The 269,027-nt window shown below is 38.2% G+C and overlaps 2 protein-coding genes across 5 annotated transcripts; one reads left to right on the top strand and one right to left on the bottom strand.

Annotated features, from left to right (window-relative positions):
* The first annotated feature begins 65,727 nt into the window (after positions 1-65,727).
* Positions 65,728-131,236, top strand: PLBD1 (phospholipase B domain containing 1). The gene is made up of 11 exons (XM_054444578.2): positions 65,728-66,553; positions 81,120-81,339; positions 92,370-92,453; positions 93,740-93,878; positions 97,915-98,055; positions 98,829-98,973; positions 123,189-123,389; positions 123,500-123,640; positions 127,803-127,988; positions 128,653-128,759; positions 130,951-131,236. Exons 1-11 carry the CDS (start codon positions 66,439-66,441, stop codon positions 131,131-131,133), a joined length of 1,662 nt encoding a protein of 553 aa, XP_054300553.1. The 5' UTR covers positions 65,728-66,438; the 3' UTR covers positions 131,134-131,236.
* Positions 131,237-131,973: 737 nt separating this feature from the next.
* ATF7IP (activating transcription factor 7 interacting protein) lies at positions 131,974-250,955 on the bottom strand. Of its 4 annotated transcripts, none has more exons than XM_054444565.2 (15): positions 249,215-250,955; positions 209,284-210,848; positions 200,393-200,479; positions 198,556-198,701; positions 196,839-196,976; positions 188,033-188,098; positions 178,435-178,508; positions 177,776-177,864; positions 173,936-174,574; positions 168,480-168,544; positions 159,063-159,141; positions 156,595-156,750; positions 153,887-154,069; positions 138,616-138,728; positions 131,974-137,275 (listed from the first exon to the last, which is right to left on the bottom strand). In XM_054444565.2, exons 1-15 carry the CDS (start codon positions 249,229-249,231, stop codon positions 136,856-136,858), a joined length of 3,837 nt encoding a protein of 1,278 aa, XP_054300540.1. In that variant the 5' UTR covers positions 249,232-250,955; the 3' UTR covers positions 131,974-136,855. The 4 variants fall into 4 exon arrangements, with proteins under 4 accessions (XP_054300540.1, XP_054300542.1, XP_063528523.1 ...); XM_054444567.2 differs by having other exon boundaries at positions 200,393-200,476; XM_063672453.1 differs by having other exon boundaries at positions 209,335-210,848.
* Positions 250,956-269,027: the final 18,072 nt, after the last annotated feature.

Raw genomic sequence — 269,027 nt, 5'->3', positions numbered from 1 at the left:
TTTCCCACAAAGCCCAGGTGCTAATGTGGAACCTTCCTCTCACTTGGAAACAACTAAAAGGTTTTTTCCTTTTAAACAACCTTTAAATTCTAGCGCTCTCTTAAGCCTTCCCCAGACCAGAAAGCAATAGCAGACCAGTGACTAAGCTACAACATTAAGCACTAAAGGTCTAACACCACCAAATAATACCTGTAAAAGCTGAAAGAGGTGACCATCTCCTCAAATGTGCAGGCATCAGTGTAAAGACACAAGGATTGTGAAAACTCAGGGAAATATGATACCATCAAAAGAAACCAACAAAGCTCCAGTAATAGACCCAAAATAATTGAAGGCCTGTAACATGTCTGACAGAATTCAGAAAAATCTTCTTAAAGAGTTCAGGGAAGCACAAGAGAGTATAGATTAAAAAATTAAATGAAATTTGAAAAACAATCCAGGAACAAAATGAGAAAATTGACAAAGAAAAAAATGTAAAGACACACATAAAAGTAGAAATCTTAGACATAAAGGATACAACAGCTAAACTGGAAAAGCTCATTATAAAGCTTCAACAGCATATTTAAACAGAGGAAAGAATCAATGGGCTTGAAGACAGGACATATGAAATTACCCATCAGAAAAGAAAAAAAGAATTAAAAAGAATTATAGGATACCATCAAGCAAACTAACCTTCCTATAATAAGAATTCCTAAAGAAGATGAGAGAGAAAAGGGCCATATTTAAAAAATTATAGCTGAAAGATTTTCAAATCTGAAGAAAGATGATAGCACTCAGGTACAGGAAGCTCAGAGGTCACCCATCAAATCCAAAGAGGAATTCTCCAAATCATATCACAATCAAATTATCAAAAATCAAAGATAAGGAATATTCAAACCATGAAGAGAAAAAAAAAGCACATTCTGTAGAGCCCCGATATAGCTTGCAGTAAATCTCTTAGCAGAAACTTTGCAGACTAGGAGACAGTGAGATATATATCCAAAGTATTGAGAAAAAGAAACTGTCAGCTAAGAATACTGTACCCAACAAAGCTATCTTTAATACCTGAAGGACAGATAAAGACTTTCCTAGGCCAAAAAAACAAAAAACAAAAAAAAACCCTGAGGGAATTAATCAACATCAGGCTTGTCATACAAGAAATCCTAAAGGGAGTCCAGCAGTCTAAAAGAGAAGGATGTTAACATGTAACAAGAAAACATCTGAAGGTATAAAACTCACTGGTAAAAGTAAGAATAGAAATTCAGAATATTCTAATAGTGTAATTATGATATATAAACCAATTATATCTTAATTATGGAGACTAAAACTTATTAAAGATGATAATAACTGCAACAATTGGTTGAGAGGCAATATAAAGAGATGTAAACTAAAACATCAAAAAGTCAAAACGTGGAGGGGGAATGATGTTAAAGTATAGTATGTTTTGTTGCTTCGCTTTTCTTTGCAATCAAAGCTAAGTTCTTTTCAGTTTAAAATAACCTATTATAACTATAAAATGTTTTATGTAAGCCTCATAGTAACCACAAAGAAAGAAATCTATAACAGAGACACTGACAATAAATAGCACAGAATTAAAACATACTACTAGAGAAAATTACTTAACCACAGAGGAAGACAGTATGAGAGGAACAAAATTAAAAATTTACCAGAAAAATGCAAAAAATACTTAAAAGAATGGCAACAGAAAACATGTTCCTATCAATAATAATCTTTAATGTAAATGGATTATATTCTCCAATTAAAAGACATAGAGTAGGGCAGGTAATGTGGCTCATGCCTGTAATCCCAGTACTTTGGGAGGCTGAGGTGGTTGGATCACTTGAGGCCAGGAGTTCGAGACCAGCCCGACCAACATGGTGAAACTCCATCCCTACTAAAAATACAAAAATTAGCCAGCATGGTGGCACACACCTGTAATCCCAGCTATTCAGGTGGCTGAGGCACAAGAATCACTTAAACCCAGGAGGTGGAGTTTGCAGTGAGCCGAGATCGTACCACTGCACTCCAGCCTGGGCAACAGAGTGAGACTCTGTCTCAAAAAAAAAAAAAAAAAAAAAAAGATATAGAGTAGCTGAATGAATTTTTGTTTAAAGAAAAACAGGACCTAACTACATGCTATCTATAAGAAACTGCACCTCTGAAGATACGTGCAGACTGAAATCAAAGGAATGGGAAAAGATATTCCATGCAAATGGAAACCAAAAAGATCAGGAGTAGCTGTACTTATATCATATAAAATAGACTCAGGTCAAGAATAGTATACAAACAATAAATAAAGCTATTATATAAATATAAAGGAGTCAATGCAACAGGGAATATAGTAATTGTAATACATATGAACCCAATAATAAGGTAAAATGTAAAGCAAATATTAATAGACCTGAAGGGAGAGATTGTCTATAATATAAAAGTAGTAGGGGACTTTAGCGCCCCACTTTTAGCAATAGACATATCATCCAGACAGAAAATTAATAAACATGGAAGTTAAACTGTACTCTAGACTGAATGAACGTAACAGACTTTTACAGAACATTCCACCTAACAACTACAAAATACACATTTTTCTCAACAATGCATGGAGCATTCATCAGGACAGATAATATATGCGGGCACAAAACAAGTCTTAATAAATTTAAAGTCAAAATTATATGAAGTATGTTTTCTGACCACAATGGAATAAAACTAGAAATCAGTAACAGGAGAATTTGACACAGCAGGCATGGATATACGAAAAAAAAAGAAGAAAGAAAAAAAAAACAGGAGAAACGTTGGAAACGCTACAAATACACAGAAATTAAACAACATGCTCCTGAATTACTATTAGGTCGAGGAAGAAATTAAGAGAGAAATTAACATTTTTAAGACAAGTGAAAATGGAAATACACCATACACAAATCTATGGAACACAGCAAAAGCAGTTCTAAGAGGGAAGTTTATAGCAATAAATGCCCACATTGAAAAAGTAGAAAGATCTCAAGCAAGATGACTTTCACCTCAAGAACTAGAAAAACAAGAACAAACTTAACCCAAAATTAGTAGAAAAAAGAAATAATAGAATGGAATTAAATGAAATAGAGATTTTTAAAACAATACAAAAGATCAACAAAGCAAAAAAAATTTTTTAAATATAAACAAAACAACATGCCTTTAGCTAGACTTACTAAGAAAAAGAGAAGACTCAAATAAATAAATTCAAAGCTGATAAAGGAAACATGACAACTGATACCACAGAAATACAAAGAATCATAAGAGACTAGGAACAACTAAATAACAATAGATTAGAAGATCTAGAAGAAATGTATAAATTTCTGAACACATACAACCTATCAAAATTGAATCATAAAGAAATAGAAAACCCAAACAGAACAATAACAAGTAACAAGATTGATGTAGTAATAAAAACTCTCCCATCAAAGAAAAGTCCAGGACCCAATGGCTTTACTGCTAAATTCTACCAACATTTGAAGAAAAACTAATACCAATTCTACTCAAACTATTTCAAAAAGTTAAGGAGAAGGGAATACTTCCAAACTCATTGTCCAAGGCCAATATTATTCTGATTCCAAAACCAGACAAGGACTTCAAACCAATACCACTGATGAACATACATGCAAAAACCCTCAACAAAATACTGGCAAATAAAATTCAACAGTATATTGAAAAGATCATTCACCATGATCAAGTGGAATTCATCTCAGGGAATGCAAGAATGGTTCAACATACACAAATTAATAAAGATGATAAACCATAGTAACAAAATCAAGGATAAATACCATAAAATCATTTTCATTGATGCTAAAAAAAGCTTTTAATAAAATTCAGCTTGCCTTCAAGATAAAAATTCTCAACAAATTGGACACAGAAGAAACATACTTCAACACAATAAAGGCCACAATGATAAAAACCCACAGTCAACATCATACTGAACAAAGAAAAGTTAAAAACTTTTTCTCTAAGATTTGAAGCAAGATAAGGATATCCACATTTACCTCATAATTTCAACATAGTATTGAAAGTTCTAGCCACAGCAGTTATGCAAGAGAAAGAAATAAATGGCATCCAAACTGGAAAGAAGGAAGTCAAATTGTCCCTGTTGGTAGACAACATAAACATATCTATAGAAAAACCTAAAAGACTCCACCAAAAACTGTTAGAACTAATAAATAAATTTAGAAAAGTTGCAGGATACAAAAGCAACATAGAAAAATCAGTAACATATCTGTATTTCAATAGCAAACTAACTGGAAAAAAAATCAAGAGAGCAATTCTGCTTACAATAGCTTCAAGAAAAAAAATACCTAGGAATAAACTTAATAAAGGAGTTAAATGATCTCTACAATAAAACCTATAAAGCATTGATTAAAGAAATTGAAGAGGACACAAATAAATGGAAAATATTCCATATTCATGGATTCAAATAATTAATATTATGAAAATGTTTATATTACCCAAAACGATGTACAGATTTAATGCAATTCCCATCAAAATACTAATGGCATTCTTCACAGAAATAGAAAAAAAATTAAATTCATATGGAAATCCAAAAGACCCCAGAAAGCCAAAGCAATTTTGAACAGAAAGAACAAAGCTGGGGGCATTTCACTACCTGATTTCAAAATGTACTATAAAGTTGCAGTAACCAAAACCACAGGGTACTGGTATAAAAACAGACACATGGACAAATAGAATAGAATGGAGAACACAGAAATAAATTTATGTCTTTACATTCAACTCATTTTCAACAAAAACATCATGAACATGCACTGGAGAAAAGACATTCTCTTTAATAAGTGAGGGTAGGAAAACTATATATCCACATGCCAAAGAATGAAACTAGACCCCATGTCTCACCATAAACAAAAATCAACTCTAAGTTGGTTAAAGACTTAAACATAAAACCCAAAACTATGAAAGTACTAGAAGAAAACATGGGGAAAACACTTCAAGACATTGGCTTAGGCAAAAGTTTTATGGCTAAGACCTCAAAAGCATAGTCAAAAAAAACAAAATAGACAAATGGAACTATATTTAACTAAAAACTTCTGCAAAGTAAAGGAAACAATCAACAGAGTGAAGAGACAACCTGTTGAGTGCAATAAAATATTTTCAAACTATTCATCCAAGAAATGACTAATATCCAGAATATATAAGTAACCCAAACAACTCAATAGCCAACACACACACACACACACACAATCCAAATTAAAATTTCAAAATTAAGCAAAATACCTGAATAGATACTTCTCAAAATAAGACATACAAAACGCCAAGAGATATATGAAAAAATAAATGTTCAACAGGGAAATGCAAATCAAAACCATGGTAAGATATCACTTCACTCCCACTTATACCCGTAAAGCTATTTAAATTTTTAAAAATTAAAATTTAAAAAAAAATCACCTCGCCACAGTTAGAATGGCTATTATCAAAAAGACAAAAAATAACAAATGCTGGCAAGGATGTGAAGAATGAAATGTTTGTGCACTGTTGGCGGGAATGAAAATTAATACATCCATTATGAAAAACAGTATGAAGTTTTCTCAAAAAATTAAAAATAGATAATAAAAATTACACACAACTAATTTAAAAAATCAATGTACTTTAACATAGGAGTAAAAAATTATGCAAACTAATCAAGGGGAAAAAGAAGTGAATGAAACAAAACAGAGCTACTAAGAGCTGTGGGAGAATATCAAAAGGTCTCACATGTATGTGATTGGAATCCTAGCAGACAAAATAATTCAGAAGAAATATTTGAAAAAATAATGGCTAAATAAAGTTACAGTAACCAAAACCACATTATACTGGCATAAAAACAGATATATAGACCAATAGAATAGAATAGAGAACACAGAAATAAATTCATGCCTTTACATCCAACTGATTTTCAACAAAAGCACCACAAACATACATTGGAGAAGAGAGTCTCTTCAATATATAAGGGTAGGAAAACTATAGATCCACATGCTGAAGAATGAGTTTACCAAATGTAATGACAACCACCAAATCACAAGTTTAAGAATCTCAGAGAAATCCATTTAGGATAAATTCCCAAACCCACATCTGGGCATATTATATTTAAACTGCTGAAAACCAAAAATAAAGAAAAAATTGTGAAGATAGCCAAAGGGGGAAAAAAGACATTGCACAACAGAAGGACGAATATTAAGAATTTACTGCAGACTCATATTCTGAAACTATGCAAGCTAAAAGACAATGGAATGACATCTTTGAAATGCTGAGAGGAAAAAAAAAGAATTTTATACCCAGCAAAAAAAAAACAACACATATTTCAAAATAAAAAATAAAGATGTTCATGCCCCTAAAATGAATCTGAGGGTTTATTGTCAGCAGACAAATTCTATAGTAAATTTTAAATAAGGTTCTTCAGGCAGAAGACATTCAATACCAGATACAGACTAGGATCCATACAAAGAAATGAATGGTACTGGAGATAGAATATATACAGGTAAAATTTTTTTATTTTTAAATGTTCTAAAGCTAGTCATGTGTTTGCCTTCTTGTTTTTGATTTCCTATTGAATTGCACAGATTTAGAAAATTGTAGCTTTATTTTAGTTTCCTTTATGACACTTCACCAAAGGAGACATATAAATGCAAACATATATCTACATATATAAATGTTCAACATCATTAGTCATTAGTAAAGTGTAATTAACACAACAAAAAGATAATACCACATACTTATTAAAATGGCTACAACCAGAAGTCTGACAATATGAAGTACTTATGGGGATGCAGAACAAATGGAACTCTCATACATTGTTAACAGGTATTTAAAACAGTAAAGAACCTTTGGAAAATACTTTAGCCCTTTAAAATATGAATTAAATAGACACTTACAATAGGATCTAACAACACCATTCCAACATAATTATGCAAATAAAATGAAAACTATGTTCATATGAATATGTTTCTGAATGTTTATATTAGTATTATTGATAAATTTTAAAAAACATATTTTTCAACAAGTATATGAATAAAGTAACTATGGAGTACCCATACAATCATATGCCACTCAGCAATAAAAAATAAACTATTGTTCATAAAATATGAGTGCAATGGATCAATAAAAAAGTTACAAAAAAAATTTTTTTTTAATTTTGAAACAAATAGAAATGGATATTCAACATACCAAAATCAATGGGATACAGCAAAACCAGTTCTCAGAGGACATTTTATAGCAATAAACACCTACATCAAAAAATAGCAAAAGATTGCCAGTAAACAACCTAATGATGCACCTTAAAGAATTATAAAATCAATAACAAACTAAGCCCAAAACTAGTAGAAGGAAAAAAATAAAGATTAGAGAAGAAATAAATGAAATTAAGACTAAAAACACAATATCAATGAAATGAAAAGTTGGTTTTTTGAAAACATAAACAAAATTGTCAAATGCTTAGCTAAACTAATAAGGAAAAAAGATTCAAATAACAAAATTCAAAGATGAAAAAGGAGACATTACAACTGATACCACCAAAAATTCAAAGGACATTAGATACTATTACCAGCAACTAGATGCCAATCAGTTGGAAAATCTAGAAGAAATGGAAAATTCCTAGACTGATACAACCAACCAAGATGGAATCATGAAGAAACAGAAAACCTGAACAGACTAATAATGAGAATGAGATAGAAATAATAAAAGGTTTCCCATTAAAGAAAAGCCCAAGACCTGATGGCTTTACTGCTAAATTAAACCAAAAATTTAAAGAAAAATTAATATCAATTCTGCTCAAACTTTTGAAAATAAGTGATGAGAAGGAATTCTCCCTAACTCATTCTGTGAGGCCAGCATTACCTTGATTCTGAAACAAAGACATCAGCACCACCACCACCACCACAACAACAAAAACCTGTAGGCCAATATCACTAATAAATATAAATGCAATAAACCTCAACAAAATACTGGCAAAATAGTGGATTCAACAACACATTAAAAAGATGATTTGACCAAGTGGCAATCATCCCAAGGATGCAAGGATGGTTCAGTATATGCATATTAATAAATGTAATACACCACATTAACAGAATCAAAGACAAAAACCATAAGATTATTTCAACAGATCCAGAAAAAGCATTTGATAAAATTCACCACACTTTCATGATAAAAACTCTCAACAAATTAGACATGGAAGGAGCATACCTCAACACAATAAAGGCCATATATTACAGATTCACAGCTAGCATCATACTCAATGGAGGAAACTGGAAAGCTTTTCCTCTAAGATCTAGAACAAGACATGGATGCTTACTTTTATGTAATATTGGAAGCCCTAGCCAAGCAAATAGGCAAGAGAAAGAAAAGAAAGCATCCAAATTGAAAATAAGGAAATCAAATTGTCCCTGCTTCCAAGTGACATAATCTTATATATACAAAACCCTACAGACACCACCAAAATACTGTTAGAACTAATAAACAAATTTAGTATAGTTGCAGAATACAAAATAAACATAACAAAATCTGTAGTGTTTCTATATGCCAATAGTAAACAACCTAAAAAAAATCAAGGAAGCAATCTACAGATTTTGTGCAATCCCTATCAAAATACCAATGATATTCCTCATAGAAATAGAAAAAACAATCTTGAAATTTGTACAGAACCACAGAAGACCCCAAATAGACAAAGCAATCTTCAACAGAAAGAACAAAGCCAGAGGCATCACACTACCTGACTTCAAAATATGCTGCAAAGCTGTAATAATCAAAACAGTATGGTATTAACATAAAAACAGACACATAGACCAATGGAACAGAAAAAAGAATACAGAAAGAAATTCATGCACTTAAATCTCACTAATTTTTGGCAAAGACACCAAGAACACACATCGGGGAAAAAATATATTTTCAGTAAATGGTGCTAAGACTGAATCTCTATCTCTTAATATATACAAAAATCAACTCAAAATGAATTAATTTAAATGTAAAAACAGAAACCAAAAAACGTCTAGAAGAAAACATAGGAAAAATGACTCAGGACATTGGTCTGGACAAGGATTTTTTGGGAAAGGTCTCAAAAGCACAAACAAACAAAAACAAAGATGGACAAATGAAAGTACATCAAACTAAAAACCTTCTGCATAACAAAGGAAACTAATCAACGAAGTGAAGTGATAACCCAGAGAAAGGAGAAAATATTTGCAAATTACCAATCCAACATGGGATTAAGAACCAGAATATATAAGAAATTCAAACAATTTAATAACAAAAAATTAATAATCTAATTTAAAAATAGGCAAAAAGACCTCAGTAAACATTTCTTGAAAAACATAAAACATAGAAATGGCCCATGGGTATATAAAAAAGTTCAATATCATTAATCATCAGATAAATGCAAAACAAAACTACAATGAGATATCATCTCACCCCAGTTGAAATGGTTTTTATTCAAAAGACAGGCAATAACAAATGTTAATGAGGATGCAGAGAAAGAGGAACACTTGTACACTACTGGTGGGAATGCAAATTAGTACAGACGCTATAAAGAACATTATGATGGTTTCTCTAAAAACTAAAAATAGGACTACCATATGACTCAGCAATCCCACTGCTGGGTATATAACCAAGAGAAAGAAAATCAGGATATTGAAGAGATATCTGCATTCCTATGTTTATTGCAGCACTCTTCACAATAACCAAAATACGGAATTAACTTAAGTGATTACCAGTGGATGACTAGCTAAAGAAAACGTGGTGTATATATATAATGAAATCTCATTCAACCATAAAAAAGATGAAATATTGTCATTTGCTGTAAGATGAATGGAACTGGAGGACATTATGGGTAAGTGAAATAAGCCAGGTGCAGAAAGACAAATACTGTGTGTTCTTACTCATGTGTGGGAGTTAAAATAAAAATTGATTTCATGGAGGTAGTAAATATAACGGTGTTTATCAAAGGCTGGAAAGGGTAGTGGAAAAGGGGGGGTGAAGAGGGATTGGTTAATGGATAAAAATATAGTTAGATAGAAGGAATACGATTTAGTGTTTGGCAGCACAATAGAGTGCATATGGCTAACAATAGTTTATTGTATATTTCAGAGCTAGAAGAGAAGATTTGGGATGTTCCCAACACAAAGAAATGATAAATGTTTGAGGTGATGGGTATCCCAATTACCCACATGTGATTATTACACATTGTGTGCATATATGTAAATGTCATATGTAATACATAAACATGTACAACTATTATGTATCCATAGAAAATAATAAATAACAAAATTAAATGTTAAAAAGCCAATATAGATGATTCCTTAAACATAATTCCCTAAGAGAAACCAGACCCCAAAGACTATATATTGCATGATTTCATTTAAATGACTTTTTGGCAAAGGAAAAATTCTAGAAATGGAAACTAGGTCAGTGATTTCTAGGAATTGTCAGCTGGAAGAATTTGATTACAAACTCTAGGAATTGTGAGCTGGAAGAAGTCCAGGTTCCGTGGTTCATGCCTGCAATCCCAGCACTTTGGGAGGCTGAGGCAGGCAGATTGCTTTGGAGTTCAAGACCAGCCTGGGCAACATGGTGAGACCCCATCTCTACCAAAAATACAGAAAGAAATAGCCAAGTGTGGTGGTGTGTGCCCACGTTCCCAGCTACTTGGGAGGCTGAGGTGGGAGGATCATTTGAGCCTGGAGAGCAGAGATTGCAGTGAGCCAAGATTGTGCCACTGCACCCTAGTCTGGGTGACAGAGAGAGAACTTGTCTCAAAAAAAAAAAAAAAAAAGAGAAGAAGAAGAAAAAAATGATACAACAAATGAATTTTGGAGGTAATGTAATTGTCTTGTATGGTACTGTGATGGTAAACACATGACCATGCATCTCTCAAAATGTCAGAACTGTATACCACAAAGGAAGACTTTCACTGTAAGCAATTCTTTATAAAGCAATCAGATGTGGATGGAACCCAATATGGAATGCAGACTGTGAAAAATAAATCTAACTTTATTATACGAAAATGGCATACCCTCATTGAAGAGGGTGGTAAAGAAAGGAGCTGACATAAGATACTTTGGAAAACAGCATTTTTAGTGGATATTGTAAGGCTAAAAAGTACTTTACAAAACATTGTAGTCTAATTGATAAATTTGTTTTTCAGAAGAGAGTAAGTTAGAATTGAAACTACTTTAAATGTAGACTAGGTTAATTAGATAAATATATTTTAGATATGAGCAGCAGGTTTCTCATTGTCAGAGAAAAAAGTTATAAATAAACAAAAAAGGAATGCCAGAATTAACTTTGAAGAGCTGGATTGGATCAGTAGTAACACTATGAATCTTGTTGATTTTTAATAGCTAGCCAGAGAAATAAATATATATGTGTGTATATACTAACTCACTGAGAAGACCTAGAATTAGTGATACCCCCAATAGCAATGAACACAACTAGTGTCCAGATTGTGGTTTCTAAATATCTTTTTTTTTTTTTTTTTTTTTGATATAGGGTCTTGCTCTGTCATCCAGGCTGTGGAGTGCAGTATTGCAATCATGGCTCACTGCAGCCACAACTTCCCAGGCTCAGGCAATCCTCCTACCTCAGCCTCCCGAGTAGCTGGCATGTGGACCATGCCCACTTTTGTTGGTGTTGTTATTTACTTTTTGTAGAGATGGGGGCCTCACTATTTTGCCCAGGCTGGTCTCAAATTCCTGGCCTCAAGCAATCCTCCTGCCTCAGCCTTCCAAAGTGCTGGGATTACAGGCATGAGCCACAGCACCCAGCCCCTAGATATCATTCTTAAAAAGAACCAGGACTCCTTAGGGAAGTGATTGATTTCAGGGCTGTGACAGGAAAAATACAAAATAAGACTGGATCATCTCACATTGCCAGAAAGTAATGAGGTGCAAAAAAAACACCAAAAAACAAAAAACGGAGGCTTGTCAAAATGTCATGGAGGTTAATTTTAAAAAGCTCCCAATGACCAAAGCTGAAAAAAAGATAATAAAGTATTGAATTATAACCTAAAGAATAAAGTAAATAGCCATGACTCCATACAGATATAAATAAATGATTAACCATAAATAACTGATAGAGAAGAGACAACTCCACCTTACAGAAAAATCGTATTAATAAGTAGAAAAATGAAGAAAATTTAAAGATAAATATTAGAACACTACTGTAATCATTGCTACTGGCAAGGTCCACCAATTAATGCTAATATTTGTGAGTAAAAGTTGAAGAAGAAAGAGGATATTTGCATAGTTTCAAAGTACCTTCCTTCAAATATTTATTGTTACATAGAAAACATAGTAATTTAAAGTGGAGAAGGCTTCAGATACCACAATAACCAGATAATTAAGGTTAATTTCACAAGTAATGACATATTAACATCATGTTATGCACTAGGAGGGTTCTAATACCTCTGTAATATTCTTCCTTAAAATGAATAACCTCAGGAGAAAGATGGCTGACTAGACATAGCCAGGGGGAACAGCTGCTACTGAGAGACCAAGACAACTGGTACACTCCTAACAGATCTTCAGTGGGAAAGCACTGAGAGTGGATGGAGGCAAGGCACAGAAGCTGGACTGAAGCAGGAAGAACCTGGGAATCCTGCATGGGGCTACCATGCACTGGGATTTGTTTCTGGCCCCCAGTGACTCCAGGGGAATGGGTGAGTTGAACTGGCAAGGAGCAAGGGTTCTGAACCAGGCTGAGATGGCTGAAATGACAGAAACAGAATTCAGAATATGGGACAGGTGTAGTGGCTCCTGCCTGTAATCCCAGCACTATGGGAGTCTGAGGTGGGTGGATCACCTGAGGCCAGGAGTTTGAGACCAGCCTGGCCAACATGGTGAAACCCCATCTCTACTAAAAATATGAAAATTAGCTGGGCATGATGGTACACACCTGTAATCCCAGCTGCTCGAGAGGCTGAGGTGGGAGGATCACTTGAACCTGGGAGGCAGAGGTTGCAGTAAGCCAAGATCATGCCACTGCATTCCAGCCTGGGCAACAGAGTGCGACTCTACCTCGAAAAAAAAAAAAAGAAAAGAAAAGAAAGAAAAAAATCAGAAAATGGAGAGGAATGAAGATCATTGAGATGCAGGAGTACATTGAAACCCAATCCAAGGAAGCTAAGAATCGCAATAAAATGATGCAGGAACTGACAGATAAAATAGCCAGTATAGCAAAGACCATAACTGACCTCATAGAGCTGAAAAACACACTACAAGAATTTAATAATGTAATCACAAGTATTAATAGCAGAATAGACCAAGCAGAGGAAAGAATCTCAGAGCTTGAAGACTGGCTTTCTGATATAAGACAGTAACACAAGAATAGAGAAAAAAGAATGAAAAGGAATGAACCAAACCTCTGCGAAATACGGGATAATGTAAAGAGACCAAATCTATGATTCACTGATGCCCCTGAAAGAGATTAGGAGAGTGTAAGCAATTTGGAAAACATATTTCAGGATATCATCCATGAGAATTTCCCCAACCTAGCTAGAGAGGCCAACATTCAAATTCAGTAAATGCAGAGAACCCCAATAAGATACTTTACAAGAAGATCATCCCCAAGAAACATAATCATCAGATTCTCCAAGGTTAAAATAAAAGACAAAATGTTAAAGGCAGCTAGAAATATCATTTCATCTACAAAGGGAAGCCCATCAGACAAATAACGGACCTCTCAGAAGAAACTCTATAAGCAATAAGAGTTTGGGGGCCAATATTCAACACTCTTAAAGAAAAAAAATCCAACCCAGGATTTCATATCTGGCCAAACTAAGCTTCAAAAGCAAAGGAGAAATAAGATCCTTTTTAGACAAGCAAATGCTGAGGGAATTCATTATTACTAGACCTGCCTTACAAGAGCTTCTGAAGGAAGCACTAAATACGAAAAGATTATTACCAGCCGCTACAAAAACACAATGAAGTACACAGACCAGTGACACTATAAAGCAATCACATACACAAGTCTGCATAATAACTGGCTAACATCATGATGACAGGATCAAATCCACACATATCAATACTAACTTTGAATGTAAATGGACTAAATGCTCCCAGTCGAAAGGCACAGAGTGGCAATCTGGATAAAGAACCAAGACCCATTGGTATGAGGCTTTCAAGAGACCCATTTCACATGCAATGACACCCACAGGCTCAAAATGAAGGAATATAGAAATATCTACCAAGCAAATGGAAAACAGAAAAAAGCAGAGGTTACAATCCTAATTTCAGACAAAACAGACTTTAAATCAATAAAGATCAAAAAAGACAATGGACAGACATTAAATAATGGGAAAGGGTTCAGTTCAACAAGAAGACCTACTTATCCTAAATATATATGCACTCAACACAGGAGCACCCAGATTCATAAAGCAAGTTCTTAGAGATCTTCAAAGAGACATGGACTCCCACACAATAATATTGGGAGACTTCAACACCCACTGACAGTATTAGACAGATCACCTAGGCAGAAAATTAACAAAGACATCTAGGACCTGAACTCAGCACTGGACCTGAGAGACATCTACAGAACTCTCCACCCAAAAGCAACAGAATATGCATTCTTCACATTGCCACATGACACTTACTCTAAAATTGATCACATTATTGAACATAAAATACTATTCTGCAAATGTAAAAGAACTGAAATCATAACAACCACTCTTTGAGACCACAGCAAAATCATATTAGAAATCGAGGATAAGAAATCTGCTCAAAACCATACAATTACCTGGAAATTGAACAACCTGCTCCTGAATGACTTTTGGGTAAATAATGAAACTGAGGCAGAAATTAAGAAGTTCTTTGAAACTAATGAGAACAAAGATACAACATACCAGAATCTCTGGAACACAGCTAAGGGAGTGTTAAGAGAGAAATCCCCAACACTAAATGCCCCCATCAAAAAGTTAGAAAGATCTTAACTTAACAATCTAGCATCATAACTAAAAGAACTAAAGAACCAAGAGAAAACCAACCCCAAAGCTAGCAGAAGACAAGAAATAACTAAACTCAGAGCTGAACTGAAGGAGACTGAGACATGAAAAAACACTCAAAAGATCAGCAAATCCAAGAAGTGGTTTTCTGGAAAAATTAATGAACTAGATAGACCACTAGCTAGAGTAATAAAGAATAAAAGAGAGAAGATCCAAATAAACACAATTAGAAATGACAAAGGGGATATTGCCACTGACTCTACAGAAATACAAATAACTATCAAATAACATTATAAACACTTCTATGCACATAAACAAGAAAATATAAAAGAAATGAACAAATTCCTGGACATATACACCCTCCCAAGACTGAGCCAGAAGAAATTGAATCCCTGAACAGGCCAATAATATGCTCCAATATTGAATCAGTAATAAATAGCTTACCATTAAAAAATTAAAAAAAAAAAAAAGCCCAGGACCAGACAGATTCAAGCCAAATTCTACCAAATGTACAAAGGAGAGTTGGTACTATTTCTACTGAAACTATTCCAAAAAAACTGAGGAGAAGGGACTCCTCCCTAACTCATTCTATGAGGCCAGCCTCATCCTGATGCCAAAACCTGGCAAAGACATAACAAAAAAAAAAGGAAACTTCAGGCCAATTCCTTGATGAACATTGATGCAAAAATCCTCTAACAAAATACTGGCAAACCAAATTCAGCAGCACATCAAAAAGCTCATCAACCATAATCAAGTAGGCTTCATCCCTGGGATGCAAGTTTGGATCAACATACACAAATCAATAAATGTGATTCATCACATGACTAGAACTAAAGATTGATTATCTCAATAGATGCAAAAAAGGCTTTCAATAAAATCAAACATCACTTCATGTTAAAAACTCTCAATAAACTATGTATTGAAGGAACATGCCTCAAAATAAAAGAGCCATCTATGACAAAACCACAGCCAACATCATACTGAATAGACAAAAGCTAGAAGCATTCCTTTTGAAAACTGGCACAAGAAAAGGATGCCCTCTCTCATCACTCCTATTTAACATCATATTGGAAGTCCTGGCCAGAGCAATCAGGCAAGAGAAAGAAATAAATAAAGCACATCCAAATAGGACAAAAGGAAGTCAAACTATCACTGTTTGTAGACAATATGATCCTATATCTTAAGAAACCCCATAATCTCAGCTTAAAAGCTCCTTAAACTTATAAAAAAACTTCAGCAAATTCTCAGGATACAAAACAAATGTACAAAATCACTAGCATTCCTATACACCAAAAACAGTCAAGCTGACAGCCAAATCAGAAATGCAATCCTATTCACAATTGCCACAAAAAGAATACTATACCTAGGAATACAGCTAACCAGGGAGGGGAAAGAGCTCTGCAAGGAGTACTATAAAACACCACTCAAAGTAACCAGAGACGGCCGGGCATGGTGACTCATGCCTGTAATCCCAGCACTTTAGGAGACCAAGGCAGTTGAATTACCTGAGGTCAGGAGTTTGAGACCAAACTGGTCAACATGGCAAAACCCCATCTCTACTAAAAATACAAAAATTAGCCGGGCATGGTGGCACATGCCTGTAATCCCAGCTACTTGGGAGGCTGAGGCACGAAAATTGCTTGAACATGGGAGGCGGAGGTTGCAGTGAGCCAAGATCTCATGACTGCACTCTAGCCTGGGTGACAGAGTGAAACTGTGAAAAAAAAAAAAAAAAAAGAAAGAAGGACGGAAGGAAGAGAAAAAAGAAACCAGAGATGACACAAACAAATGGGAAAACATTTCATGCTCATGGACAGGAGGAATCAATATTGTTAAAGTAGTCATACTGCTCAAAGCAATGTGTAGATTCAGTGCTATTCCTATTAAATTACCAACGACATTCTTCACAGAACTAGAAAAAACTATTTTAAAAATCGTATGGAACCAAAAAGGAGCCCAAATAGCCAAGGCAATCCTAAGCATAAAGAAAAAAGCTGGAAGCATCATACTACTTAACTTCAAATTATACTATAGGGCTACAGTAACCAAAACGGCATGGTACTGGTACAGAAACAATCACCTGGACCAATGGAACAGAATAGAGAGCCCAGAAATAATGCCACATACCTACATACATGTCTGTAGGTGATGTCACATCTGATCTTTGACAAAGCTAACAAAGACAAGCAATGGGAAAGGACTGTCTATTCAATAAATGGTGCTGGGAAAACTGGCTAGTCATATGCAGAAGATTGAAATTGAACTCCTTCCTTACACCATATACAAAAATTAACTCAAGATGGGTTAAAGACTTAATTAATTAATTACTTTATTATTTATTTATTTATTTTGAGATGGAGTCTCCCTCTGTCACCCACGCTGGAGTGCAGTGGCATGATCTCAGCTCACTGCAACCTCTGCATCCTCGGTTCAAACGATTCTCCTGCTTCAGCCTCCCGAGTAGCTGGGATTACAGGCATACACCACCATGCCCAGCTAATTCGTCTATTTTTTTTAGTAGAGACAGGATTTCTCCCTGTTGGCCAGGCTGGTCTCCAACTCCTGGCCTCAGATGATTGGCCCACCTCAGCTTCCCAAAGTGCTAGAATTACAGGCGTGATCCACCGCGCCCAGCCTTAAAGACTTAATTTAAATGTACAACCCAAAACTATAAAAACCCTGGAAGACAACCTAGGCAATACCATTCTGGACATAGGAACAGGCATAGACTTCATGATGAAGACGTCAAAAGCAATTGCAACAAAAGCAAAAATTGACAAATGAGATCTAATTAAAGGCTTCTGCACAGCAAAAGAAACTATCAACAGAGTAAGCAGACAGCCTACAGAATGGGAGAAAATATTTGTAAACTATGCATCTGACAAAGATCTAATATCCAGCACCTATAAGGAACTAAAACAAATGTATAGGAAAAAAACAAAAAGTAGTCAAAGAGCAAGAACAGACAATTTTCCAAAGAAGACATATATGCAGCCAACAAGCATATGAAGAAAAGCTTAATATCACCGATCATTAGAGAAGTGCAAATCAAAACCACAGTGAGATACCATCTCATTCAAGTCAGAATGGCTATTAAAAAGTCAAAATAGGTCCAGCATGGTGGCTCATGCCTGTAATCCCAACACTTTGGGAAGCTAAGGTGAGCAGATCACCTGAGGTCAGGAGTTTGAGACCAGCCTGGCCAACATGGCAAAATCCCATCTCTACTAAATACACAAATTAGCCAGGCGTAGTGGCAAGTACCTGTAATCCCGGCTACTTGGGAGACTGAGGCAGGAGAATCGCTTGAGCCCGAGAGGCGGAGGTTGCAGTGAGCTGAGATCGTGTTGCTGCACTTCAGCCTGGGCAAGAGAGCAAGACTCCATCTAACTAAACAAAAAAAAGCAGATGCTGGCAAGGTTGTAGAGAAAAGGGAATGTTTATATACTGTTGGTGGGAGTGTAAATTAGCTCGACATTGTGGAAAACAATGTGGTAATTCCTCAAAGGGCTAAAAACAGATCTATCATTCAGCTCAGCAATCCCATCACCGGGTATATACCCAAAGGAATATAAATCATTCTAACCATAAAGACACACACATGTGTACATTCATTTACACAGGAACAGAAAGCCAAATATCACATATTCTCACTTACAAGTGTGAGAGCTAAATAATGAGAACTAAATAATGGACACATAGAGGAGAACAACACACACTGGGGCCTATCAGAATGTGGAGGCTGGGAGGAGGGTCAGGAACAATAACTCTTGGGTAGTAGGCTTAATACCTGGGTGACAAAATAATCTGTATGACAAACTCCTATGACACACGTTAGCCTGTATAACAAACCTGCACATGTACTCCTGAACTTAAAAGTTAAACAAAATGAATAACCTTAATGTAATTGTGAGAAAACATCAGGCAAACTCAAATTGAAGAACATTCTATTAAATACTTAGCCAGTTCTAAAACAATAGAGGAAATAGTGGGACCCTAAGAGGAATTGCTTTTATAAGGTTCTTAGGTCAAAGGACTAAGAAATGAAATAAATTTGAAGTTACAGAGACAACCAGTGGAGGAACTGATAACATTGATAATGGAAGAGGCTAGAGAATAAGACTGAGAGCATTGCAAGTGAGCTGACTCTTCATCTATCATAGTAGGAAATCAGTCATATAATGTCTCAGTTAGTGAAACAATAAACAACTGTAAAGGCATATTGTTGCAATTTATGGTAACAATCTTCAGAAGTCGCAAAGGCAGGAAAAGTAAAAAGGGTCAACTCCAGAGACATGGGACTAGTGGAAGAGGAATGTCAGCTAGGTGACTTGCTTTTTATTATAATATTAATGATATTTTTATTTTTTAGCCATCTGCATTTATTACTTAGATTATTTGTAAGAAACAAATATTTTGTCATAAAAATTGAGGATGATTATATTTTTTAAAGATTCAGAATTGTCTTTAAAATGTATTGTTTCTCATGGGTACAAAATGGCGCTCAATTATAGAAGGAAAAATTAACCCATACAATTTTTCTTCAGGAACCTAACTATTTGCACAAAATGAAGTATTCCTGTCTTTCTGAGAGTATATTTTGAATGATCATCTAGTCTGTTTTTATGATTAAAAAAGAGCAACAACAAAAATGATGCGGGAAATTGCTCCTTTTATGCCTGAGTCCCATGATTTTATTCAGGCAGCACATGGCAGGCCAGCTGTTGAATGATATATTCCAAAACGGTCTTGTTCTAATGGTGATGATAAGCATTATAAAAATACAATAATATCCATTTTAGAATTCTTCTGGAGAAAGGCTTTGTATTTGCAGCAACAGCACATTGTTTCATGTTTGCTAAAAATGCCATCATCAATTTTCCATGCTTTTATGGAACATAAAACTTTATGTATGTGTATACACATACAAAGACACCATACAGTGCAATCCCAGTTAAAATACATCGTATCTTGCACCTTTAAATAACTGCAATTTGGCATTGTGTAGATTACTCCGAGGTCAAATCATTTTATGTATTAACCCAACCCCAGGGTAGATAGAGTACATGGCAAAGAAAGCAGTGACATTGTCCTGGCTCAAATGTGTCCTAATATTTGGACAGATTTATGATTTACTACTCATGTTTGTTGCAAAAAAAAAATGAGATATCACTTTCAGTTCTATATTTCTTTGGAAATAAGACCTGCCTTGTCGTTTATACAAGTATACAGGTGTTTTGTAAGAGTGTAAATTGCACAGGAGCCTTCTGCAGCTTCTACAGAGATTGTATCTTGCCCAGTCACTCACTCAGCTCAAGAACAAAAGCAGTGGCCAGGTGCAGTGGCTCATGCCTGTAATCCAGCACTTTGAGAGGCTGAGGCAGGAGGATCACGTGGTCAGGAGATCGAGACCATCCTCGCTAACAGAGTGAAACCCCATCTCTACTAAAAATACAAAAAATTACCAGGTGTGGTGGCACACGCCTGCAGCCCCAGCTACTCGGGAGGCTGAGGCAGGAGAATCACTTGAACCCAGGAGGCAGAGGTTGCAGTGAGCCGAGATCACGCCACTGCACTCCAGCCTGGGCTACAGAGCCAGAGTCTGTCTCAAAAAAAAAAAGCAGTAGAGAGCCAGTGCTTCTCAGTCTGTGATGAAGGATGAAGGGGTCCTTTGCTTTTTTCCATTTCAAATCTGTCTCAGAATAATACTCTTAAAACCACAAAAATTACATGCTTGCATGTTGTGACAATATCCAACTGCCATAAAAGTTTCCAGACGCTTACCCTCGCAAAGCCAGGAGAATCCAGAAACAATAACTAGTCACGACAGAGAACTATTTCAGAAAAACACCACAGCAGCCACTGCTTGGCACCTATACCATGAGAGACTATGCTGGAAACTGCACCACAGCTGCCCCGGAAAAACTAGTCGCCTCTGCCACCTGCCTGCCAAAAATACCATCTCCCCAAACGTGGTGGCCTCTTCACATTACTCCAAGGTTTCCAATTCTTTGCAGCTAGGACCCTGTACATGATCTAGCTTCTGCTTGGCAGAGTCCTAGCTGCAAAGAAGTCTGAGAAATGGTATTAAACTTTCAAGGAGCCAAACTAGAAAGTGATTAAAAAGGAACCAATTTGCAGTATCTGCTTCAAGTTATCTTGCATTAATAGAAATCTTTAGGTGCTCAGATCCTCTGTGTAAACTACCCCTCACCTAACACCTGCCAAAAGGGTGAAAAAGCCCTATGCATAGCTGTAAGTATGCTCCCCTGGTCACAGCTGATTGGAATAGGTAAACCACTAACCCCTGCAGGGCCAATTCCATTTCCTAGGAAATGCTGCACGAAGTCACAAGTCAATCAGAGTTGAGTGATGAAGATGGCAGGTCATGTAGAGAGAGCTATGGCTGGAACTAAAATATTTCTTTCTCTTTTTCTTTCTTTTTTTTTGAGATAGAGTCTCGCTCTGTCACCCAGGCTGGAGTGCAGTGGTGCAATCTTGGCTCACTGCAACCTCTACCTCCAGGGTTCAAGCAATCCTGCTGCCTCAGCCTCCCAAGTAGATGGGATTACAGGTGCCCACCACCAGGCCTGGCAAATTTTTGCATTTTTCGTAGAGACGGGGTTTCACCATATTGGTCAGGCTGGTCTCGAGCTCCTGACCTCAGGTGATCCACCTGCCTCGGCCTCCCAAAGTGGAATTGGAATATTTCTACCAAGTGCAGATGGAAGAGGAAGAAACCAATCAGTGAGTAGGCCAAGAAGCATAAAGCAAATACCCTAAGAGAGTCAGAGTTTATCCTCACTTCCTAAGTGCCAAAGAGTTGGCCTGGGCTTCCCGCTCTTGGGATTCAAGGGCAACCCTGGTATTTTCCTTTAGCAGAATTTCTCCAACCAGAAATTAACTGGTTTTGATGGCAGTGGCTGCTGCCATCACACTGGCTGCGGCAAGGAGGCACGGGGCTGGGGCTGCACACTGCATGGAGCCAGGGGGAGCCCCGCCCCTTCTGAGTTAAGTTGGGAGCTCCCCGAGTGCCCAAATGTAGCTGCAGACCCAGGCCTCCCGCTCCAGAAGCCCTGCTCTCCTGGGCGGAGCTGCAACCGCTCAAACTGCTGCTGTGGATCTGAGCCTCCCTGGGTTCTTGGGGGGCCCAGGAGCAGGCAGAATCTCTGCCATAGACCCACGGCTGCAGACCTGGGCCTACCAGGCTCCACAGAACAGGCAGGCAGGAGACTGAGACAAGCAGAAGCCCCACGCCTTCCGAGTTGCACCCTTCAAAGTCAGCGCAGGACCCAAGAGTCTTTGCAGCCTGCACCCTTGGGACCCCGGGAAGGGCCCCCCCACCCTGTCCCTGCAGGCTTGGGGGTGTCTGCTCTCCCTGCCTGGCCTCTCTCCGCTCCCTGTGCCCACTCTGATCTGGGAGCAGGGTTGAGGCCGAGCCCTGGGGCCAAGAATGGCAGCAGGAGGCAGATAGATTCCTGGGTGGAAGGGGACAGATCCTCAATGAGGCTCCACCTTCAGGCCAGGGAGGAAGACACGTAGTCCTAACAAAAGGACTTGAAGGCCTGTGGGCTGCCAGTCTTGCTGACGGGAGTGGGGACTCATAATGCTTCTTCTGGCTGCCCATGGCTGCCCATGGACCAATCAGCCTGCACTTCGTCCCCTCTGAAGTCTATAAAAGCCCTGGGCTCAGTCAGAACAGGGCAGAGGATGGAGAGGACTCAGAGAGGGAGAAACAATGGGGTGGGACGACCCTCTGTAGACGGGAGCAACCCTCTTCAGGACCTCCTTTCTGCTGAGAGCAGCAGACACTGGGAAGACCAGTAGCAGAAAGGAGCAGCCCTCTCCAGGGCCTGTGTTCTGCTGAGAGCTGAACACTCCACAGACAACCTACCTACGGAGAGGAGCTACCCACTGCGGCTCTCCTCTGAGCTGTTCTAACACTTAATAAAGATCATCTTTGTCTTATTCACCCTTCACTTGTCTGTTACCTCATTCTTATTGGATGCAGGACAAGAACTCGGGCAAAGGCACCACCCGCCACAGAGGTTTCCAGCCAGAAAATTGACACCCCAGAGATCCTGTAATAGTTGCTGTGTTTGAAGTGTTCACTATTGTTGCTGCTTTTTTTTTTCTACTTTAGCAAAGACGTGTTAGAATTATGATCATGGTCGGAAAGATAGCATCACTAACATACAAAAGTATGTGCTTAAGGAGGGTTGAATATAGTGGCTCACACCTTAAATCCCAACACTTTGGGAGGCCGAGGTAGAAGGATCCCTTGAGGCCAGGAGTTTGAGACCAGTCTTGGCAACATAGCCAGACCTAACTTCTAGTACAAATTTTAAAACAAATTTTTTTTTTTTTAAGTAAGCAGGGCAAGGTAGCTCATGCCTGTAATCCCAACACTTTGGGAGGCGGAGGCAGGCGAATCACTTGAGCTCAGGAACTGGAGACCAGCCTGGGCAACTTGTTGAAACCCTGCCTCTACAAAAGGTACAAAAATTAACCAGACATGGTGGCATGCTTGTGGTCCCAGCTACTCTGGAGGCTGAGGTGGGAAAATCGCTGGAGCCTGGGAGGTTGAGGGTGCAGTGAGCTATGATCACACCACTGCACTCCAACCTGGGTGACAGAGTGAAACCTTGTCTAAAAAAATAATTTGGTAAAAAGGAATTTGAGAAAAATAAGAAGAAGAAGGGACAGGTGAGAGGTATGGAGAGGAATCAAGGATGGAAAATTATCCTGTGTCTAGGTTAATAACTGGTGAAAGAACCCTATCCTAATAGCTTGTTAACTGATGGGATGTAGTCTGCAGGTGGCCAGGGCCTGTGGAAAAAGTGGAGGACTTCTGCGACAGGGTATAATGCCAGTGCCCAGGGCAGTGCCTGGACTGCTCACACCAAGAGGTTCCCTCTGGAGGTTCCACTCCGTTGTTGGCTACTTGCCTGATTCTATGCCTAAAGAGTACAGAGAGGATTGTTGGGAACCCGCTGCTATCATAAAGCAATTGGAGGGCCTGGTGACACATGCTGGTAGTCCCAGCTACTTAGGAAGCTGAGACATGAGAATTGGTTGAACCAGGGAGGTGGAGGTTGCAGTGAGCCAAGATCATGCCCCTGTACTCCAGCCTGGGTGACAGAGAGATACTCTGTCTTAAAAAGATAAAAATAAAAATAAAGCACTTGGAGAACTAGAGTACCCATACTCTGGGAATGGAGCTGGGCATACTGGAACAGGCCAAGCTAGGGAGGAAGGAGGGGCACACCCCTCTTACACCTCAGTGCCTTCTCCTTTTGGCTTGAGCTTGTTCATATCTGTCCCTATGCCTTCCTTCCTCCTAACTAAATATAATCTGTCTTTTGGACTCAGCTTGAATTCCACCTCCTCTAAGAGCCCCTTCAGACTAGAACAGATGTCTTCTTCCCCTAACTTCCTGGGGCATTTATTGGTATTAACTATCACTGGGCACTTATCTGTGGAAGCTCTGTTTTGTTTTTGTTTTGTTTTGTTTTTTTGAGACGGAGTCTCACTCTGTCACCCAGGCTGGAGTGCAGTGGTGCAATCTTGGCTCACTGCAACCTCTGCCTCCCAGGTTCAAGCAGTTCTTATGTCTCAGTCTCTGAGTAGCTGGGATTACAGGCACACACACACCACCATGCCCAGCTAATTTTTGTATACTTTGTAGAGATGGGGTTTCATCATGTTGCCCAGGCTGGTCTTGAATTCCTGAGCTCAAGTGATCCACCTGCCTCGGCCTCCCAAAGTGCTGGGATTACAGGTGTGAGCCACCATACCCGGCCAGTGGAAGCTTTGTTTTCATGTGCGCATGACATATGCCACCAACTACTCTGTGAGTGCCCATTTAAGAAGGAAGCGATGTAGTCCTAAACAAAAATACAAAAGTAAACCTAAACAGAAAGTCCATCTCATAGCATTTTATATACATTATGCATATATAAAATTATACGTATGTATATATAAAATGTATGTGTGTATATATGAATATATAATGAATATATATGAACATATATATGAATATATATGAAGATTCATATATATATATATTCATGAAGGATTGGTTCCAGAACCCCTCATAAACCAAAATTCATAAATTTTCAAGTCCCTTATATAAAATGGGGTAGTATTTGCATATAGCCTATACACATACTACACATACTCACAAATACTTTAAATCATCTCTACATTATTTGCAACACATAATGCAATGTAAATGCTATGTAAATAATTGTTATAATGTATTGCTTATTTTTTATTGTTCTGTTTGTTAATATTTTCATTTGTCAATTGATTAAATCTGAGGATGCAAAACCTGCAGATATGGAGGGCCAATTATATAAACAGTCATGCACATAACATTTTGGTCAATGATGAACCACATATGTGATTATTAGATTATAATGGAGCTGAAAAATTCCTGTTGCTCAATGACTTTGCAGCCATCATAAGGTAACGTGCAATGCATTACTCATGTGTTTGTGGTGATGCTAGTGTAAAGAAACATACTGCACTGCCAGTTATGTGAAAGTATAAGCACATACAATTAATGTACAGTTATGTATTAATAACTTGATAATAATAATGTGACTTTGTGACTGGTTTATGTATTTACTATAGTTTTGTTGCTCTTTTAGAGTTTACTCCTACTTATAAAAGAAAGTACTACAAAACAGCATGCTGGCGGGGCACGGTGGCTCACGCCTGTAATCCCAGCACTTTGGGAGGCGGAGGTGGGTGGATCACCTGAGGTCAGGAATTCAAGACCAGCCTGACCAACATGGTGAAACTCTGTCTCTACTAAAAATACAAAAATTAGTTGGGCATGTTGGTGGATGCCTGTAATCCCAGCTATTTGGTAGGCTGAGGCAGGAGAATCACTGGAACCCGGGAGGCAGAGGTTACAGTGAGCTGAGATCGCGCCATTGCACTCCAGCCTAGGCAACAGAGCAAGACTCCATCTCAAATAAATAAATTAATAAATAAATAATTAATTAATAAAATAGATAAAACAGCATGCCGTGTTATGTAGGCAGCAGCCTCATAGGTCTCACGTTTACTACATCTCTTGATTGCATTATTTTCTCTTGCGCTTGATGTAACATGTAGTGTTCATCATGGCTCATAATCACTAAAAATTCAGTGCTAATGCTGCCAGTAAGAGGCCACATTAAGTGATTGACCAATTAAAGGTAACTGGGGATTACCAAAGTGGAAAATCAGTGATTGGTAGTGTTTGCCAGTCAGGCATGTCCCATTTCACTATAGCTACAGTCTTGATGAACAAGAACAAAGTCACAGAAACTGTTGAAGGATCTGCTTTATTGAAAGCAATGAGACTAACAAAAATTCTAGGAGGGCCTATATCAGATATGGAGAAATTTCTAATGACCTGGATTGAAGACCAGACACAGAAGTATAGCCGTCTCAGCAATTATAGTCAAAGCAAATCCCTTCAGGACAATCATAGTCAACGCAAAAGGTTTGCAATGTTGAAAGAAAATATTAGACAGTTAGGACGTTGAGTCTACTGCTAGCTCTGGGTGGTTTAAACAATTCAGCCGGGCGCAGTGCCTCACGGCTGTAATCCCAGCACTTTAGGAGGCCGAGGCAGGCAGATCACCTGAGGTCAGGAGTTCGAGACCAGCCTGGCCAACATGGAGAAACCCCGTCTCTACTAAAAATACAAAATTAGCCAGGCCTGGTGGCACATGCCTGTAATCCCAGCTACTCAGGAGGCTGAGGCAGGAGAATTACTTGAACCTGGGAGGCAGGGGTTGTGGCGAGCCAAGATTGCACCATTGCCCTCCAGCCTGGGCGACAAGAGCGAAACTCCATCTCAAAAAAATAATAATAATAAATTCAACAAGTATTACTCATTACATCGTGGTGAAAGTGAGTGGTGAGCCTGTGACTGCTGATGTGAAGGCAGCTGAAGAATTTTTGAAAACTCTAGATAAGCTGATTATGAAGTAAGATTACTTGCCCAAGCAAACCTTCAATATGGATGACACCTCCCTATTCTGGAAATGGATGCCTGAGAGGACTTTTCTCTATGTGGAGGTCAAGTCAATGGTATTTCAGGGCTTTTGAGGACAGGATAACTGTCTTGCTTGGGGGCAGTGTTTCAGGGTACAATAGAAGCTCTTTGTGATCTGGCACAGTGAGAACTCTGGGGTTTTCAAGCATATCAATAAGCACACCCTGGCAGCGTACTGCAGGACTAACAAGAAATTACGGGCCGGGTGTGGCGGCTCACGCCTGTAATCCCAGCACTTTGGGCCGTTGAGGCAGGTGGATCACCCGAGGTCAGGAGTTCGAGACCGGCCTGGCCAACATGGTGAAACCCTGTCTCTACTAAAAATACAAAAATTAGCTGGGTGTGGTGGCATGCGCCTATTATCCCAGCTACTTGTGGAGACTGAGGCAGGAGAATCGCTTGAACCTGGGGGGCAGAGGTTGTAGTGAGCCAAGATCATGTCACTTTACTCCAGCCTGGGCAAAAGAACGAAACTCCATCTCAAACAAAAAGGAATTATGGATGATATGGATGACCCAGCTCCTCTTCTAAGATGCCCTCCTGAATCCCTATATAAGTGAAATGGAGTACTGTTTAGAGAATAACATACCTCTCAAATTTTTACCTATTGTTGTTAACACTCCCACACATCCTCCTTTTATTGGTGATACTTATCACAATATCAAAGTGGTGTTTCTTTCTCCAAACACCACTTATGTGATCCAACCAATGGATCAGAGTTATAGCAGCTCTTCAGGCCTACTGCCTGAGAAGGACCTTTGCCCAGGCTATTGCTGCAAAGGAGGAAGACTTGGAAAAGACATTGATACAATTCTGGAAACAGTACAGTATCTGCGACTGCATCAAGAACCCTCCTTGAGCTTTGGGCGATGTCACCAAATGTTGTGTGAATGGCATCTGGAAGAAGAAACTCAAGATCTTTGTCCATGACTTCAAAGGATTTGCCAAGGATGAGAACACTGAAACATTAAGACTATGGTTGAGATGGCAAACAACTCTTTAATATGGGTGTGGATGAGGATGACATTGAGAAGTTCCTAAAGGTGGTTCCCCAGGAATTGACTAATGAGGAGTTGTTGAAACTAGAACAGGAATGCATAGCTAAAGAAGAGCCAAGAGAAAAAGAAACTGCAGGAAAAGAAAAAGAAAAACCTCTCCCCGAGAAAATTCACAATGAAAGCTTTAGAGGAAGCTTTTGCAGACCTCATCAAACTCCTTAAAAAGTTTGAAAACAGACCCGGCCGGGCACGGTGGCTCACGCCTGTAGTCCCAGCACTTTGGGAGGCCGAGGCAGGGGGATCACCTGAGGTCAGGAGTTCGAGACCAGCCTGGCCAACATGGTGAAACCCCGTCTCTACTAAAAATACAAAAATTAGCCAGGCATGGTGTCAGGCACCTGTAATCCCAGGTACTCGGGGTGGCCGAAGCAGGAGAATCGCTTGAACCCGGAAGGCAGAGGTTGCAATGAGCTGAGATTGCGCCATCGTACTCCAGCTTAGGGGACAAGAGTGAGTCTTTGTCTCAGAAGAAAAACAAAAAAAAAGTTTGAAAACAGACCCAAACACCAAAAGGTTTTCATGACCAGGGAAAAAGGTTCATGATGTATTATCTTTTTACACGCAAATCTATGATGATGGAAAAAACAAACAAATGAAAAGCAAACCATCTTGGTCATGTTTCTGAAGAGTGGCATCATGGAGGAAGACCTCAGGCAGGTGCTTCAGTAGGCATTCCCAAAGAAGGCATTGTTATCACAGGAGATGACAGCTCCATGCCTGTTATTGCCCCTAAATACCTTACAGTAGGACAACATATGGAGGTGGAAGACAGTGACACAGATAATCCTGACACTGTGTAGGCCTCAAATTTTAAAAATAGGAAAAAGCTTATAGAATAAGGATATAAAAAAGAAAATATTTTTGTATGGCTGTACAATGTATTTGTGTTTTAAGCTAAGTGTTATTACAAAAGAGTAAAAAGTAAAAAAAAAAAAGTTTACAAAAGGAAAAAAGTTATAGTAAGCTAAGGTTAATGTATTCTTGAAGAAGGAAAGTTTTTATTTATTTATTTATTTTTTTTTATTTTTATTTTTGAGACGGAGTCTTGCTCTTTTGCCCAGGCTGAAGTGCAGTGGCATGATCGCAGCTCACTGCAACCTCCACCTCCTGGGTTCAAGCGATTCTCCTGCCTCAACCTCCCTAGTTGCAGGGATTACAGGCACCCGCCACGGTGCCCAACTAACGTTTTGTATTTTTAGTAGAGACGGAGTTTCACTATGTTGGCCAGGCTGGTCTTGAATTCCTGGCCTCAAGTGATCCACCTGCCTGGGCCTCCCAAAGTGCTAGGATTACAGGAGTGAGCCACCGCACCTAGCCAAAGAAGAAAAGTTTTTAAAAATGTTTAGTGTAGCCTACGTGTACAGTCTTTACAAACTCCACAGTAGCATATCGTAATGTCGTAGGCATTTACTCGCCACTTACTCACTGACTCATCCAGAGCAACTTCCAGTCCTGCTTCCTCCACTCATGGAAAGTGCCCTATACAGGTGTAACATTTTTTATCTTTTATACCATGTTTTTACTGTACCTTTTCTATGTTTAAATATGGTTAGATACACAAATTTTTACCATTGTGTTACAATTACCTATGGAATTTAGTACAGTGACACGCTGCATAGGATTGTAGCCTAAGAGTGACAGGCTATATACCATGCAGCCTAGGTGCATAGTAGGCTACACCATTCAGCTTTGTGTAAATCGTCTCTATGATGTTCACACAATGGTGAAATCACCTAAGGACACATTTCTTGGAACATATCTTCATTGTTAAGCCATCCATCACTGTATGTAGGAGGTAATCAATAATTCAGGCTAATGATTTTGTTGCTGGTGCCGACAATGACTTTGCTTATGCGCAGAATCTCTTCCACATTCTTCTCTTATGATTCATCTCAACCATCACCTCCTCTTGCAGGACTTCTATGGCCTCTCACTTCCCATCTGTGCTGAGTGCTCATTCTCTGTGCCCCTCAAAGCACCCAGCTACTACCACACTGTGTTGAAATGAGCTACTTTCCTTCTAGGCCTCTTCAAACCTGACTCTCTTAAAGGCAGAAGCTATAATTTATTTATCTCCATATCCACAAAGCTTAGCATACTGCCTGGAATATAGTATCCCAATATCCTTATTGGAATAAAACTATGATTAAATTAATTTAATTTTTAACTATCTTTTGGCTTAAGGTAAATTAGACCTCAGATTTGTCAGGAGCTCAGCTGAGCTGAAAGAGAGCTGAACTGCCAGATATCAGCATAGCAGATTAAAACAACAAGCCAAAAATGAAAGAAGAAAGCCTCTAGTTACTTACTATGATGGTATAAGCAGACTTTAAAGCCAGGGAAAATGCCAACTCCCCTGGAAAGTTTTAGAGTGAAATAATTCAATGTTTTTCTTTACTTAAGGATCCCGGCTGGGCATGGTGGCTCACGTCTGTAATCCCAGCACTATGGGAGCCTGAGGCAGGTGGATCACTTGAGATCAGGAGTTTGAGACCAGCCTGGCCAACATGGTGAAACACGTCTCTACTAAAAATACAAAAATTAGGCCAGGCACTGTGGCTCATGCCTGTAATCCCAGCACTTTGAGAGGCCGAGGCGGGTGGATCACTTGAGGTGAGGCGTTCAAGACCAGCCTGGACAACAAGGTGAAACCCCATTTCTACTAAAAATACAAAATTAGCCAGGTGTGGTGGTGCCCACCTATAATCCCAGCTACTCAGGAGGCTGAGGCAGGAGAATTGCTTCAACCTGGAAGGAGGATGTTGCAGCAAGCCAAGATCACTCCACTGTGCTCCAGCCTGGGCGACAGACAGAGGGAAACTGTCTCAAAAAAAAAAAAAAAAATTGCTAGGCGTGGTGGTGTTTGCCTGTAATCCCAGCTATTCGGAGGCTGCGGCACAAGAATCTCTTGAACCCGGGAGGCGGAGGTTGTAGTGAGCCCAGATCATGCCACTGCACTCCAGCCTGGGTGACAGAGCAAGACTGTCCTAAAAAAAAAAAAAAAAAAAAAAAAAAGGCTGGCCAATGTGGCTCACGCCTATAATCCCAGCACTTTGGAAGGCCGAGGTGGGTGAATCACTTGAGGTCAGGAGTTTGAGACCAGCCTGGCCAACATGGTGAGCCCCTGTCTCTACTAAAAATACAAAAATTAGCTGGGAGTGGTGGTAGCACGTGCCTGTAATCCCAGCTACTTAGCAGGCTGAGGCAAGAGAATCACTTGAATCCGGGAGGCAGAAGTTGCAGTGAGCTGAGGTCACGCCACTGCTCTCCAGCCTGGGTGACAGAGCAAGATCCTGTCTCAAAAAAAAAAAAAAAAAAAAAAAAAAAAAAAAAGTTGTGGGGGATCCCTCTGACTTGTGTATATTGTGTGGATTGTAAATTGGGAAGGCAGGGTCTCACTCTGTTGCCCAGACTGGAGTAGAGTAACAGCTCACTGTAGCCTTGAACTCCTGGGCTCAAGCGATCCTCCAGCCTCATCCTCCCAAGTAGCTGGGACTGCAGGCACACACTGACATGCCCAACCTAGGATACTCTAATGATAGTCCAGATGAGAGCAGTTGTGGCTTAGCCTCATATGGTAGCAGTGGTGAGTGAGAAGTGATCAGACCAGGCATGTTTTGAAGGCAATCCAACAGAACTGACTGACAGTTTAGACATGGAAATGCAAGATGTCAAGGCCAGCTCTAAAGTGTTCAGCTTGAGCAACTGGATGAAAGGAGCTACCATTTACAAACATGAGGAAGTCTGAGGGAGAAGCATTTTGAAGCTGGGAAGGAATCAAAAGAGGTGAATAGTAGTACTTGACAGTGAAAAGGGAGAATGAATGGGTCAACTCACGAAAGGGATTGAGTTCCAGATTCATGGGTTTGACGTATTTCTTTTAAAGTTGTGAAAGGTCATAGGGAAGGAGAATTACACATTGAAGCCTGTGATTCAGGAAGATGTATCTAACTAATGGAGGATGAAATAAAATGGCCATGGAATAAAGGCTTTTTCTCATTTTAGGCATCTAGGTGACTTGTGGGAGTCTAGGCATGAGATGATATGTACCTTATACGGTAGCAATGAGTATTTGAGAATCCAAATAGAGAATTGGCAGAATTTTATGACTGATTAGAACTGGGGTAGAAGGAAATGGGAAAAGTCAAATAAAACTCTAAGATTTTGCAGCATATAAGTGAAAGAATGTGAGACTTTTGATGGAATAGAAAAGTTATGAGGTGGAACTACCTCAGGAAAGACGATGTTAAATATGACTGTGAGCTGGTGGGTGCCATGTTCTATTCACCTAGGTACCCTGGTCACATGGTAGGAAGCCAATGTGTTTCTTAAATATTTTTAAATGAATAAATGAATTAGGTATTGATGAAACATATGCATGGAAGTGTTTCACAGATAGAAACTAATGCTAGAGTGGGAATGATATCAAGCCTCTTAATACAGATTTAGAAATAATATATACAAAGGGAATAGTTGTGGTCATTAAAATAAATGAAATCTCTGAGGAAAATGGAGGACAGAATGATGAGGGTGGAAATGAGGTCTCCCATTTGCAGAAGGCAGAAAGCAATAAAAGATCAATGGAAATATGTGAAAGAAAACAAGAGTTGGCATCATAAAGGTTAAGAAAAGAGGATATTTGAAAATAGGGACTGTCACCTGAGCCAAGCGCTGTAGAGGCAAAAGATAATCCAGATTTAATTTTTTTAGACTATCAATGGTATGACAATTAGGAGTAGAAGTGTGAATTTTAAGAAACTTCTGGAGAATTGCAGCTGGGCATGGTGGCGCACGCCTGTAATCCCAGCACCTTGAGAGGCTGAGGCCGGCAGATTACTTGAGGTCAGGAGTTCAAGACCAGCCTGGTTAACATGGTAAAATCCTGTCTCTACTAAAAATACAAAAATTAGCCAAGTGTGGTGGTGCATGCCTGTAATCCCAGCTACTGAGGAGACTGAGGTAGGAGAATCATTTGAACCCGGGAGGTGGAGGCTGCAGTGAGCCAAGATCATGCCACTGCACTCCAGCCTGGGCGACAGAGTGAGACTCTGTTTGAAAGAAAGAAAGAAAGAAAGAAAGAGAAGGAAGGAAGGAAAGAGAGAAAGAAAGAATTAATTTCTGGAGAATTGAAGGGAAGATGAAAGAAAGAAAGAGAGAGAGGGAGGGAGAGAGGAAGAGAAAGAAGGAAAGAAAGAAAGAAAAGAAAGGAAAGAAGAAAGAAAGAGAGACAGAAAGAAAGAAATTCTGGAGAATTGAAGGGAAGAAAGAAAAAGAAAGAAAGGAGGAAAGGAAAGAAGGAAGGAAGGGGAGAAAAGAAAGAAAGAAGAAATTTCTGGACAATTGAAGGGAAGACTTCATATCACACCTGAGGAGATACCTGCCTGTCCTGAGACCTTTGCGAATCCTTAAAATCATAAATTCAGTATTAGTAAATAATTCCTCTTGTAAAATAAACGCCCACAGAGAATTACAAAGTCATGTTGTGAGGCTAGGACTGTTGGGCACCGGCAGACCCCATCCTGCTTGATCTGTACTTTGTGCCCGAGGGAAACTCCTAATGGCTACATGTCATGGATACTTGTGTTTTCTCTTTGATAATTTAAACTATGATTTTTGAATCCACAAATGGCAGAGGTCTTCTGTATATCAAGGGAAATCACTCTGGATTCTTATAATTAAGATGTAGCATAGATCGGATAAGGGCTTTGGCCACAAGCCCAACAAATCTAATTAAATTAATAATTCCTTAATTTTAATTAGATTTCCAAGCCCAGCTATAGAGATTCTGATGCAGTAGAAGCCAGGTGTCTGCATATTCAATAAGACTGTCAGGTGATTCTGATGCTAGTGTTTGTTAGAAAGAACCGTTATATGTGAAACAATTAGCACTCATTGCTGGTGTCTACTATTTAAATAAAAACAATTTGTTGAGAGGATAGTGTCTAAATCTTTGTGTTCTTGCTCTAATTTGGACATTATTCCAACGACCATTTTTTACTGTGTCCTACAGTGTCCTCTTTTACACAAGAGAACTGAATTGTCTTCACTTAGCTCCAAATCAGAGTGAGGATTTTCAGTGAGGGACACAGGGTGGCCCAGGCCAAGGAGAAATGCCCAGGCATGAGCTCAAGGATGCGGCTCTCAAGCACACACCACGTGAGCCCAGGGTCTGGGTCTCTCACACGTGGTCACATGGCCACCTACTTCTTCACAGACATGAAGATGCCCTCAGGCTGAACCCAGGTATGGAGGCCCAGAAGGACCACTGCAGGATCTCTTTCACTGTCAGGACGGTGTCTCACAGACCTTTTTTAACTTAGGTTTCTCATCTAAACCACAGAATGCCAAAAATTATTCGAGTGACTATTTTCTTAATTTCTCTGTTAGTTATATACTAATATAACTGGTTTTATATGTTAGTTATATTATGTAGTACATAACCAGTTACACTTGTATATAACTAACTCCCTTCTAGATACATAAGAGAGAAGTTAACTCATTACATGTAAAGGGTACCTTGGGGCCCGGCTCACGCCTCTAATCCCAGCACTTTGGGAAGCCAAGGTGGGCGGATCACCTGAGGTCAGGAATTCGAGACCAGCCTGGTTAACATGGCAAAACCCTATCTCTACTAAAAATACAAAAATTAGCCAGGCATGATGGTGCATGCTTGTAGTCCCAGCTACTCAGGAGGCTGAGATGGGAGAATCACCTGAACCTGGGAGGCAGAGGTTGCAATGAGCAGAGATAGTACTGCTGCACTCCAGCCTCGGTGACAGAGTGAGACTCCATCTCAGAAAAAAAAAAAAAAATTATAAATTAAATTTAAAAATAAAGGATACTTTTGGGCTTTGGAACTCAATTTTCTCAATAATTCCTGTTAAGAAAGTCTAGAAGGTGTCCAAGATACAACCCCTACTCACTCCCCTTGAACAGATTTCTGGCTTAGTCCATTTTGTGCTGCTGTAACAGAATACCTGAGACTGGGTAGTTTATAAAGAAAAAATATACATTTCTCATAGTTCTGAAGCCCTCATGACCTAAACACCTTCCGTTAGGCCTTACCTCCCCACACTGTTACTTTAGGGATTATGATTCAACATGAATTTGAGAAGGAAGAAAAACATCTAAACCATAGTGTTATGGTTTTAATGTGTCCTCTAAAGTTTATGTGTTGAAAACTTAATCCTCAGTGTGACAATGCTGAGAGGTGAGACCTTTAACAAGTGATTAGATCATAGGGGCTCTGCCTTCATGAATGAACTAATGTCCTTATCATGGGAGTGGGATAGTGATTGAGGGAGTGGCTTCTTTATAAAAGGATGAATTTGGCCTCCTTCTGTTTCTCTCTCTCTCTCTTCCTTTCTGCCATGAAAAGACTCAACAAGAAGGCCCTTGCCAGTTACCAGCTTTTTGATCTTGGACTTCCCAGCCTCGAGTACTGTGTGAAATACATTTGTTTATTATGAATTACCTTGTCAGTGGTATTCTGTTATAGCAGCATAAAACAAACTAAGACAAAAAATTGGAGCCAAGAAGTGGGGCTGTTGCTATTACAAATACCTGAAAATGTGGAAGTGGCTTTGGAACTGGGTAATGGGTAGAGGTTGGAAGAATTTGAAGGAGTAAGCTAGTAAAAGCCTAGGTTGCCATGAATGGAGCATAAAGGGTGATTTTGGTGAGGGCTCAGAAAAAGAGGAACTGTAGGGAGACTCTGGAACTTCTTAGAGATTACTTAAGTGGTCATGGTCAAAATGTTGGTACAAATATGGATAGTAAACGCTATTCTGATGAGTGAGTCTCAGAACTGAGGAACAAGATATTGGAAACTGTAGTAAAAACCATCTTTACTATGCAGTCGTAAATAATTGGCAAAATTGTATCCACGTGCTAGGAGTTTGTGGAAGGCAGAATTTAAAAACAATGGAATAGGATATCTAGAAAAAGAAATATCTAAGCAGCAAAGCATTCAGAGTGCTGCATGGCTTCTTTTGGCCACTTACAGTAACATGAGACAAGAAACAAATGATTTAAAGAAAAAATTTATAATTAAAATGGGAGCAGAGCTGATAAATTTGGGAAACCCACAGCCTGGCCATGCAAAATACGAAAAGGCATCTTTTAGGAGAGCAAACCAAGCATGTGGCCAAGTGACTATTAGCTAGAGAGCCTAGTACAAAAAGAAGGGGCCAGGTACAATTCATTGAGACAGTGTGAGAATTACTTTAAATTCATTTCAGATACCTTCAGGGCTACTCCTTCCCATCATAGACCCAGAGCTCTCAGAAGACAGAATGGTTTTAGAGGACAGGCCCATGGTTCCCTCCATGGGCTCACTGACCAGGGAAGCCTTAGGGCTCTATTCTATGCATTCCAGAACAGCGTTCCTTGGCCACTGCAGCCATAGTTCAAGCTGACCCAGGTGCATCTTGGGCCACCACTCTAGAAGGTAAAAGTAGTGAACCTTGACATCATCCATGTGGTGCTAATTCTGCAGGCAAGCAGAATGCAAGAGCTGTGGAGGCATGGCAGTCTCCACCTAGATTTTAAAGACTGTATTGGACAGCCTGGGGGTTCAAGTAGAAACCTGCCACAGTGATGGAGCTGGTACAGAGTTCTTACTAGGGAAATGCCTAGTGGAGCCATGGGAGAGGGCCACCTCCAAGACCTTAGAACAGCAGACCTACCAGCATGGAACATCGGCTTAGGAGAGCCGCTGGGTAGACTGAGCCCAGAAAAACCATTCTGGAAGGGCTGCCTGGGGCACTGGATGCTCAACCCCCACCCCAGTGTGTCCAGAAGTTGGCACATGGAATAAAAGATTATTCCGGAGCCTTTAGATTTTAATGTCTTCCCTGTCGGCTTTTGGACTTATTTGGAGTCTGTTACTCCTTTCTTCTTGTCTATTTCTCTCTTTTGCAACAAGAATGTCTATCCTATGCCCATCTCATCATTGTATTTTGGAGGCAAGTAACTTGTTTGATTTTATAGGCTCACAGCTGGAGGAATATTTGCCTCAGGATGCAACGTCTTGAGTCTTACCCACATCTGATTTAGATGAGACTTTGGACTTTTGAGTTGATAATGGAACGAGTTAAGTATTTTGGGGCTGTTGGAATGGAGTGAATATATTTTGCATGTGAGAAGGACATGAATTTGGGGGACCAGGGGAAGAACACTAAAGTTTAAATGTGTCCCCCAAAGTTCATGTATTGGAAACTTAATCCCCATTGCAACAGTGTGGAGAGGTGAGACCTTTAAGAGGTGATTAAGTCATGAGAGCAGAGGTCTCATGAATAGATTAATGCCATTATTGCAGGAGTGGGTTCTTTATAAGAGAATGGGTTTGCCCCCCTCCCCCCTTCCTCTTGCCCTCTCTTTGCCCTTTCACATGGGATGACAGAACAAAAAGTCCCTCGCAAGATGCTGGCCCTTCGATCTTAGACTTTCCAGCCTCCAGAACGGTGAGAAATAAATTTCTGTTTGTTATACATTGTCCAGTTGGTGGTATTCTGTTGTAGCACAAAACAAAGATACATGGCAACTTCTTTATTATTATTATTAATATTTCAATAGTTTTGGGGGGAACAGGTGGTGTTTGGTTACATGGATAAGTTCTTTAGTGGCGATTTCTGAGATTGTGGTGCATCTGTCACCCAAGCAGTGTACACTGTACCCAAATTTCTGAGATTTTGATGCGCCTGTCACCTAAGCAGTACTGTACACTGCAGTCTTTTATCCCTCACTCCTCTTCCACCCTTCCCCCCAAGTCCCCAGAATTCACTATATCATTCTTACGTGTTTGCATCCTTATAGCTTAGCCCCCACATAGCAATTTCTAAACTCCTTAGAAGTGAGGCCTAAAAGAAGATTCATTTACCCCACCCTGACCCCAAATAAAAAACTACAACAGTCACGTAAGTCATACAACTTTTAACTGAAATCAGAATCTAACATCAATAACTGGCCCTTACAAATTTATTTTTAATTTGAGAAAGTAATATATATTGGCTCCACTTTGTATATAAATATAAATTATATAAAAAATAAAATGGGCCTGGCATGGTGGCTCACACCTGTAATCTCAGCACTTTGGGAGGCTGAGGCAGGTGGATTCCTGAGGTCAGAATTTCAAGACCAGCCTGGCCAACATGGTGAAACCCCGTCTCTACTAAAAATACAAAAAAAAAATTAGCTAGGCATGGTGGCAGATGCCTGTAATCCCCGTTACTCAGGAGGCTGAGGCAGAATTGCTTCAATCCAGGAGGCAGAGTTTGCAGTGACCGAAGATCATGCCATTGCACTCCAGCCTGGGCGACAAGAGCAAAACTCCATCTCAAAAATAAATAAATAAATGAAACAAAATAAAAATAAAAATGATATGGCCTAAGTTAAATGCCTGATACACTTTGGAAGTCCCTCCCCACAACTTTCCTGAGGGAAACAAGTGCATAGATAATGAATGGCTACATCTCACAAGTTGTGAGTAGTATTTTTAGTATCACGGAGTTCTGAGTATTTTTTTTAATTTGCTTTTGATTTGTTGTATCATCTATAAATTATTTAAATGTATGGGTTTATTATTTTCAAATGTCTGGGGGAGAATTAGTTACTGTTTTGTTACTGATTCCAATTTAATTGCATTATGACATACATGCTGTTGATTCTCTGTAAGTTGTGGATGCTTGCTTTATAGCTTAGAGTATGCTCAGTTTTTGTAAACTATTTTTACAAATTAGCTGAACGGTGGTGGCGTGGGCCTGTAATCCCAGCTACTCAGGAGGCTGAGGCAGGAGAATCGCTTGAGTCCGAGAGGCAGAGGTTGCAGTGAGCCATGATCGCGCCACTGCACTCCAGCCTGAGGAACAGAGTGACACTCCATCTCAAAACAAAACAAAACAAAAACAATTCCTTTACTAAAAATAGTCCTTCCTGCTTTTAGTTCAAACTGAAAAGAAATTCCTTTTTCGCAGCACCATCACCTTTCCAATACTTCTTTTTTTTTTCTTTTTTTTTTTTTTGAGACGGAGTCTCGCTCTGTCGCCCAGATCTCGGCTCACTGAAAGCTCCGCCTCCCGGGTTCACGCCATTCTCCTGCCTCAGCTTCCCAAGTAGCTGGGACTACAGGCGCCTGCCACCACGCCTGGCTAATTTTTTCCATTTTTAGTACAGACGGGGTTTCACCGTGTTAGAAAGGATGGTCTTGATCTCCTGACCTCGTGATCCACCCGCCTCGGCCTCCCAAAGTGCTGGGATTACAGGCTTGAGCCACCGTGCCCAGCCTCCAATACTTCTTTAACTACTCCTGCCTGCTATTCCCCACAGTATTTGCCATATTAATATTTCTTTATTGCATAAGTAGCACATCTTCATTATAGACAATTTTGAAATCACAGATGAAGCAAAATTAAGGAATGTTTATGTTTTCATTATATAAAGAAAACTACTCTTGATATATAAGCTTCCATGCCTTTTCTTATGTATATACATGTAATTATTTTCCATAAAATAATAATATGCATAATACTCTGAATTTACTAGGTAGGTTACTATGACCTACCTAGCTCTCAAAGGTTCAGACTTATCCCATCTTCACAGCTTGTACTGCACTAATTATTTGGCAGGTATATATTCTCATGTTAATTTATTCCCCCAGATGTCTTAACATGACCTGGGCTCAAAATGTTGCCTCAGCACATACTATTTGTGTCTATTCCAAAATGCATTATTATTAGTTGCTTATTAGCCTAAGACCTGCCCTTCCTTCCAAATCTCATATTTCAAATAACCACAACAATGAAATCTATGAAATCACATGAATTGAGATTTTGAAGAATCAGAAGAAGAAATTGAGCCCCTGTTGCCCAGACGCTTGTCTGAACCAGAGAGCTGCTCACTCCAGCTAACTCCTTTTGTTCTGATTTCAGGATCTCAAGGCACTATTTAGCATTCTTGTATGTACCAAATATACCAATCATGACAACATGAGTATTTAAGTTTACCCAAATTATATATATAAGGGAATGCACTACATTCAGGAGATAAACATATGCATCTGTTTTTAAATTGAACTAGTCTCCCAAAAGGTTCGCCATCTTTTTTTAGCTGACGATCTACTTCCTGCACCATCAAAGCTGAGGACCAAAATTCTGAGACATGATGACATCATCTAAGTGATTTAATTTTTGGTAGTACTCTTACCTAGACTCCCAGCCACCAGGTTCCTTAAAATATATTGTGTCACTCTGCCTACAGCAACTCCTGCCGTGCTCCACTCCCAATGAAGAAAGCTTTGCCCTGTCCTTGTATTATATCATATAATGTTGAGAGGTGACAGCGTGCTGGCAGTCCTCACAGCCCTCGCTCACTCTCCGCGCCTCCTCTGCCTGGGCTCCCACTTTGGCGGCACTTGAGGAGCCCTTCAGCCCACCGCTGCACTGTGGGAGCCCCTTTCCGGGCTGGCCATGGCCGGAGCCGGCTCCCTCAGCTTGCACGGAGGTGTGGAGGGAGAGGCTGGAGCGGGAACAGGGGCTGCGCGCGGCGCTTGCGGGCCAGCTGGAGTTCCGGGTGGGCGTGGGCTTGGCGGGCCCCGCACTGGGAGCAGCCGGCAGGCCCTGCCGGCCCGGGAAGTGAGGGGCTTAGCACCCGGGCCAGCGGCTGCGGAGGGTGTACTGGGTCCCCCAGCAGTGCCAGCCCACCGGCGCTGTGCTCAATTTCTCACTGGGCCTTAGCTGCCTTCCCGCGGGGCAGGGCTCGGGACCTGCAGCCCGCCATGCCTGAGCCTCCCACCCCCTCCGTGGGCTCCTGTGCGGCCAGAGCCTCCCCGATGAGCGCCGCCCCCTGCTCCACGGCGCCCAGTCCCATAGATCACCCAAGGGCTGAGGAGTGCGGGCGCACGGCGCGGGACTGGCAGGCAGCTCCACCTGCAGCCCCGGTAAGGGATCCACTGGGTGAAGCCAGCTGGACTCCTGAGTCTGGTGGGGACGTGGAGAACCTTTATGTCTAGCTCAGGGATTGTAAACACACCAATCAGCACCCTCTGTCTAGCTCAGGGTTTGTGAATGCACCAATCCACACTCTGTATCTAGCTACTCTGGTGGGGCCTTGGAGAACCTTTATGTCTAGCTCAGGGATTGTAAATACACCAATCGGCACTCTGTATCTAGCTCAAGGTTTGTAAACACACCAATCAGCACCCTGTGTCTAGCTCAGGGTTTGTGAATGCACCAATGGACACTCTGTATCTAGCTACTCTGGTGGGGCCTTGGAGAACCTTTGTGTGGACACTCTGTATCTAGCTAAGCTGGTGGGGAGGTGGAGAACCTTTGTGTCTAGCTCAGGGATTGTAAACGCACCAATCAGCACCCTGTCAAAACAGACCACTGGTTTGTACCAATCAGCAGGATGTGGGTGGGGCCAAATAAGAAAATAAAAGCAGGCTGCCCGAGCCAGCAGTAGCAACCTGCTTGGGTCCACAGTGTAGGAGATTTGTTCTTTTATTCTTTGCAATAAATCTTTGTGTCCATACTGTTTTTATGAGCTGTAACACTCACGGCGAAAGTCTGCAACTTCACTCCTGAAACCAGCGAGAGCACAAGCCCACCGGGAGGAAGGAACAACTCCCGACCCGCCAACTTAAGAGCTGTAATACTCACGGCAAAGATCTGCAGTTTCACTCCTGAGCCGGCCTCAGACCGCGAACCCACCAGAAGGAAGAAACTCTGAACACATCCGAACATTAAAAGGAACAAATTCCAGACGCGCCACCTTAAGAGCTGTAACACTCACCAGGAGGGTCCGTGGCTTCATTCTTTAAGTCAGTGAGACCAGGAACCCACCAATTCGGGACACAATACCTTGTACTTTGCACACCATTCAAGTAGGTTAATGAGTTTTTTTTTTTTTTTTAATTAAAAAGTAAGCTTTAATCTTGAAAATGCAAACGTGGGGAGGGCAGAAAGACCACACGTGTACAAGGGTGTCACTTTACAGTTGGAGAGTTGCACAGGGGCTGGGCAGAGGCGCTCCTCACTTCCCAGACGGTGGGGCGGCTGGGCAGGGGCGCTCCTCTCGTCCCAGAGGATGGGTGGGCCGGGCAGAGTAGTTCCTCACTTCCCAGACAGTGAGCCGCCGAACAGAAACGCTCCTCCCTTCTCAGACAGTGAGCGGCGGGACAGAGGCGATCCTCACTTCTCAGATAACGTGGGGGCGGACAGAGACGGTCCTCATTTCCCAGGCGGTGCGGGGGCCGGGCAGAGGCGCTCCTCAATTCCCAGACAGTGCGCGGCCAGGCAGAGGCGCTCCTCACTTCGCAGAAGGTGGGGAGGCCAGGCAGACACCTCTTCACTTCCCAGAGGGGGCGGCAGTGAGTTTTAAATAACTTTCTAGTACTATTTGTTTTAACGAAGTAAAGCATGGAATTCCAATGCCTTTAAGTTGAACTATGTGTACAGAGGAACTTTAAAAACGTTCCCCTACCTGCCTTCTCTCTTGTCTGCAAACACCTATTCACTTCAAGAATCAGCTCTAACTTTGGGAGGCTGAGGCGGGCAGATTACCTGAGGTCAGGAGTTCGAGACCAGCCTGGCCAACATCCGTCTCTACTGAAAATACAAAACTTAGCCAAGCGTGGTGGTGGGCGCCTGTAATCCCAGCTACTCGGGAGGCTGAGGCATGAGAATCGCTTGAACCCGGGAGGCGGAGGTTGCAGTGAGCTGAGATTGTGCCACTGCACTCCCGTCTGGGCGACAGAGGGAGACTCCAAAAAAAAAAAAAAAAAAGACAGAGAAAAAAAAAGAAAGAATCTGCTCTAGTTTTACCTCAACCAGGAAGACTTCTTTGATGTACCTCACCCCAAGCTATGTACTTCCTTCTTCGAACTCCCAAAATACCCTGTGCTTATGAATCACGGCATTTACCATGCTGAATTATAATTGTATGCTATGCTTTGACTGTCCTAAGACTGTGAGTTCATCAAAACCAGACCTTTTGTCTTACTCTTCTTTGTATCCTTAATGCCTAGTGAAGTTCCTGATACATGCTTCTTTATGAATGAATGACCAAATGAATGAATGAAGGCCATGTCTAAAGCACTAGTCTGGGCTGAGTGCAAGGGCTGATTCCTGTAATCCCATCTCTTTAGGAGGCCGAGGTGGGAGGGTCGCTTGAGTCCAGGAGTGTGAGACCAGCCTGGGCAAAATAGAAAAATTTTTTAAAATTTCTATTTTGGGAACATCTCCAAAAAAATTTTTTTTTAATTAGTTGGGCTGGCATGGTGGCGTCTATAGTCCCAGCTACACAGGAGGCTAAGGCAGGAGATCCTTTGAGCCCAGGAGTTCAAGGCTGCAGTGAGCTATGATCATGCCATTGCCCTCCAGCAGCCTGGGTGAGAGAGCAAAACCTTGTCTCAAAAAAGAAAAAAAAAAAAACTATTAGCTCATTTAATCTTTAAAACAATGCTGTGAAGTAACTATTATTTTAAATCTTCAAATAAAGAAATTAATTTCAGACCCAATTATGCCCTATTGTTCATACCATATGGCTCAGCAAGCCATAGTCAAGCATATCTTATGTATTAGCTTTGGCACCAGCCCCTCGGATTAACCCTGACTCCAAAGCCTACATATGCTGGTGGTCTGCTGCTGTCCCCATGTTTTCTTCAAGCACCCCCCACCCAACTTATGCATCTCTGTGAGTTGTTTCTAGTTTACCTCACAAAATCCTAGAGCTATTACTTGAGAAATTAGGTTATAAAGGAGAGAGAAGAAATACGGCTATTGCTAGACGGAAAAATTAAGGTAAAATAAAGATTTTGTTTTGTTTTGTTTTGTTTTTAGTTCAGCCAAGTTTGCAGTTTTGGAAAATAAAAGAGTAAAGAGAAAGGCCAAAGATAAAGAAGACAGGACACTTGATAGTGTAAGGCTGAAGTCTGAGTAGAAAAGGGAAAGAAGAAATGAGGACCGGATAACAGGTGAAGCGATTGATCTCAGAGGATGAGAGAAAGAATACCTCCTTCATTGTGTCAGGGTAGAACAAAGAGATCAGAGGTAGAAATCCAGGTATTTGTGTAAGGTGGTTAGAGGGAAGTTCGGGGAGTTCCTCTACTACGACTTCTACTTTCTGTAGTAGTGTGTGGGGACATCTGCTCAGAACAAGAGCAATGGTAAGAGAAGTTTGAAAGGAGTGAAAAGAGTTTGAAGTAGTCTTTGTGGAAGTGAGAAAGCAAGTTGACCAAAGAAACGTAATAGCATGGCTAGATGAAAACAATGGACTTCATCAAAATTAAGACCTCTTCTCTTTGAAAGACATTGTGAAAAGAATGAAAAGACGAACCACAGACTGTAAGACAATATTCCAGAAAGCATATCTAGTAAAAAGTCTTACATCTGTAATATATAACAAACTGTCAAAGCTCAATAAGAATTAACACCTGAGTGATATCAGAAAGATGGCAGAATAATAATCTCTGACCCTCCTTCCTCCTGTAGACACACAAATTCAACAACAATTCACAGACCGATTCCCCTTGCAAGAAATTCAGAGAACAATTTACAGTCTCTTACACAATGAGTGAGTGTGAAGCTAGCTGCATCAGAGCTGGAAGAGAAATTTGAGGCACCCCTCTTGCCATAATCACTCCCCATAACACAACACTGCACAATTAGTAGGAAAGCTCCAGCTCCCAGCTTTTCTGAGTGTGGTGAGTGGGAAAGGACTGGATAATATATCCAACTTTCTGACTTCTCTGGAGGCCGCTTGACAAACCAGTTTTTGTCTTGTCTGAATCTGAACACTGATGGCAAAGGGACCTAGATTGGGAGCTGCTGAGAATGAAAGCAACAGTTTGGACTAGAACACACACACTCACCATAGACCCTCCTTCCCAGCTCAATGTAGAGTGAGTGGGCGGAAACCCTTATAGTCCAGCTTCTTTCTAGAGAGGAAAAGAATTGGACCATGCATCCAATGTTCCAACTTTTTAGAGGCTGCCTGGAGGATTGTCTCCTAACTTGTCTCAGAGTGCTGAAGAGATGTGGCATACTCTAGATGCCTGAGGGCTGCTGAGAACAAAGGCAGCAATTTGGATTAATACACACTCACTCACCATAGTCCTTTGTCGTGGCTCAGCACAGAATAAGCATGTAAAAATTCCCAAATCCTAGCTTCTCCTTTAGGAGGTAAAGAGTTGGAACATGTATCCGATGTTCCAAATTTTCATGGGGCTAGCTGAGGAACTAGCTTCTGGCTCAGAGTGCTGATGGAGCTACCATAATCTAGATGTCTGGGTCCTATTGAAAACAAAAAAAGAGCTCGGGGCATGCTGCTGACTCAGAAGACCCATGGTACAGAAAACAGACACCAGGGGAAGCAAGGAATTATAAACTCCCAAAATTTAAACTGGCAAGTTCCTCTAATTGGAAATTCATATGTGCAAGTTCAGAGAAAACACATATGAGAAGATTTGAGGGGTCCCCAGAATCTCTGGTTTAGTTGATGGTAAGGACTTCTCTTGTGTGAGGCCAATCCATAAAGACAGGGGGAGGTGGCTATTTTTACTAATATGCAGATACCACAACAAAGAGTCAAGGAAAATGAAGAAACAAGGAAAAACAGTTCAAATAAAGGAATAAGATAAATTGCCACAAACCAACCCTAATGAAACAGAGATATATGAACTACCTGACAGAGAACTAAAAATAGCCATTATAAAAATGCTCAACAAGTTCAATAATACATAAACAAAATGAGAATTTCAACAGAGATTAAACATTGTAAATAGAATCAAACAGAAATGTTAGAGATGAAGGATACAAGTGAATTGAAAATTCAGACTAGAACAAGCAGAAGAATCAGCAAACTCAAGGAAAACCATTTGAAAAATTATTCAGTCAGAGGAGAAAAAAAAAAAAAGAAGCCAGGTGCAGTGGCTCATTCCTGTAATCCCAGCACTTTGGGAGGCCGAGGCAGGTGGATTGCTTGAGCCCAGGGGTTCAAGACCAGCCTGGGTGAAATGGTGAAACCCCATCTCTACAAAAATTAGCCAGGTGTGGTGGCATGCTCCTGTAGTCCCAGTGACCCTAGAGGCTGAGGTGAGAATCACTTGAGCCTAGGAGACAGAGGTTGCAGTAAGCTGAGACTGCGCCACTGCACTTCAGCCTGGGCAACAGAGAGAGAGATCCTGTCTCAAAAAACAAAAAGAAAAATGAATGAACTTGGGTAAAAGGGGTGAAAGGACTTAAGGGACTCCATCAGGTGGAAAAATATGTGCATTATAGGAGTCTCAGAAGGAAAATATAGAGAGAAAAGACCAGAAAACTTATTCAAAGATATACAATGACTGGCTGGGTGCGGCGGCTCATGCCTGTAATTCCAGCACTTTGGGAGGCTGAGGCGGAGGGATTGCTAGATCACCTGAGGTCAGGAGTTCGAGACCAGCCTGGCCAACGTGGTGAAACCTCATCTCCACTAAAAATACAAAAGTTAGCCAGGCATGGTGGCACATGCCTGTGATCCTAGCTACTCGGGAGGCTGAGGCACAAGAATCGTTTGAACCCAGGAGGCGGGAGTTGCAGTGAGGCCAGATTGTGCCACTGCACTCCAGCTTGGGTGACATAGTGAGACTCCATCTCAAAAAAAAAAAAAAAAACCTGCAATACAAGAACAGAGAATTTTGAAAGCAATAAGAGAAAAGCAACATGTCACATATTAGGGAAACTAAAACTATACATGAATTTCTTAACAGAAGCATTGTAAATTAAAAAAATGGTATAAAACTCAGTAAAGACAAATTTATAGACAAATACAGTATTACTGTAACAGTAGTGAGTAAATTACTTTAAAATCTAGTATAAAAGTTAAAAGACAAAAATATTTAAAATAACTATAAATAAAATATATTTTAATGAATACACAATATAAATAAATGTAAATTGTGACATCAATAATGTAAAGTATGCTGATGGAGAAGTAAGTCTATAGTTTTTGTAAATGATAGAAATTAAATTATCAGATTAAAATAGACTTTTAACTATAAGATATTTTATATAAGCTCATGATAATCAAAGAAAATAACTAACAGTTACACAAAAGAAAAAAGAATCAAAGCATATCAATACAAGAAAAGTCAATGAAACACAAAATAAGAGAATAAAAAAAAAGTCAAAAGAGCTCCAAGACAGGCAGAAAATAATCAAATGGCAATAATAAATCCTTCTCTATCAATAATTACTTTAAATGTAACTGTATTTAACTTACCAATCAAAAGACAGAGAGTGGCTGACTGGATTTTTTTTAAAAAGATCCAATGAATCCAACTATTATCTCTGTTCACAGACAACATAATCTTATATGTAGAAAACCCTAAAGTTTTCACACACAAAAATGGTGTTAGAACTAATAAACAAATTCACTGAAATTGCAGGATACAAAGTTATCACACAACAATCAGCTGTGTTTTTATACACTTGTAATGAACTATCTGAAAATGATTAAGAAAATAGTCTCCATTTACCATAGCATCAAAAAGAACAAAATATTTTGAAATCAACTTAACTAAGGAGGAGAAGGGTGCTACTATAAAAATACAAGGGGTGGTGGCTCACACCTGTGGTCCTAGCATTTTGGGAGGCCAAGGCAGGCAGATCACCTGAGGTCAGGAGTTTGAGACCAGCCTGGCCAACATGGTGAAACCCCATCTCTACTAAAAATACAAAAATTAGCCTGGCGGTGTGGCGCACGCCTGTAATCTTAGCACTCTGGGAGGCCGGGTCAGGTGGATCGCTTGAGTCCAGGAGTTTGAGACTAGCCTAGGCAACAAGGTGAAACCCTGTCTCAAGAAAAAATACAAAAATTAGCTAGGCGTAGCAGCATGCACTTTCAGTCCAGCTACTTAGGAGGCTAAGGTGGAAGAATCACTTGAGCCCGGGAAGTCGATGCTGCAGTGAGCTGTGATGGCACCACTGCACTCCAGACTGGGTAAAAGAGCGAGACCCTGTCTCAAAAAATAAATAAATAAATAAAGCTGCAGTAATCAAGCAGTGTGGTATTGGTGAAAGAGACAAATGAATCAATGAAACAGAACAGAGTGTCCATAAATAGACCCACATAAATCCAGCTGACCCTTAAACAACACAGATTTGAACTGTGTGAGTCCACTTAAATGCAGATTTTCTTCTGTCTCTGCTACCCTCCAGACAGGAAGACCAATCTCTTCTCTTCCTCAGCCTCCTCACCATGAAGACCATGATGGTAAAGACTTTTATGATAATCCATTTCAACTTAATAAATAGAAAATATATTTTCTCATCCTTATGATATTCTTTGTAATATTTTCTTTTCTCTAACTTGCTTTATTGTAACACAGTATGTGATACCTATAACATGCAAAATATGTATTAATCAACTGTTTATGTTATTGGGTAAGGCTTTCAGTCAACAGTAGGCTACTAATAGTTAAGTTTTGGAGGAGTCAAAAGGTACACATGGCAAGCCAGGTGTGGTGGATCATGCCTGTAGTCCCGGCACTTTGGGAGGCCGAGACAGTAGGAGCTCTTAAGCCGAGGAGTTTGAGACCAGCCTGGCCAACGTAGCAAGACCTCATCTCATAAATAAAATAAAGAAATAATAAAAAACGTAAAAGTTACACGTGGATTTTTAACAGGTGGAGGGGTCAATACCTCTAACTCCTATGTTGCTCAAGGATCAACTGTATAATCAACAGATCTTTGACAAAGGAGTAAAGGCAATACAATGGAGCAAAGATAGTCTTTTCAACAAATGGTGCTGGAAGAAGTGGATATTCACATGCAAAATAATGAATCTAGACACAGACCTTACACCTTTCACAAAAATCAACTAAAAATGGATCTAGACCTAAATGTAAAATAGATGACCTCGGGTACAACAATGACTTTTTAGGCACATAACCAAAGACATGGTTCATGAAAGAAATAATTGATTAACTGAACTTCATTAAAATTAAAAACTTCTGCTCTGCAGAAGACAATATCAAGAGAATGAGAAAACAAGCCACAGACTGGAAGAAAATATTTGCAAAAGACCCATCTGGGCTGGGCGTGGTGGCTCACACCTGTAATCCCAGCATTTTGGGAGGCTAAGGTGGGTGGATTGCTTGAGGCCAGGAGTTCGAGACCAGCCTGCCAATATGCCAAGATCCTGTCTCTGGGAAAAATAAAAAAAATTAGCTGGGTGTAGTGGCGCATGACTGTAGTCCCAGCTACTTGGGAAGCTGAGGCATGAGAATTGCTTGAACCTGGGAGGTGGAGATTGCAGTGAACTGATTGCACTCCAGCCATTGCACTCCAGCCTGAGCAACAGAGTGAGACTCTGTCTCAAAAACAAAAGAAACCCATCTGATAAACGCCTGTTCTTCAAAATATACAAAGATCTCTTAAAATTCAACTGAAACTAAACCACCTGATTTTAAAATGGACCAAAGATATTAACCAAAGGAGATATATAGATGGCAAATAAGCATGTGAAAAGATTCTCCACATCATCTGTCATCAGGGAAACGCAAATTAAAACAATAAGATACCACTACACACCTATTAGAATGTTAAAATTAAAGACTGATTACAACGGGTATTGGAGAGTATGTGGAGGAACTAACACACATACCCTGCTGGTGGAAATGTAAAATGGACAACTCTTCTGAAAATCAGTTTGGCAGGTTCTTAAACAGTTAAACATACACCTATCATATAACTCAGCCATTTTAATCCTAGGTGCTTTTCTAAGAAAAATGAAAGCCAATGTCCATACAAAGACTTATATACAAATGTTCCTAGAACCTTTATTTGTAACAGCAAAAACTGGAAACAGTCCAAATATCTGTAAATTGATAAATGGGTAAACAAATTGGGGTATGTCTATATAATGAAATATAGGCAGCAATAAAAAGGAACAACAACAACGATGGATGAATCTCAAAGTAATTATGCTCAATGAAAGTGGCCAGGCAAAATGAATACACAATATATGATTTATGATTTACATAAAATTCTAGAAAATGCAAATTACTCTACAATGACAGAAAGCAGATTAGTGACTCAAGATGAGCCAGTGGGAAGGACTGGGAGAAAGGGATTATCACTAAGGAAAACTGGAAAACTTGTGAGGGTGATAGATTCTTTGTCTTGATTGTGATAATGGTTTCATGTGTGTATACATATGTCAAAACATATCAAATTGTATGCTAAATATGTGCAATTGTAACTCAGCAATGCTTTTTTTAAAACAAAAAACAAAACAAGGCTGGGCATGATGGCTCACACCTGTAATCCCAGCGCTTTGGGAGGCCAAGGCAGGTGGATCACGAGGTCAGGAGTTCAAGACTAGCCTGGTAAATATGGTGAAACCCCATCTCTACTAAAAAAAATACAAAAAATAGCTGGGCGTGGTGGCGGATGCCTGTAATCCCAGCTACTCAGGAGGCTGAGGCAGGAGAATCATTTAAACCTAGGAGGTGAAGGTTGCAGTGAGCCAAGATCGTGCTATTGCACTCCAGCCTGGGCAACAGGGCAAGACTCTGTCTCAAAAAAAAAAAAAATTACAAAATTGGCCCAACAGAAAAATAGTCATCAAATGGCAGAATATGAGCTGGGCACAGTGGCTCACATCTATAATCCCAGCACTTTGGGAAACCAAGATGAGTGGGTTGCTTGAACCCAGGAGTTTGAGACCAGACTGAGCAACATGGTGAAACTACATCTCTACAAAAACTACAAAAAAAAAAAAAAAAAAAAAACAAGCCAGGCATGGTAGCATGCGCTTGTAGTCCCAGCTACTCAGGAGGCTGAGATGAGAGGATTGATTGAGCCTGGAAGGTCAAAGCTGCACTGAGCCATGATTGCACCACTGCACTCCAGCCTGGGCAACAGAGTAGACCCTATCGCAAAAAAAAAGGAAACTTTACAGGACAACAATCTGATGTCTTCAACAAATAAACAATAAGAGGAAAAAAAGAGGAAGGGGAAATGACAGATTAAAAATAACTTAAGACACTTACTGATAAAATGTAGTATATGGACTCTGCTTGAATCCTGATCCAAAGAAGTCAAATAAAATGAAAAAAAAAATCTATGTTATACTTGGAAAAATCTGGAAACTGACTGAGTAGTTGAAAACATTAAGAAATTGTCAAGTTTTTTTACATATAATAATGATATTGTTATTATACTTTTAGAAAAGAGTCCCTATCATTTAAAAGGAAGAGGATATGGGGTATAATTAATATTGGCCAGATTATTGAAGCTGGTGATAGGTACATGTAGTTTGATTTCAATCTTGTTTAAAAATGTTTTTCATAATAAAAACGTTTTAAAAATTATGTCCAAATTTAGAAATAATAAACTGTGTTTTAGATATATAAACTGCATTCTCCACTCTGGTATATTTCAGTTTGGATATTGGAATATAATAAAGTCCACTAAATTAAATCTGAAAAGATGTTTTTCTAAGATTAGCTTTAATATAAAGTTTAAATAGTTTGAACACTTAAAAAGGATTGTGTCATAAAATATGATTTACTCTCAGAAATAGTTCTGCAACATTTGTGTGCACAAAATTTTACAGAAACTGGAAACAGCTCTTAAACATTTATTGAGTGCTTAACACATACTAAGTTGTTTCCAAATTATATAATATTAAGTATGACTATAGATTCTTTTGATGGTTGGACACAACACAGTAACACTTGGGTAGATGAAAAGCAGAACTGTTTATTACTCACAGCTCCAAACTAGAGAAGGCTTCCATGCAAGACCACACAGCAGCAGGGTGCTTCTGGGGACAGGATAACAGCAAGCTGTAGTTGTAGGGGGAGTTTACGTATAGCAAATGGAATGGGGTTAGCTAAGTTTTGTGGGTTCCTGGTGATTGGGTATTTTGAATAATTCCACAGGCCCAAGGAAGAAGGAGCTATCCCTGGATGTTAGGTATCTGGAGGCTTCTGGTAGTTGAGTATTATATATTATAACCCAAGATGTTAGACTCAGAACTTGAACCTGATAAGAGAAGTAGTTGGAGGGCAGGAGTTTAGCAAGCTACCCAAAAAGGGGAATTGAGAGTTTTTAGTTATGATTTTAAAACTAGGTCAAGACAGCACTTGTGAAATACTATATTACACAATTATTTTTCAAATCACTTTGACTCTATCAACTCATGGTACTTATGAAACACCTATGAAGTATTTACTATTATTAGTATTATCATTATACAGATACGGAAACAAAGACGTGGAGATATGAAACACCTGCCTAGGCCGAACACAGTGGCTTACACCTGTCATCTCAGCATTTTGGGAGGCTGAGGCATACGAATCGCTTGAGCCCAGGAGCTTGATACCAGCCTGGGCAACATGGTGGTCTCAAAACACCATGGTTGAAGACCAGCCTGGGCAACATGGTGAAACCCTGTCTCTATTTAAAAAAAAAAAAATCACTTGCCTAGTTAGTGGCAAAGTGAATATTTGAAACCATATAATTTGGTTCTAGAAACGATATACCTTAACCACTACTTTTCACTGATCAGGAGGAGGAAGGCAAGGAGGGAAGTAAAAATAAGTGATCTCGTAGACTGTCAAATTCTAGTGTCAACGAGGTGTTGCATGGAAAGTATAATGGATCAAAAAGGAAAATGTCACTGTCATTCTCTTAGGGGTACCAGGATTTCCATGTGTGGAGCTAGTGATGCAATTTGGTTGAGAGGAGAAGCTGAGACTGGTCTTGGAGATGGGAGAGTAAGCTTAAAGCCTTTACTTAGCTTTGATGATGTAGAAAGACTTAGTGGAGTCTTTTGGAGAGTGGGACATCTAATGTCAGTCCCCTGGAGGACCCATGCATCACCCACATTCCTGCTCTTGTACGATCTGCCTTAGCTGGAAGTCAATGACATACAACCCAGGTACCCTGCTGTTATAGGCTATTCTGGGGTAAAACAAAATTCATTTAACATGTACCCTGATTTCAAGGAATTTGAGAGGACACACACCTAAAACACATATGAAATAGATAACCAAGGGCCAAAACAAGTTATTACTATTTATTGTAAATGAATAATAATTCCAACAGTAATTCAGCGAAGGGACAGGCCAGCATGGACTAAAGCAGCTGAGAAAGGCTTCAGGGTAGAGCTAACTCCTGCCTATTGAACCTTATAGGACTCCTACTTGTTGGATGGCAGTTAGTATTACTCTATCTAATCTGTCTAGTAATTTGTGTATTTCCCTAAATCCTACCACCAGATAGTAAGTGCTTCGTCGAGGACAGTGGCTACAAGCTTTGTAATTAGGAGTCATTTCAGTATCTAGCATAGTAACATTTTTTTTCACTTGGCCCTTGAAAGTGCTTGTTGAGGCCAGACACAGCACTTTGGGAGGCCAAGGCGAGCAGATCACCTGAGGTCAGGAGTTCGAGATCAGCTTGGCCAATGTGCTGAAACCCCATCTGTACTAGAAATACAAAAATTGGCCAGACATGGTGGCACATGCTTGTAATTCCAGCTTACTCAGGAGGTGGAGGCAGGAGAATCACTTGAACCGGGGAGGTGGAGGTTGCAGTGGGCCAAGATCACTCCATTGCACTCCAGCCTGGGCGACAAGAGTGAAAATCTGTCAAAAGAAAGAAAGAGAGAAGAGAGAAAGAAAGAAGGGAAGGGAAGAAAGAAAGGAAAGAAAGAAAGAGAGAAACAAAGAAAGAAGGAAAGAAAGAAAGACGCTTGTTGAAAGAAAGAAAAGAAAGAAAGAAAGAAAGAAAGAAAGAGGAAAGTGCTTGTTGAGCATCTCTGACTTGACCCTAGAGCTGAACCTTGAACAACAGGTTAGTTGGGAGGGGAAAACAGGAAGGGGATAAGCTGTGGAATGATCTCGTCAAAAACAGAAAGAGTGAGAACAAATAGACCCTGTGGTAGAGAAGGAAAGGGTTCACCCAGGAGACATAAAACTAGATAGAAATGCATAGATCCTGCAATGTAAAACTCTCTGGAAAGAAAAGAAAAGAAAGGCATAGAAAGTCCTATTGTAAAGTCTAGGCTATGAAATTTTATAGCTTTCTCATATATTCTGGTGGCTTTCAACAATGCAGGCTTGAGGAAATATGAAATTTTGGGGGAGGTTTTTAAAATTCCAGTCCAGATAAGATCAGATTGAAAGGAGTGATAGCAGGGCAGTAAGTAACCATGAGTATTTCAAAATCCTTCCTAGATGATTCATACACCCAACTGTTGCTTTTGGCCATAAAGATGCTTGAGATGCTTGAGAAAACAATGTAAGAACAACTACCGAAATGGCATGAATGGCAGTGTTTATTCAAAGGGAAAGGCTTGATCTGAAATATATTTTGTTCTAAAGTGTACAATAGCCAATTTAAAACTTCTGATTTGGCTGGGCATGGTGGCTCACACCTGTAATCCCAGCACTTTGGGAAGCCAAGGTGGGCAGATCACCTGAGGTCAGGAGTTCGAGACCAGACTGGCCAACATGGTGAAACCTCATCTCTACTAAAAATAAAAATTAAAAAAAATTAGCTGGGCATGATGGCAGACACCTGTAGTCCCCGCTACTCGGGAGGTTGAGGCAGGAGAATTGCTTGAACCCAGGAGGCGGAGGTTGCAGTGGGCAGAGATCACACCATTGCACTCCAGACTAGGTGACTGAGTGAGACTTTAGCCAAAAAAAAAAAAGGATTTGTTCAATCAGGAAATCAGGACACCTTCAGACATTTTGCTTACGTAAGATGAAATTTCCTGTGGCTATTTTAAATTTAAAATTTTTAAATGAGAAAACTATTATATTTTTATCATATAATTTTGAAAATTGGATCCAGACACAGTTGTGCACAAATGTAGTCCCAGCTACTGGGGAGGTTGAAGCAGGAAGATTACTTGAGCCCAAGAGTTCGAGACCAGCCTGGGCAACAAATACTGACATGTAGAGAAACACAATCACCCAAAAATCCCAGTACAGGGACATCCATTATAATCTGCTCTCATTATTATTCCCTTTGCTCTAGTAAAACAAATTTGGTATGATACAATTGGCAATTGATTCCCACCCCCACTTCCAGCCACCATTTTCATTTCATTGAACTTGCAAAAATGTGTTCTTCATATTTAACTATTTTAATTTTGAGACTCTGCTCATAGCATTGTGGTGGAGTTTTGCTGTATGTACACATTTTATCTTAATGGTGTCAATGCAATTTGGCCTTCCCTGCAGTATTTTTGTTTTTGTTTTTGTGTTTTTAGAGATGAGATCTTGCTCTGTTGCCCAGGCTGGAATGCAGCTGTGCAGTCATACCTCACTGTAGCCTCGAACTCCTGGGCCTAGTATCTGGAACTTCAGGTGCGCACCCCCGCGCCCTGCCAACCACAGTTTTACTTGGTGGAAATTATGCTGACATGAAAAGTAAGTTTCTCTTCCCTGTTCTGTGGCCCGTGCTATGATTTGGCATCAGAACAATGCTCTGATGGCCCCACACCTCGCAAATTCCTTCTTGAAATCTCCCTCTTTTGCCTCTGCCTGAAGTCCCTTTCTCTTTATTTATTTATTTTAATAATTATTCTTATTATTATTTGAGATGAGGTCTCACTCTGTCATCCAGGCTGGAGTGCAGTGGCGAGATCTCGGCTCACTGGAGCCTCTGCCTCCCAGGTTCAAGCAATTCTCCCACCTCAGCCTCCCGAGTAGCTGGGAATACAGGTGCCTGCCACCACGCCCGGCTAATGTTTGCATTTTTAGTAGAGACAGGGTTGTTGGCCAGGCTGGTCTCGAGCTCCTGACCACAGATGATCTACCCGCCTTGGCCTCCCAAAGTACTGGGATTACAGGCATGAGCCGCAGCGCCCAGCCATCCTTTCCTCTTTAAAGAGCTCAAACTGAGTTAAAAAGGCAAGCAAATTATAGGGGAGACACCATGTATTTCTTGCCATCTCTTCCTCCTTCTCTTCGCCCATTCTGCCTTCCACCAAGTGCCTTCATGCAAGCCTACTTCCCCAGTTTCTTTTCTCAGCACAAATCAACTCCAGCAGATGGATACATGCATTCATCAGACATATCCAAACATGAATCCTTGTTTAGCTTAGCCAAGATCCTACAATTCGCAAGCACGTGGGAGCATTCCCTGGAAGATGAACAATAAGAGGATGGGCTTCCTGGCTGTTCATATATAGCCCCTTAGTCATTTGTTTTTCACAGCTAATTTTTAAAAACATGACACATGGGCCAGGCGTGGTGGCTCACACCTGTAATCCCAGCACTTTGGGAGGCCGAGGTGGGCGGATCACGAGATCAGGAGTTTGAGACCAGCCTGGCCAACATGGTGAAATCCCATCTCTACTAAAAATACAAAAAAAAAACAAAAAATAGCCGGGCATGGTGGCTCGTGCCTATAATCCCAGCTACTCAGGAGGCCGAGGCAGGAGAATTGCTTGAACCCGGGAGGTGGAGGTTGCAGTGAGCCAGGATTGCACCTGCAACAGAGCAAGACTCTGTCTCAGAAAAAAAAAAAAAAAAGACCCATTATTCAATAGCAGTTGTCAGGATGTCAGCAATGTACAAAATCATTGCTTAATTTGTTTGACAATGGAAATGGCCATTATGGTTTTTATGTAACTTTGCTTCTGTTACGTAATTCTTGTTGACACGGTGTTTCAACCAGGTACTTGGTAGCAAGTGTTGTACAGAAAAGGATCTGTAAGTGGTTTATGTGGTCATCAACCACAGCAAAGATTTCATCTGAGCTGTGCTATGAAGAATGCAGCTTGAGAAACACAAAATGTATCACTGGGCAAAAAGGAAGCAGAAGAAAAATACAGTTCTGCTAATGAGAGCTCTGAGGGGCAAGCTGCCCCCAAGGTTGCAGGATCCACCTTAGAATACCCAACAAATTTGATTCCTGAATTTTCTAAACCGTGAGATTCCTCTTCAAAATTTTACATTATGACTCTCTATTCTTCGGGTCTTAATTTTGACTTGTCAATCAATTGAAGTATATCAAAGTAATCCTTTCTTTTCTTTTCATTTTTTTCTTGAGACGGAGTCTCGCTCTGTCGCCCAAACACCCAGGTGTGTGCCATCACGCCTGGCTAATTTTTAAATTAGCCAGGCGTGATGGCACACACTTGTAATCCCAGCTAGTTGAGAGGCTGAGATGGGAGGATCACCTGGGAGGTCGAGGCTGTGGTGAGCCATGACTGTGCCATTGCACTCCATCCTGGGTAAGAATTTAAAGACAGTGACAGCAGAGCATTAAATCAAATGTGAGCTCCTTTAAAGCTGGGGCCCTGTTTGGCTATGCATGTCACGTACCCATGAGTCGGCCCAGCCAGATTTTATCCTCATGATTTGTGCCCCTTCCATCACATCATATCAGGAGAAACACTTAGATCTCTTTTTCACCTCAGGAAAGTTTTCTTGATAGTGTTTTCATCTGTGATTCTGTTCTAATTAGTTTGATTGCATGGTCAGAAACATCTCAGTTTTTGCTTGAATTCTGCAGTCTTTTGTGTCTCTTACCTTTATCTTCCTTTTCATTTTAATCTTTTTATCTTTCCTCCTTCTTCTTGGAGAGCTTTATCAATTTGCCCTTGAAATTGAGTTCGCAATTTCAATTTTTTAACACTGTCAATTTCTCCATTTTACTATTGTCTCCAATGGAAATGTTAATTTCCACTATTAAATTTTCAATTTTCTATCAACACTTTCTTATTCTACTCATCTTCCCTTTTCCTCTCATGCATTTTCTTTATATCCTGTTTTTCTTTACAAATGTTCTTCTCTTGCAGGCCATGTTTGTTCATACTCTATGGAAGATGCCGAAACGTTTCCTAAAATATTATTTCATTTCCTAAAATTGGTAGTTTTAGAAATCTACCAAGATTACAAATCCAAGATTTCAAGACATGCCCCCTTTTACTCATTCTGCAATATCTTTCAGCGATTCCATGTCATGTTCATTCTTGTTTCTGATCATTCATCTTAAAATTAAAAGAGTTGGTAGACAGTGTGTTTCTCAACAAAGAGAATATTCAAATGTCTTTTGGCACTGCTCCTCAGAACTCCTCAGAGTACAGTTGTAGAGAAGATTGATATGCACAGTTTCCAACTCAATTTCCTGTATCCAGAAGATGTTCATCTAGGCTGAAATGTGATCTTTTCCTAGAAACAAATTCTGGAGTTTTGACCCTGGGTTTTATTTATTTATTTAGAGACAGGGTCTCACTCTGCTGCCCAGACTGGAGTGCAAAGGCACACCCATAGCTCACTGCAGCCTAAAACTCCTGAGCTCAAGGGATCCTCTCACCTCACCTTAGCCTTTTGAGTAGATGGAACTAGGTCATGTGTCACCTCACCTAGCTAATCTTGTGTGTGTGTGTGTGTGTGTGTGTGTGTGTGTGTGTGTATGTGTAGAGATGGATCTTGCTATGTTGCCCAGTCTCATCTTGAACTCCTGTCCTCAAGTGATCCTTCTGCCTGAGCCTCCCAAAGTACTGGCATTACAGGCATGAACCACTAAGCCCAGCCAACCCTGGGTTATATGTAAATGTTAATTTCTAGCCACTTTTCAAGAATGGACTGCCTACAATTGTTCTTCTTACTGTCTTCATTAATCAGTAGCGGCCAGACTTATCAAATATTTACCAGGCACTTTTCATTTAGTCATTGTTATGCCAGTACCATTAAGGCTTAAATCCTTTCCTACAACCTGAAAGAAGAGCTGTGGATATTTAATATAGGAGTGTTTCACATCTACAGTCAAGGCTCAATACCACTAAGAAAGGATTATGTCTAGTTAACTGTTTGTATTTGGCATTTGTACTTTTTTCTGTAGAATGAAGAGAAGATACTAAGATCATAAACCTGGGAGAAGAAATGTGCTACTCAAGAATGCAGCCACCCAATTTAGGAAAGAGCTAGAGGGAAAGGTTTAGGGAAATTATGAAAAAGGAACAATTAAGTAAATATTGCATCCCTTACACAATGCAGAAAATGCTCTTGGCCCTAAAAGTATTCAGAAGTGCCTTTTTCAGCCTCTTTGAAGGTAAGCGTGGGAAAGAAAAGCCTACCAGTAGGATAAAAAGTTCATAACTTTGTTGTCTCTAGAAAAATAATAGTAACAATAAACTGCTTAATCAGTATTCAGCTTGTACAGCAACTTCTTTCTTAACCTCTACCTCTCCTGCTGTAGTCAATCCATTCCTGATTCAAATCTCACCCCTAAAACCATGGTCCTAAAGCCAAGACATGCTAACAGCCTTATAATCACTGACCAATGGCAGCCCCTCCTGTTGTACCCAATTTACAAGACACTCACAGGCCAGCAGCACGTATAAAGGACAGGCAAGTGCATAGCTGAGAGGATGGACAGACAGGACAGATGGTTATAAGTGGTCAAGACAAGCTCCATAGGCATTGAGCCCAAACCTGGGATTTATAAGAAATGCTCGTTTTTTCTTTGATTCTGCAGCAATGTAGACTCAGTATTCTGGTACTGATGGACCAAATGGTAAACTTATTTTTTCTATATACATATAAATATACTTTTTTTTTTTTTTAATAGAGACAGGGTCTCACTACAGGGCCCAGGCTGGTCTCAAACTCCTGAGCACAAGTCATCCTCCCACCTTGGCCTCCCAAAGTGTTGAGATTACAGGCATGAGCCATGCTGCCTGGCCCCAAATCCCAAAGAGTAAATATAACCAACAACACGACCTACACACATTAATGGAGGAAAAAATAGAAAAGGAAAATCAATTACATAAGTAAATGTTCATAATTGTAGTTAGATGGTAGTCTAAAATATTATTCTACGTATTTTTCTTTTCTTTTCTTTTTTTCTGAGACGGAGTCTCACTCTGTCGCCCAGGCTAGAGTGCAGTGATGCATTCTCGGCTCACTGCACCCCCTGCCTCCTGGGTTCAAGCGATTCTCCTACCTCAGCCTCCCAAGTAGCTGGGACTACAGGTGCCCACCACCACACCTGGCTAATTTTTGTATTTTTAGTAGAGACGGGGTTTCACCATATTGGCCAGGCTGGTCTCAATCTCCTGACCGAGTGATCCACCCACCTTGGTCTCCCAAAGTGCTGGGATTACAGGCATGAGCCACCACGCCCAGCTTACTGTACATATTTTTCTTTTGAGAAATTCTTATTTAACCTAGTAAATCTTTCATGGCTATATTTATTCCAAAAGGCAAAAATTTATTGCTCAAGGGAGGAAAAAACAAAAATATCAGAAGACCAAAGGGTAAACTGTGTGGCTTTCTGAGACCTTGTGTGTACAGAGACAATAGTCTTCAAAGCCATGAAAACATAAGATCTATGAATCTGAAAGAGAAAAATGTTTTGAAATATCAAAACTTGTCTTGGAAAATGGAAAGACAGACTGAAACAGAAGAGCATATGATACACTAAAGAACAATAAATTAGAATAACAATATATGTTAATGTTGAATTCGTTCCTGCCCACAGAAGTAAAAAGTTTGAAGAGCTGATGAGATAAATACATAATGGGTCGATGTGAAGGGTCTAGGACTGTCCTGCTCCTTAGGGGTGGAGTCATCTGTTTGATGGGTGAGGCAGGGTATGGAAATGTTTGCTAATAGAAACTCAAAGGAGGTCTCTAATTACCAGAGCAGAGATGTTTAAACTTTCCAGAACATACCCATAAACTTGCAAGCCTTGAATAGGACCCATATAATCGCACATGGCACCTGAGTTGTAAAGTAACAATAACTGAGGGAGATGTTTGGGGAGATGAACCCAAGGGCTGGCTCATTAATTGATGCACACTAGATCAGACTAGCTTTCAGTCCCCACTGCTACTCCCGCAGGGCTCAGAAGGTTTTGAGAATGAGCCAAAGGACCCAAGAGTATCCAAGTCAGGACGAAGAGGTTGCCAAGTATGTCAGAAACAGCTGGCTGCGTACCAGAAATGCGTGCTCCTACTTCCATACCGAGCAGTGACATCCCAGCTAGAGGCTGCATTTCCCAGTCCTGTTAGCATAAAGATAGGGCAACATGTCTAGCTCTGCCAATAGAAGGTAAGCAGAAATTATTAAGAAGCAGGGGTGCAGCCAAGCATGGTGGCTCATGCCTGTAATCCCAGCACTTTGAGAGGCCAAGGTGGGTGGATCACCTGAGGTCAGGAGTTCAAGACCAGCCTGGCCAACATGAGAAAAACTGATCTCTACTAAAAACAAAAATTAGCCAGGCATCGTGGTGCATGCCTGTAGTCCCAGCTACCCAGCTACTCAGGGCTGAGGCAGGAGAATGGTGTGAACCTGGGAATCGGAGATTGCAGTGAGCCAAGATAGCGCTACTGCATTCCAGCCTGGGCGACAGAGTGAGACTCCATCTCAAAAAAAAAAAAAATATATATATATATATATAAAAATAAAAAAAGAAGAAGCAGGGGTGAGGGGTGCTTTTCTCTTCTCTTCCCATCGCCAGAAGACAAGAATCCATAGCGTTATGGTTCCTGCACACAGTTTGGCAACCACAGTGAATGCACAGAGTGTACCTGAGGATATAGTAAATACTCATGGGAAACAGTAGTAGCAGAATACTACTACGGAGTAGTATTATAATCAATCAACGGAGCTCTCTGGGATACTTAAAATGTTTGAAGGACATGTAGCACCGTCTGTAGGATACTGAGCAAATGACTACTATTGCATTGTGTGGCCCTAACTACTTAGTAAAAAGAACTGTTAGGTATTTCTTTTGGTCTGCAGCCCTAAAAATATATTACTGACACTCTATGGGCACTATAAACCAAGAAGGCATGGGAACTTCTGCCTTAGAGAATGATAGAGCCACAAGATGAAAGATTGGTGGGTTCTTAAATTTCTACATGGATAAAAGTCACTTACTGATTAAGAACTCCCACACTGGACTGACATACGAGACACCAATAAACTTTTGTTGCATTAATCCACTGAACCTTGGGAGTTTATCTGTCATCATAGCTAGCATTACATTAACTAATACACAGAGTATCTGGAAATCTAAATCCGAGGTCAAGGTAAAGTTGCAGATACCAACAGCAGATGCCTATGCACTACAATTCCTGCAGACCGAATGAGAAAAAAAGCTATATCTTAGTGGAGGCCACTAAGCCAAGAGCATGACTCACAGAGTAAATGTCCCTTATCTAGTACCAAGTCAATACATAAGCCCCCAAAGCTAAGGTCATCCTTAAGGAAATAGGGGAAGGACATAAAGGAGGCAAAGGACACTAAGGATTTGGCCCAAATGAAATTGCATAACCTTAAATTTGGTATTTAAAAATTTGTACTGGCTGGACTCACACCTGTAACCCCAGCACTTCTGAAGGCCAAGGTGGGAGGATCACTTGAGCCCAGGAGTTTGAGACCAGCCTGAGCAACATAGTGAGATCCTGTCTTACAAAAAATTAAAAAAAACAAAATTACCATCAGTGGATGTGTTTGAATGCTAAGTTAATTACACTTTTTTGGAAAAGAAACAAATTTACATTTTGCATATTTCATTCTGGAACTGGAACTGTAAAATTTTCAATCCACCACATATATGTTACAGCAAGGAAAGAAATATAGAGGCCAATAGAGACCACTACCTTTGTTTCTGCAACTGGTCACCTGGCTATAGATAATTATATGTGACTTCTCTTCTCCACCTTTTTTCCGTGTTCCCCTTGCTTTGGGCCAGCATCTCAGCTGCTGGGATTCTTTGCCCATTGGGATGAGGAGCCTGAGTCCCCAGTGGTGATTCCTAGGTGAGATTATGCTCCTAGTCCTTTCGTTTTGTTTTGGTTTTGGTTTTTTGAGATGGAATCTCTCTCTGTCATCCAGGCTGGAGTGCAGTGGTGTGATCTCAGCTCACTGCAACCTCTGCCTCCTGGGTTCGACCGATTCTCCTGCGTCAGCGTCTCAAGTAGCTGGGATTACAGTCATGAGCCACCATGCCCAGCTAATTTTTGGTATTTTTAGTAGAGACAAGGTTTCACCATGTTGGCCAGGCTAGTCTCGAATTCCTGATCTCAAGTGATCCACCCACCTCGGCGTCCTGAAGTGCTGGGATTACAGGAGTGAGCCACTGCATCCAATGCTCCTACTCCTTTTGATAGTAAGGCAAAATTACCAATACTACAATCCTATTCTTACCCATTCAAACATATTTTTATGTTTTAAGAGGAGCTCAAAAAAGACCAATTGCAATTCAGTAATGCACTTTCAAATTCCAAATCAATAAAACTTCCTTATTGTGTCTCCTGGTAGAAACACCTCTACCCTTGGCTCACCAAAAGTTGGCATTCCTGCACCAAAAGTTGGTACAGGAAAAGAATAATGGATGCTGAGTAGCCCCAAACCACACAAGTCCATTATAGAAGTGATGAGAACATTTCGCAGCCAGCAACTTTGGTCCTCCTCATTGCAGCTTTAGTATGTGAACCCAGAAGATTTGAGACAGGTCTCAGTCAATTTAGAAAGTTTATTTTGCCAAAGTTAAGGACACACCAGGGCCACAGCCTCAGGAGGTCCTGACGACATGTGCCTAACAACTTACTTTTATACATTTTAGGGAGACATGGGACATCAGTCAATATGTGTAAGATGTACATTGGTTCAGTCTGGTAAGGCGAGACAACTCAAAGTGGGGTCTTCCATGTTAGAAGTAGAAAAGAGACAAAATGTTACATTCTTTTGAATCCTTGCTCAGCCTTCCACAGAATACACAATTTAGTCTGGCTAATGGAGTCTGCATTTTTACATATACAATACTGCAGAGGAAGCAATCAGATGTGCATTTGTCTCAGGTGAGCCTCAGAGGGATGACTTTAAGTTCTGTCTGCCCTTGGTCCACAGAGAATTTCCTTGTGGGCAAATTGTGAGGGATGTATGTAGTTTCTTATCTTTGTAGCTATCTTATTTCAGAATAAAATGAGAGGCAGGTTTGCCTGACATAGTTTCCGCTTGACTCTTCCCTTGGCATAGTGATTTTGGGGTCCCAAGATTTATTTTCCTAACTATGTGTGAGTTTTGCAGCTCATTTTCCTCCCAGGTATGTAAAACTGGCACAATTTAAAGAAAGCAATATTTATCATCATCTAATTCAGCAATTCTCAACTAGGGGGCATTTTTGACCCCCTACGGGAGCATTTGACAAAGTCTGAAGACATTTTCAATGGGGGTGCCACTAGCATCCAGTAGGTAAAGGCCAAGGGGTGCCCAGGACAACCCCCCCACAACAAAGAGTTGTCTGCTCCAAAATTTCAATAGTGCTGAGGTGAAGAAGTCCTGATCCAATTAATTTGTTTATATGTATAATTTGCTCCCTACTACTGGAATGCAAGCTCTGTGAGGGCAGGGACTTTGTTTTGTTTACTGCTCTATGCTTGGAACATGGGAGTCAACGAATATTTGATGACAAATAATAGATGAATGAATGCCTCAAGATTCACATTAGGCATTTATATGCATCTTACTTCATCAGAACACTTGGCTCCTTGGATCAGAAGGGTTAGTAAGGTGAAGGAGGGTGGTATAGGGCAATATGACTCAAATATTTGGGGTGGCGCCACTTCCTTGAATATCCTAATGTGGTTCTCTTCCCATCATAACACAACCAAAATTTTCATAATTTTTCTTCATTTTAATTTTCTAACTTGAAGGAAAATGTGCAACTTTTACAATGTCCTCGATGTCTTCATTCATTAAATGTCATTAAACAAAATTGTGACTTTAATTTTAATTAAAAAAAAAACGAGTTGGAGTCTCCCTATGTGGCATAGGCTTGTCTTGAACTTTTGGGCTCCGGTGATCCTCCCACCTTGGCCTCCCAAAGTGTTGGGATTACAGGCATGAGCCACGGTGCCTGGACCACAAAATTGTGACTTGCGTTTCACAATTTGCACAGAGATTTGATGGACTTTTAGGTTCTTCATCTTTTCTAACAATTACAAGTGCATTTTCCCCGTTATGAAAGGTACTTCTCATTCTGTCTTCTCATCTCTCCTTGACACCTAGGTTAAGCTTAGAAGAAAGGCCGAGAGGAGGAGTGGGGTGCTGAGGCCCCCATCTGAGTGGTGGCTTGTTCCCTCCTTCTCCCTCTCCCACTGCACCTTAAACATAGCTCTAATACAGCAGAATGGCAACTTCTGTGTACTTGCTTATCTATAAGGCTTAGTTCTTTTTTTTTAAAGTATTATTATTATTATTATTATTATTTTGAGACGAGTCTCGCTCTGTCGCCCAGGATGGGGTGCAGTGGCGCTATCTTGGCTCACTGCAAGCTCTGCCTAGCGGGTTCACGTCATTCTCCTGCCTCAGCCTCCCAAGTAGCTGGGACTACAGGCGCCCGCCACCATGTCCGGCTAATTTTTTGTATTTTTAGTAGAGACGGGGTTTCACCGTGTTAGCCAGGATGGTCTCCATCTCCTGACCTCATGATCCGCCCACCTCGGCCTCTCAAAGTGCTGGGATTACAGGCGTGAGCCACCGCGCCCGGCTGGCTTAGTTCTTTTTGTCTGTGGTGAGGCATGCTCTTAGTTGTCTTTATATCACTGGTACCTGGAGCATGAGATGGGCCCAGCCAATGCTGATTGAATGAATGAAATGCCTTTTGCCTACTTCACAATGTCACCTAGGGCACCCGGTGCCAACTTCACAATATCACCCAAGGCATAACTTTTGACTACTTCACAATGTCACTTTTAACTGACCCCACACACAAATGGGGACTCCACAGAAACTAAGAGTGAGTCTAGTGTCAGCCCCGTCTGAATCACTCTCTCGTGTTGGCTCCAGCCAACGAAGAGGAAGCAAAAAGCATAAAAAATCTGAGCTACAGCGCATGGATTTAGGTTAAACAGCCTGGGAAGGAGAGGCATGCTAATCGCTGAGGGAAATGCACCTGTGGAGGCCTCGCCAGAAACAGCAGAGGATCCGAGCTGCGTGTAGGCAGGGCGTCGCATGTCACCTTGGCCCCGGGCGCCTGGTCCGCTGCTGGAGATAAATGGTCGACCCCGGAGGCAGAGGCTAGTAGGGGTGTTGATGTGAACTGATTGGCCCAAGCCTTGGGCCGCAAAACTGCCAAAGAAAGCGGCAGGCAGCCTCTGCATTTCCCAGAAGTGCAGCTGGGGAACTTTTCCAGATCGGCCCACGGGTTGCTAGAGGGTCAGACGTAAAGGATCCGCCTTTCCTAGGCGGGGTGGGCCGCAGGCCACCACGTGAAGCGTCCTCGCCCCTCAGAGCCCGGAGCAGGCCGGGCTCATGACAGAGGAAAGTTGAGGACGCCCCACCTCGGAGAGGCGGCGCCCCTGAGTAGACCAGGATCCTCTCTTGCAACTTCTGCCACCGCGGGCCGCCGCGGCCGCCTGAGCCCGCAGAGGAAGGTCGCGGCCGTGGAGCGATGACCCGCGGCTGTCCGGGCGGGCGCCCGGGGCTGCCACCGCCGCCGCCGCTTCTGCTGCTGCTGCTGCTGCCGCCGCTGTTGTTGGTCGCCGCGGAGCCGGCGAATTCGGCAGGTGAGCAGAGCGCGCCCTGGGCGGGGGGCGCCCGGGGAGGCTCCCAGGAGCCTGTCAGCGCCCGTGCCCCGCGTCCGGCGGAGTTGAAGTCCAGCGGGCGTCTGGTTCCTGGGTGAACTCAGAGAAACGCGCCTCTGACCGGCGGTCTCGCTCCAGCCCTGCGGCTGCGCAGCGAGGGCACTTGAGAAAGGCATGGCGAGTGCGTCTGCCAACTTTACAAGTTTTGGCCCGAATTGTTGGCCAACAAATCGGTTCGCTCCTGCGCCGATTCTTGGCCCACAGAGCCTGGGCTGGTCCTAGAAACTCCAGCCAATGAGCATCTAAATATATTTATCCAGATCGTAGGGAGGTATGGTTCCGGCTTGCCATTTGTTTTGTGTTTTAAAAATTTACAGTGACTTTGGCTTAAAATCACGATTGCACGATTGTCAGTTTGATATGTGCCAGGCAGTGGGCTTAAAGGCCTTTTGGTTTTGTTGTTGTTGTTGAGACAGAGTCGCGCTCTGTGGGCGAGGCTGGAGTGCAGTGGTGTGATCTCGGCTCACTGCAACCTCCGCCTCCCGAGTTCAAGCGATTCTCCTCCCTCAGCTTCCCAAGTAGCTGGGATTACAGGCGTCAGCCACCATGCCCAGCTAATTTGTGCATTATTAGTAGAGACGAGGTTTCACCATGTTGGACAGGCTGGTCTCGAACGCCTGACTCGGGCGATCCGCCTGCCTCAGCCTTCCAAAGTGCTGGGATTACAGGCATGAGCCACCGCGCCCGGCCGTTTTTTTTTTTTTTTAAATATATAATCCTAAATAGGATTATATTCCCCATTCTGCAGATGAGAAAAGTGAGATTGATCAGAAGTAATTCGCATAAAGATAACACAGCAAATAAGACAGTTAGGGGATGCCAGAGGGCATTTTCTTAACTACTTCCCTCTTGGAAAAACAGGTTTTATCTCTACAGGTATTCACGCAAATCTACATCCTTTGCCAAAATTAAACTAAATTAAATTAAAAAGCCTTGGATTTATGATTTCCATTCCTAAGGAGGTGAAGATTATGAACTATAACTAAGGGACTTGAAAGAATTCTAAAGTAATAATAACAATTAATTTTGTTTTATTTCATAATCCCCTTTTCTGTGCTGACCTTGTACAAGAGTAGGGTGGGGCTTGGGGAGGATGCCCCTTCCTAAATATGTGTACTGATTCTTGTTACACTACCTTCCATCATCAAGAGCCTTAGTTTTCGAAACTTGCCCAGTTATCACTCTTCAATCTTAAATCTTTCCAGTCTGTGCCAGTCTGTGGGATCAGATGTACCCACAGGCTCCTGACTCGTGATTTTCTGTGTTCTTTGCCTAAACTATGGAGGTGGCCTTGGTGCCTACTTCTAGTCTAGGGAGACAGCTCATTCAGATGTACCTGGGGGAGGCTGGGGAGGGTCCCAAAAGTGGAGGTAGCTTTTGTGTTTGGAATGCTGGCTAAAATCTTTATTCCTTTTCTGGTTTTTTGGACGATTGAGATTAAGTGTTTTTGTAGGTGGAGGGGGCAGCCAGAGGAGTGAGATAGAGGCGTTGTTTTTCTGAAGATGGAGTGCTATTGATTCAAGAAGGTACCACCTTGTAAGAAACTGCATCTTAAACAATTCCTCCAACAGGAAGCTGAATCCATGCTTGGAGGTTCGGGAGCTAAGGCAGAAAGTAAGGACATTTCTGAGATGAAGTGATCCTGACAGCACCATGCCCAGCAATCTGGAAAGGATTCTTACTTACCTAGGTGTTAAGGACGTCTGGTGATGCCACACTATTTCAGCAGATGAGATCTCTGTTTCCTTTGTCCTACCCACATTAATCTGTTTTCCCTCGAGGCTTTTTGGGTCTTTGTCTTTACCTTCTACTAGCCTGCGAACAACCAAAGAGTAAAGAACTGGGACTTGCTACCTCTCACTCGTCATGTGTTCTCTGAAGTACCCAGCTCAGTACCCTGAACTTAGTAGGAATTCAGTAAACACTAAAGGGATTGCATGTCCATCCCCTTGGAATGGATTTTATATCCACTCACATGCATCTATCTACCCAAAAACAACTTCTTCAATTTTTAATTTTACTTTTATTTTTATTTTTTTACTATTATTTCCTATTATTTTTAATTTCCCCCCAGGCTGGGTACAGTGGCGTGATCTCGGCTCACTGCAACCTCCGCATCTTTGGTTCAAGCAATTCTCCTGACTCAGCCTCCCGAGTAGCTGGAATTACAGGCACATACCACCACGCCCAGCTAATTTTTATATTTTTTGTAGAGACGGGATTTCAACAGGTTGGACAGACTAGTCTCAAACTCCTGGCCTCAAGTGATCTGCCCGCCTCAGCCTCCCGAAGTGCTGGGATTACAGGTGTGAGCTACCATGCCCGGACACTTTTAGTTAATTCTTGCATATTCTTCAATTTGTAAAGGTTACTTCATAGTTTTATTATTCCAGAAGTTGACAAATAATTGCACAGTCATTCTAGCCAAATCTTTCAAGCTATGATTTCAGACATATGGTGTTACCTTTATCTTTCTAGACCAAAAGTCCCATAATTGATTTTAGAAGGTCCTTATATAATTTTTTCTGAGTGGTATGTATGGAGAAGTCAGGTGGTCACTAGAGAAATAAATCATACCTTTATCTGGTTCTGAAAAAGTTTAACATCTTGGAAGTCATTCAGTCTCCATAAGGTGATTTGGCAGACCTATGATTGGAGTCAGTTTCAGTTGATCCTTTAACTCTGCAGACATTCTTTTAGGGTTGGCTGCTGAGAGACTCATACAATGATATGTATATTGGTAAAACTGGTTCAGAATCTGGCCCTCGGCCTTGCAGGGCTAGACTTCAGAAATTCAGTCTTTCTACTGCTCCATATCTGATCACAGCTAAGAAAGCTGATTCACCCTGATATACACCCGAGGCTATTCATCAGACTTAGCGTTAATTTTTAGTTAGAAATATAACTGTCAGGCAGACTGGATATTTGTGAGGTCTGCTCTAGGCACTTTCTCACTGTAATCAAACCACATGGGGGTAGATAACATCACAGATTGTCAGGCTGGAGGCCTGATTTGTCTGTCTCCTGGTAGGCATCATACACTTGAGTCAGCTGAGAGAGTGCCCCTCCACTGCATGGTGCTTGCCTGGCATTACTGGTCCCTGATGTTGGGACACTGCCTTTTCCACATTGCCATGGCTTACCAGTGTCCACTTGATAATAACAGTTAATACCTTTATCTGGTTGTCAAAAAGTTTAATATCCTGGAACATTCAGTCTCCATAAGCTGATTTGGCAGACCTATGATTGGGGTCAATTTCAGTTGCTCCTTTAACTCTGCAGACATTCTTATTTATTTATTTATTCATTTATTTGGAGATAGGGCCTTGCTCTATCACCCAGGCTGGAGTACAGTGGTACAATCATAGCTCATTGCAGCCTCAGAGTAGATGGGACTACAGGTGCACATCACCACACTTGGCTAATTAAAAAAAAAATTATTTGTAGAGATAGAGTCTCACTATGTTACCCAGGTTGATCTCAAACTCTTGCTCGCAAGTGATCCACCCACAGGTTCATTTCCCAAAGCCCTGGGGTTCAGGCGACCACCACTGCACCTAGTCTCTGAGGACATTCTTATTTCCAAATTCACTCGACGTAGGCCTCACAGTTGCTCAGTATGTTCATTCTTTACATGGAAGTCCTTCATTCTTGAAAGTATAGTATTAGAGAGGTAACACAGAATTCCAGAAAAAGGAAATCCTTTGGAACCCTAATGCCTGTGTTTGAATCCTGGCTCCAACACTTGCCATGTGACCTTTTAGCCAGTTATTTTCTCTATATGTATTTTGGTTTCCTCATCTGGAAGATGGGTATTATAAGTGTCTATCTCATGGGGTTGTTATCAGAAACACTGTGCCTGACATGCAGTAAGTGCTGTATAATTCAGTGGCCACTGAAGTTGTTTTTCTCTAAAAAGTTATTGTGTCTTGATAAGGCAGGCAGGATTGAAGACGATAATCCATGTGCTTTGAAGTATTTTTTTTTTTGAGACAGAGTCTTGCTCTGTCACCCAAGCTGGAGTGCAAAGGCATGATCTTGGCTCCGTGCAACCTCCGCCTCCCAGGTTCAAGTGATTCTCATGCCTCAGCCTCCCGAGTAACTGGGATACAGCATGCACCACCATGCCTGGTTGATTTTTGTATTTTTTGTAGAGATGAGGTTCACCATGTTGCCCAGGTTGGTCTCGAACTCCTGGCCTCAAGTGCATCACCTGCCTTGGCATCCCGAAGTGCTGGGATTACAGGTGTGAGTCATCATGCCCAGTCCCAACTTGAATATTTTCTTGTGCTCTCCCTTTATCAACTTGTTTGCATAATGTACACAAGATAAGTTCCAGAACAAAGTCTGAAGGAAGTGCCCACTTATCTTCATTATTAAACTTTGTTTCCTGGTCCTTCTGAAAACATAAATTTGGTAGCAAAGATAAAAATCTTTCTTTAGAAGAATATTTAAAAGGATCCTCCTTCAGTGTTTACATTGAAGTAAAACAATTTTTTAAAAACATTTTCATGGTGGCTTATTTTTATAATATATATACTAAGAAACATGAACTTTGTCTTGAGTGTTCTGACATGCAGAAAATAAATTTTTGTTTTCATACTTCTTTAGACATGAATTTTACATTGTCACTTGTTATCTTTTGCTTTTGTTAGATTTCACATTATAAGGCATTAACTATGGAGACAGCAAAATAAAAGAGGTAGTGGTACGCTTCATGGAATAAAACCCAAGGGATTTATTTTCTTCAGCATTTTAAGTAATTTTTATGCATTTAAGTTTTGCCTTTCAAAAAAATGGAATAGAGTCTAGTTTATACAACTTATATGTTACAATCTTTTGAACATCCAGCTTGAAAATGTAACTAGAAAATGTGTTAATAATGTTATTACGGAGCTTCTTTGTGCTACTGCAAAACAGGAATTTACTTAATGTGGTAAAAAATGAAATAGAGGTAGTGAAATTATGGAGAAATTTTAGCTTAAAACTTGAAACACTGTCTACACAGATAACATAATCATGTTCAGTTAGTCTTTTTTTTTTTTGAGAGAGAGTCTCACTCTGTCACCCAGGCTGGACTGCAGTGGTGCAATCTCAACTCACTGTGACCTCCACCTCCTGGGTTCCAGCGATCCTCCTACCTCAGCCTCCCAGGTAGCTGGGATTATAAGTGTGTGCCACCGCACCTGGCTAATTTTTGTATTTTTAAGTAGAGACGGGAGTTTCACCATGTTGGACAGGTTGGTCTCAAACTCCTGACCTCAGGTGATCAGCCTGCCTTGGCCTCCAAAGTTCTGGGATTACAGGCATGAGCTACCATACCTGGCCATGTTACAGTCTTCCTAGAGAAAATTGTGGAAGTCTCTTGATTGAGAGAGTTGAAAACAGAATGAGCACTTCAATGAAAGAGACAGGCTGGCTCTGAAATTTGTCCATCTGCCTTGCATATGCAGTAATAATTTCAGCATAAGGGAGTGTCAAGTTATTCACACTGGTGTTATTCTCTTTGAGGTCATTTGCAAACCTAGGGCACCAAAGTTCTAATTCATAATTAGAAATCAAGAATGACTATACTATCAAGTTTATATAACTTGATAAAGTCTGTCACCAGGTGTGACCTGCCCAGCCAGTGTGAAAGTTTGGGATCCAGGCCAGGTGCAGTGGCTCACGCCTGTAATCCCAGCACTTTGGGAGGTCAAGGCGGGCAGATCACCTTAGGTCGGGAGTTCGAGACCAGCCTGACCAACATGGACAAACCCCATCTCTACTAAAAATACAAAATTAGCCGGGTGTGGTGGCACACGCTTGTGATCCCAGCTACTCGGGAGGCTGAGGCAGGAGAATTGCTTGAACCTGGGATGCGGAGGTTGTGGTGAGCCAAGACCGTGCCATTGCATTCTAGCCTTGGCAACAAGAGCGAAACTCTGTCTCAAAAAAAAAAGAAAGTTTGGGATCCACGTGGCCACGTAATCCATAAAGCATTGTGCTAGGCCCAAGGGAGTGGATACAATGAAATGTGAGACTCCACCTCTCATCTGCAAGGAGCTTGTAATCAAATTTTTAGGACCAAGCAGACACAAATGCACAATTAATGAGTAATCTAGATGAGGACTGACCTAACAGTATGGAACCAGAACGGGGCAAAGTTGACTTTCTGCTGATAGGGCTTTTGGCAAGAACTCTGATTTCAGCTGCCAGTGACAAATCGGTATGTTTCAACAGGATGAAGGAAAGGGATCATTCCAGATCTAAGCAAATCTCCAGCATTTTTCTGCATTCGTGGATTGTTGTTTTGAAGCTAGTTTTTAAAGCTGTATCCCTTTCTACTTATCTAGTGTGTCCCGCACTTCTGACCCTGCGGCCCACCTCACATCCTCTCGCTTGCCTTCTATTTCCACTTCATGCAGGTGACCTGAGGTGCCTCCTCTCAGCCTCACTGTAGAAATCTCTTCGTTTCCACCTCAGGGCGTCTCTGAAATCACAGCCACTTAGTCCTGGAGCACATGCAGACATGGAGTGAGGGAATTAACCCTCCCTAGGGCAACGTTTGACCTTTGTAGTATGGGAGCAGGTAGCTGGGTCCTCCGTCCCTGGGATGAAGATTTCCGACGCTAGTCCCAGTGGGATCAACCCGTGTGTCCACAGTGGAAGCCAGCTCAGAATGCACCCTTGAATCAGTGTTCCTCCCTTTCACTCTCCCAGCCCATCACTCCTGTTCTCTGGGAGTACTTGCCAAAATAATCCTCTTTCCAGCAAGCATCTTAGTCTCTGATCTCTGGAGAGATCCAAGGCTTAAACACCTACTTACAATTTTGTTTACTGGAGATTGTTTAATTTACAAATCAGTTATTTCCTTAGTGACTCCAATGAAGAGTCAAAACAAATCCAGAAACCGGGTATCAATTTACTGAGAGACCTTTCAAAGAAGGCAAGTGCAATGCCAAGGTACACAGAGGTATACTGAGAGACTAGCCAAGCAGACATAAAAGAGAAAAGGAATTCAAGGACCAAAACCAGTGAATTTTTAGCTAAACCCAATAGGAATAGATTGTTTTCGTTATAATTTTTTTCTGTTTTCTCTAACATCTTTTGCTTGTTCTCTTTCTCATTTCTTTCTCTTTTTTTCCCCTCTGACTTCTGAATATATTAAGTAAACATTGCATTGCTTGGGGTTGAAAACTACCTGCTCTTTCATAAATGAGGTGCTAGAAAAATTATTATAGAATCCAAATATGGGAGAGAATAGTTTAAGCTACTTATGAGTATTTTATACATTTTTTTTCTAAGACAGGGTAGGAATTTTTTCAACTGAAAACAATGAACTCTTAGAAAATATTAATTGGGCCGGGCGCAGTGGGTCATGCCTGTAATCCCAGCACTTTGGGAGGCCAAGGCAGGCAAATCACCTGAGGTCAAGAGTTCGAGACCAGCCCGACCAACATGGAGAAACCCTGTCTGTACTAAAAATACAAAATCAGCCAGGCATGGCAGTGCATGCCTATAATCCCAGCAACTTGGGAGGCTGAGGCAGGAGAATCGCTTGAACCCGGGAGGCGGAGGTTGTGGTGAGCCAAGATTGCACCATTGCATTCCAGCCTGGGCAATAAGAGCAAAAACTCTGTCTCAAAAAAAAAAAAATTAAATAAATAAAATATTAATCAGAGTATACAAGTAAATATTAATAAAAGAAATTTAATTTTGGTGTTTGGGCTTTTATATAGACAGAAATATAAAAATGATGGCATATTTTCCATCTTTATTTATAGAAGAAAAATACTTTTTATAAATAACATTCCCATTCATTCAACAGATATTTAATCAAGTGCATTGATTTTGAGGATATTGCTGTTAAAATGTTTGAATTCTGACTTTTCCTTTTCACAACTCTAAAGAAAATACCAACAAATAGCTCTTGCTCTTGGGGCTGGATAGACTTAATCCAAGATTCTGAGCCATTTAGTAAGTTTCTCACCCGGGCTTGAAAACATAATTACTTGAGTTATTTCATACTAACTTCTGTGAATGAGTGCTCTGATGAGCTTCCTTTTCTGGGAGGCTCAGGTAGGAGGATTGCTTGAACCCAGGAATTCCACTCTGTAGTGAGCTGTGCTTGTACCACTGCACTCCAGCCTGAGCAACAGAGTGAGACCCCAGCTCAAAAATAAATAATAAATAAATAAATAAATAAATGGCTTTCTTTTCATTTAAAGAACACACACAAACTAGATTCATCAAAGAAACATTATTTTGTCAGATTTATAGAGTGTTAAGCAGAAACAGTCCGCGCTTTCACAGAACTTGTATAAAACTAGGTTTGCATTAGAATTATGTACTATTTTTCTACCTTTTCACTATTGTACTTTTCATACTATCCACCTCCCATCATGAAGGTGTTTTTAAAAAATGGAAAAGTATAATGGCTTAAACTATTACAGGATTTAAGAAAATCAGAAAATAGCATGAATACTGGGAAAACCAGGAAGAGGTGAAACTTAGAGAAAGCATTGAGGAATGGAGGACCTCAGTTGGAGTGGAATGAAAACTCTGATTTTGGCTTTATTCTCAAAGCACATGCTAAACTGTTGGCAGGACATTTTTCTCACCAAAATCTCTTGGGGATTGAGTAAAGGTTTTTTCATGCATGGAGGTACACGAGTGTCAAAAAAGCACGTATTTGCAGAAGTTTCTTTTTGTGGTCAGGAAATTATGTAGGACCAGCAACAGTGAAAACATAACTCTTGGTTTAGTACTCAGGTTACCTTGAGCAAGCCCCAAATTACAGCAAAAAGGAGTTGATTGATTGGAAAGGGAAGGGGAAGGCAGGCCTGGGGTGCTTACGAAGAGAAATGCCAAGGCTTTGGAGAAGAAAAAGCTAAAATCATGCTTTGTGGGTAGAAAGAAAAGAGAAGAGACACACCTTCCTTTTTTCTTTTATGGTTCCTGTTTATGACTCCACTTTTTATTCAAGCAGCCACACTTCCTCATTTCCCTACGAGGCTCCCTGGAGGTGAGGGTGGAAGGGAACGTGTGAGAAAAGCTGGGGATATATGGTCAAAAATGAATTTGGAAAACACATTTATTGCCTTTGGGTGGAGAAGGGAAGTTTCCATGGGTGCTGCCTACAATTGTCAAATTGTGGCCAAATGGCTCCATTAACAATCAAACTATTATTTGTCACCCGCAGTTTATTGGCAAATTATTTGACACCTCCCTATTTCTTAATGCCATTACTTCCGATTAACGATTGTGAAGGCCTGCCATGATGGTCATTGTACTCAGAAGTAAATTGACTTATGCCTCCTCAGATCATTCCTTAAGCGTTTAATCAGGATTAGTTTCTAAGCCTGACTAAGCCCCAGCCTATCACCGAGCCCCTGGACCACGGTGCCATGATGCTCTAGTATTAAGACTACTTTTAGTGCATATTTGATAGACAGTCTTTTTTTTTTTTGGCTGCATAGTATTTCATGGTGTATATGTACCACAATTTCTTTTTTTTTAATTTTATTATTATTATTATATTTTAAGTTTTAGGGTACATGTGCACAACGTGCAGGTTTGTTACATATGTATACATGTGCCATGTTGGTGTGCTGCACCCATTAACTCGTCATTTAGCATTAGGTATATCTCCTAATGCTATCCCTCCCCCCGCCCCCCACCCCACAACAGGCCCTGGTGTGTGATGTTCCCCTTCCTGTGTCCATGTGTTCTCATTGTTCAATTCCCATCTATGAGTGAGAACATGCGGTGTTTGGTTTTTTGTCCTTGCGATAGTTTGCTGAGAATGATGGTCTCCAGTTTCATCCATGTCCCTACAAAGAACATGAACTCATCATTTTTTATGGCTGCATAGTATTCCATGGTGTATATGTGCCACATTTCCAGTCTATCGTTGTTGCCAGTCTACCACTGATGGGCATTTAGGTTGATTCCGTGTCTTTGCTATTGTGAATAATGCTGCAATGAACATACGTATGCAAGTGTCTTTATGATAGAACAATTTATATTCCTTTGGGTATATGCCCAGTAATGGCATTACTGGGTTGAATGGTATTTCTGTTTTTAACTTTTAAGTTCAGGGATACATGTGCGGGTTTACTATATAGGTAAATGTGTGTCACAGGAGTTATTGTATGAATTATTTCATCACCCAGGTATTAAGCTTAGTACCCATTAATTATTTTTCCTGATTCTCTCTTTCTTCCCTCCATCCTGAAGTAGGCCCCAGTGTCTGTTGTTCCCTTCTATGTGTCCATTAGAAACGTAATGGACTAAAGGATGTGTCTCATCGTTTAGCTCCTACTTATAAGTGAGAACATGCAGTATTTGGTTTTCTGTTCCTATGTTTGCTCAGGATAATGGCCTCCAGCTCCATCCATGTTCCTGCAAAGCACATTATTTTATCCTTTTTTTATGGCTGCATAGTATTTCATGCTGTTTATGTACCACACTTTCTTTATCCAGTCTACCACTGATGGGCCTTTAGGTTGATTCCATGTCTTTGCTATTGTGAGTAGTGCTGCAATGAACATATGTGTGCATGTGTCTTTATGACAGAACAATTTATATTCCTTTGAGTATATGCCCAGTAATGGGATTACTGGGTTGAATGGTATTTCTGTTTTTAGGTCTTTGAGGAATCACCACAATGGTTGAACTAATTTACACTCTCACCGACAGTGTATAAGCATTCCTTTTTCTCTGAAACCTCACCAGCACCTGTTATTTTTTGACATTTTAAATAATAGCCATTTTGACTCATGTGGGATGGTATCTCATTGTGGTTTTGATTTGCATTTTGCTAATTATCAGTGATGTTGAGCTTTTTTTCACATGCTTGTTGGCCACATGTATGTCTTATTTTGAAAAGTGTGATAGACAGTCTTTTTTTTTTTTTTTTTGAGAGAGAATTCCGCTCTTGTTTGTTGCCCAGGCTGAAGTGCAATAGCACAATCTCGGCTCACTGCAACCTCCGCCTCCCAGGTTCAAGCGATTCTCCTGCCCTCCCCTCCCAAGTAGGTGGGATTACAGGCTTGTGTCACCACGCCCGGCTAATTTTGTATTTTTAGTAGAGACGGAGTTGCTCCATGTTGGTCAGCCTGGTCTCAAACTCCTGACCTCAGGTGATCCTCCCTCCTCGGCCTCCCAAAATTCTGGAATTATAGCGGTGAGCCACTGCACCCGGCTGATAGACAATCTTAACATCAAAAAGTAAAATGTTGGCCAGGCACGGTGGCTCATGCCTGCAATCCCAGCACTTTGGGAGGCCGAGGCAGGCGGATCACCTGGTTGGGAGTTCGAGACCAGCCTGACCAACCTGGAGAAACAATGCCTCTACTAAAAATACAAAATTAGCCGGATGTGATGGTGCATGCCTGTAGTCCCAGCTACTCAGGAGGCTGAGGCAGGAGAATCATTTGAAACCAGGAGGTGGAGGTTGCGGTGAGCTGAGATCTTGCCATTGCACTCTAGCCTGGATGACAGAGGGAAACTCCATCTCAAAAAAAAAAAAAAAGTAAAATGTAGGTCCAATTTGGAACGTTTGCCAACAAATAACCCTGTGTAAATATTTAATCTGAAAACTTTCTAGTCTTTTAATCACTAAAAACTCAATATGTCTAAAACTAAACTCCTGATCCCTCCCAGACATATTGTCCATGTGCTTCCTTTCTTGGTAAATGATACAGCATCCATCCACTGAGACTCAGCCTAAAACCTGAGAGTCTTTCTGGCCTCCTCCCACCTCTCTGATGACTGACCTGAATGTACAGATTCTTCAACCACAGCACATGTGCAGTGGCCTCTCAGACAGAGAAAAGAGCACGTCATATTTTACCATTTCCTTTCTCCATGTCTTATTTCCTTGTTTCTTTCTCTTTCTTCCTAAGTCTTCCTTCCTTTCACAAATATTTCTTGAGTACCCATTATGGGCCAGGCACTACAAGTGCTGAAGACACAGTCTCTGGCCTCAGGGAGCTTCTAGTCTAGGAGCAGGAGCAAGCATGTAAGTTACAGTACAGTGTGACAAGGCGTAAAGAGGGTGTGCTTACAAGCATTGAGCTTGTAGAGGAAGGCATCCCCTGCAACAGAGGCGCTGCTTCCTGAGTCCTAAATAGCAGTTTTGAGATTGCTAGGTGGCTAACAAGAGGGAAAACGCCAGGCAGAAAAAGTAGCATCTGCAAAGTCAAAGGTGTTGACCTAGTTACTGGCAGGTTGGAGAGCTGTATGCAATGGTCTCTGGATCGTGGAATGTACATGTGGGTGATGAGGAAGCTGGATAGGTAGATGGAAACCAGGTCCCGAAGGCCAAGTGGGAAGCAGAACTTTTGGTTTTGTTTTGTTTTTTTGTTTTTGAGACAGAGTTTCGCACTTTTTTGCCCAGGCTGGAGTGCAATGACACAATCTAGGTTCACAGCAACCTCTGCCTCCCGGGTTCAAGCAATTCTCCTGCCTCAGCCTCCCGTGTAGCTGGGATTACAGGCTCACACAATCACGCCTGGCTCATTTTGTATTCTTAGTAGAGACAAGGTTTCTCCATGTTGGCCAGGCTGGTCGCGAACCCCTGACCTCAGGTGATCCATCCTCCTTGGTCTCCCAAAGTGCTGGGATTACAGGTGTGAGCCACTGCGCCCGGCAGCAGAACTTTTAAGAAATAGAAACTATTAAACATTCTTAGCCGACAAGCTAACAAAATCAGTTCACATTTTAGAAATGCTACTCTGGTAGAGAACGAAGAATGGATTAAAGGTCAGAGAAACCTTGAAAAAGTCCTCTTCTATACTTAAACGGCTAGTTGTGTTACCTAAAGTAGCATAGAAATATAGGGATAAAGAGGTAGAGATTGGTGGGAGAGATATTTAGGAGGCTTTGATTAAACGTAAGTTATGAGAAAGAGAAAGGAAGCCAGAATGGATTCAAATTTCAGGCTGGGAGATCACCGAGAGAGAAAACATCACGATGGAGGATATTTCGAATCTCTAGTGCGATGGAATCATTCAGATTGTGTTATCAAGTGTGCTGTGGGGTATTGAAGATAAAGAGGAACCTGTGGGGAGAATGAGGAAAAAGGCAGGTACAGGAGAAGGAGACTGGGGAGGGTGTAGTGTCCCAAAGGCCGTGGGAGGAAAGAGTTTTAAGAATAAGTGGTCATGAGTCCAAGGTTTTCAGAAGTTCATATGACACTAGGACTCAAGGATTTTGTTAGTGACCCAGGCAGAAGCCGCATTGGTATCCTGGAGGTGGAGAGCAGACTGCAGCTGGCTGGAGCAAGGGACAGGAGGAGGAAATACAGGGTGTGAGTGCATTCCTCTTTCCAGAAGGCGAGGCCTGGAACTGTGCCAGTCATGTTCACAGCTCTGTCACCAGCACTCAAAACAGTCCGTGATTCAGTGTGGACACTTTAAACTTTGTAATGATTTCATGAAGGGAGTGAGAGATTCCAGCAATAGCTCCATTGGGTCACAGGATCCAGATGGCTTCTGTAGTTGGTTTATTTTTAGCTATGAGACAATGGAGCATGTTAACTATGCCAAAGGGGGAGAAGCTACTGCCGAGAGAGGGAGCTTTAGGGCACAGGAGCAAGAGGATACAGGAAAGAACAAAGTTCCTAAAGAAGGTGGGAGGGTGAGATCCAGAGCATGGCTCAAAGGATGGAGGTGAACCAGAACAGAGAGACGGGCGTGATGAGTGCAGGGATTGTGTAGGGATGGACCCTACACAAAATTATCAACACCAGACGGAGTCACAGGTGATAGTTTCTACTTTTTCTGCAAAGAATCTAATGTCATATGACATTAGATGAATTAAGCAGGAGACACGGGATAAGGAGCCTGAGAAAGGTGATGTTTTGTTCCACCTGTTAAGGGGAATGGAAGAAGTTGCTGACTAGGGAAAAGAGCCCTATTCTTGTCTGAATTAAGAAGTGGGCTTTGGATGTGAGGGCAATCTGTCTGTGACATCTGTCACCCCATTGACCACCAGGGTTGATTTGGCTCATCTGGCTGGCTAGGTGGGTGACCCCTTCCTCCCTCACTGCTCCATGTGCATCCCTCCTGAAGCTGTGTGCTCAAAGAGGATGACCATCCCTGATAGAGGAGGACCAGTCTTCGGTCAAGGGTATACAACTAGTTGAGCTATCCTGCTAGAACCTCCAAACAAGGTCTCAAGAAGTTGGCGTAAGGTCCAGCTCCAGCCCTGCCCAGATTCCCACCCTGTATGGATGAAGCACTCAGGCTCACCTCTATGATGCTGTAGCTACACCCCCACCTTTGACCTTGCTCTTTGTGTTTTGGGCTTATCCCCCTTGATCGAGGTTCCAGTTTTTCCCCGCTTGGAATAAGGGCAAACTGTAACGGCAGATTTCCCAATTCTAATAGAATGGAAATCTTTAAAAGCAAATGTCTTGAAATTGTTGGATACATAGAAAAAAAAATGCATCACAACTCATTTGAATGGCATTTTTATCATTTATTCCCTTTTCTTCTAGGAGTCTACTATGCAACTGCATACTGGATGCCTACTGAAAAGACAGTACAAGTCAAAAATGTAATGGACAAGAATGGGGACGCCTATGGCTTTTACAATAACTCTGTGAAAACCACAGGCTGGGGCATCCTGGAGATCAGAGCTGGCTATGGCTCTCAAGCCCTGAGCAATGAAATCATCATGTTTGTGGCTGGCTTTTTGGAGGGTTACCTCACTGCCCCGTAAGTATCCCAGTCATGGTGGAGCCACTGCCAGGCAACCCCTGTCCTTCCCATGTTCCATGGGACTCTCATCTTCCTGGCATTGCACATTAGAACTGAAGAGTAGCTGGAGTTCTTCACGTGTGTGATAGAGACGTTATCAGAATTGCATTTTTTATCAGAATTGCATTTTTTATCAGAATTGCATTTTTGCAGGGATGAGGCATGGGACAGGGTCTCACTTTGTTGCGAGGCTGGAGTGCAGTGGCGATCATAGCTTACTGCAACCTTGATCTCCTGGGCTCAAGCAATCCTTCCACCTTAGCCTCCTGAGTAGCTGGGACCACAAGCATGAGCTACTGTGCCCAGCCCAGAATTGCATTTGTTCCTTTAATCAGTACCTGCCTAAAAGGAACAAAACCCCCAAGTGTGGCACTCTTTAATTCTCATGGCACTTACTTCTTAAAAATCTTCCCATCCCATGAAACCATTTTGTTTTATTCTATATATTTTTGCATAGATGGTCTCCCCATGTTGCCCAGGCTGGCCCTAAACGCCTGACCTCAATCCATCCTCCCATCTTTGCCTCCCACAGTGTTGGAATTACAGGTGTGAGCCACCATACCCAGCCATGAAATGATTTTAAAGACAGCAAAGTCATTTCATCCTGCTAGTCACTTGTTGTCTGGTAGAAGGCAAATGAGAGGTGGGGTCACTCCTTGAGAACAACAGAGCAGAGAAGAGTAATTAAAAATAAAAGATTGGTGCATTTATTTCCAGCCATCTTGAAACAATAGCTCCATGTGGGCAGAGATTTTTAAATTGAAATTATAATGAGTCTAAAATAAATGTTTCTTCTAGTTCTACCATTACTTGATTCTAGTGTCCTTGCCTTGCCTTATAAAAGTAACAAGGACGTAATTAATAATAATGCAATCAGGATACATGCCTTTTAGAGAAAAGGTCTTTAAGGAAAATAAAGTTGCAATTTATTTAATCGACTCTCATCCCTCCTCTGATATAAAAAGTATCTTGATAACTTTGCTTGCCTCTTTTATTCTCTGTGACCTAGATTGTTGAGTGCAGTTTAACCAAACTTTACTTGGGCTGTTACTGCCTTAGTCATAGTAAGTGAAATGTCAGCCTTAATCTATTTTGAGTACTGGAGATTGTATCAGATGTTGAATGACTAGTTATTGAGCTCTGGTTGTTCTTTTTTAATACAAACTACAAATTTTTGTTTTTATTTTTATACCCAATTTTTTTTTACCCTACCATACAAATCTCCTTAACAGCGTACTATTCATAGATGTATAAAACTTCATAAACTGAATTAGATTTTTTAAACATGTTTAAAACCATATTATACAGGTAAAAATCTGAACTTCTCCAAATCTTTATCCACTTCTGTTTGCACTGAATTCTGATTCTGTTATTTAAATTGAGTCGCGAGTTTGAAGAAATAATTTGAACCAAAGTTGTGTGAATATAAATAGGTTAGATTAACTCATGAGTGACATATACAATGGGTTATTAATGGAAACTGTGATCTGCAGAAAGCAGCTCTAATCTCTGAGAATGTTCTGAGAATGCACATTTTTCCCTCGGATATTTCTGTTGGTGTTACTGTTAGAGCTCACAGATATTTAGAGGGCTTTGACAAAGGTGGCACCTCTGATATTCTTATGTCTCATAAAAAAATAAGCTTTAACATCTCATAGCAGCCACTTTTGAAGGTGGCTTTATCATTTTGCCTTCATTTTTTAGATAAAGCATTGACCTATTCTTGAGTAACTTTATCCACTAACCAAAAAAATCTATAGAAAAAGAAGCCATTCTAATAATAACTTTTTAAAAACACTTCTGTATTAGAGTAAAAATTGTTTGTTTGTTTTGAGTTAGAGTCTCTTTCTGTCGCCCAGGCTGGAGTGCAGTGGCACAATCTCGGCTCACTGCAACCTCTGCCTCTCGGATTCAAGCAATTCTTGAGCTTCAGCCTCTCTAGTAGCTGGGACTACAGGTGCACGCCAACATACCCAGCTAATTTTTGTATTTTTAGTAGAGATGGGGTTTCACCACATTGGCCAGGCTTGTCTCGAACTCCTGACCTCGTGATCCTCCCACCTTGTCCTCCCAAAGTGCTGGGATTACAGGCATGAACCACCACGCCAGGCCTATATTAAAGCACAAATTTTATTTATTTATTTATTTTAAGACAGGGCCTTGCTCTGTTACCAGGCTGGAGTGCAGTGGCACAATCATGGCTCACTGCAGCCTTGACCTCCTGAGCTTAAGAGATCTTCCCACCTCAGCTTCCACAGTAGTTGAGCCTATAGGTATGGGCCACCACATTCAAATAATTTTTTTTTTTTTTTTGAGACAGAGTTTCACTCTTGTTGCCCAGGCTAGAGTGCAATGGCGTGATCTTGGTTCACTGCAACCTCCGCCTCCCGGGTTCAAGTGATTCTTCTGCCTCAGCCTCTGGTGTAGATGGTATTACAGGCATGAGCCACCACGCCCGGATAATTTTGTATTTTTAGTAGAGACGGGGTTTCTCCGTGTTGGTCAGGCTGGTCTCGAACTCCTGACCTCAGATGATCCACCTGCCTTGGCCTCCCAAAGTGCTGGGGTTACAGGCGTGAGCCACCGCGCCCAGCCTTATTTATTATTTTTAGTAGAGATGAGGTCTCACTATGTTTCCCAGGCTGGTAATTTTGTTTCTTAAAAAAAGACACTCGGCTATACTATTCAGGAACTGTTTTCTTGTTTAATTTGCCTTTTTGCCATGTCCTTTCAAAGAAAAGTTGACATGTATAAGTCAGCCTTTGAAAATTTTAAAAACAAACAAAAAGACTTGTTGCAAATTGTGATGCAGGCTTTGAGGATCTGAGTCTGCCTTCCCTTCAGACCAGTAGCAGCAGCCCAAGGGCGAATGATCAGGAGTAGGGCAGAGATAGCTCTAGAATCTCTAAAACTATGTCCTTAAGGAAAAGCTGGGTCACTCTTGCTAGCAACTCTACTGCAGAGAACAACCTCAAAAGAGCTTGTTAGCCATAAGTACAGAGTACAAGAGAGAAAAGCACCCCAGTGGCCAGAAAAGTCAAAGAAGGCTCTGTGGAAGAAGTGAGTTGTAGGCCTGGTGCTTGATAGAAGAGAACCACTGGGTTTGGCTAGGAAGAGGGATAAAGTCATTCTGAGCAGAATGTAATGGAACAGAGTACTGAAAAAAGGTGCTGAGTCTGAAATGATTACGCTGCATTTACAAGGAGTGAGGAGTGGATGGGCACGGTGGCTCACGCCTGTAATCCCAACACTTTGGGAGGCCGAGGTGGGAGGATCACCTGAGGTCAGGAGTTCGAGACCAGCCTGGCCAACATGGCAAAACCCCGCCTCTACTAAAAACAGCCTGGCGTAGTGGTATGCATCTGTAATCCCAGCTACTTGGGAGGCTGAGGAAGGAGAATCGCTCCAACCAGGAGGCGGAGGTTGCAGTGAGCTGAGATTGTGCCATTGCACTCCAGCCTGGGCAACAAGACTGAAACTCCATCTCAAAAAAAAAAACAAAAACAAGCAGCGAGGAGTGGAAGCTCCAGTTGAACAATCGAAGGACAGTGGGTTTCAAAAGGCAAATGGGGGCCATGTGTGGAAGGCCTTGGATGGACGTGCTCCCAACAGTCCTTCTCTACTCGGAGCACAGAGTGCCCGAGGTTTCTTAAATATGAAAGATGACCTCTCTGTCGTGTCTGTCTAGTGTTTGTGACTGTGGTCATTTTCCCACCCTTCTCAAAGAGGAGCTTCCCATATATGTGGTACCAAGAGCCTGAGAGGACCTCTGCTCTGCAGTCTTTGATGCAGCTCAAAGGCCATCTCAAATGCTGTCTTCTTGATGAAGCTTTTTAAGATTTCATTCCCACTGGATTAGTGCTCTGCAGTCTTTGACGCAGCTCAAAGGCCATCTCAAATGCTGTCTTCTTGATGAAGCTTTTTAAGATTTCATTCCCACTGGATTAGAGCTCCATCTCTCTCCTCTACTACCTGTTAGTGCCTTGACAGCCACCCTATTTTGTTAATCTTTATATACCCCAGATGTCTGGCATAGTGCTTTGCTCCCAGCTGTTACTTAATTACATGCTAATTAGGTTTAATGGAATTCTATTGTTCCAGTTCTATTAGAAACAAATTCTAAGTATGAGGTATATTTCCATGTAATGGAGTGTGACAGTAGCAGCCTTGACCAAACTGAAGATTCTTCCTCTGATTTTTCACTCTATAGGACGGTTCCCTAAGAGTTACAGATTCAGCCTTTGATGTCTCATGAATGATAAAAAGACTGTTAAATAATCATGGATCGATTTTTAATAAAATGAGACATGAAACCTATCTGGAAGGCATGGTGATAAGGGTATGGGGACCTGGTCTGCTCTAGTTTTTAATAAAGCAGCTGATCTCTTGTGTTGTTCACACGGCTGCTGAAACTCCCTCCTCTGGTATTACACAGTTTGAATGAGTCAGCTCAGCACAACAAACACTTGTTTTGCTACTTTGTTCCTGGCACTAAGGATAGGAAGAAACGTAGGGAGTTGGGTTCCTGACTATATTCTTCAAAGGCAACTCCTTTTACTTACATTAATATGTTGAGATAACATTGCTAAGACAGTGATGAAAAGAGGTTCTAGTAAGGCCATGGCACAATTAGAGAAAGTAGTCAACCGTGGGACCTCCTTTGTGCTTGGTGTTACCTCTTTTGCTCCGTTTGGTGTTAGAAACTGAATATGCTTCCAGGTCCAGACTGTGGGCAAAGCAAACTCAGACACAGCCTCACCCTCAAAATTTCTTCTTCTTCGTCTTTTTTTTTTTTTTTTTTTTGAGATGGAGTCTCCCTTTGTTACCCAGGCTGGAGTGCAGTGGCACAATCTCGGCTTACTGCAACTTCCGCCTCCCAGGTTCAAGCGATTCTCTAGGCTCAGCCTCCTGAATAGCTGGGATTACAGGCATGCACCACCACTCCCAGCTATTTTTGAATTTTTAGTAGAGACAGGGTTTCCACCATGTTGGCCAGGCTGGTCTCGAACTCCTGACCTCAGGCGATCCGTCTGCTTCAGCCTCCCAAAAGGCTGGGATTACAGGCGTGAGCCACCACGCCCAGCCCACCCTCAAAAATTTCTAATGATGTATCAAATTGTAATTATTTGTAACTTAAAATTGACCACAAAATACCAATGACGATGATAACCAGCACTTACGTACCATTTACAATGTGTCAGACTGTTCAAAGCATTTGACATATGTTGTGTTATTTAATCCACAATACCATGAGGTATGTATCATTATAATCTTCATATTATTTATATGAAAACTTGGGAAGTTAGGTAACTAGCTGAAAGTCACGATGCTTGTGAGTAGGAGCCAGGATTGGAAAGGAGGCTGTCTAGCCCCAGAGTTTGCATGCACATGCCCCGCTACCACAGACAAATGAATTCATCACCGGGAAATACTAAAGGAGCCCAATATGGTCTCTGACTCAGGGAGTCCAAACAGGAGAGCGTAGGAGGTAGTACATGACAGGTGCTAAATGATGTGTTATTGCCATCATGCAAAAAGATTCTGGGAAAGATGGGTGTGCACATGTCTTTCTGATTCTCAACATGTAGAAGAGGTGTTGAAGAGGTAAATGTGAGCAAAATCTCAGCCAAATTAGCAGGAAACTTACTGACTTTACACACTGCAGGAGCTGAAACTAAACCTAACTCACCCATGAGGTTGACACTAGTGTTGCCTCTGATGAGAATTCAGAAGCATGGAGAAGTTGGGAATCCTGCTTTTAGTAAGATATAGCTTAGAAGTAGTAGAGTCAAGCTTTAAACTCAGAGCTCAAAGCCTGGATTCTTTAATGTTACACTACATTGCTCTGCCACACAGAAGTGTAGGGTCCCAGGCCCAGGGATCAGGGAAGGGCCTCAACCTGAAGAAACTGCAAGAAGATCGTATTCCTTGGAGCCCCTGTGTGTGGCAGGACTGGCTGAGGCCCCTACTTCTCATCTCAAGGTGGAGGTTTCTCTCCCCTTGTACTGAATGTCAGAATCAAAAAAGCTAGTCTCCACACACACACACACACACACACACACACACACAAAAAGCCAGGCGCAGTGGCTCACACCTGTAATCCCAGCACTTTGGGAGGCCAAGGCAGGCGGATCACCTGAGGTCAGGAGTTCAAAACCAGCCTGACCACCATGGTGAAACCCCATGTCTACTGAAAATACAAAATTATCCGGGTGTGGTGGCACACGCCTGTAATCCTACCTACTTGGGAGGCTAAGGCAGCAGAATTGCTTGATTCTCAGTGGCAAAAATTGCAGTGAGCTGAGATCACACCACTGCACTCCAGCCTGGGTGACAGAGCTAGACTCCATCTGAAAAAAAGAAAAAAGAAAAAACAGAAACCAGAAGAAAAATTTTAATAATTCTGGCTCAGTTACCTTCCTGTATTTCCATCTGTCTTGTATATGGTTATATAGTAGACATCCTCAGCAATGACACTCAAGTCAGGATTAATGTTCCTCTGTTAAAGGATTTTCTAGGCAATATTGACATTTTGGGTTGGATTATTCTTTGCTGTGGTAAGCTGTTCTGTACCTTGTGGGATCTTTAGCAGCATCTGTGGCCTCTACCCAGTAGCTACCAGTTGCACCTTCTCCCTCACTCAGTGTGACAACCAAAAATGTCTCCAGAAATGCTCCCTATGGGGAAAAATCAAGCCAGTTGAGAACTACTGCCTTATCTTGAAATAGACTGAAAAATGTGGGGGATCTAGAACTCTGGGTGGAGCTAGGCAGGGTGCAGTGATGGAAGACTTTGGATAAAAAGTATGAATTTTTTGTCTCTTTACCTGAGTGAGCATTGTAAGTGAAGAGCCAACAAGTTATTGGTTTCCAATAAATAAAACTATTTTCATATAACTGGTTTTTGTTTTTTGTTTTTTTGAGACAGAACCTCGCTCTGTTGCCCAGGCTAGAGTGCGGTGTCATCATCTCTGCTCACTGCAACCTCAGCATCCTGGGTTCAAGCAATTCTTGTGCCTCAACCACTTGAGTGCTGGGGTTACAGGCATGTGCCACCATGCCTGGCTTTTTGTATTTTTAGTAGAAACAGGGTTTTGCCATGTTGCCAAGGCTGGTCTTGAACTCCTGATCTCAAGCAATCTGCCAGCCTCGACTTCCCAAACTGCTGGAATTAGAGGTGTGAGCCACCGTGCTGGCCTTCATATAATTCATTTTAAGAGCATGAGGCCAGGACAGAGGATCCCTTTCTTGTCACCCACACACTTGTCTAGCTTTATTGCTGTTCTTGCTCTTGTATTTAGAGGTGGTAGAAAGTAACCGAATGGATCAAAGCAGAGGTATGTGACAGCATAAACTGTATGTAAATAATAGTTAAATGTGATGATTCAATTTAATATAGATACACAGGGAATTGGAAGAAAAAATTCTCATGAGGTAAAGTTTATTAAATTCCAGGACCACAAAATAAAAAAATTTCAAAGGATCATAATGTCATGTACTTCACCAGCAATAAAACTATTCTCAGTTTATTAGTTTCAGTTCTGGAAATGACTAGATAAAGAATATCTAAAGTTTCAAAGTGTAGGAGCCAAATTCCCATTCTTGGAATCCAGAATGGCCTCCAATTCTGAACTCCCGACATCAGTGAAAAGCATCAGATAAAAACCAGAGCGAGGACTTTAGGTAAATATTCAGTCCAGAGGGGGCAGGGACTTCATCTTTGCTCTAAACTTACAGCAAATTATAGGGAAAATATGTAGAAAGAAAACCTCATAGTAACACAGCTGGGCTCCAGAACAAGATTAAATGTCTCTTCTACCAGAAATTGAACAGAAAACAAAGTGATAAAATATGAATCTGCTGGCCCTTGGCCTGAAGCCAGCAGAGGCAGCCACCTGCTGATGGGTGACGGCCTCAAGGCTCTGAGTGAGCTGAGTCAAGGCTGGGAGCCAGAAGTAACCTTGATGCTTTTAACTCCTTGTAGAAAGGAGGCCACAAAGTAGTGTTGGTGATGTAAGTCCTAGCCTACAGGTTTATAAGAAATGGTAAGCTTGGGGGTAGGGGGTGGGGAGGCAGCGGCAACCAAAAGCCAAAGCATTCACAGCTGGTTTAGTTATTTACAAATATCACTGCAATGTTCCATAGGATGGAAGTCCCAAAAAGGCACTGTAAGACCTGGTTCCTAGGACTCAGATGGAGGCATTTGGACAGGGAAGGAGGGAGGGAGAGAGGGAGAGAGACAGAGAGGGGGGAAAGAAAAATGCCTACACACCAAAGTTCCAAAATCCACACAAAGAAATTGAAAGACAGTTAACAAAATCAACAATATGAATATACTCCAGATTAATTTTTAGAATGGTTTAACAAAGACTTTAAATTTGCATAGGGTGCTTTAAGTTATAAATGAAAGAAAACTTGGAGAATTTATTAAACAAGGAGTAAGAAGTAAGAAGACGATTTTTTAAAGAACTTGTTAAAATATAAAAGAAAATTATATAAGTTAATTTTTAAAAATCTCAATACATAGACAAACCCTAGACTAGATACAATCAGAGAAAAAATTCTGAATCCGATATTAGTATTGAGGGATTTATACGATACACAGCCCAAAGAGATAAAGGGGTAAAAATTATGAAAAAACTGTTACTAGACATAGCAATTAGACTGAGAAACTTTGATATAGACCTATTAGGAGTTTCAGAAAAAGAGACTAGAGGCAACTGCAGACAAGCAATAATTGACAAGGTAATTGCTGAGAATTTATCAAAATGGAAAAAACGGGCCCAGTGCAGTGGCTCACTCCTATAATCCCAGTACTTTGGGAGGCTGAGGTGGGTGGATCACCTGAGGTCAGGAGTTCAAGATCAGCCTGGCCAATATGGCAAAACCCCATCTCTACTAAAAATACAAAAATTAGCCAGGCATGGTGGCAAACACCAGTAGTCCCAGCTACTTGGGAGGCTGAGGCAGGAGAATTCCTTCAACTTGGGAGGTGGCGGTTGCCGTGAACCAAGATCGCACTGCAGCCCTCCAGCCTGGGTGACAGAACAACACTCCGTCTCAAAAAAACAAACAAACAAACAAACAAAAAAACATAAGTCCTTAATTGGAAGACACAGCCTTTTAAATTGCTATAATGCAGCAGATTAGACTGCAGACAATTGAAGATAAAGGGAACAATCTTAAAAGCTATTAGAAAGGAAAGACATTAACTACAAAGGAATTTCAGCTAGGAAGCATTTGCTGATCATCAGCAATAGTAACAGAAGATACCAAGATATTATCTTAAAAGTATTGAGGAGAAATATCTTACTAGAATGTTATAACCATTTAAATTATCCAAGAGTAGGGGCAAAATAAGAATATGTTCAGATACATAAATTAAAACAGTTTACCACCCAAAGACTTCTATTAAACTGTTAGCAGATATACTTTAGCAAGTATAATAGGAGGAAAAGTGTGGTATATAAGGAACAATCGTTAATACAAGAAACAAAAAATTAATACAATTTAATTGTAAAGGTTAAAAAGAAAATAATTTTTATTTTTTTTCCTGAGATGGAGTCTTGCTCTGTTGCCCAGGCTAGAATGCAATGGCATGATCTTGGCTCACTGCAAACTCCACCTCCCAGGTTTAAGCGATTCTCCTTCCTCAGCCTCCCGAGTAGCTTGGATTACAGGTGCACACCTCCAGGCCCGGCTAATTTTTGTATGTGTGTATTTTTAGTAGAGATGGGGTTTCACCATGTTGGCCAGGCTGTTCTCAAACTCCTGACCTCGTGATCCGCCCACCTCAGCCTCCCAAAATGCTGGGATTACAGGTGTGAACCATTGCTCTCGGCCTAAGAAAATAATTTTTTAATCAAAATTTTTAATTAAAAAGGTAAAACTAAATCTTTGAACAATAACATGATGGAGGATGTCAATGGGTAGTTAAAATTTGCTAAAATACGCTTTATGTTTGGAGGAAGAGAGAAATATAAAACTCATTTAGACTTTATAAGAAAATACTAGTTATATCTTTTTAATATTAAGAATAAAAATACATTCTATAGATTTTATATCAGCAGAACTGAAAAGAAAATAACAAAAGTATTATCTAAACAAAGAAAACATGAAAGAGGGGATAAATAAAGGGATAGTAAATGGAAAACAGAAAAGATTATAGAAATAAATCCAAGAATATTAAAATCCCAGTAAATATAAGTGGATTATTTTAATCAATTAAAAATATTAACTGTACACCATATGAGACATTTTTAATTTTTTTAAGTTTTAAAATAAAGAATCGCTGCAAGCTCCACCTCCCGGGTTCACGCCATTCTCCTGCCTCAGCCTCCTGAGTAGCTGGGACTACAGGCACCCTCCACCATGCCTGGCTAATTTTTTCCAGTTTTAGTACAGACGGGGTTTCACCATGTTAGCCAGGATGGTCTCTATCTCCTGACCTCGTGATCCACCCGCCTCAGCCTCCCAAAGTGCTGGGATTACAGGCGTGAGCCACCGCGCCCAGCCAGTATGATCTTTTTTAGAGTGCGTTGCGAACATGATAAATAATTCTATACATTATTTATGGTTAAATGTATATGTAGTAATTGCATAAAAACATGCATGGGAATAATCAGATTCAAGACTGAAGTTATTACCTCTTAGGAGAAGGGAAAAGAATTAGCATCAGGAAGTGCACACAGGGGCTTCGACTCAAATTTTTTGTTTGATTTTTTAAATATATGTGGCAAATATGGCAAAATATAATAACTTAATAAAGTTGAGTGGTGAATACTTGGGGTGTTTTCAATATTCTATCCTTTTCTATATGTTGTAAATATTTCCCAATTTGAAACTGTGCATTTATTAAGGAAAAAAAAGATAGTAGGGAGAGTCTGTAATAAGGGACATCCTAGTTAGCCAAATGATTGAATAATTTACTGTGATGGAGAAATCCAAGAAGAAAAATATAAATGTAATAATTTTCATGTATCATTTCAGACACATGAATGACCACTACACAAACCTCTACCCACAGCTGATCAGGAAACCTTCCATCATGGATAAAGTGCAGGATTTTATGGAGTACGTATAATAGCTTTTCTCTTTTCATTGTTTTTAATGTTGCAGGCACTGAATCTGTAATTTCAAGCAGCAATTTTTTCTTTGCCAATTTCTTTTTAATCTCTTTAGCAGGACTCTAGAGTTATTCTTGTAGTAGGGTATAGCACTTTTTGGTAATGGCATGAAAACTGGTTGCAAACAACATGCTCTCTAATTTCAGCTCTTTCAAAGGTTGAGTTGAATATTGCATACTCAATTGCTAACACAGTTAGAGGAACATCACCAGTGTGAAGTACCAGTGTTAAGTCTCTTCCTCATGGAGGCCCTTCTACTTCTTGCAGGGATCCCCTCTCCTCGCTCTTTAAGGTGTTTCCTTTTCACGAGCCTGCTTACTAATCCTAGCTGAGGTCTTCAATAATATCTGAAGTTATAATTCTTAACACCCTCTGAGAATATTTCCATTTTAATAAAGTTTTCTAAGACTAAAATTTTAAATGTGTTTACATTTGTGGGATGACAGGAGATTAATTTGGGGACAGAAAGGCTCTTGGGTTGGCCCTCCAAACTGCACTCTAAGCAACCTCTTCATGAAATGCTAAAAGTCCCATAGAGCTTCAGTTAAAAACCATTGGGCTAGATCCCACGAAGCAATGACATTATTCTAAGATTGATCTAGTGATAGCCTGAACAAGTCAGAAATAGTTTTCAGTATACAAAGTTATATCAGATCATCCCATGAAAGTTCAGAGAACTGGAAGAAGAATGAAAGGACCATTAAAAAATGACATTTTTGCTACCATGCTAGGACAGAGGCATTGAAGCAGTTACTAATAACAACTGAAACGGAATGAATCATAAGCTATGCAAATGATCTGAGAGAAACACAAACAGATATAAACCACCTTGTCTTCAGATTTTTGTCCCGTTGTTTAACTTTACTACTTCTACAACTAAAAGTAAGGTTATTGACTTAGTGAAACATTGTAGTTTTACACAAAATGCATTTGGATAGTCTCTCCTTGACATGTTTAGGCCTCGTATCACAGTTAGGTCACTATCACACTTGTGCTTTTGTTCTAGATACAGCACAGAAGAAGCTGTGGAAGAAGAATCATAACCCTAGGGAGAAATTAAAAATCAGTTAGAATTTGCCCTGAAGTCCTTTGAGTGACTGGAGTGTTACAGGATCTAGAATTTAAATCACATTAGCATAAGTGTCTGAGTATATAATCTCTCAATGCCTGGTTTGATTTAGCTTTGAATGAGCAACTGTTGAGACTGTAGTGCAAATCTAATTTCTCTTCCAGGAAGCAAGATAAGTGGACCCGGAAAAATATCAAAGAATACAAGACTGACTCATTTTGGAGACATACAGGCTATGTGATGGCACAAATAGATGGCCTCTATGTGGGAGCAAAGAAGAGGGCTATATTAGAAGGGACAAAGGTAGGATTCTAAACATGCTTCTCAGAACTTATACAGTATGGTAAGAATATAGAATGTTATCTTTAAAATAACATTCCAATTTAGAAGCGGATCAAAGTAGAACTACAGTATAAACTCCTTACAGAAAAGAACTGTTATAGCTTTCATATTGTAGCACCTAACTTACAAAATTACAAGCCCAAAACACAAATAAGCCAACTTGTTTCTGTGTGTTTTCAATCTTCCATAATACTGGGCTCAGGATTAGGTTAAAAAGCATAGTATGAATGTACTGGGTTTTTAACTAATCTGATAAAACTAGTGTTTTAGACTGCATGCTCATTAAGACAAGATGTTCAAGTATACAAGTTCTATGTTCCCACACTCCACAACATTCACATAAACACATATCCATACAAACACATATACATTGTAATTCTGGGGGAAAGCTTTACTGAATCACTGAGGCTTCCAATGTACCATTTGATATACTTCCAAAAATTATGGATATTTTATTTCCTGTGATAATATATGTATAAATGAAAAATGTATATTATATAACTGTCTTTTGGTCTATTTTGCCAGTATATATGTATATAATCTGTATATTATATAACATATTACATTTATTATGTTTTGTCTATTTTGCTAGTATTATATATAAAATATGTATATTATATAACTCTCTTTTTGCCTATTTTGACCAGTGTGTGTATATCTATAAAATTAAGTGCATAGCTTTTCTTTGAACCTTTTGTGTATTTTGTCCAGTGTGTGTATATATATGTATATATATGTATATATGTATATATACGTATATATATGTATATACGTATATATATGTATATATATGTACATGTCTGTGTATATATGTGTGTATATATATGTGTATATACATATATATATTGATAAATGTCAAAACAATAATACCCAGTGAAAGCAATGAGTTACAGAAAAATGCATACAGGAAGACTCTAACTTTTTTTTTTTTTGAGTCAGAGTCTTGCTCTGTCACCCAGGCTGGAGTGCAGTGGCATGATCTTGGCTCACTGCAACCTCTGCCTCCTGGGTTCAGGTGATTCTCCTGCCTCATCCTCCCAAGTAGCTAGGATTACAGACTTGAGCCACCACACCCAACTAATTTTTGTATTTTTAGTAGAGATGAGGTTTCACCATGTTGGCCAGGCTAGTCTCGAACTCCTGACCTCAAAAGATCCATCCGCCTCAGCCTCCCAAAGTGCTGGGATTACAGGTATGAGCCATTGCACCCAGCCCATACAATATGAATGCATTTGTGCAAATCCAAAAAAGGTAGATTTTTAAAAATATATCTTAAAAATATATATAGATGATAAATATATTATATATAGATGATAAATAATAGAGAGGCAGGTAATGAGCTATACAAAATTTAGCATAGTGGTGACCACTGGCAGGAAAGGAGAGAAATGAGATTGGAGACTTCCAAGGCACTGCTAATGTTCCATTTCGTAAACTGTGAGTTGACTACATCAGTGTTTACTTATTTTTCCTTAAATGGTATGTATACATCTTTATTCTTTCAGATGTGTAATATCATCTGTCCTCACTCTTCTAAGCAGCATTCCAATGTATGGATGTATTATACAGTATAACAAAAGAAATGCAAATATCAATTACAATGGGATACTGTTTTGCACCTATGAGATTGGAAATAAACTAAATGTTTAATATGTTGTTGAGGATGGAAGAGTTTTATTTATTTATTTATTTAGAGACAGAGTCTTGCGCTATCGCCTAGGCTGGAGGGCAGTGGCTTGATCTCAGCTGCAACCTCTGCCTCCTGGGCTCAAGCAAGTCTCGTGCCTCAGCCTCTTGAGTAGCTGGGATTACAAGCATGTGCCACCACGCCCGGCTAATTTTTGTATTTTTAATAGAGATGGGGTTTCACCATGTTAGCCAGGCTGGTCTCAAACTCCTGACCTCAGGTGATTCACTGGACTCGGCCTCCCAAAATGCTGGGATTACAGGCATAAGCCACTGTGCCCGACCAGAAGAGTATAATTTAAACAATTCGTGTGAGGACAATTTGGCAATATCTATTAAAATCTAAATCACTTCTAGGAATTTATCCTACACATAGACTCAAACACAAGCAAAATGAAGCGTCCAAGATTAATTATTGTGGCATTGTTTACAATAGCAAAAGACTAGAAACCACTTGAAAATTCATCAAAAAAGCCTAGTTAAAAATATTATAAAACATCCATACATTGGAATGCTGCTTAGAAGAGTGAAGACAGGCCGGGTGCAGTGGCTCACACCTGCAATCCCAGCACTTTGGGAGGCAAGGCGGGTGGATCACCTGAGGTCAGGAGTTCTAGACCAGCCCAGCCAACATGGTGAGACCCCATCTCTACAAAAAACTACAAAAATTAGCTGGGCATGGTGGCAGGCACCTGTAATCCCAGCTATTTGGGAGGCCAAGGCAGGAGAATTGCTTGAACCCAGGATGCGGAGGTTGCAGTGAGCTGAGATCGCGCCATTGCACTCCTGCCTGGGCAACAAGAGTGAAACTCTGTCTCAAAAATAAATAAATAAATAAATAAAAATTAAAAAAAGAAGAGTGAGGACAATTTTTACATCCAATATAAAAATATCCCCAAAACATTAAATGAAAGATATTAAGACAAAAAAAATCAAGGTGAACAACAACGCATATAACACACTACCGTGTATGTTTTAAAAATTTTTATTTACAAGACATTTTTAAAACTCTGGATCTAAGATCACAGTGCCAGTAGGGAAAAATAAAAAAATCAAAAAACTCTGGCAGTATATGCAAAAAAACTAGTAAAAATGATTAACTAGAAATGGTAGTACCTGAGAAAATGGAGAACAGGTAAAGGAGGAGACTTTCTGCTATAAACTTTGTTATAATTTTTTTTAAATCTTGAATAATAAATGAATAATTTATTCAAACAAACAAAACAGAGATTATATTTATATAAATAAAAATTGGATTGAATTTTTGCTTTGGTTTTAGTTTTTTGGTTAAAATGTCATTTGTGTTTGTCTTCCCACCACCTCTACCCCAAAACCAATTTGTTGATGCCTAACCGGGACCTGCTCCAGCAGATTGAATCTTCCTGGAGCAGTGCTCTCCAGTTTGCACAAAGTTCATGTTCAAGTACAATCTGATAATTGCTTCAAAGTTAATGCTGGCTGGTCAGTTAGTCTTATAGTAAACACACACTCAAAACCAAAAGCATCTTAGTTGAATGTTTTTGCTGTATAGCAGTGGTTCTCGTCTAAGAGTGGTTTCTCTCCAGAGGACACTTGGCAAAGTCTTGGAGATATTTTTGGTTGCCAAAACTGGGAAGTTGCTGCTGATACCTGGTGGGTAGAGGCCAGGGATGATGCTAAACATCTCACAATGCACAACAACTGAAAAGAAAGTATTAGCCGGCTCAAAAGGTCAATAGTGCCAAGGGTGAGAAGCACTGCTGTAGACTGCAAACAGAAAGCTCTATTTTACTCTCCAAGGAGCCACTCCCAAATTCTGTGGCTATCAAAACATGCCAAAACAGCTCTTCTAAACTATAAAGCCATAACAATTATTTTGTAAGCTACAATAAAAATCTAGCATACCTGTTAAATTAGAGACCCTTCGAAAATAAATAACTTTTTTTTTGTTTTTGAGATGGAGTCTCGCTCTGTTGCCCAGCTGGAGTGCCATGGTGCGATCTTGGCTCACTGCAACCTCCGCCTCCTGGGTTCAAGCGATTCTCCTGCCTCAGCCTCCTGAGTAGCTGGGACTACAGGCACCTGCCACCACGCCCAACTAATTTTTGTATTTTCAGTAGACACACGGTTTTGCCGTGTTGGCCAGGCTGGTCTCAAACCCCTTACCTCAGGAGATCTGCCTGCGTTGGCCTCCCAAAGTGCTGGGATTATAGGCATGAGCCACCATGCACAGCCTGCAAGGGAATAATTTAATGGGTCCCTAACAAGAGGAAAAACAGGAAATGATGTCTGTCCCAAATCGATGTTAAGTGCAGTCTTTGCCCTTTCCTAGCCAATGACCCTGTTCCAGATTCAGTTCCTGAATGCTGTTGGAGATCTATTGGATCTGATTCCCTCACTCTCTCCTACAAAAAACAGCAGCCTAAAGGTTTTTAAGAGATGGGACATGGGACATTGCTCCGCTCTTATCAAGGTAAGACATAGCAGCTCCTTTTGCCTTGTTCTGGTTCATACAGACTTTTTCTATATAGCGCCCAAGTATAGCAACATCTCATCACCCCTGGCTATAACTGTATATCAGCTCATGAGTTCTTCAATGGTAGAAGTTAAGAACTGGAAGTAACTTTGATGGAGAGAATTGTAAGTACATGATGTTACATCTGTTCTTCCACCATTCCTCCCATGCTGTATGCACCTGCCACTCCCACCTTCTAGAATCTTCCATTTTTTTTTTTTGTTTTGTTTTGCTTTTGAGCCAGAGTCTCACTCTGTTGCCCAGGCTGGAGTGCAGTGGTGTGAGCTCGCCTCACTGCAACCTCTGCCTGCCAGGTTCAAGAGATTCTCCTACCTCAGCTTTCTGAGTAGCTGGGACTACATGGTGTGCCACCATGCCTGGTTAATTTTTCTTGTATTTTTGGTATAGACAGGGTTTCACCATTTTGGCCAGGCTGGTCTCAAACTCCTGACCTCAAGTGATCCGCCTGCCTTGGTCTCCCAAAGTGCTGGGATTTCAAGCGTGAGCCACCATGCCCAGCTGGAGTCTTCCATTTTGAATGTTAGAAGGAAGAGTCTGTTTGGGGCCACATTGAAGGTTAATCTTGACTCCTTGGCCATATTTTCCAGTAGTCAATATAGCAATAAACACTTACCTGAAACAGCACAATCCCTGTATGCCTCTTACACTTAAGACAATTGCAGTCAGTTAGCTATGTACATCTGTGTAATCCACTATGATTCTGGCTGTAGGTTCTTCCTGGATTTGAGAACATCCTTTTTGCTCACTCAAGCTGGTACACATACGCAGCCATGCTCAGGATATATAAACACTGGGACTTCAACATCATAGATAAAGATACCAGCAGTAGTCGCCTCTCTTTCAGCAGTTACCCAGGTAAATGAATTTAAAGGAACATCTGAGCACTTTGAGTACTATTCCTGGATAAAGCCTTAGTGATTCAGTGTTAACTGCAATGGGAGAAGAAATGTTTAATGGTTAGTATATATTAACAAACAATCTGATTTTCAGAGGGCTTTTGAAGAAATATAGCTCAAATACTTTTATTTAATAGAATGACATAAACAAGGTTACTAGAATTGCCAAATAGAAGACACTTTGTAAATGTAAATGGCTACATCTAAATTTATTTCAACAAATGCCAACTGAGTATGTATCAAGTACAAGCCTCTTTGCTAGGCTCTGCAGCAGAAGCAATGAAGACATGGCTGATCCTGCACTCAGGTACCACCTTGGGGGCCTGTAGTGTTTCTTTTATTTACTGCACTATCCACAGCACTTAACCTTAGTGTGTGGCATCGAGTACTTAATAAATTGCCAAATAAATGGATGAATGAATGTGTAAGTTTATAAACCTTACACTATAGTCAAGAGGACAATATAAAGTGTAATATGAATAAGAGTAATAATATTACTGGATACCGTGTGTGCTACAAAAGAAGTGTAACCAGTGTTGTCCATTCCAAGGGGGTGAGACTCACATCTGATTGTTGGGGAAAGAAAGGATGACCTTTGAGATAGACCATGAAGGATGGCTAGAATTTGAAAAAGTAGAGATGGACGGGAGGACAGTCCCAGTAGAGGAGAGGTTGCAAATTCCTGGGCCTAAATGCAATAGGCAGGTGAGGTAAATGAATAAAGCAGGACTGGTTTAAGAAAACAGAAAGTGGAGGCCAGGCACGGTGGCTGACACCTGTAATCCCAGCACTTTGGGAGGCCAAGTTGGGCAGATCACGAGGTCAGGAGATTGAGACCATCCTGGCTAACACAGTGAAACCCCATCTCTACTAAAAATACAAAAAATTAGCCGGGCGTGGTGGTGGGCACCTGTAGTTGCAGCTACTCTGGAGGCTGAGGCGGGAGAATGGCGTGAACCCAGGAGGCAGAGCTTGCAGTGAGCGAAGATCACACCAATGCACTCCAGCCTGGGCGACAGAGCGAGACTCCGTCTCAAAAAAAAAAAGAAAAGAGAAAGTGGAAACAATGGTAGCAAACATATGACCCACGGAAAGGAGGCAAGGATGAGCTCTCACTGTCTGTTCTCCATCCAGGAATTTCCAGATCCTCCAACTTAAGATAGAACTATGTATTTAAAACAACAAAACTCACTCTGTGAATCCAACAAAGCATGTGTGTTAGCATGTGTCAGCCCCAACCTCCTCAGGAAACATTATGAGCAAAGTCAAGGGGAAACACCAAACATCTAAGGGTTCAACTGGATACACTGTAAGCAGTTTGACCTTTAATTACACATCCGTAACTTATGGGGTGGTTATACCAACCACCTGTCATATCTATCTACCTTTCTCAGAGTATTTTGCTCTTCCTATCAGAAATTCCTTTTTATTTTTAGAGTCAGGGTCTCACCCTATAGCCCCAGGCTGGAGTGTAGCGGTACAATGTTAGCCCACTGCAGCTTTGACCTTCAGGGCTCAAATGATCCTCTTGCCTCAGCCTCCCAAGTAGTTGACACTACAGGCACACATCACCATCCCTGACTAATTTTTTTAAAAATATTTTATGGAGATGGGATCTTGCTACATTCTCCAGGCTGGTCTTAAGCTCCTGGGTTCAAGTGGTCCTCGAGCCTCAGCCTCCCAAAGTGCTGGGATTAAGGTGTGAGCAATCATGTCCGGCCCCTATCAGGAATTCTGACCAAGGGCATAACCCAATATTTCTCTGGCCTTGTGACCTGATCCTTTCTTTGAAACCACTTTGATTTCATCTTTGTCTTAGTTTGCTTAGTTGTTTTAGCATTGAGGGGGACTGGGGACTCCTCTCTCTGAGTTAGACTGTGCTTTGATTCTTTCACATTCTATGACACTGACATTTAAGGACAGCAAGAGACAGAGCAGTTCAGTATTCTTCCTCTTCCTCGTCTTTGTGATAAAATGCAATATTCAGATGTTATGTGCACTGCTTTGAAATCTCTGTGGAATACATGCTCTCCGGTAGTGTTAACAGTCCTGGATCCCAGAGGCAGTGATGGAGAAGGTCATGGAGGATTTTCTTATGAAACGTATAATCCCGTTAACATTTGCATACGTATCCTTCCAGATGAGATACACAAGTAGATATCGTAGATAATATGTAGAGCTTTTTGGAGCAATTGAAACTCCAAGAGAGCAAAAGACACTTTTATATATACCCCAAAACATTTTTACAGGAGCCAATGGAACAGTGGGATTCATATTTTCTCTAACTGGGCAGCTTTGTTCTCAGCACCAAACAGGAAAAACATGTGCAGTCTCATTTATGTTACAACTTATTAAGGGACCAGCCACATTGGATTCATCCAGTAGACATGACATAGAACTATGCTTTGCGATGAAGCTCATGCCATCTTAGCTGCTGAGTCCAGAACAAAGCTGGATAGCTTCCTTGTTTTTCTTTGGTGGAGTTGTTTAACAGGCTTGGTCTTTTTTAGTCTTTTCTAAAAATACAAAGTGGAGATTGAGGAAATTATTTCACCTAAAAAGGCTAACATGCAATACCCAGGAAGGTCAAAAGTATACCAAAGTATACCAGGTGCTGATAACCTCAGTACCACCCTTAGGTCTGGGCACAGGAACCCCACCCTCCCAGCTTGGAATTACCTTCATGAAAATTACCTAAATCCCCCTCCAGCATCCTGAGACTGGCCAGGCTGGCAGTATCTTGACCTGTGTCTCTGTGCATCTAGTTCAGAAAGCTCCTTTCCAGAAAATTTCTAAATCCCCTTCTAGTGCTAAAGACTGACCAAGGTGGCAGAGCCATCAGGTCAGCTTCTCTGAGTCCAGAAAGCAACGCACGTGGGCCTTTGTCCCATATCTCCCTATCTGGGGGCTCTTCTCCTCCACTCCTGCCCAGGCGTGGGTTCAACAAGATGCCCTAAGGAGCTCCGGGACTCAAGCCTATGGCCTGGTCCTGGTAAGCAGATTCCTCTAGTTGGCCCTCACAGTATATATTTTTTGCAAGATGGTGCATAACTGAGCTGTCAGAATGGTGGTCACATGATGACCTGGGGTGACTCTCATGTCAGAGCATATGTTCGGGGCTCTATGCTACTGAAAGCCACCTCTTACCCTCGGGTTTCAGCATGCAGCAGGGGAGGACAGTAAAGCGAACTTTGACCTATGAGCTCCACATCTGGCCCCTGTCGTGTCCTCCTCACCGCTGCAGCTCTGTACCATGTGTCAGTCAGTCCTTGGGGCGGGCTAGGCCTGGCCTCTCTGAGGCCTTTTGAGAACCTTGCTCCACAACACAAACGGGCCTTTGCAGCAGTTTTGCTGCAGTTTTGCTGCAGTTGATGATGTGACTTCCTGCTGTCTTGGGTCAGTCTTAAGCCAGATGGATTTTTCTTGTGTGATTGGGACAGCTCTTCCAGCTCGACTTATACACTTCTCACCTATCCTACCCACTGGTGCCTGTGGGGAGGAGTGAAGGTGGGGGAGGGTTCAGCATGAAAAGAGATTTGGCTCATGAAGACTTGACTTGACTTAAATTGTGAAGCCTTAAATTATGAAAACTTCACTTAAATTTTCCTGGGGCTTTGAGCCTGTTCTTTTATCTTCTTATGTACCTACTTTCAAGTACATGCACTTAAGATTTAAACAGGCTAAGCAGGCTCATGCCTGTAATCCCAGCAATTTAGGAGGCCAAGGTGGGCAGATTGTCTTGAGCTCAGGAGTTTGAGACCAGCCTGGGCAACATGGCAAGACCCCACCTCTGCAAAAATACAAAAAAATCAGCCGAGTGTTGGTGGCTCATGCCTGTAATCCCAGCTATTTGGGAGGCTGAGGCTGAAGAACAGCCTGAGCCCTGGAAGCAGAGGTTGCAGGGAGCCGAGGTAGCACCACTGCACTTCAGCCTGGGGGACAGAGTGAGGCCTCGTCTCAACAACAACAACAACAACAACAACAACAAAGAGATTACATTCTAGAGAGGCAGCAATTAGCCTAAAGAGTACAACAGAAAACATTTTGATCGATATTTACACTGTAAAATTCCCAGTGTAGCTTTAGTGACCATAAAACAAATTATCATTCACAATTTTTTTAACACTCTGGGTAAGGCTTGCATTTGTCGTCATCATTAACAAAGCATAATAAGGATTTTTGAGTCATCAGAAGCCAGGATTCACAGGTAGCGTGGTAGATGTCGCAGAGTCATTAAGAAAATGGTGTTACGGAACTGCAGAGGCAAGGAGATCTGTGTTGTTTCAAAACAAACGAGTTCCAAGAAGTCATGGTTTTGTAATAACAGTATTGCTACCTTTTTCTCATAACAAAAAATAGGAAATTAGCCAAGAACAATGCATTTAATAATAAAGAATACAAAGAGATGGCACCTGGATACTATAACGAATCTTCACATGCACTGATTGGACAATAGACAAAACAGATTGCCTTTCTCTGCCCATCATCCTAAATCTTCAATGATAAATCATCATATCTCACATGTACCTATGAATTTTTAAACATATGTTTTTAATCAAATTGTTTATATAGGCAGGGGCCCTGTTAAAAAACAAACAAACAAACAAACAAAAAACACTTGCCTGAGGCACTGGATACCCAAAGGAAAGTGGCTTTGAATGGCCTTGTTCTAGGAGTTTCTGTCCCTAACAAGAAGGGTTTTGAATACATGGTCTGTTTGCCTAGCAAGAGCTACAGCTAAGTAAGGAACAGAGAAGCCTTGTACTAGCCCTCCCCACACATTTACTTATTTTGGCAATGCAAATCAATAATCAAGGAGGTAAGACAAAGAGATAAATCACTAGAAAATGACGGCACTGAAATGGCAGCCAATACAATTGTGTGAAGACCTCAGCACAAAGATCTGATAGTTTTAACCAATTCAGAGAAAATCTACTTGTCAACAACATTGAGTTTTCCAATCCACTAATATAATCTGTTTGTTTATTTAGGTCTTTAATTTGAGTCATATCATGTAGTTTTCAGTATTTAGGTCTTACCTACCTTTAAGTAAGCTAAATCCTAGGTAATGTTTGATGCTACTGTAATCAAAATTGTTTTTTTATTCTTTTTTCAGTTGTTTGTTGCTCATACGTATTTATTGGTTACCCATTGCTACATAACAAATTGCTCCAAACATTAGTGGCTAAAAACAATAATGATTTAGTTACTCATGGTTTCTGTGGATCAGGAATTTAGGGCACAGTGAGGATAATTTGTCTTTACTATGACTGGGGCCTCAGCTGGAAGACTCAAAGACTGAGGGGCTAAAATCTCTGATAGCTTAACTGAGGCTGGAGCATGCGCTTCCAAAGTGACTTACTAACATAGCTGACAGGGTGGTGCTGGCAATTGGTTCCTCTTCACTTGGGCCTCTCCTCAGAACTGCTTGAGTGTCCTTCATGGCAAGACCCCTGGCTTCCTCGAGACCAAGCCATCCAAAAGAACAAGGCAGAAATAGTAATGCCTATTGTGAGGTCACCTCAGACATCACACACACTCACTTCCACCAGGTTCTATTAATTAGAAGCAGGGTATTATGACCAGCCCACATTCAAGGAAAGGGAATTAGAATCCACCTTTTAAAGAAAAGGGTGCCAAAGAATTTGTGGAAATTTGAAAACTACCACAATATAGTATGTTTTTTTTGTACATTATTATCCTGAGATCTTTCTAAATTCACATATCAGTTCTCATAGCTTTTTTGTAGATTCCTTGGGATTTTCTGTATATACAATCATGACATCTCTAAATAAAGACAGTTTGACTTCTTCCATCCCTTGTATGTCTTTGATTGTTTTTTTGTATGATTGCGCTGGAGAAGACCTCCAGAATAACGGAGACCATAAGTGGTTTGCATGGAAATCCTTGCCCAGTTCCTGACCTAGGGTGAAAAGTATTGTCTTTCACCATTAAGTATGACGTTAACTGCAGATTTTTTGTAGATGCCCTTTATAATGTTAAGGAAGGTCCCTGCTCTTCCTACTTTCTTTAATATTTTTATCAATAAATGAGTGTTGCATTCTTCTGAATTCTTTCTCAGCAATTGTTGAAAGGATCATATGAATTTTTTCCTTTATTAATATGATGAGTTACACTGATTGATTTTCAAATGTTAAACCACTTGAAATTCCTGGATTAATCCTCACTTAGGATGTGTTATTCTTTCTATTTATTTTTAGTTCAATTTACTAACATGTGTTAATGATTTTTTTCATTTACATTCATGAGGCATATTGGTTTGTAGTTTGCTTTTCTTATGATGGTTTTTGTTTTAGGATAAGCTTATCCTCATATTCTAAATTTGGAATTATTTCTTTCTCCTAAGTTTTTTAAGAGCATGTATAGGATTGGTATTATTTTATTCTATTTATTTATTTATTTATTTTTAAAGACAGGGTCTCACTCTGTCCCCCAGGCTGGAGTACAGTGGTGTGAACATAGCTCACTGCAGCCTCAAACTCCTAGGCTCAAGTGATCCTCCTGCCTTGGTTTCCCAAAATGCTGAGATTACAGGTGTGAGCCACTGTGTCCAGCCCATTTTCCTCTTTAAGTGTTTAATAGAATTCACAAGTGAAGCTAGATATGAAGGTTTTTATTTGTTGAAAAGTTATTAATTGTAAATTTAATTTCTTTCACTGCTACAGGACTATTTCAGTTTTCTAACTCTTCTTGAGTTAGTTTTAAAAATGTATCTTTCAAGGAATTTATCCCTTCTTTCTAAGTTATTGTTTTTATTGATATGAAGCTATTTATAACATTTTTCTTAACCTTTTAATGTCTGTAGGATCTGTAAAGTGCCCATTATCATTCATGATATTGTCCATTTTTCTTCTTTATTAAGATAAAATTTCCATTTTTATCTTTATTTTCTTTCTTCTACCTACTTTGCATTTAATTTGTAATTTTTTCTAGCTTCTTAAGGTAGAAGACTAGATAACTGATTTTGATCTTTCTATCATAAGCAAATAAAATGATAAATTTTCCAATAAGCACTACTTTTGGTGCATCTGACAAATTTTGGTATATTTTGTGTTCATTTTTATTCCATTTAGAATATTTTCTAATTTATCACATGATTTATTTAATCCATAGCTTATTTGGAAGTGTATTGTTTAATTTCCAAAAATTTACAGATTTTTCAGATCTTTGTCACTGTTTTCCAATTTAATTCCATTTTCTAATTTATTCTGAGATCAGAGAGCATATTCTGTATGATTTCAAATTTTTTTACTTTATTGAGACCTGTGTTATGGCTCAGCATGAGTCTATCTCAATGAAAGTTTCATATGCAGTAGAAAATAATGTAAATTCTAGTATTTCTGAGTGTAGTGTTCTGTAAATGTCAGTCAGTGCAAGTTAATTGATAGTGTAATTCAAGTCATCTATATTCTTAACTGATTTTCTATTTGTTAATCATTTACTACAAAAGAAATATTTATACCTCCACTATAATTATTAATTTGTCTATTTCTCATTTTCTTATCTTTTTTCTCTAATCCCATGGAAGATTATATTTCTCATTTCATTTCTGGTAGTTTTGCTTTATGCATTTTGATACTCTATCATTTAACACATACATTCATAAGTATAGTATATTCCTACTATATTGACCCTTTTATCATTATGAAACGTCTTTTTTTTGTCTCTGGTACAACGCCTTGTCTTAATGTCTACACTGTCTTATATTAATATAACCACTCCAGCTTTCTTATGCTTACTGTTTTCATCTTGTACTTTTTCTGTCTGTTTACTTTTTTTTGTCATTTCATACCAGCAATTTTATTTACACAGCAAGAACATACAGGTATCTGTTATAAATGTCAGAGATCATCCCTACATTTCAGATCTTGACTCAGTTTAAGGGCCAACAAAGGAAGGTTCTTTTCTTTCCATTAAGTTTCTTGACTCTGTTCTTTGTTGTACAAAGTGTGTAGTACTAGCAAGTGCATTACCATTGCATGTCTTTAATTTTCAATTGGAAATCTTATGTGCTGGAGAAAAGTGCATCGTAAGTTTTTGTTTTTGTTTTTTTTCGCCTTACAAATTCAAAAGACTAGAATAATGGTAGTCATCTGGAAAAAGTAAATCATGGATAGATATAATTTTGAAACTGATGCTTAACGATGGCAGTGATTTTTAAGTGTGGTAACAAACGTTTTGGAGCATGTATCCTCTGTCAAGATGGTACTAGTAACAGATTCAAAGTAGCATAATATCGTATCAGACTGATGTGGGGTTTTTTATGTTTGAGATTAGTTGGTGAGCCTGTTGTTCCTTAGTAAATTGGTGCCGTAAGCTAAAATTAACATATTCATATTTTCCCTGCCAATAGTCCTTCACAAATAACTGGTCGTAAACTGAAAAAAATATTAATATCTGCAATATAAATGTGTTGTCTATTAGAGATGGGGCTAGGTGTCTTAAGGATTTCTAAGTATATCTTAAAATTTATAATGTAGTAGTTCATACCAAGAATCATCTGGGGAATTTTAACAAAATATGTATATGTTCTAAACCTCATCACTTCCCCATAAATGCAGCTTAAGTCTGTAAGTCTGAAGGAATATGTGTATGTGGGTGTTTTTCTTTTTTCTTTTATTTTGAGATGGAGTTTTGCTCTTGTTGCCAAGGCTGGAGTGCAATGGTGCGATCTTAGCTCACCGCAACTTCCACCTCCCGGGTTCAAGCGATTCTCCTGCCTCACCCTCCCGAGTAGCTGGGATTACAGGCATGCACCACCACGCCCGGCCAATTTTGTATTTTTAGTAGAGATGGGGTTTCTTCATGTTGGCCAAGCTGGTCTCCAACTTGCGACCTCAGGTGATCTGCCTGCCTCGGCCTCCCAAAGTGCTGGGATTACAGGCATGAGCCACCACGCCCAGCCTTGGGTGTTTTTCTTTCAGTTCCTCCAGTACTTTCATACTATTCTAATATATTTTGTTGGTATGAAGCTATGAAGCAAAAGTCGCTATTACCAATGCATACATACAGTATATTGGTTTTAAGTTCCACCTCAAAGTGAAACTTAGAGCCTAGTGTAAGTGCTCCACTTTAGAGAGGTACCTTAATTACTACTGTATTTGCAAATTAAGGGAAATTTAGGTCATCATTTGATTTTCTAAAACCTAAAAGGAACTGGCCATCATTACCAAGTCTTTCTAGATAATCAAGGGTAGATGGCTGTTTTTAAAGTAGCAATTAATGTAGGCATTCCTGCTTTTGGGTTTAAGTATGAATCAAAGCATATTTTAATTTGCTAGCGCAAATGGAATGTCTGTTTACTTTCAAACTATTTGTGGTTTTGTGTTTGCTGTATGTCTTTTGTAGACAGATAATTAGTATATTTTGCTTTCTTTTCAATCAAGTTTGACAGTCTCTTACTTTTGATGGAAGTGTTTGGGTCATTTACATTTACTGTAAATATTTATGTATTTAGATTTAAGTCTGCCATTTTACTATTTAGTTCATTTCATCTCTATTTTGTTTCTCTGTTCCTCCTTTCCTGTCTTCTTTTGTGTTAAACATTTTAACAAATGTTTTCTAACAAAATATTCTATATTTTAATACTCCAGTTGGCTTTCTAGCTATATTTATTTGCATTTTTAAAATTGTTGTCCCTGGGGCTTGTGATATGCATCTATAACTCATCACAATTTGCATAAAGTTAATAAGCAATTATGTCTACTAAAAAATATATAGGAACTTAAAATGGTAATTATCCCATTTAGTATCTTCCATCCTTTGTGCTATTGTTGTCATATATATGCTTCATCTATGTATGTTATAAATACACCAATATGGTGTTATGATTTTTTACTTAAAAACTTACTGTCTTTTAAAAAATTAAAACAAGAAGTGTGTGTGTGTGTGTGTGTGTGTGTGTGTGTGTGTGTTGAGAAGCAAGCTGTTAAGTATATTATTTTCTCTTCTAATTTTTTTCTGCATTTAGATTTTTGGTGACTTCAGCTTTGTCGTGGGCTAGCTCTGGTCTTCTTTGTGGCTATTGTATTTTAAGTTTGTTGTGCTGATAGGAACTGTAAATTAATGTTTTTCATTAAATGTAAGGGTTTTTCACCAGTTATAGCTTCACATATTTTTTCCATCCTCTTTTCTCTCTCTTTTCCCTCTGGGACTCCAGTCGTTTATCCATCAGATGCTAAACATTTTTGCACAAGTCTTTGGGGCTTTGTAAATTTTATTTAGTTTTCTTTTTCTCTGTTCTTCAGATTGGATGATTCCCATTAATCTTCTATCTTCAGGTTTTCTTTATTTTTTGTTTTTTAATTTTATTTATTTATTTAGAGACGACGTTTCACTCTTGTTGCCCAGGATGGAGTTCAGTGATGCGATCGCAGTTCACTGCAACCTCCACCTCCCAGGTTCAAGCGATTCTCCTGCCTCAGCCTCCCAAGTAGCCGGGATTACAGGCATGCACCACTACGCCTGGCTAATCTTGTATTTTTAGTAGAGATGAAGTTTCACCATGTTGGCCAGGCTGGTTTCCAACTCCTAACCTCAGGTGATCTGCCCACCTTGGCCTCCCAAAGTGCTGGGATTACAGGCATGAGCCACCATGCCCAGACACAATCTTCAAGTTTTCTAATTCCTTCTTCTGCCATCTCAGATTTACTGTTGAAGTATACAGTGAGTTTTTCATTTCATTTACTGTACTTTTCAGGTCTAGAATTTCAATTTTGTTCTTTCTTTAATTTCTAATTTTATGTTGAGGTTCCCTCTCTGGTAACTCTTAATACCATATTTTCCAGTTTTGTCTTTGTCCGCTAAACCCAATATCAAGACCTACTTGGAAACAGTTTCCAGTGACTTAAGTATGGGGTCGTACTTTCCTTTTTCTTTTGAGGTGACAAATATAGCAAATACCATGACTTGATCATTACACAATGTATATACATATTTAGTATATTCTTCACCGCAAACACTTATCAGTTCCTTATGGCAAGAACATTCAAAATCCTCTTTTATAGTTATTTTGAATTACGTAACACAATATTGTTAACTATAGTTAACTATATTAACTATAGTGCCTGGTAATTTTTGGTTGAAATGTGGACTTGAAAAATAGCATATCGTAGTGTCTCTGAAATGTGTATTTTTGAGAATTATGTTTTATTTTATTTTTAAATGACATATAATTGTACATATTTATAGGGTACAGTGTGATGTTTTGATGCATGTATACATTGTGTAGTGAACAAATCATGGTATTTAGAATATTCATCACTTCAAACATTTATCACTTTCTAATGTTAAGGACATTCAAAAATCTCTCTTCTAGTTATTTGAAATATATAATATAATATTGTTAACTATAGTAAGCCTACTGTGCAATAGAAAACCGCAACTTTTTCCTTCTATCTAACTGTAATTTTATACCTGTTGATCAAGCCCTTTCCACCTTGCCTACCCTCTCCAGCTGCTGGTAAGCATTGTTCTACTCTATACTTGCATGAGATCGGCTTTTATAGATTCCACATCTGAGTGAGATTGTGGAGTATTTGTCTTTCCGTGCCTGGCTTATTTCATTTAACATAATGCCCTCAGGGCTCAGGGCTTGTTTTAAAAAATTAAAACAGGAAGTGTGTGTGTGTGTGTGTGTGTGTGTGTGTGTGTGTGTGTTGAGAAGCAAGCTGTTAAGTATATTATTTTCCCCTCTAATTTTTTTCTGCATTTAGATTTTTGGTGACTTCAGCTTTGTCGTGGGCTAGCTCTGGTCTTCTTTGTGGTTATTGTATTTTAAGTTTGTTGTGCTGATAGGAACTGTATCCACATTGCCACACGTGACTAATTCGATTCTTTTTATGGCTGAATAGTATTCCATTATATGTATATGTATCATATTTTCTTTATCCATTCATCTGTTGATAGACATTTAGGTTGATTCCATATCTTGACTATTGTGAATAGTGCTGCAATAAGCATGAGAGTGTAGATATCTCTTTAACATATTTATTTCATTTCCTTTGGTTAAATACCCAGCAAGATGTCTAGTTTCATTCCTTTCCATGTAGATATCCAGTTTTCCGAGCACCATTTATCAAAGAGAATTTTTTCCAATGTGTGTTCTTAGTGTCTTTGCCGAAATCAATTAGCTGTAAGTGTGTGAATTTATTTCTGTATTTTTTATTCTGTCCTATTAGTATATATGTCTATTTTTATGCCAGTACTATGCTGTTTTGGTTATTATAGCTTTGTAGTATATTTTGAAGCCAGGTAGTGTGATGTTTCCAGCTTTGTTCTTTTTGCTCAATATTGCTTTGACTATTTGGGGTCTTTTGAGGTTCCATACACATTTAAAGATTTTTTTTCTCTTTCTATGAAGAATGTCATTGGTATTTTGATAGAGATTGCACTGAATCTGTTGATTGCTTTGATTAGCATGGATATTTTTAAAAATATTCCTCAAATCTGTAAACATGGAATATCTTTCCATTTGTATCCTCTTCATTTCTTTTGTTAATATTTTACAGTTTTCATCATAGAGATCTTTCACCTCCTTAGTTAAGTGTTTGTTTTTGTAGCTGTAGTAAATGAAATTGCCTTCTTATTTTTTTCTGATTATCTGCTATTGTCATATAGAAATGCTATAGATTTTTGTATATTGATTTTGTATCCTGCAACTGTACTCAATTTACTTATTAGTTCTAACAGTATTTTGGTGAAGTTTTCAGGGTTTTCCCTATATAAGATTATGTCATTTGGAAGCAGGGACAGTTTGATTTCTGCCTTTTCAATTTGGATGCCCTTTTTGTCTTTCTCTTGCCTAATTGCTTTGGCTAGAACCTCCAGTATTATGTTAAATAAAAGTGGTGCATTTGTGTCTTGTTCCAGATCTTAGAGGAAAAGCTTTCAACTTTTCCCCATTCAGTGTGATGCTAGCTGTGAATTTGTCATATATGGGCTTTATTGTGTTGAGTTACATTTCTTGTATATCTATTTTGTTGAGAGTGTTTATCATGAGGGGATGTTGAATTTTATTAAATATCTTTTCTAGATCAATAGATTCAACATCCCTTCATGGGTTTGTCCTTGATTCTGTTAATATGATGTATTATGTTTATTGATTTGCATATATTGAACCATCCTTGCATCCTTGGAATGAATCCCATTTATTATGGTGAGTGATTTTTCTTAATGTGCTGTTGAATTCAGTTTTTAAATATTTTTTTGAGGAGTTTTATATCTATGTTTGTTAGGGATATTGGCCAATAGATTTATTTATTTGTTGTGTCCTTATCAGGTTTTGGAATCAGGGTGATGCTGGTCTCATACAAAGATGTTGGAAGTATTCCCTCCTCTTCATGTCTTTTGAATAGTTTTCAAAGGATTTGTATTAGTTTTTCTTTAATGTTTGGTAGAACTCATCAGTGAGGCCATTGGGTCCTTGGCTTTTCTTTTGTGGAAGACTTTTTATTACTAATTCAATCTCATTACTTGTTATTGGTCTGTTCAAATTTTCTATTTCTTCATGATTCAATTTTCGTAAGTTTTATGTGCCCAGGAATTTATCCATTTCTTCTAAGTTTTCATATTTGTTGGCATAGAGTTCTTTATATCTCACTCAAAACTTAGGAAGTTTCTGCTATTATTTTGTTAAGCTTTCTGTGCCCTTCTCCATCTCTTCTCCCTCTCAAGTTTCTATAGTGTGAAAATGTGTTCACTTAATGGTGTCTCATAGGTCTTGTAGGCTTTCTTCACTCTTCAAGTGAAGAGCTGTCTTCAGTTCAGAAATTCTTTATTCTGCTTGTTGTAGTCTGCTGTTGGAACTTTCCATTATATTTTTTATTTCATTCATTAAAGTCTTCAGCTCCAAGAGTTTTTTTTAATGATAACTCTGTTGAATTTTTTATTCATATCATGAATTGCTTTTCTGATTTTATTGAATTGCCTGTCTATATTATCTTGAATCTCATTGATTTTCCTTAAGATCATATTTTTAAATTTTTTATGCAATTAGTAAATTGCCATTTCTTTAAGGTCCATTATTGGAGAGTTATTGTGTTTTTTTGGTGGTATCATGTTTTCCTGCTTTTTCATATTTCTTGTGTCCCTGCACTGATCTCTGGGCATCTGATAGAATGCATGCCTCTTCAAGTTTTATAGAGTTGTTACCATAGGGAAAGATTTTTGCCTGCAGATGTGTCCTGGTGTCGGTTGTGTAGGATGCATTGGCTTTGGTTCCAGGTGGATGCAGTAGTGTAGTCACCACGCAGTTTTTTCAGCTGTAGTCAATGTTAGCAATTTCTATGGATGCCTCAGTGGCATCCTAGCCTGGAGAAGTTTGTATGGCAACTCTGTCAAGTCATATGCACGGCCTTTCTGCTGGTGGCAGGGGTGCCAGGTTGTTTTATGTGCCGTGGGTGCACAAGGCCTACTCCAATAAGATTAGACACAGTCTGTCCTCTGGGGGCAGGAGTGCCAGGCTGTTACACACACCACAAGTGCATAGGGACTGCTCCTTCAGGGTAAGGTGTGGCCTCCCTGCTGGGTAGGATCATCTGTTCCTTGGGGGTCAGGACACCACATGGGCTCAGGCACCAAGGTTATGGCTGTTTCACTGGGCCTATGCTCTAAGTAATTGAGGTTGAGGTGCTGCAGCCACAGGGATGGAAAAGATGGAGTGCCTCCTAGGCAGCTTATTCCTGGTGGATAGGAAACAGTAGCTGCTCAACTGGTGAGTGGTGTGCTACTGTTTACAAGCACAGTGTACTTGCAGCAGAGCCTCAGGATGGGGAGAAACAAACAGTGGTTACTGGCCCTCCAGAGCACAGTGCACTATAGTAGTGGCGCCGGTCTCAAGATGGTGCTGTACATCAGCAGCTTAGATCACAGAGGAGAAGGAGGCACAATGTGGGCTCATTCTTTGGAGTAATACAGCCATGTGAATGCCAGGCAGCTCCCTAGAATGGGTTCATGGCTTGTGAAAACTGCAGAATTCTCAAGCAGCAAAGACTGTAGGTGTTTTCACCTTTGATGGAGGTTGCTGGGAGTTCTCCTGCTCACGTTTTCTCCATAGGGAGACTGCCTCCTGGTTTCATACCAATCTTGACTGGGAAGACGGAATGGCAAAGGCAGAATGTTTCATTCTCTTTTTTATGCAGCCATCCCAAGTCTCCATGCTCCACTGGGTCTCTGCCACTCCCTTATTGTACTCCTTTGGAACACTTTAGTGTTCTCCTTTGGATACTCTAGTCAAAATGTAGTTGTTTATTCATCATTTTGGTTCTTTTTTTTTGTAGGGAAATGAATGTTAGGCACCTCTAGTCAGACATCTTGCTGAAGTCACTTGTTTTACTTTTTTTGTTGTTGTTTTTAACAGGCAATTACCTTGCTTGCACTCAAATTTCAACATACGTCACCTGCACAGTGTGCAGCAACCAATGTCCTTCCTCAACACTGCTGCTTCAACCTGGTCTTCTGGAGGTTGCTCCTGCATCTGTGTAATTTAGCAGCCAGTGAAAGATGTTGGCAGCTCAAATTCATATTATAGAGCTAACTCTTTGTGATTTCCTTGATCCTAAGGTTTCCCCTATATTCCCATTTGCTTTTCCAGCTCTTACCTTTGTCCTCTGACAGCTTGAGGAATTTGAGCTGCATATGAGTTGGGAACCCTGGCAGCGTAAGTTGCAGCAAACTCACCTATCTCAATTCTAGAACAATTCTCTCTTACAAGGGAAAACCCTTCTCATTTCTTTCTGTTTTTACCCTGGGCTCCCTAGCATTTCCCACATTCATGCACAGTTAGTGGTCAGTCAGGGAACAGGACAGAGTTCATATTCAGATTTTGGATCTCTGCTCTTCTTGTAGTTCTCTTGCTCCCAAAATTTTCCTCTTAAATTCTCAGCTGTTCTGCAACACTAGACTTTGATCTCGCCATCTCAAGCCAGAATGGCTCTAGTTTTCCATAACTAGAGTTGGGTATGGGCTATATATTAGTTTGCTAAGGCTGCCATGACAAAGCCTGGGTGGCTTAAACAACAGAAATTAATTATTCTCACAGTTCTAGAAGCTGAGAGTCCGAGATCAAGATATTGACAGGTTTGGCTTATCTCTTTGGCCTACAAATGGCCACCCTCTCACTGTGTCCTCACATGGCATTTTCTCTGTGTGTGCATATACCTGGCATCACTTCCTCCTTTTTTGAGATGGAGTCTCACTCTGTCATCCAGGCTGGAGTGCAGTGGTGCGATCTCAGCTCACTGCAACCTCCGCCTCCCAGGTTCAAGCAATTCTCCTGCCTCAACCTCCCAAGTAGCTGGGACTACAGGTACATGCCACCACACCCGGCTAATTTTTTGTATTTTTAGTGGAGACGGGGTTTCACCCTGTTAGCCAGGATGGTCTCGATCTCCTTACCTCGTGATCCACCTGCCTCGGCCTCCCAAAGTGCTGGGATTACAGGCATGAGCCACCACGCTCGGCCCACTTCCTCTTCTTATAAGGACATCGGTCATGTTGAATTAGAGTTTGCCCATATGACCTCAGTTGATCTTAATTACCTTTTTAATGCTCTGTATCCAAATATAGTCATATTTTCAGGTACTTGGGGTTAAGACTTCAACATATGAATTTTGAGGAAACAGAATTCAGTCCGTATCAGGGGTTTAGGAATACACACAGGCAAGGAAGCCTCATACTCCATCTTCACCAACGCTGTACTAACATTCTGTTTCTCTCTGTCTTTGGTCATTCCTAGTATCTTCAAATCATTGCTTTAAATAATTTTATACAGTTTTATAATTATTATTTGTGGGAAAATCACTCAATTTTATCATGCTGCTATCATTGGAATACTCACCCTTGATACGAGCATTTTTTTTTTTTTTGGCTAGGTAATACATAATACCCTAGTGCTTTTCATAGTAACAAAGAGTAGCACAAGAGCTCCTTTTAGAAGGTTTCACTAACCTTCAGGCCAAGTAAGTTATCCTTTGAGCTTCCTAGGTACCTTGTGCATAATTTCTTCTGAGCCCATATTCTGTATTCATGTCTGTGTCCCAGGATGAGCACAGAGCCTTGCATATTATAATCATTGAATAAATATTTATGGAAGGAAGGAGAAAAGAAGGAAGGAAGAAAGAAGGATTAGAGGAAAAACAGAAAGGAAGGAGATAGATTATGTCCACTTTGATGTGGACATGGTAGGAACTGTAGGAAAGAAAGATGGGCAGTAAAACAAGGAGGAGGTGGGGGCTGCCTAAGAGATCACAGTTCCTATTGTAACTTGCTTTCTATTCATCCTGCCCTGCATTTCATACCCTGGATTTGAGAACAGGAGTCTAAGATGTTCAGGAATTGTAAGCAAGGGACTTCAGATGCAAAACCTACATGTTCGGCACAGGACTTGTTACTTGAAGCAAATCCTTTGTAGTAACTAGATGATAAATAAATGAATGGGACCTGACTAGTTTTATGGGAATTAGGCAGAATTTAAGTTTTAAATAAATTACTATAAGCTTGTTTGTGTTCAACTTGTCATTAAATAGAAAGGAAAACAAAAAACCTGAATATGTGTTTAGCCCCACCATGTACCTGGCTCTGTCCCTGACACTACGCACATTTTGTTTTTGTTTGATTTGGGGTTTTGTTTTCTGAGACAGGATCTTACTCTGTTACCCAGGCTGGAGTGCAGTGGTGTGATCTCAGCTCACTGCAACCTCTGCCTCCCAGGTTCAAGTGATTCTCGTGCCTCAGTCTCCCGAGTAGCTGGGATTACAGGTGTGTGTGACCACGCCCGGCTAATTTTTATATTTTTAGTAGAGATGCGGTTTCACCATGTTGGCCAGGCTGGTCTCGAACTCCTGGCCTCAAGTGATCCACCTGCCTCAGCCTCCGAAAGTGCTGGAATTACAGGCATGAGCCACCGTGCCAGGCCAACATTTTGTTTTTATTATGCCACTTAATGTTCATAAAAACCTAACAAGAAGGGTATTTTTAAAATCAGTTGTCCACCATTAATTTTTAGTGTTGTATTTTCTTAACAAGCATACAAAACATCAAACTTCTCTTTAGACAAAGTGCAGTTCTTTGACATCCTTTACACAAAAACAGTCTGAGCCTGTGGCATGTTAATGCAGTCAAGAGGCAAAGCATACTGACTTTTACAAATTCTGCCTTCCATAAAAAGCCTCAAGGAGGGTATTTTGTGTGCATTTTTAAAATAAACAGTTCAGAGAAGTTAAATAGTCAAACAGGTCAAGGTCACACAATTCAGTGGTTGAGGCCTGGGTGCAAAGGCAATATATCTAACTATAAATATCCATTTCTTTTTTTTAGAAATGATTCAGTTTGGATTTAAATTAAATGGCTAAAACTAAAAAAGCCAGCTGGGTGTGGTGGCTCACACCTGTAATCCCAGCACTTTAAGAGGCCAAGGCAGGAGGAGCGCTTGAGCCCAGGAGTTTGAGACCAGGCTGTGCAACATAGCAAGACCCCCGTCTCTACAAAAAATTAAAAAATTTAGCCAAGTGTGGTGGTGCATGCCTGTAGCCCCAGCTACTCAGGAGGCCTGGTGGGAGGATCCTTTGATCCTGGGGGTTTGAAGCTGCCTTGAGCCTTGATCACGCCACTGCACTCCAGCCTGGGCGACAGAGCATGGCCTGTCTCAAAACACAAACACAAACAAAAAACTAATAGAGCAGTGAACTCAAAGGATTTCCTGCCATGCCAGGTGGGTGGAGCTTCTATGTGGGAACAAAAGATGGAACCTATTTAAAGGACTTTTTTTTTTGTTTGAGACGGCGTCTCACTCTGTCGCCCATGCTGGAGTGGAATGGCGTGATCTTAGCTCACTGCAACCTCTGCCTCCCAGGTTCAAGCGATTCTTGTGTCTCAGCCTCCCAAGTAGCTGAGACTACAGGCGTATGCCACCATGTCCTGCTAATTTTTGTATTTTTAGTAGAGACAGGGTTTCTCCATGCTGGCCAGGCTAATCTCGAACTCCTGAACTCAGGTGATCTGCCCTCCTCCGCCTGCCAAAGTACTGGGATTACAGGCATAAGCCACCTTGCCTGGCCTCAAAGGACTTTTAATTGAGGATCCCAGTAATGATGATCCCCATAAGGCTGAGGCTTCAAGCTTAATGATCTATAAGTGAGGCTTTCTGGGATGCACTTAATGTGTTTCCCCAAGCATGTGTGTGTTCCTACTTTGCATTATATACAGGTATGCTATCACCTCCCCCACACATGTATACATACCTCTTAAACTTAGATGTTCCCCAATTTTTCCTATGGAGCTTGCTAAAAATGCAGTGTCATCCATAGAACTTCAAATTTCATTGATCTGGGCTGGGACATTTGTAACAAGCACCCTAGACCATCCTAGCATACTGAATCCATAGTCCATCCTGTTTGTGAGACTATGGCAGCCCTTGTGGTCTAAGCAGCAAAATCTTTGCTTAGCCTTTTTTGTTGTTGTTGTTGTTGTTTGTTTTTAGTTTTTGTTTTTGTTTTTGTTTTTGTTTGAGATGGAGTCTCGCTCTGTCACCCAGGCTGGAATGCAATGGCGCGATCTTGGCTCACTGCAGCCTCCGCCTCCCGGGTTCAAACGATTCCCCTGCCTCAGCCTCCTGAGTAGCTGGGATTACAGGCACGCGCCACCGTGCCCAGCTAATTTTTGTATTTTTAGTAGAGACGGGGTTTCACCATGTTGGTCAGGCTGGTCTCAAACTCCTGACCTTGTGATCCACCCGCCTCAGCCTCCCAAAGTGCTGGGATTACAGGCGTGAGCCACCGTGCCCGGCCTTGTTTTTGTTTTTTGAGACTGAGTCTCACTCTGTTGCCCAGGCTGGAGTGCAGTGGCCAATTCAACCTCTGCTCCTGGGTTCAAGCAATTCTCGTGCCTCAGCCTCCCAAGTAGCTGGGACTACAGGCATGTGCCACCACGCCCGGCTAATTTTTTTTTTTTTGTATTTTTAGTAGAATGGGGCTTCACCATGTTGGTCAGACTGATCTCAAACTCCTGACCTCAAATGATTCACCACCCACCTCTGTCTCCCAAAGTGCTGGGATTACAGGCATTAGCCAGCTTGGCCTTTTTAAATATTGAGTGCATGTACTTGAAAGTAGGTACACATGAAGATAAAAGAATAGGCTCCAGGAAAATTTAAGTCAAGTCTTCATAATCTATAAAATTGCCTATTTAATAAATATATGTTGTGAACATTTTTAATGTTCTGTAATTACTTTTATTAATGTCATGTTACCTCTTTGATCTAGGTACTTTGTTCACAAAGCTGAAGTATATAAAAACAATCTATATTTAGTACAGACCAAAATTCATGTCCTTTGCTTTTAAAAGGTAGAACCAAGAAAAGAAAAGAAATAGCAGAATTCGGGCACATATTCTAAAGAATTATAAATGGATTTTGCAGCACTTAATTTCTGTTTTTTTTTTTTTAAGTACGTTTCTTTGATTCTTTGTCTCCTCATTGGCACCATCCCAGAACACTGATGTCTTCTGCCAGATCAGACCTGTCTTCACCGTCTTCCCCACCTAAATCAGGATGAGTCCTCCCTTCTGCCTTTCCAGAAATCCCACCTTATTTTTCATACTTTTCTTGATTAACTGGTCATAAGATGATTTCCCTCAACTCCACCCTGTCTCAACATGCAATTCCCCATGAGTCAATCTTCATAATTGTTTCTAATGTGTTTGTTCCATGGTGTGTGTTGAGTAACTGTTGTTGCCATTTGCATGACTACATAGTGGTTACTGTTTATTTCTGCAATTCGGTTTTTTTTTAAGTCTTGAAATATGTTTTATTAACCGAAAGAGTTTCTTTTTATTTCTTAATTAAATTCAGTGAGAAGCTTACCATGAAATGTTATTCTTAGGCTGGCATTCATAAAACACTGGAGTGTTTCATTTTCTCCTGATCTCAATCTGCCTTCCAAAGCTGCTAATGACAGATGAAAGCAAGATTATAATTTTAGTTAGGTGTGGTGGCTCATACCTGTAATCCCAGCACTTTGGGAGGCCAAGGCAGGAGGATCCCTTGAACTCTAGAGTTTGAGACCAGCCTGGGCAACATAGGGAGACCCTGTCTCAAAAAAAAAAAAAAATTTAAAAAGATTATAATTTTATGTAGTCAAAGAAATGTGTTTCTTTTCAAAGGCAATGTGTCAGAACTTTGTCCCATCTCTGGGCCTTTTCTTTATTATCTTAAACTGTAAACTATAGAATTAGCCTCCTCGACTATAGTTTTTGCAGGCCAGTTCACTTTCTTTGCTCTAGAAGTCTGGATGGCCTATATATTTCCATCTTCCTGTCTCTTTCATAAAGAATCTTGCCTTTAAATGAAAGACTACTCCTTAAACATTAGTACTTGTAATATTCAATCACCTACACATATTAAAGAACGTCTGCCCTCTTGTGTCCAGGGAGACTGCTACAGCAAGTATTGAATTAGCAAACTTGTCATTCCAGAAATACAGCGTTCTACCCTACAGGGATTATCTACCAGGGAGCTTTCTCAAGGCTACCAAGTATGTTTGTACAGTTTGAGCACTGAAAACTGATCCCAGCCCAAGAGACGAATGAAATCTATTTTACACTCTGTCAAGCCATATATCCTTTGCCCAGGTCATGTCTTTCTAGAGAGGTGACCCATTAAAATTTCATTCGAGTGTACCGTTAAGCTTTGTACCACTTGGAGTGTGCAACTTTCTCTAATTTACACAAACCTCTCTATAGCTTAATAGCAGCCTTGTAGAGGCTCATTAAGAGTTAGTTGGGTCCGGGCACGGTGGCTCACGCCTGTAATCCCAGCACTTTGGGAGGCCGAGGCGGGTGGATCACGAGGTCAGGAGATCGAGACCATCCTGGCTAACATGGTGAAACCCTGTCTCTACTAAAAATACAAAAAATTAGCAGGGGGTGGTGGCGGGCGCCTATAGTCCCAGCTACTTGGGAGGCTGAGGCAGGAGAATGGCAGGAACCCAGGGGCCGGTATTTGCAGTGTGCCGAGATCATGCCACTGCACTCCAGCCTAGGCGACAGAGTGAGACTCCGTCTCAAACAAACAAACAAACAAACAAAAAAACAAAGTTAGTTGGACAGTCCTCTCATCGTGTAACTTTCCTACTCAAGAAATTTCAAGAAATTAAAATCAGATTGTTAGAGCTGAATGACATCACTCAGTCCCAGGTTATCAGAGGAAGGAAATAAGGAAGAGAGAGGCAAAATGAGAATTGTCAAATTCATTAGAGGCAAGCAGGAAACCAAAATGCAGGTCTTCTGACTCCCAATCCATGCTCTTACCTCTGGTTTCAGGTGACCCGTTTCTTTGACCCCACCTTACTTATTCCATACTAGGCTAGAATAGATGTGCAATAGCATGCACAGGGCTGGTGGGGTGATTCGAGGCAGTATGTGGACAAACATTTTTTGCACATTAGTAGAAATGTATTTGTTTTAATGTATTTCTTTGGGGAAAAACAAAAACATTAAGTCCATAGTTTCTGAAACATTATGATATATGACAAGGGTAAGTATTTTAAGTTTGAAAAGTGAGTTAGTTTGAAGAAAGATATTAAGTAGTGCATATGTTAATAGCTTGATTTAGCCATTGACAGTGCATACATATATCAGAATATCATTTTGTATACCAAATATATACAATGTTTACATGTCGGATATCAAAATATCCTTTTGTATAACATAAATATGTATAATTTTTACTTGCCAGTTAAAAAATAACAAAAATATTAACTAAATGATAGTTTAGATAGTATTCAGATATGGCAAAAATGATAAAAGTGGTAAAAAATAATGGTAGAAATTTGAGACCATCTCAGTCCATTCTGACTACTATGACAAAACACCTCAGACTAGGTAATTTATAAACTATAGAAATTTTATTGCTCACAGTTCTGGAGGCTGGGAAGCCCAGGATGAAGGGACTGGAAGACTCAATGTCTAATGAGGGTCTGTTTCTCATAGACAGTGCCTTCTCTCTGTGACCTCAAATAGTGGAAGGAGCTAGCTAGCTCCCTCAGGACTATTTTTTAAGGGCCTTAAAATCCTTCAGCAGGATGCACCAAAGGAACTTACCACTCTGGCCCCTTCTAACTCTACCACTGAGGTCCTTTTCTGACACTTCTTTAACACTGACAGTTGTTCCATTACTGTTACTGATGACAATATATCCTCTCTTTTTATTACAGCTGTGCCTGATATTCTATCCTTTCCATACTCATCCCAGTATAAACCACAAAATAAGTCTTCAGAAAAGACTGTGGCTTCACTGATTTTCCTGTGTTGCCTCCAACATTTATAAAAAAGCATTAACCAAGAGTGTCAATGCCCTAGTTTCAAAACCATCTTTACTTTTCTAAATGTAGATGTTTTTCCATTTATAAAAATTATGTAGATTTAGCCAGGTGTGGTGGCCCACACCTGTAATCCCAGAACTTTAGAGGCTAAGGTAGGTGAATCACTTGAGGTCAGGAGTTTGAGACAAGCCTGGTCAACATGGTGAAACCCGGTCTCTACTAAAAATATAAAAATTAGCCAGGTGTGGTGGTGCACACCTGTAATCCCAGCTACTCAGGAGGCTGAGGCACAAGAATCGCTTGAACCCAGGAGGCGAGGTTGCAGTGAGCTGAGATCATGCCACTACACTCCAGCCTGGGTGACAGAGTCAGACTGTGTCTCAAAAAAAAAAAAAAAGTAGACTTATACAAAATTTGAAAAATACAGGAAAGTAGAAGTGAAGAAAAAAAGGCATTTATATTCTTACTAATGAACCCTGCTAATCCCCTCCCTAATTAAAAATTCTCCTGCAAAATCTTAGCAAGTCGGGATCTACATCTGTTTATCATTCTGGAAACTTGCAAGGTTCTGGATTTAACATATTTTTGTTATTTCAAATCATAAAATACATTTTCAATGGAGAATCCAGGGGTGGAGTTCTTTTGGTACCTCTATAAGTGGCAGTTGGATGACTACCACAGAGGTGAGCCAAAGCTGGGGGAGGCTACTGCAGATCAAGGATAGTAATAACTGATACGCTTTGCAAAATGCATTGTGTATGTAAAGCTCTTTGCCAATAATGATGGTTCACTGTTCCATGTATACATATGCTGATGTGTATATTTGTCTTTCCTGTAGGGTTTTTGGAATCTCTGGATGATTTTTACATTCTTAGCAGTGGATTGATATTGCTGCAGACCACAAACAGTGTGTATAATAAAACCCTGCTAAAGCAGGTAATACCTGAGACTCTCCTGGCCTGGCAAAGAGTCCGTGTGGCCAATATGATGGCAGATAGTGGCAAGAGGTGGGCAGACATCTTTTCAAAATACAACTCTGGTAAGTGACCCTGCAGAATAACTGTTAGACATGGACATGTATTTTGATTTAGGCTTGTTAACCAGTAAAGTCATACCCATGCCCCGTCTTCATGTTTCCTGATATTTCAGGCACCTATAACAATCAATACATGGTTCTGGACCTGAAGAAGGTAAAGCTGAACCACAGTCTTGACAAAGGCACTCTGTACATTGTGGAGCAAATTCCTACATATGTAGAATATTCTGAACAAACTGATGTTCTACGGAAAGGTACTTTCTTCATGTCATAAGTCTTAAAACCTGATGAGTATGTGTGTGTTCATATATGGCAGGGGAATGCACATTGTGTGAATGTGTGGTGGGGGAGGGTATGGTGGGGAAGACAGGATGGGGATGCCACTGCTAGTTACACTGGGAGAGAATGACCAGGTTTAGCACAACATGTAAACCTACATCCCAAACTCTTATAGGACAATGTGCAGATTGGGACGCAAATCAGGCATTCATGACTCTATGATTTCTCAGAGTTCTAATGTTACCTTTTCTCCTGTGTTCCTGGTTAAAGCTTTAAGTTCAATTCAGCAAATATTTCTGGAGTGCCACTGTGGCCCAGGGACTAGAAAAGCAAGGATACAGAATCCCTGACCTCGAAGGACTCAGGAGTCTAGTAGGGAAGCAAAGCACTCAAAGCAGCTGCAGGAACTCAGGATGGGAAGAGCTGTCATCAGGTTTGGTGTCCCTAGGCCAGTGGTAAACCTAAAGAGAACGTGGCTGTTAGTGGGTGGGGTCAGAGAAGGCACTTCTGGTGGGCAAGAAGGAGTCCAGACACTTGAAGCCAGGAGGCTCACTGCCTTGATTCAAATCTCAGTTCCTTAAAATCTCAGGTAAATTATTGAATCTCTCCAAGCCTCATTTTCCTCATCTATAAAACTAATCGTGATATAGGTCCACAACCACATATTCGTAGTTTTAAAATTCCAAAACTGTAAAACCACAAATTATTATTTTGTTTCTTGTGTTTTGTTTTGATTTGGTAGCCTAGCTTACTTGGTAGCAAGATAAAGACCTGATCTGAACTCATTTGGCAGCAAAAACTACCAGAAAGAAACTTTTCGTGGTTTTTAATTTTAATTTTAATTTTTCTTCAGATGGAGTGTCGCTCTGTCACCCAGGCTGGAGTACAGTGGTGCAATCTCGGCTCACTGCAACCTCTGCCTTTCGGGTTCAAGGGATTCTCCTGTCTCAGCCTCCTGAGTAGCTGGGACTACAGGCATGTGCCACCACACCTGGCTAATTTTTTGTGTGTTTTTAGTAGAGATGGGGTTTCACCAATGTGGCCAGGTTGGTCTTGAACTTCTGACCTCAGGTGATCCGTCTGAGTTGGCCTTCCAAATTGCCGTGCCCAGCCTGTTTTTTTAAATTGTCTTTATTTCCTCTTAGAGACACCACGTATACATTAGGCTACAGAAATATCAACATCTTTGATTATGAGGTGTTTCCCAAAGAGACTGTAATGTCATATAATCCATGCGCTCCACGGTTGTTCTAAAGTCTGAAAAACCCTAAATTCTGAGACTCATCTGGCTCCCAAGAATTTCTGGATGTGGGAGTGTGGAACTCTACAATTTCACAGGACGGTCATGAGAATTAATTAAGATAAATAGATAGATTTATTGAGAGAAAATGTTAGCTTTAAAAATCCTGCTGGTCAGTTCAGCCTTTATGTTTTAGAAATTGGGAGTTCCTGAAGGGAGAATAGACTGGGTGGGAAGAAAGGAGACTAGTTAGGAGGTTATTGCAATAGATCAGCTGGCAGATGAATAGGGACAGAACGGAGATAAAGTGTGGACCCTAGGGATCAGGACCTGGTCCTCAGTTTTCCAGGTCCCCAAATTGACTTTGTAATGATGCCTAGAGTGAGCCTTGTCAGTGGAGAATGGTTCACACCAACTAAATGTGCTAAGACTTACGCATAAAACAAAATTTTAAGGTGGGAGTTTTCATTGCCAAGCAGTTCATATGCTATCAAGCAGTGGACCTACCTTCTTTGCTTGTTAGGAAAATCCATCCAAGAAATCAAATCATTGGGTGGTTACTGGTTAGCATAGAGCAATTCAAAACAGAGAACCCAGCTCCTAAGAGCCTGAAAATAATAACATGCCTCAGGAGAGAGATGCTTGCTAAAGTAGTCTTTTCTTCTTTGGACGGTTGCTGATAACAGAATGGTAGACTTGGTTCTCTGCAGTCCCATTCCTAGACTCTTTGAAACTCCCTAAGACTAAAAAGAGTTGATGATGATCTGTCTGTATTTTTTTTTTCTTTGCCAGAGGAGAGAAGAACAGAGTTAAATTCAGAGTACCTACTGCATTCTAGACACTCTTCTAGGCCTTTTACCTATGTTCTCTTGTTTGATGTTTGTAACATACTACCCCATAAGTGTTATTGTTGCCATTTTACTGTGAGTAAAGAAAAGCTCAGAAAGAAACATGTGTTTTGCCCAAACAAATACATGATATCATATAGCCATTAAAAAGGCGGGGGCGTCGGGGTCGGGGGTGGGCACATCTCCTAGCATATTTAAGCAACTGTGGTATGGTGACAGAAGCCCTGGATGTTTTAGTTAGAAGGCCTGTATTCAGTCAAGTTTTGTGAGCCAAGGATGACATTTGACCTCTCTGAAACTCTGTTTCTTCTGTTTAAAAAAGGGATGGTAATACTTATACATCATCAGGTTTTTGTGAGATTAAACAAGTTGCTCTATTTTCTTTATTTTGAGACAGGGTCTCGCTTTGTCACCCAGGCTAGAGTGCAGCTGCGTGATCTCTGCTCACTACAACCTTTGCCTCTCGGGTTCAAGCGGTTCTTGGGCCTCAGCCTCCCGAGTAGCTGGGACCACAGGTGTGCACCCCAATGCCTGGCTATTTTTTTATATTTTTAGTAGAGGCAGGGTCTTGCCATATTGCCCAGCCTGGTCTTGAACTTCAGAGCTCAAGCAATCCACCTGCCTCAGCCTCCCAAAGTACTGGGATTACGGGTATAAGCCACTGCACCAGGCCAAGTTGCTCTGTTTTAAATCACGAAGCTTCATGAAATGTGAAGTATAAAGCAGACGTTTTCATTATTCATTTGAGCTGTTTTCACAAAGAGAAGTATAATAATCTATTTACCAAGTATTAGATACTATTGTAAGCACTCCATCTGAATGCATTTCATGCTCATGCTTATGAAGATGCTTCATGCTGAATACTTAATGAAGATGAAGAAACTGAGGCACAGAGGGGATAAGCAATTTGTTCAAGGTCACATACCTAATAGTGGCAGAACCAGGTTTCAAATCCAGGCAATCTAATTCCTGAGCCTATATAACCTAGATATGTTTTAGCAACAAATCTGTTTTTCTTCTTTAATTTCAACGTCATCCATATCTCAGTTCTTCTGATGCTGGCTCTGTCTCAGAATTAGCAAGGCTGAACGTCTTATCATTTACTTTTTGTCTCAGTAACGTCACCCACAAAGAGGAGGTCCTGTACAACAATACAAAGGAGAAAGGCAGCCAAGGGCCAGGAGAGAATGTGGAGGTGGGAGAGAACCCTGCAAAGTGGAGACATCCCTTGACTGTTCTGTAGGCAGTAACCCAGGCCAGTGTCATCTAGGATGTTTCTGAAATTCTGCTTTTACAAGAGAGAGCTGTGTCACATATTTGGTGCTCAGTGACTAGTAGGCTATGTGGCCTTCACACACTATGAAGCTTTGAATGAAGCTGAGCCTTTATAAATGTTTAGAGTCAAAGGAATTAAAAGCCTAATGTAACCTAAAAGATCATCCCCAATCCCCTTACATTATGGACTTCTCCTCTCCCTCCCCATTGACGTCTTTCAAAAAAAAAAAAAAAGAAACAGAAACAAAATAAAACAAATGAAGTTGCCTGCCTAAGACCTGGTTCTTAAGCCCTGAGCCTAGAATTCAGGCTTTCTATTCCCAGTGCTATGTTCTTCCACTACTTCGTGATTACCATTTGACATCTTCCTTTACAGGGCCACACTGTGAACAACCATTTCTTGGCATTTCAGTAACTAAATCCACTTAGATGAGCTCCCCAGACCATCTTGCATTATACTTTATTTTGCTCAATAGAGAATATGGTTATTTTTTGGCTGAGAGATTAAGCATTTTGGGTAAAAACCAGAGAATTCTGATGCTCTTCTTCCCCTAATGAAATAACCTAGAGCTGTGCTGATTTAGGAAATTTAAAAGGCTGTTTGGCTGCCAGGGTTCACATGCAAAGCTTTATTTTCTGTACATTATTTTGTAATTAAACGCCTGTGCCCGTTTTCAAAATAAATGAACATGGATAACATTTCTTTTGCTCTCTCTCCTTTTCTGTCTCCTTCCCTGTCAATCCCTCCCTTACTTCCCTTCCATTCCAAATCAGGATATTGGCCCTCTTACAATGTTCCTTTCCATGAAAAAATCTACAACTGGAGTGGCTATCCACTGTTAGTTCAGAAGCTGGGCTTGGACTACTCTTATGATTTAGCTCCACGAGCCAAAATCTTCCGGCGTGACCAAGGGAAAGTGACTGATATGGCATCCATGAAATATATCATGCGATACAACAGTACGTAGCATATTTCTCAAGAATCATTCTTCAAAACTCCTTTTCTTCCCTATGGATAAAGAATCCATGTAAGTTTATCATCTCTGTGCTAGAAGGAATTACAAGAAGTTATTTAAATATTTAACTAATATTGTACATTTTATACTCAATAAACAGAGCTTTGGCCTCCTTTATAAAATGAAAGAGAAGAGTCTATACATTTTTTAATTGAAAAAAAATCATCTGTAAAACACAGAAGAAATAACTCATACAGCATCCTTTAAAATTTTTCTTCAAATTCAAGTTTCCTTCCAAGGATAACAAGCAGCTAATAAAACAAAAATTGTTCATAAATACCTCATTTTTTTTTATGAACAGCATCAAAGTCAAATTTGTATTTCTTTTGTTGGAAACAGCTGATGCACATTTATCTGGTTCTCTCTCCCATCCATTTTTCACTGTGTAAGGTTCTTGAGGGCAGGCTGGGCCTGGGGCCAAGGACTTAACTCCTTCCTCACAAGCCAAGGAAGATGTCTCTCTCTGGAAGCAGGCTGGGCTGAGGAGGCCTGTGGGGGTACACTCTCTGATTATCTAGGCTTTAACAGGCCCCAAAACCTTACTGTGGAGAAGTGTGTCTCTGAATAGCCAATATTCACTCTCTTCCCCATCTCTCTCTGTTTCCTAGATTATAAGAAGGATCCTTACAGTAAAGGTGACCCCTGTAATACCATCTGCTGCCGTGAGGACCTGAACTCACCTAACCCAAGTCCCGGAGGTTGTTATGACACGAAGGTAACATGCTATTGGCTTTTGAATTTAATTCCCGCCAGCACACAGGCCTCTCCAAAGGCAAAGTTGCACAGGTTTTTATGGCAGGAAGCAATGTCTCTAACCATAAACTCAACCCAGGAATCAGCTTTTTCAGAGATTCTGGTGGTAGGTCCTATTATCTAACTTCAAGTCCCTGCTCTGCCATTTAGTAATAAATCACATAATTCCATCATGTTTCTATTTCCTCACCTGTAAAATGGATATAACAGTACTTACCTCATATGTTGTTCTGAAGAATAATCTCTGTAAAATGTTTACAACAGCACTTAGTGAGTTATTTGTAAATGTATATGACCATAATGATGATATTGTTGTCTTACGTTTTACCAGACTGGCCCAAAGTCCAAAGAACATATTATTCAAGTAGTGTGATTCCATGTTAAACATGAATCAAATTTAGCTGAAGGAGCAAGTTTGCACAAGATGCCTAAAGCAGAGGTTTTTCACAATGTTAGAATTGATAAGTGCTGTAATGTATCTGAAAATATAAGTAATAAGTAGGTTTGCAGTGGTGTGCTAAAGCCAGGTCACAGATACGCAGGAACCAATTGTTAGTTGACATGTTGATAGCTTCAAACCAGTCAGTGAAAGTATTTACATTATGGAAATCAGGAACTTTTTTCCTCACAAAGATTGTTGTTACAAATTTACCTGCTCACCACTGGATTTGGGATGTCTGAGGGTATGAGGCATTTGGTTGGCAGAATCATGCTACTACATCCTTTTGCACTCTTGGCTTGGGTGTGTGTCTTTTCATTTCATCAGCTGTCCTAAATTCTGGAAGAAACCTGTCAGGGTAAACTGTGTATTCTGTCTTTGGCTCAAAAAATTATAGGAATGCTGACCCCAGTTACACATGATTCCCTATCAGCCTAATACCTAAACAGGAAATGCTTGAAAGTATCGTAAGTTCCAGCTCAACCTTCTTTTTAGCTATGTGATGAAGACAAAGCTTTAGCCATAATGACTCTCAATGTTAACATTTAAAAAAAAAAAAAGGTAGATGTAGAGAAGCTGGCACAAATGAAACCCCAATGAATGTTTTTGTATTCCTTTTTTAAAATGGCATTTGCAAACATTCAGTCAATGTGTGAAGTTTGTATCTATCACAGAATACACAAAGAAAATCACCTCTGCTGCCTTGCCTGGGAGAACTCAAGCCAAGCTTCCCTCTACCAAATCTCACTTCTGGAGACAGAGGCCTGCAATTGTTCTTATCAGAAAGTTTCTGTTGAAGGATATTCTTTAAAAATGTAATTTATCTCTTTAGAGTCATTTTGAATATGGGGAAAATAAGAAGAGATTCTCTTTCCCCTCTAAGATTAAGATCCGCTGCTAGCCAGTTGTTAGGTGTTTTTGAGAACCACGGCCCTCAATTTTTGACAGTGAGCTCTATCTACTTTAAGACTCTTGTTACCACCCTGATTAATAACAACTTTTTCTGAGGACTTCATCTATTCTAGGCATTGCTTTGAGCATTGCTTGCATTAATCCTCATGCCAACTCTATGAAGTAGGGTTATCAGCCCATTTTACAAAGGAGAACACTGACTCATAGAGGGGTTAAGTGATTTTTAAATACGCTTTGGAGCTAGAATTCTGAATATGAGTAATCTGACTTCATATCTCGCTTTTGGCTACATTGTTCATTTCACACACTTCTAGTCAACTGACATTTAATGCCAAATGTATACAGAAGTCTATATCATATAAAGACAATGTGAAAAATGGCAAGAAAAATTTTTTTTAAAGAAGGTGGCCTGGCGCGGTGGCTCATGCCTGTAATCCCAGCACTTTGGGAGGCTGAGGCGGGCGGATCACCTGAGATCAGGAGTTCGAGACCAGCTTGGCCAACAAGGCAAGACCCCATCTCTACTAAAAATATAAAAATTACCTGGGCGTGGTGGCCCATGCATGTAATCCTAGCTACTTGGGAGGCTGAGGCAGGAGAATCGCTTGACCCTGGGAGGCAGAGGTTGCAATGAGCTAAGAGATTGTGCCACTGTACTCCAGTCTGGGCAACAAGAGCGAAACTCCGACTCAAAAAAAAAAAACTAATATTGTGACTTTGGTAGTGGGAGAGTGGGGAAGGCCATGGATTTAATTTTTTGCCGAATGATTTTCTAAAATGTCCTCCTCCTCCCTCTTTCCAGGTGGCAGATATCTACCTAGCATCTCAGTACACATCCTATGCCGTAAGTGGTCCCACAGTACAAGGTGGCCTCCCTGTTTTTCGCTGGGACCGTTTCAACAAAACTCTACATCAGGGCATGCCAGAGGTCTACAACTTTGATTTTATTACCATGAAACCAATTTTGAAACTTGATATAAAATGAAGGAGGGAGATGACGGACTAGAAGGCTGTAAATAAGATACCAAAGGCACTATTTTAGCTATGTTTTTCCCATCAGAATTATGCAATAAAATATATTAAATTCATTTGTCACTTTCATTTCCCTCTGACTTTGTTGTTTTTACAGCAAGCACTCACTATAAGGTAGAGCACTGTAGAAGAAATGTTACATATATATATAACACTAAGCTTCAGCATACATGCTAATACACAAGAGGGTATGGAAGAAACTGCTCCTTCATTCACCAGAATTCATATTGTCCTTTCATGCCTGCTCACACAGACCACATCTCCCAGTGTCCCTCAGATAGTCGTGCCACATGACAATTCTAGCCACTGGAACCTGAGACGAGTGCCACTTCCAGGCCTCGCCCGTAAGAATCTGTACTCCTCCTATGCTCTTTCCCCTTTCCCTGGATGAATATGCCTAATGACAAAACCCTAGGGGATGCTGGAGCTTCGTTTTCAAAGGAACCTCTAGTAGTAGTTGGTGATTGTAGTTAGTGATTTTTCTGGTCATTAACAGGCATAAGTTGAGTCTTTTTGTGATGTAGGTTAGGCATACAATATAGTAAAGCTTACTGTTGCCTCCTATAAGCTAAAAGCACCTATACAATCTGGCAGCAACCCTGCATAGCAACTTTCTTTTGAAACTGGAGAGTTACATGTGATCTGAGTGCCATGGAATTGCCAAGTAGATTAAATAAGCCATACCATACAGTATGTAATGGGTGATTCTAAACAAGGTGGAAGATTCTTAAAAAAGAAAGAAAGAAAAAAAGCCACAAGGGTGAATAACCAGAATTAATCAGAGTACTCAAAATGTTAAAAACCCAGTAGTTTTATTTCAAAGTATAAATTTCAGGCTTGCTGGACAAAACCCCACTACAGGTAACACTTATACAGACACCACTCTACTATACATTTAAAAAAGAAAAACACATACACACACGCACACACACACACACACACAAACCTTCAAAACCCTAATAAAAATAGGGCCACTTGCTGGAGCCCGGTTTGTATTAGACATTAGGAAGGTCTTACTTACATTGTCTTATTATTTACACTTTCAATTGCAATAAAGAAAAATTAGGATGCAAGTTTCTTACAAAGGATTTTGATATTTAATTTTGAAATGGCTGATAAAATACTAAAGCCAGAATCCCCAAAAGGTGTTTGATTGCCCAGTTACCTTATTTATAAAACAAAACAAAACAGAAACAGACAAAAACAAAAACTTCAAAAAAATAATAAAGACGGCATTTAAATATGGGTACTTAGCTGATTCTACAAATAAAAAACAAAGAAAAGTTTATTTTAACATGGTAAATTATTTGAAAATGAGAAAACAAAACATGTGTTTGCATTATCCTATTCCTCCCCGTTGGCTGGCTCAAGGGGATGAATGAGTTTCAGGAATTAGACAAATCTGCCACACTAACAAACGCTTCATGAGAATTGCTGATTTTTGTGTGTCCCAAAAGTTAAAAATAATAATAATAAAAAAAATAGGGCATTTGCCCAGTAAAAATAGTAAGGAAGGTAGAATCACACATCGGTTTTAGAGTTATTTGATATTGCAAATACTGGGACTTGACTTTTCTAGAAATTAGACTAAAACAGGCCAACCACAGGTCAGTGATAAAACAACAAAATCTTAGGATGTTAAGGATACTGAATTGGCCCAAGAAGTAAAGTCAAAGAGAACATTTGGAAGGAAGGTCTTTGCAGTACCTTACTGTGCTAAGATCACAGTGTAAAAAAGTGAGAGATGAGGATACCACAGGCATTACTTTGTTGACCTTGTACAGTACTGGAAAGTTCATGAAACAAGATAAATGAATACCATGCAGTATTAACCCTAACCTTGTTGCATAAATGGTAATTTGGAGACTATTTAAAGCAAAAGAGCAAACAACAAAAACTAAGTTAACACTTACCCAGTGCAGTAAGGGAACTGTAAGATACAGCCTGCTTAAGGAGGTCTGCAGACAGATGCACCTAAGATTTCAGCTGTTTTAGGTCACTTTTTTCAAAATATTTATTATCTGGCAATGGGGATGGGAGTGGGGAACACCTCTCTGTGAGGCAAATGATATCTCAACAAATATCGACTTTTCAAGGAAGAAAGCTCTCCACTTCTCTCATAAACTTATATACTATCTTAAACAGTATGCAGTATTCGGCATATTTTTAAAAAATGAGTCCAGAGAAATAGAAGGATATAGTTACCTCATAAAGTTAACTGTTAGCAACAGATGTCTTTGTATGTGATTTATAAATTTCTTGGCAAGAACAAGATTTTTAGAAGAGGCTTACTCACACTTAAGACAGTGAAAATTACTCTCACAGAATGCAAAGTATAGAATAATAAACATCACTGTTATCTTTAAATGCCACACAAACATCCTACATTGCAGGTTGCGGTATCAGGTTTCCAGAATTTCCAATAAGGCAATACCTACACAAATATTGCCAGGCTAAAAATGTAGCAAACTTGCATTCCCAAACTGGGAGAATCTAGCTTATTTGTAATACTTTGTGAAAAGATACTATGAAACTAAAAAGGTAACTGTGGAGTGGAAACTGCTACTAGAAAGTCTGTTATCAGTAGCTACTTCTACTTAAGTCCTCCATTCTCTCTCCCAGAAGAAACAAACCAAACAAAAAGCATCTATCAATATTAAAACCTGCTTCAGTAAAAGCCTAGTGTTCTAACTTAGCACCTCTAGTAAATCTAACATAGCTGCTGCCCCTACATGCCATGGTAGGCTAATTTGAGGACACCATCTTATAATAAATATACTTCTCCCCTACATAATTGCGATTTCTCCCTGTACCTTCCTTCCAACTGGAATAAAACATTTTAAGTAATTATTTTACTTTAGTAAATCTATTTTTAGAATTCCTTTTTGAGAATTTGTTTTCCTTTGACAGAAAACATAATACAGGCTAGGATAATGAACTTTTTTTTTTATTCTACTGGGCTTTCTTCATCTGATTATATATAATGCTATGAAAGCTTTTTTTAAAAAAGATTAGTAAATATAAATAAAAATGTTCATCAAGAGAACCTTTTGTAGGTTAGGTAAGAAAATTGTTACCACGTGACCATAAAAACACCCAATAAAGAACAATTTGAACATGGGCCTTCAATTTTGTAGACAGGAATATAATCTTGAACACATATCAACATTGCAACCACTGCAGTTCAAAACATATACATGCAGATATAGACAGGTGTTCATATACATCTAGAAGATCATCAACTCCTCCTTTTTGAAGTTTTCATTGCCATAACACTGGCAACTTCTTTACCATCATCATTAGTCCTAGAATGAGTAATATCTACATAGTTGGTTGGCAAATTTGATTTATAGCATACTCCTTTGTGGTCTCATTTTCTAAGAGTGAAAGGTGGTTTGGAGAATTAATTTTTTGGCAATCTATAGGCTTTCTTCATCATGAATCAAATCTCACACCTCAGATGATAGTATACTGACCAGTCAAAAGTCTCTAAAGAGTTTTCTTTACAACTAGAATACTTCCTATTATAAGCCATCAAAGTTGCAAACAAAACAACATTAGTAAAAGAGCTCCCTCCTGTAATTCTAGGAAAAATGAATGACTATTTTGAGAAGGTACAAATATGAATTCAAATATTGTAAAGGAAGAGGACTTGTAAGTTATTTCACAAACTCCACAAATTCCTTTCAAAATATTCTCAACGACATTCTCACTCCTAAAACTTAACTCAGCCCTCCAGTCCTAAATTATCTACACCCAAAACACCTACCTGACACCAGTACAGCTGGCCCTCATATTAAAAATCCATGACCTAAGCTGAATTTTAATAACTTTGAAGAGGAACAGAGAGATACACAGGAGGTTATATCTAATTGTTATTAAAATGACCTCAAAAGACATACTTTAAATTCTTTTTTTGAGACAGAGTTTCCCTCTTGTCTCCCAGGATGGAGTGCAATGGTGCAATCTCAGCTCACTGCAACCTCCGCCTCCCGGGTTCAAGCGATTCTCCAGCCTTGCCTCCTGAGTAGCTGGGATTACAGGCATGCACCAACATGCCCAGCTAATTTTGGGATATACTTTAAATTCTATCCAAAGCTAACAATGGGTACATCAGACTCAACTTGGCACCATCAAAACAAAGTTAAAAGGTTAAAACAGGAAGGACGATAAGAGAATAAAGAGGAAATGAAGCTTCCCCCTTGATATTTTAGCTCATTCTATATTGTGAATCTTACTATTTGCTTCCTTTGAAAGAATACTAAGGAGTTAGTATTGGGTGATAGCTTTGGGTGATAAACTGAACTAGAATCGTTTTCATAATCTCTAACACAGTGTGCAACACGGATACTAAAACGTGTGAAAAATTGTCTTCCACAATATGGTTTTCTCTTGGTCCACTTTACACAAAGTTAAATTGTGACCAAAAATAAAAGCATCTATAGTTTTAGAAGAAAATAGCACGTCAAATTTTTGGAGTTAAATGTGATGTCGCCACCATGCCCGGCTAAGATGAGACTGTGCATGCACCTGTGTGTGTGTGTACATATACATCCATGTACACATACACACCTTGGTTTAAAAATCACTTGAGTAGGCTGGGTATGGTGGCTCACAACTGTAATCGCAGCACTCTGGGAGGCCGAGGCGGGTGGATCACCTGAGGTCAGGAGTTCGAGACCAGCCTGGCCAACATGGTAAAACCCCATCTCTACTAAAAATACAAAAATTAGCCGGGCATGGTGACAGGTGCCTGTAATCCCAGCTACTCTGGGGTTGAGACAGGAGAATTGCTTGAACCCAGGAGGCAGAGGTTGCAGTGAGCCAAGATTGTGCCACTGCACTCTAGCCTGGGCAACAAGAGCAAAACTCCATCTAAAAAAAAAAAAAAAAAAAATTACTTGAAGAGTTGTGCTATATTTGGTAGAGATGAAGGAGAAATCAAGGGTAAAAGGCTGCAAGAGAAGAGTAAGCAACAATGGACATATGGCCATATTTATTTATTTATTTTTGGCCATGTTTATCTTTGTAGTTAATCTTTAAGGCACAAAATAAATGTAAAAGCCAGATTAGGAAAGGGAGGGGGCCATTGCAGATCTTTTTTCACCTAATTAACAACTCAGAAGACCAGACAAAAGAAACAACAAATAGATCCTTTCCTGTGTTCGAATTAACCTATTTTAAACTATTTAGCCATTTTGTTTTTTATTTATTTCTTTGGGTTTTGTTTTGATTCTGTTTGAACCACTTAACTAAAATGATACTACAGATCCTTCAAAAGCAGAATCATGCCAGTTACACATCTCAAATCCTTTGATCTACTTACTTTGTACCTTAAGAGGTAAATTTGAGAATAAAAATGGGAGACTCCAATGCAATAACACCCACATAAGGAAAAACACACATAAACACCCACACATATTCCCCAGCCTCAAAACTAAAGCAAGGTACACATTTACATTTCCAAACCCCAAAGCCTAAACTGTCCAGGAAAAGATTCTAGCTTTGTGGGCTGAGTTTATTTTGCTTCTGGTTATAAACAAATGTAGTGTATACACACATCTGTCCAAGAAATCTTGCACAAGGTGGATTTTACATGGGGTATCATGCACAAGATTAAAAACAAGACCAAAAGGTGGAAATTTTAAAAGAGGAAAATATAAAGGCTCCAAGGTTTAACTGCTCTGGGTAGAAGAGATCACATCTGTTGACTGAGGATCACAGAAAGGCCCAAAACGTCCATAAATATCCTTGGCTCGTACTGCAAAGTAGTATTTGCTACCAGATACAAACTGGGTGAGAGTACACGCCATGGGCAAGGGAAGTGCCTTGACTTCCCCAATCTTTTTCCATTGTGAGGGCACAGTGGCACTGGGTTCCTCATGGTAAGCATAGAGATGGTAGCTATCAACAGTGGCACAGCTTCGATCCACCTCCAGGACACTCCATGACAGTACTATGCCATTTTGACTCTGAACTCGTGCTAACTTCAAGTGTGGCTTCTGAGGCAGAGATGTGCTGGCAGCTTCTGGGGGCAGACGCTGTGGTTGTGGAGCTTCTGGTAAGGGTGCTGGGTGCACAGGGCGTGGGGGCTCCTAAAAAACAGGTCACACACACTGATTAATAATGATTGCAAAAAGAACTATTTTAGAATGTTAGAATTAAAACACCTTAGAGAACATACATAGAGGTATCATTTTACATCAAGAATTCTAGGAAATACCAAATACCATATCAAATTTGGCAAGTTCTATTTGGGGTTTTGTAATGAATCATGCTACAAACAATGATGCTGAGGTTATTCCTACTATACTTCCTAGACCTAAAATATTTTGAGTTTTTCTTAGGAAATAAAAAGCCCCTGCTGACGGAACATCATTTTGAGGAACACGGAAATAATTATCTACTTCTAACAAGATAATTTATGATTGAATTATCTATGTTACAGATTATCATTTCAGTATGATGCAACATTTTTAAATATCATGTATGGCAACCAAGATCATATAAAATTGGAGAATACAACTATACTTTCATTTTTAAGTTATTTTGCAATATAAGACAGTAGCATATTCTTATAAATAAGCGCATTAACACTAAATGTGTACTATATTCTTGGCCAATTTACAAGAAAAAGGTGATATTTAAACCGAACTGTGAAGGAGGATCCAGAGATGCAGAAATAATCGTGTACCTTTCAGCCAAAAATAAAGCATGAGCAAAGGCATGTGGACAGTAAAGTGAGGGGATGTATGGACAAGAACAAGTATTAACTTTTTCTTGGACACAGGGTACATGAAGAAAAATCTGGAAAGGCAGGTTAAGGCCAGATGATGAAAAAACATGACTCTAACTTTAGGAAGTCCTACTGACTTTTCTAACACTGGAACATCATCATCATTATAATGATATTTCATACCAGTCAAACACTGACAAAATTGTGTCACAGGATAATGTGACATTGTTTTGGAGGCTAAATCTAAGGAGAAATCTTTGGTTATCTCTGTTACCTCTTAACTAATGAATTCCCAATATCATTGGATTCTTTAAAACAATTAATTGATGACAATGTAGCAGTTAGACGTGGCATAGTTTAGAACGAAAGAATAAAATTAACACATGGAAAAATGAAAAATGCTCCTTTTTAATTTAACTATGAATTAGAAATGGTCTATATTTCACTTCATATACCCCAACTGTGGACCTGTTTTTGTACATTGTACACCACAAGCAAACTCAATGATTCTAAATGATCATCATCCCTAGGAACATTTGTTCATAATGGTAAGATCAATGTTTAGAAATAAACTTCTGAAAAAGCAGGAAGACCTAACACTTCCCTTGGATATAACCACTTTAAAGAAAAATGCCAAATACAATAATATTTTATACCTTTACAGTTGAGAGTTTTGCAAAACCAAGCATCAACACTTACAGTATGCACTTGTGGTGGTCGGTGATGCACTGTGAGCTGAGGTCCTGTTGATCCCAGGGTTAGTCCATTGTTTACAACATATGTGGTTGTTTGAGGCACTCGAACTGTAACACCTACAAACCAACAAAAAAATTACAGGATAAAATGATAATTCTATTGTAAATTTAGTGGAAAACTGATTAAATATTTGAAGGCAGTGAAGCAATGTTTTCAAGATTCGAAAGGAAAGATATTTCTAACCCAGAGGTCCTGTTCGTATTTAGCCAAGCTGTCAACTAGCCTGTGGATAAAAAAACTTTCTTACATGCAAGCACTAAAAAAAAAATTCTAACTACCACAAACCCTTTCTCAGGTAGTCAGTGGAGAATATGTGCCACCAGTATGTGAGAAAATAAAGAGAAAAACATGAGACACAAGCAACAGGAGGTCCAGCACAGGGAGAAATAAATGGATCATTACCAGAACTATGAACAAAAATCCTAGAACACTGGTTGTGTACCACATGTAAAAGGCAAATGGCCATAATGGAGCAGTGTGACTCAAAAGACAGACAAACTGGGAGTATCTTCATAAAAATCTCTGCAGTCTCATCTTTTCAACCAGGACAGAAAGCCAGAATAAGTCATCCTTGCCATGTATTAATTAGGTTCCTCTCATTTTCTCCATGCCCAGCAATTTGGTTGAGGATACTCACTTCACCCCACAGAAAACTGCTGTGACATACACGAGGGAAACAAAGATAGAAAATTTAGAGCCACCTACTGCCCTAACCATATTCCTGCCATTTATTCAGTACCCGGCCCATGCTGTAGTTCGGCCTAGCTCCTGGACTATAGTGAGCCAAGTTTCCCAGAACTCATTTCTAACCTTGTTGATTAATTTTCCCAGACAACGCTCTTGTAAACTTGAGAGAGTTGAAGCCAAACTATGATCCAGGGACTCCAATCAGTTTATTTTCTAATGACAGCATTACTGTGTTTCTTTAAACAGCTATATTTTCCCTTGCTATCACATTTTGCAAAACTACAACATATGTGTGATGGTTAATACTGAGTGTCAACTTGATTAGATTGAAGGACACAAAGTATTAACCCTGGGTGGGTCTGTGAGGATGTTGCCAAAAGAGATTAACATTTAAGTCAGTGGACTGGGGAAGGCAGATCCACCCTTCATCTGGTGGGCACAATCTAATCAGCTGCCAGAAAATATAAAGCAGGCAGAAAAACGTGAAAAGGAGAGACAGGCTTAGCCTTAGCCTCCCAGCCTACATCTTTTTCCTGTGCTGGATGCTTCTTGCCCTGGAACACTGGCCTCCAAGATCTTCAGTTTTGGGACTCAGACTGGCTTCCTTGCTCCTCAGCTTGCAGACAGCCTATATTGTGTGCGATCTCGTCTTTTTTTTTTTTTTTTTGAGACAGAGTCTGGCTCTGTTGCCCAGGCTGGAGTGCAGTGGCATGATCTCAGCTCACTGCAACCTCCGCCTCCTGGGCTCAAGGGATTCTCCTGCCTCAGCCTCCCGAGTAGGTGAGATTACAGGCTTGTGCCACCACGCCCAGCCAATTTTTGTATTTTTGGTAGGGATGAGGTTTCACGATGTTGGCCAGGCTCATCTCGAACTCCTGACCTCAAGTGATCTGCCTGCCTTGGCCTCCCATACTGCTGGGATTACAGGAGTGAGCTACCATGCCCAGTCTATTGTGGGAACTTCTGATTATGTAAATTAATACTTAATAAACTCCCCTTTATATATATAAACATTTACTATATATAAAATATGTATTTTACATATATTTAATATTTATATATAATTAAAAGATATACTGTATATATAAAGTAGTAGGATATAAAGTATATATACTATTAGTTTATATGTAGTATATATTTTATGTATATACCCGATTAGTTTAATACATATATAATATATAAAATATATATATCCTATTAGTTTATATATAGTATATATTATATGAATACTATATACAGGATACGTGTATATATATATATATACACACACACACACACACACATACATATATATATATATATTCTATTAGCTCTGTCCCTCTAGAGAACCCTAATTCAGATTTTGGTGCCAGGAATGGGGTCCAGAGGAACAGAATATTAAGGATGGAGTTCTTTCATTGGTTTTGGGGTTTCTGGAGTTGGCTGCTTAATGTGATTAGACCCAAAAATGTTAAAAATTCTATTTCTAATAGTATAGAGAACACTGATAGTCCCTGGTGTGAACTGTTTAGAGAGTTATGCAAAATAAATGCATTTGACACTTCTGATTCACTGCTTGTGGGAAGCAAGGAGTTTAGTGACTCTATACATAATACCTTGGACCATATGTGGAGAACCAAGGAACATAATGAAGCTGGTCAGTTGCTCCTAAGTGCAGTGGACAAAGTGATGAAAGAAAATGATGAACTCAAGGATTCTGTCTCTCAGCTTCAGAAGAAGATACTGAGGTTCAAAACTGCTACGATTGCCCTGAATGAGTCTTATCTCCTGTAGAGAGAGAGCTGAAGTTGTGGAAAAACAGACACAAGCTGTTATCATGCGAGTGTCTGACCTGCAACGAAAGATACATGCCAGCCTTGCCAAGTGTCTACTGTTGAAGTGAGAGCATTGACTGGAAAAGAATGGGACCCTGAAACTTGGAATGGGGGTGTGTGGAAGCACCCTGATGAAGCTGGGGACACTGAGTTTGTAAATTCTGATGAAGCTTTTTTGCCAGAAAGAACAGCTTCCCCATCCCCAGTAGTGGCAACATCCACTCCCTGACCCATGCTGCCATCAGTCTTTCCAACTTTGTCTGAGGAAATAAAGCCTGTGATATGTGAGGCAACAGTGATGGCTGCCCCTGAGGCAGTTGCTAGGCAAGACAATGTTGATTCTTCTCAGAAGCCACTCCAAACACCTCTCTTTGCTTCTAGATGTATAACTACACTAAAGTACTGGTGGGCCCCTAGAGGTGAGGTTGAAGGTGTGACCTATGAGGAGGCAGGCTACACTCAAAAGAGAACTGTTTTGAGTTCTTTAATTCAAATATACAGAAATCTGGAGAACAGGCATGGGGATGGATATTAAGGGTATGAAATTATGGTGGAAGGAACAAAGTTGGATCAGGCTGAATTTCTTGATTTGGGCCCACTAAGTAGGGACTCTGCATTTAATGTTGCAGCTCAGGGAGTTAAAAAAGGTTCTAGTAGGTTATTTGCTTGGTTAGTTGAAATAAGGATTAAAAGATGGCACACTGTGAGTGAGCTGGAAATGATTTATCTCCCTTGGTTAATGTAGAGGAAGAGATCCAAAGACCAAGGAGATTGGGATGGTAGAGTGAATCAGTCACTTTAGAGCTAGTCATCCCAGCTGGGAGGGTCCAGAAGATATACCCTTTACCAATGCCTTGTGAAACAGATTTGCGAGGGCAGCACCTGTATCTTTGAAGAGCCCTCTAATTGCTCGACTCTATATGTCAGATCTAACAGTGGGAACCGCAGTCACTCAACTACAAAATTTAAATATCACGGAAATAACTGGATCCTGAGTTGGCAGGGGCCAAGTGGTGGCACTCAACTGTCAAAGGCAACGTGGGTATAGCTACCATAATGGACAGCACAGGCAAAGTGGCAATCAGAAGAGTCTGACTTGTATAGATCTCTGGCATTGGCTAATTAATCACGGTGTTCCTAAAGATGAAACTGATAGGAAGCCTACTGCAGTCCTACTTAATTTATACAACCAGAAAGCTTCTAGGTCAAATGGACAAAAGACCAAATTGAATAATAAAAACAGAATGATGACCCCTCAATCAATTTCCAGACTTGAGCCAGTTTACAGACCAAGAACCCCTTGAATGAAGGGGAGGCCTGGTCCCCTTGAGGAAAGACCCCACTACATTCCTGACAATTTATGCAGCGAATCTTTCTCCCATCCTTCCCCAAGGAGATTCTGGCCTTTTACCAGGGTAACTGTGCATTGCAGAAAAGGAAATGATCACACATTTCAGGGACTACTGAACACTGGTTCTGAGCTGACATTGATCCCAGGAGACCCAAAGCATCATTGTGGTCCTCCAGTTAAAAGTACAGGCTTATGGAGGTCAGATAATTAATGGAATTTTATCTCAGGTCTGACTTACAGTGGGTCCAGTGGATTCCTGGATTCATCCTGTGGTCATTTCCCCACTGCCAAAATGCATTTGACATACTTAGCAGCTGGCAGAACCACCACATTGGCTCCTTGACTGGTAGGGTGAGGGCTACTATGGTGGGAAAGGTCAAATGGAAGCCATTAGAGCTGCCTCTAAAAAACAGTAAATCAAAAACTATATCCCATCCCTGGAGGTACTGAGGAGATTAGTGCCACCATCAAGGACTTGAAAGATGCAGGGGCAGTGCTTGCCACCACATCCCCATTCAGTTCTCCCATGTGGCCTACGCAGAAGACAGACGGATCATGGAGAATGGCAGTGGATTACTGTAAACTTAATCAAGTGGTGACTCTAATTGCAGCTGCTGTACCAGATATGGTTTCATTCCTTGAGAAAATTAACACATCTCCTAGTACCTGGTGTGCAGCCATTGACTTGGCAAATCCTTTTTCTCCATTTCTGTCCATAAGACCCCAGAAGCAATTTGCCTTCAGTGGGCAAAGACAGCAATATACCTTTACTGTCTTACCTCAGGGGTGTATCAACTCTTCAGCTTTGTGTCATTATCTTATTCAGAGACCTTGATCATTTTTTGCTCCTGCAAGATACCACACTGCTCCATTACATTGATGACATTACTCTGATTGGGTCAAGTGGGCAAGAAGTAGCAAAAACACTGGACTTATTGGTGAAAGATTTGTGTGCCAGAGGATGGGAAATAAATCTGACTAAATTCAGGATCTTCTACCTCAGTAAAATTTCTAGGGGTCCAGTGATGTGGGGCCTGTCAACACATTCCTGTTAAGGTGAAAGACTAGTTGCTGCCTTTGGCCCTTCCTATAACCAAGAAATAAGCACAACATCTAGTGGACCTATTTGGATGTTGGAGGCAACACATTCCTCATTTGGGTGTGTTACTCCAGCCCATTTATTGAGTGACCTTGAAAGGCTGCCAGTTTTGAGTGTGGTCCAGAACAGGAGAAGGCTCTGCAACAGGTCCATGCTACTGGGCAAGCTGTTCTGCCACTTGGACCATATGACCCAGCAGATTCAATGGTGCTTGAGGTGTGAGGGGCAGAGACGGATGCTGTCAGAGCCTTTGGCAGGACCCCATAGGTGAATCATGGTGGAGGCCTCCAGGATTTTGGAGCAAAGCCCTGTCATCTTTTGTAAGTAACTACCCTCCTTTTGAGAGACAGCTCTTGGCCTGTTAACTGGGCTTTGGTGGAAACTGAACATTTGACTATGGGTCATCAAGTCACCATGTGACCTGAGATGACTATCATGAACTGGGTGCTTTCTGACCCATTTAGCCATAAAGTGGGTCATGCACAGCAGCATTCCATCATCAAATGGAAGTGGTATATATGTGATTGGGTTCGAGCAGGTGCCAAAGGCACAAGTAATTTACATGAGGAAGTGGCTCAAATGCCCGTGTCTCCCCTCTGATACCCTGCCTTGTCTTCCCCAGCCTGCACCAATGGCCTCATGGGGAGTCCCTATGATCACTTGACAGTGGAAGATTAAGACTAGGGCCTGGTTCACAGATGGTTCTGCACCATATGCAGGCACCACTGGCAAGTGCACAGCTGCAGCACTACAGTCCCTTTCTAGGACATCCCTGAAGAACAGCAGTGAAGGAACATCTTCTCAGTGGGCAGAACTTGGAGCAGTGCACCAGGCTGTGTGCTTTGCTTAGAAAGAGAAATGGCTAGATGTGTGATTATATAGATTCATGGGCTGTAGCCAATGGTTTGGCTAGATGGTCAGGGACTTGGAAGAAGCATGATTACAAAATTAGTGACAAAGAAATTTGGGGAAGAGCTCTGTGCATGGACCTCTTTAAGTGGTCAAAAACTGTGAAGGCATTTGTATTCCCTGTGAATGCTCACCAACAGGTAACCTCAGCAGAGGAGGATATTAATAATCAAGTCGATAGGATGACCTGTTCTGTGGACACCACCCGGCCTCTATCCGCAGCCACCCGTGTCATCGCCCAATGGGCTCATGAACATAGTAGCCATGGTGGCAGTGATGGAGGTGATGCCTGGGCTCAGCAACATGGACTTCCACTTACCAAGGCTGACCTGACTATGGCTACTGCCGAGTACCCAATATGCCAGCAGAAGAGACCAACACTGAGCCTTCGATCGGGCATGCCATTCCTCGGGGTGATCAGCTAGCTACCTGGTGGCAGGTTAATTATATTGGATCTCTTCCATCATGGAAAGGGAAGAGGTTTGTCCTCCCTGGAATAGACATATACTCAAGATATGGGTTTGCCTATGCTGCACACAATGCTTCTGCCAAGACTACTATCCACGGACTCACACAATGCCACGGTATTCCACACAGCATTGACTCTAACCAAGGCACTCACTGTACAGCTGGGTAAGTGCAGCAGTGGGCTCATGCTCATGGAATTCACTGGTCTTACCATGTTCCCCATTGTCCTGAAGCAGCTGGATTTACAGAACGGTGGAATGGCCTTTTGAAGTCACACTTACAACGCCAACTAGGTGACAATACTTTGCAAGTCTGGGGCAAAATTCTCCAGAAGGCCGTGTATGCTCTGAATCAGCGTCCAATATATGGTGCTGTTTCTCCCATAGGCAGGATTCATGGGTCCAGGAATCAGGGGGTGGAAGTGGTACCACTCACCTTCACCCCTAGGGATCCACTAGCAAAATTTTTGCTTCCTGTTTCTGTGACATTACGTTCTCCTGGCCTAGAGGTCTTAGTTCCAGAGGGAGGAACGCTCCCACCAGGAGACAAAATGATTCCATTAAACTGGAACTTAAGATTGCCACCTGGACACTTTGGGATCCTCTTACCTTTAAGTCAACAGGCTAACAAGGGAGTTAGTGTTGGCTGTGGTGACTGTCCCGGACTGCCAAGAAGAAATCAGTCTACTGTTCCACAATGGAGGTAAGGAAGAGCATACATGGAATAGAGGAGATCCATTAAGGCGTCTGTTAGTATTACCATGCCCTGTGATTGAGGTCAACAGGAAACTATAACAGCCCAATCTAGGCAGCACTAAAAATGGCCCAGGCCCCTCAGGAATGAAGGATTGGGTCACTCCACCAGGAGTAAAACCACTACCAGATGAGGTGCTTGCTGAAGGCAAAGAGACTACAGAATGGGTAGTAGAAAAAGGTAGTCATCAATACCAGCTACTACCATGTGACCAGTTGCAGAAATGGGGACTGTAATTGTCATGAGTATTTCCTCCTTCTTTTGCTAAAAACATGTTTGTGCATGTATGCACTTGTACAAACAAAATATCTTTATTTCCTTTTCCTTCATCATGTGACATAAGATTTATTGACTTCCTATCAACATTTAAGTATTGTTAACTTTATGTAATAGTATTTGGCTTGGGGATTGCTGCGTTTCTGGTTGTACAAAGGATAATTGTATTATGTTAGGCCTAAGTATGGTCTTATTACTCTCTTTATTTGAAGGCTGTGTATGATATTAGGAAATGTATATGGGTTCCGGTTGACAAGGGGTAGACTCGTGATGGTTAATACTAAATGTCACTTGATTGGATTGAAGGACACAAAGTATTAATCCTGGGTGTGTCTGTGAGGGTGCTGCCAAAAGAGATTAACATTTGAGTCAGTGGGCTGGGGAGGCAGACCCACCCTTCATCTGGTGGGCACAATCTAATCAGCTGCCAGCAAATATAAAGCAGGCAAAAAAAACATGAAATGAAGAGACTGGTCTAGCCTCCCAGCCTACATCTTTCTCCCCTGCTGGATGCTTCCTACTCTGAAACATCGGCCTCCAAGTTCCTCAGTTGTGGGTGTCAGACTGGCTTTCCTTGCTCCTAAGCTTGGAGATAGACTATTGTGGGATCTTGTGATCGTGTTAATATTTAATAAACTACTCTTTATATTATAGATAGATATAAAAATATACTATATCTATAAATTAATAGGATATGTGTGTGTGCGTGTGTGTGTGTGCGTCTTATTAGTTCTGTCCCTTTAGAGAACCCTGACTAATTCAGATTTTGGTATCAGGACTGGGGGTCTAGAAGAACCGAATATTAAGGATGGAGTTCTTTCATTGGTTTTGGGGTTTCTGGAGTTGGCTGCTTAATATGATTAGACCCACAAATGCTAAGGACTCTACTTCTAGTAGTATAAAGAACACTGATAGTACCTGGCGTGAACTGTTTAGAAAGTTATGCAAAATAAATGCATTTCACACTCCTGAATCACCGCTTGTGAGAGGCAAGGAGTTTAGTGACTCTACACACGATACCTTGGACCATATGTGGAGAACCAAGGAACATAATGAAACTGGTCAGTTCCTGCTAAGTTCAGGGGACAAAGTGATAAAAGAAAATGATGAACTCAGGGATTCTGTCTTCTGGCTTCTGAAGCAAATACTGAGCCTGAAATCTGCTAAGATTGCCCTGAGTGAGAGACAGTTATCTCCTATACAGAAAGAGCTGAAATTGTAGAAAAACAGACACAAGCTCTTATCATACAATTGGCTAACCTACAACAAAAGAGGCATGCACCAGACTCACCAGGTGCCTACAGTTAAAGTGAGGGCATTGATTGGAACAGCTTCCCTACACCCAGTGGGGGCAACATACCCTCCCTGACCTGTGCTGCCATCAGTCTTTCCAACTTTGTCTGAGGAAATAAAGCCTGTGATATGTGAGGCAACAGTGATGGCCTCCTCTGAGGCAGTTGCCAGGCAAGACAATGTTGATTCTTCTCAGGAGCCACTCCAACCACCTCTCTTTGCTTCTAGACGTATAACTACACTAAAGTACTGGTGGGCCCCTAGAGGTGAGGTTGAAGGTGTGACCTATAAGGCGGTATGCTACACTCAGAGAACTGTTTTGAGTTCTCTAATTTACATAAACAGAAATCTAGAGAACAGGCATGGGGATGGATATTAAGGGTATGAGAGTATGGTGGAAGGAACAAAGTTGGATCAGGCTGAATTTCTTGATTTGGGCCCACTAAGTAGGGACTCTGCATTTAATGTTGCAGCTCAGGGAGTTAAAAAAAAAAGGTTCTAATAGATTATTTGCTAGGTTAGTTGAAATAAGGATTAAAAGATGGCACACTGTGAGTGAGCTGGAAATGATTTATCTCCCTTGGTTAATGTAGAGGAAGGGATCCAAAGACCAAGGAGATTGGGATGGTAGAGTGAATCAGTCACTTTAGAGCTAGTCATCCCAGCTGGGAGGGTCCAGAAGATATACCCTTGACCAATGCCTTGCGAAACAGATTTGTGAGGGCAGCACCTGTATCTTTGAAGAGCCCTCTAATTGCTCGTCTCTGTATGTCAGATCTAACTGTGGGAACTGTAGTCACTCAACTACAAAATTTAAATACAATGGAAATAACTGGATCCTAAGTTGGCAGGGGCCAACTGCCGGCACTCAACTGTCAAAGGCAATGTGGGCGTAGCTATCGTAATGGACAGCACAGGCAAAGTGGCAGTTAGAAAAGTCCGACTTGTATAGAGCTCTAGCACTGGCTAATTAATCACAGTGTTCCTAGAGATGAAACTGATAGGAAGCCTACTGCATTCCTACTTAATTTATACAACCAAAAAACTTCTAGGTTGATGGAACAAAAGACTACATTGAATAATAATAACAGAGAATTATGACCCCTCAGTCAATCTCTAGACTTGAGCCAGTTTACAGACCAAGAACCCCTTGAATGAAGGGGAGGCCTGGTCCCCTTGAGGAAAGACCCCACTACATTCCTGACAATTTATGCAGCGAATCTTTCTCCCATCCTTCCCCAAGGAGATCTCTGGCCTTTTACCAGGGTAACTGTGCATTGCAGAAAAGGAAATGATCACACATTTCAGGGACTACTGAACACTGGTTCTGAGCTGACATTGATCCCAGGAGACCCAAAGCATCATTGTGGTCCTCCAGTTAAAAGTACAGGCTTATGGAGGTCAGATAATTAATGGAATTTTATCTCAGGTCTGACTTACAGTGGGTCCAGTGGATTCCTGGATTCATCCTGTGGTCATTTCCCCACTGCCAAAATGCATTTGACATACTTAGCAGCTGGCAGAACCACCACATTGGCTCCTTGACTGGTAGGGTGAGGGCTACTATGGTGGGAAAGGTCAAATGGAAGCCATTAGAGCTGCCTCTAAAAAATGGTAAATCAAAAACTATATCCCATCCCTGGAGGTACTGAGGAGATTAGTGCCACCATCAAGGACTTGAAAGATGCAGGGGCAGTGCTTGTCACCACATCCCCATTCAGTTCTCCCATGTGGCCTATGCAGAAGACAGACGGATCATGGAGAATGGCAGTGGATTACTGTAAGCTTAATCAAGTGGTGACTCTAATTGCAGCTGCTGTACCAGATACGGTTTCATTCCTTGAGAAAATTAACATGTCTCCTAGTACCTGGTGTGCAGCCATTGACTTGGCAAATCCTTTTTCTCCATTTCTGTCCATAAGGCCCACCAGAAGCAATTTGCCTTCAGTGGGCAAAGACAGCAGTGTACCTTTACTGTCTTACCTCAGGGGTGTATCAACTCTCCAGCTTTGTGTCACAATCTTATTCAGAGAGACCTTGATCGGTTTTTGCTCCTGCAAGGTATCACACTGCTCCGTTACACTGATGACACTATTCTGATTGGATCAAGTGAGCAAGAAGTAGCAAAAACACTGAACTTATTGATGAGACATTTGCGTGCCAGAGGATGGGAAATAAATCCAACTAAATGCAGGGACCTTCTACCTCAGTAAAATTTCTAGGGTCCAGTGGTGTGGGGCCTTCTAAGGTGAAAGACTAGTTGCTGCATTTGGCCCTTCCTACAACCAAAAAAGAGGCACAACATCTAGTGGGCCAATTTAGATTTTGGAGACAACACATTCCTCATTTGGGTGTGTTACACAGTGGTGTGGGGCCTTCTAAGGTGAAAGACTAGTTGCTGCATTTGGCCCTTCCTACAACCAAAAAAGAGGCACAACATCTAGTGGGCCAATTTAGATTTTGGAGACAACACATTCCTCATTTGGGTGTGTTACTCCAGCCCATTTATTGAGTGACCTGAAAGGCTGCCAGTTTTGAGTGTGGTCCAGAACAGGAGAAGACTCTGCAACAGGTCCATGCTACTGAGCAAGCTGCTCTGCCACTTGGACCATATGACCCAGCAGATTCAATGGTGCTTGAGGTGTGAGGGGCAGAGACGGATGCTGTCAGAGCCTTTGGCAGGACCCCACAGATGAATCACAGTGGAGGCCTCCAGGATTTTGGAGCAAGGTCCTGCCATCTTTTGCAGGTAACTACTCTCCTTTTGAGAGACAGCTCTTGGCCTGTTAACTGGGCTTTGGTGGAAACTGAACATTTGACTATGGGTCATCAAGTCACCATGTGACCTGAGATGACTATCATGAACTGGGTGCTTTCTGACCCATTTAGCCATAAAGTGGGTCATGCACAGCAGCATTCCATCATCAAATGGAAGTGGTATGTATGTGATTGGGCTCAAGCAGGTGCCGAAGGCACAAGTAATTTACATGAGGAAGTGGCTCAAATGCCCATATCTCCACTCCTGTCACCCTGCGTTCTCTTCCCCAGCCTGTACTGATAGCCTCACAGGGGTCCCTATGATCACTTGACAGCGGAACAGACGACTAGGGCCTGGTTCACAGATGGTTCTGCACCATATGCAGGCACCACTGTAAAGTGCACAGCTGCAGCACTACAGCCCCTTTCTAGGACATCCCTGAAGGACACTGGTGAAGGGAAATCTTCCCAGTTGGCAGAACCTCAAGCAGCACACCTAGTTGTGCACTTTGCTTGGAAGGATAGATGGCCAGATGCATGATTATATATATTTATGGGTTGTAACAAAAACTGTGAAGATATTTGTATCCTTTGTGAGTGCTCACCAACGGGTGACCTCAGCAGAGGAGGATATTAATAATCCAGTTGATAGGATGACCCGTTCTGTGGACACCACTCAGCCTCTTTCCCCAGCCACCCCTGTCATCGCCCAAAGGGCCCATGAACAAAGTAGCCATGGTGGCTGTGATGGAGGCGATGCCTGGGCTCAGCAACATGGACTTCCACTTACCAAAGCTGACCTGACTATGGCCATTGCTGAGTGCCCAATTCGCCAGCAGCAGAGAACAATACTGAGCCCTCGATACAGCACGCCACTCCTCGGGGTGATCAGCTAGCTACCGGGTGGCAGGTTGATTATACTGGACCTCTTCCATCATGGAAAGGGAAGAGGTTTGTCCTCCCTGGAATAGACACTCCGGATATGGGTTTGCCTATGCTGCACACAATGCTTCTGCCAAGACTATTATCCATGGACTCACAGAATGCCTTATCCACCGTCATGGCATTCCACACAGCACTGCCTCTGACCAAAGCACTCATTTCATGGCTAAAGGAGTGCGGCAGTGGGCTCGTTCTCATGGAATCCACTGGTCTTACCATGTTCCCCTTTGACTCGAAGCATTCAAAAGGAATGGACTTTTGAAGTCACAATTACAACCCCAACCAGGTGACAGTATTTTGCAGGGCTGGGGCAAAGTTCTCCAGAAGGCCGTGTATGCTCTGAATCAGCGTCCAATATATATGGTGCTGTTTCTCCCATAGGCAGGATTCATGGGTCCAGGAATCAGGGGGTGGAAGTGGAAGTGGTACCACTCACCTTCACCCCTAGGGATCCACTAGCAAAATTTTTGCTTCCTGTTCTTGCGACATTACGTTCTGCTGGCCTAGAGGTCTTAGTTCCAGAGGGAGGAACGCTCCCACCAGGAGACACAATGATTCCATTAAACTGGAACTTAAGATTGCCACCTGGACACTTTGGGCTCCTCTTACCTTTAAATCAACAGGCTAAAGAAGGAATTAGTGTTGGTTGTGGTGACTGTCCCGGACTACCAAGAAGAAGTTAGTCTACTGCTCCACAATGGAGGTAAGGAAGAGTATGCATGGAATACAGGAGATCCATTAAGGCGTCTGTATGCCCTGTGATTAAGGCCAATAGGAAACTACAGCAGCTCAATCTAGGCAGCACTAAAAATACTCAAGAATGAAGGTTTGGGTCATTCCACCAGGAATAAACCACGACCAGTTGAGGTGCTTGCTGAAGGCAAAGAGAACACAGAATGGGTAGTAGAAGAAGGTAGTCATCAATACCAGCCACAACCATGTGACCAGTTGCCAACTCAGGGACTGTAATTGTCATGAGTATTTCCTCCTTCTTTTGCTAAAAACATGTTTGTGCATGTATACACTTGTAAAAGAAAGTATCTTTATTTCCTTTTCCTTCATGTAACATAAGATTTATTGACTTCCTATCAACATTTAAGTATTCTTAACTTTATGTAATAGTATTTGGCTTGCGGATTGGTGCGTTTCTGGTTGTACAAAGGATAGTTGTATTATGTTAGGTTTAATTATGGCCTTATTACTCTCTTTATTTGAAGAATATGTACAATCTGAGGAGATGTGTATGGATTCAAGTTGACAAGGGGTGGATTTGTGATGGTTAACACTGAATGTCAACTTGATTGAAGGATACAAAATAGTGATCCTGGGTGTGTCTGTTAGGGTGTTGCCAAAAGAGATTAACATTTGAGTCAGTGGGCTGGGGAAGGCAGATCCACCTTTATTCTGGTGTGCACAATCTAATCAGCTGTCAATGAATACAAAGCAGGCAGAAAATGGGCTGGAGAAGGCAGATCCACCTTTAATCTGGTGGGCACAATCTAATCAGCTGTCAATGAATACAAAGCAGGCAGAAAAACACGAAATGGAGAGACTGGCTAGCCTTCCAGCCTACATCTTTCCCCTGTGCTGGATGCTTCCTGCCCTTCGACACTGGACTCCAAATTCTTCAGTTTGGGGATTCAGTCTGGCTTTCCTTGCTCAGCTTGCAGACAGCCTATTGAGGGACCTTGTGATCGTGTAAGTCAATACTTAATAAACTCCCCTTTACATATCTATTTATCCTGTTAGTTCTGTCCTCTAGAGAACCCTAGTATGTTTAAATGATATCAATTTTGGTGGCAAAATCATAAAGCAAAGCAGAATGACTAATAGAAAAGTAGGAACAGTGGTTACCTTTGATGGAAAGGAAAAGGGATGTAGTCAAGACAGGAATACAAGACTACTTACAGGATACTGAAAAATTTCTACTTCTTAACCTGATGAAGAGTTCATATGTAGTTCATTTTTTAATTTTTCTTTACTTTAAAGTTTAAATATGCCTTTTATATAAGCTTGTGTTTATGTGATATATCCTACTACTGCTTATATACATGTGGTTAATATATAATTTTAAAATGTCATATACATATGTAACATGCATGTAAGATATACGTAACATATGTATGTAACTAATATATGATATATACAGGAAACTACAAGCTTTCTTTAACATTTTCCCTTCTTTTCTCAGCCACTTTCCATATCTTTAAGACTCTCATTGAAGGCTATCCTTTACCATGATTTCCATCATCTGGGGTAAATCACAATTGACCATTCCCACTCTAATTAGGTAAGGTGTTTCTTAATAGAGTAGAGAATACACCAATATCAAATTGTGTACTGTACTAATACAGGCCATAAATAAAGTTAAATTGAAGACAACACTCAGAGCACAAATCAACTAGTATACATGAACAATTTTCTCTGTTTAACTCTCCTAAGGGAAGAAAAATAATAATAGATTAGTTTTGGTTATACTGCTATTTCTTTTTTAAAAACTATTTTTTAATTGACAAAAATTATATATATTTATGGTATACAACATGTCTGAAATATGCATACATTGCAGAATGGCTAAATCTAGCTAACTGACATATGCATGATCTCACATACTTACCTTTTTTGTGTGTGGTGACAATACTTAAAATCTGCTCTATCAGCTATTTTCAAGAATATACTACATTGATTTTAACTATACTATAGTTTCTATGTTGTAGTACAGATCTCTTGAACTTATAACAGTACTTTTATAATATGACATTATAAGAAATTTTTGCAAAATTTAACATTATTATATGCCATTCCAACTAAATGCTGAAGAGAACTACATGTATCTTGGGGCCATATACAAGAAAAATCTCTTACTATTTTGGGGATTGACCTGCCGAACAGCAGGAGCCTGCATAACAGTTCCTCGCAAGGGAGCCTGAGCTGGTGGTGCAGGAAGAGTTGTATAAACCACCTGGTGGTTTGCAGGAGCTCTTGGTACAGGGAGTCTTGTGGTCACCTGAGTTACTGGACGATGTGTTACATTCACGGTAGTTGGAGCTAATGCAAGGCAGAAAAAGATATTAAGAATACAGTAAATTCTACGTTAAGCAAACAGTATTAAATGGCAGTTATCTTTGCATAAAATCTAATTAACTAATAAAGACAGAAATAGAAATAACAGTCTCCTTTTATGATCTTCTAAGATAAAAATGATAGGGTCAATAAACATTAATAATATTAAAATCCAAGCTTCAGAGGAAAAGAACATCTCCACCACATCCAATTCCCTTCCCACTCTGGTTTGACCAGATAATAAGCAATGTGAAGATTTTTTAAAAAGGTGCAGACTTAAGAGTATGATGCCACAGGAGTGACTTAAAAGAGAAAAATCTCCTAATTTTAATTGTTCTTAGCAAAGTAGAATCATAAGCCCTCTAGGCCTTCTACCAAGGGGGTGTAAATCCAAAAGAGTATTTTTGTATTCCCAAAGATCAAGAAACTGACTGGCTATTGTTAATTCACATGTATTTTTCAAGTGAGCCAACCTATCTCTTTGACCATTATAATTCACATTTTGTTTAGCTGAACCAATCTCTTTTTTTAAAACAGTAAATAAAACCCATTAAACAACAGACTTCTCCCTTCTCTACTCTGGTATTCCTCCTATTGTATGTTCCAGAAAGCATTAATACTTTGAGTAATGTTAATAAATATTTATCAAAAAATGAGTCATAAACATTCGCTGACAGCATGTATCTATAATAATGATTTTTAGTGACACTTTCTTGTTAACAACTCTCTGAATTAGAATCATATTTTACAAATGACCACGTAGTAACTATATAATAAAAAATAACAAATCAATCTATTTTCTTATGGAAAAAATGGGTCCTATAAAAAAATAAATTTGGAGGAAAATACTGGCTATAACAAAGATAAAACGGTTTCTTTACTAAAGACTCTTTAGTCTTTACAGATCCTAACTTCCAATGTGAGTCTTCAGAAACAGGAAGAAAGAAGAAAGTATTAACAAGAAAGAACACTTATTTCTTCATCTCTTTACTCCCCATTCCATAATCTACACTGCCCCTGGGTTTGAATAATGACATTTCCTTCCAAAATATCTAATTTTGATGACTGTCATTATAACTTTGTATAAATGTAAAGAAAGACAGATAACACAGCTTCCAAGGTTGAACTTACTTATAACTGCCTATTTAGATAGAACAATGGTATTGAAATATGAGAACCAATATAAAATCTACACACCAGAAATAAAGTCACATAAGCACATTCTTTTGCCTGGAAATGTCAACAAGGTAAAATTTATTTTAACTGATAGGAAAGTCTGAATAAGCATCTAGGATTCTGAAATTCAACAAATCTAAACAGTCCCTACCAAAACAACCACACATTTGCTGCATCAACAATAATTTCATAACTCAAAGGTTAATTAACAAATAGTTTGCTAAATCACTATGGAAAATATCCTGATTCCTACAAGATATCTGGTGTTTTAAGTATAAATTTCACTGGATAAAACCCCACTTTAATTCAATGTTTTCCTTAATGAGAAGAGTACTAATATAAGTACTGTGCAGATAAATCTTCAAGCAATGGACTGCTATACAGAAGACAAACCATGTTGATTGGTTTCTGAACAGTTTAGGAGATACAGGCTAAATCTTGAAAATTTTGAATTTACAGCTTCTTGAAAGGTAGCAAGCATATGATTCCTGGTGGTAGTGTTAGACTAGTTAAAGCTATTTCAAGATAAGACACATTTAAAAATTCTTGTTTGATAGGTCAGTTATAACTTCTTGGTTACACTCAGAACAAGTCATACGCATCCCTTCCAGAGAAACTACAGTCATTTCTGCCATTTACAGAACATTTGCTGTGGCAGATGACAAATCTGCTAATTTTTAATTTTTTTGTAGAGACGGGGTTTCACTGTGTTGCCCAGGCTGGTCTCAAGAATATAACTCAGAATAATATTATTTTCCACATGCATTAGTAATCACCAGAGTTTTATTGATATGAGGTGAACATTATTTTGTGCAGCCAAGTAACTTTGAGAAACACTTTATATCTTAAATCATTTTTGGAGATTTACATTATAAACTAGCATAGTAAAGGCTCAGAGAAGTCTGCATTAAGAAAAAATCAATTTAGCTTTAAACTCAGCATTTCTCAAGCACATTTAACCATGGAACTTTGTATTCATGAAACACCTGTTAACACTGCAGAATAACTAGGAATATGGTTTACAGTTTCTAAATATTATAACTCAGAATATTATTATTTTGGATATGAATGCTTTTTAAAATTACTTCCATTTTTATTTATATAATGTTAAGTAAATAAATATATACTTTGTCTTTATAAGCATTCTTGACCAGTGCTGCTGCTTAAGACAGTCAGCAAAACTAAGTTATACTGCCTTCAAAAGGACATACACTGTAGTCCTCAAATTAACAATAAGAATATTAATTTTCTGTCTTATCTTTCCACTTAACTCCATAGTCATAGTTCTCTACAGGCAAAACCAAAGCTTCTACTCAATGATTCAACAAATTTACCTGTAGGTAGTAAGTGTATGGTGGTCTGAGATGGTCCACTTGTTGGCACCCCAGATGGTTGAAGAGGCGGTGCTGGTTGTATGGGTTGCAATGGTCGTGACACAGGCTGAGAAGAACTCATGGTTGATACAGGAGTGTGATTTAGCTTTTTGGGGTCTGTTAGTTAAAAGTGAAATATTATGACTGACAAGAAAAAAATTAGGAAATACAAGTCTTTCCTTTATGGACAAATTTTACTTTTGCTTGCCACTTGGGTGTCACATTTACCTCTAAGAGAATAATTTATTTCCATTTTACTTACATGTATTTTTGCTGATTTGAAAACTGAGTTGACAGCATATGTAATTTGCTGGTGGTTCCATCACAGATTCAAATTCATGTTTACAGAAATTCAGAAATAATCTTACTTGTAAATTCGGTACAATATGTCAACTAGAATAATTCATTACTTGCATAAATATATAATCTACCTACCTATAGGAAGAACACTCTTCTAGACAAATATCTGTAAACTGATGAGTTTTCACTGTGATCTTGAATTTCAATTACTACAATTATTTAGGTTCTTTGATAACAGTTGCTTATCATCACTATATAGTCTTTAAAATAGTCAAAGAATGACTAATCTCAAAAAAGGTCTTCAAAAGCCTATGAAATAAATATTTGCATCTCAGAAAAAACTCTTAAAAACAGGAAACCACTATGAAGATTGTGACCCAAAAGTCTTTCTTTCCAAAATAATCCCCATCAATTTCTGTCCTGTAGAATTCCACACTAAATGTAAATAAAACCCAAGGCTTTAACAATGGATACCTTAATGCCATTGGAAAACAGTGTACTTTAGGAATGTGAGAATTTGAGACAGACCCAAAGGTGGGGCAACAGAAAGACCGCATGAGGCATGGATGCTAGGGAAATGGTGAGAGCACTGAAAACAAACTTTAACTTTTTAATCCAGAATTAAGCCTACCTGTGTCCTCTCAAAAACCTGTATTTGTTTTTTTCTTTAGGGATCCATTATAATAGTCATGGCTGTCTATTAAAAATTAGTGAAAGCAATAGAGATAATGTGAAACTTTTAAAGAATAATCATACTGGCTTGAGTTCAACCCAGATGAAGGATGGCATACATTTCTCAATTCAGTTTTAAGTAACAAAACCAACTTTACTGTCATATAATCAGTTGTACAGCTATTTAACTTTTGTTTTCCTAAGCTCAACTAGACTGATTCCCCAAAATATTACTTTTAAAATATTTGAGTGTTTTAGAAAAAAGTAATATCTTTAAGACAGTAAGAAGTAACTCAGCACATATTATATTTTCCATGTGCAATAATCACCAGAGTTTTATAGATATGTAGCTGAACGTTATTTTGTGCAGCCAAGTAAGTTTGAGAAATACTTTATACCTTAAATGATTCTTGGAGATTTACATTATAAATTAGCATAGTAAAGGCTCAGAGAAGTCTGCATTAAGAAAAAAATCAATTTAACTTTAAACTCAGCATTTTCCAAACATATTTAACCATGGAACTTTATATTCATGAAACACCTATTAACACTGCAGAGTAACTAGGAATATGGTTTACAGTTTCTAAATATTATAACTCAGAACATTATTATTTTGGATGTGAACGCTTTTAAAACTTACTTCTATTTTTATTTATATAATGCTAGATAAAAGAAATTAATTCAAATGACCAAAATTAAATGTATACATATATATACAGTATCTACACTGAAACATAAACAGAGAGAGAAAAAGAACATTTAATGTAGAGACAGAAGAGGTGGATTTTACTCCCAAGACCCTTACTGAGTCTGAACTGTTTTCTCTAGGGCTAACAAGTCTCCTCAAGTCTAAAATGAGTATTACAGGATTTTTTTTGCAAGGATCAAGTGAAATAACAGATACAAAAACAGAGGTACTCCAAAAATTACAACATTCTCTTAATTGCTGTTTTCCCCTACACATTGTTCATACTCATTTAAGATTTGATTCTATTTTAATTTTTTTTTTTTTTTGCGACAGGGCCTCATTCTGTCACCCAGGATGGAATGCAGTGGCATAAACACAGCTCACAGCAGCCTCAACCTCCCAGGCTCAAGCTCTCCTCCTGCCTCAGCCTCCCATGTAGCTGGGACCACAGACACATGCCATCAGGCCCAGCTAATTTTTAAATTTTTTGTAGAGACGGGGTTTCACTGCATTGCCCAGGCTGGTCTCAAACTCCTGACCTCTTGCCTCAATCCTCCTGCCTTGGCCTCCCAAAGCACTGGGATTACAGGTGTGAGACACTGCACTTGGCCAAATTTTAAAATTCTAATCTAAAAAACTTCCATTCCAAAAAGAACACAAATAAACCAAGCATAATGCCGTAAACATCTGTCTTTGTAGAATATTGTACTGTATTAAGACAAAAAAAATGGTATCAAAACGTTCCTTAGTACAATTACTATTGAAGTACCTTGTGAAGCTCCACTCTCTTCATCATCCATTGTGAGATCAATGACACCACTTGAATCACTGCCAGTGGCTTTTCCACTCTGAAAAACAAAACTTCTACATTTTACAAAGAAAACTCTGGCAGATATACGTGTTAAAAAATGAGATGATAAGTGAGGTAAAATGAGACTACTGAGTAACCTGGTTCAATCTGGACCCCTAAATGGCTGTACCTGAATAAACAGAGTTTATCAGACAAATGCCCCAGGATACTCATGTGTTAAAACATCTACTATATGAAATATAATTTTCAAAAGAAATTCAAGACATTTTCTTAAAAAAATTAAGCTATCTGTTGCATACAGCAAATAAGATTAAATACAAACACTATTCATTTTGTGACATTTAAAATGTTGATCAATACTACTCTAAATTACCAATATTAATCCACCACAACACCAAAGGCAATCATTAAAGCTAGAATTGGGTTATAGAAAATAATCTAAATTTTTTTGCCCTAAAAAAACGGTATGGTATACTATGAAATCATATGGTATGCTATGCTATTAACTGTACATCCAAGCTGACCAGTAACCCATCATCCAAAATCATGAGAAATATTAGGATTATAAGAAAAACCTTTAAAACCACGTGATAGCAACCAAAAAGGAAGGTAAGACAACATAAACCTAAAGAGCCAGGACTCTGAAGTCAGTGTGTCTTACAGTTCTAACTTATTAGCCACTTGATTCAGATGGGTAATTATCTCAATTTCCAATATTTGAATAATGAGGCTATTGTGAGGATTAATCCAAATGTGTATATAAGGTGCTTAACACCATATATGATACATGGCAATTGCTTAATAACTGATAATCACAATTTACTTTGATATATTATACTGAGATCAATTCCAAATGATAAAGGTTTTCATCTGCAAAACTCAAGTTGAGAAATTAAAGAAAATAATGCCTTGACTTTATAATATCCAGGCCCAACCCCAAGACAATAATGCAATTCTAATTCTTATAAATCTTTCTACAATAATGATTTCACAGAAAATGGGTTATTTACAAACACCAAAAATCTATAAAATTCCAAACTAAAAGATCCCAAAAATCGTCAACAAATGTAAAGTAATCTTTCACTACAACATGTTATCATTAAGGTCCAGCTTTGAAAAGTGGAACTAACTTAGGACAAAAAATAAGTCAATACAAACTGACTCTAAGCAGAGCCAGATATTACACCCAGCAGATAAAGACTCGAAAGTAGCTATTAAAAATATGTTTAAAGCCAGGAGCAGTGGCTCATGCCTGTAATCCCAGTACTTTGGGTGGCTGAGGCAGGTAGATCACAAGGTCAGGAGTTCGAGACCAGCCTGGCCAATATAGTGAAATCCCATCTCTACTAAAAATACAAAAATTAGCCAGGCATGGTGGCAGGTGTCTATAGTCCCAGCTACTCGGGAGGCTGAGGCAGGAGAATCGCTTGAACCTGGGAGGCGGAGGTTGCAGTGAGCTGAGATCGCGCCACTGCACTCCAGCCTAGGTGGCAGAGCAAGACTCTATCTCAAAAAAAAAAAAAAAAAAAAATTCAAAGAATTAAATATAATAATAATGAACACACAAACAGGAAATTTCAAAAGAGAAAAAGAAACTGAAAAAAATAGAAATAATAAAACTGAAAAAATAATTACTAAAATAAAAATTAGCTTAATGTAGGCATAAAAGCAGATTGGAGGGGGCAAGAAAAACTCAAATGAAATTGATGCTAGAGCAATACGAATTTTCTAGTCCATAGGACACAAAGAAAAACAGAAGAAAATATGAAAAACGCCTGAAACTTGTGCAATAAGAAACAGTTCAGCAAAACCCTAAATGAGAAGAAACACAGATCTAAAGAAAAAATTGAATAATAACCAAAAACTTCCCAAATTTGGTGGAAAACATTAGTTTACAAATCCAAGAGGTTTAATGAACCTCAAGCAGAAGAAACACTAAGAAATCCATAACTATACACATCATAGTCCAAATACTGAAAACCAATAATGAAAAATTTTGAAAGTAAACAGAACAAATTACATGTTATACAGGAGCAAAGAGTAACTGCTGACTATTGGTCAGAAACTATGGAAGCAAGAAGACACTGGAACAATATATTCAAAATGCCGATAATTTAAAAAAAAAAAAAAACCCTTTAAGAATTCTATATCCAATGACGCTCTCCTTGAAAAAAGGAGACAAAAGATACAAAAGTACATTTTTTAGATACTAAAAAACCAAGAGAGTGTATCACTAGCAGATCTACACTGTAAAGATGAGCTTAAGGACATTCTTCAGTTTAAAAGGAAATACCAACTTGGATCATAGGAAGAAGAGGACCAGAAAAGGTAAACATAAGGATAAATATTAAAGACTGTATCTATTTTCTGTTCTTAATTTCTTTAAAATTCTATAAGGCAACAATTAAAAACAATGTATTTGGAGATCTACAACATGAAGATTAAAAACAATGTAATATATGTGCAAACAAGACCACAATATATGTGAAAACATGAACGTGATATTTAAGGAAAGCAACTCATTAAGGAGGTAAATGTACACATACAATTTCAAGGTTCCTATAATTAAGATTAGATACATACTGTAAACTCTAGAACAACCCCTAAAACACACACACACACACACACACACACACACACACACAGAGAGAGAGAGAGTGCTAAAAAGCTAACAGAGGAATTAAGACAGAATGTTTTAAAAAAAACTGATACAAAATAAAGCAGGAAAGAAGGTACACAGAAATCAACAAAAAAAGAAAACAGATGAAAGGAATAGAAAACAAATAGCAAAATAGCAGACCTAAATACAATCCTATCAATACTTATATTAACTATAAACGGTCTAAAAACTCCGACCAAAATGTAGAGATTATCAGATGGGATAACACAGCAACAAATCAAGAAATATGATATTTTTTTTCTCTTGTAGATTCACTTTAAATACAAAGACACAGACTGAAAGTAAAAAGCTGAAAAAAGTAACATGCAAACAGTAAACATAAAAATGCTGCTGTAGAACCATAAGCCAATTAAACCTCGTCTTTGTAAATCACTGAGTCTCAGGTATTTCATTTTAGCAATGTGAGAAGAGATTAATATAGTATGTGTGTGTGCATACATTCATATACATATATGGATGACTGAAGATGAACAGAGATTTGAACTAGAGGTTTAAATATGGCAGACGTAAGAATATATGTAGTAACTGAATCCCAGGAGTGAATGAGATCTCCCAAGAAGAGATGTAGAGGAAAATCAAAAGCATGTGATGTCATGGAAACCAAGAGAAACTGATGTTTCAAAAAGGAAGGATACTGAGTGGTGCTGAATGTTATTAAGAAGTCAAGGTGAAGAAAAAGGGGAAAGATCTGGACCAGGGTGGTTTCAGGAAAGAAAGGGCAACAAAAGTTACCGGTGGGGTGCAGGTGGGAAAATAGGTATGCGTATATATCTACATCCCTACACACATTCAAGGTGGGCAATAGTAACTACAAGGTCAAACAGTTGACAGAATATTCATTCACTTGGTGCTGATAAATGATTGCTAATTAGTATAATTTTTATTTCCCATATAACAAAGAAATGTGTGACTAATTTATAAATTGAAAATCATGCTTTTTCATGCTTTTCATAACCACGTTTTTTTCATAAAAATGCAACTTGATGGCAACTTTTGTCTCATCATTTACTATTAGCATTTATTCAATAGATAAGAATGCTTACTTAGGATAAAACATTACTAATTAGGGGCAGGGTAATAAGTCAAATATGTAGCCAGATTTCAAGGCAGTAGAGGGCAGTTAAGATGTCCTTAAAATACTACACTATAAGGCTATATGATATATGTGGCACTAATATACACTTTGGCTTTAAAATATAAATATGGATAGATACTTTTATTCTAAAGGCTTTTAATACAATATACGTGGAATATTGGTTTTAAACATTCGATTATTAGATCTGCATTCTTCCAAGAGCATCATTGCCTTTTTCCGATGATCATTTCTTAAACTCTACACACAGGTAACTTAGAAAATTAGCAAGATAATGAATATGGGGTTCTACCTCCTTATATGGTTTGGCTATGTCTTCACCCAAATCTCATTTTGAATTGTAGTTCCAATAATTTCCATGTGTGGTGGGAGGGACTGGGTGAGAGGTAATTGAATCACGGGGGCAGTTTCCCCCATGCTATTCTCATAGTAAGTTCTCACAAGATCTGACAGTTTTATAAGCGGCTTCCCACTTTGCTCTGCTCTCATTCTTTCCTCCCTGCCCTTATGTGAATAAGGACATGTTTGCTTCCCCTTGTGCCATGACTCTAAGTTTCCTGAGGCCTCCCAAGCCCTGTGGAACTGTGATTCAATTAAACCTTTTTCTTTAAGAGTTAAAAAAAAAATGCTGCTGTAACTATGTTAATATCAGAGAGACAAAGAGGGAAACTTTATAATGATAAAAGTATGGCAAGATTACAAATTATACATAAAAAACACCATGTAATACAGTGTCAAAACCTTTGAAGCAAAACTGACAAAATTAAAGGAAGAAATCGATTCACAATCACACCACTCTTAGTAATAGATAAACCACTACAGCAAAAGGCAATAATCAGTAAACATACAAATAATCCAAATTACACTATTAATCACACTATATTGACATTTATAAAACATTACACCCAACAGCAGCATACTCTTTTCAAGTGTAATGGTACATTCACTAAGATATATACCATAGATGGGGCTTTATAACACATATCTAATTTGTGTAAAAGTAACAAAGTCGTACAGAGGATATTTTCTGAATCCAATAGCATTAAATGAAAAATCAATAATAAAAAATTTGCAAAATCCCCAAATATTACGAAATTAAACAAATTACTAACTAAACAACCCAGGACCCAAAAGGAAATGACAAGGAACTACATGAAATAAAAATGCAACACACGAAAATTTATGGAATGCAGGCAAAGCAGTGCTCAGAGGAATATGTGTATCATTAAATGCTTATAATAGATCAAGAAGATCTACAAGCAATGACCTAATGATAAATTATGATTTTTATTGATCATAAACTGACAGATACAATTTATTATCATACACTACAAGTAGTTTCCTGAATAGACTTTCTTTTTTGACAAATAAAATTGGTAATTATTTCCATAACTATTAACTACATTTATAAGATAGTCATGATAGCTAGCACTACTCCTATTAGACTCTGTGCTAAATGCTTTATATGCATTAACACATTTACTCTTCCCAATATTTCTATGTGGTAAGTACTAGCACTAGCTCTACTTTATAAGTGAAAAATCTAAGGTGTTCAATAACTTGCCAAAGCACCCACTATTAAGTGACAGGCTCCAGGCTGTCTGACTGTAGACCTTATTATTTCTATGCCACCAGGTGGAAACGAACAAACACAGACATGTATACATATACATGTATCTTTACATTTTTTCCTGACAAAACATTGTCTGAGAAATCTAATGAGAAACACGTTTATATGTTTTTACAAACTGAAACCTTCAGTTTGAAATCATTAAAAAATTATATCAAATAGCTTTTAACACTAGAAATTTTATTAAAAACTTAGCTAATCATGTGTTGTTTTCCAAAATGACCAGTCTCAATAAGCAAACACTAAGAAAATTTCAAGAGAGCAAACATATTGGCTTTGTAGCTTTTTTGTAATGAAACAAGAATATACTTGAAAGGCACACTTCAGCAAATGTGAAGAAAGAGTTAACGCAGAAGAGCTGGTTGTTCATTCCTTGCACATCTCTCCAAGAGAACTTGGAACCATAATTGAGACTTGGTTAGTTATCAGGAACGTTGCCCTTGGAAGGTCATGTTAACAATTAATTCTCTTATATACACTCTGAACAGTGAATGAAGATTGATGATGTACACTTGGGTTTCATTGTTGGGATCCTGAGTTTCCAATGCCATGGCCAGTTATATAGAAAAATGTCACTATGTGACCAGACCTCCAAAAAACCTCAGACCCTGAGACTCAGTCAGGCTTCTCTGGGAAGACTCTTGGCACATGTCTCTAAGGTTAATAAGCCAGAGAAAAAACAAATTCTGTGCGATCCCAGACAGATGACTTGGAAGTCTTTGCCTGATCTCTCTGAACTTCAACTCTGCACATTTTTTTCCCTGTTGCTCTTGCTCTACACCTTTTGCTGTGACAAATCATAATGGTGAGTATAACCTACTACTGGGTCTTATGAAATCCTTCTAGCAAATCAGCAAACTTAAAGGTGAATCTTGAGTCCTTCAAAACAAAAATTACAGATAGCAACACTATTTTATAGCTTATGTTGATAATTTGAATAAATTTGTTTTTCACTATATAAAACATTAATAATCATTATATAAAATGATATATAGTAATAAAATATACAATAATAATTATATGCAATATGTTAATAAATACTTATTTGGGGATATCAGATAAATCTTCATTTAACAACTACAGAAAGAGAATATTTTACATATTTCATCACTTGCTAATTAACTACAGCTGACAAGCATTTCCACACTAGACATCCAAGTTTCTCTCTTTTTTTTTTTTTTTTTTTTGAGACAGTCTCATTCTGTCACCCAGGCTGGAATGCAGTGGCATTATCTTGGCTTGGCTCACTGCAACCTCCTCCTCCAGGTTCAAGTGATCCTCCCGCCTCAGCCTCCCAAGTAGCTGGGATTACAAGTGTGCACCACCACGCCCAGCTAATTTTTGTATTTTTAGTAGAGACATGTTGGCCAGCCTGGTCTCGAACTCCTGACCTCAAGTGATCTGCCCGTCTTGGCCTCCCAAAGTGCTGGGATTACAGGTGTAAGCCACTGCACCTGGCCTGAGACATCCAGATTTCTTCTGATCTAAATAGCCTTAAAGTGTTAAGAAGTACAATTAAGTAGGCTTGGGACAGAAAAATGAAGTTAGCCAATTGTACTTAAAATGTGACAATTCAAAGAATCACAGGCTACCTGTTTCACACTAGTTTCTATCTGCTAGAAAGGTGCACATTAGGGTAAAAAGATAACAACCTCTTAGTCAACAGTGTAACATTAATAAAGGTATTCATCACAATAACAAAACTGATATTTGTTTCAAAAAATTCTGGCTGACAAACATAACTTCACAACTGAAAGCACATATATACTTCCATTATGGTTTCTTATTACACAATAAAACTCTTGTAATTATATTTATTATTCATATACATAATTGACACTGATTCAAAACTGAAACTTTGTTATTTTTGATAAGGCATTGCTTCAGCAGGCTAGCTGCTCAAACTGCTTGTATGCATTTTTTTATACTCAGATATTAAATTCCTCTTCCTTGAAGCCAAATAAAATATCTACTGAGAGCTTAATATTAAGTTGTACTATTGCTTTGCTTTCTGATGAAGTCAATTCCTGTTTCAAGTGTCTTTCTTTTTTTTTTTTTTTTTTTTTTCAAGTTTCTTCTTTTTTATAGAGACGGAGTCTCACTTTGCTGCCCAGGCTGGTTTTGACCTCCTGGGCTCAAGTGATCCTCCTGTCTTCACCTCCCAAAGTGCCAGGATTATAGACGTGAGCCACTACACCCCACTTCAAGTGTCTTATATTATATCCATTTTAATTTCACTTATGTATTTAGGATGTTACATATATTATATTTCTTTTTTTTTTTTTTTGAGATGGGTTGGAGTTTCGCTCTTTCACCCAGGCTGGAGTGAAGTGGTATGATCTCAGCTCACTGCAACCTCCGTCCTCCTGGGTTCAAGCAATTCTCCTGCCTCAGCCTCCCAAGTAGCTGGGATTACAGGTGCCCACCACCACACCAGGCAAATTTTTGTCTTTTTAGTAGAGATGGGGTTTCCCCATGTTGGCCAGGCTGGTCTCGAACTCCTGACCTCAGGTGATCTGCCCGCCTTGGCCTCCCAAAGTGCTAGGATTATAGGTGTGAGACACTGTGCCCAGCCACATATACTATATTTCAGCAAAATATTATATACAATAGAGTTCAATACAACTTTTTGCAATGATGAAAATAGTCTGTATCTGTGTGGTCCAATATGCTAGCCACTAGCCATTTGTAGCTACTGAACCTTGAAATAGGGTTATTTTGACTGAAGAACTAAATTTTTAATTTAATTTAAATAGCTACATGTGACTAGTGGCTATCATATTAGATAGCACAGCTCTAGAAGAACCACCATTTACAAAAGGACAAAAGACAGCCATCATAATGTCCATTTTCCTTTCCTTGAAAATATTACTTAACTTGTTAAAAAAAAAAAAACTCACTGAAGGAAGTAGAGATGTTCATAAATCCTTTGTTTAAAGTTTAACTAGACTTCCTATAAATGTCACTTAAGTATCACTGAATATATCAACATTTTCTATACATCTTCCAGAAAGTATCTCAATCTTTTAATTGAAAACATAGTTATAACCCACAAGACATGCTCAGAAACAATCACAACTTTGATCTCTAATACTACACACAAAGACTGCTAACATTTGTAAGAAGTTAAGATATTTTTAATAGCTTTTATTTGATCTATAAACTATGGTGTACATCTAGGTTGGTCAAAATCCATTGTTTTTAAAGAAAATAGTCACATTTAAAGATCAAATGATGCCCTTGTTTTAAAATTCTTGTCATTTTTTCATGCCTGACATGCTTGAGATTTTTGTTCTGCTAGGAATATATGAGCTCCTTGAAATGATTCAAAGGAAGTGAATAAAATAAAATAAAACTATCAACAATCTAATCACTATAAATTCACTACACCTAAAGCCATAAAGAACAACGAAGACCACTGTTAATACAGGAAAGAAGTAAGTTATTCTATTACTGGGTGGTTAAGATTTAATATGAAAAAGTACAAAGACTGGCAAAGTGCTAGTAAACAAGCAGACAGACAAAAAATTCTTCCCCAAAAGGTATTTCTGATTACCTTTGAGGAAATTAAAAAGGTGGTAGGGGTAGAGTGTGGTACAAGTGAGGGTAAACCAATGAGACATGCTTAAAAAAGATGCACCTGGAAGAAATTACATGTGTTTTCTTTTTGCAGGCAATCTTTACAGTATGTAAAGGCAAATGACTGGACTGTCAATTGTATTAATCAAATCAGTCGGTTAATAGAATAAACTAATTATTACCTCTAAGAGAACCACTATGCAAAAACAAAACAAGACAAAACAAAAAAACCTCAATTCTTGTCAAACATTACAGAGAAGCTGTGAGACAATGTTTGGATAGTTATAAAAAACACACATAGAACAATTTTCATTCAATCAAAGAATGATGAAAATTCATTTTCCTGTGGACCATAATCAGGATTTTACTTTGAAGAAGAAGGAAAAATCTTACCTGTGATGTGCTATCAGCTGCTTTCTTACTGACAGAAGCATCTATTGTTTTGTTTGTCTGGTTTTCTGAAAAGTAAAAAAAGCCATTTTTAAAAACATCTACAAAATGTAAAAAGTTAGGTTGCTTTATATGAAACAATTCATGTAGTTTTCTCCAACTGTTTTTCTGTCAACATGTCACATACGTAAATAAAAACTCAAACTCACAGATCACTGCTATAGTATCTTTCAGATACTATATATATTACTACACAGATCACAATACAGATTAAAAAAAACTTTCCACTGGCCCAGCAATTTTAACTCTAAGCAGTATCTCATGGAAATAATTTAAGATACACACAACTTAAATGTTCTAACATGAGGAAATAGTTAAACAAAATATAATTCCTCCACACTATGTCCCTTTGGAGAAAAAAATTTAGTATGTCAAAAATGTTTCCAATAAATCCAGTAGAAACAGTTGCAGTAAACCCAAGAAAATACACATGCGTATTTCTCAGTAGTTTAATCATCGGTGATTTTTCTTTGTTCATTTTTCAACTAACTTGTAATGAGTTTGCAGTTAAAAAATAATGTTACTTCCAGAACAGCACAAAAAATAAACAAAGTATATTTTGTCCCAATTTCTAATGGGAGGAAAGGAGAGAATGTATTAAATTTTATCAAAGGTTTTTGGCACCTATTGAGATTATTTAGGGTTTCCTGTTTGGTAACATGGAGTTTTTAAATGTTGAAACAGCCCATCCTTTCTTTCTGGAGATAAAACCCTCTTGGTCAAACTATGGCATTCCTTTCATTTGCAAATCTTCAGAATGCAAACAGAGTAAACAATTTATGTTTAAAAAAATACAGGAAGTTAAACTACCTATGTATTCCCATATGTATATATATGTCTGTATGTCTAAAAAATCAAGTTGGGTTAATATTCACCTGTTAAAAGAGAAGTATTCCAGGTTACAGAAGTAAAAAGAATGCCCTTTGATTTCTCCTACCTTGTCTGAATTACTTTCTTTTTGTAAGAAGAATATTAATATATTATCTATTTATTTAAAAATATATTCTACCTCATTTATTACAAATGAGCATCTGTTTTGGACTATGAAGTTCCTGAAAGACTAACAAAACTAATTTTAGGCTACTGATGTTACATAGTGGAGTATTAAGATACATTAGGTGATATTACCAAAATATCAGTGATTTACTACCAAAGGTTTTTATATACGATGTTAAAATACATTCATTTGGATTTGAAACACTTCCATCTTCAAATCAAAATAAAAGATAACTTTACATAAAAAGTAGATGAGGAAGTTTCACTTTTGTATTTTTATTTTTTAATTCTTTATTTTATTTATTATTTTTTTTCTTTTTGAGACAGTCTTGCTGTCACCCAGGCTAGAGTGCAGTGGCACGATCTTGGCTCACTGCAACCTCCGTCTCCCAGGTTCAAGCGATTCTCACGTCTCAGCCTCCTGAGTAGATGGGACTACCAGTGTGTGCCACCATGCCTGGCTAATTTTTGTTTACTTAGTAAAGACCTGCTTTCACCATGCTGGCCAGGCTGGTCTCGATCTTCTGGCCTCAAGTGATCCACCTGCCTCAGCCTCCCAAAGTGCTGGGATTATAGGCATGAGCCAACATACCTGGCCTCATTTTTATTTTTTGTCATAACATTTTCATATAACAAAATTCCTAAAGATGCAAGAAAGATTTAGACTGCTTAATGAAATGTTACACACACATTTCTTTATTACCCAGCATGATTTTCTCTTAGACCTAATTGCCTCAGAGCTATAAGTTAATTATTCACAAAACTGTAATAATATTCCTTATTCTAGATTCTCAACTAACATTCCTTGCCCGTTATTACAGATTTTTTCCCTTGATTCTTAATGTAACGTCTTATAGTTCCATTGCATTGCTTTTGCTTTCTTCTACAAGATCTACTTTGGATGACTTCTGGATATAAATATTATAACTCCATCTATCAAGCAACAAAACTGGTCAGGATGTAAAATAAGAAATTACAGCTTAAAATCCTTCTATCATATGGAATACATCTCCATAAAAATACAAATAAAAGTAAGTAAAATTAAAAAGCACTTTACAGGAGTTAAACTGGCAGTATCTTGTAGTAGCTCTGGATAATTGTATGAATATAAAAAGGCAAACACTTCGCTCATTTAATTCTGTCCTTGAAGAAATGGTTGAAGAAATAATTTCTGTGTTTAAACTCTCGTTTTTTTGTTTTTGTTTCTGAGACAGGGACTTCCTCTGTTGCCCAGGCTGGAGTGCAGTGGCATGACCATGGCTCACTGCAGCCTTGACCTCCTGGGTTCGAGCAATCCTCCTGCTTTGGCCTCCTGGGTAGCTGGGACTGCAGGCATGTATCATCATGCCAAGCTAATTTTTTATTTTTTGTACAGATGGGGGTCTCACTATATTGCAAGGCTGGTCTCAAGCTCCTAAGCTCAAGCCATCCTCCTGCCTCAGCCTCCCAAAGTGCTGGTATTACAGGCATAAGCCACCATGCCTAGCCAACTCTAGTTTTATATAGTCTTAGAACAAGATGTTTAATGAAATCTGAGAGTGTACATTGTATATGGATTGTATATAACTTCCCCTAAATCTGCTCTTTCTTTAATGTCTAGTTTAGTAAATGGAACAGCATTTAACAGTGTCTTAGAAAGCTGAGTCATCTTTGAGTTCTCCATCTCTTCCACACATCTAAACTTTTATTAATTACTAAGTACTACCAATGCTACCTCTTAAATAACTTTTAAATCTTTTTCATACCACCATCTCTCATCTCGTACACTACAGGAGCCTCCAGCCTCTTAATTGGTCTTCCTAACACTATTCTTACCCCTTCCAAACCATTCTCCATACTGTAACCAGGGTTCATGGATGTCACATTACCCCCTACAAAAACCCTTTAACCCTATTTCCCCCATTCTTCTGTTCATTACTTCATACCTTTCCAGATTTCCCATGTTCTCTTTTGTCCTCTCACAAAAACCTGCAAATTCTAACACTCATCACATTTATAATTAATTAGTTATTTAATTACCACATTCCCTATTTGATTGTAAGCTTGGTGAGATCATAGTGACTATTTTATACATTTCTGTGTATCTAAAGAACCTAAGATAATATAGACATTCATTACTTTGTGAATGAATGAAATTAGCTATAGTTTGAGCTTTAAATTTCCAAGCCCTTAGGACATTTACCTCACTATAAACAGAAAATACTGATTTAAAATCCATAAGGATATACTTAGCTATAGTAAAATACATACAAATGCATGAACATACAGCATATGTTCTTTTAAGTAAACATAATACCCACATAAGTATAGAGCTTAGAAAATTTTAATTATATAACCTAATTAATTTATCACAAACTACTAAATGTAGTAGAGATGTACTGAAGTTTGGCTTGTTTAGGTTTTGGGAATCCTAAAAAGCCAAATGCCTACTTTAACGTCATTTATGGCACTGCTGAAATTATACCTGATCAAATAACATATTATAAGTAATAATTTATTAATAAAGTCAGAAATGAAGAATAAGCAAATTCATAAGATCTCATTTTAGTTAGCATTATGAAAAAAATACAAAGCTTGTCATTCACATTTATTCATTATCAAATGTAGGTAAGCATTCTAAATGGAACTTGAAATGAAGATCTTGATATAATTACATATTAAAAATATATAAATGTGTTAAATAAATGTACATGTTAAAATATACAATTTTATGTTTAGAAATAATTGTACATTATCTCAGAATGCTATACCAATTAATGATTGTGAAAACTTACTTTTATATAAAAAAATTAAGAATAGTCAAATGAAACAGACTGACATGAATTACTAATAGTGTACATCAACCAGATAATTTGGGGAATATATCCTTTCTATAAAAATTGTAAGAGAACAGAATAATGAAATTATAATTCTGACACTTTTAGAAGTGTTTGGAGTACGAGCATGACATTAAACAAAATACTCTTAAATTATTTCTTTTCAAGCCATGGTTCTTCAGGAAAAGTTCTCTATTTAAGAATATATCTCATCTCATGACCATGAATTTAAAACAATGTCAACTTTGCCTCAAAATTTCATAAGGAGGAAAACCCAAAATCACATAAAACAATGTCCATCACTAAATCATCTGACATTAAAAAATACTAAGAACTAAAAGAAAAAGAAGTTACAGAAAAATGAACTATCACCCAAAAATCTTGTATGTCCACTGACCTCAGTTAAAAGTAAGCATCTCTTTTAGAGTTGTAAACATGAAAGAATATCCAAAAAATAATATGGTAGCAGATAACACTAACAAACATTTGCCCCTGTACTATGCAAACATTTAAATTGTAAATACTATCAATAATAATTACACTTTCATATAAAACATTAGTTTATTCTTATAAATATGATAATGATATGAGTGATATCCAGCTTCAATCCAACATTAATTTTGATCTGCCACTCATTTACTTTCTTAACAACTCTGTGAAATACCATCATTGTTTTATATGAGAAAACACTTAGGGAGTAACTATACTAGTAATAGCTATATGACAAATAAAAACTAAGGCTTGTACAACTCACTTATAAAAGTAATTTTGTACTTTAGAATTTGTTTCCTATATTACATGGTCACTTACAACATCAATAAGAAAAATACTGTAGCAATTTTACTATACACGTGATGCCTACCCTTGCCTGCCTTTCCAAAAGTAGTGCACATAAATGTGAAGTCACAAATGAAGAATAAGCAAGTTCAAGAATGCATACAAAACAAACTCTTTCTAGGAACTAGGAAGACACAGAGTTTGGCAGATTTTAAACAGGTATAATCAAGTGCTCCTTTTTGCAATATTTCTAAGTAAAATATAAACAATCATATAATATGTCATATGGGAAAACACCGAAAAGATAAAACAAGGAGGACTCAAACATTTTATAGCAAATGTGAAAGAAAAACCTATTTTTAAGTTGTTCAAATTTGGAAGCTATGAATGAGTGCACAAAGGATTTTCCAAATGGGTAAGGAACATAAACGTGTCTTTTTTTCTTAAAAGCATATATTATGTAAATTTGATACTTTAAAATGTTTTAAACGATATTGCTGGCAAATGTATCATAAAAGTAACTCATAATGCTTGCCACAAAGTTATAAATTAAAAATTCACCAAACTTAGGAAAATTACTAAAACATAAAACACAGATACTAACTTCTAATTCAAAATAAACCCCCTCTCAAGCCCCATTTTAGCAACATCATTTCTCTCAGGTATCTAAAAAATTACTAAAAATAATCAAGAAAATTCTATTTATTTTGTTCTTCCAATAATGCTAGCCACTTAGAAAAAAAAAGTTCAATCATTACAAGGCTATTAACATGCTTGCATTTCTAGTATTAAACCTACATGGTGACTTACCAATTCTTGGGGTGGTATTGCTGTTCTGTTCTGCAGGAGACGAAGTACTAAATGCAGAAATTGGAATTTTCATCTGTATAGGACCTCGATTAGTTGATGGACTATAGAGTCCTGATGGGCCCACTGTGGGTAAAGAAGTCCTTGTGGCTTGTACAATAGAGTGTGCCGTTGGAACAGCCTGCACAGCAAGTGTTGTTCCCAATGGTGCAGCACTGGCAGTAGGGTTCCTTTGAATACTAGGACTGGGCACAGAAGGAACGTTGTTTGGTTTAGTGGGATTTGGCAAGGATGGCAAGGATACTGGATTTTTGGTAAGACCACTCACTGTAGGTGGGCTTTGCACAGAAATGAATTCAACGTTGCCAGATGGTTGATTAGTCACCAAAGTCCCTGGATGGCTCTGTAGAAGCTGAGGCTGGGAGGATACTGCAACAGGTACATGCAAAATCACTGGCAAAGGTTGTAAAGAGATTGTAGGCTGGGGATTTCCACTAGGCACCTGAGTAGTAGCAACTACAGCAGCTGTATTGGGTGCAGGAAGAACTGACGTTGCTGTAAGGGAACCCGAAGTCACTGGAGTCTGCAATTTAGGTTGACTACTGACAACTGCTGGAGGAGTGACAAGATTGGTTGAAGATACTATAGAAAGAAAACAGAAGTCTCAGTTTAAATGGTTATATTAATTTATCAACTAAGAAAATATGACAGATACAAATTAAATACATTGTGTAATAACATTGCAAAGACTGTAAAGTCTTTTATCATGAAATTTTTTTCCAGATTTAAATTCCGAAATTTAATTTAGAATTAAATTCATAGAAGCATTTTGCATGTAGTTTTAGTAAATTACAAAAACAGCCCATGACGGATGATTAATATGCAAGACTACTGAGGATCAAAACGGTCTCTGAAAATTACTATAATCACTTTAGAGTACCTAACTAGTAAACAAATAAAAAATACTAAAAAGTTAAGTAAAAATATATATTTTTGAAACTACATTAAAAAAATTATAAATGCCTTACAACACAAGTAATATATAAACTCAAATAGTAAATCTAAAAAGAGTCATGACCATTAATGAATAACAGGTAAGCTTACTCATTGTATTTTATTATTTGAACCATGTCTGTATCTTTGGATCAAGTTTGATTGAATTCCTTGGGAGAGGAACTATTGAGGGGAGAGTCCCTCTACTGACACCCTACTGACATTGTATGATATGGAAAACAGCACTGAGCGAAGATGACAGATGAATTAAGAAGAAATGAGGTAGCATATACAGAACAGAGAAAATACAAATGCTGGTCACTAGAGTTTTATAGTAATTTTCAACTACTTGTGTTTATTCTCATTCGAACAGGTTTAAAATACATGACCAAACTTCTTTCTCATTGATTTATAGACTTTCCAAAAATAACAGGTTCACTAGAGCAGCAGTTTCTCAAAGTGTGGTCCAGCGGGGTGCCTGGGGTTTTCTGAGACCCTTTCGGGGAGTTTGCAATGTCAAAACTATTTTCATAACAATGAGACATTATTTGACTGTTTAAATGAGCAGACATTTGCACCAATGGAGCAAAAGCAATGGTGAGTAAAACTTCTGATGCTTTAGTACAAAAATCAAGATAGTATAATGGGACCAAACATCGCTGCATTCTTCATCACATGCTTACAGTAAAAAACAAAGTCACTTTTACTTAAGAATCCTCATGATACAGCAGTAAAAACTATTAACTTTATCATATCTCAACCTTTGAATAGGGGTTCTTTTCTTAATATTCCATGTGAAGAAATAGGCAGTACATATAAGACAACTACTGCGTGCCAAAGTAGGATAGTTAAGGAAAAAGGCTTGTGCAATTGAGCTATAAACTCAACTAGCAGTCTTTCCCATGAAACACTATTTTTACTTGAAAGAATGACCTATAGACACACCGATAATTCATGTGTGGGTATTTTGAAGATCTTTTCTTAAAAATAAACTAGGTAAGGCAGTCACTTCAAAGAAAAAAGCCCAACTGTATTTATCAGCAATAATAACATTTGGGTTTTAAAGCAAAACTAAGAACATTAGAAAAAACTTGTATCTGTCATTGAAAGCATGACAACTCCCTAAATCCCTAAAATACTTCTCTGAGTAGAACTGATAGTAAAATCAGTAAATGTAATTTTTAAAAATAATATTTATTAACAAAATGTGTCATTTGGAAGATCTGCATAACTTGGTGAATAGTTTTCAAATGATCAATGAATAATATTAGTAAAACTCCATCCAAGTGCAAGATAGAGGAATGGATTTTTTTTTTTTTTTTAAGACAAGGTTTGCCTCTAGCGCCCAGGATGGAGTACACTGGCACAATCTTGGCTCACAGCAGCCTACACCTCCTGGGTTCAGGCCATCTTTCCACTTCAGCCTCCTGAGTAGCTGGGACCACAGGTGTGCACCACCATGTCCAGCTACTTTTTGTATTTTGTGTAGAGACAGACATTCACTATGTTGCCCCGGCCGACCTGGAACTCCTGAGTTCAAGCAATCCACCTGCCTCGGTCCTCCCAAAGTGCTGGGATTACAGTCATAAGCCACCACGCTTGTCCAATAAATGGATTTTAATGGAGGAGTTAGAAAAGTTCTTTGGTGTGGTTTCAGATTATACTTCACAACCAACCTTAAAGAAACTACTACTGGATAGTATCAAAGAAGAATATCCACAATTATCTGTAAGGGCTAGCCCTTTTCCATCTATATATTTGTAAAAGACTGGATTTCCTTCATATGCTTCAGCCAAATCAACATTTTAAAACATACTAAAAGCAGATATAGATATGAGTATACATGTCTTTAAGCTATCTTTAGCTGTCTTAATGTCTCAAAGTATTAAAGAGGTATGTAAAAAATGTAAGAGAATAATGCTCTTTGTGCTGCTGTTTTTAAGCTTGGAAAATACACAGTTTCATTTTAAAAAGTTTTTTGTGTTAGACATTATGAGTTTACTATTACTTTATCTATTTTTATATTTATTATTATTATTTTTTTTTTTTTGAGAGGAAGTCTCACTCTGTTGCCCAGGCTGGGGTGCAGTGGCGTGATCTCAGCTCACTGCAAACTCCGCCTCCCGGGTTCAAGCTCAATTCTCCTGCCTCAGCCTCCTGAGTAGCTGGGATTACAGGCACCAGCCATCATGCCTGGATAATTTTTGTATTTTGGTAGTGATGGGGTTTCACCATGTTGGCCAGGCTGGTCTCAAACTCCTGACCTCAAGTGATCTGCCTGCCTCCGCCTCTCAAAGTCCTGGGATTACAGGCATGAGCCACCAAGCCCAGACTACTATTATTTTAAATGAAAAAACATTTTTAAAACATTTTTAAATTTGTTTAATTTCTACTTCATTTCTACTGATAATAAATATCAATGGATGTAACCCACATAAACAAAAGTTCTGGTGTTCTTAATAATTTTTTAAGATTGTAAAGGGATCTAGAGACCAGAAAGTTTGTGAACTACTACAATAGAGATTTGAATATCTATATTGTATTTTCACATATACTTATCTATGACCCTAAATTTTTTTGTTTTAAGAGACCAAGTGGATTCCATTATGTTGCCTAAGCTGACTTGAACTCCTGGGTTCGGGTAATCCTCCTCAGCCTCCCAAGTAGCTGAGACTATAGGCATGTGCCACCATACCCAGTTTGATCCTGAATTTTTAACAAAATTTTTGTACTTAGACCAATGTGCCCAATTTCTTAATCCATTTCAACCTCCAAAGAATGTAAGAAAAGAGAACCAAAGCCTTTAATTCCTAAGAAAATGTATTTTGGTATTTAAAAAAAAAAAGTTACCTGTATTCACAGGAGTTTGAAAGGATGGTGGTGCACTCTCGCTTACATTTCTTTTGGACTCCAGCATCTGTCTCACTGTGCCTGCATTTCTATGAAATATATATACACACAAATAGTCAATAGATATGCCACTCAAGGAATACCAACTGATATCTAGAATAAGCAGTGGCCCACAGGGGAAAAAGGGTGGCTAGACTTGGGTTTCACAACCCTAAACTGCAAGCAAAAACAGTGAGGCATAGCTGGCACAAAGACTTCTAAATGCTGGGGTCTATGGCACTAGGGAAGAGTCTTAACTCTTGTATTCTAATGTCTGTTATCAGTACTTAACCTGAATACCAAAAGTAGGTCCTAACATATACAGACGTTAGTCTTTCTCACCCTTAACAGAAGCATTTCTCAATTACTTGAAAGAATACTATTTAAGACAAGTGGTTAAAGAAATATATAGTGACCAAAGAATGCCTTATAAGTTAGCAAAAGTATTATTCACAGATGAACAATACCATGAAGCAGAAAAAGAAAATATACTAACCAAGTACACCAAACACTTACTTCTACATAAATACCATGACTACACTGCAAGATTCTTCGATCAAATAAAGAAAATTAGAACTTTGTTCTGTTATTTAAAAACCAGACAGACTATGAATTCTCACCTGTAAGACATGTTATTATTGCTGTTGATATCATTTACAGTTTTTCCTGGTGATACTGGTGGGTTGGGTGGATGCTGGGGGAGAAAAAAAAATCAAGGTAAAAATAAAACTCAACACACAGGGAATCTTTTAAAAAAAATAAGACCTGTAGATGCCTGTCAATATATTATCTGTCACTGTTCTAATATAATGGGAAACATTGCCAGCTGAGACAATAATTTGAATCTTGGCATTATCACTTGTTCATTGTATCTTAAGCAAATCATTTACTTTGCTGAAGACAACTGCTTATCATTTGAGAGATTAATATAATAATTCCTGCATCTCAGTGTTCTTATGAAGAATAAATTAAAAACACAAGAATGGCTCACATGCTGTAAAGAGTTTAAAAAACATTAACAATATAAATCTAAAGAATAACCAGATTCACTCATTTAACAAATAGCTAGTGAATGCCTACTATGTAGCAGGCATCATATTAGCACCAGCAATTCAACAAATAAGTGGTATCCAATGTCACAAATCAAAATTATTTTTAAGTTGTTTTTTAAAAAAATACTACCTACCACTATGTGACTTAAATTATTTAATAAAATGTCACAAATCTAAGCTTTAGTAACAACTTATTTCAGCCTTTCCCCCCAAAATCAGGGAATACAGAAATGGAATTATAACACCTACATATTTATTATCATTATTTAGGCCTCCATCATTAATAACACTATCATCATTTATCTCTTAAAACGAGGCTGGGCACAGTGGCTCACACCCGTAATACTAGCACGTTGGGAGGCTGAGACAGGCAAGGATTGCTTGAGCTCAGGAGTTATAAACCAGCCTGGGCAACGTAGCGAAACCCCATCTCTAAAAAAAAAAAAAACAAAAATTAGCCAGGCGTGGTAATACATGCCTGTGGTCCCACCTTCTTGGGAGGCTGAGGTGGGAGGATAGCTTGAGCTGAGGAGGCAGAGGTTGCAGTGAGCCGAGATTGTGTCACTGCACTCCAGGCTGGGTGACATAGCCAGACCATGTCTCAAAAACAAACAAAAAATGAGAAGAATAAAATATCTCTACTCAAGACTAAGTCAAGTGTAAGAATAACATATTAAACTAAAGGTAATAAATGCTTAGAATTACATTGAGGAGATGCCATTAATCACTCTTCTTAACAAATACATCTCGCTACTTTTTATATGACACAACAATAATTTCAACCTTCTAGTATGACATTGCATTAGATACGTGTAGAGGGAAAAACAATAGAATTAAGACAATCTGCTATAAAGGTGCTTAAAATCTGGCTGTCAAGATAAACAAATGTAAAACAAGAGAAAAGCAAATTAAAATAACAGCGTAATGCGAATGGAAAAAGCTTAAAAAAGAAAAGCTTTTAGGGAAAGGAATGCATCTTTAAGCACATTGTTGAGTAATTTTTTTTTTTTTTTTTTTTTTTGAGATAGAGTCTCACTGTCACCCAGGCTGGAGTGCACCATTCTGCAGCACCATCTTGGCTCACTCTAGCCTCCGCCTCCCAGGCTCAAGCGATTCTCGTGCCTCAGTCTCTGAGTAGCTGGGATTACAGGTGCCTGCCACCAGGCCCGGCTAATTTTTGTATTTTTAGTAGAGGCACGGTTTCGCCATGTTGACCAGGCTGGTCTCAAACTCCTGACCTCAAGTGATCTCCCCGCCTCAGCCTCCCAAAGTGCTGAGATTACAGGCATGAGCTACTGTGCCTGGCCATCACTGAGTAATTATTACACTCAAAATGGTTAAGACAAAAGAATACTTCAGGAGAAAAACAAAAAAGAAGAATAAAAGCATAGAGAATAAATAAAACATATGGTTTAGAACACAGGAGTCATTTGATGGAGGATTTTTAAAAACTGTGGTATGATCAGCAACATGTCACAACAGGAAGTCCCCTCTGCTTCCCATATGGAGATGACTTAACAAGATAAGCATCATATTGCCTGCATGAGATTTCCACAAACTAGTTGAGAGGATATGGCATCCCAGGTGAGCACAAGGCCAAAAAGAGGCACACTGAAACAGTTAGGAAAATACATTGCGTTTACTCACTATACCCCATCAACCTCCCAACACTGCTTCTACATCAGAAAGGAAAGAGAAAGTTGGAGCTTGAATCCAACTGTTTAAGAAAGATGCCCAACTCACTAGATTTTGTCTTACCCAACATGGAGGACTAACCTGGAGCAAGAACTATGACTATGTCACTTTGGATGCCTGTGAGCCTCAGAGACCAAAGGCAGGACCCTCAACTTGACACAGCACCAGAGAAATTGCAGTAACACAGACAGACAGCAGGGGAAGCACTAATACAACAGCTTGCCAAAGTACCAGAGGCTGCTATAGAAAAGACAGGTACCAGAGGGAGCTTCAGAGTGGAGAGGCAAACCTCTTCAGATGGAAGAGTACAAGCAAAAGCCCAGAGAAGACACATAGCCAAAAAAAGGTGTTAGAGGTCCACAGACTCTCTAACAAGGCTGACTGGTGAAGCCCTTCCTGTGTATAAGAGTCCACAAAGAGTGGGAGATGCGGCTGTTTTTTCAAATGCTAAAATTTCAACAAGCATACAAATAAACAGAGAAACATGGTCCAATCAAATAAATAAAATAAATCTCCAAAAACCAACCCTAAAGTAACAGAGAGCTATGAATTATCTGCCAATGAAATCAAAATAACTATCGTTAAGATACTCTGGCCAGGCGCGGTGGCTCATGCCTGTAATCCCAGCACTTTGGGAGGCTGAGGCGGGCGGATCACCTGAGGTCAGGAGTTCAAGAGCAGCCTAGCCAAAATGGTGAAACCCTGTATCTACTAAAAATACAAAAATTAGCCGGGCGTGGTGGTGGGCACCTGTAATCCCAGCCACTCGGGAGGCTGAGGCTGGAGAATCGCTTGAACCCAGGAGGCAGAGGTTGCAGTGAATGGAGATTGCGCCGTTACACTCCAGCCTGGGTGACAGGAGTGAAACTCCTTAAAAAAAAAGATACTCAATGGGGTGAAAGTGAAAGAGACGACAGAAAACAGCAAAATCAGGAAAAGGGTGCATGAACAAAATGAAAATATCAACAAAGAGAAACTGTAAAAACGTATCATAATACAAATTATAAAGCTGAAGAATACATTGAAATGAAAATTCACTGTAGAGAATCAAGAGCAGACCGGATCAAACCGAAAAATAAATCCACAAGTTTGAAAACAGGTCATTTGAAATTATCAAGCCAGAGGAGCAAAAAGAGAATGAAGAAAAGCTAAGAAAGTCTAAAGGACTTTTGGGACACCAACAGGCAGACCAATATGCACATGAGGGAAGTAAAGGAAGACAGAGAGAAAGATAAACAATTGCTGAAAATGTCTGAAACTGGAAGAAGAAAATGGAGATGCAAATTCAAGAAGCTCAAAGACCTCCAACTATTGTTAACCCAAAAACATCTACACTGAGATACATTATAACCAAGCTGTCTGAATCACAGTAAATAATCTTGAAAGCAGTAAGAGAAAAGCAACTCATAACAACATACACGGGAACTCCCATAAGATAACATGCAGATTTCTCAGCAGAAACCTTGTAGGCCTGACGGAGTGAGATAATATATTATCAAAGTGCTGAATCAAAGACCTGCCAATCAAGAATACTATATCTGGCAATAATATGCTTCAAAAATGAAGGTGAAATTAAAATTTTTCCCAGATTAGTAAAAGCTGAAGGAGTTTCATCACTATACCTACCCTACAAGAAGTGCTGAAGAAAGTCCTTCAAGTGGAAACTAAAGAGTGCTACACAATGTCATGGAAGCATACAAAAATATAAACTTCTCTAAGTAAAGGTTGATAAGGAGAAAAATACAGAATCCTGTATTCTTGTTATATTGGTGCATAAATCACTTTTAATTCTGATAAAGAACTTAAAAGCTTAAAAAAACTAAAAATATGTTAACAGATACACAACATAAAAAGATGTGATATACAACAATAGTAACATCAAGTCATGGTGAGGCAGATATAGAGTAGCACTCTTATATGATTAAAGTTATTTGCAGTTTAACATAGACAGTTGTAACTTTAGGATGTTTTATGTAATCCCCACGGTAACCACAGAGAAAACATCTACAGAAAATACACAAAACGAACTGTAAAAGGAATGAAAGCACACTACTATACCAAAAAAAAAACAAAAAGCAATGAAACACGAAGGAATCAAGAAACAAAAAAAAGCTACAAGTCATAGAGAAAAAAACAAAATGACAATAATAAGTCCCTTCCAATGAGCAGTTTATTTAAATGCAACTGGATAAAACTCTCCAATCAAAAGACAGGTTGACTTAATATTTTTAAAAATAAGATCCAACTATATGCTGCCTACAAGAGGCTCACTTTGGATCCAAAATACAACACAGAATGAAAGTGAAAGGATGGAAAAATATATTCCATGCAAATGGTAACAAAAAGAGAGTAAGGATGGGCCATACTTATGTATGACAAAATAGACTTTAGGTCAAAAACAGTCAAAACAGACAATGAAGGACGCAATGATAAAAGGGTACTTTCACCAGCTGTAACACACACACACCCCTACATCAGAGCTCCAAATATACGAAACAAACATTGAAAGAACGGAAGGGAGAAACAGACAGTAACACAATGATAGTAGGAAACTTCAATACCCCACTTTCAATAATGGATAGAACCATCAGACAAAATATCAACAAGGAAACAGAGAACTTTAACAACACTATATGCCAATTGGACCTAACAGACCTATAGGATAAGCTATCAAACAACAGCAGAATACACATTCTTCTCAAGAGCACATAGAAAATTCTCATGGATAGGTCACATGTCACAACCCAGGTCTTAACAAATTTAGAAAGAATGAAATCATATCAAGTATCTTTTCTGACAATAATGCAATGAAACTTGACGTCAACAGCAGAAGAAAAGTAGGAAAAGTCACAAATATGTGAAAATTAAACATGCTGTTTAAAAAAAAAAAAAACCAACAAGTCAAAGAAGAAGGTAAATTACAAGACATCTTCAGACAAATGAAAATGAAAACAAAATATAATAAATTGTATGCAGTGAAAACAGTGGTAAGAAGGAAGTTTATAGTGGTAAAACACAAACACAAAGATCTCAAATCAACAATCTAGCTTTACAACTCAAAAAACTAGAGGGAAAAAACTAAACCCAAAATTAGCAAGAGGAAAGAAATAATGAAAATTAGGGTGGAAGTAAACAAAAATAGAGAATAGAAAAATAGAAAAACAAAAACAAAACTAAGAGTTGGTTTAAAAAAAATCAGCAAAATTGATAAATCCTTAGCTAGGCTAACTAACAAAACAGATGACTTTAAAGATGAAAAGAAATGAAAGAAAGAGAAGACATTAGAACTGATGCTACATAAATGGAAAGGATTACAAGAAGACTACAATGAACAATTACACACCTGCAAACTTGATTACCTAGAAGAAATAAATTCCTAAAAACCCACAACCCACCAAGACTGAATTATTAAAAGTAAATAAATAAATAAATCTATAATTAGTAAGGAGATTTAATCAGTAATAGAAATCTCCTAACAAACAAAAGCCTAAGGCCAGGTACGGTGGCTCACTTGAAGTCAGGAGTTCAAGACCACCCTGGCCAAATGACGAAAGCCCATCTCTACTACAAATACAAAAATTAGCCAGACGCGGTGGTGCAGGCCTATTATTCCAGCTACTGAGGAGGCTGAGACACACAAATCACTTGAACCAAGATCACATCACTGCACTCCAGCCTGAGTGACAGAGTGAGACTCTGTTGCAAAAATAATAATAATTATTAATAAATAATAAGTTTTAAAAATAAAAAAATTAACAAAAACCTAAGACCAGATGGCTTCACTGGAGGATACTACCAAACAATTGGTAGTATTCCAAGAGGAGTACTTCCAAGTAGGAGTACTTTCAAATTCCATTTATTAGGCAATCATTACCTTGATACCAAAGCCAAACAAAGATACTAAAACTACAGACAAATATCCCTGATGAATAACGATATAAAAATCCTCAAGAAAATATTAGCAAACCAAATTCAATAGCATGTTAAAAAGATTATACACCATGACCAAGTTGGTTTATCTGAGGAATGCAAGGATAGGTCAAGATATAAAAATCAATGTAACCTAAGATATTAACAGAACAAAGGACAAAACCTACATGATCATCTTAATTGATGCAGCAAAAGAACTTGACAAAATTCAACACCCTTTCATGGAAAAAAATAAATAAAACACTCATCAAACCAGAAATGGAAATTATCTCAATTTAACAAAGGCCATACATGAAAACTCCATGGTTAACATCACACTCAATGGTGAAAAACCAAAAGCTTTCCTTCTAAGATCAGGAATTAAGCAAGCATGCCCACTCTTGCCACTTGTATTCAATATAGTACCGGAAATTCTAAACCAAACAATTATGCAAGAAAAAGAAATAAATGGCATCCAAATCAGAAAAAGAAGTATAAATATCTTTGTTCACAGATGATATGATCTCATATGTAAAAACCCTAAAGACAACTGTTCAAACATAAGCAAACTCAGCAATGTTGCAGGATACAAAATCAACCTGCAAAAATCAGTTGCATATCTATAAACTATAAAAAATATAAAAAAGAAATGAACAATATAATTTACAACAGCATCAAAAAGAATAAAATAGGAATACACTTAAAGGGAGAAAACAATTATACAATAAAAACTACAAAACAATGTTGGAAGAAGTTTAAAGACACAAATAAGTGAAAAGACATCCTGTGTTTATGGATTGGAAGTCTTATTATTGTTAAAATATCTGTTATTACCCAAAGCAACCTGCAGATTCAATGCAATCCCTATCAATGTTGCAATAGTGGGTTTGGTTTTTTTTTTCCAGAAAAAAATCCTAAAATTCATATGGAATCTCAAAGGATCTTGAATTGCCAAAATAGTTTTGAAAAAGAACAAAGTTGGAGGTTTCATACTTCCTGATTTGAAAACATATTACATATTAGGCTAAGTTGGCCAAGGGGGCGGGGGGTGGGGGAACCACACAAAATATATTACAAAGCTACAATAATCGAAAAAAGTGTGGTGCTGGCACAAAAATAGACAGTGACCAAAGGAACTGAATAGAGAGCTCAGAAATAAACTCACATATACGGTCAAATGATCTTCAACAAAACTGCCTCAACCACACAATGGGATAAGGACAGCCTCTTTAATAAATGGTGCTGGGAAAACTGGATATATACATGCAAAAGAATGAAGATGGACTCTGACAAAATATATAAAAATTAACTCAAAATTGACTAAAGATTTAAATATAAGACCTAAAACCATAAAATTCCTACAAGAAAACATAGGGAAAAAATTTCATGACATTGGATTTGGCAATGATTCTTTTGTATATGACACTAATAGCACAGGTAAGAAGCAAAAATAGACAAACAGAACTGCATCAAACTTAATAACTTCTGTATATGAAAGGAAACAATCGAGAGAAAAGGAAACAAAGTGCAAAAAAGTTGCAAATAATTTATATGATAAGGGTCAATATTCAGCATATATAAAGAATGCCTACAAAACTTAGTAACAACAACAAAAATAAGGAACTTGATTTAAAAATAGGCAAAGAACCCGAAGAGATTTTTCTCCAAAGGAGATACATAAATGGCCAACAAGCATATGAAAAGATGCTCAACATCACTAGTCATTAGAGAAATGCAAATCAAAACCACAATGAGGTATCACATACATCCATGAGGATGGTTACTATCAAAAGAACAGAAAATAACACGTTAGCGAGGTTATGGGAAATCTGGAACTCTTGAGCACTACTGGTATAAATGTGAAATGGTGCAGCCTCTATGAAGAACAGAATGGGGACTCCTCAAATATCTAAAGGTACTACCACACAACCTGGTAATTCCTCTTCTGGGAATATATGCGAAAGAATTAAAAAACAGGATCTCGAAGAGATAGCTGCACTCCCATGTACATTGCAGTATTATTCAAAATAGCCCAAAGACAATAATGGGCCAAATGTCCATCAACAGATGAAACAATAATTAAAAAAAACCAGAAAAGGGTAGCATGAGGGAGTCCACTTACGGTGATGTAACAATTTTATATCTTGACTGTGATGAGGGCTCCAGAAATCTATACATGTGATCAAACTGCATGGAAGCATAAACACTCACAGACAGATATGCACAATGAATTTTTAAATACACATGTAAAAACTGGTAAAAACTGTTAAGTCTGTAAACTACTTAACAAAATTGTCAATTTCTTCACTTTGATACTGTACTACAGTGATAAGATTTCACCACTCGGGGGAAGCTAGGGGAAGAGTTCATAGGGCTCTATGTACTATTGCTGCAGAAACAGGAAAGAATCTATGAACATGCATCAATACAGAAAACCTCTAGGAAAAATGATTACTATTTATTGGTATTGGCAATTTACTATGTGCCAGACAATGGAACTGTCAAGATGAAGAAATGGACCTTGTTCAAATAAAAAAATTAAAAACAAAAAAAATTCAGGAGGAAAAGAAAATAAATCCAACTAAAAACTATAATGCAATATACAAAGTACTATATTAAAATATGAATAATAAAGGAAATAACAGAAGAGTAGCAAAATGATAAACAAAGGAAAAATGAAGGAAACACCAAAAAGCAAAAGCCAGACTATGGAAGTCAATTTATGCTATGATGTTTGGACTTAATTGTATACTTCAAAAAATATTCAAACTGTTTAAGGCAATAAAGTGACTTAATCTAATCTCCGTATATTACAATTAAAGCATGAAAGAGAACTGACTGCATGGGGAAGAAATGAAGGGGAGAACAGGAATACTACAGGCAGTAGAATATTAAAATAATTTGGGGAAAATAGTAAGAGACCATACTGGGAAACTGACAAGAATGCAAAATGAAAGAAACAAGGTAAGACAAATCCCTGAAGCCTAATTTTAAAGATGGACAGAAAATACAGCTTCAAGAATTGCATAACCTAAGGGGCCAGGCACAATGGCTCACGTCTGTAAAAAAAAATTCCAGCACTTTGGGAGGCCAAGGTAGATGGACATCTGAGGTTGGGAGTTCGAGACCAGCCTGACCAACATGGTGAAACCCCGTCTCTACTAGAAATACAAAAATCAGTCAGGCATGGTGGTGGGCACCTGTAATTCCAGCTACTTGGGAGGCTGAGGGGAGAATCACCTGAACCCATGAGGCGGAGGTTGCAGTGAACCAAGATGGTGTCACTGCACTCCAGCCTGGGCGACAGAGAGACTCCATCTCAAAAAAAAAAAAAGAATTGCATAACCTAAAATAGAATATAAATGTTGATATATGAGAATAGTAAATGAGGATTTGAAAGGGATTTATTAGTTCTAGGGCTGAAGGTCCAGAAATTACAGAGAGCAGTACACAGTATGAAAGCAAATTTCAGATTTGTAATACAGTTTCCTCCTAATTCAGCATTTCCTAAGATTACCACTTAGTGCTAAATATTAATTATGCAAGAATAGAAAAATTTTACTTCATGTCTTTTCTTAAGATCTTCTTTGGCTGCTTCAAAGCGTTTGGTTAACCTGGCTATCTTGGCCTGAAAAAAAAAAAAAGACAAAAATGAATGGAAATCAAATGGTATTACAGCATTAAAAAAAAAACCATGAATATATAAAAAGAAACCTATAGAAAACAGGATCCTCAGAAGAGAGCTGAGTAAAGAAAATAAATTAAGCTGATTATAAACTTTATACTTGGAAAATACAGTTATGACTAAAACTAAGTGACCCCTAAATTCAATACTCAGATGTAAACACTCTTAATTAGGTTAGCCTATTTCTTCCTCGGACTGTGAGTGTTGCTCACTTACCAGTACTTTCCTGAATATGTAAGCCTGTGCGCTTTGTTATTTTTTTAACACAGTTGTAATCACACTTGATTTTCTCATTGAGAATTATAAAGTGGACATATCTGTAAGTCATAAAAGATCCCTTGCCAGTACTACATATGGATGGATGTATAGGCTTTACTGTGACACTTTCAACAGAAGTGTAGATGAATGCTCATATATTACTTTTTCGCAAATTAAATTACATATTCTGTTAGTCTTTAACAATCTGATAAAAACATTACCTTGGCTAGGCATGGTGGCTCACACCTGTAATCCCAGCACTTTAGGAGGCCGAGGCAGGTGGATCACCTGAGGCCAAGAGTTCAAGACCAGCCTGGCCAAAATGGTGAAACCCCATCTCTACTAAAAATACAAAAATTAGCCAGGTGTGGTGGCACGTGCCTGTAATCCCAGTTACTCAGGAGGCTGAAGCAGGAGTATCGCTTGAACCCGGGAGGCAGAGGTTGCAGTGAGCCAAGATCACGCCACTGCACTCCAGCCTGGGCAACAGAGTGAGACTGTCTCAAAAAAAAACAAAAAACAAACAAACAAAAAAACCCATTACCTTGGTTGTGTCAACATGGTCAGTGAGATTATTAATCATTTGTCGTACTTATACAAACTCCCTGATCACATATTTTGCCCAAATACATACTGAAAGGAAATCTGAGACAAAAAAAAAGCAGAACAAAAAGAAAAAGAAAAATTATCATTTCACCACATGAATATTTGGTTGTATTTCCTTTCAGTCTTTTACTAAGCATAGACATAATATTCAACTGTTTCTGCTGATGAAGCCATTTTAAATTAAACATATTTTCAGGAAAATTAAACTTCTGAGTGTATTCATGAGGCCCTACCTAAGGAAGAGCTCTGCCAGAGAATTTCTTTTATCCAATAAGGGCATACATTTCATAAAAATGAGAAAGTGTTATGATTTACTTTCAAAGTTTCTTGCAGAAAGCAGTCACTTCTAGAGGAGACCCCAAATCTTAAAATGTGCTTAAGTCCAATATTATGGCCTAGGCAATCAGTTACCTATGACTCTCAAAGGTAAAGATTTTCCTAAGGACTTAGTTATTTATGCATGTTATTAAGGCTCAAGATCATAAAGCATAATTTCATATCCTTAACATGGATTTACCTTTCTGATGACTAAAATATCTCAAATAACTTTCTAAAAAGGTAAATGGGAAAGCCAGGTGCAGTGGCTCACGCCTGTAACTGCAACACTCTGGAAGGCCAAGGTGGGCGGATGGGTGACAAAGCGAGACTCTCTCTCAAAAAAAAAAAAAAAAAAAAAAAAAGAAAGAAAGAAAGGGAAGGTATTTTCTGTACCCCAGCTTATGCGAGAATGTCATTTTTTCTTTAGTCAAATTATCTAGGTGGGCCAGGCACAGTGGCTCACGCCTGTAATCCCAGTACTTTGGGAGGCTGAGACAGGTGGATCACAAGGTCAGCAGTTCAAGACCAGCCTGGTCAACATGGTGAAACCCCATCTCTACTAAAAATACAAAAATTAGCCAGGCGTGGTGGCGCGCGCCTGTAGTCCCAGCTCTTCGGGAGGCTGAGGCAGGAGAATTGCTTGAATCAGGAGGCCGAGGCTGCAGTGAGCCAAGATCGCACCACTGTACTCCAGCCTGGATGACAGAGCGAGACTCTGTCTCAAAAAAAAAAAAAAAAAAAAAACTAGGTGGTTATACTAAAAATTGCATAGTATGCATAATACTATTATTCTATTTTTACTTAAGCCCCTCCAAAATCATCTTGTATATGTTACATGTACAGAAAAAGATCTACAAGGATACATTCCAAGGTTAAAAGTAGTCACCCCTGGAAGCTATGATTGGCAAAAAGTGGGAAAAAAGTGAACTAAGGACCTCATTTTCACATCACATAGATTTGTGGTATTCAAACTCTTTTTTAAAAGAATTATGATTTTAAAAATGAATCCAGTAGCAGAAAAACAAACTCAAAATGTGGACATTGATTTATAGTTTTCTGATATTTAATATTATAAAACAGAGAAATCAAAGAGCAGCCTTTTTGTTTTTACATAGGAAGCTGTACAATTCTTTTTTAATTATAATTCAAAATATCTGCCATACTGTGCCTAAGAATGGCTATTTTGGTAAATATTCTGAGACATTTTTAAAAAACGAATAAACAAGTCATTTTTGTTAACTCCAGACAAGTAATATTCTATTACATTGGGTTTTATTTGGGAAACTAGACAAACCAAGAATTTCACTGCATATGTACCCAGGAAACCTCTTAGGAAATAACTCTGTCTACAAAGAAAAGAGGTTTCCTTAACATCAAGGTTGGCCTATAACAAAATGTTACTGCTCATAAAAGCAATTACATAAACAGACCCACAGTTTCTATTATTTAAAACTGTCTCCGTATTAGGCTGTCACAAATTTACTTCATTGATAGGGAACAGGAGCTGAGGCTGAAAGGAAAAAGTAAAATAGACATTTTCAGTTAAATCTACTTAAAATGGCATTTTCTAAGTCATAACCAATGGAATGTTATATTCCAGAGTGTGTTGACAGCTTTTCCATTTCTGTAAGAAATCTAGTTGAAATTCCGAGTATTATGAATTTGAACTATACTGTGATTTGAGAGGAATCAAGTCTTCCTATCTAAGAGCATAGTACTAATCACTGTTGACTCCTGTTTCCTTGTTCTGTCCTTTTTCTTCATAATGGTCTTAAAATTTTATTTTTAGGTTTATTCTTAAGTGCTTATTCATTTTTAAATAACTACCATATGTGAAATCTTTTTCTCATTATATTTTCTAATTGGTTATTGTTGATATAAGGAAAACTATTAGATTATATTGTCCTTATATGAGGTACTTGCTATATTTCCTTCTTCATTCAACAGTTTGCCAACTTAATTCTATTGGGTTCCCACTTACCAATTGTTACTCATTTCTTTTTCCTGTCTCATTGTATTGCCCAAGACTGACACCAAAGCTCTAAATAGCAACATCCATTAATAGGCACTGTCTCATTCTCAACTTTGGTAGAAATATTTCCAATAATCCATTATTAAATACGATATTTACAACAGGTTTCTGAAAGCAACCCTTTGAGAGATTCAAGGTGTTTACCTCCTATTTTTTCCATGAATGACAAGTGAATTTTAACAAATCCTGATTTGGCATGTACTGAGATGATCACACTATTTTTCACCTTTCCTACACTAGCAGAGTGACATATAACTGTTAATACTGAACCAAGTTTGCATTCATAAGAGAAATCTATGCTGGGGAATAAAACTAAACTATGTTGTTTTCTCTTCTTGTGCTAGAGGTTTCACAGATGGGCTTACTTCATCTAATGGAAGTCTCATCTTTCTCCATACCCTGAAACAGTTTACATCAGACAAGAATTACCTGTTCCTCAACGATTTGTCAGAATTATCTGGCAAAGCTTTCTGGGTTCCATGACTTCTTCAGAAATAGATCTTTGACTATAGTTTTGATAGAGTTCCTCAAAACCTAGCTTTCCTGCTTCCTTTTTTGAGACAGAGTCTCACTCTGTTGCCCAGGCTGGAATGCAAGGGCACAATCACGGCTAACTGCAACCTCTGCCTCCTGGGTTCAAGAGAGTCTCCTGCCTCAGCCTCGCTAGTACCTGGGATTACACGGATGTGCCATCACGCCCAGCTAATTTTTGTATTTTTAGTAGAGACGAGGTTTTGCTATGTTGGCCAGGCTGGTCTCGAACTCCTGACCTCAAGTGATCCACCTGTCTCAGCCTCCCAGAGTGCTGGGATTACAAGCATGAGCCATCACACCTGGCCTCCTGCTTCCTTTTTATATACAACAGATTTCATTGGTACAAGGTTGTTCACATAAAAACGTTCTTAAAGAATCTCTTCTGGATCTTGTCTCCTTTTCTAATCCTTGTGCAGTTTATTTGTACTTATTTTATTTCGAAGTCACAGATTTCTCAGACCAATAGAACAATTTCTCTCAGATGTATTCAACTGAACAAAATGTCCCTGGATAATTATACTAAAACATATTAAGCCAAAAGTCAAAATATCATATTAGTTAACAGGAAATTGTTCTGAAATACGCAGTAAGAACGAATTGAAAGTTTTATTTCCAAACCAACTGCACCACATAAATTTAGCCAAAATGAGCACAACTGATCTCAACAAACTCCTCTCATGATCTTGCACTATGCTTTACATTTGTTATAAAAAGACTCGATTTGCTAAGTGTTACTACACCCACAGTGAAGGGCAGAATCAGGCTGAACTATGTACGCACTGCAAAATAGGCAGCAAAATGTGGGTAGAACGGTTGCCAACAATTGCCACATGGGTAGTATCTACACCAAAAAAACATATTTCCCTCTCTAGAGCACAATCATATTGATACTTGATTTTGTATGCTACTGAAAATAAGTAGATATTAATTGAAACCTAACTGTTATAAAGTTAAGATGTTAAGTGTAATCCCCTTAAGTGTAATACACTTAAGATGTTAAGTGTAAGTAACCACTAAGGAAAAAACCAAAAATATATATAGGAAGAGAAACAAGAAGGAATCAAAATGATATACTAGGAAAAAATCAATTGCAAAACAAGGCAGTAATGGAGAAAGTAGAAACAAAAAAGGTATCAGATATAGAAGAAAAGTAAAATTGCAGAAGTTTTTCCTTATTAGTAACCACTTTAAATGTAAATAAACTCCTTGATTAAAAGGTAGAGATTGGTGGAACTGATAATAAATCATGACCAAACTATATACCATCTGTAAGACTTCATCAAAATTTAAAAGTTTTGTGCATCAAAAGGCATTATAAGAAGTTGTAGACAAATTACAGAACGGGAGAAAATATTAGCAATCATGTATCTAATAAGAGTTTGGTATCCTAGGCCGGGCACGGTGAGTTTGGTATCCTGGGCTGGGCGCAGTGGCTCACGCCTGTAATCCCAGCAGTTTGGGAGGCTGAGGTGGGCAGATCACGAGGTCAGGAAATGGAGACCATCCTGGCTAACATTGTGAAATCCCATCTCTACTAAAAATACAAAAAATTGGCTGGGCGTGGTGGCGGGCGCCTGTAGTCCCAGCTGCTCGGGAGGCTGAGGCAGGAGAATGGCATGAGCCCAGAAGGTGGAGCCTGCAGTGAGCCAAGATCGCACCATTGCACTCCAGCGTGGGAATCAGCAGGAGACTCCGTCTCAAAAAAAAAAAAAAAAAAAAAAAATTTTGGTATCCAGAATATATAAATAATTCTTACAACTCAACAACAAAAAGGCAAAAAATCCAAATTAAAAATGTGCCAAGGACTTTAATAGACATTTCTATAAACAAGCATATATGATTGATCAACAAGTACATGAAAAGTTGATCAACATCATTTATCATTAGGGAAATGCAAATCAAAACCCTAATGAGATACCACTTCATACCATTCAGATGCTATAATAATAAAAAAAGAAAGTAAAAATAACAAGTATTGGTGAGGATGTGGAGAAATGGAACCCTCATACATTGCTGGTGAGAACAGAAAATGGTATAGCCACTGTGGACAACAGCTGGGTGATTCTTCAGTAAGTTAAACAAAGAATTACCACATGGCCCACAATTCCACACCTAGGTATATTCCTAAAAGATTTGAAAACAAGTATTCAAACAAACACTTGTATACAAGTTCAAAGCAGCATCATTCACAATAGCTGAAAGTAGGAACAACCCAAATGCCATTCAATGGATGAATGTATAAACAAAATGTGGCATATACTGCCATATAATGGAATATTATTGCCCTAAGAAGGAATGAAGTACTGATACAGGCTACAGACACAGATTACGCTGGAAAACACGCTAAGTGAAAGAGGCATGTGAAATATGCAAAATAGGTAAATCGATAGAGACAGCAGATTAGTGGTTGCCAAGGGCTAGTGTAAGAGGAAAAGAAAAGCGAATGTTTAATGGGCAAAATGTTTCCTTTTGAGTTGACAAAAATGTTTTGAAACTAGATAGAGATAGTGGTTGTATAAAATTGTGAATGTACTAAATAACAATGAATTGTACACTTTAAAACAGTTTGGTATCTGAAATTTTATTTCCATAAAAAACCAAAATACTGGAACAAGACACAAAGAGATGGGAATTAAATTGGGCACATGATTATGGGTGAGTGAACAGGGGAAACAATATGAAGTCAAAAGCCTGGTATCAAAATACAATAAACATTAATAGTACCCTGTAGGACAGTGAAGCAACTGGTGGATATTAGAAAAAGTGGATTGAAAACTAAGATTAAAATTTAAAAATTTTAAAAATGAATACTGGTTTTACCAGTGCACAATTGAGGAACTTGGACTATAAAGAGACTGAAGTAATCAGTATTTTAGAAAAATTAGTACAATGCTTTGGAAGGACCAGAAAGAACTTAAAAACTAGTACCAGAGTGCTCATATAAAAGGTGTTACTATAATCAAGGAATTGGGTAATGATGGCCTAATGAAAAGTGAAAAGAATCGAGATTTATTTTTTCTAGGAAATAATCAAGTTGTAACTTGGCAACTCACTGTGTATATGAAATGACTGAGAGGGATCGGTCTCCAAGAATTCAAGAGCTGCCAATAAGAGGAACAATGGGAAGATTTTCCTTCAAGAGTTTTCCAAGAATTCAGAAATTGTCAGTAACAGGAACATTTGCAGAGAAGATGATTGTCTTGGTGTTAGAAAGATTCAAATTCTGAGACTACAAGCAACATTTAAGTACAAATTTAAATGTTAAGAAATCTGGACTGCACCTCGTGTGAGATGATAGGTGTCAAAAACTCAGTTTTAGTAAGTATGTATGTATGTATGTATGTATGTATGTATGTATGTATTTATTTTGGAGACAGAGTCTCACTCTGTTGCCCAGGCTGGAGTGCAGTAGCATGATCTCAGCTCACTGCAACCTCCACCTCCCGGGTTCAAGCAATTCTCATGCCTCAGCCTCCAAAGTAGCTGGGACTACAGGCACGCACTACCACACCCGGCTAAGTTGTTTGTATTTTTAGTAGAGACAGGGTTTCACCATATTAGCCAGGCTGGTCTCTAATTCCTAGACTCAAGAGATTCGCCCTCCTCAGCCTCCTAAAGTGCTAAGCTCACAGGCGTGAGCCACTATGCCCAGCCAAAAACTAAGGTTTTAAAAACACAATTTCATAGTTGCACCCGTGGGTGTGATGAGAAACAGTGAATAAAATTATTCTTTCAAATATTCAGGCATTTTCAAATTTAATTCAAAAGTTTGAACAGTACTAGTTAAATGAAGTTTAATAATTAGATAGGTCAGTCTGGGAGACACACTTAAATTCTAATCCTATTTAGCTAAAATTTTATTCGTAATGGAAAAAGTGATTTAACTTCTATGGGCCACTTTTCCTTCATTTGCAAAATAAGGTCCTATACATGGTTTACCACTCAGCATCTTTGGGATATGCTCATATATAAAATAACCCAATAGAAACCATATACTTACTTATGACAGAATGAATGTACTGATTCAAATACCAGCTTCTTAGCTTTGGAATAAAGTAGATTACTATAGCACACTACTGTGTGCTCATTTCAGCTGACCAGAAGCTCTGGTATTGTATGTTAAGATACAGTTGTACTTAATAAAAAATGACAAGTAGAAATTAATAAATATGTGTTATTAAACTAACATCTTTAAAACATAAGGTCCACGAAAGGAGGTAGATTAACATAAAAAGAATCCCTAACAAATATTACTTAGTACTTATTATAGCATGCTAAATGACAGCCTTCCTTTAGTGACTGGAAAAAAAAAATATGAAGCACTAAGTTAGATCCAGGAATTTCTGAGTCTCCGTTATGGTTTGAACTGTGTCCCCTAAAAGTTCACATATTGAAGTCTAAACTTCCAGTATTTCAGACTGTGACCCTATTTGTAAAGAAGGTCATTGCAGAGGTAATTAGTTAAGATGAAGTCATGTTGGAGTATAGTGGGCCCCTACTCCAATGACTGGTGTCCTTGTAAAAAGGGGAAATTTACAGACACACACACAAGGACAACACCATGTAAAGATAAAGCCAGAGATCGGGGTGATGTTTCTACAATGCCAAAGAACTGTCCGCAAACCAACAGAAGCTACAGTAAAGGCATAGAACAGATTCTTCCTCACAGCACAGCCCTCAAAAAGAATCTACACTGCTGACACCTTGATCTTTAACTTCTAGCCTCCAGAACCATAAGACAGAATATTTCTACTGTTTAAACCACTCAGTTTATTGCCCTTTCTTTACAGCAGCCCTGGCAAACTAAACAAACTCCTTTTCCTTCTTATATTTAGAATTTAAATGTATTTTATAGTCAATCTCAAATATATATCTCAGAAAATAAATTATAAAACAGTGACACACGGAGTATACAATTCAAGTCAATGTACAAACCTGTAGTTCAGTGAGAACTGTTTTATGCCTCTTGTTACATTCAATCTTTTCCACTCGTGTTTTCAATTCTGCCAAAGTCTTATCAAATACAGCACACTGCAGCGCACACAATTTTTCTTCCAGCAACCACTGTATAACCTAAAGAAACAAATATTCCTTCATTATGCCAAGAAGGCATTCCAGCAAGCAATAAACACTAAATATTCTTAAGTACCAAGAAAACAGTAATGACAAACTAACTTAATGAATAAAACATGCTAGAATCTGTAACACAATACTATCTGCTAAAATCCTCTACTTTTATATATATAAAATCTACTTCAAGAGGGTAATACATACTAAAAATAGAAAATTTCCAGAGAGTAAACTTTTAAAAAGTTCCATATTCTCATTATGGGTCCACAACAAAGACATTGGCACATACCCATGAACCATACTTGAGTAACACTGTTCTAAAGAAGTAAACTCTCAGGAAACCTCAGTTTTCAAAATTCTTTCACATAGCTACCTTCATAATTCTAACAGCTCTGTAAGAAAGACTGAATAAGCATTATTATCTCCATATGTCAAATAAAAAGAAACTAGGGGAAAAAACAACACTGAGAGTTTCTACTGCCTCACTATTCTTTTTTCTACAAAGTGCAAATATGTATGCTGTATTTTAATGAAAGAATTTTGTCCTAAAACATTGATTGTAAAACGTCATCCTTAAATATATGACCTTGAAAAACTAGTTATCATCGAAGTTTAATATTCCTCTCTAAGAAAAGCATTTGTAAAAACATTTGTGAATACATGTTGAAAAACATATAAAATACTGAATATTTTCATTATTTCTATCTCTAGTCAAACAGATGTAAGGAGAATTTCAAACTCTGTATTCTAAATACTCCTTTCTCTAGTCCTTTTAATACCCTGTCTCTACCACTTTTATACTAACCCTAAAGTACACAATAAAAAGTTTAGAATGTAGAGACTTACAACCATGAAACCAGCTTTATAAAGATTAAAATGTTAATATTTAAAACTCTAACATTTCCTTTTCACAATAAGATAAAGTTCAATGTGAGAAGGAAAAAGAAAAGCTGAAAAACAACATTCAGTTTTGTCACCAAAGCAAATAAATAAAAATGTTACCTTCTCTCCCTTGTTTTGATAATCATAATCTTTTTTTAAAAAAAAAGATGTAGCCAAAAAGAAGTCAGAAGGAATTTTAAAATTAAATTATCAAGGATAGTAATAGACTTATTTATTTATTTATTTATTTATTATTTTTTTGAGATGGAGTCTTGCTCTGTCACCCAGGCTGGAGTGAAGTGGCATGATCTCAGCTCACTGCAACCTCCACCTCCCGGGTTCAAGTGATTCTCCTGCCTCAGCCTCCCAAGTAGCTGGGATTACAGGCACCCACCACAACATCCAGCTAATTTTTGTATTTTTAGTAGAGTCAGAGTTTCACCATGTTGGTCAGGCTGGTCTTGAATTCCTGACTTCAGGTGATCCATCCACCTCAGCCTCCCAAATGATTGGGATTACAGGGGTGATCCACCACATCTGGTCAGTAATAGACTTTAAAAGCTCAACCACTTTCTTCAAGTTCTTTCTTTCTATGATAAACCACATTATGTCAATAAAATACAGAATAATGTCAGAAACCTAGAAGATGATAGTGGTGCTATTTATTCATATGGTTTATAACTTATAATTGACACAATACCTTTTGAAGTTTCTGGTTAATGTCCCCTTTGGCTGTAATCTTTACTTGAAATTCTGCCTCATATTCTTCTTCCATATATCGACGACGTTTAGACTGTACATTGTCCATGTCTTCTGATTTAGAACGTTTTCGTCTAGAAAATTCATCTGAGAAGAAAAACCACAATGATCACACTCAGGTGTTTTTCTTATAGCTCTTAATGCATATTATCCATCCTTAGCAAAATATTGTTTCTATCATAACAGCCTTCTCAACCAACTATTTTGTAAACTGTTTTGGAGATCAGAAAAGAAGGTATATAGCTTTTAGCTTTAAACTTCAAATGACTTTCAATATACTAAATAAGAACTTCCTAATGGTCAAGCAATGCACACTGTGAACGCAGAATTTCCTTGAAATCTTCATACTAAGAAGGAGAACTGCCTCACAATTGTGTTGTGAAGAAGGTAGATGAAATCATCTCATATTCATTCCTGTAACTAAATGTCACAGTGCACATGAACCCTCTGACAAAATATTGTATTCATTCTCATGTCAGATTTTTAACTATGCACAGCTTTAATTATTTATTCTTTTTCCTCCGTAAGTATAGGAAAAAATTCTTAATCATCAGCCTTAGAAAACTAGCATAGTAATAATAGTTATTCTTAACATATCCTAATGAATTTCAAATAAAAATAAAATTAATGTCATTAAAAGTACATTTATAAAGAATATAGACTAGAAGACTTCACTTAGAAAATTTGTTTCAAGTGCTGTTAATATTCATGAGATCATAAGCAAATTGTATCTGGTTTCTTCAATATCTAAAAAAATTAAAACACTAATATCTTCACATTTTTTAAACGCAGATGCTGTCATGTGACCATGCCTATCCCTCTGTATATATCTGTATCTATATGCTTGTAAACCCACTATGCCACAATTTCTCTTATAATCTTAACTTACCCGTGGTCATACATGGAGAGCGGCACGACAGGAAAGTTACTGAACCCAGCTTTCCTGACTTCTAGTCCAATGATCTTTCCATAAACCTAAGGACACTCAGTCCATCATTTCCTTCCCTTCCCATAAAGCTAAAGAACTTTATCTTTCCTTCCCTTTTCCTTCCTTCCTTCCTTCCCTCTTCCTTCCTTCCTCTCTCCCTCCCTCCCTCCTTCTCTCTCTCTTTCTCTCTCAAGGTGTCACTCTGTCACCCAGGCTGGAGTACAGTGGCTCAATCATTGCTCACTGGAACCTCAAATTCCTGGACTCAAGCAATACTACCACTGCAGCCTTCCAAGTAGCTGCGACTACACGTGTGTGCCACCATGCCTGGCTAATTCAAATATTTTTTCTGTAGAGACAGGTTCTTGCTATGTCACCCAGGCTGGTCTTGCATTCCTGGCCTCAAGCAATCCTTCCGTCTTGGTCTCACAAAGTGCTGGCATTACAGGTGTGAGCCACTGCTTCTGGCCCCGTGAAGATAAAGAACCTTAAGTAAACTAAAATACATCCTTCCATTCACTTATGTTAGCCCATACAAAATTCTTGTAGTTTCATTCTTTAAACATAAATCTGAAACAATTTATCTCAAAACACTCAGTAACTTAGTAAACTTTAAGCAAAATCTTTCTGTGGAACAATAAAAAGTATAAATAAACAAAATAAAATATTGAAGTGTATGAAACATACTTTCAGAAATCCTTCAGTCAGCCATCAACAAAATGGTACAGTTGTGAAACTGCAAAATTTTACAATTATTTCATGGGCAAAAAAGAATATTACACGGTTGTAAATATAGAAACAATGAATTATTATTTTTCAACCCAGTTCAAGTTTGTTTATACATGCATACTTTTCTCAGAAGGTCTTTCATCTTCTTCATGTATTACTTGCTCTTCTTCCTCAGGTTTGTTGTCTTTTTCATTACTTTCTGTTTCTGCTGTTAACAAATATAGAAAAGAAAATCTTACTTCTACTAGAATTCATAACAGCTCACTAATTTACATTTTTAGTCACTATCCAGTTACAAAACTAACCTTTTATGAAATCAGAGTCCCAAAATGTAAAATTTGGGGAGGGGAAAAGGGGAGCAGGAACTGATCGAATGAATGACCACGTCCACATTCAACTGTTCTGCAATTCAGAACAAACTCAACACAGGATTTAATCTTAATATAGATTTTAAGTAATTTTTTAAAATTACTTAATAATTTTCTGTCACCAATAGCATTAATAAAATGTGAAAACAACTGCTGTAGAGCATTTTGATTCCTTTACATTCAATAATTAAAACTAAAATAGTGCTTGTGACAATTATCAAAAAAATTCCAAACTACTGGAAAATTCAAAACACCTAATACGTTGAATATACAGGTTGAATCCTTAAGTTACTTTAATGCTTATGGTATAGAGAGTTCAAAAATAAGGAATGGAAAGGCTATCCCAAATATAATAAAAACTTTAAATATATACCTACTTTGATAACAGTGCCAAAACTGAGCTAGGTGCTTAATATAGTTATCACATAGCCACAATATAATTTCACACTGTTAACTCTATTTTTTGTCATCATATAGATGAGGAAAACATTCAGAAGGGTTAATTTTCTTTTTTTTTTTTTTTGAGACTGAGTTTCACTATTGTCGCCCAGGCTGGAGTGCAGTGGGGCGATCTCGTCTCACTGCAACCTCCGCCTCCTGGGTTCAAGTGATTCTCCTGCCTTAGCCTCCTGAGTAGCTGGGATTACAGGCACCCGCCACCACATCCAGCTAATTTGTTTGTTAGTTTGTTTTTGAGATAGAGTCTCACTCTGTCGCCAGGCTAGTATACAGTAGCGCGATCTCGGCTCACTGCAACCTCTACTTCCCAGGTTCAAGCAATTCTCCTGCCTCAGCCTCCCAGGTAGCTGGGACTACAGGCACCTGCCACCAGGCCCAGCTAATTTTTGTATTTTTAGTAGAGACAGGGTTTCACCATGTTGGCCAGGATGGTCTTGATCTCTTGACCTCATGATCCGCCCTCCTCAGCCTCCCAAACTGCTGAGATTACAGGCATAAGCCACTGCACCAGGCCTAATTTTTTTTATTTTTAGTAGAGACAGGATTTCACCATGTTGGGCAGACTGGTCTCAAACTCCTGACCTCTGGTGATCCTCCCACCTCAGCTTCCCAAACTGCTGGGATTACAGGCGTGAGCCACCGCGACTGGCCCAGAAGGGTTAATTTGCGTAAGTCATATAAAATGTAACAACTGAAGAGTGCTGCCAAAAGATATTGCTAAAAATGTCTATACAATTATATTAAATAAAATCCAAGAGGTACCAAAATGTTCTTTTGGTCAATCAATGTCTCTTCAACTAACCTACTCATTAAATGAGGAATAAGGGAGCTACAAAAAAAAAATCATTAAGATGTTTGACTTCTATTTTTCCCCGTTATGTCATTGCAACTTGCTTCTCAGTGGCTTCAATAAAGCATGCTATGTTTCATCAAGTTCTGCAACTAATATTAAATAAACAATCATAAAGTATATTATGCTATATAAAGATTCTGATATGACATTTCTTCTCCAATCATCACGGTTTTAATCACAACAGCCCTAATAGCAAAAGTCAAGGTTAAAAAAATTTAAAAGATATTTTAGGTGAAAATAGGCAAGGACAAGGATCATTGATGAATACCTATTAAGGCGCTAGAAGTATTTTTTTCACTGTAAGATAAACAATAAGCTAACACAGTACACAGGATTACTAAAACTATTTTTGAACTTTAAAATAAATTATTTGAAAATTAACTCTCCATTTACTACCCTTTGCTCATTTTAAGTGTTTTAAGACCTCATCTCTCAACCTCAGTTTCAGTGAAATAAAAATTTATGTTTGCTTTCTTGTAAACAGATCACAAACTCATTAAAACACATTTTTCTCTCTATATTTTTCCATATCTTCCTGATTTTAATACTAATTGTTAGTAACTCCTGAGCTTCCTAGTCCCCAGAGTTTCCAGAGAGACAGAGTAACTGGGTTGCTTGAGATGAAAGGTTTACATAGTCTTTATTTAGCAAATCCTCGCATCGCACAAAGCACAAAATTAGCCATGGCTCCAATTAGTGACTCCAAGCCAGAGCATCCAGAACACCGCAGAGTAAATTGGCCTGCTATGGTTTGCCTCTTTTATACGCATGTTAGTTTCCTCTCCATATGTCAAGCTCAGCTTGAGATTTCTTCATTTTATTCAAAAACCTCTTCCTATCACCCAACTCCCAGGTTCCAGATATGCTTAGAAGATACTACTGGATTCCCAACACTTAAAACACTCAGGATTCACAGAATTAAAATATATGCTAGAGTTTTATGTAACGGAAAGAACTTGGGATTTAAAAAATGGTATTAACAGATTCTACAGAGATGGGTAGGGCCTTATATTTCTTTAATTTTATTTTGTCCACAAAGCCTGAAGAAAAACTGAGAATGGGTCTCCTTCAACCCAGAGTAATAATCAAAGGCCCTTGGTACACAGACAACTTTAGACATAATTTCAGGTAGTTCCTGGGACTCCTGAAACTCCAAATAGTAGGTTAACAATGTCTTTTTTAGGCATTGTTTTTTTTAGGGTGCGGTGGCTCACATCTATAATCCCAGCACTTTGGGAGGCCGAGGCGGGCGGATCACAAGGTCAGGAGATCGAGACCATCCTGGCTGACATGGTGAAACCCTGTCTCTACTAAAAATATAAAAAATTAGCTGTGCGTAGTGGCACATGCCTGTAGTCCCAGCTACTCGGGAGGCTGAGACAGGAGAGTCGCTTGAACCCGGGAGGCAGAGCTTGCAGTGAGCCGATATCGCACCACCGCACTCCAGCCTGGGTGACAGAGCGAGACTCCATCTCAAAAAAAAAAAAACAATGTCTTTTTTAGAATCTGTCCTTACTTACAGATAAGTTTCTGTTATAATTCCTCTGATTTTCTTGAGTATAGCCTTATCACAATTTGGCAAGTTTTCATAGTTCCATATTCTTTCCTTTCAAGCAGACTAGACAGTAAGCTCATTAAGGGCAAATATCAGATCTCGTAATTTTGGTAATCCCAAACACTTTGAGAAATAGCTGAGACAAATTAGATGTTTAATACCTATCAGATGACTACTATCTTTAATAAGGTTCCATTAAGTAAAGGTAGAAAACTGTGTTTTTAAAGGATTACAAAATAGAATTTACATTAGGGGACTTAGTTTCCCATTTCAGAATTATACTTTATAGAACTTTATTCTAAGGAAAAATGGAGGACAAAAACCATTGCCTTAGATAAGAGATTGGCAAATCTTTTTTGTAAGTGGCCAAAAAATAGATATTTTCAATCTTGTGGGCCACATGACCTCTGACACAACCTCTTAATTCTGTCCTTGTTGCTGGAATCAGCAATAAGTGCTATGCGACATGTAAACAAATTACCATAGCTATGTTCCAATAAAACTTTATTTACAAAAACAGGGCTCACAGGCCAGTCTACCCCATTCACTGATTTAGATTACTGGCTCCATGAAAATATTTATAATAAAACAAGAAATTCCTACAGACAAATTAAAGACAATATCCATTAGAAAAATGGGCAAAGGAGATGAACAGGCAATTCACAGATAAGGAACTACAAAAGGCCAACAAACATATAAAGATTCTCAACCTAACAAGATCTATCAGAAAAATAAGGCATGACTGGTAATGCGACTTTTCCAGACATTTTGTATTAGTTTTATTTAACCAATACAGAATGGCAAATAATATCTCCTACGTGAATTTTTGTGCTCTCTTTAAAAGCAAAACCTAGTGGGGAAAGTCCCATTTTATTATCTCCAATTCTTCCCCTCCCACTCTCTCTGAAACCCAAATCAGGTTTTCCACTCCACCATTCACCAAAACTGCCCCTTGGTAAAAGTCACCAATGATCTCCAGATTGTTAAATACTTCTCTTCCATCTTATGAGCACACACAGCAGCATTTGATATAGTAAACGGTTACCTTATTCCCTCCTCAAAACAGTGTTTTTACTTGGCTTCTGAAACACCAAAATCTCTCCACCTTCTTCCTACCTCAGGGGCTGCTCTTTCTCAGCTCCTTTGTTGGTTCTTCCTCATCTCCCCAACCCTAAACACTGAAATGCCAAAAGCACAATTCTTGGATCTTTTCTCCATGTATACTCACTCTGAGGTGATTTCATCTTGTCACCTAATAGCTACATGCTATCTACTATATTTTGCTAATACAAGTCAAGTCTCTGATCTGAAATCCAGACTTACACACCTAACTCGGACAACAGTACTCATTTGAAAAATGATCTTCCTCCTATACACCTCCTTCCAAAATCTACTTCATCTTTGGTCTTCCTCAACTCTGAAAAGAAAAATCTGCAACTTGCACACTAGTGTATAGAACTAAGAAGCTCCACAAAGAGAAGCCAAGTACATAAGTAACAGCTAAATATAAATGGATTGAGATGATAAAGAATTTTAACTGAACACAATAAACAGTGACAACAAATTAACAGTAAATTGACTAAATCACGCCAATTCTATCAATACTAACCTACAGCAAAAATAGAAGGAAGTCTCAAATTCTAGTCTAATGTAATTATCCTTATTAGCATCACTTTATGTTTATTTACCTTAAAGATCCAAGAACAAGGGGAGGAAAATATCAACCACAGATTTTTATTTTAATCTGAAATAAAATCTGCAAGGAAACTATGTCAGTGTTTAATGCAAAAAAAATCTAGTTCACTCTAAAACAGATTTTTCTCTTCAAAAATCTTATGTTTAAGAAAAAAAAAGCACGTGGAGGAGGCCTATCCCTATTTTTCCACAAGAAATAGAAGGAGAAAGGCCAAAAAAGAAGGGAAGATGGAGAATGCAGTAACCCAACAGCTAAGGAGAGTCTCAAGAGGGAAGAACTGTTATTAAGAGGTCATCCAAGTATAGAAGAATAGATAAGACAAAGAAAAGATGTCCCCGGATTTAATAACATGATCATCAATGTCATTTCACTGAGAAAAATCAGGAGGGGGGCAGCTACCAAGGCAGAAATCAAAATCCAATTAAGTGGAAGGGCTAACAGAAGAAGAAATGGTCCTAGCTTTGTTAATATAACTTGAAGAATGGCCCTAAAAGAAAGGAAAGAGATGAAATAGTATTAGACGAAAGTATATGGTATGGAGATGAAGCTCCTCTAGTGTTTGAACTTTCCCAGAGAGATAAATCTTTATTTTGCTATCCTCTTTAAACAGATATCATTTTAATAATTAGTGAGTATTAGTTCTAACATAGTACTATGCCACAATTCAATAATGTCTCTAGACCTATTAAGGTATATATGCAACACTTTTTTAGTTCTTTCTTCTGCTTTTGTAAAATTAAAATAGCTTTTCTATTTGCTTTATCTTTCATTATTTCTTGTTGCTGCTAATACATATCACAATTGCTTTATTTAAAACACATTTGCTAAACAAGTGCCTGAAATGACAGAAGGTTATGCTATTTTCCTTTTACTACACTCATAGATGTTAGTAGCTAGAAAGAAGAGCCAGTACTGAAGCCAACTTTAGTACTTCAGCTAATAATTCTGTGTTCTGAGTATATTAAAAATTAGTCAAGAATAAAGGCATTTATTTAAGTAACATTTCAACAGGAGTACAGCAACATAAATGACATGCAACAGATTCTACCGCCATATAAAGAGAACAGAGTACAGTTTAAGAACCAATTAAGAAACTATTCTTAAACTCAAAATACAGAAAATTACCTTCAGAGGAAGGGGAAAAGATACAAAATAAAAGTTTAGTTATGAGCCAAGAAATTAAATCTATCACTAAATTTACCCTGCTAATAGCATACCATCAGATTAAAGGCAAGTAACCAAAAATATTCCCAACTTTGAATTTTCAAAGTATGCAACATGGATGGCTTAATATTCATCTCTCAGCACTTAACTGCCTTGCGTGGGATGCCCTCCAATATCAAGATTCTGACATAAAGGTACTCATTAAATCATAAGCTGCAATTTGCTTTTTTAACTTTCTTATACAGACTTTTTTTTTTTAAAGGACTTATAAGGCTTTTTTATGGACTTGCCCTAGTGCCACATTCTGTATAAACACTTATAGAAAATGGATGAAATTCATTCTCAACACTGTCACCTATTATCTTTCCAAAATGTAAATTTCATTCTCCTCTGCTTGAAGTTCTTTACTGGCATTCCAGCGCCATCATAAAGCTTTAGCATTATAACCAAGGTCCTCCATGATATGCTTCTCTTACATTATTGATTATTCATTCACTTTACAAATATTTACTGGGCACTTACTGTGTGCCAGGCACCGTTTTGGCCTGATGATGGTGACTCAGAGCAGGAGTAATAACAGTTGTGAATTGGACTCTAGATCTATTATGATAGTAGTACCAACAGAATTTCCTGATGGACTGATTATGGGGTGTGAAAGAAAAAATAAAAATGGTTCCAAAGTTTCTGGCCTGAGCAAGTAGGATGGAGCTACCATTAAAAGGAGTTAGACTCGGCCAGGTGCGGTGGCTCACGCTTGTAATCCCCAGCACTTTGGGAGGCTGAGGCGGGCAGATCACGAAGTCAGGAGTTTGAGACCAGCCTGACCAACATGGTGAAACCCCGACTCTACAAAAATACAAAAATTAGCCAGGCGTGGTGTCACGCACCTATAATCCCAGCTACGCAGGAGGCAGAGTGGGGAGGAGAATCGCTTGAGCCCGGGAGGCGGAGGTTGCAGTGAGCCAAGATGGTGCCACTGCACTCCAGCCAGGGCGACAGAGCGAGACTCCTTCTCGAAAAAAATAAAATAAAAAAAAAATAAGAATTAGAGTCATTAAAACCCTATGTTACAGCAGAGCCAATATAGCAAGACCCTGTCTCTACAAAAAAATTAAAATTTTGCCAAGTGTGGTGGCACACGCCTGTATTCCCATGTACTCTGGGGGCTTAGGCAGGAGGATCACCTAAGCCAGTAAAGTGGAAGCTGCAGTGAGCTATGATTGTGCCACTGTACTCCAGCCTGGGCAACAGAGCAAGACTCTGTCTCACAAAACAAAAACAAGCAAACAAAATAAACCTCTGTTATACAGATATTAAAAGGGGCAAGACATCCCTAATACATCTGGTGCTCTAATAAAGTTACCTTAATCTGCACTCCCAGAATACCAATTTAACATAATCACTGTACTCACAGCCTTGTATTTAATGGCCTATGATTTAATTCTTGTGTGTATCCTGAGGGCAAATACTATCTTCATATCTCTAGAACCAAGAAGGGCCTGGCCTGTCTCTTTATATAGGTTTAGTTGAATGCTCTTTGAAAATAAAAAGCCTTTTTTTTTTTTTTTGAGGCAGGGTCTCACTTTGTCACCCATGCTGGAGTACAGTGGCGTGATCTTGGCTCACTGCAGCCTCGACCACCCAGGTTCAAGTGATCCCCCTACCTCAGCCCTTCAAGTAGCCTGGACTACGGACAAGTGCCACCACGCCTGGCTAATTTTTGTATTTTTGTAGAGACGGGGTCTCGCCATGTTGCCCAGGCTGTTCTCGAACTCCTGAGCTCAAGCAATCTGCCTGCCTCAGCCTCCCAAAGTCCTAGGATTATAGGTGTGAGACACCCTACCTGGCCAAAAAAAAAAGCCATTTTTTAATAAGAAAAAAATCTCTACCTCCGAAAGCTGGTATGATATATTGGGGAAAAAAGTTGTCTCTGTGTCTCTTAGACCTGCCTCCATTTTTTTTTCTTTGAAGAAATTAGATGGTGTTTTATGCTAGCAAGGTCACTTCTCTCAGAGACGTCTAAAAATAAAGAACGTGATATAATGGGAACAGAAAGGTATTCATGCTTTTCTCAGTCTTCCTCAAGCTGAGAAAGTTTCATAGAGGAATAATGTTTTTGAGTTTGACCATAAAAGAAGGTAGAATTTTTCTCATTCTCTTTTTCTCTGGGAATAATAAATAAAATAAAAGAGATGGGAGAGACAGGTACTGAACAAATCATAAAGTTAATGTACCTTTTACATAAGGAGTTTGAAATCAACCTAAAAGTAACAGAGATCTAAGACATAGAGGGACAATATCAAATAAGAGAACTGGGTTATAGGGAGCTCATTCAGAAAATGAGGAAGAGAATAGGTTGAGTAGAATCAAAAGGGCTGAGGAAGCAAATGGGTAAAGTCTTTATCAAATGGATAATCAAGCGTTAAGGTTTCTGGCTTACAACAATGGTGCTGTCATTCCTGGACAAAGAATATTAAAGAACAGGATTTCATTGGGAATATTAATTGAAAATATAATTTGTTACACTTGAAGCAAATAGATTAAACTATTAGGCTTTTAGTTCTAAGTTATTTGTTCGCTAAGTGATAGCAAGAAAGAACTGCTACAACTCTAGTCAATTATGTACTAACTTAAACTGTTATCTCAGTGTTACGGTGCTCTACTTCATCTCTATTTCCAGACTATAAGGGCATATTTTCTACTTATTTTATCTCCCTTCTTAGTATTTAGCACAATTCTACTCACAGAGTAGACACACTAATTCTGAATTCTATGAAGTTAAGACATCTTTCTATAGAGTCATCACTATTCTCAACTTTCTCTGCAGCTAAAATAAATTTAAAACATTATGATAATGTTTTATTAAACAGTTCATCAAAGTCAATAAAAATCTTTAAAATTTAAGTTATATGCTAACCTGGAGAGCACATTTCATTTTGCGATATAACTTCAGACTCATCTTTTTCACCTGAAATATCTTCTTCATCAGAGAGGACCAGAAAGGCTTCTTTTGGCAAACTCTCACTACTTTCTTGTTTAGATGGTGAACCAAAAGAACTTTCCATTTTCTCTTCCAAATCTGGATTTGTCTCATCGATTGGAAGGAGAGATGTTTTAGAAAAGCAAGTAAGTTCATCCTCAGAAGGTGCGAGCTTTTCCAAAATAGGAATGATTTCATCTGTCTCCATAGAGTCTGTATTTTCTAAGATATTCTCACTTTTGTCATCTTCAATAACATTTTCATTAATCGTTTCTACAAGATCTGCAGAAGTTTCATCTTCATTCTTTTCACCTTGGTCAATTTCCATACTGCTAGATATAGCATCTTCTCCAAGAGCAAGCTCTGTGATATTACCTTCCTCTACCTTCTTTTCATTTTCAGGAGGTCGATCTGAACAAATAGTTGTATCATCTGTTTCTGGAGTTTCTTCATTAGCATCAATATTATTATCAGCTTTATTTTTCTCGTCCAATGAGTCTTTACTCTGAATTTGCTCTAATTTTTCATCAGCCCCATTTTTTTCAAGAAAATCATCATCTTTATTGCTACTTGGTTCTATATTGTCAATTTCAGGAACTGGTTCACAAACTGGTACAGAATTTGGTTCAAAGGTACGATCGAAGGTTGATTCAGAAGTCAGCTCATCAGAGGCCAGTTCACCAGTGGCCAGATCATCAGAGGCCAGTTCACTAGAGGATAGATCACCAGGGGCCAGATCATCAGAGCCTGGATCAGTGGAAGTTGGTGCTCCAGAAGCCAGATCAACAGAAGTTATTTCACTAGAGGCTATATCATCAGCGACACAATCACCAGAAATGGGTTCAACAGGGACCGGTTCACCTGGGATGGGATCACTAGAGGTGGGATCACCAGAGGAGAGATCATCAGCAGTGGCATCACCAGAGGTGGCATCACCAGGGGACACATCACCAGAAGCGGCATCACCAGAGGTTGCATCACCAGAGGCAGCATCACTAGAGGAGGGCTCGCTAGAGGTGGGATCACCAGAGGTGGAATCACCAGAGGCCAGTACTCCGGAGGCTGGATCTCCGGCATCCAGATCACCAGGGGCTGGATCACCAGAAACTGGTTCAGCAGTCAGTTTAGAGTCTGGTTCTGAAGTTATATTATGGGGAGACAAAGGTTCACAATTTAAATCATCATCCTGCTTGTTTTTTACATTAACACTTAGGATACAGGGTGTTTCTTTCCATTCTGCTTTACTTCCTTCAGGATCAAAACAAATCTCTTCAATGCCATTCACCTCTTCCTTGTCTTTAATGTAATCCATATTTTCCAAAGGTGAGGTTGGGTCCAAATCTCCATTTTCATGGTTGCCATTTAACAGCTTGACATCAGTTTTCAACAGTTCTTCTTTGACCTTGTACACTGCTTCAAGTTGCTGACGATCACTCACTCTCATCGTTTTTCGAGCCTTAAAGACTTTTTTCTGAGGTTCTTCTAAACTGTCCATTCTGAATCTTTAAGAAAAAAGAGAAAGAGAGTTTAATAACGGAAACAGAAGTCACCTAATTGTAGACTTAATACAAATTGATCTTAGAAGAGATGCAAGCAGCACACTTCACGTAATGTTTAAATAAAGACATAGAAAACCTACTGCTCGTTGTATACTAATTTTCTTATTTACTGCATCTGTGTAATACAAAATCAAAAATGGCCATAGTCTACTAGAAAATCAACTAGGAAGTATTAGGGGAAAAAGGGACAATTTTTTTTTTTCAATATGGAATTCACAGAGTATGGAGATGTATAAGAAAAAAAAGGTAGATAAAGAAAAAAAAAAAAAAAAGTACCTGAAGAAAATGAGAAAGAAAAATAAAAGTGTAAGAACAAAAACAGTAGGGAAATAACAGGTATAGAGATAAAGGAAAAAGGAGGAAGAATTAAGAAACATGTAAAAAAAAGATTACATTTGCAACCAAGCATAATTAGATTGGCAGAACTATAAACATATTAACAAAAGATTACCATCAAGAAAGAAAATTCACAACAATGGGAGAAAATATTTGCAAATCATATGCCCGATAAGACTTTTATCTCGAATCTAAACTTTCATATCTAGAATACAGAATATATATTTATATAGAATACAGACTTTTATATCTAGAATATCTAAGAACTGCTATAATTCAATAATAAATCAAATAACCCAATTTAAAAATGGTCAAAGGACTTGAACAGACATTTCCAGAAAGAGACCCCTAAGCCAAAAGTCCATAAGAATAAACATCATTAGACATCAGGGAAACGCAAGTCAAAACCACAATGAAATAACACTGCATACACAACAGGACGGCTACAATCAACGAGAATAATGAGTGTTGGCAAGGATGTGAAAAAACTGGAACTTTCATACAATGATAGTGGGATTGCAAATAGGTGCAGCTGCTTTGGAAAACAGGCAGTTCCACAATATGTGAAATACAGAGTTGTCATATGACCCAGTGATTCCATTCCATTCATTTCCCAAGAGAAATGAAAACATATGTTCACACAAAAACTTGTACACAAATGCTCTATAGAGGCACTAGTCATAATGGCCCAAAACTGGAAACAATCTAAATGTTCCATAACTGATGAATGGATAAATAAAATGTGCCATACCCCTACAACAGAATATCATTCAACCACAAAGGGGAATGAAGTACTGAACATAGCTACTACATGCATAAACCTTAAAAATATGCTGAGTGAGAGAAGCCAGTCACAAAAGGCCACATACCAAATGATTCAATTTATATGAAATGTCCAGAGTAGGCAAATCTAGAGACAGAAAGTAAATCAGTGACTACCTAGGGTTGGAAGATTCTGGAGAAAATGAGGAGTGGCTGCTAAAGGGTACAGGATTTCTTTACAGGGTTATGAAAATGTTCTAACATTGATTATGGTGATGATTATACAGCTCTGTGAATATACTAAAAATAACTGAATTGTACTTTAAGTGGGTGAATCGTAGATATGTGGTTTTACCTCAGTAATGCCACTACAAAAAAATTTCAAAATAAATACAAAGGGTGTGTGTGTGTGTGTGTGTGTGTGTGTGTGTGTGTGTGTATTCTTTTTTTTTTTGGTAAGTTGTGCTAGAGTTTTATCAATTCTATTCACTTATTAAAGTATGAACCTTTACTTGGCTGATGTTTCTTAGTTTTATATCTGCTTTCTTGTTTTAATTATTTACTCTAATATTTATTATCTCTTTTCACTTACTTTTTCTTGGAAAGAGCTTAATATGTCATCCTTTTCCTTGAGATTCAAGCTTAAGTGTTATTTTCAATCTTTCTTCTTTTGTAATGTGTGCATATAAAGCTATAAATTTCCCTCTAAGAGCTGCTTTAGTTGCATCTCACATTTTAATGTGTCATTTACATTATTCCATTAAAATATTTTCTAATTTCCATCATGATTTCTTCTTTCATCTATGAGTTATTTAGAAGTAGGTTTCTTAAAAAGGTAATGAATTCTGACCAAGTGAAGCTCACTTAGAAAAATACAAGGCTGATTTCACATTCAAAAATCAAGCAATGTTGACCATGAACAAGCCATGATGCATTCTGACTTTATTTCATGCCCAGCAGAGTGTACAATTACGAGTTTTGCCTAAACTGAATGTCTGGTACCAGGTTGTTACTGACTGAATTGTGCAGCATCCCACACCCCACATCCCCAGAAAGATATTAGTCTTAAGCCCCAGTACCTCAGAATGTGACCTTATTTGGATAGGGCCTTTACAGTGGTAATCAAGGTAATATAAGGGTACTAAAGTGAGCCCTAATCCAATACAATTGGTGTCCTTATAAAAAGGGGAAAATCCGGACACAGACAGACATGCACACTGGGAGAATGCCATGTGACGACTGAAGTTATGGTACCACAAGCCAAGCAACTACCAGAAGCTAGGAGAGACGCCTGGAACAGATCCTTCCTCAGCACCTTCAGAGGGAGAATGGCAATGACAACATCATGATTTCAAATGTGTTGCCTCCAGAGCTCTGAGACAATAAACTTCTGTTAAGCAAAAAAGAAAACCACAAAACAAATCAAGCTATTTAATTCACCATATAAACAGAACAGAGGGACAAAATGAACAAAGGATTACCTCAACAAATACAGAATACTCATCTGACAAAATTCAAGACTGATGCGTAATTACAACTCGCCAGAAACTAAGAATACAAGGAAACTTATTCAAATCTGATAAAGGTTATCTACCAAGAAAACTAGAGATATCATGTCTGATATTGAAATAGGATCAGAAGGAAACAAGGATGTTTCCTGTAACCATTTCCATGTTAACATCTGGCCAGTGCAATAAAGGCAAACAAAAGAGCACAAGGATGTGGTTCTGAAGAAAAACAATGTCATCAATCAATAGTAGAATAAAACAAAATTTCTTTAAGGACTAAGATGTACAGGAGGCAGGAATACTGTTTTCACATTGGATAGTCACTTACCATTACCATCACCAGTAGGAATGATATGGTAGAATACATTTGCTTTGGCCTGAGAAAGAAAGAAAAGCAGCCCCTGATGCCTGGAAACTTAACTGATGCTCACAGTTAGGGCTCAATGTTGTTAACGGATCTGATGCTTACAGTTAAGCCATGCTGTTCTCTGGTTGGACATAAAACCAACTCAGAGAACATTCAAGTCAGACAAGGTCACTGTGCAACCCACAAAATTCGAAACATCCCCCCTCACTAAATGAGTGATGGCTATTTCTTTATCTTATTTTTTTTTCTTTTTTTTTTTTTTTTTTTTGGAGACAGAGTCTCGCTCTGTCTCCCAGGCTGGAGTGCAGTGGCACGATCTCGGCTCACTGCAAGCTCCACCTCCTGGGTTCACGCCATTCTCCTACCTCAGCCTTCCGAGTAGCCGGGACCACAGGCGCCCGCCACCACGCCCGGCTAATTTTTTGTATTTTTAGTAGAGACGAGGTTTTACCGTGTTAGCCAGGATGGTCTTGATCTTCTGACCTTGTGATCCACCTGCCTCGGCCTCCCAAAGTGCTGGGATTACAGGTGTGAGCCACCACACCCGGCCAACTTCTTTATCAATTACAGCTTTATCTTGTAATAGTCTGTCCTCCCTATATAGATAAAATTTATTGAGATACCCAAGTATAGAAGTGCCCCCACTTTCTGACATCACCCAATCCACGATAAGGATCTACTTCCTTAATCTCTCCCCAAAATAACCCAACCTATACTATACTCAAATCCTATACTAGGTTTTTTCTAACATCCTTTTACTGATTGATGTGCCTTACAGTTTAACTTTATTTCCTCCCTGCAGCAAATAGTAAACCTAACTTTTTCAATTACAAAGGTGTTCCTGCTGGTCTTTGGCTGAAGGGCATAAAATAATAAGCCTAGCCTACTTGCTGGAAGCCAATTCAGCTTGAGATTCTACCACTTTGTCAGAGAATTTCTAGACTGTGATACATTCTGTATTCATTCTCTCACTTTAAGCCAATTACTTAGAACATATTTCTTATTCTAGCCATTTTATTTAAATTATATAACTAAATAAACTATTTAGAAAAATTACTCTTCATTTAAACAGAAACCTTAATACAAAATTATAATAGACACTATGTTAAGGGTTTTTAATTACAGACTAAAATTTCACACCTTCAAGGTCTTTCCCTTCCCATCATTACAAAGTTTTGCTAACTGCAAAATTTTCTGCAAAAAGATACAGATACAATGCATTGTATTTTGCTGTCACTTTTCCTTACTAATTCCAAAACTACAAAATAATTAAGTTTCTAATATAAGTAGTATAGTTACCCTTTAAGTATTTCAAAATACTGAAAGGCCATTCTTTTGAACTTTAGCCTCATAATATCCACATTTCTCAGATATTATATGGATAGCTGGTAGTTATTACCAATTGCATTAAAAGTAAGTATTCCTTTTAAAAAATTCATAACTTTTAATAACCCAATTAAGAACATGAACTCTTACATTAAAAGTAAGCATTCCTTTAAAAAAATTCGTAACTTTTAATAACCCAATTAAGAACATGAACTCTGTAGACTGTAGACAGATTCATAGATTTGAATTCCAGCTCTCCCAGGAAACCTACTGTGTGAGACTGGGCAAATTACCTAACATCAATTTCTTAGTTTTGGCTACCTTAAAAAGGGACTAATACCAACACCTGTCACAAAGGTTGCCATGAGAACTAAATGAGATTCTATACATTAAGCACTTGGAATGTAGTAAGAACTCAATAAATGTTATAACCGTCACCATCTATATATTCAGGATAATGTTTTTAGGAATAAACTAAATATTCAGGATAATGTTTTTAGGAATAAACTAAAGAGTCTGAGACAAATTCCTCTTTGGTATTTTATATATAAATTAGAAAATCCAACATGTAAACCTCACAGTTAATATTAAATTGCCACCATCAAATAATATTTAATAAAAATATATAATTTAAGAAAAGTTAATTTTATCAATAAAATTGTCATTAACTTCAGTAATAATAAAGCACTCTAAAAAGAATTATAGAATAACTACCATCCATACCCACAAGGGAGCACACTACAGCCATTTACCAGATCTTATGGGTTCTAAATATAATAAAAAACAGACAAAGCAATCAGGAAGCAACACGAACAATTAGTTCAAACTAGTGCAGCCATATCTGTACAAACCAATCAGCAGTCTGCTTTTAGAAATGTATTTTGCATTCGCAAAGCATATTTGAGAAAGATACACATTAGAGAAGGGTGTGTTACCTGCAAACAAGTTTCCATGGCTGTAATACCAGTGCAAAACACTTCCAAGGATCATTTTAGTACTGTCGCCTAGAACTAAGATGCCATTCATAAAACTATTCTATAAAATGAATGTTAGTATTTTAGGTGGCAACTCAAATCAGAAAGCTTTCACATGACTGTAATTCATTTTCACAGAAAAAAGCACTGGTATTTTACGGCAGAAGATGTCTGCCATGTCTAAAAGTAACTGCAAAACATGATGAACTAGTTTCTCCTGAAAGTATTTTTTTCATGAGGAAGAGAGTCAAAATAATGTTTTTTAAGTCTCTGTATATTCAAGAACTCTGGGAAAATAATATCACTAATAAAACCTTTTTCTATAGAAATTTATATTTAAATAACCAGAGAAGGGTATGTTACCTGCAAATAAGTCTCTCTGGCTTGGAAATTTTTTCAAATTTTTGGTAAATTATTTTTAAAATATTTTTAAGGAAAGCCCAACGAGCTTCTTCTTTAAATGAAAACATTACTCTCTTCTCTGCTTCATCCCCCTCCACCCACTTCTTTCTAGCAAGAGATCATAGCAATGAAACAACAAAGGGAAGCTGTTATGTCTTAGCCTACAATCTGCCTGCTCAAAAAGCTCAAGAATTTAAATGGCTGTTCAAGAGCTGCTCACAAACTCAGCCAATCAGCAGCCAGCATTCTGATTCCTGCCCAGCAACAGGAGACAGACAATAAGGTCAGAAAAACATAGTTAAACAAAAACTGTATCTGCAATACTTAAGTGTGGTTCTTTGTTTGAAATAAGTAATCTAGAACACAGTTTACATAAAACCCTAAATCCACATAACATGCATTAAATATACCACACACATAAATGAATAAGATTTACATCTTTTATGCTATTTGCTTTAATAAATATCCATGAACATTTCAAGAAATATACATTAATATAAATTAATTTCCTACCTGAGGAATAAGTCAAATATGGACAATATACATAAGAACATATTTTTCTATACAATGCAAAATTCAAATGTAAATTTCTTTTTAAAAATTCCATAGACCATATATATAAAATATATAAATCTAGCAAAACCTTAAATCCAGACAAGTAAAAAAAAAATCTTCATACCCATCTACCACTATTGTTACAGATTTCCGACTCCAAAAATTAATAGTATTCTGGACCCAAAGGATTACTAGGAATATTATGAAGTGTTGTGCTGTCTACTGCACTGAACTGACTTAGTTTAATTCATCTAATGAAATCTAAATGTCTGATTCTGGACAACCTATATTAAGTGGTATAAGTACAATTACTACATCCTTTTCTCCTTAACTGCCTTTTGCAGCAAGTTACAAAAGGTTATATGAGATGTCCTTTCAAAGCTTTATTATAAAACAAATGTGTGGATTACAAAGTAAATATTCATGAAAATTAAAGACATTTTTATTATATTATACCATTCTATAGTTCTTTAAATATAGGATTATAAAATAAAAATTGAAAATTTGTTATCAGAATTTTTTTCTCAAATTCACTACTTATTAGGTGTTCTTAATAACCAAGTTTTAAAAATAAACCTCATTTCCCCCCTTCCTTACAGATGAACCTTGTAATTTTTCAAACATACCCAAGAGGGAGCTTGCTGCAGCCATACTCTTAGTTTATATAATCTCCCCACAGGAAAAATATATCAACAGCTGCTTCAATGTTTCAGTCCTGTGAGAGAACTGAAATTCACTGTCTGATTGGCTCAAAGCCGAAATAGTCTAAAACCAATCAGACATCAGTGTCACAAACCTTGCCCAGCAACAAGGGAAGCAGATGAGGGCAAGAGCTCTATTAAAAATGCAAAGGATGTGAAAATCAAGGTGAACAATGAAATGGAAACATTAGGAATATAACTCTAGATGCTCTGTTTGAAAAACAGGTCTATGGTAGGGTTTCTTTGATTAAATAAACTAGGGTCTGTACTGCTTTCCAAGAACAGACTTAACTAAGTACCACGATTGTTGGGTCAAAAAGCATATACAACACATAGACAAAACAAATGCTGTATTAATTCAAAGTAATGAATATCTGATGAAGTATACTTCAAAATAAAACTAAAGCAAAAGCTTAGAAAACATCAAGCAAAACCTTTTAAGTGGACATGGCATTTCTATCTTTGACAAGGCATTCCAATTATATTCATGCTGTTGCCTGACAGTACAACATTTTTCTGAATAAAAATTTCATTCATTTTTCTACTGAAAATAATTTTAATTCAAGTTTATTTTCATTAAATGGCTGAATTAAATATTAAATAATCACTTTATGCTGATAATTTCTAACCTCTTTAGAAATGCAACTCTGCTATTAGATTCTTTAAGAATCCCATTCTCAGTTGAAAACTGTATGATTTTATTTTACACTTCTAAATTTTCCTTGAGAATTTGCAATACTCTTAAAAATAAAATCATAAAGAATAGTGGGTTGCACAATAGATGCTAATAATCTGCTTTACTGCTTACTACCCATTAAATAGACTAGTGAATCTGTTCACTCACTTTGATACTTATCTGCTCAAATTTAGTATAAAGATTTTGAAATTTTTATTTTAAATACCATGTCCATCAGTATTTGTGGGAGACTGGTCCCAGGACTCCCCACAGATAACAAAATCTGACAATGTTCAAGTCCCTTATATAAAGTAGCGTAGTACTTGCATATAACCTATGCACATATTGCTGTATACTTTAAATCATCTTTAAATTACTTATAATACCCAGTATAACACAAAGGCTATGTAAACAGATGTTACACTGTTGCATTGTTAGCTACGGTTCTCTCAACTGGTATAAAATAACTGTCACTAGCTATCCTGCCATCTTAAAAAAAAAAAACAAAAAACAGTAAGTGGTGAAATCTGTTTATCAAATACTCATAAACTCAGTTGAGTAAGTTATCGAGTGATCATAATATTTGACACTTTCACAAATTAACCCCTCTGCCTGTCACCGACCAAAATGTGGAATGCAATATCCCCAAACTAAATTGTAAAAAATACCCAACCACAAAGGAAACAGGGAGTTTGCTTTACCAACAATTCCCTAGACAAGGTTACCAACAATTCCCTAGACAAGGCAGGACTAAATCATGTCCTTAAAAGTTTGGTTACATCAAAGCCAGAATTGTCATTACAGTCTAACTTCTTGTTGCATTCAGTGCTATGTTTTCAGAAATTTTGGAATGGTCCACATGATAAAAACATAAGACACCTTAAAATTACTTCTCCAAGTCAATTTTTGGGATCATTGTGTTACATGGGCAAAATAAAATTAAATGACCTGATCCAACAAATGCCATTTTAGAATACATAGAGCAAATTACACCCCCTTAGAAAATTGGCCAATTTTCCATCCAGGCCCTACTCACTAGCTTGCCAAACTCTACTATCCCTATGCAGATAAGGAGTGAAGTTACAGAAGGTCTTGTATTTATCTCCACAGGCATTTAAGAAATCATTTGTCCAGAGCTGGGCGCAGTGGCACATACTTGTAATCTCAGCTACTTGGGAGGCTGAGGCAGTGGACTGCTTGAGCCTAAAGGGTAGAGACCAACCTGGGCAGCACAGCAAGACCAGGTCTCATTAAAAAAATAAATAAATAACCAGCAGTAGAAATCATTTGTCCAAACGTACTTTTCACATTTTGCTTGGGTGAAGTAAAATACCCAGAATGAGGTATGAGGAGCTGAAAGATATAAATCCTTCAACTGCCAGGAAATAACTCTTACTTTTCTTATTAACCCAACCTAAAGAGAAAAGCTGGACAGCTAACTTTCTGTGTCAGTCACCTTTTACTAGGTGATAATGCAGCAACAACAACAATAAAATTTCACTGGCTAATAACTGTATACTTTTTCATTATTCTAGGACACCAGGCTGAAGGAATAGCACCCCCTCACCCCATCTAGGCCTTGTGGCAGAGGTAAAAGACCAATATGACAGAGATATGCAGTATACAATAGGTTTTAGCAAGGGTGTCCAAACTTTTGGCTTCTCTGGGCCACAATGAAAGAACTGTCTTGGGTCACACATAAAATACATTAACGATAGCAGATGAGCTGAAAAACAAAATTTCATAATGTTTTAAGAAAGTTTACGAATTTGTGTTGGGCTACATTCAAAACAGCCCTGGGCTCTATGCAGCCTGTGGGCCCTGGACAGGACAAGCTTATTTTAAAGCTTTTGCTTAGACATGGTGTACATTACTTTCATTCACATTCCATTGGCTAAAACCAAATTAGTCATTAAGGGCATGGGAAGTAAAAATCTCCCAAGGGGAAACACCTCATGTCACATGGCAAAAGGTAGGGGCATATAATCCTCTTGCTGTAAAGAAGTATAATTATAAAATATCATGCAAACTATCACACTTTAAAATACACATATTCTAAAAAGCTTGGCATAACAAAAAGACTTCTGAAGTAACAAAACTAGGTTCTATTCCATGTTCTAACATTAGTATACAACCACCATAGAATAAATCAATTTAACTCTCTGGAGTTCAGTTTCCTCAACTGTAAAACTGAAGAGGTTAGGGCAGATGCTTGCTAAGTTCCATTCTAGCTCAAGTTTTAGCTATACTGACACATATAATTTTTTATTATGAAATAAAAATAAAGTGCCCTGTACAACACAACAGCTTACTCCTCCTTCTCCATCCTTGACTCCTAAATGCAAAGATAAGCATAATCTTGAATTTGATGTTTATTATTCCCAACCATGCCTTATAAATTCTGCCTTTTACTAACACCTTGAAAAAAACCCCTTTTATTACACACCTTGAAAGGAGAAAAAGAAACTGATGCTTATCAAGGAATAATATATGTGAGTCACTATAACAAAACATATCTTTTTCTCATTAGTTTATGTGATAATTTATATAATTTCAACTTTACATATCATGTGAATTAAGAAATCAATAATTATACTACTATCAATAATTACACAGATAGTAATTTTAACTTGGTAAGGTAACGCAGACACCCAATTCAGTACCAAGTTGTTTTCTTCAGCACAGGAACCCTTCTTACGCATTTCATCATTTAAGTTTTGGTACCATTGTAATAGAATGTTCAGCAATTGTCTTCTTTATCTCTTTGAAAATGGAGATGCCATTTAAGATCACTGGTAAAACCTATCTACTCAGTAAATGAGACCTGAGAGTAGACTCCCTCCCCAATTTCACCAGCCTGCTGACTGCTTCATGTATTAGCTACAAGAGTATTACCAGCAGCTTTCTAAGTATTAAATTATCTCATCCTTAATTTAACATAGCAATTAAGAGCAGAATTGACTCAACCAACTAAGAATAGAAGAGGATTTCCTCAACCTGATAAAGGGCACCAAGGAAAAACCCACAGATATCATACTTAATGGTCAAAGACTGAAATCTTTCACCCTAAGATCAGAACAAGAAAAGATATCTGCCCTCACCATTTCTAGTCAGCATTGAACTAGAAGTTCTAGCCAGGAGAATTAGGCAAGACAATGAAATAAAAGTTAAACAACTTTTTGTTTGTTTGTTTTTTGAGACATGGTCTCTCTCTGTCACCCAGGCTGCAGTGCACTGGCACAATCTCAGATCACTGTAGCCTCCGCCTCCCGGGTTCAAGTGATTCTCATGCCTCAGCCTCCTGAATAGCTAGAATTACAGGCGTGAACCACCAAGCCTGGCTAATTTTTGTATTTTTAGTAGAGACGAGGTTTCACCATGTTGGCCAGGTTGGTCTGAAACTGCCAAGCTCAGGTGAACCACCTGCCTCAGCCACCCAAAGTGCTGGGATTACAGGCATGAGCCACCACACCCAGCCAAAAGTCATATAACTTAAAAAAAAAGAAAGAACTATTTTTATTTACAGATAATAAAATCTTGTATATAGAAAATAGTAAGAAATCAACTAAAAATTTATTAGAATAAGAGTTTAACAAAGTTCACTATAATAAGATTAACATATAAAAATCTATTACATTTCTATACCCTTGAAACAAATGATCCAAAAATAAAACAATCTCATTTAGAGTAATATCAAAAATTAATTTTGCCAAATAAGTACAAAACTTAATATTCTGAAAACTATAAAATACTACTGAATACATTAAAGACATAAATAAATAAAAGACGTTCCATACTCATGAATCAAATCAAATCCTTAAGATGTCAACACTCCTTAAATTAAGCTACAGGTTCAAAACAATCTCTATCAAAATCCTAGCTATTTTCTTTGTAGACACTGGTAAGCTGATCCTAAAATTAATATGAAAATGCAAGGGTCCCAGAACAACCAAAACAATCTTGAAGAAGAAAAATAAACTTGGAGAACTCATACTTTGCATTTTCAAAAGTTATTACAAAGCTACAGTAACCTAGACAGTGTGACACTACTAGTAAAATGACAGGTATATCCTTAGGATATATTTTGGAAAAGAAATAAACCCTCACTTTTACAGCAAATTGTCTTAGACAAGGGTTACAAGACCATTCAATGGGGAAAGAATAGTATTTTAAACAAAGAGTGTTGGAAAAACTGGATAGCCACATGCAAAAGAATGAAGTTGGACTTCTATTTCTTGCCTTATACAAAAATTAATTCCTATAAATGAAAGACCTAAATTTAAGAGCTAAAACTAAAATCTTAGAAGGAAACACAGACATAAAATCTTCATAAATTTGGAACAGGCAATGGTTTCTTAGACATGACCCAAAGAGAAGCAACAAAAGAAGGAAAAAAAAAAGTTTAACTGAACTTCATCAAAATTAAAACTGTTCGTGCTGCAAAGGAAACCACTAAGAAAGTGAAAAGACAATTCACACAATGGACGAAAATACTTGCAAACCATATACCCAATATGAGACTTGTATCTTGAATATATAAAAACTGTTACAATTCAATAATAAAACACCAAATAACTCCATTTTAAAACGAGCAAAGGACTTAATAGGCATTTCCACAAAAAGGTTTTTTTTTCTTTTTCTGTTTTTTTTTTTTTTTAATTATTATTATACTTTAAGTTCTGGGGTACATGTGCAGAACGTGAAGTTTTGTTACATAGGTATACACGTGCCATGGTGGTTTGCTGCACCCGTCAACCCGTCACCTACATTAGGTTTTTCTCCCAATGCCATGGCTTTTATAAGCCAATAGTTCAAAGCCAATAGTTCATAGGCAGTAAACATCATTAGTCATCAGCAAAATGCAAGTCAAAACCACAATCAGATAACATCTCACACACACCAGGACAGCTATAATCAACAAGAATAATGAGTATTGGCAAGGATATGGATAAATTGGAACCTTCATACAATGCTGGTGGCATTGCAAAAAGGTGCAGCTGCTTTGGAAAACAGGCAGTTCCACAATATGTGAAACACAGAGTTGCCATACAATCCAGCAATTCCATTCCTAGGTATATACCCAAGAGAAATGAAAACATATGTCTACACAAAAACTTGTATACAAATGCTTTATAGAAGCACTACGCATAATGGCCCAAAACTGGAAGCAACCTAAATGCCCTGTGACTAATGAATGGATAAATAAAATGTGGTATATCCATACAATAGAATATCATTCAGCCATAAAAGGAATGAAGTACTGTACATGCTACTACATGCATAAACTTTGAAAACATGCTGAGTGAGAGAAGCCTGTCACAAAAGGCCACATACTGAATGATTCCATTTACGGTATTCCCCCCTTATCCATAGAAGATACATTCCCAAACACCCAGTGAATGCCTGAAACTGGATAGTACTGAACCTTACATATACTGTTTTTTCCTATACATACATACATACATACATCTAACTTATAAATTGGGAACAGTAATAGATTGACAATAACTAATAATAAAATAGAACAATTATAATAATATACTGTTCGTTTCACAGAAGTATAAGATAGTTCTTACTATAGATCTTAGAAACCTCAGCATATGATTCTTTTTCTTTCCTTTATTAAGTCAAAAACTTTAACCTTTTCACTTAAAGGAAGCACTTTACAGCTTCTCTTTGGCATATCCAAATTGCCAGCATCACTACTCTTGCATGTTGAAGCTGTTATTAAGTAAAATAAGGGTGACTTTAAGACAAACATTGTGATACCAGCACAGATCTAATAACCCAGACATCTCCTAAATGACTAATGGGTGGGTAGCGTCTACAGTGTAGATATGCTGGACATACTGGACAAAGGGATGGTTCATATCCTAGGTAGGACAGAAGAGAATGGCATGAGATTTCATCACACTACTTAGAACGGTGCCAAATTTAAAACTTATGAATTATTTATTTCTGAAATTTTTCCACTTAATATTACCCACAGTTGACTACAGAGAGCTAAAACCACAGAAAACGAAACTGTGGAGAAGGGGGGACTAATGTATATGAAATGTCCAGAATAGACAAATCTACACAGACAGAAAGTGGCTTACCAATTGCCTAGGGTTGGAGGGCTTGGGAGGAAATAAGGGTTGGCTGCTAAAGGGTACAGGATTTCTTTATAGGGTAATAAAAATGTTCAAACATTGATTGTGGTGATTACACGACTGTGAATATGCTGAAAACCACTGAATTATACACTTAAACAGGTGAATTGTATGACATGTGAATTGTATCTCAATAAACTAGATATTTTTAAAAAATAGCAGAACTTCAGTTGAGTGTTTTTCATTTATTTTTAACCTAAACCCCTTTACTGGGTCACACTTCCAACATGGACAGAACAACTATACCAAGAGAACCGAGTGTTGGTTTATACTTTAGAGCGTTCACATTTTTAAGTCAACAAGTGTATCTGTGATTATATTGGTGGTGAAAGGCAGTATGTGTAAAATAGCAGCAGCCTTGTTCTCTTATGTCCTCATCTTGGATGAGGTCATTACTCTTTTTCCCTGTCCTAAATGGTACATAGTTCTACAGTATGCTCATCTTGCAGGATTGCAGTAATGGGCATAAAATACCCACGCAAGATATTTAAAAACAAAAAACAAAAGACAAAGCAGTACTAAGCATGACACAGGTGACCCCTCCAGGAGCAAATATTAATAAAGTCTTTTGCACATGGAAAATTCAATTAACTATCTTTTACCAGAAAGACTACAAAGTCTTAAGTGAAACAGAAACATTCTCTTTTATTATAAAATGGTACTATAACCAAAAGGCCTTACATGTAATTAATGATGATAAATGTTTTTAAATGAGGTACACTTCTTGAACTTTCTGATGTTACATATGGCTTTGTCACACTTTATCAATATTGTTTTTATTCATATGGCGTGTTCTGCCACCATTCTCTGTATTTGCCAGTGCTCTGAAGGTATCCTTTTAGAAATTTTTATTATAAATGGAGTCTAATACTACATTTATGTATTGTTTAATGGAACACTTTGACATTTTTTATTGAGTATCTAGTATAAAATTATTACTTCTTTCAAATTTTAATCTCTGTCAAATCTCAGGGAAAATTAATACATTTTAAGTGTCCAAAGCTTTGATACTAGAAAACATCTTAAATATGCTGATATCATGATGATGTGCTTCTGAGGTCATTTCACAAAAGAAGAAAAAAATGAAGTATTCTAGTATAATATTAGTGAACTACGTAGTGTTTAGCACATAGAATACAATTAAGTATTGGCTAAAAGAATGATACGCTATATACACGTAACTGACATCTAAAATAATTCCTACATGAAAAAAACTATTCTTTTAGAAAGCAAAGACAATAATCTAGAACATTTCAACAGACTTGTAAACTAGCATGCTGGCATGTTTACATACAAAAAGTAATAAAATATACCCACTTATAAGTTGCCTAATAGAGGCAAAACAGAGCAGCATTAAAATTAATCAAATACACAAGAGAGGCATTTTTCAGCCTTTTATAAAGCTTGCTTAGTTTGATTTCCCATTTCAAAAATAAAATGCCCCTTTAAAAGAAATCTACCTTTGCTTCTTACTACATACTGATGAAAACCCTCTTTAAAATAAAAAACATACCCCAAAGGGAGCCCCCTGCAGCCATCTTATCAGTTCTTTCACAGCAACAGAAACTGAAATACAATTTGCATAGTCACTGTGGTTGGCTAATAAAAGCAGCATCATGTAACCAATCAGGAAGATAGAAATTAGACAGCCATAAGAGAAGAAATTTTAAATCTGCCTGGCAACAGCCTAAAAATAGAAACAATATGCTAGCAGGAATCTTAGAATAGATGCGAATATAAAAGCAAAACTTCCAGCAAAAACACTCTATTTTTTTGGAAAAAAATATGTGCCTTGCATTTCATCACCTAAAATATTAACTTGACACCTTTACTTATTAGTGCCAATTAAAGAAACGAATGTTAAGCTAAATAAATGGGCCACTTTCAAGAAACATGCCATTGTCCATATATATTTGTGTGTGTGTGTGCACATCAATACCTATATATTTAAGTGCTTTTCTATTTACAGGAGAATCATAAAACACTTGAATCACAGTCCTAATACATTAAAGGTTCTCTAAAATCTCAAACTCTAAACAGTACTACATTTTTCCTAGCACTTTTTTTCTGCAAGTTTATGAGTCAATCAGATTTGTTGGTTAAAAAAACTGTTTAATACGTATTAAAAATACAAAGCTTAAATAACTTACCAAAGCAGACTTCAAAATAAGGTAGGAAGTATGCCTTATACTTTTTTTAACACAAACTTCTTTCCACAAACAGTAGTGTCTTATACACAGTAGGCATTCAATAATTATTTTCTCAATTAAGTTAAAATAATTTCTATCAGTTAGAAAAACAAATTATCTTATGATTGTGTCAAGTAAAAGTTAACCATGCACATAAATAATCTGTACAACACCGCTATTTTTGATTTTTCAATTTTGCCTAAAGTGGAGTAACGTTAAAGTTGACAATACTTGAAATTTCTTACTCCTTTACCCAGATAACAGAATGCATTTCATCATTCCACCTTTCCAACCTAATAATGCTTAATAGGCATGTCTCGCTGTACAGTACACATTTATTATGGAGTGGATTTTAATTCCTAAAGATGGCAAACAATGTATAGTCTAATATAACATCATGAAGAGGATTACAGATCAGCAGGAAATAACCAAACCAAACCAAACCAAAAAATAAATAGATAAATAAATAGGAAAGAGAAAACAAAAAGAAAAAAAAAACCTTTAATTTCAAGAATTTAAATTACAGTTGCTGAAATGAATGGCTGGTTTGACAGCCAAGTCATGTTAAAACCAATGCTATTTATTAATGTACTTGTTCTATGCATTTCTTATATGAAACCATCCAGTAGTGTGTTTTGATGAAATGACAAATTAATTTTAAAATGTTTTCTTTGGTCACTACTTGTTATCCAAAATGCAAAATGAATTCATATATTTGACACTACGAAAGCCTAAACACTTACTATAAAAATTATATGTAGAGGACTTATTTTAATCATGAACTAAAGATTAGAAACAATGCCTTTAAAACATATATAGGAACACAGAACCATTTTAAGTAACAAAAGCTCCATTGGAGGAAGGGTAAAAATTACACGAGTAATCCACCAACTGAGGCTCTTTTTAACCGAATATTTAACAGTGGTTAGATTTTAAAATGAAATTTAACCAAGCTTTTAAAAACACCGTCTGGGCGTGGTGGCTCACGCCTGTAATCCTAGCACTTTGAGAGGCTGAGGTGGGTGGATCACAATGTCAGGAGTTCAAGACCAGCCTGGCCAAGATGGTAAAACCCTGTCTCTACTAAAAATACAAAAAGTCAGCCAGGCATGGTGGCAGTGAGCTGAGATCATGCCATTGCACTACAGCCTGGGCGAAAGAGCAAGACTCCATCTCAAAAAAAAAAAAAAAAAAAAACCCATAAATACTATTATTTTAAACACTGGTCTACATGAAAAGTAGCTTAGCTTATTTTACTTTTTTTTTTTTAATGTTACATTCATATGCAACAGATATCCAAAATTTAACCACAATTATATCTAAAATATCTTAAAATAGTTCTTCTTAACTTATACTGTTATCCTCATTGCAAGGAAAGCAATATTAATAAACCTATGAGTCACAATTAGTGAAAGAGTATATCACAAACACATCAGACTTTGTTAATAGAGCACTACAGGCCAGGCGTGGTGGCTCTTGCCAGTAATCCCAGCACTTTGGGAGGCTAAGGCAGGTGGATCACATAAGGTTGGGAGTTCGACACCAGCCTGGCCAACATGGCAAAACCCCGACTCTACTAAAAATACAGCAATCGGCCAGGCGTGGCGGCAGACATCTGTAGCCCCAGCCACTCAGAAGGCTGAGGCAGGAGAATCACTTGAACCCAGGAGGCTGAGGTTGCAGTGAGCTGACATCATGCCACCGCACTCCACCTGGGCAATAAAGTGAGACTCCATCTCAAAAAACAAAAAAATAAAGAACTACAAGTGAAAACATTTAATAATCCCATATATCAAATATCACTTTAAACATGTCTTGGAATTTCATATTTTCTTTATTAAATTAGTTTTAATGCTTTTAAAATAATTTTTGCTTATACTGGCCAGTTTTGTTTCAAGAAAAGCAAGAAGGCATAATGTTTGCAAAAAATTATTCAAAGCAGTTACACATCACATACCAATCCAAATTTGAGGGAAATTGAATAATCAAGGCACCTTAGAACAATTAGTATAGCAACTAAAATGCCTTAGAATAGTTTAGAGAGTTCCAGGAACTTCACCCTGAATCTCTATCTTATTCCTCTTCTCTTCCACCTGCCCTACTAAAAACCCACAGGAGTTTAAAGTGGCAGCTGAGATGTCTGGGTGCAGTGGCTCACGCCTATAATCCCAACACTTTGGGAGGCTGAGGTGGGAAGACTGCTTGAGGCACCAGAAGTTCAAGATGAGCCTGGACAACATAGTGAGACCCTGTCTCAACAAAAAAAATTTAAAAATTTGCAGGGTGTGGTGGTGCACACCTGTGGTCCCAGCTACTCAGGAGGCTGAGATGGGAGGATCACTTGAGCCCAGGAGGTCAAGGTCATAGTGAGCCACGATTGCGCCACTGCACTTCAGCCTGGGCCACAGAGTGAGATCCTGTCACAAAAAAAAAAAAAGATGAAAGAAAAAAGACCCTTAATCCTCTTCCATATTATGGAGGAAATTCAAATTCCTCTTTGTACCAACTATTTATCTTCTATAGCAGAGCAATATTGCTGGTTATCCCTCTTTGTAGATCTAATTAAAATTATTTTTTATCACAAATTTTCCAGCCAATTCTATTTATAATTCTACATCTTCCTTCAGTTAAACCTTTCAAAGAAACTTAACACTTTTGATAGCAAGATCTCTACCATTGGGCATACAACAAAGAATGAACCAGCACCTCCACTGGCAGCAAAAGAAAAAATTACATTTCCACTCTAAATTTTTCCTAGCAACAATGCCTAAGAATACAATCTACTTGTTTCTGGCAAATGTCTGCAATCGACTTAGTTTCATAGGATGGGCTGTTACAAGCTATTAACAAAAGTTTAATATATTTTAAGAAAGCACAGAGTTCTTTATCCAAAACCAAGAATTGCCACTTAGTTTCATCTTTTAGAACCTGAAAAAAAAATGTAGAGTTCTGACCAAAAATTCTATACTTTGGAAACTCTCTTAACCTCCTAATCATCATATCAAATAAGCCAGTGTTCTCCACCCATTCTACAAATATATTGACTGATACCCATGGTCTTCTGCTCTCAACTAAACCTGTTCATATAAGTTGTGTTTGTTACTAAGTTGTACATTTTTTAATAAATTACAGAATTCAATTAAATTTTGTGTAAACTGATGAAATATGAGTGCAAAAAAAAGAGAGTTGTGAAATATGTAACAGTAAGAGAGACCAATGCAAAACAAACAAACATACATACACACACCAGGGTGTGACAGATCTTAGGCAAATCATTTAACATCGTTAGGTCTAAAGCTTTCCATGTGAAATATAAGGAAATTAAATCAGAAGACCTTAAAGAATCTTTCAGGTTTTTTGCTGATAACATTTTAATAAAGTGTACTTAAAAATGTACTGTTTAAGCAATAATAAAGATAGGTTGATTTACTCATATATTCAATATTCATCAAATGCCTGTGGTCATGATTACAGGACAATTTTTAAGCCATTCTAAAGAAATGATGTGATGAAAAGTACAAGAACATAATCTAATAAAGTGATCCTGTATGTAGATTTTAATGTAAATGTGGAAGATAAATACAGCAGTAATACAATGTATGGATATTTTTCTACATGTATGACCATAAAAATTAGTTCTGTTCTCTAGTTTCCATGAACTGCCATGTCTCTATTATAGACTGTTTAGCACTGAAAAAAAAAAAAAAAAAGCTTACAAATGTGTAATTACAAAGATGCCCATATTGTCTTCCTGACAGGGTTAGTATTACCAATGTTTATGAGCCAGATTTCTGAAAACTGACTCTGCATTTAAAAAAAAAAAAAAAATCACTCAAATTCAAGTGAGATGGGGAAAAAAAAAGAGTATGCCTTTCTTTCCAATCTCAATTTCAATTGCACTTCTGCTCATAACCCTATTTATAATTCAGTTATAGCCACAAGACTTCACAAGTAGTTGCTAAGCAACAGCAGCATGCTGAGTTCAGGGCTATTGGAAATCTGGCTCTCTGCCACATGAAAATATTTAACTGAGCCTAGAGCCTCCAGAATTAAAAAAAATAAAAAGGAGGAGGTGGAGAGAGAGAAGCAGGGGAGAAAAATTCCAAGGAAATTCAGTGATAAATGTAGTAAGCCACAAAGTACACATAACTAAGCTCTTTTTGAGGGTTCACAAATGCAGATCTAGGACCTCATTTTGGCATTTCCAAATACCATATTTCTCTTCTAAATTTTTAATCATCTTTTCTACTGTTGACATAAAGAGTCTGAAGCCATTTGACTGGTAAACAGAAAAAAATTCGATCAGCCACCTCACTGTTAACAGCACAACAATCAATTCAATAAATATACTATGCAAAGAACAGTGCTTAGAGAGACTAGAAGAGCAGTTTGTGGAGCCTGACTGTGACTATGTTAGATCTTTAAGGCCAGGAGGCAAGAAACTATACATTTTCTTCAAATTCCTTTATAAGCATATTCCTGGTTAACTACTAAAAGATGAGATTAACGTCTCTATCCTAAACTGCACTGTTTTTCCATTTTAAACACCTCTAATAATTTTTAAAGCATATTAGGAAATTTATTGACAACATAAAAGGGGTAAACAAAAATTAACTCATTTCTTAACAGAAATTGAAAAGACACTAAATGTTTCAACACTCATTCACTGATAAAAATTAAAATTAAGCACTGATAAAAATAAAAATTAAGAACATAAAAATCATTCCTTAAGCTGATAAAGATCACTTCAAACTAACAAGAAATTCCACAATAATATACCACAAGATATTTCTCTTAAACACAAAAAAAAACCATAGCAATAAAACACCACAGACATTTCTCTTAAACACAAAACAAAGGGTATGCATACTATACCCAATACGTTGTGAAAATCCTGAGCAAAGCAGTAAAAGCTCAAACAGGAGTCAGAAGATACAATAAGGAAAACATTCAGGCCAGGTGCTGTGGCTCATGACTGTAATCCTAGTACTTTGGAAGGGTGAGGTGGGTGGATCACCTAAGCTCAGAAGTTCAAGACCAGCCTGGACAACATGGAGAAACTCCGTCTCTACTAAAAATACAAAACATTAGCCAGGCATGATAGAATCCCAGCTACTCAGGAAGCGGAGGCAGGAGAATCGCTTGAACCCAGGAGGCAGAGGTTGTAGTGAGCCAACACCGCGCCACTTCACTTCAGCCAGGGTGACAGAGGGAGACTCTGTCTAAAAAAAAAAAAAAAAATCAGAATGGCAAGAAAAATGTATCTAGAAACACATATTAGAGCTGTCTTATGAAATATTAGAGCTAAGACTCAATGTAAAAAAAAAATCAATTCTTCCTGGATAAAATTTATTAGAAGTATTGTCACGGAGGTGACTAAAGAAAAAAAAGGAGAATTTTTAAAAGTAACTATAGCCAGGCATGGTGGCTTATGCCTATAATCCCAACACTTTGGAAAGCTGGGACAAGAGGATTGCTTGAGCCCAGGAGTTCAAGACCAGTCTGGGCAACACAGCGAGACCCCATCTCGACAACAAATTTAAAAATTAGCCAGGTATGGTGACATGTGTCTCTGGCCCCAGCTCCCTGGGAGGCTGTGCTGGGAGAATCACTTGAGCCCCAGAAGTCAAGGCTGCAGTGAACTATAATCATGCCACTGCACTCCAGTCTGGGCAACAGAACGAGACCCTGTCTCAAAAAAAAAAAAATAGAAAGAAGAAAAGAAAAGAAAAAGAGAGAAAGAAAGACAGACAGACAGAAAGAAAGAAAAAAAAAAGAAAATTCCACCTAGATATTTTGTAGCATGACTAGCTTTTAAAACTTACTCTGAGGCCAGGCGCAGTGGCTCACGCCTGTAATCCCAGCACTCTTGGAGGTCGAGGCGAGCGCATCACGAGGTCAGGAGTTAGAGACCAGCCTGGCCAACAAGGTAAAACCCCGTCTCTACTAAAAATACAAAAATTAGCCGGGCATGGTGGTGGATGCCTGTAATCCCAGCTACTCGGGAGGCTGAGGCAGGAGAACTGCTTGAACCCAGGAGGTAGAGATTGCAGTGAGCCCAGCACCATCGCACTCCAGCCTGAGCGACACAGCGAGATTCCATATCAAAAAAAAAAAAAAAAAACAAAAACAACAACTTAACCTCTAAGTGAAACAATGCTAAAAACAGGGAAAAAATTGAAAATCAAAAGTAATGAAGAATGTTTGCCCTCTCAGATGTGACAGCATATAACAAAGCATTATTATCTTAAGTACAAAAAAAAAGAGTACAACAGAATAATTATCCAAAAGACAGACACAAACAATAAAAAATGTAACTATGACAGAGAAGCATCACAAATAAGGAAGAAAGGCCAGGCGCAATGGCTCACGCCTGTAATCCCAGCAGTTTGGGAGGCCAAGGCGGGCGGATCACCTGAGGTCAGGAGTTTAAGACTGGCCTGGCCAACATGGCGAAACCCCATCTCTATTAAAATTACAAAAATTAGCCGGGCGTGGTGGCAGACACCTGTAATCCCAGCTACTCAGGAAGCTGAGGCAGGAGAATCGCTTGAACCCAGGAGGCAAAGGTTGCAGTGAGCCGAGATCACGTGACTATACTCCAGCCTGGGTGACAAGAGCAAGACTCTGTCTCAAACAAAAACAAAACAAAACATAACAAATAAGGAAGAAATGGATTTTGAAATAAATAGTGGAAAATCTATCAAAATAGCAGTTAAGCACAATAGCAAAGACACTAGATATAAAATAATATAAATATTCAAAGGCACAGAAAGTACTACAAGTAACCACAAGTTAGGAGAAATACTTGAAAAAATGGCATAGTGATATAGGATTAGTATTCAGAATAAAAAAGAAAATCTATTAGTGAATGAAAAGGACAAGCAGTTGGAAAAAAAATACAGAAACGTGAGCAGGCAATTCATAAAACAACATATACAAGAAAAGGCATTCAACCTGTCATCAAAAAAAGACAAAACAAAAAGAGAAAATAAATTTTTAAACATCAGATTGGCAACTACTTGTGGTTAGCATTAATATACAGAAATGAGCGGTCTTATGTACCACAAGCAGAAGAGTTAACTGTCACATCCATTTTTAAGGACAAACAAGCAGGAATTGTGCATCATTTTGACACAGCAAAGGACCTTTAAGGTATTTACCTAACAGTGTATCAACATGTTTTACAAAGGAATAATATCAGGATGCCTAGTGCTGCACTGTCATAGCAAATACAAAAACAAAAACTCTTAATATCCCAGGCATTAAAAAAAAAAATCTGAGAAATATTATCAAGCATACCAAAAAAGCAGAACTCTTGCAATTAATAGTGCAAATACCAGGACCAGACTTACCTTTTTAAATATTAATCCTATTATTTCCTGGTTATCTATCTAAAATATATATCTTCTCCTTACCTCAGTAAAATCATCTATGAAACTGAAATAACAAAGTCTGTCTTCATGGAAATGTTATGGGAATTAAACGACATAATACATAGAAAGTACTTAGATACTTTAAGCAGTCAATAAATGTTTCCTGTTTTGTGCCATTATATTTTAAAACACACACACAAAAATCTAAACATGTATACAGGCATGCAAGTGATATTTTAAAGACTAAAAGGATAAATGTCAAACTAGTTTAAAGTACCTCACTTACACAGAGACAAGGGGATACAAATACAGACTTTCGATTTAGACCTGATATGCCTCTGTGACTCATCACATGAAAATTCACTCATGTAATTGGTATTTGAACAGTTAAGTTCATCAGTCATTCTCTCTTCCATGCTAGTGCTAAACCAGGGCAGCAGTGATATTTGTGAATGCAGCTAGGGTAGTAGCTTATATAGACACTACGCCCCCGGAGAGACATGGAGGCTACCACCCAAAGACAAATTATCAGCATATCCCATGTGCAGCAAGTACCACTTCCCCACCACTCACAATCACCTGAACCATCAGCATCCAGCCAAAGTAAAACAGGAAATCTCAAATACAAAAATGAATACATTCAAGAATTCAAACAAAAGGTCAGGTGCCAAACCCCACAAAAAACACTAGCTAATTAGTAGGAGAATAAACAGAAGACATTTTAAAATAGTATATTAAAAAATCCTCTAAGTGTATGAGAAGCTATTACACCCACAAGAACAAACAAACACATAAGAAATACACCCAGAAGCAACAACTTTCAATTAAGTCAAGTTTATAAAAAAAAGAAACAAGAAAAAAAGGAGGGAAAAAATAAGAAAATTAAAAAAAATCAGCAAAGCTGAAAAAATATACAAGTTTTCCAATAATAAAGGTCTACTGAATCCCAAAACAAACTAAATTAAAACAAGCAAAATAAAATTTTTTGACACATAGGCATACTGCAATAAGATTTCAGAAAATCATTATAGGGAAATATTAATAACTTAGAGTATCATTTAACTACAGAAGAGAAAGAATTAAACTGGCATCAGACTTGTCATCAGCAATACTGAAAGCTAAAAAAAAAAAATATCCTCAAAATTCATAGGAAAAGTTATTTTCACTGTGGAATTCTATAGCTAGCAAAGCTAGCAATCAGCAAGAGTGAGGAAATAAATATATTACTTCTGAGCAAAGACAGAGAACGCAGACCCTTGCTAAAATGATTATATATAAGTACAAGACCAGACAGCAGAAGAACCTATGAAGAAATTCAGATAAGGAAATTAGCAAAGCTCCAAAAAACAAGTAAAACTCTTAAGCAGGCTGAAATAACTGAGGATCAATCATCTTTAAAATAAATATGTTATTTGTCCCAGATAATTGCAGTGTGTAAGTTAACAAACTAACAGGTTGCAAAATATGGGGCAAAAATAAAGAAAATTATCAATCAGGGAAAAACCTGATGGGTTTCAAGCTGTGTAAAACAACAAAAATATCATTAGCTATGCACTATAAACGAGACATACCTTAGAGTAACAGCATAGAAAGGTTGAAACAGAAGGATAGAAAATGATATGCTAGGCAAATAGTACTGCAAAAAAGGGTAGGTATACATATAAAACCTATATATGACATATAAAAAAGAATTCAAGTTGAAAATCAAGTAATAGAACAAAAAAAAGAGATATGTCCTATTGATAAAACAAGTTTAAATAATTCAGGAAAAAACTAATAAATTCACAATCAGAGATAAATCTATGGATGAAGAAAACAAAAGTAATAAGCAATGAACATCCCATTAGCGTGCCAGAACAGAAAAATAAATAGAACTGTATACCCAATAAACCCAAAATATAATTTTTTCACAAATATAGCCAATGTACATTAATATTGACCATGTATATGGTGACAAGAAAATCTTAACAAATTCAAAGACAAAAAAAAAAACAACACAAGGCTATATTCTGTAGTCATAATGTAATAAATATACCAACAAGATGACAGAAAAATTATCTCCTTATAAATAAAAAAAAAACTTTTAGATGTAGGAGGAAATCAGTGATAAAATACTAACAAAGTACTAACAGAATACAACCTACTGAAATCAGCTAAAATGATATTCAGATTAAAACTGATAGCCTTAAATGCATATATTAACAAAAAACACAAACTCAAAAACATTAATAAAGGCAAAAAGGTATAATCCCAAAGCATGGAATTACAATAAAAGCAGAAAATTATGAAAGAAAACAAATGAGCAAGCAATTAAGGAACCAAAAGCCAGTTCTTTAAAAACACTATTAAAACAGAAAAAAACCTTGCAAGGAAGACAGAGACAAAGCATAGTAAATATAACGAACAACATGAGAAATTATTAAGAAAATATAATAAGGTAACAATTGTTTCAAATATTAAAGTATGTTAAAGTTTATCAATGAATATTAGGGAAAGACTGAGGTATTTTAACTTAATGCAAACTCAAAAAATCAGCTCTAGGTGGCTGCCAAAAATGCTAATGCAAAGTTAAACTGTAGAACAAATAGATAGCCAAGGAGAAGGGGAAAATTTTTAGAGTAATTATGTTTGGTTCTGAGCATCACAGATACAGAAGGACTTATTAATAACTGTGGGATGACCATGCTAAAGAATGCTCTGGAACAGTAAGTTGTATGAGGAAATGTCGGGAAAAAATAAAGGATATTGATATTTAGCCTAGAAAACATAAGAAAATTTTAATGAGCTTTCTTTAAATAGTACATATTTGTCATGTAAACGAGATACAAGAGAAAGAGAGCTACAGACAGAAAGTGGAGGGCTATGAGAAGCAAAAATAAAAGTACTGAAAGGCAACTTCATCTCAAAATCAACAAATGTTAATTTGTTTGGATGCCCAACAAAAGAAGAAACTGCCTTATGAAAATAGAGACTCTCCCTTCTGTCATTAGAAATGGTGAAATATAAACTAGATAATTATCTGTCAGGAATATCAAACATTAGGTTTCTGTGCAAAGTGCAATATTAGAAACTACCTGACCACTTAGGTTCATTTCATTTTGAAGATTTTGAGATTCTACATTGCTTGCTAAATACATTTTCTTTCTTAAAAGGAACACAAACACTTTTTAGGAACTCAAAGATTTTTATACTCCAAATTTTGGATCATTCACACTCAACTTCAATAGCCTCAAAGACTATATACTTTATCCTCATGACTTTGTTTTTTTGTTTGTTTGTTTTTGGTTTTTTTTTTTTAGAGACGGCCTTTCGCTCTTGTTGCCCAAGCTGGAGTACAATGGTGTGATCTTGGCTCACTGCAACCTCCGCCTCCCAGATTCAAGCAATTCTCCTGCCTCAGCCTCCCAAGTAGCTGGAATGACAGGTGCGCACCACCACATCTGGCTAATTTTTTGTATTTTTAGTAGAAACGGGGTTTCACCATGTTAGTCAGGCTGGTCTCGAACTCCTGACCTCAGGTGATTCACCTGCCTCGGCCTCCCAAAGTGCTGGGATTACAGGTGTGAGCCACCACGCCTGTAATCATACTCATGACTTTTATCTTTGTTTTGGTTGTCTATATACAAAATACACCTCTGTCCTACTATCCCTCATCTTTATTTGCTATGACCTCCAACTCTAACAGCATTCAATAAATTCTTGTTTTTGTCTATCAGCTTTTTCTCTTTGTCTATATGTAAAAACTAGCCCATCTCAACTATCTTCCCAGCCCAGCATTCCCCTAACCAATATAACAGCACAAGAGAAGTTTGAAAAACTTTTTCCTACTGTTTCAGATGTGTATGTCTTCCACACCAAGAAGCATGACCTTCTCCTCATCCAACCTCAAACACATCAATCAAAATTGATTTCTTTCTACTATCATTATTTTGTCAGTCATAGGGAAATTGTTTACTGAGATGAAACATACACAAAAAAGTTACGTTTCTATACTTTAATAAAATATAAACTTTTTTTTTTAAATCCAAGCAACACTGTCAAAAGGCAACAAGTAAGGAACAGTTCCTGCCCCTGAAACATGAGTGTGGCTTCTATCACAGCTGGCCCCCAGTTTTAAAGTATACAACCATGTAGCAATAAGTGACCAAACTTTCAGAAACTAGAGAACTGGAAGTCCCACCTAAAAGTAACACTTTGATTACAGAAAGAGCCTGCTGCTTGACTTCTAAAGAGGGAGGGAAAGAGCAGAGAGCTGCCTGACGTAATTCCTTTCTTTGATACACTACTCTAAGCTACCTCACTACCACTCTTCACTTTACTCTGCTATTCAACTCTTCATCCACCCTCCAAAAATTATTACAATCAGTAATATATTTCTGGCCATACTGATACGAATGAACACATATATTGGCATTTCTTTATAAGCATACACCTTCATATCTTTACAGCAATGGTAATAGATTATTTTTTATTGCAATGGAATTTTATATTTTTGTATACAATATTTCATGCATAGAAAAAAAGAATAACAAATGACTGTGTTCCTTTAACCCAGGTTAAGAAATATTAAATTTAATGGAATTCCTAATTAATACATTCATTTTAGACTTTTAAAAATCACTTTATTAAAATAATAATAAATTTAAATATAGAGAAATGGAAAGAATAAGGGTGGAAGTAGAAAACTTGACCAAGTTATATGTATAAATATACATTATCTAATGTATGTCAATGAGCCATATTTGAAAACATAAGCACTCTGATTTGTAAAGGTGAATTCAAAGGGGTAAATTTAAACTAAAACTTTATACTTAAGTGAGGTTACAAAATGTCATCTCTCTGCGTGTACCAGTTGGTGTCACTACAAGTGAGAATATAGTAACAGACTATAATGAAAAGAGATCTAAAACTGATTTCTATGTAATATGAACATATTGTATGCATGAGTAATATTCATATATGAAGTCCACTGTTAGTTCATTTCAATTCAAATGTGAAGGAATTTTGAGAAGATGAAAATTACATTTTAAAAAATACCAAATCCAAATGTGGCATTCAAAATCTCCTGAATATTAACATTAAACGATCTACCAATCCTGTTTTCATTAGAACTAAAAACAAACAAATTTTTAAAAACTTCCCAATGGTGAGAGAAAAATATAAAGCCTGGGGGGTAGGTGTCACAGAAAAAGGACCTGAATCTCTTACCTGTGGGCAGCTTGACACTGTGAAAAGGACTTCCTCTTCTGTAAACCACTGCTACTTAGTTCATTTGTATAAACATTAAAAGCTAATGCAGACTTCTAGGTCAGCCTTCTTGAGTCTACATTTCTTGTTTGATTCATATTCATTAAAAAAAAACAAGAATACAGTAGGTTGGCTACATATTAAAATTCCTTTCAAACAGTGGTTCACATCTGTTGGGTAGTTTATGCAGCATACATCCCATTTACCACAAAAGCCAAAAAACGTCAGACAATATGTCAATGAAGCTCACAGAACACACAGAGTATATCTTCAAAATGACTATTTCAAAGTGAAAATGCCTAGAATCAGAATTCTTTGTACTGCTTTCTATGCTGCCAACTATTAGGTCTGCAGCAACTGTGTGCAGTTAAGTACCTCCCACATATTACCCAATAGTATCAATAGGCATAAACCTATAAAAGAACTAAAAGCTTAAAAGGCTTATAGCTTCTCACTATTTCACACATTCACTGTCAATTGTGGTCTCACTACTGCTATTCTAATGTATCAACTCTGTTCTTTCAGTCCAAAAGGCTGAATTCTTATACATTCCAAACAGAAAATCCATGACACATTTTATTTGCTACCCTAGCACAGCCAGACTGCAGTTACAGCTAGCTGGCGCCAGTAAGAACAATTTACATAAAGCAGTCCTCATTTCATGACCAAACTAAAGGAGAGTACTGCTGAGTAAACCCTCCCCATTCGTTCCCCAACATGTACTGACTGGTTCTAGAATATATCTAGTTATCTACATATATTTGATACACATATTTGAAAAGAATTCAAATCCAGGTAATAAAAGAAAACCAATTTATAATTCTTATATAACTGAAATTCCACCCCCCACCACAAGAAAAATATTTTTAACTCTCAGAGATATTCAAAAGCCTTAGCTTACTTATGGCACAGACCACGTAAATTCAACGGTTGCTGTTTAGCAATCATTGAAAATACAAATTATAATTCACATTACCTAAAGTTATCCTCATTCTACTCTACAACTACCTTTCAAATTTTAACTAATCAATTAAATAGTAAACATTATTAAGTAGATTTGCTCTTAGAAGTATACTGTTTAACATTTCACCAAATAATAAGAATTGTGTACCTTCCTGTATCACTATTATGATGGTTAAATAATTCAACACATTTACCACTAGTTAATATTACCAAAGCATGTGCTGAGTATAAAAACCTAGGCATATTAAATTACGAATGTCTTCCCAAGAAAATATTCTGTCTGTGCCACGTTCTTTTCAAACTTGTATCATTCATGTATTGTTTTTACTGGCCAGATCTGACAAGGCAAGAGTTGAGTCATTATCTGCAAGGCCCTTTTTTTTATTTTTATTTATTTTTTAGTTAATTTATTATCTACTAATACATAATTCTACTCCACTACCATTTTCATTAAGACTAGAGATATATTAAATTTCATCTTAAAGTAACAATCCAGAAACTAGTTTAGTCCCGCATCTGAAATAATAAAATGAAAAGAAGTACTTAAAATGCTAACTAGGGGTTATCCAAAATATTTTCCATATTTTTAAATCTTATTTTCAGCTATCTTCAACATACTTCTTAAGTTACCACTATCACATAAAAAAGATAATGGGGCTATAAATGAGGGGACGCATAAAGTTATCATTTATCAATAGCAAATGGTAGACTTACATAGACAATCAAAAATATTACCTAGGTTATCAATGATAAATTTCCTCAAACAACTATATTCTCTTCTCAGGATCTATGACCCACCAGCAGCAGAAGAAGTGATAGGGACAAATATAATGATACAATTTCATGCATAAAGTAACTCTCGGTTGGAGGAAAGATCTTATATCAAAAGAGCTTTCTAAGTACCATATACTGATCATAAAATATGAGTTGAGAAAAAATGTTAGAAATAATCTAAGCATTGAGAACAGAATCTAGAAGTTAAAAATTAAAAAAAGAAATCACTTATTATACACCTTACAGTTTTAATTTTGCTCTCTTCCTACTTGTATCACGCATCCAACCATGAATAAAAGTACTTGAAAATCAAAAGACCTAAAATAATTTAGTCCAACATAAAATATAGTGTAAATAACATGGATGTGAGTATTTTTAAGCCAAATAAGCTAATTACTTGACAGTGAATTATTCATCAAAAGAAGCTGAAAATCTCCACAACATGCTTACTAAAAGTACTAACAATGGCAACTGTTGATCTAGCTCGCTGCTAAAATGAATACAGTAAAGACTGGTGTTTTATTTTCAACCCACTATAGATCAATGCTATTGTAAAATATGGTGGCAATGAATTACTTGAAAAATGAAATTAAAAATAAGGCATATAAAATGAGTCTTAATTGTTTTGACTCAACTGACATAAAATTACATTATCAGATTTATGTAAAAATTTCTATAAACTCTCAATTTCAGTTCTTATCTCACAGAGGACCAGAAGCAAACAGTTCTCAGACTAATCACAGGCCACATTTTGTGTAGTGCTCATCTAGCTCTTAGATACCTATTTTACCCTACCACCCCACAGCATTCACAATCCTTAAGTATTTGCAACCTTCTCTCGTATTTATTGTCTGTGTCTTCCCACTCCCTCCACAAGTGTAAACTCCATGAGAAAGAGCAAGGATCTTATATGCCAAGCATCAAACAGTACCTAGCAAATAATAGGTGCATAATAAATAACTGTTACATTTGTTGAGTAACTGATCAATTCACAGTCTATTTTAGTTTTCACTCTACCATGCTGCCTTTGCACAAGTAAGAATTCTTATTTTGTCCCCTTTAGACTCTTCAAAGTCTTCACTTGGAGATTCTAAAGACTCTACTCTCTGACATTTTTACTGTAAATCAGCCAGGCCCCTAAAAATGCCCTCTCCCTAAAGATCCTTTTCTAAACTACCCAGTAGACCAGATTTCTCCCAACTCCATTCTTCCTGAAATAATGATTTTTAAAAGAAAAAAAAAAAGATCTGTGCTAAAGGGAATCTTGTGAAACAAATGCAACCAATATTTAATTTGTGCTACACTTCACTTGACTTTATATTTGTTATCCTCATTTAAACCCCAATATTAGTTCTTTATGATAAACATTATTCCCATTTTAAAAACAAGAAAAACTGAGGTTCTGAAAATAAGTAACTTCCCTCATTCCATAAAAATACCTAAGACTTGGCCAGGCGTGGTGGCTCACACCTGTAATCCCAGCACTTTTGGAGGCCGAGGCAGGCAGATCACTTGAGGTCAGGAGTTCCAGACCAACCTGGCCAACATGGTGAAACCCCGTCTCTACTAAAAATACAAAATTAGCCAGGCATGGTGGCGCACGCCTATAATCCCAGCTACTCAGGAGGCTGAGGCAGGAGAACCGCTTGAACCTGGGAGGCGGAGGTTGCAGTGAGCTGAGATCGCACCATTGCACTCCAGCTTGGGCAACAAGAGCGAAACTCTGTCTCAAAACAAACAAACAAAATACCTAAGACTTATTGAACACATAATCATAAATAGATACTGTACTTTGAGCACTATATATCCATTTTTCATATAACCTATAACTAATGAGAGGAAGAACATGGATTCACCCTGACTCTGTTTGACTCAAAGTTGGTGTTCTTCCAACGACCCATCTCATTTAATGATCAGGGATAACACAAAGAGGTTAAATATTTATCCAAAACTATACAATTACTTAATAACAGTACCAGAGCAGAAGTAATCTTTTCCTAACTTCTATACTAATGTTTTCCACTATGTATGCCATGGTACAGGTATTTCTACATCCAACAAAGGGATACACCAGTCAGATAGTTCTACTGGCAGTTGGCTAGCTGTATCTGGCTTACTTCAGAAGGAAAGACAAGATTCCCTCAGGCAGATGCAGAAGCAACTCCTCAGACCTCTCTCCAGTGTTAAGGTCCCTCTTTCACTAAACTGATAAAGATTTGCTAAATCAATTTGTGCTGTTTTCACAATTTCCATATTCACATATTAATGACTAATAACAGACTGTTACAAATCACCAACTGAGAACTCTTTGTGAGAGTTCTAACCTGGGCAATTAAAAAACAATCACTTATTTGAATAGACATTAGGCTTTCTCTCAAATCACTTTCTCTTTTCAAAGTGTGAGGAGCAGTAAAGCAGGGGAGTCACTGTTTCCTGTGCAAGTTAATCACTTTTTCAATTTTCTCTAAAGTTGAACTCTAACTAGAAAACCATTTTCCAAAAAGGCATAACATTCTTTTAGCACTTCCTTAGAGTTACCAATGTCGTGGTATTATTTGAATGTTAACAAGCTGGCTTTCACTCTGGGAAATGTGGAATTCAAATTTAAGTCAGATCAAGATTATAAATTATCATGTTTCATGCATCATCAAGGTAGTCTTCACACAGACACTGTAAATGTTAAATTAATAAATATAAATAGATGTAAGTTTTCAACAAAAATAAAGTTTGTAATGGCCTAACAGCCATTATCTAATCTAGTGTACGGTTAAGAAAACGTTCTATTAGGAAATTTACTCATTATTTTCAGTGATAAAACTTCTTAGCTCAACTAATTTAAGCAAAAATCTTTTATAAAATGTTATTTCATTTATCTGTTCAGTAAACTGCATAGCTTGAATACACTTTAACTTTTTCTTATTCAGTATCACCATTAAGAACATCAAGTTGATAGTGATGTCCTTTAACACAGTGGTAACATTTAAAGAAAACAGAACTGATTATCACATAAAAGATCTCAAGGTACTTAGATGTTTCTAATTAGTATTTCTTTAATCTCTTGACTTTCAATCGTTACTTGTTATACCATTGGATCTCCTTCATTTGGCTCCCATGGCACTCTATATAAAATTAGTACAAAGTGAAAGGTTACAAAAGGTGTCATATCTTCTAAAGAGTAAACTGACTTTATATATTCTAAGTCTCTCCTACCAAGTAAAGTAGGCTACATTTTACTTATGTTTACTTTCTTTTGGGTTAGAAGTTATATTTTAGATATTTAAGGCTGCCAATAACCTATCAAATACGTAGGACAGGTCTTTAGAACTGTCTTCCAAGGCCACGCAGGTAATGCGATTCAGTGAAGAGGACCAGAGGTGGGCAAGAGAAGGCCCTATCTGAAGGAGACAGCATCTATACGCAATTGTAGATTGCTGTTCTCAAGCAAAAATGTTGTTTGCTTTTCAAGAGGCACGACATCTAGATTTTTAGGTAAAATCTGACAACTTTAAATGTTAACAATTAGAGAAATGGGGCCGGGCGCAGTGGCTCACGCCTGTAATCCCAGCACTTTGGGAGGCGGAGGCTGGCGGATCACTTAAGGTCAGGAGTTCAAGACCAGCCTCAACATGGAGAAATCCCCATCTCTACTAAAAATACAAAATTAGCTGGGCGTGGTGGTGCATGCCTGTAATCTCAGCTACTCAGGAGGCTGAGGCAGGAGAACTGCTTGAACCTGGGAGGCAGAGGTTGCGGTGAGCCGAGATCGCGCCATTGCACTCCAGCCTGGGCAACAAGAGCGAAACTCCGTCTCAAAAACAAAACAAAAAACAAACAATTAGAGAAATGGGCTAGTGACTAAAGAATAAATGTAAGTTTGCTGGCTGCCAGTTTATAGCTCTGAAAATGAATTTTTTTGAAAGAGAATTTACTGTTTTTATGATTCTTATTTGTACTGAAACACAGGAAACTCTAGGCCGTGAATTCAAGTCATGTTTTTAGATAAGTTATTTTCTCACAGTATATTTGAAGAACTCAGCCAGACTATACCCAAAACATTTCTCCTACTCCTCTAAATTCTGTAATGTCAACATTCTATATTGGCTTTACTTAATAAATACATCTGCCATATCCATACACAACAAAGGATGGCTAATTTATGCTAACAGAGTAGGACCCAGTACTACAAAAACGAATATATAACATCACTAAGTGGATATGATGTTACTTAGCACTTCTTGCTTCTGAGCATGAGTTATAGAAGAAATTTCCCATAGTTTTTAAATATACACTGATCCAATCACACTTGAACAGGTACATGACACCTGAGAGGCAAATAAACTGAAATGCATTCGGATATTACTGAGAAAATTAGTATGCAAGATTTTTGCAGAGTATTTCAAGATATATTCTGAAACATTATGTAAATTGATTCTGAGCATATGCTTGCCAAAATAGATAGGAATTTTCCCCCATTTTATAGATGAAGAAATAAAAATCAAAAAATTGGATGAACACAGGGCACAATGCCTCATGCCTGTAATCCCAGCACTTCAGGAAGCTGAGGTGGTCAGATCACTTGAGGCCAGGAGTTCGAGACCAGCTTGGCCAACATGATAAAAACCCCGTCTCTACTAAAAACACAAAAATTAGCTTGGTGGCACATGCCTGTATACCAGCTACTCAGGAGGCTGAGGAACAAGAATTGTTTGAACCCAGGAGGTGGAGGTTGCAGTGAGCTCAGATTGCCACTGCACTCCAGCCTGAGAAACAGAGTGAGACTCTGTCTCCAGTAAAGAAAGAAAGAAGGCTGGGCGCAGTGGCTCATGCCTATAATCCCAACACTTTGGGAGACCTAGGCAGGCGGATCACTTTAGCTCAGGAGTTCAAGACCAGCCTAGCCAACATAGTGAAACCCCATCTCTACTAAAACTACAAAAATTAGCCGGGCGTGGTGATGGGCGCCTGTAATCTCAGCTACTCAGGAGGCTGAGGCTGGAGAATCACTTGAACCTGGGAGGTGGAGGTTGCAGTGAGCTGAGATTTCACCACTACACTCCAGCCTCAGTGACAGAGTGAGACTCCGTCTCGAAAAAAAAAAAAAAATTAGCAGGGCACAGTGGTTCACGCCTGTAATCCCAGCAATTTGGGAGGCCAAGGCAGGCAGATCACCTGAGGTCAGGAGTTCGAGACCAGCCTGACCAACATGAAGAAACTTCATCTCTACTAAAAATATAAAAATTAGCCGGGCATGGTGGCGCATGCCTGTAATCCCAGCTACTCAAGAGGCTGAGACAGGAGAATGGCTTGAACCCAGGAGGCAGAGGGTGCAGTGAACCGAGGTCGCACCATCGCACTCCAGCCTGGGCCACAAGAGTGAAACTCCATCTCAAAAAAAAAAAAAGGAAAGAAAGAAAATGGAATAAGCTCGTCAATGTCAGAAAAAGGTAGCAAAAACAGTATTCAAATTCAGGTTTGGACCCTTGACCAGTGCCACCATCCTAACATTTCTCTTAGAGGCTTATGCAGATGAAATTGTTCATGAAAAAGGGTAAACAAAAAGGGAGAATTTTTAAAAGTGACAAAATAACATCATAAAACTTCAATTATTCAGCTCCCAGATTTATTATGCCCTCAATTACCCAGCATAATAGCTAACTGGAACTTGGAACAGAAAATTTGAGAACTATCACCAATCCCAAAAGCAATCATCTCATTAAGGGGTAATTTATGCTTACAGTTGCAAAAATGCAACACAGCAGGGAAAGAATTAGCAATAATATCCTGAGTAACCATAGGGCATTAGTATTTCCTCATGTACAAGTAATAATCTTGTAGAGGGCAGGGGTAAATATTACAGTTAGCAATAGAAGGCAAAAAGACTGGGTTATTAAAATTTCCCTAAGATCCCACTCAAGACCAGCATAAACTGCTCAATAATTTCAACATGGACAGTTTTTCTACATTATATAAAATGTTTTGAAATACACGTATTTTTAAACACTAGAGTCTCCTCCCCTCCCACTCTTGCCACCAAGATAGTGAGCTGTTATTACTATTAAAAGGCATGAAAATAAGAGTGACTAAGGTCACAGCACATTCACTTTTCTATGTCATACTCACTCCAAGGATAACCTTACTGAAAGGAATGATGAATAGAATCCCTCAAACACATTGAAATGTTTTTGTTTTTCTTTTTTAGGGACAGTTCATACGACTGAATGATTTACATAAATTAGTGTTCAAATTATGAGAATCTACTATGTCATATAAGACAGTCCTAAAGATTTTACAATGTAGTGACTAAAGTGAAACAAAAATGCTAAAGCTGTTGATGAAACTGAGATAAATACTGATCCCAGAACATATTTTAAGCCACTAAATAAATGGACACTGATTCAGTTAGGAAAAACAATTATTTTGTTTAAACAAAAAATGTAACTAACAAATATAAACACAAGGCTGTGACAAGTCAACAATTTTAAACTGTTAAGTCATATACATATAGATCTTATATTCCATCTTCATGAACATCAAAAATCAACATAACGAAGACACATTCTAGAATAATTTTCAAACTGAATTCCACAGTGCCTTAAGAGGCCAAGGTTCTACAAATAAGTCAACTAGATCTGGATCTAATACAAGATTATAATTGTCATGTATGATCTCATTTCAAAGTTTTGTTTCTCTTAATAGCATAATTATTCTCATTTTATTAAATACACATGGCATGTGAATAAGTTTACAATATAAAATCAGTACATAACAATAAAATATCATGTGCCCTTTTGTTTCTTAAGCCTTGCAGAATTAAGCAGAAACCATAAGTATCCCTTTTATATATTGGAATCCTCCCTAAGAGTTTAACTTGCAAAAAGTTTCTGTTTTTAGAAAGCTGCTCTACTCAGAAAGTTTAGAACTTACTGTTCTATGTCATATAAGTCAGGGATATACTCTTAATACTCTATGGACAAAACCAGGAGTATATTATACCAACTAAAAAATACTTTAATAGGTACTACAATTTAAGTATTGCTGCTTAAAGTATGCTTTTTCTGCTATCTGAAATACTATGTGAATAAAAATTTCATTCTCCCATCTTTCTGGGTAACCACAGACTTACAGTATCTCAATAAACATTTCTACTCCAGAACAATGTTAAGAAAACTTTTTAAATTTTTTGAAATTAAATTTACAAAATCATTGAGCTATATTTCTTTTAAATATAACTCCAGGTTTAAATTAAGACTAAAATGAAAATATCACAATTAACCGAGTACTTCAGCTCTGACGGTATTTGAATACATTAGATATATTTTTTAAAAAGAGGTATCCATGACTAGATGTGAATTTATTTCTAAATTCAAAATCTGAATCTGAATGCCAACTTAAGCAAAAAGTAATTTGAACAAAGAAGCAAAGCAGCATTAAAAATGTCAAAGAGTTGGATACTGGGAGGAGGCAGCATGATGAGAAAGAACTGCAACCCATAATGCCAAAAAAAAAGATTTTGGACAGTATTAAAAATTTTTTTCATGATTTATATAATTACCCTTCTTTCCAAAAACCTTCCACACAATACCTCACAAAAACGTAGAAAAATTGTAGTCTTTGTGCAAAACAAGGCTTATTTATGGATCCTTTAAAAAAAAATCTATTCAGATAATATATTGTTTTAATTTCTACAAATAAATACCAAACACACTAAAATAGCCTACACAAAAGGAATATTACATTAATTAGGGCCAGAAATGCACTACTATGGTGATCAAATGTTCTGGCAATGACAGAACATAAAATGGTGAGAAATTACAGGAATTTAACCTTTGACCCCACCATGCTATGTACTGTTTCCATAATAAAGGCTTAAAGGTTCTACCAAACATTTCAACTTTTTAAAAACCAAGCTCTAAGTTCACCCTTCTAAGTAAACTCAGTTAAATTCCTTTTTAAAAAAGAAAAAAATGAGAATGTTTAAGATAAAGAGTAATTGGTTCTTACCTCTGGTCCTGATGCATGTGACAAGTCTCCTCACTGGCATACTTGCTGCCTAAGCAGCTACAAAGACTAGGTTAGCAGCCATTTTGAGACAGCTGCACAGTCTCAGTTGCACAAAAGTGTAATTAAGATGGCTGCAATGTGCACTCAAGAACTCACACAGTGAAAACTCAGCTATGTAACAAACAAAGCCCCTCCCACTTTGTCAGCCTGCAGGAAACTGAACATAGACAACAGCTAATGCATATACTGCAACAAACAATGCAGCTACATAGGACACAGAAAAAGAAAACAGAAGGCAGCAAGCCAGTTTTGTAACATAATGCCTGTGAATCCCGTCTTGCAACACAGACTTTGGGCACATCCAGATCCCAAACAACTTGAAATCCATGCCACATATTAGCAGTTACAGAGATGGAGCCAAATCACACAGAGCAAACATCAGGGAATTCGCTTGAAAGAAAGCCTCCATTTCAGTCCAGAAAAAAAAAAAAAAAGTTAAACCTTGCTCAAGGCCTTTTTTTTTTTTTTTAACCTTTTATAGTTTTATCATGAAAAGAATTTCAATTTTATAATTTCTAGAAAATTGTTTAAATCCTGAAAATGACTTGATTGATCAAGTTAATTTCTATTTATAGAAGGCTAAAGATTTTCTCCACAGAATCTAAGCCCCAAAGTACTCAAATCTAGCAGAACAGTTAAAGCCTACAATTAAATTTTTGAACCTTGACAACAGAGTCTCTAGAAGATGGCAAAAAGCTTATTTTGAGTAATTTACCATAGATATAAAAATAATTTCTTCTCTTCAGTAGTACAGATGGTCACAAACATTAACATCCCCAGGTGAGTGTTTAGTCCCAGGGCAAATTACATTTCATGCCCTGACACAGACCTCCCAACTTTTTGATGTGAGTGAAAAGCAAATAAAAACAAAGAATTATAGGCACCCTGATGGAAAGAAGGGAATTTTAAAAAAGGGTAAAACTCAGTCTAATAATGGATATATTTGCAAGACAAATTTGAAAGAGCTCCAACAAATATGGGTTGGCAGAAACATATCAATCAAAGAGAAGGGAAGGACAAAAGCACAGAGAGAACCTGTTCACATCAGCAATAGAATCCACTTTTCTTTCTCTCTTCCTCAGTCTACCTTCCTAAAATCTAGCTAACCTGTGTATCTGGTTCTATCTATCACTAAATATAGGTATTTACTAAAACGTTTTAAGGGTATAGGTGAGTAATAGGGATAATATAGCTAAAAGGAGACTGGCCCTATGACTTGACGATGGTTCAAGCTGAGCAATGGGCACACAGAATTTATTATCTCATTCTATTTCAGTATATATTTGAAATTTTCCATAATAAAAGCTTTTAAATTACTTATCTTTAAAAGGTCCTTATGTATTTTCCATGAGGCAAAATGAATAATGTATGTAACAACTTAAGTATATCAGAAAAAAAAGTTATACTTGATCCAAGCCATATTAATTCTTTAAAAATACAACTGTGATTCTCAAGCAAAGACTATTCATTAAAAGCAAGATTTAGGCCAAGCGCAGTGCTTCACGCCTATAATCCCAACACTCTGGGAGGCCGAGGCGGAAGGCTCTCTTGAAGCCAGGAGTTTGAGACCTGCGTGGCCAACAAAGCGAGATATCTTGTCTCTACAAAAAAAATTTTTAAAACATTAGCAGGTGTGCTGATATGAACCTGTAGTTCCAGCTACTCAAGAGGCTGATGCAGGAAGATCACTTGAGCCAGAAGTTCAAGGCTACAGTGAACTTGAACCACTGTACTCCATCCAGCCTGGTCAACAGAGCCAGATCCTGTCTCAAAAAAAATTATAATTAAAAACAAAAGCAAGATTTGGTAAATTGAGAAAGGCTGGAACAGAATTGATACTACTGTAGCACTGGAATCTATGTTTAATTGGGGAGTGGGGAAAGAAGGTACAAATAGCCAAAATATTCAGAGCTGCCTAATGAACACTTTCTCACATTCTGGAAGCAAATTGTTTTTAGGAAGTCTGATCCACAAAGATTTAAATTATGGAACACACGGTCAAATGGATGATATCTTCTTCAAGCCTCCCTTCTCTTGCCAAATACTTTTCCAATGTAAATCCTGACTACTTTTTTCTTAGTCTAAACATAGTCTACCAAGAGAAAGCTGCTGGCTACTAATAATACAGGTTGGACATCCCTAATCCGAAAATCCAAAATTCTCCAATAAGATTAAATAATTTCACAAAACTGATACAAGCAGAAATACAACCCAGACAACACTTAGTATCAGCCAACAGAGCTTTATCCGTCCCTTCACACATTGGTTCTGTTTCTGTGTCTGATGAAACAGTTTAGAAAAGGAAAATAATTAGGCTGTTATTCAGATAAACAGTGTCAAGGCCAACACCTTTATCCCAAAGAAACTATCCTATTGTAGTTTACTTGATATATCCTTTACATGATTCAACCTATATTACCCTATCACTGACAATTCTTTCCTTACTCCCTCCTTACTACGGACATCCCCAAACCAGGTATCATTACTCTCTCAAGATCTTTTACGCATATCATCATTATACTTACCACATTTCATTACTTGTATCTTTATGCAAATAATCTTTATATAAGGATATAAATCACATCTTAATTCATTTTCCATTTTCTTCCACAGTATAGAACACAGTTATTTGCTCAATAAATAGTGAGCTGAAATTCTCAGTGCTTTTGTTTCTACCACAAAAATCTCAAAAGAACCTTCATTTTTAGGATCTCAACTCCTACTTTCTAGGAAGAAGTCAACTAATATGTCAACTAAGATTTTAGTCTTGGCCTAAAAACATCTGCACTTCAGAATCCAAGATGGAAAAAATAACTTTTGTAGGGCACTTTTCAGGCACTACATAGGAACTACTATGTGCTTATGATAGATGACTCTGAGAAAATCTACAGGAAACATAAGTGATTTACTTTTAAGTTTTATTAATATTACTAAAAAAGCAGGATTCACCTTGACTGTATAATGTCACAGGTTATAAGAAATTTGTTTTATATTGGGTCATTTGTAATGAGACCAATCGTTTATTTATAGAAGCATAAATACTTGCAACCAATTTCTAATGTTCAGTAAACAATTCCATGACTATCCAATGTTTAATCTTTTCCTAATTAAAAATCAGCACTTTTCACAAGTCTTTTTGTTTTTTCGTTTATTTGTTTGTAGACAGGCTGGAGTGCAGTGGTGCAATCATGGCTCAGCTTACTGCAGCCTCAACTTTCTGGGCTCAAGAGACTCTCTCACTTCAGCCTCTGGAGTAACTGGGACCACAGGTATACACCACCACAACTGGCTAATTTTTAAAATTTTCTGTAGAGATAATGTCTCGCTATGTTGCCCAGGCTGCATTCAATTTTTTTTTTTATTTCACTCTTGCAATGACCATGTAAAATAAGAGTGCTACAATCTCAAATTTTTATGACCAGAGAATGTAATCATTTGCCAGGAGTCACACAATTAGTAAAGACAGAAAAAAAAAAAACCTAGAATTAATTCTAGTCAACCATTGTATTTTATATATATTATACTATTTGAAAACTTTGCATATGCAAATTATTGAAAACTATAGAATCTAAAGAAAAAGTTTCACTGTATTTGGTTGACAGTAAACATATGTTTTATTTATTTAATTAGGATGCTCTAATTGTAAGTTATTATTAACATTACACATATTTAAATCTAAAAGGCATGTTAGAATGGTATTAAGATGATGAACCAAGAACACCTAATCCCACTAAAACTACATAAATCCTTAAAAAACAGAGAGAAATAAGAGGTAACAGCTACTAAGATTTGGGAAGCTGAAAAATAAGCAGGACTGGCCGGACACGATGGCTCATGCCTGTAATCCCTACACTTTGAGAGGCCAAAGCGGGCAGACCACTCAAGGCCATGAGTTTCAGACCAGCCTGACCAACATGGCAAAACCTCGTCTCTACTAAAAATACATAAATCAGCCAGGCATGGTGGCACACCTGTAGTCCCAGCTACTCAGGGAGGCTCAGGCACAAGAATCACTTGAACCTGGGAGGCGGAGGCTGCAGTGATCCAAGATAGAGCTACTGCACTCCAGCCTAGGCGACCGAGTGAGACTCTGTCTCAAAAAAAATAAATAAATAAGCACGACCAGTTGTAACTAACGTAGCAATCCCTAACACACAATATTCCAAGCTGCAGTGGTGACAAGTTAAGAACCAATCTGATTTACCTGGCAGAAATCTGAAAATAAGAGGAAGTAAAAGAACCAAGCACCTTTGAAAATCAGAGTGAAGAGAGCAGAGAGAAAAATAAAATGGCCAAAACAGTGACAGCTGTTTAAGAAGCAGAAAGATATCTTAGAAGCCTTTACCAAACACATTTAACAGTGACTATCTGCTCCTCCCAACCCTAACAAAAGTCTGAAGACAACATCTTCAGTTAAAAATGAGAGTACCTGGCCAGGCACGGTGGCTCATGCCTGTAATCCCAGCACTTTGGGAGGCCAAGGCAGGTGGATCACCTGAAGTTAGGAGTTCGAGACCAGGTTGGCCAACATGGCAAAACCCCATCTCTACTAAAAATACAAAAATTAGCCAGGTGTGGTGGCACACACTTGTCATCCCAGGTACTAGGGAGGCTGAGACAGGAGAATCCCTTGACCTGGGAGGCAGAGGATGCAGTGAGCCAAGATCGTGCCAGTGCACTCTGGCCTGAGCAAGAGTAAGATTCTGTCTTAAAAAAAATAAAATAAAAACAAAACCTGAAAGTACCATATCAAAAAGAGAAGGACTAAGTCCTGACTGCAGAAATCCCTAGTCCTCTTCATGAATCTCCCAGACTGCTGGCAATCAGAGCCTATTTCTCTATTTATAAAAATGGAAGACTATTCCCTGAGGGTGTCTGACCAGCACAAGACATAAGACCTAAGGTCTCTGGAGAACTTTCCCAAAATGGCTGACCCAGATCAGCCTAAAGGGAAGTTTCAAACTGTCGAATTTAGATAAGGCAATCAACTTTTGAATCTTCCACATCACATTATGCAGTTAGCTAAGGAAGGCAATTGAGAAAAGTTTCCAACATGACAGAGACCAAAAGAAAACGAAAATAAAAAAAATACATGAAGCAAAAGACTATGCAGGAATAAGAAAACTTCAAAAAAATTAATATATGCAGACAAAATGTTACATTCGTGAGTCAAGAATATAATGCTATAGAAAAGGAATGAAAATTAAGAACATGATAAAAAAATGAAAAACTCAATAGAAGGACTGGATGATAAAGTTGAAGAAACCAACCTTAGCAAAAAGACAAAATTATAAATCAGAAGATACAATTGGAGTATCCATCCAAATAATCAAATTGGAATCGCACACACACACACACACACACACACACACAAAGACATCACCAATGAAATCATTTAAGAAAACTTTCCAGAGTTGAAGGGCAAGAATTTCCAGACCAAAAGAGCCCAAAGCATGCCAGCAGACCATAATAAACAGATCCACACAAGGGCAGGTTCCATTGAAATTCCATAAGACTAAAGACTAATAACCAATTCTACCAGCTTCCACTGAGAGGAGAAATCAGAAATCAGAACGGCTTCAGATTTCTCAGTGGTGATAATAGTAGGAAGAAGATAATGGAGCAGTGTCTTTAAAATTCTGAAGGAAAAGAATTTCAACCTAGAGTTCTATACCCAGCCAAACTATCAATCAAGCATGAAAACATAGAATGACCTTTTTCAAACATGCATTGTCTTTAAAACCTGTATCTCCCATGCACCCTTTCTCAAAAAGCTACTAGAGAATGTGTAGCTTTCTACAGGCAGGGAGAATTCTAAGAATTTTCCTGCCAAGGACAGAATAAGTCAATAAAAAGACATAGCATTTGGAAAACAAGGGTCCTAGAAGACAGGTGAAGGAAATCTTCAATGATGGTTATATTAGTTCATTCTTGCACTGCTATAAAGAAATACTTGAACATGGGTAATTTATTAAGAAAAGAGGTTTAATTGGCTCACAATTCTGCTGGCTGTACAGGAAGTACAGTGTATCTGCTCGGGTTCTTGGGGTGGGGGCTCAGGAAATTTACAAACATGATGGAAGGCAAAGGGGGAGCATGCACATCACATGGCAGAGGCAAAAACAAGAGAAAGGGGAGAGGTGCTACACACTATTTAAATGACCGGATCTCACAAGAACTCACTCACTATTGTAGAGGACAGTACCAAGCGGGATGGTGCTAAACGATTCATGAAAAATCCAGCCCATGACCCAATTATCTCCCACCAGGCCCCACCTCCAACATAGAGGATTATGATTTAACATTAGATTTGGGTGGGGATACAGATCCAAACTATATCAATGGTGAATAAAATTCTAAGGATGACAGTTGTATACGAGATATAGTGAGCAACTAAGCCACACAGGAGCAATGACACTCAAGAACTAAACATGAGTCAAGATTTTTGCTGCCACCATACCTAAGGAAACGTGTCTTATAAATTAAGTCTTTTAAATAAATATCAAAAGATTATTAGTAACTATACCAAATCGTCTTAACTATTGCTATTTACATGGAAGAGACTCATGGATGCAGGCATCCTGGTATAAAGCTGACATCATGAATCAACAACTGTCATAACTGTATCAAGGGAATGGGTCATGATTTTCATGATTATGTTGTACAAACCAGTCAATTCTGTGTAAGTAGGTTGCTTAACGCAAGATCAAAAAAACAAGAATTACCTAAGACTAAATGAATGATTTAATTGTGGTTAATATTTTATTTTAAATGGTCATAAGAGAACAATAGTTTCTTCTCAATCTATCTCTAACTCCCAACTTAAGGTATACTTTATAGAAATAGTAGTATCTTTCCCCTCAGAGATCAGGGGGAAAAATATCCTGTGAAAGGTTTAATATAGGTTATAAGCTAAAGAAGCCATCAAAAACATTTTATGAATGATTCCGTAGAAAAATACTGAATACAGGGCCGGGCATGGTGACTCATGCCTGTAATCCCAGCACTTTGGGAGGCCCAGGCAGGCGGATCACCTGAGGTCGGGAGTTGGAGACCAGTCTGGCCAACATGGCAAAACTCCATCTCTACTAAAAATACAAAAATTAGCTGGGCGTGGTGGCATGTGCCTGTAATCCCAGCCACTCGGAAGGCTGATGCAGGAGAATCGCTTGAACCCTGAAGGCAGAGGTTACAGTGAGCCAAGATCATGCCACCACACTCCAGCCTGGGCGACAGAGCAACATTCCATCTCAAAAAAAAAAAAAGAAAAAGAAAAATACTGAATATATTGTTCAGCCTTGTCCAGAAACTGCTTAGAACAATGATTAAATATTGTACAAAGTATCATAACTCAATCTTTTTACTTTTTATGACTCAGTTTACAGTTTCAATAAGAATCTGCTCTCCTGCCTACCAGGATAAAATTGGGTAAGTCAGACCAGGCACGGTGGCTTATGCCTGTAATCCCAGCACTTTGGGAGGCTGAGGCAGGTGGATCACCTGAGGTGATCCTCTTGAGGTCAGGAGTTCAAGACCAGCCTGACCAACATGGTGAAACCCTGTCTCTACTAAAAATAGAAAAATAAGCTTGATGTGGTGGTGGTGCCTGTAATCCCAGCTACTCAGGAGGCTGAGGCAGGAGAATCACTTGAACCCAGAAGGCAGAGATTGGAGTGAGCCGAGATCGCGCCATTGCACTCCAACATGGGTGAAAGAGCGAGACTCTGTCAAAAAAAAAAAGAAAGAAAGAAAGAAAGGCCGGGCGCGGTGGCTCATGAGATCAGGAGATTGAGACCATCCTGGCTAACACAGTGAAACCCCGTCTCTACTAAAAATACAAAAAATTAGCCGGGCATGGTGGCTGGTGCCTGTAGTCCCAGCTACTCAGGAGGCTGAGGCAGGAGAATGGCGTGAATCTGGGAGGCGGAGCTTGCAGTGAGCAGACATCTTGCCACTACATTCCAGCCTGGGCGACACAGCAAGACAACATCTCAAAAAAAAAAAAAAAAAAAAAAATTGGATAAATCAAATTTGTAACCATAACCACATTGGAAATGTGAAACTTAAAAATGAATTTCGGGCTTGGCTCAGTGGCTCACATCTATAACCACAGCACTTTGGGAGGCCGAAGCGGGCAGATCACTTGAGGTCAGGAGTTCAAGACTCGCCTGGCCAACATGGTGAAACCCTGTCTCTACTAAAAATATACAAATTAGCAGGGCCTGATGGTGCATGCCTGTAATCCCAGCTACTCGGAAGGCTGAAGCACAAGAATTGCCTGAGTCTGGGAGGTAGAGGTTGCAGTGAGCCAAGATCATGCCACTGCATTCCAGCCTGGGCAACAGAGCAAGACAGTGTCTCAAAAAACAAACAAATAAATAAACACAAATTTCCTTTAATTAGGTATGACAGGGAACAAAAATTGCATCTTTTTTCTTTTTTTTGAGATGGAGTCTTGTTCTGTCACCCACACTGTAGTGGCGCAATCTTGGCTCACTGCAACCTCTGCCTTCCGGGTTCAAACGATTCTCCTGCCTCAGCCTCCCAAGGATTGCGTCTTAAATATAGAAATCATGCCTACTAAATCTTCACAAGAAATCAGTTTAGTATCTCTTCTATAGCTTATAGATTCCAAGCTTTGAAGGGAATAAAGAATAGTATTTCCCAAAAAACCAAGAATACTGACAAATGTGGGAATCTCAGAGAACCCCGAGATACCCTACAATTATAGGTACTGCAGATGAAAGCTCATTGAGATAAGTCAGATGACTCGGTTTCTGGTAGTGGAGACAAGCTAATAAATAAATAAGTCAATTATAGCAATTCACAAAATATCCATACAGAGGTTAATTAACTCTTACCTTCCTATCAAATGGACATAGTTTTGTTAAGCACACAATAGGGATGTCTTTCTATATTATAAATCAATACCTCATTAGACCTATGTGAATCAAATGGCTAAAGAAAACATGAAAATATACCAAATCAGAAAATCATTTAACAAACTTTATGGCCAAATCTGTGCCTTAAGAGGCTGGAGCTTGATTTCAAGGAAGGGCTACGGATGAAAAATGATACTTTGTCTCAATTTTGAATAAGCATGTCCAGCAGATTTTTTTAAAGGAGGGCAAGGAGTAATCCTATGTGGAATTAGTGCCCAAAATAAATGCCTTCATCCCTAACTTTGCCAATGATGAATGCTGCCAAACCTTGCAGATATGACAATCAATGTGAGAAAATGGCTGCTTTTTCACCAGGAAGATGTTTACTATAAATTTAGTGAATTTACTAATCTTGTGGGGTTTTTTCCTTTAAATACCCATTTGTTTTTTAATGAGTCAGTCCTAAAACTGGTCTCCATCACAAACCTTTACAAGTAAACTACTTTCTTAAATGCTTATTTACCTTACTAATGAGTGGTAATATGAAACCGACCTTTCCAAGTTACTTTTTAAATGCATTTAAATTCTAGCTCCAGAAATCAAGAATATTATTTTCTATAAATCTCCCTGTATTGCAGGGCTCCCTGCACATAGTTGCTTTTTAATAAATATTCAAGAATGACTAATTGATTCACCAATTGATTAAAGCCAGAGATATGTGTGAGGCACAGATGCTAAGCATTTTATATATCTAATCGTATTTAACCCTCACAACGCTACCATGTAGGTGGTAACCCCACATTTTAAAGATAAAGAACACTGAGAGGAGACACTAATTGCCCAGGTCCCAATACAAAACTACTGTTCTTTCCACTTCACTGTATAACTAACTGATTTTAGGAAAATTCTTTGTCTTTTCTTTTGTTCTTTTCTTTCTTCATTTATTTATTTATTTTTATCTTTCAATGTTTAAATCATTTAAAGTAAGTTTGGTGGGGGAAGAGGATTATACAAACCTAAAATACAAAATAATTATATCATTCCATCTTTTCCTCAAACCCTTATTAATTTATATACGTAGGTTCTTCACAGTCATATTTTAGAAACTTTTTATTAATAAGCAACTGGTTCTTAATGGATGACACTGAAAACTGTTTTTCCTAAAACCAATTATTTATAATTTTTCATATGTAAAGTGCCTGTCAAATCTTCCCACGACAATTTATCATGTGGGTATTTGCCATTTCAGTAAATTACATGTTTGATTAAAAAAAAAAAAAAGTTCTGACATCTGTGGACGATGAGTTAAATAAAAGAAAATAATTAGAATATCTTATTCCCTTTTTTTTTCACCTCCACCTAAAACAAAGGAATTCTATTCTTTCAATAAGCAAGTATTTATTGAATATTAAGGGAGGCATGGTGGGAAGCAAGGCATGGTGGAAAGCAATCTTATACTTTTAATAGTGATCTTATCATACCTTATTAGAAAGAATTTGTCTTAAAAAATTGTCAGATATATCAATAAGATATGATTCCTAACCCCAGGAAACTTATAAAGTACTACACAAAAAACAACTATAAACATAAAAGTGGAAAGGAATAAATGCCTTTAAAAAATATATGAAGTAAAGCAAAGAGAAATTAGAGAATTTCCAGCTGAGAGCAACAACATGCTTTATTAGGCATATTATGTGGGTGCCATGGCAACTATGACTTTTATTCACAAAAACCAAGGATTTGTATCACAGAGCTATTAAGAGTTCTCCTAACACACTACCTTCCTTTCTGGCCTCTGAGATTTTGAACATACTATTTCTTCTCTTTACTAGTATTATCTGTCTAATTCATCCCTTAAAATACAACTCCCGTAAAATCTCCTTGATCTCCTTCCAACACTCTCACCACTTTCTGCACCCTACAAAAATATCTATTGTTTTACTTGTCATATTCTGTAGAAAGCTACTTCTAACTACTTACTTATTAATCAGGTAAGTTTTGCCTATGTGCAGAGAATTTACAACCACAATCTTTTTACCCGTGTATATTACAAGGCCGTTAGAAGTCACATTTTCGGCCAGGGACAATGGCTCACACCTGTAATCCCAACATTTTGGAAGGCCAAGAGGGAAGGATTGCTTGAGCCCAGGAGTTCAAGACCAGCCTGGGCAACATGGCAAGACCCCCATCTCCACAAAAAAAAAAAAAAAAAAAATTACAAAATTAGCTGGGCTGGTGGCATGTGCCTGTAGTCCAAGCTACCTAGGAGGCTGAGTCAGGAGGATCCCTTGAGCCCAGGAGGTCAAGGTTACAGTGAGCCATGATCACACCACTGCACTCCAGCCTGAGTGACAGAGTGAGACCCTAGTCTCAATTTAAAAAAAAAAAAAGTCACATTTTCCATCACGGAAAATGTATATTTTATACATATAGTTATAAACAGAGAAAAAAATAATCCGGATAAAATAATGCAAACATAAACTATTCAAACAATTGTCACTCAATTCATCTACAGTCCTTTCGAATTAAGCAAGTTAACCTGTAAAGTTCAAAAATACTACACTGAGTTTTAAAAATCAGAAATTCTAATTCTTGCAAAACTAATCTGCTTGTTGTTTTCAATAGCAAGCAGAGAGGGGAAGAATTCTATCAAATATAAATATTTATAATAACTGGGACCCCAGCCACAAATCATGAACACAAAACCCCCAAAATACCATTTCAATGGAAAATATACAGAGTTATACTATAACTGAATCTAAATCTTAAAAGAGAAATAGTTTTCAGTACCAAATTATGAAGTACTTTGAGACCACTTCTCCCAATTCCTTATATAGCAGAAAATGCTATTCATTAATATCCATGTCTCTTTTATAAAATTCTCTAGTTTTAGCTAAGCATATGATTATCCAGCTAGATGTATTTCCCAGACTTCCTTTCCCAGCTAAATATGTCCCAATGACTAAATGATCACACATAAACCATGAGTCAAAGTGCTATGTGCCACTTCCATATCATGCTCTCAAAAGAAAGAATATGCATTCCCATCGTTCTTTCTTCCTTGCCTCTAGCTAGTAAAACTAGAGAGTAATCATGTTTCACCTAGTGATGGAAGCCATATGTTAAGGCAAAACCACTTATAAACTCTGAACAGTCTTAACTTTGTATAGTTACATGAGAAAAAAACATGTGTCATCTTTAAACAACAGGAATGGAGTCTCCTATACTGTGGCAGCTTAGTTTTTACTCTAATGGAATTCACTTCTGACATTTACCACCTAAAAGGAAATAAAAGAGTTCAAAAGCGGTCCCTCTTTTCCCTTACATGCTTTTTCCTATGACATTCTATCTAATAAGAGTAACAGGGCAGATATACATCTAAGGCTCCAAAGCCTTAGCTGGGAATAAGCTGCAGCAGTCAAGTCATTCTTTACTGTTCCATCAAACTCTTTCTCCTGGTCCTCAAAACAGCAGATTCCCTTTCCATCTTTTAGCTTTATCCTTCTACAAAATGGTAGGCATTATCATTGAGAATTACTGAACCAAAGAAAGTTCCTTTTACAGCTTTGACAGTTCTGAGGACAACTATTCTAACATACAAATCAAATTTCTGATTAGAACGTTAAAGTGCCAAGAGTGATAGACACATAATTGCTAGGTACCAAACCAGATAATATTTCCCCAAAGTGGCATAGGACTATACAAACAACAAAGAAACGGAGAACGGATCATATATAGTAAGACATTATGGCATTACTACCTCACATCACCATCATACAAAGAGGTCCTCTCTCCTGAATACAGCTAGTTACTACCAGTCATTGGATATAAAAGAACACAAAATGTTTCTTATAATATTCTGAGCAATGGAAAACTGCAGACATGAGTAAGTGCATATTTCTGATGGCAAAGTTAATAAGTCATCTTCATTTCCCAGATTCTCATATTCATATAAGTCCAACTATAAAGACTCTCAGGAAGGTAATAACTGTTCCCTTAGGCCTCTGGCTTTTTTTTTTTTTTTGAAAAGTGGCTGAGGTACCTGAGTCATCCTCTTAAAGATTCTAAACTCCAAATGATCGAAATTTAAAATTGAAACATTCACACCATATAAACAAGCACTAGTAGCCCTGATCTACTTATTCTTAACTGAAAATGCTCCCCAGCAATCACTCTCTGTCTCCAATACAAAATGGTTTCCACTATACAAACTGAATTATCTATAAAAAGTTTAATTTTCTTTGTTTTCAACAAATTAAAATGCCTGGAGGAGCCCCTGATTTACTCTATGGATGGCAGAACAATCTGAGAAAGAACATGGCAAAGTAATGTTTAAATACTCTTGGCCTCTCTAATAAAATATAAGGTCAAACAAGCAAGAATTTTAAAAGAGAGTTCCACTAAAGGATAGGTAATTTCTAAGTACTCTAGGAAAGTGACAAGGACTATGGTCTCTGAAGCTAATTAATGACATTAAGGTAATCTGTTTAAATAATGCTAAAACATCACCCAGTTTTTCAATCAATAATATGCCCCACAACTGTTAGAAACTCAAAGGCAGGAACTTTATTCTCAAGCTTCTTTATACCTGTGACTCCCTTGAAAAACTAGGTATGCAGCCAATGCATAAATTTTCCATAGGCCTCAAAACTTAAAAGAAAAAATTATAATAGAAATCCTTCTAAACTAAATCACACACTCATTTCCCTTCTGAAACAGGCTAAATATAACAATATTCTCTATGATTCAGAATCATTAATAAAATCATCAATTAATAATGAACATTCTGTAACGACTGATTCAGCTCTGGGAATACTGATTCCCAAACTAAATAGCCTCATAACTAAGTTTATAAATTATTGCTTCTAACACTAGAAATATAACCCTCCTTTACTATCATGATGCTGGACATCATTTCTTGCCCCTACCAAAATGCATTTCTCAAGTAGCACTTCTAATTTTTTACTCCTCATCTGTTATAGTCTAGAAACCAAGTATAATAATAAACCAGAACTAGAAAAAGTTCTCAACTTTCACAAAAAAGTAAAATATCTAAGCTGTTATAAGCAGTGTTGCTTGAAAAAGACCCAAAGGCAGGGATTTTTCATTAAAAAAGATAAACTGCTTAAGAAAGGCCAATAATATCTTAATATTTTATATCCATTTTCTAGATTTATTTTCATAAAGCCAATAACATTTTATCATTTGAGTTCTATATTTCCGTGATTTCTTCTTTTCATTCCTCCACTAATTTACAAGTTTAGTTCAATAAAAATGATATTTTGGCAATAAACTGACTCCTGAATCAATTATTTAAAAGATATAAAGTAGAATTATAGCTGAAATACATCCTTACTAATCAAGATAATCTTTTTCAATGCAATCAGCATAAAAAAGAGATTTAATGGAAAATAAATTGATTCTAAAAATTAGGGAAACATCCTTATCAGAAAATATAATAATTTAATGATACCAAGGAAACTAAAATAAAAAATTTTTATCTTTATTATGAGATTAAGCCTCACCCTGGCCAGAAAAGGAATAAGGTACCTTTTCAAATTCCTCCATTAAAAAAAAAAAATTATCTGTGTTTAACAAAAAAGGATTTTGATTTCGAATATTGTACAATTCTTTATTTTGCGACTTATTTTTCCCACATCTAACTTCATACTGATACTACTTTTATGTCATCATGTCCTAAGGCAGACTGAAAACCGAAATATAACCTTTTATTGTCTCCTAATTCATCCCTACTAAAATTATAGCTGCACCAAGAAAACATCCTCCTGAAAAGTCACAGATACCACAAATTCTCCCAGAGTTCCCAGGAAATAGTACTTTTTGGTAGTCTACAGGAAGTGTGTAATACTGATGAATTAAAAAAAAAAAAGTATAAGGTTATAAATTCACCCAATGTAAATTTAATGGAATTGTAACCAAAACCATTAGCTGGCTTTTTTTTCTTAATTAACCAAATGAACCTAAAGTTGATCTGCAAAAACAGTCAAAATTAGCTATGAAAATTGTAAAATAGAATTGTGAGTGGGTACTGGATTTTATATAGGATATAGCACTACAAACACATATTTAAATTGTGTACCATCCTACAGCAAATAAAACAATGCAATAATGCATTAAGAATAAGGCCCAGATAAGCCATTGTCAACCTCTGTTTAAACTTTATATTATATATTCTTTTGAGAAGCTAATGAAAGCTATCACTTTTTCCCCAGAAAAATGCACATACGAGGCCAGGCGCAGTGGCTCACACCTGTAATCCCAGCACTTTGGTAGGCCGAGGCAGACGGATCACCTGAGGTAGGAAGTTCGAGCCAGCCTGACCAATATGGAGAAACCTCGTCTCTACTAAAAATACAAAATACAGGCACATGCCTGTAATCCCAGCTACTTGGGAGGCTGAGGCAGTAGAATCATTTGAACCTGGGAGGCGGAGGTTGCAGTGAGCTGAGATGGTGCCACTGCACTCCAGCCTGGGCAACAAGGGCGAAACTCCATCACAAAAAAAAAAAAAAAAAAATGCACATATGCAGACTTACATAAAATTGTGCATATCAAGAGATCGGTGGAACCCCTAGAGGACAATGGACCCCAGGTTAAATATTCCTAGTATATGAATCAGAATTGTTTGCTCAAATCTAGCTCGTAAGTTAGCAACCAAAGCCATAAGAAATGGATCAAGTCTATGGAAACTAGATATCTGGAAAAAATGGAAACTAACAACTTATCTTAACACACAATATGTCAAAACACAGATATGTCCACATAGATGTAAAAGTATTTTTTAAGTTTATTAAAACTTCCGGAAAAAGTTCTAGTAAAAAATTAACAAAACACATGAACAAGGCTGTGCACGATGGTTCACACCTGTAATTCCAGCACTGCGGGAGGCCAAGGCAGGCAGATCACCTCAAGTCAGGAGTTCAAGACCAGCCTGGCCAACATGGGGAAACCCCGTCTCTACTAAAAGCAGGGCGTGGTGGTGCCTGCCTGTAATCCACTACTTGGGAGGCTCAGGCAGGAGAATCGCTGGAACCCAAGAGGCAGAGGTTACAGTGAGCCGAAATCACACCATTGCACTCCAGCCTGTGAGACAGAGCTAGACTCCACCTCAAAAAACAATAATAATAAAATAAAATACAATATAAACATACAATTCACCTCACAACAGGTAATATTTTCTGGGCAGACAAGTGCTGTAGAAATCACAAAGGAAAAAGGAAAGGCAGTACAGGCTGGACATGGTGGCTCATGCTTGTAATCTCAGCACTTTGGGAGGCTGAAGTGGGAAACTCTCTTGACCCCTGGAGTTCAAGACCAGCCTAGGCAACATAATGAGACTTTGTTTATTTAAAAAAAAAAAAAAAAAGAAAAAATTAGAGGGGTGTGATATCCTTCACCAGTAGTCTCAGTTACTCCAGCGGTGGGAGAATTGCTTGAGCCCGGGAGGTCGAGGCTGCAGTGCGCAGAGATCACTACCACTGCACTTTAGCACGCGCAGCAGAGCAAGATCCTATCTCAAAAGAAAAAAAGGGGGGGGCAGTACATTTTACTACATAAAAATGCAAAACTTCTTAACATATACAATCATAAACCACTTAAAAGGTAATTTTAAAATTACTGTGACAAATATTAAAAGCTAAGGACCCCAAAGCCGTAAGTAGCTGTTACTAACAAATAAGAAAAACAGTAACACTCATCATAGAAAAATACACAAAAATTCAAACAGCTAATTCACAGAAAATGAAAAAAAATGCATATATAAAACAATAACAAATTCAACTTCACTAGTTATCAAAAAAAGTTAATGAGCTACTATTTTTCACCCATCTAATTGATGGTGGTATTGAATATGATAAATGTTTTTCAAAAAAAAGTTTTTATCAATTTTGCAAATTAAAAGTCCTTTGAAAGTAATTTCAAAGAAATACTCTGAGGTATAGAACAAGAACGTTCACTGTAGCATTATTTTTAATAGAGAAATGAGCAACAAGCAAAACAGGAAACAAAAAATGAAAGATTATTAAGTCACAGTAAATTCTTCTTAGAGATAACAATAATATGTAACCATTTAAAAATGTTTAAAAAGAACATTTGATCATGTGGGATATTATAATAAAGTATCATGCAACCATTTAAAAACATATTTTAGAAGAATAATGAAATGGGAAAATACTCATAACATTAAAAGAGTAGAAATGAGATTATGGTACCAATGAAAAACTAATTAATAAACAAACATTTATAGATGGCTCAATCATGGAAAAGTGAAGTCACAAATCACCAATACCTTTAGAGTGGTTATTTCTAAGCATTGTTAATTAATTTTCAACATTTTCCAAATGTTCTATAATGAATAAGTTTAAAAATATTTAAATACATTTATCACATATGCAAATCCTAATTTAAAGAAAAAATAGTTCTAATTGTTTAATAACTCAAACCTGTCTTTTCTAAACTACATATAAATTTTTAAATTTACAAAACTACAAAGATTTTAAATAACTTCAGTAACTTGGTATTCATTCCTGGAGTAACCTAGTCTTAATATTTACATATGTTGGATATGTATCAAAATTTTGTGGCATCATAACCACCAAACTAAAATTTTAAAATATACTTGTTATTGACAAAGTACTAATAAACAAATAGTTGGTGTTTAGGCAATTAATTAATCTTATTAAGTTTACATGATTATATCTGCCTTGTAAAAAACATGACAGCAAAATTGTCCCATCAATAAATATGTTCTTCATATTCAAGAGTATTTTCAAATACCTCTTTACTACCTTCAATATTAACCCAAGAAGCAATCATCTGTATATTCAAATGAAAACATACGCTTAAATATATACATCAAAGTATTTCATTTTTCTGGAAATCTAAAGTGTACCATGCCCTAAGATCAAAGTTCTTTTGTTAACCGAAATATTTATGTGTATTTTCAACTCGAAAATGCCTGAAATAGCATGTGGTAGAAAGGGGCTGCTAGGTAACCACCCCAGAAACATAAAAGGGAGAAAATTACACAACTGCCCTCTAAATATACTTCTGTGTAGAAGACCTCGGAGATCCAAGAATTACATCAGGTCAAATATTCTGTTGAGAAAAAAAGAAGAATCTTTCCTACCTCCATTCTGTCTCGTATGTGACGTCATTTAAAAATCCACCAACCAAAAGTATTACTTTCAATTACATCTAGTTAATATTTACTAATGGTATTTGTTTTAGGCAATAAAAATTTCCCTAAATTAACCGAGATTATAAAGAGGCACGTCTTCATTTGACAGTAGACTGATTCAAACTTAAAAGAGTTATAACCAACCAAGAAACCAGTTGTTGTATATATGAATCACAAATGAAGTCTATGGAAAACATTTGCAAGTTTCTTTGCTTAGTAAGAAAGAATTTGCACAACGGGAGAATCATATCAAATCTTATATAACTTCCCCCAATTGTGTTACATAAGATTTAACTATAGTTGACACTACCATTTTAAACTAATCAGTAGCATATTTATAATTACCTTCCCTAAAAAACTATTAATAAAACCAGGAGCACACTTACAACTAAAAAAATCAAACACAACTGTATCTTACACACATGCATATAGTACAGTGTTTAAAAGAAAAAAACAGATTTTTTTTAATTAATGGTCCACTTTCCTCAAAGAGGCCTCAGGGTAATGGATGTTGTTTCTAGAATTCTTCATCAGAACAATTTACCAAATAAATGTTACAGCTTACATATCATAGCAAACAAAAATGCTAAGAAAATGAGTTGATTAATTTAAAAAGTAACAATAATTATCTAGCTGAAGCAGTAATGAACAAGTCACCTAAGGAACTTAAAACATGTAAAATTCAAATACCCAGAAACATACAAACTGATTAAAATTAAAACTTTATTTACTTAAGATCAAACATTTAAAACCAAAATAATCCTCAGATTGAGATTTCATTTTCGATTATACTGTAATTTCTTCCACTATTCCCGTTCCCCCAATATTCCCAAAACTAAAATTGTTTCTGTTTTGTAAACATTCCACACATCCATAACAGAACAGGTAAAAATAGGGTTAAAAATGTATTTGCAAATATGCAGTTCAAATAAATGCACTTCCCGTGAGAACACCACTAGGTGCTGATCTTTACCACCCTAAATATAAACCTGAATCCAGTAATACTTTAAAACTGAAATTATAATCAAGAACCACAAATGACAATCATTTTTACAGAAAATTAAGTCCACAATTTTTCAAAAAAATCGAAAAAACAGAGAAGAGCTTGAGGTCGGCCCAGGAGTACAACATTAGAGAAATGTTTTTCTTGAAAATTGTGAGAATTTAAGGTTAACACAAAGAAACCCCTCAAGAACGAGGAAAATTAAATCTAGAACCCAAATGGCGTCCAACAAGAACATTAGATCTTGAAAATGAATATTGCGCTTGCGCAGCCACCGCCCCGCCAGCTGCACAACTGCAGCTAGAGCCCGACCCCGCAAGATCACGTGCTCCCATGCAGCGCCGCCCGCAGCTCCGCAACCGCGCAGGCGCAGACACAACTCCCGCAGCCGCCATAATGCGGTCTTGACTCTTCAGAAATACAATAGTAATTTAAGAAAACGTGGTTTTAACAGCCCCTGGGATTCACATATACCTTTTGGGGCGGAAGCTGAGGGAGGGGGAACCAAGTTCCTTCCTACAGAGCCGTCCCGCGCAGCCGTCCCCGACGTTGCCGCCTCAGCTTTTCGCGCGCTTCAGTCGCCGCGCCGCCGCTGCCACCGCCGCCACCGCCGCCGCCTCCGCAGATTCAAAAACAAACCCGCTTCTCCCTTGCACGCGCCGGGGCCGT

Source organism: Pongo pygmaeus, chromosome 10 (assembly GCF_028885625.2).
Source record: "Pongo pygmaeus isolate AG05252 chromosome 10, NHGRI_mPonPyg2-v2.0_pri, whole genome shotgun sequence".
NCBI lineage: Eukaryota > Metazoa > Chordata > Mammalia > Primates > Hominidae > Pongo > Pongo pygmaeus.
This window is presented reverse-complemented; position numbering and strand designations above follow the sequence as displayed.

Coding starts and splice junctions, on each gene's coding strand:
- PLBD1 (XM_054444578.2), top strand. CDS start 66,439: ATGACCCGCGGCTGTCCGGGCGGGCGCCCGGGGCTGCCACCGCCGCCG. Junction 81,340..92,369: donor GAGGGTTACCTCACTGCCCC/GTAAGTATCCCA, acceptor GTATCATTTCAG/ACACATGAATGACCACTACA. Junction 123,390..123,499: donor CTTTTCAAAATACAACTCTG/GTAAGTGACCCT, acceptor CTGATATTTCAG/GCACCTATAACAATCAATAC.
- ATF7IP (XM_054444565.2), bottom strand. Junction 198,702..200,392: donor TGAAAGACCTTCTGAGAAAA/GTATGCATGTAT, acceptor TTTTCTTCTCAG/ATGAATTTTCTAGACGAAAA. Junction 177,865..178,434: donor AATAATAACATGTCTTACAG/GTGAGAATTCAT, acceptor TATATTTCATAG/AAATGCAGGCACAGTGAGAC.